At 40.9% G+C, this 241,350-nt stretch overlaps 2 protein-coding genes across 7 annotated transcripts; both read right to left on the bottom strand.

Moving 5' to 3' along the window:
- Nucleotides 1–950: 950 nt before the first annotated feature.
- On the bottom strand, nt 951–53,241 carry TTC39A (tetratricopeptide repeat domain 39A; the record flags this gene model as incomplete). 5 transcript variants are annotated; one of them, XM_082658711.1, is made up of 18 exons in its annotated part: nt 951–1,889; nt 2,405–2,521; nt 3,449–3,563; nt 3,984–4,095; nt 6,226–6,346; nt 8,299–8,390; nt 13,158–13,319; nt 14,245–14,304; nt 14,386–14,453; nt 14,898–15,006; nt 16,353–16,418; nt 17,746–17,845; nt 19,891–19,955; nt 22,347–22,414; nt 23,691–23,767; nt 24,663–24,794; nt 33,034–33,138; nt 53,189–53,241. In XM_082658711.1, the coding sequence occupies 18 exons, from the start codon at nt 53,239–53,241 to the stop codon at nt 1,766–1,768; spliced, it is 1,746 nt and encodes a 581-aa protein (XP_082514837.1). In that variant the 3' UTR covers nt 951–1,765. The 5 variants fall into 5 exon arrangements, with proteins under 5 accessions (XP_082514837.1, XP_082514839.1, XP_082514835.1 ...); XM_082658713.1 differs by lacking the exon at nt 53,189–53,241 and adding an exon at nt 40,172–40,262 and having other exon boundaries at nt 3,984–4,137; XM_082658709.1 differs by lacking the exon at nt 53,189–53,241 and adding an exon at nt 40,172–40,237 and having other exon boundaries at nt 3,936–4,095.
- A 9,448-nt stretch (nt 53,242–62,689) lies between these two features.
- Nucleotides 62,690–227,325, bottom strand: EPS15 (epidermal growth factor receptor pathway substrate 15). Of its 2 annotated transcripts, none has more exons than XM_082666035.1 (25): nt 227,165–227,325; nt 193,582–193,623; nt 190,261–190,350; nt 189,215–189,262; nt 185,111–185,206; nt 183,113–183,178; nt 178,646–178,771; nt 176,150–176,209; nt 158,937–159,137; nt 157,949–158,094; nt 156,178–156,334; nt 151,864–151,949; nt 130,992–131,064; nt 116,851–117,012; nt 116,263–116,460; nt 110,154–110,357; nt 108,092–108,208; nt 107,775–107,865; nt 105,446–105,481; nt 104,269–104,405; nt 99,872–99,941; nt 71,813–71,889; nt 70,305–70,467; nt 67,586–67,776; nt 62,690–65,253 (listed from the first exon to the last, which is right to left on the bottom strand). In XM_082666035.1, exons 1-25 carry the CDS (start codon nt 227,195–227,197, stop codon nt 65,107–65,109), a joined length of 2,817 nt encoding a protein of 938 aa, XP_082522161.1. In that variant the 5' UTR covers nt 227,198–227,325; the 3' UTR covers nt 62,690–65,106. The 2 variants fall into 2 exon arrangements, with proteins under 2 accessions (XP_082522161.1, XP_082522160.1); XM_082666034.1 differs by having other exon boundaries at nt 159,048–159,137; nt 227,165–227,311.
- Between the last annotated feature and the right edge of the window lie 14,025 nt (nt 227,326–241,350).

Below are 241,350 nucleotides of genomic sequence, written 5' to 3'. Positions count from 1 at the left end.
TTCAGGCTGTGGAGGAGAGAGAGCTTGCAAAGGACTTGCCCTCTGTGGAAAGCACTCTTTTGTCTAGTTCTAACAAAATAAACAAGGAGTCTTCCTTTCATAGCATTTCTGCTGTGACAGTACAGTAAGTGCAAAAGGGGACTTGGATGAGGGTTTTCGGCTTTGCTTTCCTAATGAGAATATGCTTTACCTAAAACCCATAACTTCATTCAGCATCAGCCGCAGGAAGCTTGGTTGTGTATTAATAGATTAAACCACCTAGCTTCTGGCAAATGCTCAGAAGTGTTTGCTAAATACAGCAGGCTGGAAGACTGGAAAAGTTGTCTTGTGGTTCTTCCTTTACAGAAACTGCATTCAGTGTTTGAGGAATCACATTTCCACAGATGAGTATTTTTACCAGGAAAATGGTTAAGTTGAAGTATGCTGTTGTTAGAGTGTGAATGGTAAAACTTGGTGTTTGTTGGTCACTGAACTTGAGTCCTCACTTTAACAGTCCCACTGGGTGCAAATTCAGATGCTTTTAGGCACCAGAAAGATTATAAGTGTTGAAAAGAGCCTCTACTCAGCTCCAACTGATTGTTGCCTTGTGGGAATGAGGCCCAATATTGCCAGATTATTAAAATAAGATGCCAGAAACCAGATTTATTTGTGAAATCTCCCCATTTTAAAATGTTAGTAACTTATTCTAAAAATTCTAAAACATCATGTTGGCTAAATAAAACATGCCTGAGCCATATATGACTTCTGATTCAAACTTTCTGCCCAGCCTAAGAATTCAAGCAACAACATATTTTACTGAAATAGATGTTGCATGATCTCTTAAAGTGTATAAGTTTTATTACTTAAATATATCTTTTCTCTTAACTGAAAAATCTGAAACACACAAACAGGCCAAGAATAACCATTCTGTTTCTAAGAAAAACGCTGTCGGTAAATAAGTGTACCTCGAAGGGAAATACAGAAGATTTTTATGTTTCATAAATCATTCCCAGTGGTTTCAATTTGGCATATAGCAGACTGGTGTCTGAGAAACTTTACCTGCCAAACTTCTTGGCTTTGGCACAGAAAGGGCCACAGGGCTCCCCCTTCCTTCAGGCCTCGGTATCGCTATTCCTTAGTGGCGAAGATTGATTTTTTTTTTTCTACAGATGGACTCAAAATTATCTCACTAAAAAGATGTGTTTGATTTTTTTTAAATTGGAAAGTTGTTACAAAGGGAGTGTAAGAAGGAAGGTAGTGGGAGTGTGTGAAACCTCTATGTCCAACCCCCAGAAACCTCAAAGCCTGCAGTGCAGATCCTCCTTTGGGTCCTGCCAGCCCTGGAAGCTGAGACCTCGCTCAAATCTGAAAAGCACTTTGGCCCTTGGCATCATAGATTTGCCTCCACATCAGTAGGGGTAAAAACAGTGATGATTTACAGGTGGTTGGTTGGTAGTTTTTTCCAAAGCTTTGATCCCATCAATGTATTTCTAAGGAAAATGTAAACTGTTTATACATTCTCTTAAACATCACAGTGAAAAACAAGTACCCGTATATGTGATAGGGTAGGCAGAGGGCTCCAGCAACTCTGTCCTTGGCAGAGGAGGCCCTTGGCCACACTGGTGAAAATGCCAGCTTCGCTTCTGCACAGATACCTATGTCGTGTCATCGCACTGGAGCACTGGTGGACCCCAACGGCAGGGCAGGGGGAGGGGATCTTTTTGAAATGTTTCCAGGAGCTCTGTCCAGCTGACTCTGTCTTCCAGCCTGGGAATGCTGCACAAAACTACAAGGGCATTGATGAAACCATGGATCTGTTGCCATTCTCTAGGGAAGACTTGGCTTGGAGTGTGGCTGCCTGGATTCGAAAATGTGTCCTTGATTCCATGGAATAATTCTTATAATTTTGCCTGGAAGAAGCCAGAGAATCAGACACATGAGGCTGCTCCAGGAAGTGCTTTTCCTTTAGTCTGAACTGTGGGAGCCCACTAGCCAAGCAATATTTTTAGAGGCTTAGATCCCTACCTCTGTCTAAAGAAAGAGTTGGGCCCTGACTAATAGAGATTACCTGTTACCATGCCCTCTGGTGCCACTGTTGGTCCCTGAGCTTGAAGGAGTGGTTTCAAGAGGTAGATCCAAGGGCTGGAAGGCAGGAGACCTGCATCTTCACACCAGCCCTGCAGCTGGCTTGTGGTGTGACCCTCAGTCCCTGATGCTGGGATATCAATTCCTCATTGGTAAATTGAGGAAGAGACCTCCCCTATGCCAGGTGAGAGCTGCGTTCCCCAGGGACATGGGCCCAGCCTCTGGGCTGCCTATACTGCCTCTGCCTGCACCCTCCTCCCTCACTGCTGCCTGGCCTCTTCTGCCCATACCCTGCACTCCATGGGGAACAAAGGACAGACCAAGGGCAATCATGCCTTACTTGGCAGTTTCCAAGAGTTTGACAGCCTCTTCATTTCTGCCTTGCTCCATAAACAGCAGGGCCAGCTCCAGCAGGGCATTTGGGATCAAGTAGTGGTCATATTTAATCCTCTTTTCACTGCAGGACAGAGGAAAACATGGCTTACAGGCTCTGCTCTTGAGACATCCTTCAGGCACGTCCTTCAGACTCCTCCTGAGCCTCTCCCCAGTGGCAGGATCCAACTCATGGTCTTGTGGGGTTTTCTGATCTGAATTCCAGTTTGGGAGGGTTCCCACTACCTAGCCCTAGAAAGGCTTAAGATTCCACAGCAAAGCCTTCCGATCCTCTGCACCTGGGGCCCCAAGTCCCTGACAGCCTATGGCTCATGTCATGTCCTTAGTTAGCCCACCCCCACCTCAGTCCCCAACCCCCCCTTTATTTCATCTGCAACCCTTTCCCTCTACAACCTCACCCAGGCAGGGAAGGACCTGACCACTGTCACCCAACCTCAGGTGTCTTTCCTGTATCCAGGCATTTGCACATGCTCTACCTACTCCACTTAAAACTCCTCCTTCCTTGCTTTCTCTGCCTGGTAAACTTCCCAATTTAAGTGGCATCCCTGGAAAGCCTTTCCTGGTATCTAGCATTATTAGGTTTAGGTCCCTCCTCCTGGCACCTGCTGTCCTCTGCTTTCCTCTAGCACAGCCCCTCACCATACCAGATTGAGTTGCCTGTAGCTGTCTGTCTCTCTAACATCTGCACTCCCCAAGGGCAGAGTTGATAAATTACAAACTCCAGGGGGCACCATTCACACGAAACTCATTACGAATGGCCTCCTGTAGTTGGGCAATCTGGTGGCCCTAGAGGACAACGTGGGAATGATCTGTGCCCAGCAAGGGTCCTGGCACAGGATAGACACTAGTACATGTGGAGCGAGTAGGGGTAGTCCAGAGTCAGGCACTGTGCATGTGTGCATGAGGAAAGAGAAGCCCAGAAAATGCTGCCCTGGAGCCACGGGCCCAGCAGCAGGCCATCTGGAGTGGGAGTGGCCACAGAGGCACTTACTTGGCAGAGATGCTCCTGAAATTCTCCTCGGCCTCCTGGACGCGGCCCAGATACTTCAGACACAGGCCTTTCAGCAGCTTCACCAAGCACTCATCATCCACTGAGTACTCATTCTCTGAGAATAGGGGAGTGAGGGAAGACGACAGGTTTGTTCATTTTTTCAGCAGTTACTCATGGAGCCCCTACTCTGTGCTGGGCCCTGGGGAGACAGAGGCGGCTCACACATGGTCCCCATCCTCAGGGAGCTCACATCTGGGGAGGAAAGACAGATACTGAGACGATGACAATACAGTGATACCAGGACTGATTGAAGGAAGCCCGGGGGTTGTGGGAGCCCAGAAGAGGCCCTGACCCTACCTGGGGGACAAGGGACAGCTTCTTGGAGGAGCTGCCACTGAAGCTCAGTCTGGAAAGGCAAAGGACAATTACCAGGGTAGAGAAGTGAGGAAGGACGTTTTTGGTAGAGGGAATCTTCAACTGTAAAGACCTGTGGTCTGACCCAGCCTGGCAGGTTCAAGGGCCTGGGGGTAGTCACCTGGGCCCTTTTCCAGCAACTCTTCAGTCTTGGTGATAATCTCAAGTATCCCGTCTGTGAGTTCCGGCTGCTTCCCAATCACAGCGTAGCCATTCCAAATGTACATCATTTCCTGGGGGCAGGGGAGCAAGTCAGTCCCAGCTTTCCTCCCCATTGGGGCCTCAAGTTTCCCCATCTGTAAAATGGGTAGCTCAGATCAGAAGATCACTAAAGGCCCTTCTAACTCTAGAAGTCTCAGCCCAGCCTTTGAAGCTGTGGACTTGAGGGAGTTATGGGGAGTCTTATCTCTTACTTACTATTGAGATCTCCCCTTACCCCAGTGAGAATTTAAGATGGACCCATATTCTCACTCTTCTGCTCATAGCTGCTGATAGTTTTCAGTTACTTTTCTGCTCATGGCTTCCTGGGGCACTACTCTGCTCTCTCCCAATCTCTCTGTGCCCACACTCTTCCCATTCTTTGAGGACCAGGTCATGCCCCACACTCTCCAGGGAGTCCTCCTCCTTGCTCCAGCTAATAGGGCCTCCTATATTGGAGGAACCGTAATTTACTTAAGCACTTCAGGAGCTTAAGACCATGTTACCTTCTCTCCTATTTCGCCAAGGCACTGAGCGTGAGTATCCATCTATGAAACATACCTGATGCCTTTTTTTGCCTTAACTGCCAGGAAGTTCAGAATACTAAATCAAATTTTCATTCTAGTAATTGTGTTAGCTTAGATTAGCATTTCCTAAACTATCAAACCAGGCAATGGATGTGAAAGTGACTTGTATACATAAAGTTCTAGAAAGACTTTTGTTATGTTCCAGGGAGGGATTTTAAGTTTAGACAAGGTTTTATCAAGTTGTTATATGGTCTCAAGTTAGCAAGTGTTCCATTAAAAGATTGTTCTGTGGCCAAATAAGTTAGGGAAAAACTGCATCTTCAAGCTTCTCCTTGGAGACCTACCATACAGATTAGCATATAAAGGCTCCAAGGTCTACGGTATATAAACTTTGTTTAGGCCAGTCTTTCCCAAATGTATTTAATCACAGAAATCATTTTATGCACAAATAACATTTTTCAGATTATAGTTTTGGAAATTCTCCCCTAAATTTCTCGTATAGTTGCTTCCCCTGCCCCCATTTGATAATTGCTTTGTTGTATATTTTAACCTGTAAAATAGCTCAGATTTTATTTAAAGATATTCAGGATACGAGCTCTAAATAAATTCTACATAAATATTGAACTTTTTGATTTCTAAAGTGTTTAACATGTTTTATCAGCTGATTCTCATAACTGCCCTATGAAATGGGCAAGGAATATATTATTATTTACATTAAGGGAAAGGGGGCCCTACACAGGGTCACACAATTAGTGAATAGCAGAGCCAGGTCTCTGAAGCAGCACCCTTTCTACCTTTCTGGCTGCCTTATTATTTGAATAACAAGGACTCTTAACTAGAAACTTCTCTGATGCCTGCTCAAATCATGCATGGAATTAGCATCAAAACCATGGTTCAGAATATGGGCTCTGGAACCAGACTACCTGGGTTCAAATTCTGGCTAACTCACTAGCTATGGGACTTGGACAAGTTATTTCATTTTTCTACTTACATCTTATCTACTTAGTAGATATTTTATCTTCCTCCTTATCTATTAGGCCTTATTATCCCCTTCTGTAAAATGGAGATGCCACCGGCACCTACTAAGAGGGTTGTTGTGAGGATCAAATGAGGCCATAGGCAATGGGTATAAGGAGCCTTGAACACAGCAAGTGCCCAATAACGATGCCAGCAATTGCTGTTATTTCAGAGTTGACTGTAATATAACATGGTCCCAGCCTCAGAAAATCTTGGTCCAGTGAGGGCGGGACACTGTAAACAACAATTCTAATCGTGTGACAAGACAGAAACAGGGTGGAAACACAAACAGCCAGGGGATGCCTCTGCCCGGGGACAGGGGTGTGGGGCTGTCTGGGGGGGCTGCTCTTTCTGCCTTGAGGTGCCTGCAGCCTACTCACCTGTCTCTCCACCCCCATCCCTAGTAGACCAGTGCTTTCTCAGAGGTTGAGGCAGGCTCCAGCTCATCTGTGTCCCCCACCCAGTACCAGGTGAATTGTGAAATCCTCTCCAGGCCCCTGAGGCATGAGGTCTTCTTCCCTCATCCACTTCCCCCGGGGCCAGTGGCTATATCCCTGGCTCTCAGCTCATCCCCACAATCCCAAACTGGAGTTCAGAGCCAGTCAAGACCCTCCTACCCACCAGAGCAGGGATGGGCAATGAGATAGGTTTGCGGGAGAGGTAGCGTCTGGACTTCCGGATGGCAAACTTCTCTGTAGGTAGAGATTTCCCAGCAATCTTGAGTTTCAGGCCCGGCACAGCTCTGTGGAAGAGATGAGGAGGGTGGGGAGAGGGCGAGAAAGTGCTAGGAAGGACAGAGTCCCCAGCCTCTGCTTGGCCCCTCTCTGGGCCTCAGTTTCACCATCTATATGATGAGAGTGTTGGACTCATAGCCTGTGGCTATGGCCTTATTTCACAGGCCCTGCCCCAAGACCCGAGCACTTCCTAGGGCTAGGCAAGGGGCTCCTCCGCAGCAGCGGGCGGAGGTGAGAATGTACACAAACCCCCCAGGCCTGCTCTGCCTTTTAGTTGTCCCTCTCTACTCCCAGCCCCCATTTCCTAAGGGCCCAGTGGAAGTCTGACCCTACTTTCACAGAGGAGATTAAAACTCATAAAGGGAAGGACCTGCCCAAGACCACACAGCACAAACCTTTCATTAACTTTGGCCACGTGAGTTGTGGCCTCCTCAGCTGTTCCCAAGGGTACGGTAAAATGTGGTATGCAGCTGGGCAAGCCTCCACATCTGGGGCCTCACCCACCCAGCTCCGCCTTACCCTCGATCCCTGCCATAATCGTGGGGGTATGGCTGTGACCTTCAGAACCTGAGCTGTCCAGGCCCAGCAAACAGCTGGACCTAGTTGTGAGGTCCCCCACCAAACACCTCCCCTGCTTATTCACTGTGGAACCTCTCTGGGCCTACTTTCTCATCCCTAAAATGGAGACAATGATATGAAAGGGAGAAGTTGTTACTCCCAAATATGCTCCTTAGGCATAAAGATTATTTTAGGCTGATTCTTTTTAAGAAACAGCAGACACACAAAAAGCTCTGAAAACCTAGTAGAAGTTACCTTTTTGTACGAGACATTTACATTTATAAGGGAAATCTCCATTTGTAAGGTTATCTCTCTCTGTACCAGGAAGAGGAGGATAACTAAATCTCTAGAAACTTATCAGTGGAGAAGGCAGAGACTTAAATCTGCGTAACAACCACATACCCTCTTTTACCTGAAAACCTCCCGCAACTGGCTCCCTATGCCCCCAGATCTTTTGTCCTTTAGCTGGAGATGCACTTAAGGTAATGGCTCGGGCCATTTCAGAGGGTTAGTTAGCTCAGTCTTCCTGAGTCTCTCCCACGTATACAGGAGTTAGTAAACTTCTGTTTGCTTTTCTCCTGTTAATCTTATTATGAGGGTCTCAGCCAAGAACCTAGAAGGATGGAGAAAAAATTACTCTTCCTCCCCCACAGATTCTTACCCTCACAGATCTTCTAGAAGAGTTACATTAAGATGGAGACACAAAGTTACTCAGTAAATGATAAACGCTCTGTGACTGTGACAGCCCAGGAAGCTAGGGTTACCTAGCATGTTGCATGTTGGGGCCAACCCTCACCATGACTGGAGGAAAGCCCTAGGCTCCATCCTCAGCCTGCCATGGCTGAGCCCTGCTCTAGGCCCTTTGCAGAAGGCAAACACAGTAGTGCAGATAAGAATAAAAACAGCCGCCATTTATTGGCTCCAGGCCCTACCCCAGGCTCTTTAAATCTGTCCTCTTTGATTCGCAGAACGACACTGCAGAGGCAGAGGTTGTTATTCCCATTTTACAGATCCTGAAATTGTCCAAGGTGACACAGCTAACAAATGGCAGAGGCTAGATTTTATCCTGTTTATGTAATTCCAACTCTGCTTTTCTGAGTAGATCAGGTTAACTCAGCAGAAGGAACCTCTCTGGACCTCAGTGTCCACATCTGTCCTACTCTGCAGGTGAAAGAGGTTCAGTGGAAAGAATGTTGACAAAACCACTTCTGTGAAAGAAAACCTCTGAATGGATTCAAAGGGCTCTCACAAGTGGCAGCAGGAGGCCCCCGGCTATGGGAGGGAAGGACAGGCACGTGGGGTGACTTTGGGGGAGTGTCAGGGAGACGACAACTCCACCACCTCCCTCAGCTCAGGCTGGCTGTGGGTAGGGCCTACGACGGGTTGCAACGGTCGGACCCACCTGAACAGCTCCACTTCGTCATCCCCGAACGGCTTGTAGTCCTCCTTCCCAAACATGCTGAGGTAGGCGGCCTTCATGTAGATGTAGGTGGCCTGTGTGAGGCAGAGCAACAGTCAGGTGTGAGCAGCCTGCCCTCCAATCGCAGTCCTGAACTGGCACCAGTACCTTACTGGAACCTCACTATGGCCCAGCATAGTAGCTGACATTATATTATCCCCAAGCCCCAGGGGAGAAACTGGGCGAGGAAGCCGAAGCAGCTTGAGGATTTGAGCTAGGAGTTAACTCCACGATGGGCCATGTCTAAGCAGCTGCCCTCTCCACTCTGAAGTAGCAGGGCAGACTCAAGCAACTAGAGGATGCACGGGGTGGTGCTGAGGATAGGATGGAGACACAAAGACGGGGCAGCACGGGCTGCAGGGAAGCAGCCACTTCAGACTGGGCCCTTGAACGCCGATGGGAAGACTCACAGAGACAGAAGAAGGACCTTCCAGGCAAGGGGAACAGCCTGATCAAAGCCGGGGAGGGCAGAGATGTGTGTACGTAGGATACAAATCACTAGCATAAAGCATGGGATGTATACAAGAAGAGGTGTGAGGCCAGAAGAATAAACAGGGCCCTGGGTCAGGGCTCAGCTCAGGGCCCCTTGGTGATACTGCCTTGCTGTGTGCCAGGCACTCTACATACATCACCTCACTTGATCCCAAAGACAATGCCAGAAAGGAATCTGTACCCCACCTCTACTTCCTGGGACAGCAGAGCTGCTAGGAGCAGAGCTGGGAGTGACCCCAGGTTTGTGTGGCTTCAAGGGTCTGCCCACTGGATCCACAGCTGCCACTGACAGCTGCCACAACCACCCCCCCACCCCCGGCCAAAGATCCATCCCTGAAAGCCGCTCCCCTTTGCCTGAAGTCCAGTGCCAGGGGAGTCTGGCTCTGTGCTGCCCTCCAGTGGCCAAGTCTTGAACCACAGCTCCTGCCACCTGGGGCAGCTACCCAGCCAACAAGTGTAGCGGATGGAGGAGGAAACGGAGCAGGACATCCTGGAGTCTAGTCTTAGGAGAGAGAAGGTGGGAAGCAACCTCCACCTGGGAGCCCCACCCTGCTGAAGCCCAGGGCTACTCCCAGTTCCAGTCTGCCCTCAGCACCGCAGTCTGCCCTTCACAACATGAGGAAAAGCTGGTCTTTGTGGGGTGTGCTGAGAAGAAGCTCCCCTCTGTGAAATCTGTTCCCCATCCCATCTGTAACCTCCCAGTGTCATCTGTGCCTTCTCCCTCTCCCCGGCCCTGGTAGTGAGCCACCAAGCCCTCATGATTTTACCTCCCATATAGCTCCGAAATCCCACTGGCCTTGCCCTAGCCCTCACCTCAATTATTGAACCAGCCTCCACAGCATCTCCCTGCTCCGGGCCACCAGGGATGTCTTTCTGCTGTCCTAGTTCACATGGTTTCCTAACTGATCTCCTGCTCCCCTCCTGGCCCTGCAAGCCATTTTCCACACCACCTGCCACTCTGACCTTTTAGAAGCAGATCACATCAGTCCCTCCTAGACATCGTCTCACGGTATCCCATCGCACTTAGGAGAACATCCAAATGCCCTGTCATGGCCTGCGAGACCCTGTGTGGTCCGCCCCGTTTCCTCTCCAGTTCCCCTCCACTGTTGCCCCCTCACTCGTTATCACTCTAGCCACACTGGCCTCCGGGCTGCTTCCAGAACACATCAACTCACGGCTTCAGCTTCCTCCCCCTCTTGCCCTAATATCTACCAACGCCCTCTGCCTGGACTGTTCTTCACGGAGATGTCCACATGGCTTGCTCCTTCACTTCATTATGGTGTCTTCTCATAAAAACCTCCCCTGACCACACTGTTCATCACGCCCTGCACCCGTACCTGACCCGATTTTTCTTCATCGCACTTGCTGGAACCTGACGTTATCTTACACTGTACATCATCTATTTGTGTGTTTCTTGTCTCTCTCTCTTCCCACTAGAACATGAGCCTTGAGGGGACCTTTGCTTGGTTCATTTGTGTATGTCCTGCCCTAGAACAGGACCTGGCGTGTGAGCGTGCCCAGCGACTGCAGGAGGGATTTCTTAAAAGCACAAATCTAAGCCACAAGCATGGGCTCCCCCACTGTCAGACTGAAGCCCAAACAGCCACTCAGGGCCCTTGTGACCGGCTTTTCTGGCTCCTCCTCTTCTGGCCACTCTTCCCCATCACTCCTGGAACTCACCTCAGGCCTTTGCCTGTGCTGTCCCTCTGCCTGGGATGCCATTGTCCTTTCTCTGCCAGGCTCGTCTGCTGGCTTCCTCTAAGAGCCTTCTCCTACTCCCCCGGGACAGCGCACCCTCACTGAGTCCACAGGAATTAGGATGGACGCAGTGACCTAGAGTTGTGAGACCCATGGACATCCAAGTTACCAGGGGATGTTATGGGGCCACACTGACGGAAAACTGCAGTCACCTTCCCTGATGGGACTCCTGTCTCCCAGAGTTATCTGTTTGCCTACTGAGTCCACATATTTATTTTGCTGGATTATTCTACCAGGCTCTGTGATGTCAGACAGTCCTTGTCCTCAAGAAGCTTACAACGAGTGGCTTAGAGGGGGACGGTCCCTCCACAGTCCCTCTGCACTCCCACCCACAAACCCTATGCCCCTGCAGTTCTCTCGGTTTGGGGAGAGAACTTCCACTTTCTCCCCTCTGCCACCCTAATTCCTCCTCCTTCAAGGTTCAGTTCAGACATCTCCTTTTCCAGAAGCCTTCCTTGTCCCCTTGGCTGGGCTGCCCAGGGATGCCTCTGAGCTCCCCTCGGATTCCCCCGTTACAGCACTGAGCACACAGTTGTCACCATCTGGTTTCTGGTCACCCAAGCTGCGAGTACTGCGGGAAACGTGACGGGCCCAAAGGGACGACTCGGCATAGTACAGGCAGGGAAGAATGCTGAGCAGAGGGATCGGCACGTATGGCAGTGGCCACAGGCCAACTTCCTAGAGCTGGAAGTTGGTGGACTCCGGTGGCCAAGTGCTGGAGATTAGGGATGAATGAAGCCCCAGAACTCGGGGTGCCACAACCCCTACTTTCACAGGAAACCCTTCTGAGGAAAGTGTTGCAGAGAAAGAGGGGCTGACCTCCCCAAAGTCACAGAGCTGGAGACTGAGCCAAGTCAGGAAGCCAGACTCCCTGACACCTGGAGGCCTCATCCTCCCTCTGCTCCTCACAGCAGCTGTGTGGCCCAGCAATGTCACACACCCTCTCTAAGCCTCAGTGCCCCTCCTGGGCCTGACGGAGATAACGCCTGGGCACACAGAGCTCCGTGAAAGCCCACTCCTCCTGCGGGCCCCACCTGCCCACACCCAGAGAGCTCCCTTTCAGCTTGGGCCCCAGGTAGGGGGACTGAAAAGGGACTTTCATGCAGAGGTGGGGGAGAGATGAGAAATAGGGATTTAAGGTCATTGAGACATAAGTGCTATGGCTCTGACACTACCAGATGCTCTGTGATGATCTAGATGACTCTAAGACCCTTGGTTCGGAAGTCTGTGCTATGGTTACTATGATGATAACGCCTGATACTTATTTCATCACTTACCATGATGTTATAAGCTATAAGATGCTGCGCTGAGCATCTGTTTTGTTTCGTTTTGCCTACATGGCATCTCTTTAATGCCCACCCCCATCCACACTTATTCTGGGGCATCACCTCATTTTTCTTCTGGGGAACCACCCATCTTCTACTCCCAATCCATGAGGGGTCCTCCCACCCCTGTTTCCAGGCATTGACTTGTGATCTATGCCAGACCAATGAGGTTCTATCCAGGGACTCTGGTTGAAACCAAAGGGAAGATGTGAGTTAGGGGCAGGCAGCCCATAGCCACCCTGCTGGCAAATGGAGGGAACCTGCCTGTACGACAAAGATGTCATAGAGGAGAGCACAGTCCCAGGTGGAAAAAACAAGCCCAGACGACATAATATGAATTGCTGAATTCAGCCCTACCTGAAGTCAGATGTGCCTAGAATTTTCGGTTATATGAACCAATGAGCCTCTTATGTTTACACCCGCATAGTCAGGTACTATGTCCACTAGCTCCATGTGACTTTTTACATTTAAGTTAGTTAAAATGGAATAAAATTGAAGACATCCAGTTTCCCAATTGCAGTAGGCACATTTCGAGTGCTCGGTGTGCACGTATGCCTAGGGGCTACCACATTGGACAGTACAGAAATAGAGCATTTCCGGGACTTCCCTGGCGGCGCAGTGGTTAAGAATCCGCCTGCCAATGCAGGGGACACGGGTTCGAGCCCTGGTCCGGGAAGATCCCACATGCCATGGAGCAACTAAGCCTGTGCACCACAACTACTGAGCCTGTGTGCCACAACTACTGAGCCCACATGCCACAACTACTGAAGCCCGCGCACCTAGAGCCCGTGCTCCGCAACAAGAGAAGCCCGCACACCACAACGAAGAGTAGCCCCCGCTCGCCGCAGCTAGAGAAAGACCACGCACAGCAACGAAGAACCAACGCAGCCAAAAATAAATCAATAAATTAATTACAAAAAAAGAAATAGAGCATTTCCACGGTAATGGAAATTTCTGTTGGGCGACACTCATATAGACCATGTGAGTCACAACACACTTTTGTCCCTTGTGACTAAAAATCTCGACACACTCTAGTTTTAAAGGTCATCTGTTCCTCATGGTCTTTAGTTTTTTCCAACCCTGGGGCCTGGTAGAATTTGTGGTTTTGGTTAAATTCCAGCTGAGACATCTGCGTTCAGTTAGGGGTTTGGCCCTTGCTCTGGGGGCTCATGGCCAGTGTGGGTTGGCCTGGTCCCCCCGTGCCCCCAGCACATGGTGTCAGCCCACCTTGGACCAGGAGTTCTCCTTGCTGAGCAGGTCTGCGTAGAAGTAGGCCATCTTCCACTGGCCCTTGTAGGTGAAGCACCACATCAGCTCCCAGTAGCACATGTGGTGGAACTGCTTCCAGTGCTGCTGGGCCTCGCAGCACTCCTCGAACCGCCGGATGGCCTGTGGGAACCTTCCGGTCAGCCTCGGTGGGTGTCCCCTGGCCCGCCCCCGCCCCGCTCTCTGCACCCTCTGTCCCCGTCCAGCTCCACAGTAGCCCCAGCCTCCTGCCGTGCACAGCGGCCCAGCCCTGTGCCAGGCTCAGGGAGGGGGCGAGGGGCAGCATCAGGGAGACAGGAGTTGTGGCCTCCAGTCCTGGTTCTACCGCCTAAGTCTTACACGACCTTGGGCCCAGTTACTGCCCCTCCTGGGGACTCTGGTCTTGCAGCACAAAATGAAAGGGTGGGACAGAGCTATAATAGAGGGATAACAGGCAGTGGAAAGTACTAATCTTACAGTGATATAACGTCTATGCCTCAGAGCAAATTCCAAAGGTTCCAGAAGCCCCCACGAAGTGACCTGGACCTGGGGCATCTGTCCTGTTGCCTGAGGAACCACAGCCAGGACCAGCGGGAGACGCCAGAACTCCAGGTCACGGAGTCCGTCCTGGGCCTTGGTTTAATGCTGGGGATTCTGCCCGGACCGTGACCCGCCCCTCTCTCACCCCTTCGACGGCTCCCTCCCACCTACAGAGCCCAGACTCCTTAGCCAGACCCTCAAGGTGCCCGCTTCAGCCCCTGGCACCAGGTTCCAGCCTGTCGCCCTGCCCTGGACAGCGGGTCTTCCCACCTTTCTGCCTTACTCAAGGATGCAGTAGCCTTCCATCTCCCGTTCAAATTCTACTCACCACAAATGCCAACTCCTCCCTTGTCTTCCCAGACTGCCTCAGTTGGAAGTGCCTCTCCTGCCCCCGCTCTCCCGTAAGTCCTCTCTCGGGGCCCTCCTCCCAGTCTGCCCTGTCCCTGAGTTCGTCTGTGTGTATCTGTCTTCCTACTGGCCTGGGAGACCCGAGGGCCCTCCAGCACCAGCTCCGACCCCCATTACTCACCGCGTCAACATTGCCTTTAATGGCTTCAATCCGCCCCGCAAAGAACAGGAAGATGGCGCCCTGCAACAACACGCATGTGGGTCCGTGTGGGTCCACAAGGCACACGTGGGCTGGGAGTATCTGCCAGGAGGTAGGGCTCACCTTAGGGTATCGCTTCAGGTAGGGTCTCAAGAGCTTCTCTGCCTCCACGATGTTGACGTTCCCAGTGCCTGAAGGAGGTGGGGGGACAATAGGACACGTCACCATCCTCCCTGGTGATCCGCCTCCCAGCAACCTACCAGGGGCTTCTCAGGGTCTCCGTTTCCCCTCTGTGAAATGGGGATGATAACTCTTCTATCTCCAGGGTGATGTGAGGATTGAATTAGACAGTACAGCCTACAGCATCCTCACACCCTCTCTGAGGTGGGCATGACCCACCCCCATTTCACAGATGAGAAAACTGGGGCTGGAACCCAGTCACACTGTGAGGAAGTGAGTGGTCAGCAGGCCAGGCCCCAGGACAGTTGACTCGGCTCTGCTGTTTCTGGTTTCAGTGCCCCATCCCCAGTCCTGGGGGCCCGAGCAGGGTCTGCAGCCCCTTGCCCTCTCACCCCCTGCCCTTAGAGCCCACCAAAGCCCAGAGGCCCCAGCACTCGCCCCAAGCTCACTCCTACCGAGCACAAAGGTGAGGAAGGTGTGGTAGCACAGCAGCAGCATGACACAGAGCACGGCGCGGAAGCTGTGCCCCGATGCCCCCTCCTCCAGCTGCCGCAGCCCGTAGTCCTGGAGGAAAGACGGGGACTGGCTGAGGCCAGCAAGGCCTGAGCTCCCCAGGGTCCTCCGTGGGACCCAGGGAGGGGGGGAGGGGCCTGGGAGGTCACTGGACAGGTGTGAGGGCAACGCTGCCACAGAAGAGACCAGAGAGTGCTGGACTCCGAGTCTGGAGCCCTGGAGGCCGGGTCAGCTGCTCCCAGGCTGTGCAACCTCGAACAAGGGGCTGCCCCTCTCAGTGCCTCAGCCATCTTCCTGAGGGCAGGGGACACCGCTGCCACAGCCAGGGCAAAGGCGTGGGTGTCCCCTGTCTCCTCAGTAGCCCCTTCCCCATTCCCCCCTTTATTCACTTGCTCAGTCCCCATAGTGGGCACGAAAGCCCTGAGTAGCCCCACGTCTGGTGGGGGAGTAGGAATGACAAGGAGGCAGATAATCCTAACCACAGGCTCAGGGCACAGACAGGGCTTTCGTGAGATTGCTCAGTTCTTGTATTAATTGTTATGATTATGTTCTGATCGTGCCACATAATTCGGGTTTTCTGTGTAGTAATGTTTCCTTTAAATAAATTTAAGTAAAAAATATGAATCACATTTGAGAAAAATGATACATAAGTAATAATACAGAGGTGTGTGGACATGGCAAAAATCAGGAAGGGCTGGAGAAAGTCCAAGTTGGAGAAACATTGACCTGATGTAAAAAAAAAAAAAAAAAAAAGCCCCTTGTTTTACAAAACAAAGAGGCCCAGAGGAGGGCGGGCCTTGCTCAGACTCACAGGGAGAAGGGGATGAGGCTGGACTGACCCAGGGCCCCTGACTTCCAGGTTAATGCTTCTTGTACCACATCAGGCCTCCTCCACCAGGGAGCCCTCCCTGATCTGCTACCTGGCACTCAGATTCCTGCCCTCAGTAAAGCCTCTGGGTGCTTGAGTCCTCTGGTTTCCACCTCAAGGCCCAATGCACAGTAGGGCTTCCCTTGGGCATCTCCCAGACCAGAAAATGGTCCCAAGGGAAGGGACTTGCTCAAGGTCTTCTGAGGGGAGAAGGACCAGGTTCCTGCCACCTGCCAGGCTCAGAGAATATGGTCCCAGGCCCCTGAAGGACCCCAGGAGCTGCTGTTCACACCCATCCTTACCCGAGAGCCTCTCTACCCTGGGAAGGGCCTGGCAGGGATCAATGGCCTCATTTGCAGGAGAGGAGACTGAGGTCCAGAGAGGTCTGAGCCTTGTCCAGGGCCACACACTGAGGGGGGCTGAGCCAGGACTGGCACTCAGGCCCCGCAGCCCCTCAGCCTCACCCTGTTCAGCTGAGCTCCAGCCCTGGGGCTGAGCAGGTTGAGATCCCCAGAAGGAAGGTGGTTACCTTGTTTCCTGAAAACCCCACGAACTCTAGCAGCCGCAGGATCCTGGTAGGAAGCATGGACAGCGTCTGCAGGAAGAGGCAGGTGGACACGTGAAGGGGTGGGGGCTGACCCTCCCAATCTCCAAGTCTCCAGAGTCCTGGGGGTAATCCCAGAGGTGCAGGCCCTGTCTCTGGAATGCCCATGAGGAGGCCCTAGGTTTCTGAAAGCCAGCTTCCCCAGATAGAGGCACTACAGAGTGACAATTAGGAGCCGACTGCGTCTAAATCCTAGTCTCACCACTCCCAGCTCGGGCAGCTACATTTCCTCTCTCTGCCTCAGTTTCCTCATCTGTAAAATGGGAATAATAATAGCCCCTACCAGATGGATCAAAATAATATATGTGAAGCACATAATAGGGCCTGCACCTAGCAGTTAGCTATTGATATTACACTGAATCCCTACTTTGTAACAGGGGCTCTGTCATTGCATTTGATCCTCAGTACAGTCCTGCAAAGAAGGGATCACTAACCCCTTTCAACAGACGGAGAAACAAGGCACAGATAAGTGACAGGATATGTCCGAGGCACCACAGCTCATCAGAGGTGGAGCCGGTTCTCGAACCGCAGCCAGTCCAGCTACAACCTGCTGAAGTACCTGATGCACTTGGCAGCTGGTATCTCCCAGCACTTGGGCCGGGATCACTGCTCCCATTTTACACAGGGGAAATCTGGAACCCAGAGAGGGGTAGGGACCCCCATCAGAACAGGCTTTGCCTAGAGGGGAGAGAGCCACCCCCTGCCACACTCACACTTTTGGGTAAGTCCCTGGCCACCCAGGGCCAGAAGTCTGAATCGTCAGAGAGCAGCTCCTCCTTCCAGGAGCAGGCATAATTCTTTCTTCTGAGCCTCCCTGCCTCAGCTCACTGTTCCCTCTGCCTAGAATGCCCTTCCTGCCTGGAAAACGTCCTCCGCTTATGGATCCTTCCAGATCCAGCTCAAATATTATCCCCTCTGTGAAACCTTCCCGGGCTCCCCCAGGAAGGCGTCCTGGCTCTCTGTTCCCTGTGGGTCGTCAGCTGTTTCCAGGCCTGTCTCCCTCCCTGCCACTGGTCAATGTTTAACCAGCAGCCCTCCGGGGAGGAAAAGGCCCTGATGTATTGTGTTTGTCAGTTTCTGGTGCTGTAAACGCTGCCACTGTAGTGGATTTCAAGCTTTCAACTTGCCTTGGGAAGAAACGCCACGGCCAGCCCCCATCTCCACCCCAGCTGTGAGCCCGCAGGCTGGCCACGTGTCTGCTTCATCACTGGGGCGTGGGATAGTAGCTCGGCAGAGACCATGGGTAGGGCAGGGATGTGCAGGGGAGATTAATCTTGAACCCAGACACTGTGGATGTGGGAAGGGCATGCCCACTCACCAGGTTGAAGGCTCCCACACCGAGCTTCACTCCTCCTTCAAAGTGCCTGTGGTTCTCTCCCTTGCAGTACTGTGAGGACTGCACGAGGCTGTCTAGCTCCCTGCGGAGGGATGCAAAGTCTGTTTCAGCCACATGTGGGGGGCTGGGTCCTCTTCCAGCTGGGCCCAAGTTGCCCCTATACTCCTAGCTGATCTCAGAACTCCCTGGCGGTGGTAACCGTCTGGCAATCCGGAGAGCTGATATTCGAGGAATTTCTAGCCCCATCTCCCATCGTAATGACACACCACTTGCTCTTGAATTTCAGCTATATCAGCCCTAGCACACCCGCCTTGTCCAACATCTAGGCATTTGCTCGTGCTCTGCATTCTGTCTAGAACAGTTTCTCAACCTCGGCACTACTAGTATTTTAGGCTGGATAACCGGATAATTTCTTTGTTCAGGTGGGGGCGGGAGGCCGTCCTGTGCATCCTGGGGTGCTCAGCAGCAGCCCTGGCCTCTACCCACTAGATGCCAGCAGCAACCTCCCCCAGTATGACAATCAAAATGTCTCCAGACACAGCCAAACATCTCGTGGGAGGAAAAACCGCCCCCAGTTGGGAACCACTGGGTTAACTCCAACACCGCCTCCTTGAGGAAGTCTTCCTGGAGTCTCTTGGTTGGAATCCAACCCTCTTTCTTCTGGTCACCAATAGCTCAGAGTCCATATCCCAGTCTGTCTGGGGCAGGACAGGGGCTTTAAAGATGTACCTGCCTCCCTTCCAGGCCACGAGCATCTTGAGGGCATTTGCTCAGCAAACACGGACTAAGGTTTCTCTGTGCCAAGCACCGGAGGACAGCAGGGAGCAAAGCCATCAAGCTGCTGTCCTCACAACTCTCCCGCTCTTAGAGACAGACCCCTATCGAGTCACTGTGAGGATGAAGAGGAACCCTGGAGCCTGGCCTAGTTTGGGGTTCTGGGAAGGTTTCCTCAAGGAGCTGACATTTGAGCTGAAAACTGAGTGATGAAGAGTTAGCCTGGCACAAAGTGTTCCTGGCAGAGAGGACAGTGTGTCCCAGGGCCCTCAGGTAGAAATCTGGCATGTTTGAAAACCTGAGGGAAGGCCCAAATGTCTGAGGCACAGTGGGACGGGAGCTACGGCTAGGAGGACAGGGGGACCTCCCAGGAATGATTCGGCAGGACCCAGGAATTTATTCTAAGAGCAAGAAGGGGTCTCAGGAGTTGGCAGGGACTGACTGACCTGACAAGGTTTGTGCTTTGAAAACATCACTCTGGCAGCTGGTAGGGAGACTACAAGGGCCAGAACACAGTCTGGTTTCCCTGAACAATTCCAGCAGGACCCACAAAGCAGTGTGGTGTCCATATACTGCATGGTGTGCTATACCCCAGTAGTACCTGGAAATCAAACTCACCATCTCTCTGCAGGGAAATAGTCACATTAAGTGGGGAAAATAAAGATGATAGTCTCAAGTCAATTCAAGTCAACTTTTAATGGAAAAGGAGTTTCAATGCCAAAATTGGGGCAGTGGGGAGGGTTAATTATTTTCAGAGCTTTTCTGATTTTGGAATTGTAGGTAAGGATTGCGGGACCACATTGGGCAGAAGTGCTCTGGACTGAGTCTTCAGTCTTTGCTCCATAAACACGGCCTACGTGTGGCCCAGTGCTGAGATGGCATGGAAATAATCTGGCTCTCGAGGAGCTCCCAGTTTGGAGAGGTGGTGTGTATTATGTAAGCATCATCCCTGTGTACTGGAGGGTTCAAGGAAGGCTTCATGGGGAAAGCGGCATTTGGACGGGGCCTTTACGGATGTGTAGGAGTCCTGCTGCTATTCTCAAAATGACTGTTCCTGTGTCTTTCTCCCACCCCCACCAGACCGAGCTGTTTGTACAGAACATGTGCCTTGTTTTCCCCTAGCTCAGGGTCAGGCACAGAGTCTGCTCTCAGGGGGACCAAATGAACGGATACACCCAGGGGAATAATATTCCAGAAAACTGAAGTCCTGAGGGTACAGAAATCTATCTGAGGTCACATAGCATTCTAGGTTTCCTGCCTCCAGCCAGTGCCCTCTACCTCCCACAAAGCAGCCTGAGGGACACAGGGCAGTAGATGCTGTGGCCTCAGGCCCCCCAGGCCAGCCCCACTCACTTGTAGGTCTGGTAGCTGTTTCGAACTTTGATGCCACCCTTGATGAAGCTCACCATGTTCTCGTCCTGCAGGGGGGAGAGATGCTAAGAGCCGGGCCTGGGTGGGTAGCCACAGGCTTGAGAGGGATCATACAAGGCTCTGGATACTGCCTGGTCCTCCCTGGGCCCAGCTTTATGAGAGGCCCCACATGGGTGGGGTCAGAGGCCTCCCCACTCTACCCCTGGTACTTGAGATAAGGGTCTTGCTTGCCAAACAAGACCTCCACAATGCCCAGGGCTCAACCACAACCTCCTGTAGCAGGCTCATATGTACATATACTATGTGCGTGGAGAGAGGCCTGGAGGAGATGCTCCCACCGGTTAACAGGGGCGGAACTGTGGGGAAGGAAGGGAGACGTTCATTTTTTGATTGCTTGTGTTTTTTTACAACAAGCAGGTATTTATCACATTTGTAATTTAAAGCGCCAGTACCTGGGGACTTCCCTGGCGGTCCAGTGATTATGACTCCGTGCTTCCACTAGAGGGGGCACAGGTTCGAACCCTGGTTGGGGAACTAAGATCCTGCATGCCACACAGTACAGCCAAAAAAAAAAAAGCACCAATACCTACAGTCCACCTGACAGTTCCACTCCCAGGTATACACCCAAGAGAAATGGATGAACATCTTCAAGAATGCTCACAGAATCACGGTTCATAGCAGCCAAGAACCGGAAACAACCCAGATATCCTTCAGCAGGATAATGGATAAACAAACTGGTATATTCATAGAAGGCAGTATTACACTGCCACGTACAGTTGGGTGAAGAAAGCAAGTCCCACACAGCTTGAGGCCTTAAGAAGCTCAAAGGCAACTAAAACATAACAATGTGCTGTTCAGACATGAATAGGAAGCCGAGAAAACCATTTTTAAAAAATAGGGCGGGGGGGGGCTTCCCTGGTGGTGCAGTAGTTGAGAGTCCGCCTGCCGATGCAGGGGACACGGGTTCGTGCCCCGGTCCGGGAAGATCCCACATGCCGCGGAGCGGCTGGGCCCGTGAGCCGTGGCCGCTGAGCCTGCGCGTCCGGAGTCTGTGCTCCGCAACGGGAGAGGCCACAACAGTGAGAGGCCCGTGTACCGGAAAAAAAAAAAAAAAATAGGGCGGGTGATGATAAATACAAACTCTAGGTAGTGGTTTCCCCTGGAGGAAGGGAGGCAGAGGGCAAGGAGATGTGCCAGCAGGGTTCTGTTCTCCAGTTGGGTGGGGGGTTCGTGGGTGATTATTATGTGTAATAATAGGGTAAACAAACAACGGAAATAAAAGGCCAGTCATGGTGCAATTATTACAGTGATCCCAACGAAGAATTCAGATTAATCCAATTCTAATCATCCGAGGTCCAAAAAGACAGAAAAATCACTAACAAAAATAAACAGTACCCCAACAATAAAATTTATATGTGCCTCTCCACCCCAGTACACCTATTTACATGACGATTATATTTTATAATTATAATCCAGGCTTTTTGGTAAAATCATGACGTGATGGTTCTCATAATTTCCACTGTGGTGAGGAGCATAGGCTCTGAGTTGGCCAGACCTGGTTCAAATCCCAGCTCCGCCATTTGCTAACCATGTGACCCTGAGAAAGCGGTTCCTCCCCCACTAATCCTCCCCATCATAGGCCTGGGAGGTGCTGATTAAATAATACATAGAAATGTAGGTAAAAACAAACATGCAGGGGCTTCCCTGGTGGCGCAGTGGTTGAGAATCTGCCTGCTAATGCAGGGGACACGGGTTCAAGCCCTGGTATGGGAGGATCCCACATGCCGCGGAGCAACTAGGCCTGTGAGCCACAACTACTGAGCCTGCACGTCTGGAGCCTGTGCTCCGCAACAAGAGAGGCCGCGATAGTGAGAGGCCCGCGCACCGCGATGAAGAGTGGCCCCCGCTTGCCACAACTAGAGAAAGCCCTCACACAGAAACGAAGACCCAACACAGCAAAAATAAATTAATAAACTCCTACCCCTAACATCTTAAAAAAAAAAAAACACGCAATGTGTATACGGTATGTAAAAACAACATGCCTGTAATGTACATACAAAGCCTGGTATGTTGCAGGTTCTACAAGTCAAGTTTTTGAATAAATCATGTTTGATTCATTCAGACTAGTGTGCTGAATGAATCAAACGTAAAGCAGGCTCTGTCACCCCTGTGACATGAAAACAGCAGGGAAGCAGCAGTCACGAGGTGGAAGCACATCCTGGTAGTGGGTGGGAACGCGTGTGCTCCGTGTGGAGGGGTAAGGCCCATCACCTCTGCCACTGAGCCTGCCCAGGGCCAGGAGTGTTGGGGTGACGGAGCCTCAGTCCTCGCCTCAACCCCAAGGGGCTGGGCATGGCTGCTCTAGACCCTTCAGGCTAAGACGTGGTGACCCATCTTCTGAAACCCCCAGGCTGCTTGTACAAGAAGAGGGTTCCTACCTGCAGGAAGGTCAGGGCTGCTCTCTGCAGCAGGCACTCTGCGTAGCAGACCTCAGCGTGGATTTCCACTGCAGGGAGAAAACCAAAGCCCTGCGGCCTCCTGGGACTCTTGGCAGGAGGCTTGGGCCAAATCCTCCTCACCCCACTTCCCAAAAGGCAAAGGGAGCCTGAGTCAGCACCTGCCTGCCACCTCCCGAATCCCCATCACCAGGTTACCTGGTGGCAGGCACCATTGCCCTGAATTAGCTCACACCCCCGACCCCACCCCCGAGAATGTCAGCACAGGGCCCTGGGCCTTGTTCTCTTGTCTTCCGGGCGTCACTGCAGGTGCTGTGCACCAACACCCCTACAGTGCTGGGATGAATGGATAAACCCAGGGAAGCCGCAGGCTGCAGGAGTAAGGAAGGAGAACGAACACAGCCCGAGGAGTCAGGAAAGACTTCCAGAAGAAGACACCTGAGTTGGGCTATTTGAGTTGAACATGGGATGGAAGGATGAGGCAGGAAGAGCTTTCTCGGCAGAGGCCCAGGAAAGCCAAACAACTCAGGTGCCTGGGGGACAGCTGAGCCACAGAAGGTTAAAATGGGGTGGAGCAGGGAGAGATTTAGGGGACAGGGAAAGATGAGGGGCAGAAGTCTGGCTGTAAAGGGTCTTAAACACTGGTGGAGGCCTGCAGATTTGGTCCTGTGGGCAGCAGGGAGCCATGGAAGGTAGGAAGGAGAGAGTGGCACCATCACAAGCACTGTTTTGCACTGGAACCTTCAAAGGGCTCTCGAGGTGGGGAGGGCCATTTGCCCCTGCACTAAAGGGCCCCAAATTGCTTATGGTTGGCTGCTGCTGTCTCCAGGACTGCCACATGTGGTCATGGCACAAAGATGCCACATGGCTCTGGCGGCCCAGACCTTCTCTTCCACGGCCCCCAGCTGTTTCATCTCAGTGTGTCAGCCTCTAGGACCACATTCCCCGCAGGAGCACGTGAGATCACTAAGATAATTAAACCAGTAGACCTAACTGCACACACAGTCCTAAGCCCACACTGGCCTGAGGAGCAAAGTGCATGGACCTTGTGACAGCATTTTCTTACCCAATTTCCAGCAGGTAATACTGTCAGGTAAGTGAATCTCACCTGCTCCCCCGCCCTCACCACCCCACCCCCACCCCCGCCACCTGAGACCAGTCCTCAAAAGGCCCCAGGTCTGACCCATCTGTGTCCCAGTGTCTAGGGCAGGGCCCGGCCCCCTGGGTGACAACTGGGAGGACACCTGTCCCTTCCCATCCCTTCCTGGGCCTGGAACCGGGCTGCCTGGCGTCAGCAGAGTTGAGAGCACATCCCAGATGCCACACCTTCCGTGAATTGGTCCATAGTGGGGCGGTGCAACAGGTTGTTGAAGGAATCTGTTACAGAGGACTTCCTCCGGTGCCTGAAGAGGAAAATGGGATCTCAGGTCATTCAGGGAGGGTGAGCGAGGGGCCCGTGTGCCTCCAACAGCATCTCCTGCCCCTCCTGTAGGACTCCACACACTAAACTCCTGGCAACTCCCCCCAGTCCAGGCCTTCTCACACCCTTGCCCCTGCTGTTGCCTCTGCATGGAGCCCCCTCCCCCGCCCGCTCTACCCTGGCCAGTTCCTAGTCACCCTACAGGACCCAGCTCTGGCATCACCTCCTCCAGGATGCCTTTCCTGCTCCTCCGGCTGGACCCCCACGACCCCATGAGCCTCCCTGCATCGGGCTGGGATGTTACTGTCTGTGCCTGTCTCCCCGATCAGGCAGTTCAGGCGTCAGAGGGGCCGGGGTCTGATGATTCCCTGGGTGGCTAGTGCCCAGCACAGGGCCTGGCCTAGGGCAGGCAGGGCTGTGTCCCAGTGAATGACGACTCCACCTGTGCACGAACCCTGAGGGTCTATTCATTCACGCATACAGGCAGTTAACGTGTACTGAACACAAACTATGCACCAGGTCCCGTAACCGAAGTCTTCATTCAGTCCCCACAACAACCCTGTCATCACACCCATTTCACAGATGAGGAAAGTTCAGACCAGAAAGGGGCTTGCCCAAGGTCAGCGAGTTATTACGTGACAGAGCCAGGATTTGTCTCCTCCCAAGCCAGCCTGGCCCCTGGAAGCCCTCCATGACTGGCTCAGACAACACAGCTCCTGAGGCAGTGCTAACAGGGATGGGTTTTAGCACTTGGGGACACCTTTTTTTAGCCAAAAGGAGTTGGACTAATAGTGGCATGTTAGGCACTGGGATAGGCCAAGGTGACAGAAGGATAGGCCTCACAACCCCTCATCCCTGTCCACACCCCCGGCCGCGACCTCTGACAGAGCAACTGGGCCTCCTTCAACATGTTGCCAGCAAGTAGGATGTCCTGGGGGTCAAAGGTCATCATGGCCTGCATCTCCAGGATGGTGGCATACGTCAGTGAGTGGTACATGCTCTCCTTGGTTCTGCCAGAGAGAAGGGACACGAGAGCATAAACTCCTAGAACTCCAAGGTAGCTGACCCTGTGTCATCACCCACCGTTCCCTCCCCCATCCCGCATGGGAGGGGAAGGGACTCGCCAAGGGCTGACCCTTCCATTGCTGCTCAGGCGGCCTCGGATCCCAGCATCTCTTCTTCCTGCTGAGTGGCTCTACGTGACTCCAGATCTGAGCCTCGGTTTCTCACCCATTCCATATGGACGGCAGCAGCAAGGCTGCCGTGAGGACTCCGAAAGAGCTCAGCAGTGTGTTGGCCTGAGGTGGTACTCCCCTGCGCCAGGGCCTGCCTCTCACCTGCTGCCCCATCTACCACAGGTCCTGTCTGTGGGGTCTCTTCTCTCCTCAAGCCCCACCTCGGGCTTGCCCATCCTTGTTTCCTGGACCTCACTGACCTCGCCACCTCCTGCCTCTCCCCACCCCATCATCTGATCCTGTTGCTCTCTGCCTGAGCCCTCCCGTGACTTCCACATCCCATGAGACAATGCTGGGGGCCCGAGGCACCACACATCACAGGCCCTGCCCACCTCTCCAGCCCAGCCCTCGTATCACTTATGCTTCTGACCCACCATCTGGTCACATTCAAGACTATACCACACTGAACCACACACACTCTCCTCGAGAAAAGCCCACATCTTCCCTCCTGCAGGCCTTTGTCCTTGCTGTTCCCTCAGCCTGAAATGCCCATCCCCTACCCCCGCATCCCCTGACTCATCTGTGAAGGCCCTCAAATGCCTCAAAGGCCACTGGGAATCCAGGGCTCCCTCCCAAAGGGAGCATGTGTCTATAACTGAGGCACAGGTCACACTGAACTTATATCAGCCGAGGCTCAGCTCTCTCCCAGACTGTGGGCTCCTCAAGGACAGCGCTTGTGTGAGATTTATCTCTGACTCAGCACCAACGTGACAGGGCTGAGAGAGCCGGTCTCAGGAAGACTCCCCGTCCTGTCTCCTGGCTCTGCCACAGCCCCAGACCTTGCATCTAAAGGGTGTTGGGGGGAAGAGGGGTGGCATTTAGTCTAACACACGCAGAGAGCAACAGGCAAGGAAGGATGGGACCAATGCCAGTCCTCTTCTGTACGTGGGAAAGTCACAATGTATCTGGGCCTTGATTTATGCTTCTGCAAAATGGGGACAATAATGCTGGCCCACCCGAGTCCATGTGGGTCTGGCTGGGGATTACCCTTGCCTGGCACACAGTAGATGCTGCAGCGATTTTTTGCTCCCTTCCCTACACCCCCTTATTAATTATTTTCCAAACTCCTCAGTGCCAGGCTTATGCTGGGAACTTCAGGGGAGAGAGAAGATGACTAAGGTTTATAGACCGTCTATTCTATCATAAGACTTCACCTGTTCCTCATTCATAAAGCACCTCTGTAAATTAAGTTGCTTTTTTACTTCTGGGTGATTCTCAGGTGATATTATCCTTGTAAGTCAAAGGTTCATGAAGGAGACCAGTCCTGGCAGCTGTTGGGACACCTCCCAGGTCTCTGCTAGAACCGCTTATCTGAGGGCAGTGGCTTGTGGAAAGGAGGCCACAGTCTGCAGTGGGGTTACAGAACTCAGGCTTCAGAGTCTCTCAGACACAGGTTGGAATCCTGGCCTCACTAGTCACCAGCTGTGTGACCCTCGTGAGTCTTGCAGTCTCTCTGAGCCTCAGGCTTTTCCTCTGTAAAATGGATACAATAACCCTTCTCTCCCAGGACTTTGGGTGGCTTAAGTAGGGTGCCCAGGCCAGGGCCATAACACCGATGTTCAATGAATGTGAGTCTGAGTCCCTCTGTGTCCTGCCAGGGTCAAGGGTCACTGCCCTACATAAAAACTTTCTCCCTGAGGAAGGGTTTCCCGGGCAGCACACAGACCCACCTCCCAGATAATCCCCTTCCCCCAGGCCTCTCCAACTCTCACCCTCCTCGCCCCCAGGTCCCAGGCCCAGACTCAGCCACACCTGCCCAGCCCAGTAGGAGGGAGAGCCCCTCCTGGGCAGCTGGCAGGCGAAATGGAATTTCTAGTCTGAGGCCCAAGGCCCCGACAGGCACCTGCAGCTGGGAATCCTAGCCCCTCCCCAGCCCATGACGTGGAAGCCCCCAACTCTGGTCTGGACTGGGATTCAGGGCACAGAGGTATAACAACCCCCCAGACCTCAGGCACCCCAAGTTTAGTCTGTACTCCACAAAGTCCTTGTTGTACATATGGCAACCAGACCCCTAGAAGCAACGATCCCCTCACCTCTGAGCTAGACCCACCTCTAGGACATGATGCCCAATGGGGTCTCACCTGCCAGGCCTAGACAAGCTGTCAAGATGGGGAGGGCACTGGAAGAGCCATCGGAAGAGCAGGGTGTTGGGACTGGGGACTCCTTGGCCACCTGGAGGTCTGCTAAGCCCAGCAGCCTCCAGCCCTTCCCTCCTCTGCCAGTAGCCAGGGCTCAGGCCCTTGTCAGCTACTCATCAGCCATCCTGTCCTCACCATCAGGACGACTGACTCTGACCCAAACCCCACTGCTGTTTCCTGGGGACACCCCTGCAGTCACAGCCTAAGGCCTTACTTCCCGAGGACCTCTCTGGGCGAGGATGCCCCCCTGCAGCCTGTCTCAGAGACAGACCCCCTGCCTCCAAGCCACTCTCCTTCACCCTCATGAAATCCCCCCACGCCTCTCAGACCCACCTCGCCGCCCTCCTCTCCAGCCCAACCACCTTCTGGGGGACTCATATCCCCAGTCCACCTTCCATCACCCTGCCCTCTCCCTTCTGGGACCGTCCCCAGCTCTCCCCACCCCAGCCAGGCTGACTATCTGTCTTCCTCAAATACACTAGACCCTTGTTCACTGCCAGGCCTTGGCACCGGCTGCTCCTCTGCCTGGAAATGCCCTCTCCATCTGGCTGACTCCTTCTCATTCAACCTCTCTCAACTTAAATGTCACTTCCTCCAGGAAGACTTCCGGGGCTGGCTGAACACAGGTGTGCGATCTGTGCAGTCACACGGGGCTCCATGCTTGGTTTAATGCTCTGCTGTCACCGTCTTGAAACCCTTAATAATTTTTGAACAAAGAATTCCACATTTTCACGTTGCAGTGCACCCCGGAAGGTATGTGGCTGGTCCTAAAGCCATTATTACTTGTTTCACTTGGTGCCGTGAGGAACCCTGAGAAGGGCCCACGCTCCGCTCAGTACTGCAGCCCCAGCACCCGGCCCACCGCCGGCCACAAGAGGGCACTCCTGAGGTGCTGCTGAGTGAACGGGCCCCAGGCGCCCAACTGCCCCATCCCATGGGTCACACCTTGACCTTCCCGTCAGCCCAGAGGCCAGCTCTGCTTCTGGAGTCCTGCACGATACCACCCACCCTCCCAGCCACAGATTCCCCGCCTGCCGCCTGTGCACTCTCTCCAGTCACTCCCACTGCACCATCCCCCCACCTCCAGCCTGTCCTCTCTCCCTGACCCCCTAGCTGAGCTTCCTCATACCAGCCACTCTCTTGTCAAAACCCTCACTGCTGGCCTGCCAACTCCCGCTGCCCTGGTTAGGAGCCGCGCGACCGCCTAGTTTCTCCGCGGCGCTGCCACTGAGCAAGGCAGGAAGAAGCCGCCAGCCACACGGACAGGCACGCTCTGAGCGGGGCCCCCAGCCTCGGCCCATCGTGCCACTCATGAACTTCTGCCCAGTCCCTGCCACCTCCCCAGCCCAGCACCAGCCTGGCCCCTTCCTCTCAGCAGGGGACTTTGCTTCCTCCCCCAGAGGGATCCGGGACAGTGCAGGGGCACACCACCCTCCCTCGGCCCCACACACCTGTTCTACCTCCTTCCCTCCCTCCTGGAAGACGCGGCACGTGTGAGGCCTCCTGTGCCAGGGAAACTCCACCTGCCTGAGATCCAGGATGGCCCAGGAGGCAAAGTGTGGGTTGTGGAGCTGAATGGGGCTGGATGTGCATCCTGGTCCTGCTGCTTATCAACCATGACCATTTTTTTCATCAAATGAGTAGTGTAGCTACCATGTTCCAGAGACAGTGCTCAGGGACACACACAGCGTGAAGTAAAATAAACCAGAAGCTACTCAAAGAAGTGAAAAAGGGAAAGCAAATGGTGTATATATGGTGACATATATACACCAATCTGTATAAAACAGATAACTAATAAGAACCTGCTGTAAAACAAACAAACAAACAACAAAGTAGTATAACATGCAGGTTCTGGTGTTAGTTTGGGGGAAAGAAAAAAGAAAGAAGTGAAAAAGGGAAAGCAGAAGCTGGGGCGGGGGGAGGCTTGGAGAGCCCAGTTACTCCCCGAGGGCAAAGTGTGGGTGACAGTGAAACGAGACACCACGCGTGCTATGGGGAGCAGTGGATGACACTGACCCCCAGCATCCTTCACAGCTTCAGTGGCTGTGAATGGGGAGAGGAGACCATTTTTGAGCAAGAATTATTTTATCTAGACCAGTGGTTCTTAACAGAGATGGGGAGGTATTTTTACTGAATCTGCCCACCCCTCCCCTGACAGCTAGCAATTTCTGGAAACATTATTTGGTTGTCACAAGAAGGGACGGGGAGTGTGCTCATGACATCCACTGTTTGGGGAGGAAGCGCTTCAACTCAAAAGAAAGCAAAGACCCTTTTCCGGAATGGGGCAGGAGTCAAGAGAAAGAGAGGTTACAGTGCCTCACGTGTGAGATGACAGGTGGCCTCACAGGAAGCCTGTTCTCTCTGTGGTGCTTCCTTCAGGGCAGGCGTTGCCTCTCGGGAGCCTGAGTTGCAGGACCCCTAGTAGAGGGCCCTCCTGAGGTGAGGGAAGGTGAGGCAGCCCCTCAGCGAGGAGGGGGCCGAGGGCGGGAGGAGGGCGTTGAGGGGGCAGTGGCAGAGAGGAGCCACTTCGGGACGGTAGTGACCAGGAGGGAAGGGGAGCCGGGGAGCCTCCCTAAAGCACTGGGAGGGGAGCCTGGATGTTCGGTGATGGGGCAAGATGGGGCCTGGCCTGCCTCAGGCAGCGGCCCCACTCCCGAGCTGACCCGGCCCTGCCGTACCTCAAGCCGGATCCCCCCAGAGGGTGGGGATGAGGTGTGAGGACCGCTCGCAGAGGGACTACCGTACGACTCAGGACCACCAAGCCCTGGAGCTGCCCCGCTCAGAAGCTGGGCCACTGACCCCAGACAGGAGATCAATGGGTCAGTCAGGTCTAGAGAAACTGAACAGGCCTGGCTTGAGGCTTGGGGAAAGCCGTCCCCCTACCCCAGCACTTGCTTTCCCTGGGGACCTGGGGGAACCAGTTGTGGCAGAGGACAACCTAGAGCTGCAAAGAGGGGATCGGGCAAGCAGGCAGCAGACATGATTAGACCCCTGGCCCCTCACCCCTATCCCAGTCCCGGAACTCAGGCAGCCAGGGGCTCTCTGTCCAGACTGAGGAATGGAGGATTCTTCTCTGAAAAAGCTAACATCTGGGGCCCGCTCTCTGCCAGATCATCCAAAAGCTGATCCCACCAATTACAAGGCTTCTTGGCCCAGACCTTCCAGTTGGCCTTTGAGTGAATGTGCTCTTAAATACGACCAGACAGCCAGCCAGGGACCATCGGGCATTTCAGGGTAGCGCCCCCCCGCCCTACCATGAGGCGAGTACTCCCCCCATTACACAGAAAAAGGAAACCTGGAGAAAGCCAAGATTATGCAGGGAAAGAATAAAATACTTTTAAAAGAGATAATATTCTGTGCTAATAGTAATAACAACAATAAATACTTATTAGAGGGCTTGCTACATGCCAGGTCCTATCCTCAGGACACTCATATTTTTAAATATACATATAAAGAACACAGTGCACTCATAAACAAAGAATAAGATGTTTTAGGAAAAAAAGAACATTCAGAGAACACTGAAGAGTACTAGGGAATTAATCATATGATTACACACAAGAAAGAAAAGTCAGTGGATTTAATGATAAGGTTGAGGAACTCTCCCATAAATCAAGGAAAAAAGATAAAGAAATGCGAGGGGGGTGGTGTGCGGATAAATATCTTAGAAGAGGACTGATCCAGGAAGTCCAATACCTGCCTTAAACAAAGCCCAGGAAAGGGAAACAGAACGTGGAAGGATCATACGAGAGAATTTCCTAGAACTCAGTTTCCGAATAAAAAAATACGAAGAGGACTTCCCCGTTGACGCAGTGGTTGGGAATCCGCCTGCTAACCTGGGGACATGGGTTCGAGCCCTGGTCTGGGAAGATCCCACATGCCACGGAGTAACTAAGCCCGTGTGCCACAATACTGAGCCTGTGGTCTAGGGCCCACAAGCCACAACTACTGAGTCCGTGTGCTGCAACTACTGAAGCCCGCGCGCCTAGAGCCTGTGCTCGGCAACAAGAGAAGCCACTGCAATGAGAAGCCCGCACACCGTAATGAAGAGTAGCCCCCGCTCGCTGCAACTAGAGGAAGCCTGCGTGCAGCAACGAAGACCCAACACAGCCAAAACAAACAAAGAAAAAAAAATGCCAAGTAAAAAGACCTACATTCTGGCACATCATTGTGAAATTTCAGATTTGCAGGAATAAAAGAGAAGATCCTAAACATCTCTGGAGAAGGAAAAAAGACCCCATGCCATGTAAGAAGAATCAGGATTCTCCCGGCTACAGTACATGCCAGAAAACAGGGCAGAAAACAACGTCTTCAAAATTCTGAGGGGGAAAGATCATATTCCTGCAACTCTCTCTTTGGAAATTTCTAGAGGACATGCTCTAGTAAAATGAGGGAGGATACAGATATGAGAGAGAAAAAGCCAGGCCAAGCAAACAGGGGAGAAGCAAAGGGGATTCCAGGAGCCGGCTGGAAGGTGGCCAGTAAACAGGCCTGTCCTCCAGGGGAGAGGTTTCCAGGAAAAAGAGGGACTGAGGGCTTACCTGATATGTCTGAGTATTTACGGAAAACCTCATGACTTGATGGAGTAGTTACAAAGAGTTCAGGATAAACGTATAGCGAATCAGGCAAATGAAAAAAACAAGACAATTATTAACTCCAGAAAGAAAATGTAATCTTATAATGTAAGACTTGTCTCTGCAATGAGCATAATTACATAGTTATAATAATGAAAATACTGATTACTGATTTAGCCAGATATTGTGATATAATGATAGGAGGAGGGAAGGGAGGTGAGGCAGGGGTATAAGAAAGCTAAATTCTTGTCAACCATCAGGTGATGTGTAAAAGCAAAAAGTAACAAGAGTGAATTTTATGGTATGTGAATTATATCTCAACTTAATTTCAGTTTTTAAAAAATTGAAAAAAGTGGTAAGTAAAGAAAGAGCACTCTAAGCATATTATTTAGAAATAAGGCAGGGAATTCCCTGGTGGCGCAGTGGTTAAGAATCTGCCTGCCAATGCAGGGGACCCGGGTTCAATCCCTGGTCGGGGAAGATCCCACATACCACAGAGTAACTAAGCCCGTGTGCCACAACTACTGAGCCTGCGCTCTAGAGCCCCAAGCCACAACTACTGAGCCCACACGCCACAACTACTGAAGCCTGCGCACCCTAGAGCCCACGCGCCGCAACTACTGAAGACTGCACACTCTAGGGGCCGAGTGCCACAACCACTGAGCCCGCGTGCTGCAACTACTGAAGCCCACGTGCCTAGAGCCTGTGCTCCGCAACAAGAGAAGCCACCGCAATGAGAAGCTCGCACACCGCAACTAGAGAAAGCCTGCGCGCAATGCAGCCAAAAAAAGAAATAAGGCAGTCAACACTAGAAGAAATGGCTAAACTACTGTCATCATTGCCCTAAAGCCTTGAGTAAAAGCAACTCAAGTCTTCAGTGCTTTGGAGGAAAATAACAAAAAGGGACTGTTTTAGAGCTGGATTCAGTGGGAACAAGAAATCAAAGTGGAAGAAGCTGCAAGACCTGAGGGGAAGGAAGTCACAGTGACCTTGGGGAGGGCCTGGCTGTTCCTGGCTGTGGAATGGGGACCCTGAGCCATTTTTATGGGATTCTCAGGGGTCACAGTGACCCAGAAGGCTGAAGGCATTGAGTTACACAGGGTTCCTCTCACATAAAACCTCTGGTTCTCCATCTGGCATCCCCATCCCTACACTTACATGTGTGTGTGCACGTGCGCGCGCGCGCGCGCAGACACACACACACACACACACACACACACACACACACACACACACACACACACACACACACACACACACACACACACACACACCCTCCATCCCCAACCTGGGCTTAAGCCTCACCTGGGCTTGAGGTAGCTGAGTGCTTCTGAGAACTGGTTGGTGAGGAAGAGGTCCAGGGCGGTCATGCACTGGTCCAGGGACTCATGGAGGCTGCTCACAGGAGTCCTGATGGGAGAGACACAGGCATGACCTGGGAGCTCTCAACAGAGCCTCAGTTGAGAGGCTCGACTGTCCTGGCTGGAACAGAGCTGCCCAAGGCCCACTCGAACTCCCTGGTGGTCCTTGGATGCCTGTCATGAGCTCCTCCAGGCTGCCCACTCTGTACTAAGACACAGGACAATGTGGACTTACCTCTAAGTGTTCCTAAAGGTGGGAGGGGGAGCAGAGGGGGGTGGTGTCATCTGAGATCGTGGGGAGGGGCTGAGGATGGGATGTGGTGGGTTGGTGCAAGGAAACCTCAGGAATAAATTTATCTTACCTCTCACAAGGGTAAAAGGAGTCTTTGTGGCCCTTCCGACCCATTGGACTTTTCTGCCCCCACTGGGGGGCACAGCCTACCCACTAAATCCCACTTCAGCTCTTTTCTTCCTGCCCCTTCTCTAGGCCTTCTCCTGGCCTCCTCAGGCCTGCATTCTAGAACCCCACAGGCGCTGTCACAATGGGCCATAGTGGGCAGCCACCCTGTAAGAGCTGTCAGGGCCTTTTATGTTCAAGGGCCACCTTCCCAATGGCACCTCCAGTACACCTGACCTCCTTCCAGTCCTTACACTTCTTGATAGCTCTTACCACCCTCTGACATATATATTTTTTTACTTATTTTTGTGTTTATTGTCTGTCTCCCTCCACTAAAATATAAGCTTCCTGAGGGCAGGAATCTTTGTTTTGTTCACTGCTGTATCACCGGCACCTAGTATCTGGTACAAAATGGGCTTTTGATAAATATAGGTTAAGTCAGTGAATGAATGAATGGATGGATGGATGGAGAGTCTTGGGCTAGGAGGGCAAATCCATGATCTTTCTGAGCCTCAGCTTCCCATCTGAAAGATGAGAGATGATCCCAAAAGTCCTGTCTGATGGTCTTATGAATGTCTCTTCTCAAGGGGTCGCTTTTAAGTAGAGAAAGCTCTAAAAAGTGTCTCGATGATCGTACTGAAAGGAGATCCTTTTCCCCCAAAGTTAATAAAGTTCTTTCTCCACCAGGTAAACTTCTACACCTATCTTAAGGCCCAGCTCTAATATCTCCTCCTCTGTGATGCATCAGCAGAACTTCCCAGGCAAAATGAAACATGCTTTGGTCAGAACTGAACTCTTGTTTGTTCTCCCAAATCTGTTCTCCAGATTTGCCGTCTCAATAAATAGTACCCCTCGACCAAGTTTCTCAAGTCAGAAATAGTCATCCTTGACACATCCTCCCCCTGGCCTCCGTCATCTACTCCATCAATAAGCCCTATCAGTTCTACCTCCTGAACATCTCTTAATCCACTTCCTTCTACACTCAGTGCCCCCCAGTCCAGGCCACTACCATCTGTACCCACGTCTGATGGAAGACCCCTCCTCTACTCCTGTCCATTCCTAACTCTTCTCTCTCTCTGTTATCCCATTTTATTGTTTTTCATGCCTCTTCTCTCTCTTCTTTGCCATCTCGTTCACTCTCTCTGTTAGATTCTAAGTAATTTCTCTAGATCTTTCATTTCGCTAATTCTCTTTAAGTGGGTCTCATCTGCTACTTATCCTCTACTGAGTTTTTAATTTCAGTGATTTTATTTTTCATCTCAGAAATTCCACTTGGTTCTTTTTCAAATCTGCTTGGTCATTTTGGGCAGTATTTTGTTCCCTGCGTATTGTTGCAAGTCTATCTTTGATTTCTTTATACATTTTAAACACAATCAGTTATAATCAATATCTTAACACTCTAGGATCTTAGACTCTTAATTCTGCTATTTCTTGCTTCTGGTATCTATTGCTCACAGCGACTTGTTTCTTTGTGTGTTTTGTAATTTTACCATGAGCTCCTATTTGACTGATCCCAAAGGGATCTTGAAATGAGAATCCATTCCTCCAGAGAGGATTTTCATTTACTTCAGCCAGCTTCCCTGGGGTGCTACCACCCCCCAAGACCATTTATGTTACTTTTTTTAGTTTAGCATACCCAGGACCACAGAGGTAGTGTATATTCAAACCTGAAATTTGTGTGAGGGCAGACCAACATGTATAATTGTCTAGGGAGCCTCTTTGTCCCCACAAGAACTGCCGCCTCCCTTCGTGGTGGGTGGGTGTTTTTTCTAGTCAATGCTCCTATTGGCTGAGGACGCCCTTTGAAGGTGGCAGATTCACGTGAGGTGGCAGGGAGGCTAAGTTCCAACTCTTCACACTGTCGTTGGGTAGCCCCGAGTCCTTATTTCCCATTCCTTAAGTGTCATTAAAACTCAAGATTCTAGGTTTCTGGAATTTGTAAATCCCTCAGGCTGCTGTGGCCTCATCTAATTTACCAGCCTGATTTCCGCTCTCTCTTAACTCTTGGCCTGAGAGGATCTGTTACTTCTGTGGGCACTCAGGAATGTATTTTAAAGGATGTATGTTGTAACTCATCCAGCCTCTAGGTAGTTTTTTTAAGGGATAATGTAGGAAGCATTATTCCCTTTACTCTGTCCCTCTCATAATAGCCAAAATTATCTTTTTAAAACCGAAATCTGACCATGTCACTTCTGGATTTGAAATCCTTCCCTGTCCTACTCTTAGGATAAAGATCAAGTTCCTTTCCAGGGCCCAAAAGGCCCCACTGGAAGCAGCCTCTGCCCTCCTCTTCATGAGGCAGGGACAGTCTTCCTTGGCACCCAGGGCTTAGCCTAGTGAGTGGTGTTCATTCCACTGTCTCTGTTGCATGAATCAATGAAAAGGCAGTGAGTACTTACTGCCCCAGGCATTTAACTGGGGTGCTCTCCGTGAGCCCTCACAAAGCCTTGTGGAGTGGGGTTATTACCTCCACTGCAGATGAGGAGACTGAGGCACAGAAGAGAGGTGACTTGGCCAAGGTCACACGCCTAAGCGTGGGTTCTAACCCGTTTCTGCCTGAGCCAGTGCCCACCAGCTCAGCCCCAGGAAGTCAAGTCCATTGTCCTGGCTTCTGCCCATCTCTAAACAATTCCAGAGTCGAGAGCCTACCTCCCACTTCTGCGCACACCCCGCTCCCACCCCCACCTCCAACCCCGTCAAGAGGTTCTGCCTCCTTGGTCTACCTGGAGAGAAAGATGCACAGACAGCACAGAGACGCATAGTCCCTCCCCTGGCAGCCCCAGCACCACTTCCCCTTAACTGTCATGAGGTGGGTCTGCGGTGACCTCTCCAGACGGGCAGCTGCTTTGGGGCAGCCCTGGAGCTGATTTCTTCCCTGCCACAAACATCCACCCATCTCTGGCTCTGGGCCAGGCCTGGGGCTGGACTCTGGGGAAAGAAACTGGACCCAGACTTGGGCCTACCCTTGAGGGCTACAGTGACGGCCAGAGCCATCAGGGCCGTGATCATGGGGGTCACTGGGAGCTGGGGAGGCCCGGAAGTGAGGGGGGTGCCGTCAAGGAAGCTTTCTGGATAAGATGGCCCTGAATTGAGGACAAGATGGAGAAGGAAGTCCCAGAAGAGGAAAAGAGTGTGAGCAAAGGGCTGGAGGCATGATACCATAGTGAGGAGGGGGCACAGGCCATCATGGGGCAGGTGGAGAAGACAGAGGCTCTGGAAGGCCTGTAAGTGTACGGGTGGGATGGGGGCATCCCAGCTGGCTGGGGAGCTCAGGCAGGCTGGGGACATTGGCCCCATTTGACCTAATAATAGCATGAACAAACACCTATCACCACTACCAGAATATCACTTCAAGTTATCTAAATTGATGATTGCATTATTTCACTCAGTCCTCCCACCAGCCCCAAGAGCCAGATGTTCTTATCTGCATTTGATAGATAAGTGAAGACAGTGAAGACAGGAACCTGATGTCCTCCTCCCAGGAACCTGGGAGAAGACAAATACTTTCTGCAAAAGCAATCTGCCAAACCATTACCCTCCCCTGGCTGTGACTGAGGTCCCCACTTCTCTGCAGGCTGTCCCCACGTCTTTAAGGCCTTTCTGCTCCAAGCCACCCTGCCGGGGCCCAGGCCAAAATATTCCTGGGCTCCCAAGTGGTGATGGTGGCCTCTTTGCTGTGCCGGGTGGAAACTCTGGTATGGGGAGGATGCTGAGCAGGGTGGAGCGTGGAGCATGGCTGGTGACGATTAACACCAGGAACTTTAGTGTAGTGGGGGAGGAGGCTTGAAGCCAAAGTGAGAAGAGGGCCACCCCACTCACCTTTCCTCCCACCTCTCCACGGTGGTCTGCCTGTAAACCACTACCTCAGTGTCTGATGGGCAGAGCTGGGGGACCCTCTTCTCCACTGGAGACAGGAAGCCCTCTTACCCGGATCCCAGTCAGGGTGAGATGGGTGGGGCAGTGGAGGCAGGGCGAGGCAGTCACTCAGAGAGCTGACTGGAATCAGAGCTGGCTTTTACTTCCTTCCAGCATTCAGGGGGAACTTCTGGCTCAGGGGGTAAGGCAACCTGTCCATGGGGATCTGTCACATCCACAGTGTCCTTTCTAAATTGCAAATACGATTGTGACTCTGCTCCCAGAGTCCCGCTTAGCTGTGCATAACGCGAGTACCACGTGGCAGGGAGTGATGTGGTGTGGCCTAGGTAGCGCGGAGTTTTGAAAGCAGACAACCCTGGACTCAAGCTGCAGCTCAGCAATCACTTGTTGGAGAAACGTGGGAAGGTTCTTTAACCTCTATGAGCCTCAGTTTCCTCATCAATGAAATGGGAATGACCTACCTCCCAGGGTTGCTGGGAAGAATGACTGAGACAGTGGAAAGCACAATAGGAAGTATTCGGGAAACATTAGCAAATTTTTTTCCCTAAGATTATGTATTTCCATCATTTCTTTTACCGAGCGGCACCACTTTTATGATGAAACTAAGTAACTTTAAAAGATTGGGCGCACATATCCTGTAAAATCCCAGCAATTCCACTCCTACCTGGCAACATGGAAGAACGCTCACATATGTGCAAAGGACAATCATTCAAGAATATTCAATGTTTGAATAACAAGACACTGGAAACCACCTCAGTGTTCATCAAGAAGGCTGGATAAATAAATAAATGATGGTCTCTACATCAGGTGGCATATCATACTTCAAGGCAAGTGGGGACCAGGGCTTCAAGGATCAAGAGAGCTAAATCTCAGTAACCTGAAGCTGAGTGAGAAAAGGCAAGCTGCAGAATGATTGGTGCTATATGACTCCATTTACAGAAAAAATTTAAAGAGCTGCGTATTTTTTAGGCTTATACATACTCAGCAAAAGAATAAAAACAGACAGAGAAATGATAAAACCAAAATTCAGGATGGTGACTATCTCTGTAGAGGGAAGGGTGGGTTGGTCCACAGGGATGCTTTATGTCTTACAAAGAGTATGAAATAAACAGGGCACAATGTTAACATCTGAAAAAGCTTGCTGGCAAGGGCATGGAGTTCATTTTATTATTTGTGATATTCTTCTGAAGGCTGAAAATATTTCATAATTTTTAAAGTGGAGAAGATTTAAATGTTGGTCTTTTCACCACTGAGCCTCACACATGGGGCTGGGCCCAGAGCAGGCCTGGGAGTGTTTGTTGACTGACTGAATGAGTGTCTATGGTGAAGGTGGAACTGCTTTGCTCCTGCTCTGCTCAGACCCCACCAGAATGGCACTGAACAGGGCCAGGGACAGATGGACCTGGAGGGCACGCAGGTGGGTAGGTATGGTTTAGTGTGAGGATGACCTGCCAGTGCTAGAAGGGCAGGCTCATTGCCCTGGAGGCCCAAGGAGGGGCCAGAGGAGCCCTGGGTTGTAGAGAGGACTCAGTCAGGGATGTGAGTGTGCAAGGAAGAAGGATGAATGAGGGGTCTAGTCTGGGAGTTCAGGATTCTTTAATAGGTGCCCTGCTCCATGCCTGCCTTCTCTCCTGGAAACCATTTTTCTGGGCCCAATGGGGTGGTGCTCAGGACTGGGCAGAAGGGATTTAACCAGCTTCCAGATTTACAAAGACCAGCCCAGAGAAGGAAGGGAGCAGCCAGCCCAGCCTCCCTGTATTTTCCAAAGGAAGGACCAGAAGTCTAGGGAGGATAAAGGACTTGGTCGATGTCATACAAAACACTGCCTGACTCACCAGGCAACCCTCCCCCAGGCCAGGGTGTCCACCGGCCACCCAACTTCCAAGCCCTCAGCCTGGGACACACACAGGCCCTGTGGAGGCCTCCAGCTGACAGCTGGCACCAGCCGAGTCACCTCCCTGTTCATGTGTTAGCCCTGAGGCCCTAGGCAAATATTGTCCCTGGTGGTGAGGCTCCAGGCAGAACGGCAGCCCTCCCAGCTCACCTGCGCAGGATCTCCACCCAGCAACCTCCTAGCAGTGCCCGCTCCCAGCAGCAGGGCTCCCAGCCCCTATCCACGGGGGTCCAGGAATGGCAGAGTTGCTCCAGGTCTCCCAGCAGCTGGCAGCTGTCACTGCTACAGGGGCGGTGTAGGGGTCCTACAGGGTTCCTCAACGGGGTGGGGTGAGGATGAGCAGAAGTGCCACGTTGAAAGTGACAACACCCACCTTTACTACCCCTGTTCCGGTTGTGCCCGGTGGGCCGGGCCAGTTCCTATCTTAGTCTTTTAACTCCTCCGAATATCCCCGAACATGAAGAACTGTCTGGCATCGCTGGGTTCAAATCCCAGGCCCACTTCTCACCTCCTGGGAGACCTAAGACAAGTCATTTAAGAGCTACTGCTCAGTTTCCTCACCTGTAACGGAAGTGACAATAAGAGCCCACCCACAGGTGTGGAGATGTAAACGCCACGAGCGGAGGAAGGAGGCTCTGACCCGGCTGTGGCCACAGCTTCCTAACAAAGTTGGGACCCAGCGGGGAGTGACCGACCGACCCAGGGTGCCCAGGGCCTCCACCGTCCCCGCGCAGCCCCCTCCCCGCTCTCCGAAGGTGGCGGCGGCAGCACCCGGAGGCCGGGAGGGGCGGGGGTCGCAGTGCCGCCCCGCAGAGGCTGGAAGCCGCAGTGCGGGCCTCGCGGGAGGCCAGGCCCGGCGCCGCCCCCCGCCCCGCCCCGCCCGCGCCCTCCGGGGCCGCTCCGCAGCGCACTTACCCTGCCGGCACGGCGCCCGGGGAGCCGGCCGTGGTCATCGCCGAGGGGGGCGGACAGCGTGCCCCCGCGGACGCCAGCCGCGGCCCAGGTGCTGCCGCCGGAACCCCGAGCGGGCGCTGTGCCGCCGAGCCGCGGACGCGCCGGCCGGGGAGGGGAGCGCCGGGGGCGGGGAAGGCGGCGGGGCAGGGCCGGGCCTCGGTCTGCCCACCTGCGCAGTGGGGCCAGGCCGCCGCCCGCCCGAGGCCGACCGCAGACGCGGGCCCAGCAGCGGGCGGGGGCTGCTTGGGGCCTGCCCGCCAGCGGACGGCGCCCCCGCCCCACCTCCGCTTTGACGGGTAAGACCCCTGGGCGCCCAAGGTCTGCCCAGCCCATGCCCCCGAGAGCGGGGGCTCGCTCCTTCCTAAGGAGCCCCACCAGTGTGGTCCCGGGAAGTTCTCCTAGGCCTGAGGTCCACCTTCCTGCCACTCTCACCGCCCCCGACCCAAGCCCTTCATCATCCTACTGTATCGGTCGGGGCATTCATGCAAAGAAAGACATGGCCTCCAGAGTCAGGCTTGGATTTTAATCCCACCCACTTGTCCACAGCTTGACTGTGTTTGCAGGAGACCAGAAGGCAGAAAATAACGCGGTTTAGCACTCGCTGCTAGCCAGCAGTTCACACTCGCCTCCTCAAATAGTCCCCATAGCTGCCATTTTACAGATGGGGAAACTAAGGTACAGAGTTCACGTGACTTGCCCAAGGCCACTCACCTAAAAAACGGCAAGTCGTGATTGGAACTCAACCCTCCTGACTCCAAAGTGCACACCCTTGCCTTCTGGGTCCCCTCTCCCCTGAATCCCCAGGGCCTATGTGGGGTCACCCATAACACTCCTCAGATGCCTACTGTGTGCCCAGCCCTAAGGTATATGTCTAGGACCAGGGTTGAAGCCGACCTGGTCTCCTGGCAGAAGAGCCACTGGCCCATGAAGAGTTAACCAGCTACCATGTCCAGGCCCCAGATGCTCTTAATCATGACTCATCAGAGCACTCTTAATCATGACTCATCAGAGCACGTGGCTGCCATTAGAGCTGTCCCTTCACAAAGGCAGGGGACAGAAGGAGGAGGGACTCCAGCACCCCTGGATCTGCCCTGAGCTCCAGGATGTTAGAAAAGGAAACAGGAGGAGTCTGTAGAAGCAGCCATGATAGAAAGAAGGCTTGGACTAGGTCCTGGGAGAGCCAGGCAGATTGGGCCTGGTGGCAGAGGGGAGAGGTTTAGGGGATTACTGTTTAAATCTAAACAGGTTGTCTAGAAAGGTAGTGAGTTCTTATGCTGTCCATATGTGAGCAGAGCCAGGTGCTCACTAGCAAGGGTTATCCCACCTCTGGGATTCTGACATAAGCATGGCAAAGATAATTACCTACAAGGAGTGGGCTATGATAACATCCACTGTCATCTACAGAAGTCCAGATAAGGGAGAGTGCTATATAGGCTGGGGGCTTCCTGGAGAAGGTGGACAGAGTTGAACCTTGAAGTTTGTATTATTTATACACAATGAAGTTGTAGAAAGGATGTACCAGATGGGTACATGGATGAAAAAGCATGGAAGTGGGCAAAGGTACACTGAGGACAGCTGGAGTTTGTGAAGCTGGTGAGAAGACCAGCACTGTGTGTAAAGAGGAGCCTGGGTGAGGAGGCTGGCGGTGGGGGGCTGGGGGGTCTTATCACATGCCAGGCACTTTCAGGTCTCTAGGCATTTGCACATACTGTTCCCTCTGCCTGGAACACACCTTCTTCCTTGTCACATATTATTCATTCATTTAACCAAGGGATGATCCAAAATCGTACAATTGAAAGGCTTCTTTTTTAAAAAAAAAATACAAATTTACCAAAATAAAATTGCCAGGGTCCTCCCAGAGCCTTGGGAGGGGCCAGGTGAGTAAGGAGTTCTGAAGGTTTATGCTACATTAGCTTCAAAGTAAATCTTTACTGTATTTGACCAACATTTATTAAAATCCTGGCCTGTGCGAAAGCTCCTACTCACCCTGCAGGTTTCAGTTCAGATGCCTCCTCTTCCAGGAAGCCCTTCCTCCCTAGATGGGTCAGGGGCTTCCTGGGCACACACTGCTCTAACCCACTTTGACCTCCCCTATCACCCTGGGTGAACACCATCTGTGTATGGTGGGGGTGGAGTGAGGTTTGTATGTGACTGTCTCTGCCATCAGACTGGGACCTTCTGGAGGGTAGGGCCTGGTCTGACATCTCTGTATAAGTGCCTAACTAATCACCAAAAACTTTAACACTGAGCCTAGCACTTTACCATTTTCCTCTGAGGTAATGATTATAATAATGACTGATATTCATCGAAGGCTTATTATGTGCCACACGTGTTAAGTATGTAACGTGGATTATCTCGTTTAATGCACACTTTTAACCACCTCTCTGAGCCTCAGTTTCCTCATCAGTAAGATGGAAGTACTGCCTGCTTCAAAGGGTCATTGTGAGGATTCAGCATTATGTGTAAAACGCCCAGAATGGTGCCTAGCATGCGCTTATGGTGTTACATAAGTGCCCTGACGATGGTGGTGACAGTGCCAAGGTAGATGCTATTATTCTCCCCCTTCTACAGAGGAAAACTGAGGCTCCGCTTTGCCTTCAGAGCTGGAACTCTGCCCATGCCACAACGGTGGCAGTGATGCTGGGGCCACTCGCCTGGTGAGTCAGAGCATCAGAGTGGCCCACCCCTCCTGAGGGTTCCACCTGGGTAGTTCCTGGCTCCCAAGAGCTCCTTCCTAGCCCCAACCCTGGGGAGCCTGTGAGTCACCATTATTTCTGCCTCCCAACCCCAGTGACCCTGCTCAGGTCACCTGCTCATTCCCAGGGGACCAGGAGAGCATCCTGAGTCCTGGATTCCCTCCTCCCCTGCCAGGGGACCTTTTTTTCTGGTGCTTGGTGCCTGGGAGATGCGAGGCCTGTTTTCCTCTCTCATCTTCTCCCCAGCCTGTAAGAACAAACCACCGGGCTCACTGCACTTCTCAGTGGCCCTGAGACGTCTCAATATAGACTGTTTTCACTAATACCATCTCTCAGCTTAAAAAGGCCTTCAGGAAATTCCCTGGTGGTCCAGTGGTTAAGACTTGGTGCTTTCACTGTCGGGGCCCGGGTTTGATCTCTGGTCAGGGAACTAAGATCCCGAAAGCTGCATAGCGTGGCCAAATTTAAAAAAATTAAAAAAAAAAGAAGAAGGTCTTCAATAAGTATCTGTTTAGTGAAACCTCCTCAGAATGCTCCAGAAAGCTCCATAGTAGCTTTATCTCCCATCCTACAGATGAGAAGACTGAGGCTTGGACCAAGTGTGACTTGGACTCAGGTCTAGCCATATCTTAAACCAGGTCTCAATTCTATCCTGTAGAGAAAATGTGTGGAAATGTGTGTGTGTGTGTCACAGAAATAGGGGTGTGAGCATGTGAAAAGTGATGCCATCGTAGAAGGAGCTTAAGCTGTGAAGTCAGTTCTCTCTGAATCTCAGTCTTCCATCTGTAAACCTGGGATAATAGTGCCAACCTCTCAGGGGTGCTGGTAGTAATGCTTACTGAGCATTACTTGGGTGATCCCTTGTCCCCTTCCCTATTCTCAGTGCCTTTCTCCAGACCTCTCCCTGGAGAAAGCCTCCACCCCCCAGCCCCACCCCCACTGTCTCTAAAGCCCAGAACTATCCACCTCAGACCCTAGAGCCCTCCCAGTGGCTGTAAAGCAGGTTTTCTTAAAGTGAGTGAGCCCCACCCAGCAGGCTACAGGCTTGGGCTCGTTAATAATTCACAAGTAAACAGGCCCATCCACAAAGGGCCCTGGAAGAGGGCTGAACCAGTCACAGTTCTTCAATATTCCCTGGAGAGAGGCCCTTAGGGAGCACGAGGCCTGCTCCTTGGGCCGGCCCCCTTCCTCCTCAAGGACTCTGGCCCCTACTAGCTGTGAACCTCAGACAAGTTACTGCCTCACTCTGGCCCTTAGTTTCTCTCTCCCTACCAAATATAAAAGGGAGAGAAGATTGCACCAGGAAGTCAAGGACCCTCCCTGCTCTGATGTTCTCAGTTCTGGGATCTGAGCTCTTTTATGAAAGTCTGGTCTCCAGGAGCTGCCAAGGGTGGGTCTAAGAAAGGAGCCTCCAGTCAGGCACAAAGGACCAAGAACAATTCTGAGTGAAAAGAAGATACAGAATGCTAACGAAGGGTTTCTGGCATCGAGTGGCATCCCGTCAGAGGTTAGAACTTGGGCTGCAGGACCAGGAAGATCTGGCTGGACTCCTGCCCCACCATGTCCTTGCTCCGCAGCCCCAAGCAAGTCAGTCATCCTACTAGCTCGAGGCAGGGCAGGGAACGGTTCAGAGAGCAGGTTTGCAAGCCAGGGCTTATACCCCACCTCTGACACCCTGCACTGCAGCTCTGAAATGGGGATGTTGATCGCACCAACCTCACTGGGTTGCTGTAAGGATTAAACGAGATAAAATACATAAAGCTCTTGGAATGGGACCTTATCATTATTCTTTGAGCTTTAGTTTCCTCACCCATAAAGCAGGGATAACAAGACTGTCGTGAGCATTAAATAAGCAAATGAACCCAAAAGAGCTTTGGAACTATGCAAGGCTGTCCAGAGAAGAGGCATTTCCCCTATGATGTGCACCCAGACCTGGCCAGGTCCAGAAGGACAGAGCAGCATCCATTGGACACCTACTACATGCCCTCAGGGCAAATGTGCTACTTCACTCACTGCTGGTGGGAGTAGAAAGTGGCACTGGCTTTCTGAAGGGCAACTGGAATTAGGGGCTGAAAGCCTCAGAAAGATGACCAGTAACACCTGGGTAGCAAACATGTCTTAAGAAATAATCAGACACAAAGATTTATTGTACATTGATGTTCATCATAGTGTTTCCTATAATATACAGCTGGAAATAACCTAAATGCCCATCAATAAGGAATTAGTTCAGGGACTTCCCTGGTGGCGCAGTGGTTGAGAATCCGCCTGCCAGTGCAGGGGACACAGGTTCGAGCCCTGGTCCCCGTGTGCCACAACTACTGAGCCTGCACTCTAGAGCCCGCGAACCACAACTACTGAAGCCCGTGCACCTAGAGCCTGTGCTCCGTAACAAGAGAAGCCACTGCAATGAGAAGCCTGTGCACCACAATGACGAGTAGCCCCCGCTCACCGCAACTAGAGAAAGCCCGTGTGCAGCAACAAAGACCCAACGCAGCCAAAAATAAATAAATAAATATATATTTAAAAAAATAAGGAATTAGTTCAGTGAATTATAGTGAATTTGTCGGGTGAACTATTCTGCAGATATTAAATTTATAGAGAAGTTATTTGCCTGGATTACTGCATTGTCTCCTAATTGTTTTCTCTGCTCTTACCCTTGTCCCCTTATTGTCTACTCTCTACACAGCACCAGACCCACTTGATCAGATCATGTCACGCTCCTGTTCACACCTCTGCACTGGCTTCCCATCGTGCTCAGTGCAAAAGTTAAAGTCTTCGCTTGGCCACGAGGCCTGGATGCCCTACACCCCCATCTCTCTCTCTGATATCATCTCCCTTTACTCTCTTATTCAGCCACACTGGCCTCCTTGCTCTTCTCCAAATATGTCAGGCACGCTCCCACCTCAGGAGCGTGCCTTTGCACTTCCTGTTCCCTGTGCCTGGAATGCTCTTCCTGCAGATATTCACATGATTAGTCCCTCACCTCCTTCAGGACAGCTCAAATGTTACCTTCTCTGTGAGGCCTTCCCTGACCATTCTGTTTAAAATGGAACCATCACACTCATTCTCCCAATTCCTTTGCCCTGCATTATTTTTTCCATAGCACTTGTTATCTGACATCCTGTATATTTTGCTTATTCGTTTAGTCTCTGTCTCTCCCTACTAAATTCTACACTCCACAAGAGAAGAGTTTGTTTTTTTTTCCAGCTTTGTTCTCTAACATATTTTCAGTGCCCAGAACAGTGCCTGGCACACAGTAGGTGCTCAATAAATATTTATTGCATGAATGAATTTTTGAAAAGGTGGAAAAATATGAGAAAAGCAGAATACAAAATTACACATCCAGTACTAAAAAGAAAACCCCAATGTCTATGCATTTGAGAAAGTATGAGGAGGCTTCAATTTCCTCATCTATTAGAATTGGAGACAACAGGGCCCCCGGTCAGAGTTGTGGTGCATCGAAGATGATGATGCATGTCAAGTCAGGGCACAGCCAAGGGCAGATCTCGCTGTTATTACAGATCACTGAGGCAGCAGAGTTGAAGGGCACAGGGTCTTCTGGAGGCAGGGGCCTAGTTAAGAGGGTGTCGGGGAGAGAAGCTGTGGCTGGAGGGAGCAGGGGCAAGTGCAGGTGGAGAACGGTGACGATTTGAGTGCAGTGCTCAGAGCCTGGGGAGCCGCCATCCCCCTTTGAGTGGCCTGGCCTGCACTCAGGGACAGTGCTTGGGTGTGCCCTTCAGTCACTGATATAAAGGAAGTACCCACCCACCAATTTTCTTGGAAAGAAAGCAGAGTTACTTCAATCTGACACTTGGATGCTCTATCTGGGGGAGGCTGTTTCTTAGCTGGAGATGAATTTTTACAGGGGGTGGGTATTGTAGGGCAACTCTGCGAGGGGGTAAGGGGAACACCTGAGGCTGTGGGAGGGAACACGCACGGACAAACTTTGTCTGATGGGGTAAAAGGAAATCAAAAGGAATAGACCAGGGCTTCTCTGGTGGCGCAGTGGTTGAGAATCTGCCTGCTAATGCAGGGAACACGGGTTCGAGCCCTGGTCTGGGAGGATCCCACATGCCGCGGAGCAACTAGGCCCGTGAGCCACAACTACTGAGCCTGCGCGTCTGGAGCCTGTGCTCCGCAACAAGAGAGGCCGCGACAGTGAGAGGCTCGCGCACCGCGATGAAGAGTGACCCCCACTTGCCACAACTAGAGAAAGCCCTCGCACAGAAATGAAGACGCAACACAGCAAAAATAAATAAATTAATTAATAAACTCCTACCCCCAACATCTAAAAAAAAAAAAAAGAGGAATAGACCAGACCCAGGTCTACCTGGATGGGTGCCTGATGTCCCACCCACTGTCATAATTCCTAATATAATTGTCTGGGTTATAATATAACCAGCCAGTTAGTAGGCTGGGCAAAGGATTTTACCTGAAAGCAGTAGATTTCTGCACTGCTGTTCACCTGGGAAAGGGCTGATCTTGAGAAAGGAAAGGAAGGCTTGGTTGTCTTGGTTAAGGCAGAAATTTCCTCCTCTCTCGGGAGGGAAGATGCTGGAAGACATACATTGGGCCCTCCCAGAAGTGGAAGTTCTGCAGGAAGGCTCCTTCCAGGATGGTTGAGGGGCTTGGAGAGGAGCCATAGAATCATAAAACTCAGTTGCTCATTCCTTGCATCCCAAGGTGGCCTTAAAAGTTACAGCCTGGTCCTAGTCAAGTGGTAGGGAATTAGGGGAAAGGTCTGTCCCACCCTTGGGATGGCGTGATAAAGCAAAGAGCCTACACCCTCTCCAGGCCAGGGAGGTGGTGGTAGTCATGGAGAGAATGGGACTAGGGCTGGCAAAGCCACAATCGCAGGGGGTGGTGCGTGGCACAGGTCCCAAGCGGGGTTCATAAGGGACTAGTTCCCAGCTCCCAGGGGGTCAACAACAGCTGGAAGACTGAGACAGATGGTCAGCGGTGCTCCAAGGAAATCATAATTTGGGTACTTCATGAAACTATGGCTTTATTTTAAGGCCTGCCATGTGGCCACATGGATGCTACAACCCTCCCCGCCCTGAACCCTTCCCTGCCACCCACTTGTTTTTAGAGAACTGTTTCTCCTCCTCTCCTCTCCTGCCCCAGTGGCTGAACGGGAGGTGCGTTCTCTTCCTTGACCCCACCTCTCAGGACACAGTGGTTGGTTAAAGAAGAGCCAATTGGAATACTTCCCTGAGCTTTTTCATATTAGAGCTGGTGGAGAAGCCCCTTTCTCTCCTGGCCTGGGGAGACTAATCATAATAATCAGTAACACTCTTGGGTATAGCACCGACTATGTGTCAAGGACGGTCCTCTGTGCTTTGCATAAACTAATTCATGCAGTCCTCACAACAACCCTGTGAGGCAAGTCCTACCATTACCCTCACTTTACAGATGAAGAAACTGAGGCGCAGAGAACTTAAACAACCTGTCCAAGGTCACACTGGTAGAAAGGCCCGGAGTCAGGATTCAAAATCAACCTGTGTGGCTCCAGAGGACTTTCCACTGCTTTGTCTTACTGTCCCAGGACGTGAGCTTGGAAACGGCTGGCATCCCTGTCTTGCATTGAGTAGAGAAGTAGGTGAGCATTAGGAGAGAATGGAGCTGACCACAGACAGAAACTGAGCTGAGAGGCAGAAATTTTCAGGGGAAGGACAAAGCAACTCAAGCAACTAGAGCTACAGATTGAAGAGATTTCAGGAAATGTGGCATGCTGGCAGAACTGAAATTGCACCCTAAATAATCTATTTTCCATTGACCTCAAGAAAGGACCAAAAATACCCCAAGTCAGAATCCCTCCATAACTGACAAAGGGGGACAAAGGTTACTTGGAGTTTTCCCATGGTATCCTCACCAGGGGTTGAGGATCTGAGGGACCACATTGTGCCTCCCACACCAGAGCCCTCTCCTACTCCATGCAGCTGCCCTCAGCAACAGGGGGTAAATCAGAATCCTGGGGTCAGTAGCTTCAACATCATAGACATTTGGAATTTTAAATCATGAGTCTGGTGATCACAGATGCCTCAGCTCACAGGATCTGAGGTGAAAACTCAGCACTGGCCTTGAGTCCACATCCAGTCCCGAGGAAGGGACCCCATAGCTGCCCAAGGATTCCAGTCACCAAATTCGAAACTCCCTACCTGGAGGCATCTGAGAGCTCCTTGAGCTCAGACTCAAACCAAGAGCAAGAAATCTTCCAACAACAGCCCAGCAGGCCCCCAGCCTCTTCAGCAGGGCCCCTCCATTCTTGGGGCGGCCCCTCCCTCCTACAAGCTCTACCACTGAATCACTCTCTCAAAAGCGTTCTGCCTGGACTTCCCTGGTGGTGCAGTGGTTGAGAATCCACCTGCCAACGCAGGGGACATGGGTTCCAGCCCCGGTCTGGGAAGATCCCACATGCCGCGGAGCAACTAAGCCCGTGCGCCACAACTACTGAGCCTGCGCTCTAGAGCCTGCGAGCCACAACTACTGAGACTGCGTGCCACAGATACTGAAGCCCACTCACTTAGAGCCTGTGCTCGGCAACAAGAGAAGCCACCACAGTGAGAAGCCCGCGCACCGCAACGAAGAGCAGCCCCCGCTCACCGCAACTAGAGAAAGCCTGCGCACAGCAACGAAGACCCAACACAGCCAAAATAAATAAAGAAATGAATTAATTTATTTTAAAAAAGCGTTCTGCCTGCCTACACTTGCCCCTCTGATCCTGGTGCTGTCTCTTATGGGAGCAGCCATGGGGTAGGGGCAGGGGCTACTGGTATGACTGGGAAGGGACCCTGTTTGTAGGCCGAGTAGGTGGCCATCCCCATCTTAAGATGCACAGGCATCATTTCCCTCTCCTAACAGTCCCTGGCTACCCAGTCCTGGTGCCTGGAATCCCACCATTGGCTCCCAAACCATTCTGAATCCCCTCTGTTCAATGCAAATACCTCAGAAGGAAGATTCCCTCGTACCAGTGAATTCACATTTACTGGTCACTGAATATGCTCGGTGGCTTTTTGTTAGGTCCTTTACCAGTGTGGCTTCACCAGGTCTTCCGCCACTTGGTAAGTAGCTACTATTTTATAGCTGAGTAAACTAAGGCTCACATGGGTCAGGCGACTGAATCAGGGTCATAGAGCCAGTATGTAAGTGGCAGAGCAGGGGCCGAGCACCCTCCCAAGCCCTTCACCCCTCAGCCAGGCTTTGGGAGACAGGCAGCGTGGTGGGTGAGGCCTGAGGGTGGAGAAGTCACAGGTCCCGAGCTGAGAGAAAGGAGACCTGGTTTGTTGCCCCAGGTGTGAGATCTTGTGAGGGCGACTGGGAGTCAGAATTCTCTGAGTATTTGTGTCCAGCAAGTTCCAGCTGAAGTAGAAAGGTACATGTGTTCAGGCCCTCAACTACACTGCAGCACGCAGGGTGCCTGCAGGACAGAGCACAGCTGGGTTCTTACAGGAGGGCAGGCAGGCAAGAAATCCATGTAAACCCAGCCGCTCCTCAGCACCCCAACTGTGATCTCACCCTCCTCAGAAATCATCCCCCCAGGTTCTCATCAAAACCGAAGCATTCTGTGCTGGGCTTCGGGGACATGGGGGCAGATGAACCCCATCCCCTCTCCATATGTGGTGGGGAGACAGAAAGGGGTGACCACGCCCCAGCGTTAAAATCCTTTCTCCATGGGGTAGCTGGATCATCTTTAAATATGAGTCCCCTCTTTAACGCCCTCTAGTGGCTCCCAACACACAATGAAATCCAAACTCGGCCCTCTTCTGGGCAGCCTGCCCCCTGGATCCCAACAGGCAGGGATCCTCAACAACACACACACCTTTCTGCTCCTCAGACACATCTCAGGCTTTGACAGGAGCTATCCTCACTGCAGGGAATGCTCTGGGAAAGATGGATTTTACTGTCTATCACATGGCTCTATTTTAAGCCTTACACAGCATCTGTTTCTGGTGTTTACTCATTTATTTGCCTAGTTGTTTAATCTGTCTTTCCCACTAGAACGTGGTCTCCTGAGAGCAGGGGCTTGTATGTCATAAGTAACACCATATCCACACTACCTAGTACGATGCCTGGAACATGGTACGTGCCCAAGAATGTTTGCTGAAAAACTGAATGAGAGCCATGAGAGGGAAGCAAAGATGCTGGAGCCCAGAAAGCCTCTGAGCCTGACTCAGGGTGGGCTCAGAAAGTTTCTCTGAAAGAGGTCACCTAAAGTAAGACAGAGAAAGACAAATACCATATAATATCACTTATATGTGGAATCTAAACTATGATACAATGAACTTATTTACAAAACAGAAATAGATTCACAGACATAGAAAACAAACTTATGGTTACCAAAGGGGAAAGGGGGTGGGGGAAGGATAAATTCAGAGTTTGGGATTAGCAGATACAAACTACTGTATATAAAATAAACAAGGTCCTATTGTATAGCATAGGAAACTATATTCAGTATCTTATAATAACCTATAATGGAAAAGAATCTGAAAAAGAATATATATATATATATATATATACACACACACACACATATGGATAACTGAATCACTTTGCTGATTCAACATTGTAAATCAACTATACTTCAATTAAAACAAACACACAAACAAAAACCCCACAAAAACAAAAAACCCCAGACAAATCAAACCTATGGTATTAGAAGTCAGGATAGTATCAATAGTTACCTTTGGGGGCTTGCAGCTGGGTGGGGCACAAGGGAGACTCTGGGGGCTGGTAATAGTCTGTGTCTTAATCTGGGTGCTGGTTACATGGGTACTGGTTACTTTGTGAAGAGTCATTGAGCTGTACACTTACAATGTGTGCACTTTTCTCTATATGTGCTACCCTTGAATTAAAAGTTTATTTTAAAAGTCAAAACAAAATTTTTTTAATAACAAAAGATGTCACCTAAAGTTGAATCTTATAGGGTGAATGTCAGGAGTAGAGGATGGCATTCCAGGCAGAAGTAGCCCTGAGCAGCCCAGCACAGTTGTGAGAGCCCTACAAAGCCAGACCAGAGTGAGGGTCAGAGAGTGATGGGAAGCGGGGCTGGGCAGGTCACAGCTCCTCCCCTGGAGAGCCTTGACCTTTCACCTCTATGATAGAGAGCCATAGAAGAACTTTAAAGCAGAAAAATGACATGGTCTGGTTTGTGCTTTAGAAAAGACAAGTCTGAAGGATGCATGGAAAGGGGAAGACTGGAGGAAATGGAAAAGTTAGGGGCTATTACAATAGTCCAGGGGGAATGAACAGCTTTGAGAGACATCAAAAAGATAAAATCAGCAGAACTTGGAGACCAGGGTGGAGGAGAGGGAGGGAGGTGAGAGGGATGACTCCCAGGTTCCAGGCTTGGGCAACTGGGTGGATGACTATGCCATGGGGACACAGGAGGAGGAACAGGTTTGGGGGTGAAGATGTGAAGTTTGATTTGGGGCTTGCCGAGTTTGATGTGCCCATGTGACAGTCAGATGGAGGTGTTGGGAAGGCAGTTAGATTGCCCTTCTCCAGGGAGTAGCAGAGTGAACTTTAAATATATAAAGGAAAGAAATTGGGGGTCACAGCTCAGAAGAGAGGTCAGGGCTGTCCCCCTCCCCTTTCTCATGAGAACACATCTGGAGAAACCAACTCACCCAGGAGGTGGGGACAGCTGGGAGTTGGAGGTGACACACAGGAGGCAATGACACATCCCTGAAGGGTTGACCTTGGAGAAGCTGTGGTGCACACAGTTCCACCATGGACAGGCACTGGGACGCAGGATTTCCCTCCACACTGCTGCCCCCAGATGTGGTCAACCCCTGGCGGGGGATAGTGTATCTGCTCTCACCTGTCCGGGCACACGTACCCCTATCTCTGCTCATGCAACGCTGGGGAGGATCAGGTGCGTGAGCAACACTGCTAAGGCGAGACGGAGACGTAGCTGCCCAAACCTGACTCCCAGCCCGCCCGAGGTCCAGCTCACCTGAGTTGCCCTCACAGGTGGCTCACAGGTTGTGGCACCGGAAGCGGGGCTCGGGTGGGACCGGGGTGTTGGGGGCGTATCTCTTCACCCCCAGGCCCAGCCCTGCTGGGGGCCATAACACGCGAGCAAGGGATACGTGGGGGGGCTGGGGTGAGAGGGGCTGGGCTGCCTCTCTCCCCGGGCCCTTCGGCCGTTACCCCGCGGCCAGCAGCCCGCACACTGCTGTCTCGGGCTGTGTTCCGTCAGCTGCCCCTCCCGTCGGCTGTTCTCCAGACGCCCCTCAGTCCCATCAGTGCCTCCCGCCGAGTCCCCGCCCCCGCCCGGTACCTGCGGTCGCTTTCCCCGGAGACCGCCCGCTTCCAGGCGGTCAGAAAGGCCATGGACACGGGCCGGACTTGGATGGAGGCGCTGGCGGCCCCTCGTGGCGGCTGTGGCGGTAGCGGCGGCTCCGGCGGCAGCACCTGGACGGGTTGGGCGAGGCGGGACCCGTGGCTCCTCCCCGCCGCGGCCGGGCGCCTCCCTGCCTGGCAATGACGTCGGTGTCCCGGGAGCGGACCTGGGGAACCAGAGCAAGACCACTACCGTCCAGAGCCGTCGAGACGCATCAGTATACACAAGGAGAAACTGAGGCCCACCCAGGAAGGCCAGGGATTTGTCCAAGGTCACACAGAGGGCCAGTGGCAGCATCAGGACCGACCCCAGGCCCCTCCACTTCCCGTATAGAGCCCGTCCTCCGTATCGATGGGTGATGATGTCACCAATGCCTTTCTCACCTGCCTAAGTGCGGAGCCTGCCTTGCCAGGGCTGTACCTGGATAGGCTCAGGGGCTTGGGACTGCCCCCAAGTGCAGGGCACAGAGCAGAGGGGCAAGCAAGGGGGAGGACAGACAGGAAGGAGCTGATTGGGCCTGGCAGTGGAGGCTGCTGACCAGGCGAGGCACTGAGACGTGGCCCTGTCCACAGACCTCTGATTCCCAGAGGAGAACGGGAGACAGAGGAGGATGAGCCTGTCTCCAGTTCACACTTTCTTTGAAACCCCGTATTTTGCCTTAGGTCATGTACATTTTTACTTTTTATTTTTTAACAAGTAAAAGAATCAGCTCTGGAGCAAGGTTAGCCCCTGGCAGTGCAGTCTAGCAGGCTTCCATGGGAGGCTCAACTAAAGGCAAAGAACAAGGGAGCACCTTGAGGAGGTATTTGAGAAGGATCGCTCTGAGGTCCAGTGTGTAGGATGGATTCAGGGGTCCCTGGAGACTTCTCTCTGTGAGGGAGTATGGGGGTTGAACACAGATCAGGGACGGGTGGCAATGGGACCATTGCTGTCTCCTTTTGGGCTGGGTCTGTATCCTAGGTCTTGTGCAACACAAATCACGTGTCAATAAATGGTGACTAATTGTAATGTGCCAAGCCCTAAGCCAGGTGCTTTACACAAATTCTCATTTAATTTCACCTTATTAAATACTCACCCCCATTTCACAGTGGATGAAACTGAGGTTCAGAGGGGTTAACTGACTTCCTCGAGATCAAGCCTCACACCCAGATCTGTCTGCCCCATCTGCGGCTCCCTCCCAACCCTGCCTGTAGTTTGCAGGTGGGCGGGGCATGGAGTGGGAGGCCTGGGCAAAGCAGAGGGCAGAAGCCTCAAGGATCATCTGGGCAGTTTCTCTCACTTTTCCTTGGTAAGCAGCAGAGAAAATACAACCTTTCCCCCTCTCTCTGAGCACTCATGTCATGCTCTAGGCAGATCAACAAGGGCCCGCAAATGCTGCCTATCTGACCACAAGGCTAGAGCTTCCAGATCTGGAAATTCCAGTTACAGTGCACCCATGGGCCCAAACTCCTCAGCTCACAGAGCTTTGCCCAGTTTGTCAGCACTGGGCACTGCAGATAGCCAACTTCCTCCTAGGCTCACAGGCATGAATACCACAGGGCCTCAGAAGCCTGGTCTCCTATAGGCCCCGAGCCCAGTCTAATCCTGGGTGGAATTAAAGTCCCACCCAGCCTCCAAGCCCACAACCAACACCACTTCCTACAGAAAGCCCTCCTGTATCTCCCCAGTGGAGGACTACCTCCTTCTTCAGAGATTACATTTTTCTCTCAGAGCATTTAGCACTATATATTTTTTAATCCTTATATTGGTTATCAATGGCCATATTAGTCTCACTCTTCAGATTTCTATCTGAAGGTACAGAGAATGTCTCACATTTGTGTCTTCCATGGAGCCTAGCACCACTGTTACACATAGTAGATGTTCAGTGTTGAGAGAATGAAGAAGGACCTAATATTTATCAAGTTTCTACTCAGTGGCAGGCACCATGCTGAGGGCTTTTACATACACTACCTCTAATCTGGGAAACTCTTGTTTTGAGAATATTTGAGTCAGAAGTTTAGAAATGTTCCTGAGATCAAATTAGGAACTGGGGGCAATTCTCTGGCGGTTCAGTGGTTAGGACTTGGTGCTTTCACTGCTGGGGGGTTCAGGTTCAATCCCTGGTCAGGGAACTAAGATTCCCGCAAGCTAAGCGGCATGGCCCAAAAAAAAAAAAAAAAAAAAAAAATTAGGGACTGGGATTCAACCCAAGGGTTCTCAAACTTCAAGGCTTCTTTCCTGTTCTTTTTCTTTGACATCTGGACATCTTCATCATCATGTTCTTCTTTATCTTCATCACCATCATTTGCTTAGAACTTTGTTAAGCATTATTCTAAACCCTTCACATGTACCAACTCATTTCATCCTCAAAATAATCCTATCAGGTATGTCCTTTTACAAGCCCAATTTTTCTAGTTGAGAAAGTGAAGCAGAGGATTAAGCAATCTGCTCAAAATAACAAAGGCTAGTTAAGTGGCAGGAGCTAGAACTCAACCCAAGCAGCCAGACTAGCGTCTGTATCTTAACCCCAGCCCCAGTCTGCCTGCTACACAAGCTCTTAGAATGCACACAGCATTTATGAGTCACTTTCCCAAAGCTTAGCTTATTTTGAATCTCACAACAATCCCAAGGTACAGCAGGTTTTATTCTTTCCCTTGCTCTGGAGCCAGTCTGCCTGGGTTAGAATCTTGGCCTCACCACTTGATAGCTGCCTGTGACTTCAGGCAAGTTACTTAACCTCTCTGTGCTTCAGCTTTCTCATCTGTAAAAAGAGGATAATAATAACACCTATCACAAAGGTTGTCGTGAGGACTAAATGAGTTAATGCAAACAAAAGAGAATAGTGGACACACAGTGTGTGTGAAAATTTTATCCAGAATCAGTGGGGAACATTTAGTATCAATAAACTTTCAAGATAACTGAAGTTTATTCCCTTAATCTTATATAGACATTTTCCTAAAATATTTTCCTTTTTTGTGTACTTAAACACAGACATGACAGCTCTTACTTGGTGAGTATCTGCCATGTAACAGGAATGAAGACTTTATATCCATCATCTTTAATCCTCACAACCACCCTGCCTGGCAAGGACGTCAGTGTCCCACAAGCAGACCTGAGTAATCAGGGCAAGACCACTACCGTCCAGAGCCGTCGAGACTCATCAGTATTCACAGGGAGAAACTGAGGCCCACCCAGGACAGCCAGGGATTTGTCCAAGGTCACACAGAGGGCCAGTGGCAGCACCAGGACCGCAACCTGTGAGCCACCTGTGAGGGCAACTCAGGTGAGCTGGACCTCAGGTGGGCTGGGAGTCAGGTTTGGGCAGCTACGTCTCCCCTCAGTAGTGCTGTTCACGCACCTGATGCTCCCCAACGCTGGTCCACTGAGGATCAGAGAGGTTAAGAGATTTACTCAGAGTCACACAGCTAGCAAACAGTAAGGCCAGGAACCTTCTCAGGAAGCTGCGATGCATCAGGGTTTTCTTTGAGAACATTAGTTCTTGCTTAGGGCCCGGGGTTGCTCTGTTTGATTTCTGTTGATGCTTAGGCTCAAAGGGCTGCTTTTAAGGCCATGGATGCAAAAGGCAGCCTGGTGTGCTGGAAGAGTAGGTCTCAGAGCCAAGGCACCTGGGCTGGGGTCTTGGCCAAGTCACTTGCATCTCTATATACCTCATGTTTTCTATCTGTTATAGTGCTGTGAGCGTTAAGTAGGGTAATGTATACTAAGCGCCTTAGTGCCAGGCTCAGAGAAGGTCCTCAGCAAGTGTCAGCTATTTTTCCTTGTCTCTTTTCCTTTTTACAAAATAACTCAGTCCTCTCAAGTTTTGACTCCAGAGGAAACAGAAAGGAGAGGCTGAAACTAAGCCCTTAGCTCTTGGGCAACTAAACACATTCTATACACTTATTGCAGTGGGGAAGAAAACTAGGTGGGGTCTTCCAGCAAAGACACACCTTCCCTCCACGAGATAATCCTTTACATTAATAACCCATATACACAACAGTAGGACCGACATTTCTTACTTGAAAAGAGATAATTTAAAATATCAGTGGCTTTCTTTTATCTTGTGGCCCAGTATGTATTCAATAACAAATTCTATTTCATAATTTTTAAAATGCTGATCAGTAACTTACTGAAAAATCTACAAATGAAATATAAGGTTTGCTTCAACATGACATGAAAGCGAAGTGTGTAGGAATATAGATAAAATAAGATTGGATGTGAACTGGTATTTATTGAAGCTGATTATTGGTATATGAGTGTTCATTCTGCTTTACAGGCATAGCTCATTTTATTGTGTTTTACTTCACTGTGCTTTGCAGATATTGCATTTTTTACAAATTAAAGGTTTGTGGCAACCCTGCATTGAGCAAGTCTATTGGCACAATTTTTCTACAGCATTTGCTCACTTTATGTCTCTGTGTCACAATTTGGTAATTCTTTTTTTTTTGAATTTTATTTTTTTACACAGCAGGCTCTTGTTAGCTATCCATTTTAGACATATTAGTATATATGGTAATTCTTGGAATATCAAACGTTTCATTATTATTACACTTGTTATGGTGATCTGTGATCAGGGATCTTCAATGTAACTACTGTCATTATTTTGGCATTTTTTAAGCAATAAAGTATTTTTAAATTAAAGTAGGTACATTGTTTTCTTAGACATAATGCTACTGCACACTTAATAGACTACAATGTAGTATAAACACAACTTTTATATGCACTGGGAAATGTGTGACTCACTTTATTGTGATATTCACTTTACTGCGATGGTCTGGAACTGAACACACACTATCTCCAAGGTATGCCTGTACTACTCTGGTTACATTTTTTCCACGTTGCTCGATTTAATAAACTGATTTCACAACCCAACTAAGGAATTACAACCTGCCTACTGAAAAACATCAAGTTAGAGAGTAAAATTATGCACATCCCCAAAGAATTCCATATGCTACAATAATATTAGAGTGCCTTTATTTCCTTAAGGTAGCATTTTCTCAAGATTTGTTTAAAGAGGAAAAAAAAAACCCAGCTTACATGTTCAAGCCATTACTGATTAAATATCAATCAGAAATTAAGGTTATGAAGGAAAAGCTTTCTAAGGGGTTAGGATTTTAACCTGAATGTGATGGGAATCAGTGGCATGTTTTATTACAGGAGTGACAGGGCAGATTTCGATTCTAGAAGAATCTGACTGCAACACGGAGGATGGTCTGGAAGCAGAGAGAAAAACAAGAGATTGGCGGCAAGGAGATTAGGAAGCTTTGGCAAAAGCCTGAAGAGAGATGATGAAGACCTGAATTGGGGGAGTGGCACTAGGGATGGAGAGGACAGATTTGAGAGATACTTAAAAGGCAGAATTGTTAGGTCATGTTGACAGTTTGGAGGAGAATGAGTCAGGGAGAAGGCCTGGCACATATACACTCAATAAATGACATGATCAATGAAAGGGTGAAGTCAGAGCCCAGGGAGTGAGATGTTTCACTAAGAACTCATAAACTGGGGAAAGTCTGCCTTAGAAGGAGTTAAATACAGAGTCTACATGAAAGCAAAGATATGCAAAGTCACCCTAAGAGACTTTATAAGCTACCCAACCAGCCAAACCAGACTGTAACCTGATCAAACGTATTAGTCTAAAAAAATGTGTTCATCAGAGGGGCCAGGCAGCCCTGGCTGCAGAGAGTGAGGAACCTTACAGGTAGGACGCATCCAAGCACTGGCAGGGAGAAGGAATCTTCATTCAACCAACTGTGAGCACTTCAAGCCCTATAGCAACTTCTACTGGAAACTGACATTTTGTTCTTTACATCAGTCCCTGTGAACTTGCTTAATGGGAGCTTTGTCTCTCTTCTACTGATGAAAATCAGGTTTCTAAACTTGAAGGTCAGACCTTGGATAAGGTTGATTTCACTAAGTAATGAGTATCACTTAAATGAGGCTTCCTGGGAGACTGTCTGGCAGCCTTCGTCAGTCAACAGAGCTCTGACATCAAATGATGTGGCCTTGTGAAAGCTGTGTTTTTATGGTTGTTGTTTTGTTTTAATTTTGACAGTTGCCGTCTACACTTTTACTAATGCTAGGAGCAGAATACTGTGTCCTAGGGACACCTCGTCTGGGAAGCCTTCCCCAGTCCTCTCAGCCAGAACTATTCTCTCCTTCCTCTGGGTGTCCCAGCACTCCTATCATAATCTTCAATGTGCAGTGTTGTGAAATTAACTGTAAGTAATGTCTATCTCCCCCACTATACCACTGATGGCCTCATATGAGTTTTCTCTGTCTCTGACCCAGCACAGTACCCAGAACACAATACACCTTAGCAAAGGGGAACAAAATGACAATGATCTTCTCTGTGCATTCCCAAAACTCAGATGATAAAGGGCGTTCTGGCAGTAAGAGGTACAATATTGAGCCATACATCAAAAGTATTTTAATATAAGTTTTCTTCAGTAGAGCAGAGTGATTGAGCATGGGTTCTGGATCTAGACTGCCTGGGTTTGAATCCTGGTTCTGACACTTTTTAGCTCTGTGATTTGGGCAAGTTGTTTAACCTTTTTGTACCTCAACTTCCTCATCTGTAAACTGCAAATAACAGTAACTAACTTAAAGGATTGTTATGGACATTAAAATGAATCAGCATATAGATCTTCCTTGACTTACGATGGGGTTATATCCCCATAAACCCGTCACAAATTGAAAATATCATAAGTCAGAAATGCATTTAATACAGCTAAGCTATCACATCAGAGCTTAGCCTACTCTACCTTACACATACTCAGAACACTTAACATTAACCTACAGGTGGGCAAAATCACCTAATGCAAAGCCTATTTTATAATAACGTGTTGACTAGCTCATGTAACTTACTGACTATTGTAGTAAAAGTGAAAAACAGAACAGTTGTCTGGGTACTGGGTGGCTGTAAGTGTACTGGATGTCCACCCTTGTGATCGTGCAGCTGACTGGGAGCTGCGGCCGCTGCCCAGCATCGTGAGAGAGGATTGTACAGCACATTGCTGGCCTGGGAAAAGAGCAAAATTCAAAAGTCAAGGTATGTTTCCTACTGAATATGTATTACTTTTGCACCATCATAAAGTAAAAAAATCATAAGTCAAATCATCATTAAGTTGGCGACCATATATTAAAGTGTTTCAAATAGTACTGGCACATAGTAAGTGCTGTTAGCCTGCAATTATTATTTTTAAAAACTCTTTTTATCCACAAGGAAGATTAGAGGTGCTTTACACTATGAAGCAGAAGCGACAGGTCAAGTACAGAATGACAAGGTGCAACAGCACTGCAAACGAAATGAGTACATCTAATAAGACGTGCAGGAGAACAGAGAGACCTGGAAGTCAGTCCCTATTCTAGTGGTTCTCGAAGCGAGGTCCCTGGGCCAGCAACTTCAGCATTATCTGGGAGCTTGTCAGAAATTCAGATTCTTAGGTCCCACTCTAGACCTACTGAAATCACAAACTTTGGGGATGGGGTCCACAATCTGTACTTTAACAAGCCCTCCAGGTGATCCTGATGCTTGCTGAAGTTTGCAACCACTCCCTTCCCCTCACCACCCATATCTAATCAGACTCTAAGGCCTGATAATTCTCTTAAATCAATCCTCTTTTCTCGGGCCTCAGCCACAGCCATATTTTAGGTACCTACCATCTCACCTGAATGACTCCATCAGCCTTCACCTGCTCTCCCTGCCTTACCTGGTTTCCTTCTAAAGCAATCCACCAAATCACTACCAGTGAGACCTTTCTTACACACAAACACAAATACTTCACTCTTTTGCCCACAAACCTAACTCTAGTTACACTGAACTACTTCAATTCTTGCTGTTTGCTAGCACACTATGTCGTGTCCTACCACTTTTTCTTTATACAACCATGGGCTCTGCCTAGAATGCCCTGTCCCTCCATCTGTGTGGCAAACTCTCCAAAATCTACTCTTTGCCTACCTTTTAATGTATTCTTTCCAGAGCTTTGCCAGCACTAATAAGTTATTTTTTGTTTTTGCCAGCTTTTGTGGTTTTAAAATTTGTATTTCTTTAATAAAAGAAAGGTTGGCTATCTCCCCTATGTTCCGATTTATCATTTATCATAATATTGGTAACTTACAATGGTTGAGTGCTTTCATGTGTCAAAAACTGTTCTAAATCCTGGTAAAGATTAAATATGAAAATGAATTAGGAAATGTTTTATAAGATGCCACATGCTATGTAGTAGGTTTATTTCATTAATCCTCAAGAGCAGAGATTACATGGATTATTCTATTTATGATAGTTCTCCTCTGGCTTCTCACCTTTAACAGGAATAGAGAGCAGTGGTCAAAACAGTAGAGCCAGTCTTCTGGGTTCAAATTCCAGCTCTGTCACTTACTAGCTACATAACTGTGGCCTAATTAGGGCACCTCCTCTGTGAAATGGAGACAAAATAGTACCTATACATTACAGGGTTACTTTTCTAAGGATGAAATGAAATAATATACGGAAAGCACTAAGGATTCTGCCTGAAGCTCAATATATGTTATCTGTTATTATTTATCATGCCCTGTTCCTAGCATTTCCTATAGGCAATATTTTTTTCACAGAAAAGGAGACAAAGCACGGTAAACTGGAAAGAATATCATGTTTTAGAATCAGACAGACCAGAGTTCAATTCCTGGCTCATCTACTTATTAGCAGTATTATCTGAAGCATATTATTTTAACTTTTTGTGTGTGTGTTATTTTTTTTGCGGTACGCGGGCCTCTCACTGTTGTGGCCTCTTCCGTTGCAGAGCACAGGCTCCGGACACGCAGGCTCAGCGGCCATGGCTCACGGGCCCAGCTGCTCCGCAGCATGTGGAATCTTCCCAGACTGGGGCACAAACCCATGTCCCCTGCATCGGCAGGCGGACTCTCAACCACTGCGCCACCAGGGAAGCCCTATTTTAACTTTTTTGAGCCTCATTTTTCCTATTTCTAAAACAGGCGATAATAATAGTACTACTTAGGGCTTCTGTGAAGATTAAACAAGAAGACACACATAAAGTGCTTAGTATAGTGCATTCAATAACCAATAGCTATTTTCACTATTGATAATAACATGGCTGCATTTGTTTGATTAAAATAAATAATATTAAAAAGCTGTCAAACTCAAATCATTCAGAACAATCCTGTGAGTTGGGTATTATGATGTTCATTAGAAGAAGAAAATGAGGTTCAGGGAGGCTAAGTAACTTTGTCAAAGTCATCTTTCCTAAAAATGGCAGACCAGGGTTGTCTGAATTTTTCACACCACAGTGCCCTCCTAGAGTCCATCTCACAAATCCTCATTCAACAAATACATACACACCACCCACGTTTCAGGCATTGTTTCTATGCATACCTGTTTCCTATCTTTCTTTCAAAAAAACAGGACATGTCAACTAAAAAATAGTTAACATTTATTGAGTATTTTATTCTATACCAAGTACTGTCTCAAGCACTTTACACATATTAATCTGTGCTGATTGTATGCCTACCCCTCCTTAGACACAGCATGGACATAACAGAGAATCGTGCAAAACTCCATTTCAGATAGGATGTATGGATAGTATGGTTTATTATAATTTAAAGTTTATTGTTCTCATAATTACAGGCTACAGTTTAGAAGTTTGAAACATAAGAGAAAATTCTATAAAGAGAACTCAAATAAACCTGAACAAGTAGGCAGAAGATGGTTAAAACTTCATAAGTAGTGCCACTTAGCTCTCAGGAATACTTATCTGTCCTTTCAAGCACAGGCTCCGGAGCCAGAGTCAACAACATAAAATATAATCATAAATGACTCTAAGACATTCATCCTACACAAGTGAGCATGGAGATTTATATATATATATATATATATATATATATATATATATATATATATATATATATATATATAAAATACATACTTTAATATATTATATTGGTCCACTGAGTATACATATTTTAATAAAAGAATCTATGTAATCCAGTTAAACACACATAAGATTAAGGTATACTTATTACATCGAAAGTTGGTGTTTATAAGTTACAGATATTTAGTACTTTCCAGAGTGTTCTTTTAATTAAAAAAAATATTTTAAAACCATTTCAAACATCTGTTCATTTTCCCAGTGCAAAAGAAGGTTGTTCAAGTCTACTTACCTTTTTCCTAAAGTGTTAAGGGGAAGAAAAAAACCCAAAACTCACTACCATTCACAACTCCCAATATTACTTTCTCAATCAACTTTTGCAGTATATCCTTATAACTGGATTAGTTTATCAAAATTAAACCCTTGTGATTATGATTCGGCCCTTGCTTCATATGTATGACTTTTATGCTGAAATGTTTTAATCTATAAAAGTAGAAAAAAGCTAACAGTGCAAGAAAGTGGTTCAAATTTGTTTTAAACTGCAGCAATTCAATTGTGTGTGGAGAGAAAAAAAGCACCATTTCAAGATGAAATAAACTGGATATTTTGGAATTTATTCATAGGCTAGGCAACAAGTTACTCTGATTAACACAGATCAATACCACCTTGACTTGGTAACCACAGAGATATTTAATTAGTTTTTAGGTGCATTTTCCTTTATCTTGGTTTTCAATACATTATCTAAATCACTGACTCATGTTAAAAAAAAATAAGATTACAATTTACAGCCTACTTCACAGTCCATTTTAAATTCAGCTTGTCTGCTAGGTCAATTTTACAGGAGATAGGCTTTTAACACATAAAGAGCTTCGATAATTTGGCAGGTCTCTTCTCTCCCAATTAAAAAACACAAAATTTTTTTGCTAGCCTGCCAATTTTGTAGGTGAAAAACACAAAGAGAATAAACTATTTTAATCCACAAAAATGGACAAAAAGGAATAATATGATTTAATACATGTCACTTTTTTCAGTTGTATTCAGTGAATGTTTTTACATTTCAAGTAACTGAACCTTCATTAAAGAAAAAATATATATATATGTATACAAAAAGTTAAAGTACCTTCCAGTTCTAGCCTGCTAAAGTTTCTTCTGCAAAAGTAGAAAAATAAACCTACCATGAACTAAAGAGGACAGTGCCATGGCAGTGGCAGAATGGCTGCCAGGTTAAGATTTTTGCTTACCTTATATTGATGGGTATATTTTAAGTGGTAATTTTTCTCCACCCTCTAGTGCTTAAAATTATGGAGAGGTATGTGTTTATCTAAAATTCCCTAAGTCCAGAGAAGAAAATTTTAAATATATTTCACACATGAGGCTTTAAAGTTTTTATTTAGGAAAAGATTGAGTCTGAAGCTATAATGGTTCAATCTAAAGCATCCCTTTTTCGATAGTGGAGTCAATTTATGCAAAATATTTTTTCTTGTCTATAAAAAACAAATTGAACAGTATTTTGATTATAAGGAAATACAAACATGTACTTTAAACTAGCCAACTTGCTCTGTCATAAAAGAAATAGGATGTTCTTTCCCTTCCCCTCTTTCAACCATTTAAATTAGGGGAGAATACTGCCAACTTTAAGAACCCCACTGGCTATCATCAGAGTAACTACAGAACAAGGGTAGCAAAGGGATGAAACTATTTCTCTATATTCCAGAAGGCAGAAGCTTGGGTGCTCTAGCTTTCCAAGTAAAAGTAGCACAGGCAGGCAAAAGCTCACACTAAATGCACACCAGAACGGGGGCCTAGGTGAAGTTATCTGGGTTACCGCTTTTACAGGGGGAAAAAAAGGACAAATCTGAAATGGAGTTTAAAAAAAACAAAAACTTTTGTCACATTTACAGGAATCTCAAACCTTTTGTATTCCCATGCTCATAGGTAGTTTTGATACACACTGTAAATAGCTTCAGTATTCAGGAAGAAGAGTATCGTGTGATTGACAAAGAACAGGAAAATTCTTCATGCTTCTGATATTTCAGATTTGCTGAGTGCAATAGCCAGTTCTAAGTCTTCTTGCTCTTGCTGATTCAGTCGGGCAAGCCTCTGCTCTTCCTCTTTCTCACTTTCCCTCTTGGCCCACTCAATCATATCTTCTTCAGAGGGATACTGCCATTTAAAAGACAAATGAACAAACGAATAAATTCATGAGCAGAACAAATACAAGAAGGAAAAAGAACTTTTACGAAATGATATTTAACTATTTGTTTCACCTTCTGAAGGACTCTGTAAATAGTCCTGTTAATTGTTAATTTTTTTTCTGAAAACACATTTAATCAGTTATTAAAATATGATTTAATCTTAAAAATTAATGCAGTCTACAGATAGTCTATAAAACTGAACATTAAACATCATTTTTTTAAAAAGTGGAAATTCTTAAGGTGAATCAGGAGATTTAAAAACAGGAGAGGGCTAGCATTTTTATCTAATGTGAAACATTTACTACTTCAACTTCAGTGAGTATCCTCACATGATAAATCATTTTCAACTTAATCCCACTGGTGATTTCCTACCTTATCCTAGCCCTTCAGGTACAGAAAAATTATGAAGCAAAGAATATCTATACATACATAAATTTTGTTAAACATAAAATAAGAGTACTGGATATACTAAATAAGATGTGAACCTGATCAATTTTTTTAATGCATTATAAAGAATTCAGTAGACATTGAGAACTTTTTGACCTAGTCTAAATAAAACCTTAATGCTGGTAATTATTAAGTCAAGGAAATACACTTATCCACCTGAAAGAGCAACCGTGGCAGATACTAAATAAAAAAATTCTACCCGGTTTCAAGTCCTGTCATAAGAGGAATACCATAACAGGATGAATACCATAATAGGATGAAGTGAAAGAAACTGTCAGGCTTTTTGAAAATGGTAGCTTTTCCCCTAGGGAATTAGAGGGCCTTTGAAACTTATAATACTTAACAAATCTTTCATAATTAAAAAAAGAAGACATTTTTATTATGAGCTGCTTAATATTATACTATACTGAGATTCTGGAATATGAAATAAGCAAAATGCCTTAGCTATTGTTCAAGACTCATTCCAACCAGGTTTTGACTTGCTGAAATCATATTTAAGATATTAAATGCCACAAACTGCCAGAAGGTTATTTTATATTAAGAGGATTATACTAAGAAGAGCAATTCTGGATTCTCTGCTTGAAACAACTCAAATTCCATCTAATAAAAGGCAGTATAATTCTGACACTCTCTGTTTTCCAGTATTCAAAATACTGATTCCTATTCTGCTCCTTTACATTCAGAGGAAGCCACTGAAACTTAAAGAGTACAGAGTCAAAAGCTGGGTAGCTGAGACTAATTCTGTCTGCCTTAGTTGCATACAGATTCCTGCCTACCTCCTTTCTAACTAGAAATGGCTGCAGGGATAAAGTGACGGGTTGAGGGACCCAATGCTACACTGAGGGAGACATTAGGCAGATTGTGGTCAGAGTCACCTGGCCACTAGATCTCTTATTTCTAAAATCATCTCAAGTGCTTAAGGTATTAAGTAGAGGAAAATTGCTTTGTTATAAAATAGCGATAATGAAGGTCATTTTACCTGAAAAAACATCTGGGAAAATGAAACACTGTTAGTTACTCTAAGAATTAAAAAAAAAAAAAAAAAAAAAAAGCCTTGTTTTTATCTAAATAATGATGGAATACATGTCATTGCTTAATGTCCGTCCCTCCAGAGTGACACTTCAAGTTGGTTGCCCCATTTCTGTGATCTTATAGACCCTGCCTATGGTCTTGTCACAGAACTCTTCTATTGTCTTTACTGGCCTGCCTATGTTAGTCAGCTCTGGGAGGATGCAGAGTAAATATGGAATGCTAGTGAATTAGAGCCCCCCAAATAATTAAAGATTGTTTAGCTCTTAACAATCATATTTATTTAATAAAACCAACATTTACTTTTTAGGAACACTATTATATGAAACCAGAGTTTTATTTTCAATTCAAAGAATTCCTGGACCTATCCTCTCATAATTGTTGACTGGTCTCCAGAAATCATCAAGGCTTTATACACAAACACAGTTACAAATACACAAACTCATTATTGGCATTATTCATCCAGAGGGCAGACAGCAAATGACTCTCTAATGGCCCATCATCCATAACAATTTGCAAAATAATAACTGTCAGAATTTTATTTATATTGTTTACCAAGATCAAGAGAAGGGTTTTGCAAAATAACTGGTATATAACCCAAGAATTAAGACTACAAAAATCATTTGAGCAATGAAATACTTTTAGAACCAGCAAACAGAATCAAACAGATTTTTTGGTTGAGGGAAGAATAAAGATCATTTTTAACATATTGGTAAATTTAGTTGAAATAATGCAAATTTGGCAGACTCCAAAATAATCTTTGAAAACTCTTTAAACTGTAAATGGAAAGATTTTCCCCCAAACAGCCCATTCACAGTACTTACAGCACTGAAGTTAGCAAAATTGCTTGGGTCAGCCTCTTTACTGGTAGTGGTAGTAGTAGAAGAAGAAGTGAATGGATCACAAAACATATCAGGATCTTTTTCTTTGGGGCTATCATTGCCTGGGAAAGGCTGAAATGGATCATTCAGTTTAAAGGGATCAGAAGAATCCAATTTGTTGATGGGTCTTTTCCCTGGATCAAAATCATTACAATTAATTCAACCAGCAAATATGGCAAACACAAACACACAAGAACATGAACACAGGGAGCATTAAAGAGCTGGGGGTGGGGAATGGGGGTCAGTACCTCAAATACATTCTTAATATGGTCTTAAACTATTACAACCAACACTATGTCCTCAAATTTTCACACACAACCTCTCAAATATATTCTAGCTCTATGTAGCTAAATGGAAAAATAGCAAAGAAGGGGGGAAATGGGCCGGGAATCTTTTTTTTTTTTTTTTTAAATTTTATTTATTTATTTTTGGCTGTGTTGGGTCTTCGTTTCTGTGCGAGGGCTTTCTCTAGTTGCGGCGAGCGGGGGCCACTCTTCATCGTGGTGCGCGGGCCTCTCACTGTCGCGGCCTCTCTTGTTGCGGAGCACAGGCTCCAGACGCGCAGGCTTAGTTGTGGCTCACGGGCCTAGTTGCTCCGCGGCATGTGGGATCTTCCCAGACCAGGGCTCGAACCCGTGTCCCCTGCATTGGCAGGCGGACTCTCAACCACTGCGCCACCAGGGAAGCCCGGGCCGGGAATCTTATCTGCCCAGAGAGTTGACCTTCTCTTCTCCAAAGCAGCATGTTCCCAAGAAAAGAGAGAGGAATGGACAAAACAGCAGGAGAATGACAAAGAATAATGACAAAAACGGCCTCTGCTGTGATAACCTCTGCCTGATACAGTTATCCACTAGTGGCAGGAAGGGCAAATGAGCTTTGAAAAATGCTAATATTCTTCTGATTTTCCTCTGGATCTATATGTAACACCTGGGAGCATGAAATTAAAAACTACCTTGGTAAAGCCCACCTATTTCTTGCTATTACAATATTTCAAACTGAAGAATAAAGAGAATGCTTTGAAGCCCAGGCCCTAAATCTTCGTGGGTGCTGATCAACTAAATCTTTTACCAAACAGCATACTGTTGCTCATTAATTCAGCACCATTTTCAAACAAGCTTTCTAATTTTAAAGGCTTAAACTCAGTACATCCTGAAGAAAGGATAATAAGAACAGGTGCTAAAATATCTTCAAATATATATATTTTCCTAAAGATGTGTTAAGCTGGTAAGAGCAATCATAACAACAGATTCTTTCTGGCACTGTAGCAGCTTACAAAAGGTGTTCACATCTCATATCTCAAAGGATCCTTCCACAATGCTGTGAAGGTAGGCAACATTAGAATTAATGCCACCATCTAATAGCTCAGATAGCTGAGGTTCAGACATATGAAGTTACACACTCAAGATCATAGAGCTAGTCAGAGAATATCCAGAATTAGAACCCAGATCTTTAAGCTGCAGTTCAACAAACCATCTTTCTTTCCTTGATTTTTCTACAGTGATATATACTCACTTTGCTGAAGTCTTAGATTTAGTTACAGCACTAGTATATTAGTTTACTTAGGATTTTAAAAATAACTTCACTATTGGCACCTTACTGGTATAAAACTTAAATGAGCACATTAACTATCATTTTTAAAAAATATATTCTGACAACCTTACTCTCTAGTAATATATGATACAGGCTACTTTTCCTTAAAAGATAAAAGGAGTTCAGTTCAGTTCACCTGATTTTTCAACAGGTAGCTGGGTATTAACAATTTTATTTGCAATTCTTTAAATCAAAGAAGAAAAAAAAATCTGCCCAAGAAATACCATAGGGAGGCTATTATGAAAAGGCAAGAATAATATTCTAGAACTACTGAGGCTGAAAATTTACCACGGAATGACATATGGTTAAAACAATAATGTACCAGATGTGTCTTCTCACAAGTAGCACTACAACTATTCAGGGGATTGCCTTTTTACCACTTCTCATGAACTTTATTATCTTCATTAAAAACAAACAAACAAAACCCCTTTTTCTTTACAGTGCTAAACAAAACAAAAAAAAATAAGAATAGTAAGAATTTGTTTCTAGACCAAAAACATCACTTTTATAAAATAAAGGAGTCTCTTATCAAGTCAAGTAAAATCATATTTTCCTTCAAGAAAAACAATACTTTCTTTTAAAATTCTGATACCGAAAAGCTGAATTCTGGATACCAAAAAGGCCATATATTCTCACATTAAAGGACTTAAGGAAGACTTCACATTTAGCAGGAAAAAGAAAGGGACTTCGAATTAATCTTTGCTTATAGAAATTTATTAAAATACCAAAGCACAGGAAACTGTTGTTCAAATGGTAATCAATGAGCTTCCAAAAAGTAAGAGATTTCATTGGTACTTTCCTTTTTTCATTTACTGCCTCTCTAAAATGATTTAAAGAGAAATTAGCTCTTGCTAGAAAAATAGTTCATGACAGTTACACAGGCTGGCTTCTTAGGCACATATCTGTAATTCTGCATTAAGGTCAGAACAGATGATAGCAGCAGGCTTCTGCTGTGTTTTTGGACTTGTTTTGTTTAAGGCCCTTTATATAAAGTCTACAAATAAGGCCCACACAATACTTTTCAGAAAGAAAAAGGAAGTAGTTGATTTAGGAAAGGTATCAACTCTCATACCAGGTGGTGGTGGGCAGGGTCTTGTTGGAGTTCCAATCTTTGGTGGCAGTGCTGGGGGTACATCTTCAGTTTTGATGGATGTTTCCTCAAGCATATTTTTTGTAATGACCATACTGCTGATGGAGCTTGATGTGGATGAACTAAAAGGATCTTCATTGTTGACCTTTGTTTGAAAAGAAATTACTCATGGTTATATATATTATGCCAACCAAACCGTACACGGTTATGGAGCATTTGGAAGAGTGATCTTCAGTATTACGCAGCTTTATTTATTTCAATTCTGAGAGCACTAACATTTTAACCTTTGCATTCAGAACCAAAATGGAAAAAAATTTTTTAATTTTTCTATATGAGTAGTGATTATAACATCACTACTTATTAAGAGCAACAGATCGTACCAAAACAAGCCAACTCTGGATTAAAGGTTTATTAAGATTCAGGTGATACAAAACCATTGAGGCCCTTTATAAAGAGACTAATATATTTTTCCTCAAGTGACTATCTGATCCAAATGATAAAGGAAAAAATACTGATTCCACACTTGCCAATGCACTTAAATATAGGAAAGATTTAATACTAAAGTCAAAGAAAATGGCATCTTAAAAAACATTAAAGACAACCTGAAAGTCAATTTTGTTTTTTAAGCAAACTGATCCCATGGCATAAGTCTTATTGTGGGTCTGAAGACCTGGCCTCTCTAATACATGGAGTAATGAAAGATTCACTTTTCTATAATGAATCGGATATTACAGTTTAGGCCAGTGTTTCTCTAAAGAAGCATGCTGACATTTTGGGCTGGATATAGCTCTGTGTTGTGGCACTGGACAGGGTGTTGCACAACATCCCTGGTCTCTATCCACTACATATGAACAGCCCTCCTCCTCAGCTGTGACAACCGAAAATGTCTCTAGACATTGCCAAATGTTTCCTGGGGGGTGGGGGTGGGGGGAATAACACCCAGTTGAGAACCAATGATAGAGACAGTGTGACATATACTCTAAGTTTACTCTTTTGGCCTGAATCAATCCTAGGGCTACATTGGAAAATAGGTAGTTGACATATATAGTCCACTACCTAATACTGCTGGGCTATTAATTATCTTAATACTAACCTTAACAGTCTCAGAACATAAAATCAAGCAATCAGTACAGAGAGGATGGAATGAATGTCCAGATTTTACAGCTATTGACCCAGACAGTCAACAGGGGGAAAATGTAGTTCAATTGGAAGAAACATATTTAAAAAGACAGAAGACTCTTAAAGTTGTTGAGCAGACCTGCCAGTAGAAAATTATAATTATCTGTACCATCACCATTGTCTTTGTGCACAGAAATGTCTACTTTGATTACATCTTATATTTCATTTCTGTCTGAAATCAATGTTTGCTGTGCCTTACTGAAATCAAGTTGCAACCTCTGTGAGGGTCAGGTTATAAAATCAAAAGAAAGGATCACTCCTTTGGTGGAAACACAGTATATTTTACTTTCCTACTAAGTATTGCAGATTACCTTTGACAATGTGCTGAAGTCAGCAAATCCATCTTCAAATGATTCATTTCCAAAAACAGAAGCAAAGGGGTCTGTGGCTAAAATGAATAAAGAAAATCAATGCAATAGGACAGAAAGACATCAAATTTCATGTCCTCTTTTGGTTAGTAACATTCAGACAAATGAAAAATATCGAATGCCAAATATTAATCCCTGAATTTAGGCCCACAAAGACAGTTAACACACGGATGAATCATTGAAGAATCAAAAACAGGTGAACTAACTCTAGGTAAAGTGTTTAAGGCTTTGGAATACACGTCAAATAATATAGCTCCCGTGTGCTTAAACTATTTCTAATAAAGACATCATGAAGTAAAAAAAACTACACCATTAATTCCACATTTCACACACACCCTTCAAGGTCCATTTCAAATACTACCATAACCACAAAGCCTAGAATAACCTAGGTATCTCTAATTCACACAGCAAGAAGTGATTTCTTCCTTCTTTGTGGCACTGACAGCATTCTAGTTTGTATTATGGTTATCTGTGATTGATATATCACCCCTACTAGATTGTAAGGTCCTTAAAAACAAGGAATAACACTTATCCAACAAAGAACGAATGGTCAAAAAAGATTCATTGGCCATATATAAAACTGAAGAAAATAAGAAGATAGAGTTCCTATGTCTGAAAAGTTCATAGTATAGTGACAGACATATACACAAACAATAATAAAATAATCTTAAATGAGCTATTAGAGAGGTATAAAAAACCTGTAGTAGAAGCCATTAACTGCTGGGAGAATCGGGAAAAGCATCAAATAAGCCATTACATTTGACCTAGGTCTTTTAAATAAGGGACGGAGTCTGCTGAATAGATGGAGATGGGGGAGAGAAATCTACTCCAGGCAGAAGGAACAGTCATTGCAAAAGCAGTATTTAATCCCTGCTCCACAGGCATGAGAAGTTATCTGTTCCATCATAGTGCACTTAACAAATAGACTAACATTTTCAGCTGGAACAAACTGACTTACTTTGAGATAGTTTTTGTCTGTTCAGGCATAAAGGCTACCAATAAGGTCAAAGAATATTTATAGGAATTGCTGCTTGATATAGGAAAGCAGAAAGAAACAAAGGAAGAAGAAAGTGAATCTCAAAAGAGATGGTAAGACAGAGCAAAGATGCATAGAAAAATGCTCCTTGCTCTTCCTTAACTCATCTTTACATCAAATCAGTTTTAGGACAAAGTGTGCTCACCCACTCATTTAAATGTGTAAAGTGTGCCCTTACCTCTAACAGTGAGTACACCATGGACATAAACAGAAGAGGGGCAAGGAAGATACACATTATCTTTTTCTTGTCACCAAGACAGTCATGAGGTGGGTAGAAGCACAGAGAAAATCAGTCCTTTAGGGACACACCAATAACTCTGAACCTGAAGAGGATGTTGAGAGTCCAGACTTACAGGAAATCCTACAGCTTTAGCCATAAAAGATGGTTTTGTATTACTACATATCTGCTGCGTCCCACAGCCTCAGGCCCTGCCTAGTCATGCGTGCTGTTTCAGGCTTTCCCTTCTTTCTCCTCCTCTTCCTGTAATTCCCGATGCAGTGGCAGCTGAGGCACAGCCTGAGCAGGATGCAGACGCTCTCCTGATTGGTATAAAGGTAATGATGGAAAAGGAGTTGGGCTCATTTCACTTGACGGACTGAAAAATCTGCTTCACGCTTTTGCTCTGCCATGGTACCACAGCTGTTACAAGCAGTCATAACACATGTGACAACACTGCTGAGTTAGGTCAGGTTTGACTGAAATATTATGAAGTGTACATTGTGAAAGACACTAATAAAAAACATGACACTTGTATATGAAGAATACGCTACATGTAGGTTACTAGAGTATTTTTTTAACATCTTTATTGGAGTATAATTGCTTTACAATGGTGTGTTAGTTTCTGCTTTATAACAAAGTGAACCAGTTATACATATACATATATCCCCATATCTCCTCCCACTTGCGTCTCCCTCCCACCCTCCCTATAGCACCCCTCTAGGTGGTCACAAAGCTGATCTCCCTGTGCTATGTGGCTGCTTCCCGCTAGCTATCTATTTTACATTTGGTAGTATATGTATGTCCATGCCACTCTCTTACTTTGTCCCAGCTTACCCTTCCCCCTCCCCGTGTCCTCAAGTCCATTCTCTATGTCTGCATCTTTATTCCTGTCCTGCCTTTAGGTTCTTCAGAACATTTTTTTTTTTTTTTTTTAGATTCCATATATATGTGTTAGCATACGGTATTTGTTTTTCTCTTTCTGACTGACTTCACTCTGTATGACAGACTCTAGGTCCATCCACCTCACTTCGTTTCTTTTTATGGCTGAGTAATATTCCATTGTATATACGTGCCACACCTTCTTTATCCATTCATCTGTCCATGAACACTTAGGTTGCTTCCATGTCCTAGTTATTGTAAATAGAGCTTCAATGAACATTGTGGTACCTGACTCTTTTTGAATTATGGTTTTCTCAGGGTATATGCCCAGTAGTGGGATTGCTGGGTCGTATGGTAGTTCTATTTTTAGTTTTTTAAAGAACCTCCGTACTGTTCTCCATAGTGGCTGTATCAATTTACATTCCCACCAACAGTGCAAGATGGTGCCCTTTTCTCCACACCCTCTCCAGCATTTATTGTTTGTAGATTTTTTGATGATGGCCATTCTGACTGGTATGAGGTGATACCTCATTGCAATTTTGATTTGCATTTTTCTAATGATTAGTGATGTTGAGCATCCTTTCATGTGTTTGTTGGCAATCTGGATATCTTCTTTGGAGAAATGTCTATTTAGGTCTTCTGCCCATTTCTGGATTGCGTTGTTTGTTTTTTTGATATTGACCTGCATGAGCTGCTTGTATATTTTGAAGATTAATCCTTTGTCTGTTGATACACTTGCAAACATTTTCTCCCATTCTGAGGGTTATTTTTTCATCTTGTTTATGGTTTCCTTTGCTGTGCAAAAGCTTTTAAGTTTCATTAGGTCCCATTTGTTTATATTTTTTAATTTCCATTTCTCTAGGAGGTGGGTCAAAAAGGATCTTGCTGTGATTTATGTCATAGAGAGATAATAATATGGTTTTCCTCCTTCAATTTGTTAATATGGTTTATCACACTGATTGATTTGCATATATTGAAGAATCCTCGCTTTCCTGTGATAAACCCCACTTGATCATGGTGTATGATCCTTTTAATGTGCTGTTGGATTCTGTTTGCTAGTATTTTGTTGAGGATTTTTGCATCTATGTTCATCAGTGATATTGGCCTGTAGCTTTCTTTCTTTGAGACATCTTTGTCTGGTTTTGGTATCATGGTGATGGTGGCCCCATAGAATGTGTTTAGGAGTGTTCCTACCTCTGCTATATTGTGGAAGAGCTTGAGAAGGATAGGTGTTAACTCTTCTCTAAATGTGTGAGAGAATTCGCCTGTGAAGCCATCTGATCCTGGGCTTTTGTCTGTTGGAAGATTTTTAATCACAGTCTCAATTTCAGTGCTTGTGATTGGCCTGTTTATATTTTCTATTTCTTCCTGGTTCAGTCTAGGAAGGTTGTGCTTTTCTAAGAATTTGTCCATTTCTTCCAGGTTGTCCATTTTATTGGCATAGAGTTGCTTGTAGTAATCTCTCATGATCCTTTGTATTTCTGCAGTGTCTCGTTGTTACTTCTCCTTTTCGTTTGTAATTCTATTGATTTGAGTCTTCTCTCTTTTTTTCTTGATGAGTTGGGCTAATGGTTTATCAATTTTGTTTATCTCCTCAAAGAACCAACTATTAGTTTTATTGATCTTTGCTGTCATTTCCTTCATTTCTTTTTCATTTATTTCTGGTCTGATCTTTATGATTTCTTTCCTTCTGCTAACTTTGGGGTTTTTGTGTTCTTCTTTCTCTAATTGCTTTAGGTGTAAGGTTAGGTTGTTTAATTGAGATGCTTCTTTTTTCTTGAGGTAGGATTGTACTGCTATAAACTTCCCTCTTAGAACTGCTTTTGCTGCATCCCATAGGTTTTGGGTCGTCGTGTTTTCATTGTCATTTGTTTCTAGGTATTTTTTGATTTCCTCTTTGATTTCTTCAGTGATCTCTTGGTTATTTAGTAGCGTATTGTTTAGCCTCCACGTGCTTGTATTTTTTACAGAATTTTTCCTGTAATTGATATCTACTCTCATAGCGTTGTGGTCAGAAAAGATACTTGATACGACTTCAGTTTTCTTAAATTTACCAAGGCTTGATTTGTGACCCAAGATATGATCTATCCTGGAGAATGTTCCATGAGCACTTGAGAAGGTGTATTCTGTTGTTTTTGGGTAGAATGTCCTATAAATATCAATTAAGTCCATCTTGTCTAATGTGTCGTTTAATGCTTGTGTTTCCTTATTTAATTTCATTTTGGATGATCTGTCCATTGGTGAAAGTGGGGTGTTAAAGTCCCCTACTATGATTGTGTTACTGTCGATTTCCCCTTTTATGGCTGTTAGCATTTGCCTTATGTATTGTGCTGCTCCTATGTTGGGTGCATAAGTATTTACAATTGTTATATCTTCTTCTTGGATTGATCACTTGGTCGTTATGTAGTGTCCTTTTTTGTCTGTTTTACTGGTCTTTATTTAAAGTCTATTTTGTCTGATATAAGAATTGCTACTCCAGCTTTCTTTTGGTTTCCATTTGCATGGAATATCTTTTTCCATCCCCTCACTTTCAGTCTGTATGTGTCCCTTGGTCTGAAGTCGGTCTCTTGTAGACAGCATATATATGGATCTTGTTTTTGTATCCATTGAGCCAGTCTATTTCTTTTGGTTGGAGCATTTAATCCATTTACATTTAAGGTAGTTATGGATATGTATGTTCCTATTCCCATTTTCTTAATTGGTTTGGGTTTGTTATTGTACGTTTTTTCCTTCTCTTTTGTTTCCTGTCTAGAGAAGTTCCTTTAGCATTTGTTGTAAAGCTGGTTTGGTGGTTCTGAATTCTCTTAGCTTTTGCTTGTCTGTAAAGGTTTTAATTGCTCGGTTGAATCTGAATGAGATCCTTGCTGGGTAGAGTAATCTTGGTTTTAGGTTTTTCCCTTTCATCACTTTAAATATGTCCTGCCACTCCCTTCTGGCTTGCAGAGTTTCTGCTGAAAGATCAGCTGTTAACCTGATGGGGATTCCCTTGTGTGTTATTTGTTGCTTTTCCCTTGCTGCTTTTAATATTTTTTCTTTGTATTTAATTTTTGATAGTTTGATTAATATGTGTCTTGGCCTGTTTGTCCTTGGATTTATCCTGTGTGGGACTCTGCATCTCCTGGACTTGAATGACTACTGCCTTTCCCATATTAGGGCAGTCTTCAAGTATAATGTCTTCCAATATTTTCTCAGTTCCTTTCTTTTTCTCTTCTTCTTCTGGGACCCCTATAATTCAAATGCTGGTGTGTTTAATGTTGTCCCAGAAGTCTCTGAGACTGTCCTCAATTCTTTTCATTCTCTTTTCTTTATTCTGCTCTGCGGTAGTTACTTTCACTATTTTATCTTCCAGGTCACTTATCCGTTCTTCTGCCTCAGTTACTCTGCTATTGATTCCTTCTAGAGAATTTTTAATTTCATTTATTGTGTGGTTCATCATTGTTTGTTTGCTCTTTAGTTCTTCTAGGTCCTTGTTAAACATTTCTTGTATTTTCTCCATTCTATTTCCAAGATTTTGGATCATCTTTACTATCATTACTCTGAATTCTTTCTCAGGTAGACTGCCTATTTGTTTCTTCATTTGTTTGGTCTGGTGGGTTTTTACCTTGCTCCTTCATCTGCTGTGTGTTTTCTCTGTCTTCTCATTTTGCTTAACTTACTGTGTTTGTGGTCGCCTTTTCACAGGCTGCAGGTTCGTAGTTCCCATTGTTTTTGGTGTCTGCCCCAGTGGCTAAGGTTGGTTCAGTGGGTTGTGTAGGCTTCCTGGTGGAGGGGACTGGTGCCTGTGTTCTGGAGGATGACGCTGGACCTTGTCTTTCTGGTGGGCAGGACCATGTCCGGTGTGAGTTTTTGGGTGTCTGTGACCTTACTGTGATTTTAGGCTAATGGGTGGGGTTGCGTTCCTGTCTTGCTAGTTGTTTGGCATAGGGTGTCCAGCACTGTAGCTTGCTGGTCGTTGAGTGGAGCTGGGTCCTTTCTGTCCACAAGTAAAAGTGTGAAAGCTTTTTTGTAAAGTCTTTTTTGCCCCTTCCACATATATTGTGGAGCCCTGGCTCCACAATATCAAATGACGAAAGCTCTCCCAGAGATCTCCAGAGATGGAGATCTCTGGGAGAGCTTTCGTCACTTGATATTATGTGGAGCCAGGAGGTCTCTGGTCGACGAATGTCCTGAACTTGGCTCTCCCACCTAGAGGCACAGGTCTGACACCTGGCTGGAGCACAAAGACCCTGTCAGCCCCACAGCTTTTGGGAAGTCTGCAGTCTTCTGCCAGCGTTCAGTATGTGTTCTGTAGGAGTTGTTCCACATGTAGATGTATTTCTGATGTATTTGTGGGGAGGAAGGTGATCTCCATGTCTTACTCTTCTGCCATCTTGAAGGTCTCCTCAGAGTTTTTCTATACGTCCTTCATCATAAGAAATGAATTCAGCATTGGTCCAAACACTGGGGAATGTATCCTAGATGAATGACAAAGCACTTTTGCCTGAATTGGGAAAATAAGACTTTGGAAAGAACTTTCTCAGATATTGATCATGGTTGATATGAAGCAGAGACCTGTCCAGAAACTGGAAGGACTCACTGAGCATGAACTTGTTCACATTATGTGTGAGACACCTGCTGAGGAGTCACAGAAATACTGGGAGAGGAACTCAGTACGTGGCTTTCTTTTTCTTGAGGCACACAGGAGCCATGGGTCAGCAGAATCAGACTTTGAATGCAAAGGTAATCTGATTAGCACCCTCTTCTCCCCAAGAATAAAGGTAATGATCACTTTGGAGAAATACATAAAAGCATAATTTAAAAATATCATCTATAATCTGATTAGCGGAAATAATTCTGAGGAGAGGGGTTGAGGAATGGGCAACGTGGATGAAGGGGTTAAAATGTACAAACTGCCAGTCATAAAATAAGTAAGTCATGGGTATGTAATGTACAGCATGGGGACTAAAGTTAGTAATATTGTATTGCAAACTTGAAAGTTGCTAAGAAAGTAAATCTTAAAAAGTTCTCATCACAAGGAAAAAAATTTGTAACTTTGTATGGTGATAGATGGTAAATAAACTTATTGAGGTGATCATTTTGCAATGCACACAAATGTTGAATCATTATGTTGTACACCTGAAATTAACATAATGCTCGTCAATTACACTTCAATTTAAAAGAAAGGAAAGAAAGAGAGAAGGAAAGAAGGAACCCATACCAATATTTTATCATACTTTACCAGCTTTTTTCCCTGGTATTTTTTTCCTTACTTATTTGAGATCATACTATGCTGACATAATTTTTTGTGAGGTGTGAATGATAAAGCTACATTTTAGGCATATCACTTTTTACCCCTTTACTCTCATTTAATTCATAGCAATCATCATAACTGACATGTTATATATTTGTTTACATAAGCTCTAAAAAAGACAGGAACTTTGTTTTGTTCACTACTGTATCCTCAAGGTCAAGAACACTCATATTTGCTGAAAATATTAAAGGATAAAAAGGACAGAAACCATCTAGTTACAAAGGATATTCCAAACAGATACCATAACATTTCTTAGTACAACCAGCTGACCAACAAGGAATAAGGGAAACCTTAAGGCTCACAAATAATCCCAAGGAACAGCTGTCTACCAGAGAATCCTGGGAGGAAGAAGAACGCTTTTTTTTCTCCATGACCCATGCACAATCCATAAAATAATTAAGCTCAAGCTCACAAAGAACCTTCAAGAGATACTCGTGAATCATAGTCATTAGTAAAGGATCTACTTTCTCAAGCTGGTCTTCAATTAGTTCACTCACTCACTGACCCACTAATCCATTCACATTTAGTAAGCATCTTTTATGTTTAAGCCTAGGTACTAGCGATTTAGGGGGAAATAAGACACAACATCTACCTTCAAGGAACTCATGATTTAACTGAGTGATATACATGTACACAACTGCTACACAGTAAGTGTTAAAGTTCAAAGAGAGTAAAGGAGAAATAACACCTAGATTTATGTGGAAGGGGCAAAAAAGACTTTACAAAAAAGCTTTCACACTTTTACTTGTGGACAGAAAGGAGGTGGGAGGAGACAGAGATATACACTCACTATACCCAAATATACACCTGCTCATGCATACACATTTTTCCATTCCAAAATTAAGTGGTCTCGAAGAAACATTCATGACTTGTGGTTTGTGGAAATGGAGAAAATTAGAGAAGAAACATGAAAGAAAGCAGAGGCTAAGAATTGTAAAATATATGAACATCTGCATGCTTAGCCTGAGTCATTGCCTGTAAAAACGAAGACCTACTTGGCATTTTACTAATGCTGGTGTCAAAGATGCTCTGGGGACACCATGGGTTCCCTTCTATATCCTCAGAATGTTATAAAGCTTTAATTAAGAACTGGAGGGACTTCCCTGGTGGTCCAGAGGTTTAGACTCCTCGCTTCCACTGCAGAGGGTGTGGGTTCGATCCCTGGTCAGGGAACTAAGATCACACATGCCACACAGTGCAGCCAAAAAAATTAAAAAATACAAAAAAAGAATTCTTCAAATTCTTGATAGTCACCATCAATGTAATTTTCATTTGTACAGGTAGCTGGTAGCAAATAACAGGAGATTATCAAAGAAAAAAAAAGAATTGGAAAGATTCTGCATTTTCTCAGTTAGGAGTTAGTAAAATATTCCATGCAAAAATTTTCTGGCACCACAGCTAATCTCATTTATAATGAAGCGTAAAAAGAACATTTACAAGTCAAAATAAAATATATGTAGAAACTGAGTGACCTGAATTTGCTTTCTTTAGTTTTCTTTATTTGTCTGCAATGTGTCTATCACCAGGAGGAAATGCTAAAATAATTGAGACAAAATATTAAAAATATTTAACGTCCTGGGGGCTTCCCTGGTGGCACAGTGGTTGAGAGTCCGCCTGCCGATGCAGGGGACACAGGCTCGTGCCCCAGTCTGGGAAGATCCCACATGCCGCAGAGAGGCTGGGCCCGTGAGCCATGGCCGCTGAGCCTGCCCGTCTGGAGCCTGTGCTCCGCAACGGGAGAGGCCACAACAGTGAGAGGCCTGCGTACCGCAAAAAAAAAAAAAAATTAACGTCCTTCTATTACTATCATAACTACAATATTTTAAAGGTAGGTGTAGAGTGATTAATTTTTAATAACAAAAATTTACCCTTATGTTTCTAATTTATTTTGAAAGCTTACAATTCTCCTGTTCTGTGGGATTAATCTTTTTGCTGACTAAATTTCCCGGTGAAAAAGGACAGGGGTATAGAGGTGTGAGTAAGGAAGGTAAATGTCCTGTGTTTGTGACCTTGGGTACGTAATGCCACCTCTCTGAGGCTCCGTGGTTTTCAGATGTTGAGTTTATGAACAAGTAAACTAAATAAGTATGTTAAGAGCCTATATATAAGTTGGGGGAAAACACATATTTAACAACTTAACCATGAAAACTAAAAAAAAAAAAAAGTCCAGCTTTCATTTGTCAAACAAAAAGAACTTAAAAAACTAAAGAGAAGAGAAAACAATTGTAGACTAAAAGAATCATTTCCAGGAAAAGAGCTGACAACACAAACACACACACACACACACGCACACACACACACTCACTCTCTCCCTCTCCCTTGTCTCTATTTCATTTGGAACTAATGAAGAGTATATTACAAGTAACTAGTCTGCATTTGGAAACCATTAAACTAAAAAGCAGTAACAGCAATAACAACAACTACCATTTACTACGACAGGAACCACAATAAATACTTTAGGAAACTGAGACTTAGAAAACCTAAGGAACTAGCACTGTTATCTGAGTAAGTTCAGGCAGCTGGACTCAAGCATCCATGTCCTATGGATGACAACTCCTCTCTAGACTGTTTATGTTTCCATTGAATTCAAAATCTTATGACAATGTAGCAGATTTGAGACAAATGATTTATTCATTTTTTCAGCAGTCAATCTGTAAGCCTTTGCTATGTGTCAAAAGTTCTGGGATGGGAGAGTAGGAATGCAACCTGGGATGACTCGCAGGTCTCTGCTTGGGCAACTGAGTAGATGGTAGTGCTATGAGCAGAGATGGGATATCCAGATGTTTAGTATTGTTTTACATTTCATAAGGTGGACAACTTTACTTTCAGACATATATCTGTGACACATTAAGTAAAAGACCATCAAATATATATATATATGTATATATATATACACACACACACACACATAAATAATATAACAGACAATATATTAAAAAATATATAATAATATATGATATATAAATGTTTACAATATAAATAGCATATAAATATAAGTAATAAAAAGTTATATATATATCCACACACATATATTTAGAGCACGAGGCTAGTGATTAGATTTGTGGTTAGTAATATGATCAAATGTTAACAAAGACAATTCTGGCAGTCATGCAAGACCAGCAGGTAAAGAGACTGGAGGCGACTTGATATCATAGTCCAGGTAAAACATGATGAGGACCCAAACAAAGCTGAGTATAATGAGGAACAGACAATCAGAGTCCAATTGCGGGTAAAAGAACAAGACTTGGCAATTTATGGGAGATGAGGAATGATAGAGAAAAAGTCTAGGATGATTGGCTGAGGGCCAATAGTAGTGTCATTAGTACATAAAGTAGAATGTAGAAGGAGGTAAAGCTTGGCTCTTTGTTATTGTTTATACTATACTTTGAAGGAGAGACTAATTGGAAAAGGTGACTATTAACTTTAAGCATTGTTGAGCTTGACACCTAAGGAGAAATATCCAGCAGGCAACTTGAAAGTACTGGAAGTTCAGGAGAGAGTTCAGGCATAGAGGACAAAATCTAGGAGTCATCAGGAAACAGGATGTAGTTGAAGGCACAGAACCAGACAACACCACCACAGGAAGTGTGTATTAAGAGAAGAGCAGAAGCACCAGCCTAAATATGGGACTAAAAAGATAGCCTCGCTCTTCAGTTTTTTCTCCAGAACACTGAGATTATTTCTCTTGCTCTTGTTCTGAATAAAAGGAGACATCTGTCCCAGATACCTCCTGGGAGCAAACTGGCCTGAGGGAACAGAGACCAGCGCAGTATAGGGCAACAGGAAAATGTTTTAGAATATATTAGATCAGCAGTTCTCAAAGTGTGGTCCAAGCACTCCAAAAGTCCCCCAAGGCCCCTTAAGGGAGGTCTGTAAGGTCAAAACTACTTTTAGAATATGAAGATGTTATTTATCTTTCTCACTGTATTATCTGCAACAATGTTGCAAAACCAGTGGTGGGTTAAAAAAAAAAGTGGTGGGTGCTTTAGTGGGAATCAAGGCAGCAGCACCAAACTGTACTGGCTGGTAGCAACTGTACTGTTCACCCTCACAAACTCGCAGGGGGATAAAAAGGCCAGTTGCACTTATGAACATCTGTCCTTGATGAATCAATAAAAACTATTGATTTAAAATAAATGGCGACCCTTAGGTTCTTTTAAAAACTATGGAAGACAAAATTAGAAATACACACAAAGCATTTCTGCTGAGTACCAAAGTATAATCAGTTATGAGGAGGAAAAGCACTTATATGATGGTCTGAGAAACAAGGTGAACCAGCTGCTTTTTTCATGGAACACCATTTTTACTTGCAAGAAGTGACAGATAACAATGGTTATTCAGATTTAGGTATTGGGCAACACTTCTTCCTAAATAAAGTGTATCTGTCACTTTAAGGAAAACAACTGAAAGTATTTGTTGCAGATGATGAAAATTGAAGCTTTCAAGTAAAAACTGGAACCTTGGAAAGTATTATCTGCCTTGTAAGCTTAACATTATACCAATACTTAAAAGACACTCATGAGATGGATGGTGATATCAATAAAGATGATTTAAGAAACTATTTATAATGAAATGTGTCAACATTTGGAAGACATGCATAACTCAGTGAACCAATTCCAAATGATCAATGCATGTTACAAAATCATATATGGATAAAAAGTTCATTCAATGTGGAAGAAAGACTAATGGAGTTTAACAGAGTATGAAAAGTTCATTGGTAACAGTTTCATATTCCATATTGTAACTAACTTTGAACTTCCTTCTCATTGCGGTGTCTTCTCTTGTTGCGGAGCATGGGCCCTAGGCACTTGCGCTTCAGTAGTTGTGGCTCGTGGGCTCTAGAGTGCAGGCTCAGTAGTTGCGGCACACGGGCTTAGATGCTCCACGGCATGTGGGATCTTCCCAGACCAGGGCTTGAACCTGTGTCCCCTGCATTGGCAGGTGGATTCGTAACAACTGCGCCACCAGGGAAGCCCTTTAAATTCATTTTTAAGTTCAAATTTATAACATTTATTTATCACAGCAACAATGAAGCAATTTTGATTAACACAAATGTTTAAAGTCAGGGATCAAACTTATTTCTGTACTTGGTTTTGGTTGCTTTATTTGAAAAACATAATTCATCCAAGAAAGTAGCTATAATATACACTTTTGAACAACAGTCTCGTAATCTCAGGGTGGTTTAAATAAATGTTTACTCAGAGGTTTGCACAAAAACCACTTAACTTGATAGTTCTTTAAAGCACCAGTGCATTCCAATATGTTAAAATCTGGTTTGTAACAGATATGAATGCATATACCTAATTAACTTGCAGTTTTTAAAAATTCAAAGATACTTAAAAAATAATGAAACTAGATTCTACCAATTCCCTGAAGACTTCTCTGGAAGCTGGTTTCGTGGAAAATAATGTGAAAACTCTGGTCCATAGCATGTCTAAGGTTCCTTCTGCTCTAACAAAGGCAGTAATGTAAGTTTGAGAGAGAAAAAAATCTGTGGCATCACCCTATGCCAATTTTTGTATTGTCAGAACTGGATGAGAAGATATAAGGCAGAGGCATGGTAACAAAGTGATTAACAGCATGAGCTCTGAAATAAGACATGGATTAGAAACTGAGCATTGCTACAGTTATTGTGATCTTGGGCAAACTGCTTGGTCAGAGTCTCATTTTCCTCATTATTAAAGTGAGAAAGAAAATAGCACCTGTCTCATATAACCATTTTAAAGATTAAATGAGAAAAATGCAAAAACAAAGTTTGGATGACCTTGTATATAGCTTTGAAAACAAAAGAAGAAACAGAAAGAACGTTCAGACCTCTGATATTTCTGAGTCTGTGGAAAGTCTGTATAACTCAGCCCCAGACACCACTAACACGAAGCCCATTCAATTCTAAAGAGTTTTAGTTCTAAGATCCTCATTCAAATCACGATGTCAGTTAGATCACTGGTAAGGAAGCTACAGGCTCTCATTCTGTATGTAAAGATGGTTCAACATAGGAAAATCAACTAATGTAATACATCACATTAACAGAATGAAGGGAAAAAAAAGCCATGTGATCATCTCAATTGATGCAGAAAAAGCAATTGACAAAATTCAAAATCCTTTCATGATAAAACATTGAGCAAACTAGGAAAAGAAGAAAACTACTTCAACATAATAAAGACCATATATGAAAAGCCAACACTGAACATCATACCAATGGTGAGAGATTGAAAGCTTTTTTTCTAAAATTTTTAACAAGACAAGGATGCTCACCTTCACCACTTCTTTTCAACATAGAAATCCTAGCCAGAGCAATTAGGCAAGGGGGAAAAAAAAGGCATCCAAACTGGAAAGGAAGAAGTAAAATTATCTCTGTTTGCAGACGACATGATCTTACATGCAGAAAACCCTAAAGATTCTACAAACAAACAAACAAACAAAAAACGTGTTTAGAATAAATGACTTGAACAAGGTAGCAGGATACAAAATCAATGAACAAAAAATCAATAGCATTTCCATACACTGATAATCCGAACAATCTGTAAAGGAAATTAAGAAAACAATGTCATTTACAATAGCATCAAAAAGAATAAAATACTTAGGAATTAGCCAAGGAGGATACGTATACTGACAACTATAAAACATTCTGGGGCTTCCCTGGTGGCGCAGTGGTTGAAAGTCCGCCTGCTGATGCAGGGGACACGGGTTCGTGCCCCGGTCCAGGAAGATCCCACATGCCGGGGAGAGGCTGGGCCCGTGAGCCATGGCCACTGAGCCTGCGCGTCCGGAGCCTGTGCTCCGCAATGGGAGGGCCGCAACAGTGAGAGGCCTACATACCACCAAAAAAAAAAAAAAAAAAAAGCATTCTGAAAGAATGTAGATACAGATAAATGGAAAAACGGCCCACATTCATGGATTGGAAGACTTCGTATTGTTAAGACATTAATACTATCCAAAGCAATCCATAGAATTCAATGTAATCACTGTGAAAATCCCTATGACATTTGTTTGCAGAAATAGAAAATTCATCCTCAAATTCATATGGAATCTCAGGGAACCCTGAAGAGCAAAAACATTCTTGAAGAAGAATAACAAAGTTACAGGTCTCAAACTTTCTGATTTCAAAACTTATTACAAAGCTATCATAATCAAAACAGTACTAGCCTTAAGACATTTAGGTCAATGGAACAGAACAGAGAGCCCAGAAATAAACCCCTGTATGTACAGTCAAATGATTTTCTACAAATATGTCAAGACCACTCAGTGGGGAAAGGACAAGTGGTGTTGGGAACACTGGATATCCACATGAAAAAGAATGAAGTAAAACTAACTCAAAATGGATCAAAGACCTAAATGTAAGATCTAAAACTAAAAACTCTTAGAAGAAAACTTAAGTGAAAGTTTCACAACATTGGATTTAGCAATACTTTCTTGGATAGGACACTAAAAGCATAGGCAACAAAAGAAAAAGTAGATAAACTGGACTACATCATAATTAAAAAGTTTTGTGAACCAACAGACAGTATCAACAGAATGAAAAGGCAACCTATGATATGGGAGAAAATATTTGCAAATCATATGTCTCCTAAGGGGTTGATACCCAGAGTATATAAAGAACTCCTACAATGCAACAACAAAAAAACAAACAACTGATTTTTAAAAATGTGCCAAGTACCTGAACAGACATTTCTTCAAAGATATACAAGTGGCCAATATGCACACAAAAGGATCAAAATCATTAATCATTAGGGAAATGCAAATCAAATTAATGAGCTGCCACTTCACACCCATTAAAACAGCTATTATCAAAAAACCAGAAAGTAGTTAGTGTTGACAAGAATGTAAAGAACTTGGAACCCTTGTGCACCACTGATGGGAATGTAAAATAGTAAGGCATGGAAAACAGTACAGTGGCTTCTCAAAAAATCAAAAATAGAATTACCATATAATCTAGCAATTCTTGGTATATACCCAAAAGAACTAAAACCAGGGACTTGAATAGGTATTTGTACACTCATATGAATAGGAGCATTATTCACAATAGTCAAAATGTGGAAGCAACCCAAGTGTCTATTGATGGATGAATAGACAAACAAAACATGGTATATTCATACAACAGAATATTATTCAGTCTTAAAAACGAAGGAAATTCTGGTACATGTTACAACATGGATGAACCTTGAGGAAATTATGCCAAGTGAAATAAGCCCAATACACAAAAAGACAAATACTATATGATTCCACTTACGTGAGGTACCTAGAGTAGTCAAATTCATAAACACAGTAAGCAAATGGTGGTTGCCAGGGCCTGGTGGGAAGGGGAAATGGGGAGTTCTTGTTTAACTGGTACAGAGTTTCAGTTTTAGAAGATGAAAAAAGTTCTGGAGATAGATGAATGTAATGGTTGCACAACAATGTGAAGGTACTTAATACCACTAACTGTATACTTAAAAATGTTTAAAATGGTAAATTTTATGTCATGTATATTTTACCACAATGTTAAAAAAAAACCCCACTTATCAGAAAAAATAAACAACGTGTCCCTCCCCCTACAAAGATTCTCATCCACTGAGCTCCTTTTACATGCTCTGTGAGGACAGTAATTGATTCACCCATTCATTAAGTAATACTATGTACTCAGGTATGGTTTAAAGTTCTTGGGATACATCAGTGAATAAAAAGTTAAGTTCCTGTGGACCTCAAAATCTAGTGGGAGGAGGAGGAGGAGACAGATAAGAGAAAAACAAAGTAATTTATATAGTACGCTGGAAAGTAATAAGCCAAAATAAAATAAGAAAGAGTAGGGAACAATACGGTGTGAGTGCTGGGCTAGATGAGAAGGTGACATTTTGGCAAAGATTTGTTAGAGGTTATGGAGATCATCATGTGGCTATATGAAGAAAAATCATCCTAGGAATGGGGAACAGCAAAAGGCCTAAGGTTCATGAGCCTGTTTTTTGAGCAATAGTAAGAAGGTCACTGTGGCTGGAGCAGAGCGAGTAAAGGGAATAATGATGAGATATTATTAGAAAGGTTTAGGCCATTGTAAAGTTTCTATTGTACATAATTTGAAGGTAGAACCTGGCAGGAAGTCAAGAAGACTTCCTGATACATTAGAGACAGAGTAAGAGGAAAAAAAGAACCAAGGATGATTCTAAGGCTTTAGGTCTTAGCAGTGTTAAAGATGAAATTACCATTAATTAAGATGGGGAAAGGTTCAAGAGAAGCAGGTTTGGGGAGGAAGATTAGGTGTCTGGTGTTAGACATGTTGTGTTAGATATATCTATGAGCTATTTGAGTGGAGATATGGATAGTAGTTGGATATATGAGTCTAGAGTTCAGGGGAAAAATGTGGCTAGAGTTAAAAATCAGCATATAGAGAGTATGTAAAACCATGACACTAGATGAGATCCCCAAGGAGTAGAGACAGAGAAGAAAAGAAGTCCACAGCCTGACACCTAGAGCAACACAACATAAAGAAGTTGGGGAAAAGAGGAAGAATCAGCAAAGAAGACAGAAGGAATGACCAAAGAGGCTGGTGGAACACCAGAGACAACATCTGAATGTGAGTCAATCTGTTACTACTTCTTTAACCTTGTGAACTGGCTTCATCTCTCCATTTCTTGATTTTCCTTGTCTGTACAATAAACATAATACCAGTTTTCTCAGGTAGTTGCTGTGAGAATTAAACGAGACCAAATACAGGAAAATGGTTAGCACATGGAGTGCCAGAACTAAGTAAGTGCTCAATAAATGGTATCTTTTCCTATGATGATAAACAACAACAAACCTTAGCCCCCTTCCAGGCTATTATAGTCCTTTACTCTACCACTTTACAGGAAACAAGCTAGGAACTGGAACTGAAAGATGAGACCAACAAAGGCAATAGAAACCTACAGTGAGATGGCAATCGACCATTTCAGCCTTAACCTATTCCTCTATCTATAAATAAGCTTTATCAAAATGTCTGTTTTTCTTTGAACATGTCCTATATGTCCTACCTCCATTCCTTGCTCATGTTACTCTCTTCGCTTTCTTTACTACTCTCCATATCTACTTAGGTAGCCCATTCTTTCAAGGTAAACCACAAAGGCCACCTTCTGCTCTGAAAACATTTATGACTTGCCCTAAATGGAGGCAATCTCCCTTTCCTTTAAATTTTTGCAGCTTTAATGAATTCTCATGGCACTTACCATTCTTTCCTGTGGGCAATCAAGAGTTAATTAAAATGTATTAACCTCTCATTTTATTCTCTTCGGTTATACTTTCTAATCATATAACATCCCTAGCAAGATATTAATTCAGCATTTCAATAATGAGAATCTAAAAGAGCACATGTATTTTAAAAAGATATAATTTAATAACTTTTATTACAATAAGTCTTTTAGAAATCTTATTTGCTGTCACTCTAAATTTTGGTTGAAATCAAAACCCAGCACTACATTAAATCTTATTTTCTACATATCTGCTTTTTTACATTCCTTCTTCTAGCTGCTCCTGTTGGAAGTTAATTTTCAAGCTGAAAACAAATAATTCACACTGTTAAATCTCATCTTGTTACAATTTGCACAAGAAATCCAAACTGTGAAGGCATTTCTACTTATCTTTCTTTACACTCATAATACTCAATTTGTCACAATCAGCAAATTTCTGTACTGAATAACTCACTCTATTTTCATCTGGAAAAATAAGCCATTATTTTTGAAGTATTTACATGTTTGAGTCTATTTCCCCCTAATTCCCTGCTCTCCTACCCAACAGCTGGTCTATTTTATTTCCAAATGAACAGTGAGAAAGAAACAGTTACTTAGTTGAAAAAGCTTTTAAACTCTTTCATATTTAGGTTTGAACCTTGGTTTTACCTGGTTCAAATCTAGTAAACTGTAAATCTTGATCAAGTTACTTAATGTTCTGGTCTTCAGTTTCCTGATTTTTAAAATGGGAATATTATTTAAAAGGTTACTAAAAGGATAAATGGATAGGAGACCTTCAAGATGGCGGAGGAGTAAGACGTGGAGATCACCTTCCTCCCCACGAATACATCAGAAATACATCTAAATGTGGAACAACTCCTACAGAACACCCACTGAACGCTGGTAGAAGACTTCAGACTTCCCAAAAGGCAAGAAACTCCCCACATACCTAGGTAGGGCAAAAGAAAGAAGAAGAAACACAGACAAAAGAATAGGGATGGGACCTGCACCTCTGTGAGGGAGCTGTGAAGGAGGAAAAGTTTCCACACACTAGGAAGCCCCTTCAATGGCAGAGATGGGGGGTGGTCGGGGGCGAAGCTTCGGAGCCATGGAGGAGAGCGCAGCAACAGGGGTGCAGAGGGCAAAGCGGAGAGATTCCTGCACAGAGGATCGGTGCCAACCAACACTCACCAGCCTGAGTGGCTTGTCTGCTCACCCACCAGGACGGGTGGGGGCTGGGAGCTGAGGCTCGGGCTTCAGGGGTCAGATCCCAGGGAGAGAACTGGGGTTGGCTGCGTGAACACACCTGAAGGGGGCTAGTGCGCCACAGCTAGCCAGGAGGGAGTCCAGGAAAAAGTCTGGATCTGCCTAAGAGGCAAGAGACCATTGTTGTGGGGTGCCGGAGGAGAGGGGATGCAGAGCACCACCTAAACAAACTCCAGAGACGGGCACTAGCCGCGTCTATCAGCACGGACCCAAGAGACAGGCATGAGATGCTAAGGCTGCTGCTGCCGACACCAAGAAGCCTGTGTGCAAGCACAGGTCACTATCCACACCTACCCTCCCAGGAGCCTGTGCAGCCCACCACTGCAGGGTCCCATGATCCAGGGACAACTTCCCCGGGAGAACACACAGCATGCCTCAGGCTGTTGCAATGTCACTCCCACCTCTGCCGCTGCAGGCTCGCCCTGCATTCCGTACCCCTCCCTCCCTGCCCCACCCCCGGCCTGAGTGAGCCTGAGCCCCCTAATTAGCTGCTACTTTAACCCCGTCCTGTCTGAGCAAAGAATAGACGCCCTCAGGTGACCTACACGCAGAGGCCGGGCCAAATCCAAAGCTGAACCCCAGGAGCTGTGAGAACAAAGAAATGAAAGGGAAATCTCTCCCAGCAGCCTCAGGAGCAGCAAATTAAATCTCCACGATCACCTTGATGTACCCTGCATCTCTGGAATACCTGAACAGACAACGAATAATCCCAAAATTGAGGCAGTGGTCTTTGGGAGCAACTGTAGACTTGGGGTTGGCTTTCTGCATCTAATTTGTTTTTGGTTTTATATTTACCTTACTTTAGTATTTAGAGTTTATTATTGGTAGATTTGTTGATTGATTTGGTTGCTCTCTTCCTTTATTTCTTTTTATATATATAAATATATATATATTTTTCCTTTTTCTCTTTCTGTGAGTGTGTATGCGTATGCTTCTTTGTGTGATTTTGTTTGTATACATTTGCTATTACCATTTGTCCTAGGGTTCTGTCTGATTTCTGTTTGTTTGTTTTTTTAGTATAGTTTTTAGCACTGGTTATCATTGGTGGATTTGTTTTTTGGTTTGGTGGCTCTCTTCCTTCTTTTTTTAAATTACTTTTTAATTTTTTTATTACTAATAATTTTTTATTTTAATAACTTTATTTTATTTTTCTTTCTTTGGTTCTTTTTTTCCTCCCTTTTCTTCTGAGCCATGTGGCTAACAGGATCTTGGTGCTCCGGCCGGGCGTCAGACCTGTACCTCTGAGATGGGAGAGCCGAGTTCAGGACACTGGTCCACCAGACTCCTCCTGGCTCCACATAATATAAAACAGCGAAAGCTCTCCCAGAGATCTCCATCTCAACGGTAAGACCAAGCTCCACTCAACAACCAGCAAGCTACAGTGCTGGACACCACATGCCAAACAACTAGCAAGACAGGAACACAACCCCACCCACTAGCAGAGAGGCTGCCTAAAATCATAATAAGGCCACAGACACCCCAAAACACACCACCAGACGTGGACCTGCCCACCAGAAAGACAAGATCCAGCCTCATCCACCAGAACACAGGCACCAGTCCCCTCCACCAGGAAGCCTACATAACCCACTGAACCAACTTTAGCCACTGGGGACAGACACCAAGAACAATGGAAACTACAAACGTGCAGCCTGTGAAAAGGAGACCCCAAACACAGTAAGTTAAGCAAAATGAGAAGACAGAGAAATACACAGCAGATGAAGGAGGAAGGTAAAAACCCACCAGACCAAACAAATGAAGAGCAAATAGGCAGTCTACCTGAAAAAGAATTCAGAGTAATGATAGTAAAGATGATCCAAAATGTTGGACACAGAATGGAGAAAATACAAGAAACATTTAACAAGGACCTAGAAGAACTAAAGGGCAAAGAAACAATGATGAACCACACAATAAATGAAATAAAAAATTCTCTAGAAGGAATCAATAGCAGAATAACTGAGGCAGAAGACTGGATAAGTGACCTGGAAGATAAAATAGTGGAAGTAACTACCACAGAGCAGAATAAAGAAAAAAGAATGAAAAGAATTGAGGACAGTCTCAGAGACTTCTGGGACAACATTAACTGCACCAATGTTCGAATTATAGGGGTCACAGAAGAAGAAGAGAAAAAGAAAGGGACTGAGAAAATATTGGAAGAGATTATAGTTGAAAACTTCCCTAATATGGGAAAGGCAATAGTCAATCAAGTCCAGGAAGTGCAGAGAGTCCCACACAGGATTAAATGCAGGAGAAACATGCCAAGTCACATATTAATCAAACTATCAAAAATTAAATACAAAGAAAAAATATTAAAAGCAGCAAGGGAAAAGCAACAAATAACACACAAGGGAATCCCCATCAGGTTAACAGCTGATCTTTCAGCAGAAACTCTGCAAGCCAGAAGGGAGTGGCAGGACATATTTAAAGTGATGAAAGGGAAAAACCTAAAACCAAGATTACTCTACCCAGCAAGGATCTCATTCAGATTCAACCGAGCAATAAAACCTTTACAGACAAGCAAAAGCTAAGAGAATTCAGAACCACCAAACCAGCTTTACAACAAATGCTAAAGGAACTTCTCTAGACAGGAAACAAAAGAGAAGGAAAAGACATACGATAACAAACCCAAACCAATTAAGAAAATGGGAATAGGAACATACATATCCATAACTACCTTAAATGTAAATGGATTAAATGCTCCAACCAAAAGAAACAGACTGGCTCAATGGATACAAAAACAAGATCCATATATATGCTGTCTACAAGGGACACAGTACAGACTGAAAATGAGGGGATGGAAAAAGATATCCCATGCAAATGGAAATCACAAGAAAGCTGGAGTAGCAATTCTCATATCAGACAAAATAGACTTTAAATAAAGACCAGTAAAACAGACAAAGAAGGACACTACATAATGACCAAGTGATCAATCCAAGAAGAAGATATAACAATTGTAAATATTTATGCACCCAACATAGGAGCAGCACAATACATAAGGCAAATGCTAACAGACATAAAAGGGGAAATTGACAGTAACACAATCATAGCAGGGGACTTTTAACACCCCACTTTCACCAATGGACAGATCACCCGAAATGAAAATAAATAAGGAAACACAAGTTTTAAGTGATACATTAAACAAGATGGACTTAATTGATATTTATAGGACATTCTATCCAAAAACAACAGAATACACCTTCTCAAGTGCTCATGGAACATTCTCCAGGATAGATCATATCTTGGGTCACAAATCAAGCCTTGGTAAATTTAAGAAAACTGAAGTCATATCAAGTATCTTTTCTGACCACAACGCTATGAGAGTAGATATCAATTACAGGAAAAAATCTGTAAAAAATACAAACACATGGAGGCTAAACAATACACTACTACATAACCAAGAGATCACTGAAGAAATCAAAGAGGAAATCAAAACGTACCGACAAACAAATGACAATGAAAACACGACGACCCAAAACCTATGGGATGCAGCAAAAGCAGTTCTACGAGGGAGGTTTATAGCAGTACAATCCTACCTCAAGAAAAAAGAAACATCTCAAATAAACAACCTAACCTTACACCTAAAGCAATTAGCGAAAGAAGAACACAAAACCCCCAAAGTTAGCAGAAGGAAAGAAATCATAAAGATCAGATCAGAAAGAAATGAAAAAGAAATGAAGGAAACAATAGCAATGATCAATAAAACTAAAAGCAGGTTCTTTGAGAAGATAAACAAAATTGATAAACCATTAGCCAGACTCATCAAGAAAAAAAGGGAGAAGACTCAAATCAACGGAGTTGGAAATGAAAAAGGAGAAGTAACAACTGACACTGCAGAAATACAAAAGATCATGAGAGATTACTACAAGCAACTCTATGCCAATAAATTGGACAACGTGGAAGAAATGGACAAATTCTTAGAAAAGCACAACCTTCCGAGACTGAACCAGGAAGAAATAGAAAATATAAACAGACCAATCACAAGCACTGAAATTGAGACTGTGATTAAAAATCTTCCAACAGACAAAAGCCCAGGACCAGATGGCTTCACAGGCTAATTCCATCAAACATTTAGAGAAGAGTTAACACCTATCCTTCTCAAACTCTTCCAAAATATGGAAGAGGAACACTCCCAAACTCATCCTACGAGGCCACCATCACTGTGATACCAAAACCAGACAAAGATGTCACAAAGAAGGAAAATTACAGGCCAATGTCACTGATGAACATAGATTCAAAAATTCTCAACAAAATACTAGCAAACAGAATCCAAAAACACATTAAAAGGATCATACACCATGATCAAGTGGGGTTTATCACAGGAATGCAAGGATTCTTCAGTATATGCAAATCAATCAATGTGATAAACCATATTAGCAAACTGAAGGAGAAATACCATATGATCATCTCAATACATGCAGAAAAAGCTTTTGACAAAAATCAACACCCATTTATGATAAAAACCCTCCAGAAAGTAGGCATAGAGGGAACTTACCTCAACATCATAAAGGCCATATATGACAAACCCACAGACAACACCTTTCTCAATGGTGAAAAACTGAAAGCATTTCCTCTAAGATCAGGAACAAGACAAGGTTGTCCACTCTCACCACTATTATTCAACATAGTTTTGGGAGTTTTAGCCACGGCAATCAGAGAAGGAAAAGAAATAAAAGGAATCCAAATCAGAAATGAAGGTGTAAGGCTGTCACTGTTTGCAGATGACATGATACTATACATAGAGAATCCTGAAGAAGTTACGAGAAAACTACTAGAGCTAATCACTGAATGTGGTAAAGTAGCAGGATACAAAATTAATGCACAGAAATCTCTTGCATTCCTATACACTAATGAAGAAAAATCTGAAAGTGAAATCAAGAAAACACTCCCATTTACCATTGCAACAAAAAGAATAAAATATCTAGGAATAAACCTACCTAAGGAGACAAAAGACCTGTATGCAGAAAATTATAAGACACTGATGAAAGAAATTAAAGATGATACAAATAGATGGAGAGATATACCATATCCTTGCATTGGAAGAATCAACATTGTGAAAATGACTCTACTACCCAAAGCAATCTATAGATTCAATGCAATCCCTATCAAACTACCACTGGCATTTTTAACAGAACTAGAAGAAAAAATTTCATAATTTGTATGTAAACACAAAAGACCCCGAATAGCCAAAGCAATTTTAAGAACGAAAAACAGAGCTGGAGGAATCAGGCTCCCTGACTTCAGACTATACTACAAAGCTACAGTAATCAAGACAGTATGGTACTGGCACAAAAACAGAAATATAGATCAATGGAACAGGACAGAAAGCCCAGAGATAAACCCACACACATATGGACACCTTATCTTTGATAAAGGAGGCAGGAATGTACAGTGGAGAAAGGACAGCCTCTTCAATAAGTGGTGCTGGGAAAACTGGACAGGTACATGTAAAAGTATGAGATTAGATCACTCCCTAATACCATACACAAAAATAAGCTCAAAATGGATTAAAGACCTAAATGTAAGGCCAGAAACTATCAAACTCTTAGAGGAAAACATAGGCAGAACATTCTATGACATAAATCACAGCAAGATCCTTTTTGACCCACCTCCTAGAGAAATGGAAATAAAAACAAAAATAAACAAATGGGACCTAATGAAACTTCAAAGCTTTTGCACAGCAAAGGAAACCATAAACAAGACCAAAAGACAACCCTCAGAATGGGAGAAAATATTTGCAAATGAAGCAACTGACAAAGGATTAATCTCCAACATTTAAAGCAGCTCATGCAACTCAATAACAAAAAAACAAACAACCCAATCCAGAAATGGGCAGAAGACCTAATAGACATTTCTCCAAAGAAGATATACAGACTGCCAACAAACACATGAAAGAATGCTCAACATCATTAATCATTAGAGAAATGCAAATCAGAACTACAATGAGATATCATCTCACACCAATCTGAATGGCTATCATCAAAAAATCTAGAAACAATAAATGCTGGAGAGTGTGTGGAGAAAAGGGAACACTCTTGCACTGCTGGTGGGAATGTGAATTGGTTCAGCCACTATGGAGAACAGTATGGAGGTTCCTTAAAAAACTACAAATAGAACTACCATATGACCCAGCAATCCCACTACTGGGCATATACCCTGAGAAAACCAAAATTCATAAAGAGTCATGTACCAAAATGTTCATTGCAGCTCTATTTACAATAGCCCGGAGATGGAAACAACCTAAGTGCCCATCATCGGATGAATGGATAAAGAAGATGTGGCACATATATACGATGGAATATTACTCAGCCATAAAAAGAAACGAAATTGAGTTATTTGTAGTGAGGTGGGTAGACCTAGAGTCTGTCATACTGAGTGAAGTAAGTCAGAAAGAAAAAGACAAATACCATATGCTAACACATATATATGGAATTTAAGGAAAAAAAACGTCATGAAGAACCTAGGGGTAAGACAGGAATAAAGACACAGACCTACTGGAGAACGGACTTGAGGATATGGGGAGGGGGAAGGGTGCGCTGTGACAGGGCGAGAGATAGGCATGGACATATATACACTAACAAACGTAAGGTAGATAGCTAGTGGGAAGCAGCCGCATAGCACAGGGATATCGGCTCGGTGCGTTGTGACCGCCTGGAAGGGTGGGATAGGGAAGGGGGTAGGGAGGGAGATGCAAGAGGGAAGAGATATGGGAAAATATGATATGTATAACTGATTCACTTTGTTATACAGCAGAAACTAACACACCATTGTAAAGCAATTATACCCCAATAAAGACGTTTAAAAAAAAAAAGAAATTAAAGATGATACAAACAGATGGAGAGAGAATACCATGTTCTTGGATTGGAAAAATCAACATTGTGAAAATAACTGTACTGTCCAAAGCAATCTACAGATGCGGTGCAATCCCTATCAAACTACCGATGGCATTTTTCACAGAACTAGAACAAAAAATTTCACAATTTGTATGGAAACACAAAAAGACCCCAAATAGCGAAAGCAATCTTGAGAAAGAAAAATGGAGCTGGAGGAATCAGACTCCCGGACTTCAGACTATACTATAAAGCTACAGTAATCAAGACAGTAGGGTACTGGCACAAAAAGAGAAATATAGATCAATGGAACAGGATAGAAAGCCCAGAGATAAACCTATGCACATATGGTCACCTTATTTTTGATAAAGGAGGCAAGAATATACAATGGAGAAAAGACAGCCTCTTTGATAAGTGGTGCTGGGAAAACTGGACAGCTACATGTAAAAGAATGAAATTAGAACATTCCCTAACACCATACACAAAAATAAACTCAAAATACATCAACAACCTAAATGTAAGTCCAGACACTATAAATCTCTTAGAGGAAAACATAGAACACTCTGTGACATAAATCACAGCAAGATCGTTTTTGACCCACCTCCTAGAGCAATGGAAATAAAAACAAATATAAACAAATGGGACCTAATGAAACTTCAAAGCTTTTGCACAGCAAAGGAAACCATAAACAAGATGAAAAAACAACCTTCAGAATGGGAGAAAATGTTTGCGAACGAATCAATGGACAAAGGATTAATCTTCAAAGTATACAAGGAGCTCATGCAGCTCAATATCAAAAGAACAACCAACTCAATCCAAAAATGGGCAGAAGATCTAAATAGACATTTCTCCAAAGAAGATATACAGGTCACCAGCAAACACATGAAAGGATGCTTAACATCACTAATCATTAGAAAAATGCAAATCAAAATTGCAATGAGGTATCACCTCACACCAGTCAGAATGGCCATCATCAAAAAATCTACAAACAATAAATGCTGGAGAGGGTGTGGAGAAAAGGGCACCGTCCTGCACTGTTGGTGGGAATGTAAATTGATACAGCCACTATGGAGAACAGTACGGAGGTTCCTTAAAAAACTAAAAATAGAACCACCATACAACCCAGCAATCCCACTACTGGGCATATACCCTGAGACAACCATAATTCAAAAAGAGTCATGTACCACAATGTTCACTGCAGCTCTGTTTACAATAGCCAGGACATGGAAGCAACCTAAGTGTCCATTGATAGATGAATGGATAAAGAAGGTGTGGCACATATATACAATGGAATATTATTCAGCCATGGAAAGCAATGAAATTGAGTTATTTGTAGTGAGGTGGAGGGACCTAGAGTCTGTCATACAGAGTGAAGTAAGTCAGAAAGAGAAAGACAAATACCGTATGCTAACACATATATATGGAATCTAGAAAAAAAAAAAAGGTCCTGAAAAACCTAGGGGGAGGACAGGAGTAAACATACAGACATAGAGAATGGACTTCAGGATACGGGGAGGGGGAAGAGTAAGCTGGGACAAAGTGAGAGAAGTAGAACTGACATATATACACTACCAAATGTAAAACAGATAGCTAGTGGAAAGCAGTCACATAGCACAGGGAGATCAGCTCGGCGCTTTGTGGCCACCTAGAGGGGTGGGATAGGGTGGGCGGGAGGGAGATCCACGAGGGAGAAGATATGGGGATATATGTATATGTATAGCTGCTTCACTTTGTTATACAGCAGAAACTAACACACTATTGTAAAGCAATTACACTCCAATAAAGATGTTAATAAATAAATATACAAGTAAAAAAAAAGAAAAAAGAAGGATAAATGGAAAATTAGATTCCATAAATAATGCATGAAAACTGCGTACCAGAATAACATTTAGTTCTTCTCTGTCTTATTAACAGGACCTATGCACTATAGTAAAGCTAATAGCAGTACCTATGGGAAGCCACTAATTTTTAAATTTAGGTCAAGATCCATAAGAATGAATGCTGAGTTTGAAACTGCCAAGCAACGCTGCCTTTTATAAAGCAAAAAGGGTTTTTATTGGTTTTACTGACATTGGCTAGAGTACATATTAAGCGGTTTAATAAGAACAATAAATGAGATAAAAAATGATAAGTAGAAAGTGATACAAAAACACCATTCTTATTATTGGTAGAATGCAACAGGATATAGCTATGCGATCATTTTAACGCCATAAATAAGTAAACAGGATGAATATACTTGGACACGAAAAGAAAGATGCTTAAAGAGAGGGTGGTGTTTACTGTTGAAAGACACTGATAAATCATCTCCTTACCCAAATCGCTGGCTGCAACCACAGCCGTCCCACCAGGAGCAAAAGGATCATTGTGCTCTAATGTTTCCACCTAAACAAATTACACAAGTCATGACTCAGAGAGGCAACATTTTAGAGCTGAAACCACACTGCCACACCAAAGAAAATATTCTTTACAAACTCTAAATCAATTAGGAGCAAATGTTTACCCCTACTGATTTGCAAACTTATTAAACTGAAATGATACATATCATTTTCTAATCTTTTACTGTGAAACATAACATACATTCAGAAAAATATATGGAACATTATGTACAGTTTAATAAATAAGTATCAAGTGAACACCTATGCAATCACCTCCCAGGAAACTGCTAACATCTCAAAAGTCTTCATGTGTCCCACTCCAATCACAATTCCATCCCTAATAATACAGAGACTTCTCATAGGCCCTTTACTCACCTTCCTCTAATGTTAATGTGTGAGAGAGAAAGAGAGGGGGAGGCAGAGAGAGAGAACTTGAGCGAGGAAGAGTGCTTTCTGCTAAAAAAATTCAGCAGCTTTCAATAATAAGCCATGTAAAAATCTGGATCAAATGGCAAGGGTGAGAGGCTACAAAGAGTGAGGACTTCACCAGAAGCCAGTGATTCTAAGTATTGAACTGTCTTCCTACTTTACTTTGTTTTTAAATCATAGTCAAACAAAATATATATTTAAGAAGATAACCGAACTAACTTTCTGGCATCAGGCTCTTTTTAAGAGGCCAGCCAAAAGCCTTGGCATACAGTTAGATAAAAGGGGCATGAAAAGAGTTTTGGAATATTTATCTCCTACTCTGACTCATGACTAGCAATGTCATCTGTATTACAGGATCTATTTCTAATCATCAAGAAATTGGGTATTAACAATTGAATGTCAAAGGATATTGGAGAGCTCAAGTGAAACATGTATTTGAAAAGACAGAAGCAATGCTAACTGGGACTTCGAGTATATTCTCGTTTTATAAAACAGGACCCATTAAAACAAAACTACTAGCAGAAAGAAGTAAATACTAGTGATGTTTCCAAAACTGAAAATGATAGTACTTATTTTATCTGATGCTTATCTTAACTTACATTTTTATTAAATGAACATACTACCTTATACTCTGATTATCTGCTGAATGAATAAATAGCATTCAAGGGGGAAAAATATCAAGTTGGTCTGTATAGCAAGTAACTCTCCATGGTTCCTAATATAATAGTTAAAATGCCAGTGTGAGAGACAGTCACAGACATGATAACTAAAGTCACCAACTATTACTGCTTCTTCTCTAAACTGAGAGAAGGAAAAACTAACAGCCCTGATTTTTAACAATAGCTTGCAGATTTTATGTACCGTCACAGAGAGAAATAGAAAAAGTATGCCTACCTGTGCGTCAGGTTTTATTTCTATTCCTTTATCATACACTGTGCAACCAACCTAAAAGGCCGCTGGGACAGCAAGGGGAACAGGATGGACTGTGCAGCCCATGAGGGAATAAGTGGCCACAAAACTCTTTATGTTATGTTCAGTTTGATAATTAGGCAATTTAGTACACAAAAGTAATTTTCATAACTAAAATACAGACGGTATAATTTTATAGAATTAATGTTCCAAAATCCTCCTACAAATTCACCTAATTTATCACTGAAATTCTCTCTTCTGCATAAGCCATCAACTCCCTCATTTCACAGTATGACTTAGCACGTACACAGTAGCTACCATACACTAGCTAGAATAGTAGGAAATGGCACTTGTTTTTTTGGTTTGGTTTTTAAAATTATGTCCTTCTGAGAACAGAGACCATCCTTGAAGGAATAGGAAAGATTTGTGGGGAGAGATTCATGTCTGGAGGCATTAATAGAGGCCCATTTGAAAAGAAGGAAGATGACAAAAAACAGGGGTTTGTAGCTAGGAAGAAATGAGTTTAAATTTTAGACTATAGTGGTGAAGACCTTAGATTTTGGTCAGATAGACCACGGTCTGAATTTAGTTGTATCACTTACTAACTTACACTTAACCTCTCATTTATTGATCTTTATCTTTAAAATGAGGATGAAACATGAGCCTCATAAGATTACTGTGATGCTTAAATGAGGTAACACATGAAAAGAATTTAGCACCATGCCTGGAGCATAGAAGAGATTAGATAAAAGTAACTATTGTTATATTGCCAATTTGGTGTTTAGTTTAGTTTTGAATGGAGAAATTAAGAGCTGTCAGCAAGGGCATTTTTGCTTTCAAAACCTGGGGAGAAAAGGGAAAAAGTAAGTAGAATGAATGGTAGAAAAGTTTCACCAGGGAAGAGGAACAAAAGAAACTTGTTTATTTTTATTTGTTTTTGTTTGTTTTTGCGGTATGCGGGCCTCTCACTGTTGTGGCCTCTCCCATTGTGGAACACAGGCTCTGGATGCGCAGGCTCAGCGGCCATGGCTCACGGGCCCAGCCGCTCTGCGGCATGTGGGATCTTCCCGGACCAGGCACGAACCCATGTCCCCTGCATCGGCAGGCGGACTCTCAACCACTGCGCCACCAGGGAAGCCCAAAACTTGTTTATTTTTAAATGAGGAAGAGCTGCTTTGGCTTTCTTGCTCTTTAAACAATAAGAGTGGATAATGAGAGGCTAAAATAAGGTGAGAGGAAAAGAATTCAGGTTGCAGCCAATTTGAGAAAAATTTGGCAAATGGGCCCACACTGCAAACTAAGTGTTGTAGGAAAACAGAGTATCCAGTAGCCTGTGGAAACCACAAATATTTAGTTACAGAGGCATTTGCTTAGTTTTACATCAGTGGAAAAAACCAGCTGCTGGCCAAGTAGCTGAATATAGTACTGAATACTGTATTAGAATACAGTAAGGAAGTAATTCAAGAACACCAAAGTCTATTATCTTTAAAAGAATCAATTACTCTTTTAAGGAAGTTTTCTTAATCTAAGAGTATTAAAAGACAAAATTTTTGCTTCACATGCCTGTCAATCAACTGTTCCTTTCTAGGTCTGGTTTACTTATAGATGTGAAATATCCTGCCTCAAAAAATAAGCCTTCAAATAAAAAATTTAAAACAAACCAAACAAACACGAAAAAAAGCAATTAAAAAGCCCTCCAAAACCATTCATAATTATTGAAATTGGGTGATAGATACATGGAAGTTAAAATATTTCATTATGTTACTCTATTTTGCATGTGTTTAAATATCCATAACATAAAGGTTTTGTTTTCAAAGCCTCCAGATGATAAAGCACTTAGTTGTCTGAACTTAGTTAATTTTTCTGAGTCCCGGTGTCCTTATTATTAAAATAGGGACACCAACACCTACTTTGCAAGATTGATGTGAAGATTAGAAATTATGACTGTGAAGCACACAGAAGTACCGGGATCATAGTTCATGGTTATTAAATAGTAATTGTTGTTCTATGTATATGTTATCAAGAGAGTCTGACATTTAGTGGGAATTTATACTTCTTTACAAGAATAACACTCCAGATATGTCTATAAAATAACAGAAATGATTTTATTTTTTTAAAAAAATCAATGCTGTTCCTTTTAAATTGATTTCATTATTTCAATAATGCATACCAAACATTTTTTAAAAGCTTTACTGAACACTGGCTTACGGATTTTTAATCATTTATTTTTAATATCCCCAATGGGATAAAATTTGGTCCTTTGAAGAGTGGACTTGATATTTGGATGACATGAGTTATTCTAGTCAATTCCAATGGGTGATCAAGGTGTGAAATACCAGTCTGAACCAAAAACTAGATGGGTTCGATGAGGCTGAAATTTTTATATGGTCCATCAGAAGTAATCTACAAGAGGATTCTTTCATCACTGTGTATTTCAAGAAACTCCTTTGCAGACAGAATCCAAAAGATCCACTGTATACCCATTCTCTTAAAGACAAAATATACTTGGCCAATTAGTTCTTCACTTGTAACGTATATGCCTGATGTGGAAGGAATAGGATTTACCAGGAAGGTGTCTGATTCTCATTCCCAGGAGTTAGTGCCAGTTTGGCAAATAATTTTCTTGTCTAGAGTACTGAATTATTTATATCCTTCGGATTTGAAAGATGACTCAAATAGTGTATGACTTTATAGGTAAATTGTTTTTATCATTTTTTTTCTACATTCGTCTCTTTCCCTACTTCTTCTCTGACCATTAAACCGAAGTTAACATATATTTATTGACCACTTAACCACAGTACAGGCAAGGCATGTGTGCTAAATGTTTTATAAGATATAGTTCCTACCCTCAAGGAATTTACTATCTAGCAATGATTAATAGTCTTGTTATTTCACTAGTTTTCTGCTCAATAAACTGTCTGCTCTTAAAAAAGAAAAAGAGAAACTCTTTCAGAACATCTGTTATCCATTCAACATTTTTTAACCCTCCTACTTACCAACGTATTACTGCTATTGCTGGCTGCACTGAAAGGGTCAGTACTTGAAGTGGCAAAAGGATCAGTAGAAGATTGCTTGAAGAAACAGTCAGATGCAAATGGATCTGAACCTTTGAAAGGATCACCTCCAAATGGATCTAAGAAAATACAACACAAATATGAGAGATTACAAAATTATTACTCTAAATTTCCTGTCACCAAAGGCAGGATAACTGACTTAATTAAAAGGCATTTTGAACTCCTGTAGAATCTAAGTTAGGTACTTTATATTTTGACTACTTATTTGGTCAGAAAAAAGTACAAGCAGTTGCATCTAGTTAAATAGCTTTAATTAACATTCTTTCCTACATGTTCATCATTCATTCAAAGCAAATCAGTAATTCCAACACTTACTACACAAATGTCGCCTATACGCTAGGATTAAATAATTCCTCTAAACTGGTGATTTTAATTTTGGGGGTGGGGACAGAATCACAGTTTCCTTTGTGGTTTTGATAAAAGACAGAGTCTTTCACCTAATAAACTTATTTTTTAATTAGCATATAATATCAAGTGATCCCATTTTGAGACCCTTATTCTATGCTATCATAACTAAAGAAACAACAAAAACTTCTAAATGTATTTCTCCCTCTGAGCTCAAGGGTAACAGCCAATAGTTTGGAACAGGTTTGGGAAGCATAACTAAATGGTACACAAGATTTGCTTTATTCTAATGCAAAAATCCCAGAGAAAGAATATCTTAAAAAGCTTAACACTCAGTAATTCTTTAAGATCTTTACTCTTCCCCCATTCATTCAAATAGGCTTTAATCTTAGGAAAACAAAAGTTCTAAACCCTGTAGGAATGTAGATCATTTTGTTTATTTAATCCTTGGCAAATACGGAGAAATCAGTGTAAATACTATTAAAAGCATCAAAGTACAAGCACTAATATCTTTTTTTATAAAGTACACCTAACAGTTTATTAAGCAAATTCACAAGTATCTATCACTTTTTCTCTGAAAATGCCAGGCACATACAACATCTTAGTGAGGGCTTGGGTCAATTTTAAAACTGAATAAAAAGGAAGTCCATTTCCTATAACTACCCAACTGTGAGATCTCATTCCTAAATATACATAAGCTTATAATTAAGTAGAATCAAATTAAAGCTAAGAAGGACCTCAATAATATACTAACCCATTTTCCCAAAAGGATCATCCTTGAAAGGATCATCTGTGATAAAATAAATAAGCAGAAATCAAAATCACAATATTCACTGTTGTGGCACCATTACTTAAAGGGTAACTTTAAAACAAAAGCAAAGTTTCTTAAAGCAAAGTTTGTTTCATTAACTCTACCTCAAAGTAGATAAAACAATGAATGCCATCCACCTTTAGGAAATATTTTTTAAAAGTAATAAGTAAGGGCAGAACATCAATACACCTCATAAAAGAGACAAATCTGAATTGAGTCAACTATACTTACCTCTTGACCACAAGGTCAGGTTACAGATGGAGGGGAAAAGACAGGCATGACAGCAAGAATTTTACTAACAAAATCTCTACTTTTCAATGGATTACTGGATAGGTATTACCATCAACACTTTAGAAACAAAGACACTAAGTTTCACTGAGGTAAAAAAAAAAAAAAAGTGCTTATAGAATTGAAGAGTCTAGAAATAAATCCTTACACATTTATTGTCATTTGATTTTTGACAAGAGTTCCAAGACAACTCAATGGGGTTAAAGAATTGTCTTTTCAACAAATGGTGCTGGGACACTGAATATCCACATGCAAAAGAATATAGTTGGACCCCTATCTCACACCATATACAAAATTAACTCAAAATGGATCAAATACCTAAATATAACAGCTAAAATTAATAAAGCTCTTAGCAGAAAAAGTAAATCTTCATGACTTTGGACCTTAGATATGAAATCAAAAGCACGAGTGAAAAAAATTTTTTAAATAGGTAAGTTAGACTTCATCAAAATTAAGACAACACTGAACACAAGAAAATAGTTGCAAAGCATATGCTTGATAAGGGATTTATATTCAGAATATGTAAAGAACTCTTACAAATCAACAATAAAAAGACAAACAACCCAATTTAAAAAAGGGCAAATGATCTGAATAAATGTTTCTCCAAAGAAGATATATGGATGGTCAATAACCACAAAGAAAGATGTTCAACAATGTTACTCATTAAGGAAATAAAAATCAAACCCAAATAAGATACCATTTCACACTCACTACAATGGCTATAATCAAAAGGATAGACAGTGACAAGTGTTGACAAAGATATGGAGAAACTGCAACCCACATACAATACTGGTGGGAATATATAATGGTACAGACACTTTGGAAAACAGTTTGGCAGTTCCTCAAATGATTAAATAGAGTACTATGATCTGATATATACCCCGGAGAAATATAAACATATATCCACACAAAAACTTGTATATAAATGTTCAAGATAGCATTATTCAAAAGAGTCAAAAAAGTGGAAACAACCCAAATGTCCATCAACCAATGAATAAGTAAAACGTGGTATATCCATCCAATGTAATAATATTCATCGATAAAAAGAAATGAGATATTGAACCATACTACAACATGAGTAACCCTTGAAAATATTAGGCTAAATGAAAGAAGCCAGACATAAACATGTATTGTGTAATTCCATAAATATGCACATCTACAGAGACAGAAAGTAGATTAGTGGTTGCCTAGAGCTGGGGATAGGGGAATGGGAAGTGACTTATAATGGGTATGGAGTTGCTCTATGGGGTGATAAAAAATGTTCCAAAATTAGATTTTAGTGAGGATTATACAACTCTGTGAATGTACTCAAACAATTTAATTGTATATTTTAAATGCTCAATTTACATATCTTTTACCACTTTATCAATAAGGAAGTTTTTTTAAAAAGAGTTCTAATTTCTAGGCTTATTTCTGCCATGACTCTAAACAAATTATTCCATTTATGTACCTCAGTTTCCCATCTTTAAAACTGACCTATCAGTTTCACAAGCTAAGTTTGGAAATAAGTAAAAAGCAAAAAGAACTTTGAAACAAATGGTATTTAACGTAGTTTACAATGACATCAGACATTTTAATTTATTAAACTCATATTTCTTCAATAAGACTGTAGGCACCTTAAGGGCAGTGATCGGGCTACTAACTACTACAATTTCCACTCTTTTAAAAGCATGATGTTGGCACTTTTGGTAATTAATTGCCGGTTGACTTAAGAGTGCCCAATCTCCTCTCTTTCTTTGGGCTCCTATTCTGAAGAAGAAACATACTCTTAATTAGGGGTCCCTGAGACATAAACAAAGGCTTAGTTCCAGGACTTAGTTGCCTGAAGGGGACAAATACTAAAATCTGACTATATAAAACCTCACTCTCCCTTTTACTTTTGTTATAACGAGTAGGCTCTCAAAACTGAAGCCCGAATTCCTATACAGCTTATGTATTAAAACCCTTTTTGGTAAATCTGTAATATAAATATAAGAGTACTTACTGCCAACAAAAGGATCAGACTGGAAAAAATCCAAGTTTGAATCTGCAACTGGATTTGTCAGTGAACTTGATTCTACATTAAATGGATCTTCCTAAAAATAATTTTAAATTAAAAAAAAAGTTTTAGAAACCAATGTTTTAAAAGGTAACATTTAAAAATAAAATAACATGTTTGAAAAATCAACTGATGGTAACATAAATATTTTTGTGGTCATAAAGTCCACTTAACACATTTTTCTCTTTCCCTAGACTAAAATAGTGTACAGCCCATCTTGAGAAGACAGTGATGAAAACATTTAATTATAAAATTATTTTTACCTCTTTTGAATGTCTGTCACTATTAAATTCAGGACAAACTTTTTCCTTAACAACTGTAGTCACCACTTCGTTTTCATCAGTCACACCAGAAGGCGGTATTTCAGGACTACTTCTTGCCTACAAAATATTAATTCTTCATAGACTTACAATGTATTTTCTACTTGGCAGGAGAAACTGACAAAGAATAGTCAAAAGTTACTAAAAAATTTTAAAAGACAAGCAGAACATATTCAGTGAATGACTTCTCCCGTAATCTTTCTTAAGAAAATGGTATTACCAAGCATCATAGCCACTCAAGGCCAGAAAACTTCAGGTCTTTCTTAACTACTCCCCTTTGGTCATCCCCCAGCTATATTCCAAGTCTTGCTGAGTCTACCTCCTATCTCTTTCTTAAATCCTTCCTTTCTTCTCCATCCTCACTGTCACTATCATTCATTTACAGTATCATCATTTCTGGTCCGTGTTACTGTAGTAATAACCTTCCAACTGCCTTCTGCCTCCAATATGTGTCCTTCCCATCTACCTTCTTATGGTAGCTAAAGCAATAGATATAAAATGTGAATCTGATCATGACTCTCTGGTTAAAAGTCCTTCAATGGCTTCCCGTTGTTTTCTGGATCTAAATTTCTGATCTAAGAAGTGCAAAGGGCAATCTCCATTTCAAACCACCCTATGTCTTTGAAGGATAACCTCGTAATCTCCATTCTGTGCTTAAAAAAAATAGTGTATAATATATCCAAGACTGCACTGTCGAAATAATATTAAGTCTGTTAATTTTACATCCTTAATATCTCTCAAATTTGTATTCTTCTCATCATCATCCCTCCTGTTACTGGTTAAGTCTAGGTTAAAACAATTCTCAAACAGACCATTCCAACAGTCTCTTACCATACGGCTGTGTCCAGTCCTACTCTTCAATCTATTATCCACTTTTTTTTTTTTTTTTTTTGGCTGCACCTCACGGCTTATAGGATCTTAGTTCCCTGACCTGGACTTGAACCTGGGCCACGGCAGTGAAAGCGCCAAGTCCTAACCACTGGACCAACAGGGAATGCCCTATCCACATTTTTTAAAAGGTAAACTCAATCCTGTCGCTTCTTGCTTAAAAATTCTTCAATAGCTACTCACTGTAGTAAGATGAATTCCCCAATGCTTCAAGATGAATCCAAATTTCTTACTCTCTGGTCCTTTCTGACCTACAAGTGGTCATTTTTATCTAGGTACACATTATAATCACCCATGGAATTTGTTTTTAAAATATATGTACCTGGCTTCAACCCAGAAACTCTAGTTCAACAAGTTTGAAGTGGGGCACAGACATCTCTATCTTGATAAAAAGTACAGAGGTAATGCAGGTAACCCCCTAGGAGAGAGCCTCATCTCCTACCAATACATTCCCCACCATCACAAAATATCCTCCAAAAACTTCTCATGATCCTGTGCAGCATGTTTTCTCCCATTTCATACCTATGCTAATGCTGTTTCCTCTGCTAGGAATGTACTACCTTCTCTGTTGCTTAACCCCTTCTCACTTCAATGGCCACTTGTAAAGCTTCCCTATGACATCTTCTCTGAGCCTCCTCCAAGCTGTCCTACCTGAATATCCTATGCTTACTTTAACACAGCCTTTTAACAGTGTTACATGACTAGACTGTGTGCAGCTTGAAGACGGGGTTAAAGGTCTTTTGTCTCTGTAGTTCTCATACATAACAGCAGCACTCTTGCATTAGTTGGTGTTCTCCAAAAAAACCAGTAAATAAATGTCCTCAATGTTATGAAATAAAGAATTACTTTCAGCTTTGGGCAAGAGTACTTAAAAACTATTTTTAAAAGTTACTATCTACAGAACTACTATTCTGAAAACATGCTCTATAACAATAGATCAGTTAAAATTATATTTCTACACTAGTTAAAACTGTTAGAACCCATTCTCCGCCTCTCAACTGTCTCCGATGAGGCAAGGCCACATATTTACATTAGGTATGATGTCAACAAAACTTCGATCTAAATTAATTGTTTTTTCTGAAGTTGATTACGAAATTTAAGGAACTGTTAAACTCACTGGAGACTCCTGGTGTATGGACTCAGACTCTAGGTTGCTCTGGCCTTCAGTGTGCTCATTAAGATTGGCTGTTTCACTGCTGCTGGTGCTGAGACTGCAATAATCTGTAGCGCCATTCACAAGAATGCTGTGTGGACTACTGCACCAATTTAATTGATTATTATGGTTTTCCAGCTCTTTCATTTCCATCAGTTTCATTTGCATCTATCAACACAAAGTAGAAATACAAAACAGAATTTATTAATAGAAAGACATGTAATGTAAAAATAACTATATACTTAGACTTGGTCAAGGAAAAATTTGCTTCCATTAAGGAATGCAGCATGACTTAGTAATCCATCCCAGCAAGTTCTCCTCTTGAAATTCCAATATATATGGATATGCTTTTTGTACATCTTCTGATGCTCTAAGAATTTTAATTCAAATATCTGCAAATTGGCAATCCTTTAGAATATAATTAGAAAAAAGGTCAGGGTACTAGGAAAAAGATAGCACAGTGGCAGAGCAAGAGAAGATTTTGTGATGAAGCTTTAGGAGAGAGAAAGGAAGTTGAGGAAGAGTACACAAGACTTTGGAGCCATCCATACTCCTATTGGGAAGAAGAGAAGTGAAGACAGAGGTGAAATAAGCTAGTGTTCTATCCTGTGGCATTACTTATTAATGGGCTAGAGCCCTAGGAAGTAGTCTCTAAATCTAAGGTATGCCAAACAGGTTAAATAAAGGACTTTTTTTAATCTCAATAGCCAAGTGACTTTATACACCTGGGACAACAGTGGGACAAAAAATCGTATGCAATAAATTGTAATATATATAAAAAGAAAACTGTGGGGCACCAGAGGAAGGAAAAAATGCTTATTTATACCAACGTCTACAATAAAAACAAATTTACATATACCTCAAAGAAACTGATAGCAGAATCAAAATTGTTTCTAGTGAAAAGGAATAATAAATGGAATTTTACTGAATAGCACTCATTTTCACACAAAATATATATTTTTTAATTATATTGGAGTCCTCTTTATTAGCATGTTGTATTTTTTGTTTTTAGCAAATATAAAAATTACCTATTGACATTTTGTAAATCAAGGCTCTGTTCCCTAATCTTATTCCCCTAACATTCCCCATAAGGTTTTTAAGTTGCTCAATTTGGAATCTGTAATTTACCGAAGGTCTTTTCAGGGTCATAACCTGGGAAAAGAACATCTGGACTGGGAGACAGATGTAAATCTAGCTCTATCACCTTCTAGTTAGGTGATCTTAGTCAAAGTAACCTCTCCAAGCCTCCATTTCTTAATCCATAAAGGTAGTAAGAACTATCTCCATAGATGAATGTTAAGTGGAGCAAGATAGATTTGAAAGAACTCTGTAAAATGTAAAGGCCTGGGCTTTCCTGGTGGCGCAGTGGTTGAGAGTCCGCCTGCCGATGCAGGGGACATGGGTTCGTACCCTGGTCTGGGAAGATTCCACATGCCGCGGAGCGGCTGGGCCCGTGAGCCATGGCTGCTGAGCCTGCGCGTCCGGAGCCTGTGCTCCGCAACGGGAGAGGCCACAACAGTGGGAGGCCCGCGTACCGCAAAAAAAAAAAAAAAGTAAAGCCCTATGTAAAAGATGGACAATGTGTGTAAAAATACCTGGCACACTGCATTTCTCACTATTATAGCAATTAAATATTCCTGTTCCTTTTCCACTAATTCACTCTATTTTTAAAAAGATAAAGACTTGAGCCTGAGGGTAGAGACCACAATTTTTGTTACCAACTTTGTATCTCCAACATCTAGGACAATGATGCATACTGTAAGTGCTTAATATATGTTCACTGAAAAACGCAACTATTATGCTTATAAATTTAAACAGTGGGCATCAGTAAGCATATATGTACATATCTACCAAACTGCATTGTAATTAGGATTTAAACTAACAATCCAAAAATACTACATATTTATTAATCCACAGCATAGGCCTTGTATATTCCTAGTGTTACAGAGCAGTGGCTTATAAACTTACTTTAATCCATAGAAAGAAATAGATTCCCTGACCCAGTAAATATATATGTTTATATATGTCTCTCTGTGTGTATTTATATACATAAACACACATAAATAGATGCATACATCATATATATAATTATACACACACACACGCACATACAGTGGTAAAACAAGTTCCACGAAGTAATACTTACCCTTACTGCATGTAATGCATGCTGATATTTCCTGTTCTCCCTTATTTCATTTAAAAAATTTATCATGACCATTAAATCAATTTTAATGCCCACTACTACCTTGCAGTATAAAATTTAAAAATTAATACTAAAATAATACCCATCATACAGATGAAACAGTAGGGTGAAATACTTGCCTATCAGAAAGTTCTGTTTAGGGCAGTTTGTTCCTTATAGTTATTTCTGAGACAATCAATAGACTCGTGAACACAACTAGGCTTTCCTGTGTCTGGTTCTCCCATGCACCTGTCACTAAGCCTTACTCTCTACGTAAACTTAGAGGATACGGGAAAAAAAAAAAAATCACACAACTAACACAAGCTCTTTGCAAATTGTGCAAGAAAAGTACAATAAACATTTAGAGTGCCAGAAATACTTGGATAAATAGTATATATTGTATAAGTAAGTTACATAGAGTTAAGGTCAAAGGTTCTTTGTTTTCTTGCAAATACAAGGTAAGAAGTAAAAATAAAAATTCAGCAAGTCAGAAAATTTTTCTTTAGTTATTTCTTTTCCCAAAAAAGCTATAGTTAAGCTTTCGAGAGCAACTTCTTCTTTATAGGCCCTCTGTGGAAAGACATATAGTCACTGAGTCAAGTGTAACAGTTTGGTATGTTTATTCTTAAGGTTTGGAGATCAGACACAAGGATCTAATTCCTTTCACAGACACCAAATATATTCTGGCACACTTGGTAGTACAGCCTGCTGAAACTATTTTTCATGCTCAAAAACACTGTTTTATTTTCTCTCTGATAATTTATAATATCCAGAGTCCTTTCTATTTTTCTCATTTATGCTCCTTCCTTTGAAAGAAATCCTCTTTCAAAAAAGTCAAAGAAAAGAAAATGAAAAGACAAGCCAGAGACTGGGAGAAACTATTTGCAAATCAATTAACTATCTGATAAAAGACTTATCTCCAGAATACATATATATTTTTAAAAACACTTATAATTTAATAAGAAGAAGAACCCATTTTTAAAAAATGGGCAAGGGACTTAAACAGATGTTTCATCCAGAAGGATATACAAATGGCTAATAAGCACATGAAAAGATGATCAACAACTCTAGTCATAAGAGAATTACAAATTAAAAACTATGAAGTACCACTTTACATCTACAGGAATGACTATAATCAAAAAGACAATAAGCGTTGGTAAGAATGTGGAGAAACTTGGAACCCTCATACACTGCTAGGGGGAACATAAAATGGTACAGCCACTTTGGAAAAGTTTGGCAATTTAAAGTTAAAAAAAAAAGTTTAACATAACTTTACAATATAAACAACTTTCATATCCAAGAGAAATGAAGACATATGTCCACACAAACAATTGTATGCAAATACAAAATTTAAAGCAGCATTATTTGTAATAGTCAACAAGTGGAAAGGATCCAAATGCCCATTAATGAATGGGTAAACAAAATACCTTATACAATGGACTATAATATTGTTACATGCTACAACATGGATGAGCCTCAAAAACATTATGCTAAGTGAAAGAAACCATATGAGAAAGACCACACAGTGCTTGATTTTCTCTATGTGAAATGTTCAGAAAAAGCAAATTTATAGAAGCAAAACATAGATTAGTAGTTACCTAGGGGTAAGAGTGGGGACTGACTATAAATGGGCACAAGGATCTTTTGGGAGTGATGGAAATGTTCTAAAACTGGATTGGGATGTTTCCGCAACTCTAAATTTACTGAAAATCATTGAATTGGATCCTTAAAACTGGTTAATTTTTTTTTTGGATCTTACACAGAACTCTGGGTTCAAAAATCAGTACTTGGACTTTGCATTTTAGCCCAGCAGGGCCACCCAAGTGACATTTCCGGGGCACAGAATCAACTTCCAGTAAATCAGCAAGCTTCCACCACAAATGGAAATATTCAAATGAATATTTATAAGAAAAAATTGAAGGTATACTGGAAAGAGAATTTTTTTTATTGTTGAAATGCCTACTGCTCCAAGCTAACAGTTTAAACTAAAAATCAGGATGTTGTTGGGTGGGGAGAGTAACAAACATTTTATGAGTGACTGTGCAATCGTGTTTGTTATTACTGAAGGAAAAAAGAAAAGGAAACACCGCCCAGTGCACCGTGTTCATTTCGATTTCCAATGACAGAGACTGTTGTGGTGTTTGGTGGCAGAGTAGAAAGAGCACTGAAAAAACTGGTTAATTTTATGGTCTATAAATTATACTTTAAACAACAGTTTTTTTTTAAACTCAAAGAAAACTATTTTAAAGACTGTCCATTTATCTGGTATCATTCCCACTAGGATGACTTTCTTTTGGGTTTCCTACCTGTTTATTGAGTACCTACACTGGGACAAGAACTGTGCTAAATGTTAGGATAAAAATGTATGTTTCTAGACCTAAAAGCTCCATCTACTGAGGGAGACAGACACATAAACAAATGTGCAGGTGGAAATGTTATGATTGCTATAACAGAAGTACAATGTCCAATAAAGGCAGGGTTCAGAAAATCCCACAAAGCAATAAGAGGTTAAGCTATGTCTTGCAAGATGAGTGAGCAGGTATTCACCTGCCAGGCAAGAGGGGGGAGGGAAGCATATCAAGGGGAAGGACTTCATTATGTATAATAATTAAGTGACCAGGTTTTAGAAGATCTGAATCTTAGGCTGTGGCTCTTTTGAAGGCTATGTAACCATAGGCAAGTTACTTAACCTTCCTTGGCTTCAATTTGTTCAAATTCAAAATGAAAGGAATGGGCTACATTATCTCTATGTACATCTAATCATCTTACCATCATTCTATAAAATATTATTCTCCATTTAGGGAAGTCAAGAAATAGCATAGCGAAGGATCTATATTCTTGATCTACCATAACACTGCATATTTATCTATATAAAGAACAATTTCCTAATTACAAAAAATACAGGTCTCTAAATGAGCAAAACTGATTTTAAGATAAGAATCCCAAAAGGGAAGGCACTGGGTTATTATTTATAAAAATAAGCAACACATACTGAGCACTTATTTACCACTGTGCTCAAACGTCTCACTGGTTTTGCCTCACTGAAACTTTACAAGCAGCTCTAGGAGGTAGAGGAGTACTGTTAATTCTCCAATTTTATTTACTTTTTAAAATTTGGCCATGCCACACAGCTTACAGGATATCTTAGTTCCCCGACCAGGGGTTAAACCTGGGCCCTTGGCAGTGAAAGGGCAGAGTCCTAACCACTCGACCACCAGAAAATTCCCAATTCTCCAATTTTTTTTTTTTAAATAAATTTATTTTTGGCTGCATTGGGTCTTCATTGCTGAGCGCGGGCTTTCTCTAGTTGCGGCGAGTGGGGGTTACTCTTCGTTGCGGTGCACGAGCTTCTCACTGCAGTGGCTTCTCTTGCTGTGGAGCAGGGGCTCTAGGCACGTGAGCTTCAGTAGTTGTGGCATGTGGGCTCAGTAGTTGTGGCTCGCAGGCTCAGTAGTTGTGGCGCATGGGCTTAGTTGCTCCACAGCATGTGGATCTTCCCAGACCAGGGCTCGAACCTGTGTTCCCTGCATTGGCAGGTGGATTCTTAACCACTGCGCCACCAGGCAAGTCCCCCCAGTCCTCCAATTTTAAAGATGAGGAATATGATACTGAGAAGATTGAGGCAGTAAGTGGCAGAGCCAGCATTTAAACCTAAACCATCTAACTACAAATCCTGCACACTCAACCAGACTCCAGTGATAACCATAAGATGTACAAGATACGTGACAGTTTTAACTTATGACAGGTGACAAGAAGCCTATTCATACAAAATGACTGAAAATGAAAAATAAACTAGGCAGAGGGAGAAGAAGCAGATCGAGAAAATATCATTTACTAAAAGGGTATGTGAGTGCCCATTTGAGTGTATTTTTCACTGCCACAAAGACTTACTGAACTTATTTCCTGCTGTGAATCTTGCAGGTGCTGCTGAAGAGGGCCCAGCTGGGCCTTCCCTGACTCCACACTCTCCTCCAACTCTGCTGTTTCTTGCTGTAGGCGACTCAGCTCTTCCCTAGCTTTGGCCAGCTCTTCTTCGTAAGTGGAGATCTGTGATTCTTGACTAGTTAATTCAGCTTTCAGGGATGAGATCTATAACATGGAGGTGAATGAGAAGAAAGGGGGATTAAAAAAAGAAATGTCATTAAAATATTCCATAATGCATTAGGTTTATTTGTTTAGTTTACTATTTTGGTGGTTTTTTTATGTATTTTTTGTAGAGAAGGGCAATCAGGGGACTGACAGAGGAGAGTGGAAGGCATAGGTACCATACCTCCAACTAAAATTTGGAAAAAAAATATATGAAGTGTCCTACTTCCCCTGTAATTTCTGGATGAAACATGCCCCATCTCCTTCAATTCCCTGAACTTCATGTTGACTAGACTGCCATCTAACAATAAAAGCAACAAGAAGCAGAGATGTTTCCATCTTAAGCCAGCAAAAGCAACTAAGGTATAGATACAGTAAACCGCCAGACTTTACCAGCTGGGCCTCCTCAGCACACTTCTTCCTGACTTCCTGCAGTTGCTCCTCCAGCTGAGCTTTCTGCTCATCCAGCCCATCAAGGAGTTCCTGTACTTGCTGTTTCTGGGCCTGCAGTTTTTGCAGATTAGTATTCTCCCTTTGAACTTCATCTTGAAGATCCTGAAATACAGGAAAATTAACGTATTTATTATCTTTGGAGGCAGGGGAAGGTTAACAATTTATAAAAGCCTATCTTAAGGGAAAGTAAAGTCTCATCTTATTAAGTACATTGTGTTGATGGATTGGAGGATTCATAGCTTTAAATACAATCTTTACTTGAGGACTTCTTCCCTAGATTCCAGATTTAGAAATTCAATTCGCTTACTCAAATCCATCCTTGGATGTCTGATGGGCTTCTCTAACATATCAAAAACAGAACTCCTGGCATTTCCCCCACCCCATCTGCTTTATCCTCCATTTTCCCCCTCTCAGTTTCTCTGGCCAAAAAATATAGCATCTTCTTTGACTCTTCTCTTTCTCTCACATCTCATCTCCAATCTGTCAGCAAATTTTTTGCTCCTTCCTTCAAAATATACTTAAAAAACTGGCCACGTTTTTCTTCAACCTTGGTCCCAGTCACTTTTCTCTCTTTCCTAGACTGCTGCCTTCTAATTGGTTTCCCTTCCTCCATGCATGCTACCTTTCAGTTTATTTTCAGCACAGCAGCCACTGTTAAAAATCCACGTCAGGGCTTCCCTGGTGGCGCAGTGGTTGAGAGTACACCTGCCGATGCAGGGGACACGGGTTCGTTTCCCGGTCCAGGAAGATCCCACGTGCCGCGGAGCGGCTGGGCCCGTGAGCCATGGCCGCTGAGCCTGCGCGTCCAGAGCCTGTGCTCCGCAATGGGAGAGGCCACAACAGTGAGAGGCCCGCATACCACCAAAATAAATAAATAAAAATAAAATAAAAACCCACGTCAGATGATGTCACTCCTCTACGCAAAACTCTGCACTGACTTCCCATCTCCCTTACTGTAAAAACCCAAGTCTTTACAATGGCCCCACGTGATCCCATCTCCCAGCTTCATTTCCTACTGCTCTCTCCCTTGCTCACTCTATTTCAGCCACACTGGCCTTACTGCTGCTTCTCAAACATGTCAGATATGCTCCCTTCTCGGGATCTTTCACTGATTATCCCCTCTTCCTAGAAAGTTCTTCCCCCAAGTATCCACATGCCTCAATCCCCCATCTCTTTGAAGTCTTTGCTCAACTGTTAACTTCTCAGTGAGGCCTTCCTCACCATCACCCACCACCATCTCCCTCCACTGATTCTCCTTCATATACAGCATATAATTTTATTTATTTTCTAGAAGAGCTTTTATTGAGATAATTTACATATCATACAATTCACCCATTTAAAGTGTACAAGTCAATGGTTTTTAGTATATTTAGAGTTGTGGAACCATGACCACAACAATTTTAGAACATTTTTGTCACTGCAAAAAGAAACCCCATACCCGTTAGCAAGTCACTCTCTATTTCTCTCCCAATCACCCCAGCCCTAGGCAACCACCAATCTACTTTTTATCTCTATAGCTTTGTCTGTTCTAGATATTTTATATGAATGGACTCATACAACGTGTTTTTTTGTGACTGGCTTCTTTGCGACTTAGCATGTTTTCAAGTTGCATCTGAGTTGGCATAAAATAATTAAATAGCTTTATGAGATATAATTTATACAACCATAAAAGGTGCCCATTGTAAGTATACAACTGAGTTTTAGTAAATATATACAGTTGTGCAATGATCACCACAATTCAGTTTTATAACACTTCCACAACCTAAAAAGTTCCTTCATACCATTTAGGAGTCAATTCTCATTCCCATTTCAAGCCCCAGGCAAACCAGTGACCTGCTTTCTGTTGCTATAATTTTACCTTTTATAGACATTTCATATAAATAGAATCATATAATATGTAGTCTATGGTAATGTGTAGTCTACTGTATTCTTTCTTTTTTGTTTTGTAGTCTACTGTATTCTTATACCCAGTATATTTTGAGATTCATCCATGTTACTGCATGTATACGTAGTTTGTTCCTTTTTATTGCTGAGTAGTATTCCATTGTATGGATATACTTTTGATGGACATTTAGACTGATCCTAGTTTTGGCTACTATGAGTAATAGAACGTATCTCCTTCTATTAGAATGTAAGCTCCATGAGTCCAGGGATATTTGTGAATTTTGTTCACTGCTATATTCCCAGTTCCCAGTATACAAGAGGTACTCCATTACTATTTAGTGAATGATGAGTAACACAGTAAAGATGTTAATTCTCTCCTAATTAATCTATACACTCCAATGAAAATCCTAACAAGATTTTCCAAGGAACCTGAAAAGCTCTGGAAGAACATATTCTAAAAATTATTTGGAAGAACAAAGAAAAAAACCAAAAACAGCATTATAAAATGTAAAAAGGACTTACCCTATAAGATATTATGAATTACTGGAAAGCTAGGATAACTAAGACAGCTTGGTTTGATGCAAGGATAGACAAATAGATCAAAGGAAGAGAAAACAGAACTTAGACACAGATCTAGATATATAAAGAAAAAATGATGAGAAGGCATGACATTAAAATTGACCGGAGGAAAAGAGAACTAACTATTCAGTAAATGATGCTGGGCATACCCGTATGGCAAGAAGAAAAAAATTATAAGTCTCTAAATCATACCAAACAGAAAAATTAATTCCAGGTATACTACAGACCTAATGTGAAAGACAAAACTTTAAAATGTGCAGAAGAAAATACAGATCTCAGTGTAAGAAAACTTCTTAAAACAAAAAAAGATAAACCATTTTGAAAATGACATGTTTATTTATTCATCTATGTGCTAGATCTTATGCTTAATGATAAAGGATACAGAGATTAGGGGCTTCCCTGGTGGCACAGTGGTTAAGAATCCGCCTGCCAATGCAGGGGACACAGGTTCGAGCCCTGGTCCAGGAAGATCCCACATGCTGTAGAGCAACTAAACCCGTGCACCACAACTACCGAGCCTGCACTCTAGAGCCCATGCACCACAACTACTGAAGCCCGTGCACCTAGAGCCCGTGCTCAGCAACAAGAGAAGCCAGCGCACTGCAACAAAGAGTAGCCCCCGCTCACCACAATTAGAGAAAGCCCGCGTGCAGCAACAAAGACCCAACACAGCCAAAAATACTAAATAAATAAATAAATTTATTAAAAAAAAAAGAATACAGATTTAAAAAAAATACAGTGGGAAATCTCTGTACAAGGGAGAGTTGAGAGACAGATGAATGCAACCTTGCCATTATCATTACCACCATGAAACACAGCAGCCAAGATGGCCAAATTTACATATCCTCTGACAACTGGGGTTCCTCATTTGAACCAGAGAAGATCATTTGAATGACCATTTTCCCAATTCTCTGAAGAATGGTAAATTACTAGTACCACTGCAGATGCACAGGAGAGAGGTTAATTCATTATATACAAAGGATTCCATAGGGAATTAGGACTTGATTGTCTCCAGGAACCACGGGTGAGAAAGAAGAATGGATTGATAACTCCTAAGGCATGTGTCTGCACGAGGTGGGCAGAGATCTCGAAGAGAGTGAAGTAAAATTGTGAACACAAGTTTCTAAAAGTAACAATATCCTTTAAATAACATACTATTCAAAGACCCCAATGATCATTCATCAGAATAAGAATCTAAGAAAATAGAAGAAAAACTTATCAGAAGGTCTCTGAATTATTGCATGACTTATACAAGATAGCATCATCAACATGATAGCAAACATTTTCAATGGCCCTTACATTGTGCTAGGTACTGTTACACTCATTTACACCCCATATGACAAATCTATGAGGTAGATACTATTAGTCACATTTTACACATGAGAAAACTGAGGTACAGATGAGCAAGTAACTTGTTCAAAGATACAATTTAGCAAGTGATAAATTCAAACTAGGTTTTTAAAAAAATTTTTATTGGAGTATAGTTGCTTTACAATATTGTGTTAGTTTATACTGTACAGCAAAGTAAATCAGCTACACATATACACATATCCCCTCTTTTTTTGGATTTCCTTCTCATTTAGGTCACCACAGAGCATTGAGTAGAGTTCCCTGTGCAATACAGTACGTTCTCATTTCTCCTTCCAGAGTCTGAGCTCTGCTATATGCTATGCTACACACTGTGTGTAGACTAAATGTTTCACACATGTGCCACTATTTTTCAAATATATGCAGATGCTCCTGTGATTAAATAAGACACTGAACCATGTTTTTAATAACTGCTTTTTAACTTATATTTTCTCAACCAACTGATCAATTTAAAAGTACAACTGCTACCATGCTGCTTTCCTTTAAAAATTCCCTTAAAAGAGCCAACACAATGGATGATCAATGAAAGACTCCTCTTGGGCTAACATTCCATGCGTCTAGGTGATTACAGATTCATAATGGTGAGCTCTGCTAGTACTTTATTATTAATTTAGCAGCATGCCTAAATATTTTTTTAATGCCTAAGTTTTTAACCTTGCTTACACTGTTAACCAATCCACACTCAAAATGGAGATACACCTTTACATATGCAGCTCACATTGGCTCTCAATAGACACATGCTAGTTTTCATTGTCCCTCTCCTGATTCATAATTTATTTTGCCTTTGTTTCTTCCTATTCCAAATGTCTAACTTTCTTAAAAAAATAACTCATTGCAAAGGAGATTTCTTTAATCACTCTGCTATTTCAAAAATATACGATGGTTCCCTCTTATCTATAGGATAAAGTAAAACAGGCTACAAGATACCTTAGAACCTTCAATTCTGGGCCCAACATTATCCTTCCTCTTTTACTACCCTCTTTTCTTCATGGTCACCTGTGCCCCATCCTCAATAGACCCTCTTTCTCCAAAAGACAATATACTGCAATGTCCGTGTGCCTTTCCTACACCATCTGCTCTGCCTTGAATGCCCTTCCACACCATTGCTATCTGGAAGCTCACTTTTCATTCTTCAAGGCCCAGCCAAATTTAATATCCTCTGACCCACCTTGAAGTTCCTTTACCTGTGCTCTTACAGCAGTTTGTACCTAACCTCTATTATGACACTTACTACACTGCATTATAGTTACCTCTAAATAATAACCTGCTGAAGGACAGAGCCAATGCCTCATCTTTCTTAGAGGTTCCACAATCTAGTGCAATACCTCGCACATTCCAGATGATTAATTAGGCAATGATTCGTAACTATCACAAGGATTCTAGTATCTGGGAGAAACTAGTGGGAAACGTGCCTGAGGCTGACAGAAAGGGCTTTATGTTCTTTCAACATACTATGGGAAAGCTTCACTCTGCATTTAAACTATAGCAAAATATTAAAACTAGCCTCTAACTGACCTATAATAAATGCACTTTGTTAAATTAAAATAACATCTAAATTTCTATACTGATTCAATATTTGTACAGTCAATAGACCAAGACTGATTTGACATTTAAAATTTCCAGGGGGGCTTCCCTGGTGGTGCAGTGGTTGAGAGTCTGCCTGCTGATGCAGGAGACACGGGTTCGTGCCCCGGTCCAGGAAGATCCCACATGCCGCGGAGCGGCTGGGCCCGTGAGCCATGGCCGCTGAGCATGCACGTCCGAAGCCTGTGCTCCGCAACGGGAGAGGCCACAACAGTGAGAGGCCCGCGTACAGAAAAAAAAAAAAAAAAAAAATTTCCAGGGACTTTCCTGGCAGTCCAGTGGTTAAGACTCCATACTTCCAATGCAGGGGACCCGGGTTCAACTCCTAGTCGGGGAATTAAGATCCCACATCCCACGTGGCACAGCCAAAAATTAAAAACAATTTTTTAAATAATAAATTTTCCATTATATGGAAATAATCTTTACTGATTTAGCATGTCACTGTGGCATATATCTTTCTCATGCTTTTAAACTTATGAATTTCTTTTTTTACATTTATATTATATTCTATTCTTACTCTTCAGAAAGGCATAGTAACAGCTTCACTTTAACGCAGTAGCTTGAAAAACTACAGTGGTTTGAAAAATTCTCATAATTTAATTACAAAATATTTTGAAAGCATGCCACCTGCAGATCTGAAGTAATTTTATATTTGGGAAAACAACCCACTGTCAATACTCTGTTCATAAAATTATTATATGGTTTATATATAATGATATACTGATCCAAAAAGCATTTTTAAAGAAATGCTTAATAGGAATAGGAAAAATATGTTACTTATTCCCATCTTCGAATATTCTAGTCTAATTTCCTACCCTCTCCCAAACCCCAAAGAAAAATCTTGGACTTCACATCACTAATAATACCCAGTCTTTATAAATAGATGTAATTATGATGTCTCTACTTACACTGTAAGTACAATTAGAAAAACAAAATTTGCCTTAAAAGGGTCACGTAATGTAAGAAAATGTCTAGGACATAATGCTAATTTTTAAAAGTTGAATACAGGGACTTCCCTGGTGGCACAGTGGTTAAGAATCCGTCTGCCAAGGCAGGGGACATCGGTTCAATCCCTGGTCCAGGAAGATCCCACATGCCGTGGAGCAACTAAGCCCGTGTGCCACAACTACTGAGCCTGCGCTCTAGAGCCCGCGAGCCACGACTACTGAAGCCCGCACACTCTAGGGCCCGTGGCAACTACTGAAGTCCACGCACCTAGAGCCCGTGCTCCGCAACAAGAGAAGCCACTGCAGGAGAAGCCCGTGCACCGCAACGAAGAGTTGCTCCCACTCGCTGTAACTAGAGAAAGCCCACGCGCAGCAACGAAGACCCAACACAGCCAAAAAAATAATAAAAATTAAAAGTTGAACACAAAGGCATATACAGTATAATGGCAAATAAATATAAAGCCATTTATATACATTCATAGAAAATATAGCAAAATGTTAACAATGGCTCTCCCTGGAACGTGAAATTGTAGGGTTTCTTTCCTTTTATATTTTTCTTTATTTTACATGATTACTAGGGACCCATATTACCTTTATAATCATAAAATGTCAAGTTTGCAGTGTTTTAAGTATCACATACCTCTCATGGTTTCATACCAATATAAAAATATTCCGATGTAACTGAATTTTTATGTACGAACTACCAATAGTGGGATTGATGCTGGTTTCCTTTAATAAAATGAACCAGATTTCAGAACTTGCATTTTTAGAGAGTCACTTTAAACGCACCCCTAGAAGAAAAGTTTATGCAAGAGGAAAGGGAATAAACAAGCCAATATAATATTTACTCATTCTTGCCCTTTCTCTTCCAAAGAGCAAACACATTCACTCAAATTTCCCAACCTCACTTCTTGGCTATAGTAAAAATCCACATAGTAACACAAAAGCACAGGCCTTAAGCGAAAGGTTACTGAGAAACTACCTCACATTAGTGATATATTTTAAGCTGGATAGATGTCCACATTAAAATTAATTATAATTAATGTTTCTCCATGTCTCATCTAAATATGAAAAAGATCTTCTCTAAAAAAAATTCTAACATTAATCCACACACACAAAGGTCTTCTTTTTCAGTAAGCAAACTTAGTAAACTGCACAAAATCAAAATGAACAGATGCAAACATACACGTGAACAAGAATAAGAATCAAACTTCACTGGAAAATTACTTGGTAAGACTACTACCACTGTAATGCATTTTCACAAAAATTTCAATATCCAAATATACTTGGCTATTTTATTTTGGTACAGACTTGCTTATCCTGAGACTAAGTAAAGTCAACAGATGTACATCTCCCTCCCTGCCCCCACCTCCTGCCCACCCTTGACTAGGGCAGCAGCAGGTTCTCTTGCAAACAGTGTCTTCCACTAAACTAGGATAACTTTCTTTTTATCTTAAGGTAGCCCTTTGGGAAAATCCTCTCCTGAATTAGTGCATAACCTCAGTTACTATCAAATGCCATCTCATCAAGTGAGTGACTAAAGACATTTGCAGATGCCTTCCTAGTTACGTTCTACTTTCCATGATCATGCTCTACTTACTCACCTGTGTCATCAACAACAAAAGAAAAGAGGATAGCAGCAATTAGAAAATGGCAAGGATAAAGTGAACAAGACTTCTGTAATGCGTTGCCAAGGTCTGTTTTAGAAAAATACCAAAGCAAGCCACATCCAAGGTTCCTCATCCAGGAATGAAGGGATCCTTGACTGGGATCTTGGCTTTATTTTAAAATAAATTTCAAAAAAATAAGAAAAATAAAAATAAATTTCAAGGGAAGTGTCCTATTTTCTAGAAATCACACAAGTTAAAGAAAATGATAAATTTGTCCCCATTCCTCCATATTCCCTGATGTGCTACGGGGGGTAGTGGAAATAAAATTTAAACAAATACATAAAAATTCTCAGCTAGGGCTTCCCTGGTGGCGCAGTGGTTGAGAGTCCACCTGCCGATGCAGCGGACACGGGTTCGTGCCCCGGTCCAGGAAGATCCCACATGCCGCGGAGCGGCTAGGCCCGTGAGCCATGGCCGCTGAGCCTGCGCGTCCAGAGCCTGTGCTCCGCAATGGGAGAGGCCACAACAGTGAGAGGCCCGCATACCGGAAAAAAAAAAAAAAAAAAAAAAGATTAAAAAATTCTCAGCTGTATTTAAGAATAAAATAATTAATTTTAGCAACCCAAGTCAGTTGTACAACTAAAGAGGTAAATCTATGAAATATGAATACATTTGTATCTGTTTCATATAAATACAGAGTAAAAAATAAACAACAGGACACCAGTTTATGAATAAAACTTTAAAAAAAACCCAAACCATATATACAGTATATCTATACTTGTACACTAGTATATCCATACTTGAAGAACTATTAAAAAGAACAAAGGTAACTTGAAATATTTTGGTAATCTTACAGAAAATGCTATTTAAGTGATTAAAAAAAAATCCTACAGACTAATCCAAAACTATAAATAATCAGGTACATTCGTTACGTTGGCCTAATTCTCAAAATGGAAGTTATAGGAATATTCTCTCCTTTTTTAAAAATTTATTTATTTTTGGCCGTGTTGGGTCTTCGTTGCTGTGCGTGGGCTTTCTCTAGTTGGGGCGAGCAGGGGCTACTATTTGTTGTGGTGTGTTCTCATTGGGCTGGCTTCTCGTGTTGTGGAGCATGGGCTCTAGGCACGTGGGCTTCAGCAGTTGTGGCACGTGGGCTCAGTAGTTGTGGCTCACGGGCTCTAGAGTGCAGACTCAGTAGTTGTGGTGCACGGGCTTAGTTGTTCTGCGGCATGTGGGATCTTCCCGGACCAGGGCTCGAACCCGTGTCCCCTGCATTGGCAGGAGGATTCTTAACCACTGCACCACCAGGGAAGCCCCTAGGAATAGTCTTCATATAAAAAAGTATCAACTATAGAGCAAGATGTTTAAGTCAAAGACCAGAAAGGGAGTCTATTAAACTAGGGTAGATGTTAGAAAACCCTACTAACAGCCTGCCTTTATTTCTCAATCATATGCTTCTCAGCATGTTCTAAGAACATTATCGCCAGGAAAAGAATGTTGAGCTCATGTATCTAATTTTATTTCTACCCAAAATAAGTCATCCTTCTTCATCTAGGGAAAAAAAATATGGGCAATTACTAGGAACTACTAAATCTTTACTGATAAAGTTTAAATAACTGGGAGCTTCTCTCTCATAAAGGTAGTATGAACAATATGGAAATGTCTGACTCTTCATGATACCAGCTGTGCTCCTGATCCATTCTGCCTGTGGTTTCTGAGTGTGTGTTGCCCTATTTTTAATTTCATGCACAAAATGGAAGTTTATTCATTTCTACTGTCAATATCTTCCTTAAATTTACCTCCATCTAAGAATAATTACCATACACAGTGAAAAATAAGATCCAAGGTACAATTTCTAAGCTTAAGGAGCTCACAATATAAGCTATAAGATATTGGAATCTATATACATACACATTAAAATAGTACAATAAGGTAACGTACTGAACATGCCATATAAGTGTACACACACTTCTCTGGGAGTTCCAACACAGGAAAGACAGGTATAGACTGAAGGGACAGAGAAGAGAAAGTTTAGAAAAGTGGTCAGTTTGAGCTGGACTTTAAGGCATGGGTAGAATTCACATAAGCAAGGGGGTAAGGAACATTCTAGATTGCAACAACAAAAGGTATAAGGGTGGGAATAAAAAAGAGCATGTGTATGGCGCACAGTTCAGAGGCAGGCAATCAAAAAATAAGTAGTACAAGAGGATGGCCTATAATTTTTTTTCCAATTCCAATATATCCATGAGGATGACATCCTCCCATTATTAACAGTGGCAGTGGGCAGCAGTAAAGATTTTCACATCTGAGAGTCATAACTAAAATTGGTTTAGGAAGAAAGTCAGGAGGAGGATGGAGTAAGCACTTACAACTGACGTCAAAATTTCAGATGTTAGGTGATAGGGGTGGCAGTAGTGAGAAAGAAAAACACTGACAGAAACAGAAAAGTTCAAAACTTGAAGCCAATTTTTTTCAACAAGATGAGACTCATTTTAGATATACTGGCTTTGAAATGATAAACCTCAAAATGCCTAACTGGAGATGTCAGACTGGCACTCAAGAGAACTGAGGGCTTGACAAATATTTGTGAGTTATCAGTATACGGATGACAGAGGGTATGGAAAAGGGAGGAAAGAGGGGGTCGGAGTGTGTCCGTCTGTCCCTGGCAAAGGCAACAGAAGCAAAGGGTCAAAGAGGTGGGGCTATGAATATCTAGGAGAATGCAACCCAAGAAATCAGTAACCAATGTAGGAAGGACCAATGGATTTGGCCTTAAGATTATTCTTGGTTCTGGGGAGATAAATTAAGCACAATGGTATGGGTGAACAGGAAACTAAGTAGGGTTACTGAAAAGCTAGGAAGGGGGAAAAGGGCCACACAAAGAAACAACAATAGAGAAAAACAGGCTGGTAGCTAAAGTGACAGCAACAACAACAAAAAGGTATTTTCAAATTGGTTAGTCCTATATAGCCATGTGAAGATAGAAGTCAGAGAAGAAAGAGCATGATGATGGAGAGTAACGGAGATGACAGTAAGATATAGAATACTACTATTAATTAGAACATATACTGAACGCTTACCTTGTGCCAATCACTCTGAGGCACTTTACCTGCATTATATCATTTTATTCTAACAGCAAACTGTTTGGTATTTTTATTATCTCATGTTACAGAAGAGAAAACTAATATGTAGAGTGGTTGAATTCCTTCCTTAGGATCTCAAACCTTGGAAGAGCCAGAACCAGGAACTGAATTAAGTTTGTCTGATACCAAGTCGTTTCCTATAAACTTCTATGCAAAACTGAAAAGCATACATATGAGAGGGTGAATTCCTAAATGTGTTGACTACCTGAAGAAAATTTTTAATAAAACTGTACATATGCAGTTTAACGTAGGAAAGAATGTGGGTCTACCTTCTCCCTATAACAACAAAAAGCTCAAACCATAAACATCTGAGATAGAATATCCTTTTACAGTTTCCCCTCCTTGGATCATTTTGGGCCTAATTTCTCCATGGAACTTGACAAACTAGCAGTGTACATCATATGAGTTAAGTGATCATCTCACAACATAAAATAGGAAGTTAATTGCTGGTTTGCTCTTTAAGAAAAAAGTCTTGAACTGTAAGTTTTCAAGATGGTAATTCATGGGAATACATACAGGAAACAAACATGTAGAAATTAATTATGTAGCAGATTTTCTAATTTAACTGAATTAGGAAGACTATATAAATGCTAAAAAAAAACTAATCTTTTGGCACTTTGGTCACATCTAAAGAGGCTTTGAAAGTTTGGTTTCTGTGCTTGAGATATGAGCTCATATAATCACTATCTGTGACTTTATAAATATGGAGAAAAGCAAGAATACTCAGAAAAGCCAAGTTTGGATTAGGCAGAAAGACATTTATTGATGGTCAATATTCCCTTACTTCTCCCTTGATGTCTTCATTCTGGCATTATTCATTAGCACCTACATTAGAAAGTGGTGTCAGAAGCAGTGAAGTTCTTTGATTCTGATAGTTATTAATAAGCTCTAGTAAACTGCCTTTTGCCAGAGAAATTAGAAAATAAGCATTAGGAGTTCAAGTTAGTTACAGATCTTAATTATTCATGTTATTCCTACTCTGTGCCTCATTACCAATGGCTAAATCAGAGTTAACTCAATAGGTAATACAATATACTTGTTACCATCTTCAGGTAAGTTGTCTTGCTCCAGAAAATTGAAAATAATCACTAAAATGAAAAGTTTTAATTACTTGTAGTTGTCAATTATCATGTTATTCTTAATCTAGTATCTCATTACCATGGACAATACAACACCTGTATTGGGGTGGAATAAGTAATGAATCTACTAATGCAAAGCTTTAATCCTGTGTTTTTTTTTCAATGAACTTGCACGCTCAACCATTAGAACTTGGCCTATACTAACCACGCCCCAAGATATCTTTTATTTACAGCACCTTATGCAAAAAAATTCAACAATTTAGACTTCCTCTGCCGAGCACACATTTTGGATTTGGCAAAGCTTAAGAATTAACATATACCTTACCATCACCACTAAGTAAAAGAAGGACAAGCATATAACAAAGCAATTTTGACTGATAACAAAACTTCTATAAATATAAGAAATCAAATATTCGAGGGTAGCCGATTTAGCCTGAAAAGAACAATGTAAATTTTAGTGTTCTCCCAAAGTGGCTATTTAAAATTCCCATCCTCAAAAGATGCAATAGTGAAAAACCATAGATAGATGTACACAAATAAAAAAATACTGTCTACTGCAAAAACCTTTGTACTTTGAAACATTATCTAGCTAAATTTAGAAGCTGTCCAATATTATATCAGTAACTATTTCTACCGCTTCAGATTGAGAAAACTTTTGAGATTTTATATTCCATTCTTAAGCTATTTTCAGCAATAACTGCTTAAAGTCTATGACTCTTTTGCATTTCTTAAGAAGTTCAAAAATTGCACAAAAATAATGTAATTGAGGTAACCATTCCATATCTCACTACCACAAAGAGAAATATATTAGTGATCATCTCTTAACTTTGTATCACCTTTAAGAAAATTCCAGAAAAATAAGTACAATAATGGAATCAACTTCTAATAAGACGTCTCTCTCTCTGGCTTCTTCCTCAGCCCCTCAGTAAATCATTCTCCCCACCCTAGCATGGTCCACCTGTCAGACAATCTCTGGTGAATGTGCTACATTAAAACAAAATAATGGATCTAACAATTTTAGAGCTTTTGCCCACTTCAAACTATCAGGACAAGGAAATCCAACATACAAGTAACATGTTAAGAAATGCCCATCCATGAGCTCTTACTGGCAACTGCTACCAGTGCTTTGATATCCAACCTCCTGTATGTGCTGGTGTGGCATTTAAGAAACGGTGCTCCAATAACATGATCACATGCATTGCTTACTGCTCTAAATGCAACACTGCCCAATTTTCTGTATTTTTAATGTTTGAAATACCTCGTTTGCGTCACTTCCCAATCAGAAACTGAAGTTTTATTGTCTTTTCTATTTGTAAAATGAAGCTACTTAGCACTTAGTGAAAATGAATTAAATCTCTTTATGCCAAAGTTTAAGATATCCTGGCTACTAAGCAACTTATAAAATACTACTGTAAATTGTTCCATATCATTTCCCACCCTATCAGTATTATGAGAGACAGTCCTTTAAAATACTAGGTCTCCTAGTTAACAAAATCTCACACCCATGGAAAAGCAATCTGCGTTTTCATGATGATGATGATGATCTCACTCATTCAGTTTTATTGGCATAATAATATTTATATCATAAGTCATTCAAACTTACCTTTAAGGATATAATATGCAAATAAATATCATCTTAAAATACCTTTAAAGCTAGAAATTTACACTGAAAAATACTGCTTGATCATTGTAGTGTAATCTTTGCAGGCCAGAATTAGGAGAAAAATAATCATTTTGCAGAAGATAAAGATTTATATCACATAAATAATAGGCATTCCCTTGACCTACTCATCAATACCACAACCATCACATAGTAAACGACCCCATACATTTAAAATGAATCCTCCTAAATCAGATATGGAATACTGAATTTTACAGTTCACATACCTGAACTTCACTTGTTCTCTGTTTAATAGTATCTTCTTTCTCCTTAAGGTCCTGTTCCACATTATTCTTTTCCCTAGAAGACCAGCAAACAATGCAAGAATATTTGAGAACATCAGCTACAGCTGGTATGGTTATCCATCCTCCTAATCCTGAATCGTTTTTTAAATACATAGTGAAACATTCAATTTTTAAATGAAGGGCAGATTTTTCTACCCTCTTTTAATTATTTATGGAATAGAAATCAATATAAGCTCTGTTTGTAAAAAAAAAATCGCTTTCTCACTAAAATGTGGTGAAGAGAGAATAGATTAAAAAAGGAAGAGGAGAAAAATAATCAATGAAACACTCAGGTTTCACTGATCTCACTGTTGCTATGGAAATGCTGCCCAATGAAAATTGCTGGTGAAAAAAAGGAGGAGTTGCATCAGCTCTGAAGCTTAACCCTTAAGTATCACTGTCAAATAAAATGAAAATGGCTAATAGAAACAGTCAACAAAATTAGGGAAAAGGACATTTACTGAAGTGTTAATTTCCTCTTAAATCTCACTTGTGTGCACCAATTTTAGAATGAAACAACAGAGAAAATAGAAAAAGATTGTCAAAACACAGGCCATTTGCTCTATTAAATACCACATCTGCTCAAAAGCTATTTTAGGATCACCCATAAATACCAATTGATCAAATATATAAGACAATGTACACTAAGTAAAAAAAGAATCACATTAGCATTTATCTCTTTCTACTCTTCAGGTCAAACATGTTAGGATCCACTTTTAGTTTGAAACACCATTATCTAAAGTCTTACATGCTTCCATCAGAGCTGGATTCCTAAAGTGAATCTTAAGCAACCTTAGATTCAGAATTACAAAACAGAGCTATTTTTTTTTGACATAACAAATTTAAATGCCCGTTTGTACTGAAATCTACACACCCCACCCCCACTCCTTTCACTTTCTTTTTCTACAAAATGAGAGGAAAAAGCCATAGATTTCTGCAGCAATACATTTTGGGGGTGGGGGAAAGGTAAAAGGCGGCAATAAGAAGGGAGGATGCCATTCAGTAAGTCCTCCAGATTAGTACTGCAGAGTTTCTTCTTAGAGCTTCATGGCTATATTTCAGTTTCATCCCAGACATAACCCAAACAGAGGATCAGCCTCCATTAAGCTGAGGCATAAAGTAAAGTGAGAAAATTACACCAAAGGAGATACTTAAGGGAACACTACATGCTACATTTATATTTCTCACCTTTTTTGAGGTGAGATTTTAAATGTAGACAAAAATCAACTGTTTTGGATATGCAGGTGCAATGCTCTTAAGATTTATATGGGAGGAAAAAAAGCACAGTAATAAAGCTATTTGTATACTGTTACTTTTAAATACTTGAGATGGCCAAGGAGCTCACTAACCGTTTGTCAGATGGGTCAAAATGTGGGTCAAGATGTCAGTGGAGATTTTAAACATTCTCTTACCATGTGAATCATTGTTGCAGCCCGTTACTCCCATAATACCTCAATCTACTTATTAAGCAAAGTTCATTCCCCACTTCCAATCCTTATAAAATTAGATAAAATTGAAAACTAGAAAAACACAGGAAGAAACATCTAAATATACTCCACAAATTCTGCAAGTGAAATCTTAGAAATTTTTTCTTTCCTCCTTAAGTGAGAAGAGTGTTTTCAGTCCTGCCGCAGCATGTCAAAGATTAGTCACATGAAACACTAGCCTCCTCCCTTCATCCCAAATCCTCAGGCATTCCACACTAGGTCAGTATCAGCTCAGCTCCTCCTTTCTGACAGTAGATAATGACAAAAACAGAAGACGCAACATGGTATCATAGACCAAAACTGCACACACTAATGTGCATGTTTGTATTCAATCCTTTCTTGCTCCCCTGTTAACTGCTGTCACTGTGCCTGGTCAGAAGATAAAGTGTGCATGCAGGAAAACAGGGCTGCAAGAAGGCAGTGAGCTGACTTAACACAGCCAAGACACAAGAATGGGAGAGCAAAAGAAGGAAGCTCACTTAGTGAAAAAAGAAAACAGATTACAAAGGACTCTCAGCTCTAACCAGCAAACAGTCTATGTTTGGCTAAAATGGAGGAAGCTTAGAAAGTACAAACTTCTCTTCATAATTTTGGGTGTGGCAGGGGTGCGGAGTGGTGGTGATGTCAAACATCCTGAAGACCATTCTCAACTAAATAAAATATGGGAATCTTTAGGGATTAATTTCTCTTAGTCTGAGATCAACTGAACTTAACTTTCAATCCACTTTTATCTAGTAAAATTCTGGTCTCATAAGTCCTTTTTTTTACCAAAACCAAGTAGTATAACATAAGTACTGAACAGAAAACTTTAAAAATAATAAAATGACCAGTTATATTACTTTCGATAAAAAACATTATTAATGAAAATCTGTCCTATAAACCAGACTGAAAATCAAATAATTTTCTCATTAATTTAGATTATAATTTCAGAGATACGAAATTGTTATACTGTGGTATTCCACAGACACTTAACCTCTATAGCTATCCTTCTCATTTCAGGCAAGTAAACATATCTAAACACACATTTAGGTACACTAACCATGGTTGACCATGTTCTTTACATTCTCCTCTCTTTCAAACAACAAGTATATTTTTCTAAAGGTGATGGATACATTAGTCAATACAAGAATATCCAAGAATTCTGTTTAACATTAGTAATTTAAAATTTTAATTCTTTTCAAGATTCTGTGCCACAATAAAAAGACATCTAGATTAAGTTTCCTGAGGAGCCCACCAGTATATGTGGATAAGACAGACATATACTTCAAAACAGGTGTGTGAGCATTTTGCCGCTTATCTTGGAAATCAGGAAAAGCTATTGCCTTCACCTTAGTAACTTCTAAAAAAGGGAAATGATCCTATACACCCTCCATTTTAGACTATCTCTCTGGCCCTATTCACTCCCAAGATAATAGCACATCCTGAGGAATCCACAAATACCAAAGCTATAAAGAAAGGCCAGAGAAGGAGCTCCCTGGTGTTCCAAAAGTTGACTGCTATGATTCCATGGAACCTAGAATCTGAACCAGGAAGAAATGCAAAGCCCAAGCTAAGCTTTCAGAAGCCTAAAGTTGATAACTGCATAAACTTACTATGAAGTAGGCAAAAGCCACTCGCAAGACTGGAGACCAGAATTCTAATCTAGCTCTACCATGAAATGGTTTTTCTGACTCTGATTATTATTTTTCACTCTGCAGATGCTGATATCTCTACCATCTTAAGATTTGTAAGGTGAAATGTACAAGATATCAAGTAATTAAGAAAAAAGCAGGCTTTGAGCCTATGTTATGGTTTTCTTTTACTCATAATATTAACACTACTTAGAATTTTAAATAATACTGATGGAGTAATTTTTAAATTTGTTAAAAGGAATTATGGGGTACAAAACAGTTTATAAAACATTGATCTTGTCTTAATAATCAAAATAATTGCTGTCTACTTTTAGAAACTTATTATATGATTTTCAAAGCATAAGACTTGGAGTAAAATACAGTTTGGAATTCAAATACTGGTTTCATCACAGGTCATCTTTGTTAAATCACTGTAGCAACAGCTATTTGTTCTGGTTGACCCTCCCTTCTCCTAGTACTCAGCAATCTTTCTTTTAGGAGACTGCTCCTCTCTCCCTATTATCTTTCTACCCATATAGTTCAAGTAGAAAATGCCATCTTTTTACAGACTCAAACTCTCTGAGTAGTAACTGGCCAGGGATTAGCTCCTGACCAAAGCTTAACCAGTCACAGCTTCCCACCTCATAATCACAGGAATTACCTCAAGATTGGGCCCATGATCAAAGCCAAGGTGGTTAAAATCTTTATCTAGGATGCCTTAATTTGGAATTAATGGAAAACCACTATTACCACTACCATATCTACTACAACTACTACTAACAATAACAATTATTGAAACTAGAACTTAGTAACTATTTACTATATGATAGGTGTTATGTGATAAGTACTTTACATGGATTATTTCATTCATTCTTAAGAAAAATCATTCCTGTGAAATGATGAAGATGGGCAAATGTAGGTCAAGATGTTGTTGGCATTTGCTGTCTCTGTCTAAAGAATAATAAAATTTTCATACAAAGAAGCAGAGGTGAAAGGCAGGAGACAAAGAAATTTGGAAGGGCTTAAGCCCTGGCTATCACCCTCTGTGATAGTTAATTTTATGTACTAATTTGGCTAGGCCATGGTACCATGGTACCCAAATATTTGGTCAAACACCAGTCTGGATGTTGCTATAGAGGTATTTTTTTAGATAAAATTAACATTTAAATCAGCAGACTTTGAGTAAAGTAGATACCCTCCATATGTGGTGGGTCTTACCCAATAGTTTAAGGCCTTAAGAGAAAAAAACTGAGGCTTCCCCAAGGAAGAGGCCATTCTATTTCCAAACTGTCTTCAGACTTGAGCTACAACATGAACTTTTACCTGAGTCTCCAGCTTATCATCCTGTTCTAGAGATTTTAGACTTGCCAGGTCCACAACTGTGTGAGCTAATTCCTTAAAGTAAATTGAAGGTAATATCTACTTTACATATCATACACAAAGATTGTTGTGAGGAGTAAAAACGAGAATACACAACGGTACCCAATATATCCTTATGCAACTTTAAAACCTACATATTGATTTAACAAACAAATACTGAATTCTACTACATACCTGTCACTGTGCTGTACTTTAGTGATACAAAAAACAATGAGACAGACACTTTCCATTAAGTGTACGTGAGGGGTTGGGCAGGAGAACATAAAAAGATAACTGCAATGCAGGGTACTGGGTGCTACAACAGGTAAGTACAAGGTGCTGTGGGAACACAGAAGATGGGTACCTGGCTCTGGAGAGGGTCTGAAAAGGCTTCCTTGGTATCAGTGAAGGCAGGATTATGGAATTGCAAAAATAAGCTGTGCAGACAGTAAGTGGTATATTTATCATATGGTATTTGAAAAGAAATTATTCCAGCCTGGGAATGCTTTGTGACACAAAATCTTGAAGACTCAGTTAAGATGAGACTTCAGTTAAGCCTTGAAGCAAAGAATCAATGTTGGGTAGAAAAATGGCATTTCAAATGCAAGGGAGAGCTTATGCAAGAAAGCAAAAAGGATGTCAGTACAATGGCAGACTAAGAGGTAAACCAAGAAGAAAACTTCCCAAATTTGATGAAATACACACATCCACAACCCAAGAAGCTCAATGAACGCCAAGCAGGAAAATCCAAAGAAACTCACACTGAGACAATTATAATCAAAATGTTGAAAGACAAAGACAGAATTTTGAAAGCAATAAGAAAGGAAAGACTTTTCATGTACATGGGATCAAAAATAAGGTTATCATTGGATTTCTCAGCAGAAATCTTGAAGGCCGGAAGGCAGTGGGATGACATATTTAAAATGCTGAAATAAAAAAGAAACTGTCAACTGAAAATACTCTATCTGGAAAAACTGTCCTTCAAAAATGAGGGAAAAATTAAGATATTCCCAGATAAACAAAAGCTGAGGATTTCATTATCATTAGACTTGTGCTATAACAGATGCTAAAGGGAGTCCTTCAGATTGAAATGAAAGGAGGCTACTAGACAGTAACTTGAAGCCATACGAAGGTATAAAGGCCTCCAGTAAAGGTAGATACATGGACAAAACCAAAAACTAGTACTATTGTAATTTTGGTTTACAGCTCCCCTTTATATTTTCTGTAAGATTTAAAAGACAAATGCATAAAAAATAATTATAAAGCTATGTTAGTGGATATATGATATATAAAGATGTAATTTATGACATCAACAACATAAGGTGGAAGGGACAGAATTTACAGAAGTAGGATTTTGCATACCATCGAAGTTGAGTTGATATCAAGTCCAATTAAATCATTCAGTTTCGGATGATAAAACTCTGGAGATGAACAGTGGTGACAGCTGTGTAACAACGTAAATACACCTATGCCACTGATCTGTATGCTTAAAAATGGCTAAAATGGTCAACTTTATGCTATGTATATTTTACCACAGTGAAAAAATTTATAAAAAAGAAAGCACAGAGGTGAGAAAATTCTAGACAGCAGACTAATTTATCTAAGATGGAGGGTTCATGTGTGGTAAATAAAGCTGGAATGGTAGATCAGGGTAAGATTATAAAAGAACTTCAGTACTGGGTAAAGACACACAGACTTTTAATTCACTGGCAATGGGAGTCCCTAAAGATTTCTGAGCTGTGCTTTTTTGAACTCTGAATGGCATTATTTAACAACATAGCTCTTCTTTCTCTGCTGGCTCTGCTCTGTGGGGGAAGAGAGGAAGCAGAGGCTCTTATTACTGAGAAAGCTGATGACAATTGCTAGAAAGGCAATAGAACACTCTGACTCTGCTTATCTTGGGAACTGTCAGAAGTCTTAAGTTAGATTAGAGTAACAACTACAGACAGCTGATAAGAAAATTCTGGCGTGTAATTCAAACCAGTCTGAAAGTTAGATGGTCTTTCACTCTAAGAATTCATATTTAGTTGATAAAAACTTAAGTTAAAGTTTGAGAGTAAAGACATTGATTTGTACCTTAAGTTTTTAATTTCTCTTTGCCTTAAATATATAATCATTATATAACTATATATTATTTCATTCTTTCAACAAACAGCTATTGAGTATCTTCCACATGCCAAAAAAGATTAAACCAGGGCCCCTACTTACAGTTTGCTGGGAAAACAAACATAGCCATTAATTATAAAACTGTTAAGATAACTGCTATAGGGACTTCCCTGGTGACGCAGTGGTTAAGAATACGCCTGCCAATGCAGGGGACACGGGTTCAAGCCCTGGTCCAGGAAGATCCCACATGCCGCAGAGCAACTAAGCCTGTGTACCACAACTACTGAAGCCCGCGCGCCTAGAGCCTGAGCACCGCAACGAAGAGCGGCCCCCGCTTGCCACAACTAGAGAAAGCCTGTGCGCAGCAATGAAGACTCAACGCAGCCAAAAATTAATTAACTAATTAATTAATTAAAATAGTGTAACAAATTCAATAAAGACTTTAAATAAAAAAAAGATAATTGCTACAAAAGTTTAAGTGCATTCAGTCCTATGGGAAAAACTAAACTTCTTAGTTCTAGGAGGCTGGCTTTCTTAATGAGCTTTAGTTTTGAAAAAAAAAGTCCGAATGCATTCATGGGCATAAACTGTTGAAAGCCTAACTGGAATCAGGGGAAAACACAAACTTTGGGGTATGGCTCACATGACCACTGCCCTGTCAGTGGCAGAATCCAAAATTAGATGTTTCACTTTTTAAAAGGAGAAATGAAAGTTTATTTTGCAAACCCCAAATAATTAATTTATTCTACTTATCTAGCAGAACAAAATGAGATGAAAAAACTCAAAGAAAAGAAATGTAAGACTAGAACTTGGTTTTCATAATTTAAAAAAAAGGGATAATAAAGTTGATGGGGATGACTAATTTATATTATATCTAGAAATACTTCAGCACAATTCCTACCACACAATAAGTGCTTAGTAAATGTCAGCGATCATCATCATCATCATCATACAATTTACTAGTATAAAAGTAGAACATTTACTGGCTTTTTGGAAAGTTGTAATCAAGCATCCAGAGTGATGGCAGTTAGGACTTAAGTATGTTGGTAGAGACTGACTCCTAAATCCTTCAGGAGCTGAAATTTCTTGGTAGATATTTTTGTTTCCCAAAGACAAACTGAAACACATTCTAAAAAGTATTGCTCTCTTAAAAGAGGTAAGTGCCCCTTAATAAGCTACCAGTGCCACAAAATAATACAAGCAAATAAAACGTAATTTTTACAGAAAACAACTGATTCAGAACAGAGCGGTCCAAGAGAAATATGACACACATGTAATCTTAAATGATCAAATAGCTATATATTAAAAAGAAACAAGTGAAATTTATCTTAATATGTTTCACTTAATCCAAGATATCCAAAATATTTACATTCTTCTTTTGAAATCCAGTATATTTTACACTAATAGCACATCTTAATTTGGATTAGCCATATTTCAAGTGCTCAATAGCCACATGTGGCTAGCGGCTGCTGTATTAGCACAGATTCAGACTTGAGCAAGGAGGGTTTCAAATAAGGAAAGTCTCCCCAAGCAGAGGTTTTAAATGATGAGCCATGTACTTTATGTAAAAACGAATTAAGGTGCCTCCTTATTACCAAACAAACGCATACTACAATGTAGAGCTTCGATTACTCAATCAGTAACGCCATTGCTGAGGTAGTCACAATTGAGACCTTCTAGCATCAGTACCGCAGGGCCAGAAACAGATCACGTTGGATTTTATAAGCAAAAGAATTCCAGATTCGACAGTATAAGCAATGCTCTCTCCAGAGCTAATGTTTTCTCACAGTATTTGAACTAAACTAAACCAAAAACATAATTTAAAAAAAAATTCAAACCATATGCTAACATTGCCTGAAATATTTTTTAAAAAATCAGTTCTTATATACGATTGAGGTAGAGATCTATATATTTAGGAACACAGATTCTGGCTGCCGAGCTACACAGTTCCAGTCTCCAACTAGGGAAGAGAGTGCTCATTCAGCTATTCCAACCAATGTCTGCTGAGCACCTTTCAGTGAATGCTGTGCTCTAAATGCTGAGCTAGGTTTTGGGGATGATGATGATGATTACTAACATGCATTGAGAATTTACCATGTTCCAGGAACTGTACTAAGCATTTTACATGGGATTATTCGTATTTCTATTTTACAGATGAAGAAACTGAGGCACAGATAGTTAAGTAATTTGTCTAAGTCATGTACGGAATCAAACCAGGCAATCTGGTTACAACGCCCATGCTCTGAAATAATACTACACTATACTGCCTAATTAGAAATTTTACGAGACAGTTGGTACTATCACACAGAGCTCAGAGACTACTGGGGAAAGAAATATAATTCAGTATTGTAAGTGTTTGGAGAGAAGGATATTGAGTGTTCTCTGAGCTGAAGTGGATATCAAGGAAAACTTCTTAGAAAACTTGTCCATTCCTCATCTGAAAAATCAGAATAAAACTGCTTACCCTTCACCCGTGTTGCAAGAATTGAATAAGAGAATTTATATAAAGCAGGAATAGCACAATGCCAAATAACTATTATTGTAATAATCTATCCTGTTTACTGGCCCAAGACAAGGATAACAAACTGGCCTGACAGGATGTAGCTTTTACTTCCTGATGTTCTTGCTAAAAGGACAGAAGACAGGAAGGAAGGAGAAGCTGGTAGAAGACAAATAAATATTAACTCCTGCCTCAGCATAATCCACCACCACCACACTATCTAAGAGACTGAAGCAATTTCTTGGTATGTTTTGCCTTTTCACTGCCACGAGCTTCTCTATTTGAGCCACTTTACTTTCAGAACAGGGTTCTTAAAAATTGGTCCATGGATAGTTTTTAAAGGTCTAGGAACTCCTGAAATAAATGCAAAACGGTGTACATGGATAAACATGTTTTTTTTCTGGAGCCAGAGTCTAATAGCCTTTATCAGATTCTCAAAGGAAATCCCTGACACAAGAACAGGTTGGCAAAATACGAAAAATCAGTCCATTAACCTTCAGCATTAAAAATCCTCTTGCCTACAAAATCTTCTTCTATGGTCTTCAAAATAAGCTATTATTCAGAAGATCATTTGCTTTATTTCAACATTTAGTGATGGTTTCTAGTCTGCCATAAACTTTGCAGGAATTAAGTCTGGAAAATATTCTAATATTTATAACAAACTTTGACTTATTTATTCAACCAACTAACCTGTACTGAAATTCTGTGGTGTCAGGCACTGTGTGCACTAATTTCTAGACATATCCAAATGAATAAGACACAGACCCTGTCCTGAAGGAGTTCAAATCAAAACCAAAAAAAAAGACACATTAAAAAAAAAGATCAGGACTTCCCTGGTGGCACAGTGGTTAAGAATCCACCTGTCAATGCAGAGGACACGGTTCGATCCCTGGTCTGGGAAGATCCCACATGCTGTGGAGCAACTAAGCCCATGCACCACATCCACTGACCCTGTGCTCTAGGGCCCGCTTCCCGCAACTACTGAGCCGGCGTGCTGCAACTACTGAAGCCCTCGTGCCGAAAGCCCTTGTGCCGAAAGCCCATGCTCTGCAGCAAGAGAAGCCACTGTAATGAGGAGCCCCCACCCTGCAACGAAGAGTAGCCCCCGCTCGCCACAACTAGAGAAAGCCCATGGGCAGTAACCAAGACCTAATGCAGCCAAAAAATTAAAAAAAAAAAAAAGATCACACTAAAATGTGGTGAGTACTATTATAAAGGAATAAAGACTGTAAGTAGAAAGGAAAGAGGAACTAGCAATCAAGGTTTCAGGGAAGGTTTGACAAAGGAGATGATATTTAAGCTGGGCCTTAAAGCAGGAATAAAACTTTACAAGGTAAAAGGTGTGCTCAGGCAAAGGGGAAGAGTAGGATCAGAGGCACAGAAGAATAAAAACTGGTGGCACGTTGAGCTGAGAGGTAATAAGCCCACCCACCATATGGCTAGAGAGGAGGAATGAAACTGAAATGGTCGATCAGAGCACTATGCTGAACACTGAGAGAGAGTACAAGAGCAAACACATGGTATCTGTTCTAGGAGCTTTGCAGCAAGGGTCCCCAGCCCCCAGGCCACGGACTGGTACTGGTCTGTAGCCTGTTAGGAAACAGGCTGCACAGCAGGAGGTGAGCGGCAGGCAAGCCAGTGAACCTTCATCTGTATTTCCAGCTGCTCCCCATCGCTTGCATTACCGCCTGAGCTCCGCCTCCTGTCAGATCAGCGGCTGCGTTAGGATCTCATAGGAGCGCAAACCCTACTGTGAACTGCGCATGTGAGGGATCTAGGTTGCACGCTCCTTATGAGAATCTAATGCCTGATGATCTGAGGTGGAGCTGAGGTGGTGATGCTAGCACTGGGGAGCGGCTGCAAATACAGATTATCATTAGCAGAGGGTCTGACTGCACAGAGATCATAATAAATCGTTTGAAGACTCATATCAAAACCCTATCAGTGGGGCTTCCCTGGTGGCGCAGTGGTTGAGAGTCCGCCTGCTGATGCAGGGGACGCGGGTTCATGCCCCGGTCCGGGAAGGTCCCATATGCCGTGGAGCGGCTGGGCCTGTGAGCCATGGCCGCTAAGCCCGTGCGTCCGGAGCCTGCCTGTGCTCCGCAACGGGAGAGGCCACAACAGTGAGAAGCCCGCACACCACAAAAAACAAAAAAACACAAAAAAAAACCGTATCAGTGAGGGGGAACTGACAATTAAGCTGCATGTGGTAGCAGGTTTTATAGTGGCAAGTGAGTTGATGTACTTCAATTGTACAGCTGCATGTGGTAGCAGGCTTTAAGTCAGAATCTGACACTGATTTTAGTCCGCACGTGGCCCGCCCATTATTTATTTATTTATTTATTTATTTATTTTTGCGGTATGTGGGCCTCTCACTGTTGTGGCCTCTCCCGTTGCGGAGCACAGGCTCCGGACGCGCAGGCTCAGCGGCCATGGCTCACGGGCCCAGCCGCTCCGCAGCATGTGGGATCTTCCCGGACCGGGGCACGAACCCGTGTCCCCTGCATCGGCAGGCGGACTCTCAACCACTGCGCCACCAGGGAAGCCCCCCGCCCATTATTTTATTTACCACTTCCTTCCATCTGCACCTCTTTCCCGCACTGCACACTTGTCTCGGTCACAGTTGTGGTAAGCCCACAAGCTAACCCTAGCCAAAATGAGTAAAAAACAAATGTCACTAGAGAGCTTCTTTGAAAAGGGGGAAAGGCCCAATGATGAAACAGCAGAAAACTCTAAGACTACCAACAAAAAGAAAACTGTATTTAAAAGAAAACACCAAGAATCCTACTTAAATTACGGGTTCACTGCAACAGGTGATTGACATTCTCCAAGCCCACTTTGTATAATATGTGGCAACCGATTATCCAACGCAGCCATGAAACCTTCAAAACTGCTTTGCCACATGGAGAACAAGCACCCTGTATTAAAAAACAAGCCTTTGGAGTTTTTCAAAAGGAAAAAATGTGAACACAAAAAACAGAAGCAATTATTGAAGGCCACCACTTCATCAAATGTGTCTGCACTGACAGCATCGTTCTTAGTGGCTAACTGCATTGCTAAAGCTAAGAAGCCCTTTACTATTGGTGAAGAGTTGATCCTGCCTGCTGCTAAGGACATTTGTCATGAACTTTTCGGAGAGGCTGCAGTTCAAAAGGTGGCACGTGTTCCTCTTTCAGCTAGCACCCTAACTAGACAAACTGATGAAATACCAGAGGATATTAAGGCACAATCGTTAGAGAGGATTAATGAGTCACTGTGGTACACAATCCAGATTGACGAGTCTACCGATGTTGACAACAAGGCAACAATGCTTGTTTTTGTGTGATATATTTTTCAGGAGGATGCACATGAGGATACGTTATATACACTTTTGTTGCCAACCAACACCACAGCTGCAGAACTATTCAAGTCTTTGAATGATTACTTATCAGGAAAACTGAATGGGTCATTTTGTGTCAGTATATGCATGGGCAGAGCGGCTGCCATGATTGGACGGCCTTCTGGTTTCACTACTCGGGTCAAAGAGGTCGTTTCTGAAGGTGAGTCTACGCACTCTGTCATCCATAGAGAAACACTGGGTAGCAGAAAAATGTCACCTGAGCTTAACAGTGTTTTGCAGGATATCATTAAAATTATCAACCAAAGTAAAGTACATGCCCTTAACTCACGTTTGTTCGCACAGCTCTGCAAGATGGACGCAGAGCACACACGTCTTCTCTTATACACAGAAGTGAGATGGCTTTCTAAAGGCAGATCACTGGCCAGAGCTTTTGAGTTAAGAGAGCTGCTCCAGAGATTTCTTTTAGAAAAACAGTCACCACTGGAAGCACATTTCAGTGCCACAGAATGGATCACAAAACTTGCTTACGTGTGACATACTCAACCTGCTCAACAAACTCAATCTGTCACTTCAGGGGAGAACAACAACTGTGTTCAAGTTGGCAGAAAAAGAGGCTACATTCAAAGCCAAACTTGAATTATGGGGGCGACAAGTGAACACTGGGATTTTTGACATGTTTCAAACATTGGCAGAGATTTTGAAAGAGACTGAGCCAGGGCCTTCTTTCTCCCAGCTGGTGCGTGATCACCTATCTCAGCTTTCAAAAGAGTTTGAGCATTACTTCCCAACCACAAAAAACCCCCAAACTGGGAAGGAATGGATCTGCAACCCATTTGTGAATAAACCAGGTGAATCGACTTTGTCCGTGCTAGAAGAGGATCAACTGGTTGAGATCACAAATGACGGTAGCCTTAAAAGTATGTTTGAGACAACTTCAAATCTCCATATGTTCTGGATGAAAGCTAAGGCGGAATATCCTGAGATTGCCACAAAAAGCACTGAAAAGGCTGCTTCCATTTCCAACACCCTATCTTTGTGAAGCAGGGTTTTCTGCAGTGACAGCAGCCAAAACGAGATTACGGAGTAGACTGGACATAAGCAACACACGTCGGGTGTCACTGTCTCCCGTCACCCCTAGATGGGACCATCTAGTTGCAGGAAAACAAGCTCAGAGATCTCACTGATTCTGCATTATGTTGAGTTGTATAATTATTTCCTTACATATTATAATGTAATAATAATAGAAATAAAGTACCCAATAAATGTAATGCACTTGAATCATTCCAAAACCATCCCCCCAACCCCCCACCCTGGGTCCGTGGAAAAACTGTCTTCCACAAAACCCGGTCCCTGGTGCCAAAAAGGCTGGGGACTGCTGCTTTACATTATCAAAGTGGGAGATGATCCTACTTTATTGTGGGAAGTAGCTAAGACAGAAGAATGGTCAGGATGCCAAGAGAGCACCGCAAAGGAAGAGATTTTACGCCATACTCAGGAAAGTGAACTGAGGTAAGGGCTAAAACTAGACAGAAAAAGCAGAAAGGACAGGACAGATTTCAACAACACTGAACAAATTATTTTCTTTATATATCTATTATGTAAGCTATATATATTGTATCTATTACATAAGCTAAGCAGTAGGGATTAACAGTGAGCAAGCAAATAGTCCCTATGATTAAGAAGTACATAGTCTAGTGAGATATCCAAATAAAACAGACAATTATGCTATGACAAGTGTAAATTTTAAAAACTATGTAAGATAGGCTCTTAAGATTTGATAGGTATGAGGGTTGGGAAGGGGAAGGCTTCCAGAGGAAATAACATCTAAGGTGAGATCTGAAGGATGAGGAGTTGATCAGGCAAAGGAAATGAAGAGCTAGGAATGATTTCAAGAAGCATCTCAAAAACAGAAGAATAAAAATGAGAAGAAAAATCTCAGGTTTCTAGCTTGAGTGACAATAAATGGTGATGTCACTGAGAAAGGGAAATAAAAGAGACAAGGACAGTGGTCAGGGGAAAATTAGGAAGTCAGGTCCTACTGAACATTCAGATGAAAACACTAGTTGGGCAATGAAAAATATAGGTGTTCAGCTCAGGTGAGAGATCCAGGTATTTGATAAGATTATTTTAAAACCACTGCTTTCCCTTAAGTTAAAAATATTATACTAATTTAATCTGATCTATATAATTAAATCCCTATATAACAAATGTTGAAGGAATCATATAAAAAATTTAAAGAGACAAATGACAGAAAGTCATCCTGCCTCAAGCTCCCAATGTCCTATATTTTCAACTAGAAACAATTTGGTGAACTAGGGAAGAAAACATCTCATTTTCTGACTGATAACAAAGAACATTCTTTACCCAACCAACTCTTGAGGTTATATATAGTTTTTTATATCTCCATTGATTTTCAATGCTCAGAACAAATTATTATTCTAAGAAACATTCCTGGGGCTTCCCTGGTGGCAGAGTGGTTAAGAATCCACCTGCCAATGCAGGGGACACGGGTTCAAGCCCTGGTCCGGGAAGAGCCCACATGCCACGGAGCAACTAAGCCTGTGCTCCACAACTACTGAGCCTGTGCTCTAGAGCCCGTGAGCCACAACTACTAAGCCCGCATGTCACAACTACTGAAGCCTGTGAGCTTAGAGCCCGCACACCACAACGAAGAGTAGCCCCTGCTTGCCGCAGCTAGAGAAAGCCCGCGTGCAGCAACGAAGACCCAACGCAGCCAAAAGTAAATAAGTAAATAAAATAAAATAAACATTCCTTTCTTCATTATGCTTTTCTGTGTTTTCCAAATTTTTATGAGTATGTATTATAACCATCACTGAGGGGGAAAAAGCAAATCTTGTAAAGCACCATATTCATTACATTCTCATTACAGTACCATATTATGTGCATCGTTTATTTGCAGGTTTGATCCCTGGACTAAAATTAAATATCTTCATCTGAAAACCAAACAAATAAGAAGGAGCTAATCTTCTGTCAGATGACAATTTAGTAAAAGCCACAAATAAAATCTGTTTAAATTCTTTTTTCCTATTTTGTAGTTACACACGTCACTGCCTGATATATTAATAAAAGACTTAAAGGCTAAAGAGTAATACCATTGCACAGAAAAAATAGTCATTCACAGTAACAAAAGCCAAGGTTTATAACGTAATGTGTTATAGACTTGGTGGTAGTGACTTAATACAACCATTTACAAAACTGAATTTTAACAACCATAATTTTAGCATGGGTAGATGAGCCTTATTATGACATTACTGAAGTTGACAGATGATGGAGGTTTGCCTACACTGTAGATTTGACCTAAAATAAAAGCCTAGGGAAAATATTTTCACAAGTGTCAAGTATAAACGTATTACACATTTATAAAATGTGACTACAATTTAAAACTTAATAAGGTTTTGAAGCACTATGATTTTCTTAATAAGACAGTCACAAAATGTTAGATTTTTTTTTATGTGTTTAGCTGTAATTCACTATATAAGACTGCCACTAGTACAACTTAACATTATGGTAACTAGAAGTTAGTGAAAGCTCAGTTTATCAAAATGTAACTAATACAGTAAGTCCCTTACATACGAACAAGTTCCATTCCGAGAGCACATACATTAAAGTCCAATTTGTTCGTAAGACCAACAAAGTTAGCCTAGGTACCCAACTCACACAATCGGTTATACAGTACTGTACTATAACAAGTTTATAATACTTTTCACACAAATAATACATAAAAAACAAAAAAAACACGAAAAATAAAACATTTTTAATCTTACAGTACAGTACCTTGAAAAGTACAGTAGTACAACAGCTGGAATACAGGGGCTGTTGGCAGTACCAGCTACATCACTGCTGCTTTTACACTTGCTTCCAGACATCCTGGGCTTGAAGTAAAGATACTGTACTACTGTACTCTATAAGTACTGTAAAGTACACAAAAGCACAACCACTTGTAGAGGATGCACACACGTGTCAATGTACACCAGACACGTGAACTAACTTATGCGACTGGACATGTGAAGACATGTTCACATCTTTGAAAGTTCGCAACTTGAAGGTTCTTATGTAGGGGACTTATTGTATTACAAGTGTTTGTATCAGCAAGAACATTTTATGTACGATGCTCTACTTCCTATTAAAACTCATTACAAAAACATTTCATGAGTAAAATAACTACTGTTGAAATCAAACAAGCCCTAGAATACTGGGGTATGTGTCTATTTTCATAGGCTTGAGAGGCACAGATGACAAGTATTTTCAAATCTAGATACTATTTTTTTAATTAGTTAATTTATTTATTTATTTTTGGCTGTGTTGGGTCCTTGTTTCTGTGCAAGGATTTTTCTCTAGTTGCGGCGAGCGGGGGCCACTCTTCATCGTGGTGCGCGGGCCTCTCACTATCGCGGCCTCTCTTGTTGCGGAGCACAGGCTCCAGATGCGCAGGCTCAGTAGTTGTGGCTCACGGGCCTAGTTGCTCCGGGGCATGTGGGATCCTCCCAGACCAAGGCTCGAACCCGTGTCCCCTGCATTGGCAGGCAGATTCTCAACCACTGCGGCACCAGGGAAGCCCCAAATCTAGCTACTATTAAATGCACATTTCTCATAAGGCAAGCAAAAATGCTAATGGACCATTATAGACCATATGAAATGAAGTCTATACACCATTATAGACTGAGTAATCAAATATTTACTTTTTTTTCAAATCAAAGTAAAAATGTTCTAAATCTTAATGAAAAGCTGTCTTATATAATAGAAAAAAATGTAGAACTAGAACTATACAACCAGGTTTGGGTGCCAGCCAGCACTTTTGCTGACCTGATGTATGACTTTGATTTTTTCCCCCACGAGTAAAAAAGAAATTGGATTATGTAATCTCCAAGGGTTTGTTTTCGTTTGTTTGTTTTTTGATTCCAATACTAAAAGCTTTATGTAATAGGCAAAGGCCAATTTTTGAGCTGGAAATAGACTTTGGTAGAATTCAGTAGAAGGCAGATAAGTCAAAACTAAACAATCCCGTTTAAAAAGGTGCCCAGACTAAGGTTACAGAATGTCAAGACATACTGTTCAAATTGGCAGATGATACTAAGGGCGATCACTGAAATTACTGTGGATTTGAAGCTATACTGCTTTCTATAGACATTTAGTCTCAGAATTCATTCCTCCTTCTGGCAGAATTTTCATGTGGGGATACCCCCTCCTCCATGTGGTCTCGGTGGCAAACTAGCCGCCCCCACCCCAACCCTGCAACCCAGGACAGAGCTCATGACAAATCAGCAAACAATACAACCTTGGCCACTGACTGTTTCAGTAGGTAGGACCCTAAACCAGTCCAATCAGATTGAATTTTAGGATTTGTTCAGGAACCGCCACAAGAGAGTAACTCCACTAGATCTGAAATAATAGGTACATGAGACTCAGATGTGCAATAACCCCCTTGACAACATAACAGGAAAGCCTATCTGAGAATGGAACCATGCAGTGGAAGTGGAAACAAGAAATGGAGAGAGCAAGAGAACTGATTATGTCATTTGATCTCCAGTACGAAGCTATGCTTTAAGCCATCCCTACCCCTAGGAGGTCTTAGTTTCACAAGTAAATAAATTCACTCTCACTTAGTCTGGGTTGAGTTCTTTCTTGCAACTGAAAAAAATCATAATTAAGTTTCTCTACAATAATCTCAATGTAGTCTCATGGATGAGGAAAGATCTTTCCCAAGTTCTTGCCATATAACCCAGCTAAATCATTTAATCCCCTTATGTCTCAGTATCATCAACAAAATAAAGTATCAGCCATTATCTGCTTTAAAGTGTTGTGAAGGTTAAAAAAAAATGTTTGTGTAAGTAAAATGATATTTAAATCCAATGCCCTGTAGATGGAAAAATCGTCTCACTTTTTAAAAAGTAATTTTAGGAGGTCATTTTTACAATGAGTATTACTATAAAAAGTTTCTAGGGAACAAGGGAATTAGGAAATACCAATAGGACCTGCTGTATTTAGATTCAAATCTAATTGTATTCAAGCCTGTTTCTACACAGTACGTGAGTATAAAAAAGAAACTCCAAATCAAGCAGTCCTGAGATTAGGTATTAGTTCTATTGCTTACAGGTTTGTATGACTTTGGGTAAAATAACCTCTCAAAGCATCTTAACTCCGTACCTATAAAACAGAACAGTAATATCTATCTCAAGTTACAAGGTTTTTGTGAGGATCAAATGAGATAACAAGTTATGAAAGCTCCTGGCATGGTGTCTGCATTTAACATACCTTCCATACAATGTATTAAATAATAATTTTTTCCTATTGTTATTCAAGTGCCTGAAGTTGGAGGAAAACTGTATTTCAGGGGAAAGGGAGGGGCAAATTAGGAGTTTGGGACTAACATATACACACTACTCTATATAAAATAGATAACCAACAAGCACCTACTATATACCACAGGGAACTACACTCAATATTTTGTAATAACCTATAAGGGAAAAGAATCTGAAAAAGAATAGGTATATATATGTATAACTGAACCACTTTGCTGTACACCTGAAACTAACACAACATTGTAAATCAACTATACTTCAACAAAAATAAATTTTTAAAAAACTTCAAAAAAAAAACTGTACTCCATTCATTCCAAGATATACTGATACCTATTTCACTGTCCAAAATCAAATAGTACCTTATAGTTGTTGGAATGCCATTGTTTATTTGGCAGTGGTTTTTTCTTTTTTCAGGGCTACATAATAGTGCATCCTGCAGTTAAAGGTTGCCTTAGATTTATTTATTACTTTTTTTAAACACATTATTGGAGAATAATTGCTTTACAATGGTGTGTTAGTTTGTGCTTTATAACAAAGTGAATCAGCCATACATATACATATATTCCCATATCTCCTCCCTCTTGTGTCTCCCTCCTACCCTCCCTATCCCACACCTCTAGGTGGTCACAATGCACCGAGCTGATCTCCCTGTGGCTGCTTCCCACTAGCTATCTATTTTACATTTAGTAGTGTATATATGTCCATGCCCATGCCACTCTCTCACTTCGTCCCAGCTTACCCTTCCCCCTCCCTGTGTCCTCAAGTACATTCTCTATGTCTGCATCTTTATTCCTGTACTGCTGGTAAGTTCTTCAGAACCCTTTTTTTTTTTTTAGATTCCATATATGTGTTAGCATACAGTATTTGTTTTTCTCTTTCTGACTTACTTCACTTTGTATGACAGACTCTAGGTCCATCCACCTCCCTACAAATAACTCAATTTTGTTCCGCTTTATGGCTGAGTAATATTCCATTGTATACATGTGCCACATCTTCTTTATCGATTCATCTGTCGATGGACATTTAGGTTGTTTCCATGTCCTGGCTATTGTAAACTGTGCTGCAGTAAACATTGTGGTACATGTCTCTTTTAGAATTATGGTTTTCTCAGGGTATATGCCCAGTAGCGGGATTGTTGGGTCATATGGTAGTTCTATTTTTAGTTTTTTAAGGAACCTCCTTACTGTTCTCCATAGTGGTTGTATCAATTTACATTCCTACCAATAGTGCAGGAGGGTTCCCTTTTCTCCACACCCTTTCCAGCATTTACTGTTTCTAGATTTTTTGATAATGGCCATTCTGACTAGTGTGAGGTGATACCTCATTGTAGTTTTTATGTGCATTTCTCTAATAATTAGTGATGCTGAGCATCTTTTCATGTGCCTCTTGGCCATCTGTATGTCTTCTTCGGTGAAATGCCTATTTAGGTCTTCTGCCCATTTTTTAACTGTACTGTTTGTTTCTTTGATATTGAGCTCCATGAGCTGTTTGTATATATCAGAAATTAATCCTTTGTCTGCTGCTTCATTTGCAAATATTTTCTCCCATTCTGAGGGTTGTCTTTTCATCTTGTTTATGGTTTCCTTTGCTGTGCAAAAGCTTTTAAGTTTCATTAGGTCCCATTTGTTTATTTTTGTTTTTATTTTCATTACTCTAAGAGGTGGGTCAAAAAAGATCTTGCTGTGGTTTATGTCAGAGAGTTTTTCCTATGTTTTCCTCTATGAGTTTTATAGTGTCTGGTCTTACATTTAGGTCTTTAATCCATTTGGAGTTTATTTTTGTGTATGGTGTTAGGTAGTGTTCTAATTTCATTCTTTTACATGTAGCTGTCCAGTTTTCCCAGCACCATTTACTGAAGAGGCTGTCTTTTCTCCATTGTATGTTCTTGCTTCCTGTGTCATAAATTAGGTGACTATATATGCATGGGTTTATCTCTGGGCTTTCTATTTGCCTTAGATTTAATAAGGTACACCGATTCCCATTTTAAGAACCATAGTACTTAACCAAATAAAGTAGTACTTACCCAAGATATACATTAGAAACAGAGTGTGTGGATGTATTTATATAATCAGGTATAATTTTACTTTACATACCTCTGTAGGTCAACTATTTCATTGTTAAGGGTATCTAGCTCCTTAATAGCAGAGAAATCTGTGACAGGACTTGATCCTATGATGTTCTAAAAACAAAGAGTTCACAATTATAACATTATTACTATAAAATTCCATGCGGCAAAGCATTAAAAATGTTTAAAAGCACTATATGGATACATAATTTATGGTATTACTAACACTTTTAATTCACTTAAGAAAACCCTATCTAGTGCAATTTTACACACACACACACACACACACACACACAGGCAGTTATATACTAAGACATTTTCCCTTAAACTCTCTAAAACCTGTTGTTCTGTAATATATACCACCACTTGAGATCCCAATGTCTTCGTCGTGTGATCTTAGCCTGTCTAGAATGTTGCAGTAAAGCAGATATCAGATTTATAAACTAATTCCTCCACTGAAGCATAAATTTCTTGGGGAGGTGAATTGTGATTTATTTGTATTTGTATTAAGTAAATGGTGGTTGATTTTATTTAATTCAAGAAGTATTTACTTTTATTAAATACTTTCAGTGTCTATTTAAAGTAAAACCAACCGCTCAGCATGTTCCATAGTAAATATTAATATCACCATACATGAAACTGTCTTATATGACATCCTTTACATATTGTTTTCTTTCAATAATGGAGGTATCAAAATTAGTCTCTGAATGGTATTTGTATTTAGAAAACCTAGCTGGGTTTATTCTGGGCTCTGCTGTTTTACTAGCTGCATGATCTTCACTGCAAAACAGGGAAATAATCTCTGCCCTGCCCTCTTTAAAAATTAAATAAATATTGCATATGAAGTCCCTCTACAAACTTTATGATATTTTATAAATGTAAGCTATTATTATACTTAACTTCCTCAACAGAATATGCTCTTGAAAGTTGGAAAGGCTCCCAATGACTTGCTTCCACCCTGGCTCAGTCCCCTTTGTGAACCATTTTTGATGCCTTATATAGCTGGCTGAAGTCAAGGCAAAAAGATAACTGCTCCTTCAAACACCTGACCTACACCCAATGCTACAACCAAACTGACAAATAACAGGATGATCATCATTAGGAAATGTTAAAACTGAGGCCTAAACATGTAAAACTAAGATATATTGAGGACCTTATTAGCAGAACATAAAACTTAGTATTATACTTATGTTGCTGTGAACTTAAGGTATGTCACCAACTTGCACAACAGAAGAAGAAACCTCAAAGTTCACAGTAACCTATCTGCTCACATTTATATAATGGTTTACAAATTTACTAAGTACTAATCTGAAAACTGGTCTGTAGGTAGGGCAGATATTATTATTAACCCCATTTTAGAGCTAAAGAAACATATTAAATGACTTGCTTAAAGTTGAACCCAGCTAGCTAATAGGCGATATTGATCAGGAGACTTCTAATCAAATTCAAGTGCTATTTCACATTATGCCCCTTGGCACCTGCATATTAAGATCATTTAGGTAAACGAAACCATTACCCTAAAAGCCAACTTGATAAACAGGTACATCAATAAAATGTGGCAAATAATTCCTTCTATATTTCTTTATGCTATACTGCATAACCGTCCTCATATGTTTTGTTTTGTTTTGTTTTGACTATCAATACCAAAACTCATCCGTTAGGATTCAATTAACGCTATTCTCAATTTTATATTAATTACAGATTTGTACCAAATATGCCTCTTACTATGTTTTACTATTATGTGTTTCACTGACACATAGACCCTTATCATTCTAAAAAGTCAGACATTTTAAAGTGGGTTTCTGAATGTGACAAGTATTTACTAGGATTTTAACTCTGCCCAAACTTGACTTATGAGCTAATTAAGCCTGGCCAGACAATTTGAAAGGCGAACAAAATGAAAAATTAGCACTTAGTCTCACTTTTATCACCAAGAGTAACTTACATCCCATAAGTGCTACTGAGAAATTTGCTATCAGAGGTGCAAGCAAACCAAGAAACTCAGGACTCCCATACCTGTTCTGTCACTCTAACTCAAAAAAAGTGACTCACATTTGACAGTCTTTCCCTATTAAAAATATCATCAAATAAGAAGAGTGAGACAAATAAGTTTAATTTCAAACAAGTTATATGGTAATACCATAGATGACTCCAGAATGAAGATTAGTGTACTTAGTTGGTATTGATAAGTGTACTTGTGTCACTCTCAATTGCTGACACAAAAATTAAACTCCTGTTCTAGAGCAATAAAATAACATGCAATCAGGAAGCAAAGAAAAAGTTCGGCTAACAGTATATAAAGTATAAGAAGGGCATATGAAGAAAAATGTACCATGTCCCCTTCTTGCAAAATATTTTCTCTCACCCTGTTTTGTGTATTACACAAAAATTCCACTTCGGTGATTTTAAGTGGATCAGAGAGCTTAGGGAAGGCAAGTTAAAATGCACACAAGGACCAAGTGACAGACATGTGACAAAAGCATGCTGTTTAGGTATTTTCTCTGCATTAACTTTGAGGCATAAACAACCTCTAATTTCAAAATGTTATCTTGTAAACCAAAAACCGTAATGCTAAAAAAGGCATAAAGTAAAGCTCTAACCTTGAGAGAGTAGAGTTAAGAAACTGACAGTACAAGAAAGGCGAAAAGCAGAGTGCTGCAGAATGGAAAAAATAGTCCAAACTAGAAAAAACACAGAAAGGAAAGCAACATTCAAAAAAGGATTAGTCAAAGCTGCAAAAAAAATGCAGTTCTAAAAAAATTAGATTATAAAGAGAAAAGAGATTATTTGAAAGACAAAACAAATGCAAATTTTAATTTTTAAGGTTAAAATTTTTGGTTTATAGATAGGACAACAGTGATAAAATCCCATTTTAATGAATAATACTGATATCTGACATGGACAAAAGTATCTATGCTCTAGTGAATGGACTTCAGTAAATCTACTTAATTGAAAATTCTGTATAGCAGATGCAACTCAAAGTGCCTACTAATGTTACAGAGACTTCAATGAACAAACAATTTGCTTCAGAAAGTTCTGCTGTATGTGTATTTTGTGTTGGTGGGAGACTCAGTGGGTATAAAATGAAGGCAGCAAGGAAAAAAAGCAATCTACATATGTGAAAGAAGATGAAACAACACAGTGTTCCATAACTGAGCAGGGGGCATAAATACAAATTTGTAACCTTTATCTTTCTGGGTGGCATCACTTTTAGCCTTCTCTACAACTTAGGGAACCCATGTTCTACATCAAAAGAAATCTCAGAAATTCACAAAATGCTCCCCCCAAAACACTCACAAAGCAGATAAAATCAAGTAGTTACTTAATGTGAAAATAAGAATAAAAACTCTTATATGTAACTTCTATATTTAGTGGCTATAAATTTCCATTTAGTTGACTTAGGAAAAAAATCCAATTTTGACTGTTACTAGATTTGTTAAAATGGGATTTTTTTAACCTATGTGACAAAATTAATGCAAGACATTCTACTGACATTTTAAAGAGAACTCTCCTGATACCAAATATGTGACAACTCCTATATAGGTAACTCTGAAGAATCACCACATCCATGGTTACTTTGTAGGTCACAAGATACTTAAAGACACAAAGTATGGACGGCAAACAGCCACTAGAGCATGCAAGTCCTTTTAAAGCTCTATTATAAGGCCAAGATATTATAAACCACAATATTAGGAAGGGTTTCTAGATGAGAAGAGAAAAATCAAGGTACAGCATTACTGAAACATGTAGTTTTGAAAATTCCCACTGCTGGCCAGAACCAGTAGCTAAAACCTGTTTCTAGCTGTTCAGATATGAAATTCGGTTGTATGCTCAGGAATAGAGGGTCATCTATATGGTGAAAACCACACAGACTTTTCCTCAACAAGTTTTTCTTTTCTTTTTTTTAATGTAAAATTGACAAAAAGCAATCATAATCTCCTAGATTTTGTTTTCAAATCTGTATTGTTTTCTCCAAGAGTGAATTATCAAATGAAATGCAGTAATTTAATTCTTATAGGTTTCATTTAAAATTTACACTGTATTCATAAAAATTAATTTACATATCCACGGGGGAAAAACAAGACCACATTTTCCAGTTTTAAGACTGGAAAGTATGGTTGTCATATGTGTAATGAATGGTGGGATAAATGAGCTGTAGCCCAAGGATATCATACAAGGTATTCCAACATATTTATAGGCACAAATTAAACCGTAAACAGTATACTGCTGTTTCTAGCCAGATACATTTTCTCCACTATTCCATACAAATCGATTCTGTCACCTGGCATAGCATTTGTTCTTTTCTGTTAATGCATTAAGGTTTTCTCTTAAGTTGTCTTACCTTTTGTAAAGTGGCCCTATCTGATGGTGGAATCATCTCAGGAGTAAGAATGTGAGGAGGATCGATGCCCTTTATTAACTTTTGATTGATTAAGTGAAAAGCCAAGGCAAACTGATCTTTTGAAAGCTTCCCACAGTCCTTTGTGTCACATAATGCCCTGTACAAATAAACAAAAAGAACAGTATGTAAATGTCACAATTACCATTCTAAAAATCCAGGGGAAAATTAATATGACTATGTAGCTTTGAAATAATCACCAGTTGAATTAAAAAATAAAGTCATACCAACTTATGGCTAGCCAAAAACTCACTAAAATGTTAGAAGAGAGTTATTGGCTAAAATGGTAAGAAAAAGAGACTGTTCACCTTGGTGCTGAGCAGGGTCCTCTAATTTGGGTTTGCTCTGTGCTTTCTTACCAATTTCCAGAACCGCTACGGAGTAAAAGCTGTGGTGGGCCAAAGAATTCCAACATTCTCTACTCCCAACATTTTCAACATTAAAACATGTTAAAAATGAAACCTAAGTTTCAACAAATTTGGTTCGTTAGTGGCATTAGAATGATTCTAAAACAAGCAAAATACTCCATGTCGGCTTGTTTCCTACAACTTTTGAAGTAGGAGGATGTCAGGATCACCGTCAAAGAAAAATAACAGCTGCAAATGGAGATCACGTGTGGAGAGAAGGCAGCAATCTGGAAACCTTTACAAAAATCACTTGAAGAGAAACAGCAAATGTCTTATTCTATTTGCTTCCCCCTCCCCCGCCTTTTGTTTTTAAGGTCAGCTTTCTAAAGTCCTGATCTGTTTGATTCATTGAAAAACAATGTGGCCTGATTAAAAGACTATGGGCTATGGTGTCAAAGAAACCTTACATTCCAGCTTTTCTACTTATTTCTTCTTGTGACATTGGCCATATTTTTTAACCTCTCCAAGCCTTAGTTTCTTCATCTATAAAGTGGAGATTACACCTATCTTGCAAGGTTACTGTGAGAATTAAAGACAAAGTACATAAAAAGTCTGGGCATAATGGCAAACCCATGACAGCTGCCATTTATTCAGCATAGTGCCTAGCCTAGGCACTTGAAAGTGGCAGCTATCACTAGCTACATATATTTAATCTTTCCCAGCCTTGGGTTCTTGTTCCTTTTAAAGCAGATCTGCTGTCCTTTGTTCTTTTCTAAGTTCCTCTTTGCAACTATATGGTTTCACTTCTGATGTTTGCTGCCCCTTGAAAACCTCATGATAACTAATCTCAGTTTAGTCAGGTGGATTGGCAGCAGAAACACTATAAAAAGCATTTTCATTATATTATCTCATTTAATGTGAAATTCATTAGAGACACTAAAGTTTGTCATTTTTTAAGGACCAAGTGTATAGTTCCCACGTAAAGGTATAAAAGTATACATATACCCTATAGAAAGAATTATACAAGTATACCTTGAAGATTCTGGATTTGTTTTATATTGTTTAAATTTCAGAATTTTGGATTCTCTCTTAAAAACTGAAGTTTAATTAGCTGATATAAACCAATGCTGGATTTTAACATTCTAGTAACCATTAACTGACACTGTCAATCTAATAAAACTATAGGTAACCCATTCTCAAGCTTTTGTCCACTATCCAGAAGAAATCATCAGACTTAAATTTTTCTCTACAAAGAATTCTAAACAAAAACTGTCCTACTTACAAATGCCTAAAAATAAGAATCTACAAAACTAGAGTTGATACAAAACCATATTTGTTTTTTAAATCACTTAAATATTAAGTCTTACCAAATATGGGCTAGTAAGGCAGAAGGTAAACCTGTCTTCAGGAAGATTTCACGGACTTCCAATCCAGACACAAATCCATCCATATCTTTATCAGTTTTCAAGAAGATTTCATCATATTTAGCTTTTTCTGCAGGGGATACAACCCACTACAGGAAAAAAATATATATATAGTATTTCCACCAAAATGAAACAAACTTTGAAGTGTCCCTCTTTCAGCCCATGACAGTAACTTTCACAAATTCTGCGCAATTCTACCCCACTAACTATAGCAACAGTGTGTCACTTCCATCACACCCCAACTGAAATGCTGTGATGAAGAGAAAATTACAGAATAAAAATACAGGTTAGCTATAGGGACTGTACTTAAAGATGTCCATTTTACTTTTTTTTATGTAATGAGTAAATTCAAGCACAGTTAACTCTTGACTTATGAATGACCACATTAAGATGCGTAACTAGGAGAGTCTACATAAACAAAAGATTCAGATAATTCTAAATCTCCATTTTTTTATAGTTTCATTCCCCGTTCTTAACTGTAGCCAAACTGGCTGATCTGCATATTCTGTCATTATTTTCCTTTACTCAACCTAACAAGAAGCAGGTTGTAGGAAAAAAAAGGCCTTGAACAACCCCAAATTGGAAAATTTGATCCCAAAGAATCAAGAGTTAACTAGAGATTAAACAAACAAAACATCTATTCACTTTGCCAGGGCAAGCATGCCAGATTAACATGGAGCATCTTCTTTCTCCAACTTTAATTCCAGGTAGATCAAGGCAAAGCCAATGAAACATCCATATGACCTAAGTAAGGCCAAATGCAGGAGAGGATTGTCTTCTCTAGGACATCACACTATATAGGTTCAACCAGAGGGAGCTCTGAATTTTTGATCCCTTTGATTGCTCCTTCTATCTTCATCAAGCAATCAACTGTTAAATGCCATGCATTTTGTTTTTTAAAAATAGTCCTTTAACACTGATAAATCTATACCTGTCTTAACGGTGCTTTGGTAGGTAAAATGCCTACAGGTGGTAAGGAGTGATAAGGTTCCTTGGCTGACGTTGAAGAAGGGATCAACCGCACAGAGCCTGATATACTGACCGTTTTCCTCTTAGAAGGTGGCACCAAGGCTGGAGGCAAGGACACTGGCACAGGTTCTTTCTCCAATGCGCAGTATACCAAAAACATGGCCTTCAAAACAGATGAACCAGGGTCATATATATTAAAATCATTTAACAACCACCACCCACGAACTGATTATTGCTCAAGAAAAAAGCATCTTCAAGCTGCCTCAAATCCTTTTATTAAGAAATTAGGCTGGGAAGGAAAGAAAGAGGAAAAGAGGGAGAGATGAAAGGAAGGACGGAGAAAAGGAAATAAATCAAAACTAAGCAACTTTTAGGAAGATATCCTAAGCAGTAAAAACTTAGACACACACCCTTCAAGTAAAGGTCTTGTAATGTCAAAAGAAAACAACCTGGGGAAAAAAATATTTGCAAAGAAAGAATTAATTTCCCTAATATATAAAGAATACTTAGATATTAACAGAAGAAAACCACAAAATCCAGTAGGAAAATAGGCTAAGAGTATTAACAGATACTTTACAGAAAAGTATATATCACAAATGGCCCATCCTTTAACTTATAAAAATATGCTCACTTTCACTCGCAAGAAAATGGCAAGTTAAAACTATATGAAAATACCATTTTCCTTCTAATGGCAAAGGTCCAAAGTTTCATAACACAATTTGTTAGCTAGACTGGGCAAACAGGCACTCTCGTACATTGCCAGTGAGAGCTCAAACTGGTACCAAGACTACTGAATGGTACTCTGGCAACATCTACCAAATTACTTATTTCCCTTTTGGCTCAGAAATCTGACATCTGGGAGTCTATCCTCAGATATCCTCTACCTGCCTACATAGGAAATGCTGTATGAAATAGGTTTTTAATTATAGAATTGTTTGTATTAGCACCCAAGTGCTCATCAGCAAAGACTGGTTTAAAAAACTATGGTATACCCATACAATGAAATACTATCAAACAAACCAACCCCCCACCTGCCCAAGAAAAAGCAAATCCATGGGGAATATTCTGTATCTTAACTGTGGTGGTATCTTCACAGATATATACAATTGTCAAAACTCATCAAATTATATACTTAAATTGAATGCAGTTCATTGTATGTAAAGTAGTCCTTAATAAAGCTGACCAGAAAAAGAATCATGGAGCCCTCTGTGTCAAAAGATATCCAAGGGGCTTCCCTGGTGGCGCAGTGGTTAAGAGTCCGCCTGCCGATGCAGGGGACACGGGTTCGTGCCCCAGTCTGGGAAGATCCCACATGCCGCGGAGCGGCTGGGCCCATGAGCCATGGCCGCTGAGCCTGCGCATCCGGAGCCTGTGCTCCGCAACGGGAGAGGCCACAACAGTGAGAGGCCCCAGTAACGCAAAAAAAAAAAAAAAAAAGATATCCAAGATACTATGTTAACATGAAAAAAGTATAGCGGTGAACAGTGTGTATGTATAATAATAGTGTGTAACCTTTATGGTAAGGGGATAATAATTATTCATATCTGTTTTCATTAAGAAATTCTATGAGGATAAACAAGAAAGGAAGGATAAATAAGAATATATAGAGTAGGTGTAAATGGAGCAGCTGAGGGCAAGGATGGGACTGACATTTTTTTCCACTGAATATCTTCTTATATTGTACTGATTTCTGAACCACGAGAATGTATTACCTATTAAAATTATTTTTAATTATTAAATACAAAAAACCCCACAAACTTTCTATTTCCAAAAGCTTGAAACTCCAGAAAGAAAACTACTTTCAACCAAATTCACAATATATGTAATATTATTTCATACTTTCAAACAAATTCACAATATATGTAATATTATTAGCTTGGCAATGAGCTAAAAGAAGTGACTAACATGCACATTAAAGGTCAGCATTCCTCTTGCTACAGATGGGAGTCATTTCCTGGAAAAGTGGACACTTGAAGCAAAAAAGCTATGTCAGCCATCTGCTGCCAACAGACAACACAGTTTTTCAAAGTTAAAAAAATATATTACTAAGTTCATGTTGCCTTGAAAATAATTTTCCTGACAAAACTGAAGTAAAAAACTTTTCCACCAAATAAAATAGAAAAAGTGAACAGTATACAGTTGAATTATGATTTTGTTTGTTTTCTTATTATATTGTACTTTATCCTAATCAAAGCATGTCACTGAAACAAACACAGCAACTAAATCAAATGATGTACAACGCTTGAAACCTGGCCAGCAACTAGTTTTTAAACTGAAATGTACTAGCAAATGCATTTGCACAGTTAGAGACAGACACTTAACTAAGAAGCATTTCATATATCTTTTTGATGATTTCAAGGTAAATGCATCAAAAATAAACCTAAGCTTACTCATGGACAGAGACAGCAGGGAAAGAGGGGACTAGATTCACTGTTGCAGTTAATTACCACTAGCTGTTCTCTTTCTTTGATTTTTTTTCATCCTCTATGCTTTTAGGGAGTATTTCTCAAATTTCTGGCCATTAGAATCACCTGGAGGGCTTGTTAAAACACAGGTTTTTTGACACAACCCCAGAGATTCTTATTCAGTTGGTTTGAGGTACGGCCTGAGAATTTGCATTTCTAATATGTTAACTGGTGATGCTGACGTTGTTTATAGGAGACCATGCTTTGAGAACCAGTATTTTAGGAGTTTCCTAAGGAGTTTTGTTTGCTCGTTGGTCTACTCAGTCAGTTGAACTCCCAGTTTTAATTTCTAATAATAGCAAACTAGGATGAAATATCAGATGTTTGTTGTGTTTTCCAACTAATACACGTTTCCTTCATCAATTTAGTTCAACAAAACATTTACTGCAAAACTTCTAGCCAGCAGACACTGTGCTAGGCATTACAAATACAGAAGTGAAGAGATCTCTCTCTCTTTTTTTTTAAGAAGATGTTGGGGGTAGGAGTTTATTAATTAATTTATTTATTTTTGCTGTGTTGGGTCTTTGTTTCTGTGCGAGGGCTTTCTCTAGTTGTGGCAAGCAGGGGCCACTCTTCATCGCGGTGCGCGGGCCTCTCACTATCACGGCCTCTCTTGTTACGGAGCACAGGCTCCAGACGCGCAGGCTCAGTAGTTGTGCCTCACGGGCCTAGTTGCTCCAGGGCATGTGGGATCCTCCCAGACCAGGGCTCGAACCCGTGTTCCCTGCATTAGCAGGCAGATTCTCAACCACTGCGCCACCAGAGAAGCCCCGAGATCTCTCATTTTTACAACCCAACAGAAGCAGCAAACATGTAAAAAGTTGATTTCAGTGCTATGTGAACATGTTGAGAAAGAGAAAGAGAGATGTGTAATAAATCTCCAAGTGCCAAAAACTCTTCATATAATGAGGATCCAACAAATGCTACTGACAAAAATTTAGACCACTTTCAGTCTAAGAACTTAACCTGACAGAAAAATTTAAGACTTAGTAAGAATGTAAAAACCAATAGATAGATAGGAAGACAGAATACCAGGTAAAAGGAGCATGAGTCTACCTCTCCAAAGAGTAGAGAAAGATAAGAGGGAAATTATAGTGAAGAAACCTGGCGAACACCACCTTAACCAAGTGATGAAGGTTAACATCACCAGTGAAGGCATGTGGATATCATGTAACCCCCCACCCCTGATAAATGCAACGAGAAAGATATTCTACATCTGTGATACTCTTTCCAAAAACCCATACCCCCAGTCTAATCATGAGAAAAACATCAGACATACCCAGCTAGTACTCCTAGACAATGTCAAAGTTATTAAAAAAAAAAAAAAAGCAACACTGAGAAACTATCATAGACTAGAGAGACTAAGTAGACATAGCAATTAAATGTAGTCTGGTAGCCTAGAAGGGATCCTGGGACATAAAGGAAACACTGGTGAAATGCATTTAAAGCCTAGAGTTCAATTAACAGTAATGTACCAATGTTGGTTTTAGTTTTGACATATGTACCATGGCAATGTAATATGTTAATAGTAGGGGAAGTGGGGTGAAGGGTACTGAGGAAATCTCTGTACTCTATCTGCAACCTTTCTGTAAATTTAAAACCATTCCAAAATTTAAAGTTTATTTTTTAAAAAACAAATAAACAAAAAAACAAAAACAGCATGATTGGGACTTCCCTGGTGGCGCAGTGGTTAAGAATCCACCTGCCAATGCAGGAGACATGGGTTCGATCCCTGGTCCGGAAAGATCCCACATGCCACGGAGCAACTAAGCCTGTGTGCCACAACTACTGAGGCTGTGCTCTAGAACCTGCTAGCCACAACTACAAAGCCCACGCACTGCAACTACTGAAGCCCACGCACCTCTAGGGCTCGCGTGCTACAACCACTGAAGTGCCTAGAGCCTGTGCTCCGTAACAAGAGAAGCCACTGCAATAAGAAGCCCGTGCACCGCAACAAGAGTAGCCCCCGCTCGCGGCAACTAGAGAAAAGCCCACATGCAGCAACAAAGACCCAAGGCAGCAAAAAAAAAAAAAAAAAAAAGCCCAGCATGATCTAGAAGGCCCAGGCTCAGCCCTGGCTCTGCCACTAACTGATCTGCTTAGAGGAGCTAATTTACAAAATCTTGTCCAACTCTAAAAATCTATGAAAAAGCATAAGCATAAGCTCATTTACCAAATAGTAAATTACTAGATTTAGCGGTCTTCCCTTTAAGTTTGAAAGCCATGGTTTCCGGCTCAATAAAACAAAGAACTATTTCATAGAATAGGACTGCATACTGGTGGAACTCATCCCAACAAAGGAAACAATAAACTTTAACATGATTATTAGTCACTTCCCTTGGTTCAATACCAAGACCATAATTTTATATACATTTTGAGTTTTCAAACAAATACCAGAGAGGAAAATTTGGCCCATTTGCAAAATGTCCCCTTAATGCCCTGTCAGAGACTCTCTCCTAACCTAAGTCAGAAGTAAAACTCAGGAAGATGTATTTCCAATATCCTTATTCTCTAATCATAGAATTCATCAATGAGCAAATATAATACCAATAATAGTCACAGACATTTAAAAAAATCAACATTCAAGGATATAGAAATTATTTTTTAAATCCACTTTATTTTTGTGTGTATACATACACACATGCCCCTCTCAAAAGTCATTTTATGAACTACAGAAATGATTCCTGAAAGTAAGTCTTCAAAAGTCATTTTAGTTGTGGCCAGAACACCCAAGGCATGCTAAGGCCTGACCTTTACAAATTCAGTTAAAAAAAAACGAAAAAACCTCCAAGATATTCTAGATTATGGATTTTTAATTAAACCACTAGGTTTCAGAGAATATAAAAAAGCATTTACATTTGAAAAGAAATAAGGACCATTCATTAAAGATTCACAAGGCAAGAGAAGTTATACAAGTTAGAATATCTCACTAACTTCAACTTTATTTATTCCAATTAAAAAAGTAAACCGACCAAAAATCCCATCTACGCTATAAAAGGAAAGAAAGAATTTGGTTTGGTTAAGAATTTTTAAAGATAAGTCTTAAACATAAAGACTCAGGTTCAACCAAGTTCTGGTTCATTAGTGAAATAAGAAGTTACTCTTTTTAAAAATCCATATTGTAATTCAAGAAACCAAATTAGAATTTCTCATTAACTTCATTTTTATTTATTCCCATTCAAAAAATAAACATACACTTTGGCTTTGGGACAAATGCCTGCATGTGGCCACATGTGCAGGAGAAAAGAGCTCCTGTATGTGCCCCAACATCTGAGGAGGGCCATGCTGACTTTTATCCAGGATGTTTTTTTCTTAAATAGCAGCACAGAGCCTTCCTTTTTCTGAATGCTCCCACATGGTTTACGCTCTACTTTCTCAGGGTTTACCAAAGATGACTGTATACAAGCTACATTAACAAGACCTGGTAACAGCGCTCTTGGGACCTCTGTGCTGTTCCTGCTGGAGCACCCAGTGAGGAAAACAAGACAAGATGGTGGAGTAGAAGACCTTGAGCTCACTCCTCCCATGAGAACACCAAAATCACAACTAACTGCTGAACAATCATCAATAAAAAAGACTGGAAACTACCAAAAAAAGATATGCTACATCCAAAGACAAAGAGGAAATCACAACAAGATGGTAGGAGGGGCACACTTGCGATATAATCAAATCCCATACCTCCTAGGTGGGTGACCCACAAACTGGAGATAATTATATCACAGAAGTTCTCCCACAGGAGTGAGAGTTCTGAGCCCCACAAGAGGCTCCCCAGCCTGGGGGTCTGGCATCGGGAGGAGGAGCCCCCAGAGCACTTGTCTTTGAAGGTCAGTGGGTCTTGATCACAGGAATTCCACAGGACTGGGGGAAACAGAAACTTCACTCTTGAAGGATGCACACAAGGTCTTATTACCAGGAACCAAGGCAAATGCAGTGAATTCACAGGAGCCTAGGCCAGACCTACCTGTTGGTCTTGGATGGTCTCGTGCAGAGGTGGGTGGTGGCTATGACTCTTTTTTGGGACATCAAAGCTGGTGGCAAACATACCCAGGAGTGAAGGCCGACATCTTACTTGGGACATTAACACCAAGACCTGGCCCCACCCAACAGCCTATAGGTTCCAGTGCTGGGGTGCCTCAGGCCAAACAACCAATAGGGCAGGAACACAGTCCCACCCATCAACAGACAGGCTACCTAAAGACTTCCTGAGACCATAGCCACCTCCAGACACGCCCCTTGACATGGCCCTGCCCACCAGAGGGCCAAGATCCAACTCTACCCACCAGCGGGCAGAGATATGCCCCTCCCACAGGAAGCTTTACCAGCCTCACCCACCAGTGGGCAGATACCAGAAGCAAGAAAAATACAGTCCCAGTGCCTGTGGAACTCAGCCTGCAAACAAAGGTCAGAACCTATCCCGGGACCAGCTGGTCCCTGGTCATTGGGTGATGAGAGGGGGCGTGTACTGCTGGGACACATACGACCTCCCCTACAGAGGGCCATTCCTCCAAGGTCAAGAAACATAACTAACCTTCCACATACATAAAAATACAGATAGAACCTTAGACAAAATGAGATGGCAGAGGAGTATGTTCCAGACAAAAGAACAAGATAAAACCCCAGAAAAACAACTAAGTGATGTGGAGATAGGCAATCTACCCAAGAAAGAGTTCAGAGCAATGATCATAAAGATGATCCAAGAACTCAGGAAAAGAATGCATGCACAAAGTGAGAAGTTAAAAGAAGTTTTCAACAAAGAATTAGAAAAAATAAAGAACAACCAGAGTTGAAGAATACAATAATTGAAATAAAAAATAAACTAGAAGGAATCAACAGAAGAATAAATGAGGCAAAAGAATGGATAAGGGAGCTGGAAGACAGGGTGTTGGAAGTCACTGCCACAGAACAGAATAAAGAAAAAAGTCTGAAAAGAAACGAGAACAGTTTAAGAGACCTCTGGGACAACACCAAATGCACCAACATTAACATTATAGGGGTCCCAGAAGGAGAAGAGAGAGAAAGGGCCTGAGAAGATACCTGAAGAGATGATAGCTGAAAACTTTCCTAACATGGGAAAGGAAGCAGTCACCCAAGTCCAGGAAGCGCAGAGAGTACCATACAGCATCAACCCAAGGAGGAACATGCCAAGACACATAGTAATCAAATTGACAAAAATGAAAGAGAAAGAAAAAATATTAAAAGCAACAAGTGAAAAGCAACAAATAACATACAAGGGAATCCCCATAAGGTTATCAGCTGACTTTTCAGCAGAAATTCTGCAGCCCAGAAGGGAGTGGCATGATACCTTTAAAGTAACGAAAAAGAAAAACCTACAACTGAGAATACTCTACCCAGCAAGGCTCTTTTTCAGATTTGATGGAGAAATCAAAAGCTTTACAGACAAGCGAAAGCTAAAAGAATTCAGCACCACCAAACCAGCTTTATGAAAAATGCTAAAGGAACTTCTCTAGGTGGAAAAGAAAAGGCCAAAATGAGAAACAAGAAAATTACGAAATGGGAAAGCTCACTGGTTAAAGCAAACCTACAGTAAAGGTAGGAAATCATCCACACACAAATATGATCTCTAAAACAAAAATTGCGAGAAGAGGAGAATACAAAAGCAGGATATCTGAAATGCACTTGAAATAAAAAGATCAGCAACTTAAAACAATCATGGAAATATATATAGACTGCTATACCGAATCCTCATGGTAACCACAAACCAAAAATCTATAATAGATATACACACATGTAAGAAAAAAGGAATCCAAGCACAACACTAAGGAAGGTCATCAAATCACAAGAGAGACGAGAACAAAAGAGGAAAGGCAGAAAAAAGACCTACAAAGACAAACCCAAAACAATTAACAAAATGGCAGTAAGAACATACATATCAATAATTACCTTAAATGAAAATGGATTAAAAGCTCCAACCAAAAGACAAAGACTGGCTGAATGGATACAAAAACAAGACCCAAATATATGCTATCTACAAGAGACCCACTTCAGATCTACAGACACATGCAGACTGAAAGTGAGAGGATAAAAAAAGGTATTCCCTGTAAATGGGAATCAGAGGAAAGTTGGAGCAGCAATACTCAAATCAGACAAAATAGACTTCAAAATAAAGAATGTTACAAGAGACAAGGAAGGACACCACATAATGATCAAGGGATCAATCCAAGAAGATACAACAATTATAAATATATATGCACCCAACACAGAAGCACCTCAATACATAAGGCAACTGCTAACAGCTATAAGAGGAAATCAACAGTAACACAATAATAGTGGGGGACTTTAACACCTCACTTACACCAATAGACGTATCATCCAAAATGAAAATAAATAAGGAAACAAGCTTTAAATGACACAACAGACCAGATAGATTTAATTGATATTTATAGGACATTCCATCCAAAAACAGCAGATTACGATTTCTTTTCTCAAGTGCGCATGGAACGTTCTCCAGGATAGATCGCATGCTGGGCTACAAAGCAAGCCTCGGTAAATTTAAGAAAACTGAAATTGTATCAAGCATCTTTCCAATCACAACCCTATGAGATTAGAAATCAACTACAGAAAAAAACTGCAAAAAACACAAACACATGGAGGCTAAACAGTATGCTACTAAACAACCAACGGATCACTAAAGAAGACAATGAGGAAATAAAAAAATATCTAGAGACAAAAGAAAATGAAAACACGACGATCTAAAACCTAACAGATGCAGCAAAGGCAGTTCTATGAGAGAAGTCTACAGCAATACAAGCTTACCTCAGGAAACAAGAAAAATCTCAAATAAACAACCTAACCTTACAGCTAAAGCAACTAGAGAAATCAGAACAAACAAAACCCAAAGTTAGTAGAAGGAAAGAAATCATAAAGATCAGAGCAGAAATAGAGACCAAAAGAAAAAAAAAAAAAGATCAACAGAACTAAAACCTAGTTCTTTGAAAACATAAACAAAATTGATAAAACTTTAGCCAGACTCATCAAGAAAAAAAGGAACAGGGCACAAATCAATAAAATTAGAAATGAAACAAGACAAATTACAACAGGCAACACAGAAATACAAAGGACCATAAAAGACTACTACAAGCAAACATATGCCAATAAAATGGACAACCTAGAAGAAATGGACAAATTCTTAGAAAGGTACAATCTCTGAAGACTGAACCAGGAAGAAGTAGAAAATATGAACAGACCAAATACAAGCACTGAAATTGAATCTGTGATTGAAAAACTCCCAACAAAGTCCAAGACCAGATAGCTTCATAGGTGAATTCTATCAAAAATTCAAAGAAGAGTTAAGACCTATCCTTCTGAAACTATTCGAAAAAATTGCAGAGGAAGGAACACTTCCAATCTCATTCTATGAGACCACCATCACCCTGATACCTAAACCAGACGAAGATACCACAAAAACAGAAAATTACAGGACTTGCCTTGTGGTCCAGTGGGTAAGACTCCATGCTCCCAATGCAGGGGGCCCAGGTTCAATCCCTGGTCGGGGAACTAGATCCCGCATGCATGCTGCAACTAAGAGTCCGCATGCCACAACTAAGAAGCCCGCATGCTGCAATGAAAATCCCACATTCTGCAACTAAGACCTGGAGCAGCCAAAATAATAAATAAATAAATAAAAGAAAATTACAGGCCAATATCACTGATGAACACAAAAATCCTCAACAAAATACTATTAAACCAAATCCAACAATACATTAAAAGGATCATATATCATGATGAAGTGGGATTTATCCCAGGGATGCAAGGATTTTTCAATATACACAAATCAATCAGTGTGATACACCACATTAACAAACAGAACACTAATAACCGTATGATCAGCTTAATAGATGCCAAAATAGCTTTTGACAAAATTCAACATCCATTTATGATAAAAACTCTCCAGAAAGTGGGCATAGCAGGGACCTACCTCAACATAATAAAGGCCATATATGACAAATTCACAGGCAACATCACACTCAATGGTGAAAAGTTGAAAGCATTTCCTCTAAGATCAGGAAAAAGACAAGGATGTCCACTCTCACCACTGTTATTCAACACAGTTTTGGAAGTCCTAGCCACAGCAATAAGAAAAGAAAAAGAAATAAAAGGAATTCATACTGGAAAAGAAGTAGTAAAACTGTCACTGTTTGCAGATGACATGATATCATACATATCATACATTTATCATAGAAAAATCCTAAAGACACTACCAGAAAACTACTACAGCTCATCAATGAATTCAGTAAAGGCGCAGGATACAAAGTTAATACACAGGAATCCATTGCATTTCTGTACACTAACAAAGAAAGGTTAGAAAGAGAAATTAGGTAAACAATTCCATTTACTATTGCATCAGAAAGAATAAAATACCAGGAATAAACCTACTTAAGGAGGCAAAAAACCTGTAATCCAAAAACTGTAAGTATCTGATGAAAGAAATCAAAGATGACACAAATAAATGGAAAGATATACCATGTTCTTGGATTGGAAGAATCAATATTGTTAAAATGACTATACTACCCAAGGCAATCTACAGATTCAATGCAATCCCTATCAAATCACCAAAGGCATTTTTAACAGAACTAGAACAAAAAATTTTTTAAATTTATATGGAAATACAAAAGACCCTGAATAGCCAAAGCAATCTTGAGAAAGAAAAACGGAGCTGGAGGAACCAGGCTCCCTGAGTTTAGACTATACAACAAAGCTACAGTAATCAAAACGGTATGGTACTGGCACAAAATCAGAAATATAGATCAATGGAACAGGGTAGAAAGCCCAGAAATAAACCCATACACATACGGTCAGCTAATCTACAACAAAGGAGGCAAGAATACGCAATGGAGAAAAGACAGTCTCTTCAATAAGTGGTGCTGGGAAAACTGGACATCTACAAATAAAAGAATGAAATTAAAACAATCTCAGGACTTCCCTGGTGGCCCAGTGGTAAAGAATCCACCTTCCAAGGCAGGGGACACAGGTTTGATTCTTGGTCGGGGACCAAGATCCCACATGCCGCAGGGCAATTAAGCACACGCACCACAACTACTGAGCTCATGTGCCTCAACAAGAGAGCCTGCATGCTGCAAACTACAGAGCCCACGCACTCTGGAGCCCGCACGCCACTAGAGAGAGAAAACCCACACACCACAACCAGAAAAAAGCCCACATGCTGCAACTAGAGAGAAGCCCACGTGCTGCAATGACGACCTGACACAGACATAAATAAATTAATTAATTAAATAAATTTTTAAAAAAATCAGAACATTCTCTAACACCATACCATACACAAAGATAAACTCAAAATGGATTAAAGAACTAAATGTAAGACCTGAAACCATAAAACTCCTAGGGGAAAACATAGGCAGAACACTCTGACACAAATTGCAGCAGTATCTTTTTGGATCCGTCTTCTGCAGTAATGGAAATAAAAACAAAAATAAACAAATGGGACCTAATGAAACTTAAAAGCTTTTGCATAGCAAAGGAAACCAGAAACAAAACAAAAAGACAACCTATGGAATAGGAGAAAATATTTGCAAACAATGTGACCAACAAGGGATTAATCTCTAAAATATACAAACAGTTCATATAGCTCAATATCAAAGAAAAAACAACCCAATCAGAAAATGAGTAGAAGACATAAACAGACATTTCTCCAAAGAAGACATACAAATGGCCAAAAGGCACATTTAAAGATGCTCAACATCGCTAATTATTAGAGAAATGCAAATGAAAACTACAATGAGGTATCACTTTACACTGGGCGTATTGGCCAACAACAAAAAGTCTACAAATAAAAGATGCTGGAGAGGGTGTGGAGAAAAAAGAACCCTCCTACACTGTTTGTGGAAATGTAAACTGGTACAGCCATTACAGAGAACAGTATGGAGATTCCTTAAAAACTAAAAATAGAGCTACCATATGATCATACAATCCCACTACTGGGCACATATCTGGAGAAAAACATAATTTGAAAAGCTGAGTGCACCCCAATGTTCACTGCAGCACTATTTAAAATAGCCAAGACATGGAAGCAACCTAAGTGTCTACTGACAGATGAATGGATAAGGAAGATGTGGTGTACATATACAATGGAATATTATTCAGCCATAAAAAAGAATGGAATAATTCCATTTTCAGTGACACAGATGGACCTAGAGATTATCATACTAAATGAAGTAAGTTAGACAAAGACAAATACCATATGATATCACTTATATCTGGAATCTAAAAAAATGATACAAATGAACGTATTTACAAAACAGAAAAGACTCACAGACATAGAAAACAAACTTATGGTTACCAAAGGCGGGGGTATAAATTAGGAGTTTTAATTAGGATTAAAATATACGTACTACTATATATAAAATAGATAACCAACAAGGACCTACTGTATAGCATAGGGAATTATGTTCAATATCTTGTAATAACCTATAATGGAAGAGAATGTTGAAAAAGAATATATATATTTATATATATATGTATAACTGAATCACATTGCTGTACACCTGAAACTAACACAACATTGTAAATCAACTAGATTTCAATAAAAATTCTTTTTTAATATTTATTTACTTATTTGGCTGTGCCAGGTCTTAGCTGCGGCCCGTGGGATCTTCGTTGCCAGTGTGGGATCTCCGTTGTGGCATGCGGGATCTTTAGTTGTGGCATGTGGGATCTTTAGTTGCGGCATGCAAACTCTTAGTTGTGGCATGTAGGATCTAGTTCCCTGACCAGGGATCGAACCCAGGCCCCCTGCATTGGGAGCATGGAGTCTTAGCCACTGGACCACCAGGGAAATCCCTCAATAAAAATTTTTTTAAAAATAAAATATAATAAACACAGAGCAGATACTGGGTCTTTAAAACAAACATAAAGCACCATTTTATCTAAAAGAAAATGGGGGGACTTCCCTGGTGGTCCAGTGCTTAAGACTCCATGCTCACAATGCAGGGGGCCCAATTCCTGGTCAGGAAACTAGATCCCACATGCCACAACGAAGAGTTCACATGCCATAACTAAAGATCCCACATGTCACAACTAAAAAGATCCCACATGCCGCAACTAAGAGCCCACGTGCCACAACTAAAGATCCCACATGCCGCAACAAAGACCACACATGCAGCAATGAAGATCCCATGTGCCGCAACTAAGACCCAGTGCAGCCAAATAAATAAATAAATATTAAAAGAAAATGGGTTAAGAGGACTTCCCTGGTGGTCCAGTAGTTAAGAATCCACCTGCCAATGCAGGGGACGCAGGTTCAATCCCACTAAGATCCCACATGCCATGGGACAACTAAGCTCACATGCCACGACAACTAAGCCCATGCACTCTAGAGCTCATGTGCCACAACTAGAGAGCCCACATGCCACAACTACTGAGCCTGCACGCTCTGGCACCTGCGCGCCGCAACTAGAGAGCCCATGTGCCACAACTAGAGAGCCCATGAGTGCAACTGCTGAGTCCACGTGCCACAACTAGAGAGAAGTCCACGTACTGGAACAAAGAGCCCGAGCACCACAATGAGAGACTCCGCATGCCACAATGAAGATCCCGCATGCTGAAACTAAGAGCCCACAAGCCAAATAAATAAATAAATATTTTTTAAACAGGTAAGAATTTTAGAGTTAAATCTTAAGCATAAATACTCTCATGTTCAATAGTTTTATGTAAAATAATACATAACAAGTAAGGAAAAAATACTACGTTATACTTCAACAAACCAAAAATTGGCAAGTATAAATTTTCATAATCCAAAAGAACTGATCATATGAATAAGTACATTATCTTTACTTATTTAGGAACATAATTTAAAATGTTTATAGAGTTTAGTTAATCTACTGTTGCAAAAGCATTTAAAAAATTACTTCAATTTGCAAAGGAACTCTTAAAATTCAGTTTTTAAAAATACTGATGCTAAATAAAGGTCAGTGACTTGCAGGCTCAGGTACATTGGCTCTGTTGTAGTAATTAAAATTTTTTTAAATAGTATGGACTATATTGCCTCAGTCACGAAAGTAAAAAGATGGAAAAAGATTCATCAGGCAAATTCTACCAGAAGAATGCTAGTAAGACTATTAATACTGACAAAAGGAAATTAAATTAAAATTGACAAAGGAAATCCTAGAACCAAAAGAATTAAATTAACTGAGTAAAATCTAGAATTTTAGTTACAAAAAATGTTCTAAAATCTTCTGAGGTTGGGAGGTGAAGGAGAAAGAAGTGAAAATAATCTAAAGGTCTTATTTTACTTGAATGAGGGCTAACAATCTTTTTTTCAAATACTGGAGCAATAAGTATGGTAAGTACAAGGAAGGGTGTATTAACCATTAATGGAACAGACATTATAACAGAATTTCCAAATTGATTAGAGGGGGGAAATGAATGAATCACAACTTGATAACTAGCAACAATAAGGAAGAGGAAAAAAGAGAAAATAATAATGTAAAATAAATAGGATCTGGTAGGGGGAATAAAATCAATACACAGCTCATTATCTTAAAAGACAAAAACTGTCAAATTAGGTAAAAAATTAAAATCGGCAGTGACATTTTTAAGAGATACATTTTAAGCATTAGAAACATCAAGTAATCCAAATAAAAAGAGAGCAGAAGCAGTATTAATATAACACAAGCTGGAATTCAAAATTAAAGGCACTAAGCAGGATAAAGTTGGAAAAAATTTCTGAGGAATGCACACAGAAGGAAATCAAACGTGGCAAAATGGTTAAAATGAGTAAATCTAGGAGAAGGTATATGGATGTTCATTAATTTTTTAAGTAGTAATTTCCTACAAATGTGTGTTTATTCTTAAATTATTCTTTTAATGAAAATTTACTTTCATTACAAAAGAAAAAAAAGTTGCCTAGGAGAAGGCTTCAGGGCATAAGGTAAACTGTGTTTACTCACTTACCTCAGGAAATACTACTGTTTTAGCAAATGAAGATAATGCTATTGTCTACCTAGCTTAACTATGCTTATACAAATGCTCCTTTGAAATTTTTAATTTTTGTCTTTATAAGGAAAAAATTTTCTGTTTCTGTATATATTTTTTCAAATGTGATAAGATGTGTTCTGCCTATTTTGTTTCGCTCCTAGGATATAAACAGAATAAAATTTATGAAAGGGCAAAAAGAAGAAAACTAAGGACAAAGAGAAACTGAAGTGTAGTCAATAAAATCAGTATAATGGATTTACAGAAGTCTAATATCTTCTGAACAGAAATGTTGACATATCTAGGAAACACGTGTACAAACAGGTTGCAACCTTGGCAACAAAGAAAACCTTAACAAAATTTTAAAGACCACATTCACCAGCCAAAATCTAATCAAGCTGAAAGTATATACAAAGGTAACAAAAACCAAACAAACTTAACTACTTTGAAATTAAAAAGCATATTCCTAAACAGATGACCAAGGAAAATTTAAAAATTATCTAAAAAGGAGTGAAAAGGAGAACACTGTACCAATATCTATGGAATCCAGCTAAATCTGTATTTAGAGGAAAATACGTCCTTTAAATGTTTTCCATATTAAAGATGATAAAAAACAAAGGGACTTAGTACTTTTCTTCAGAAATTTTTTAAAAAGTAAATCAAAACAAACTGGAAAGAAGGAATTAAGATAAAAGTGGAAAAGAATGAAACAGAAAGTCAAAACATAATAGAAAAGATAAATAAATCCAAAAGATGGCTCTTTTAAAAGATCAATAGGCCAGAAAAAATCCAATTAAACAAAGAATGAGAAGAAGCAAAAATACATAAGATTTGGAAACAGAAAGGAACCCAACCATAAACCCAGAAGAGATTAAAGAATAGTGCAATCTGTGGCAAATCTGAAAGTCAAAGCAATGGACAAGTTCTTAGCAAAATAGAGAAAATTTGAAAAGATTAATTTCCAAATAAGAGATTCAAGGGAGGATTAGAGATTTACAGTTCATGAGTTCACAGCAGAGTTTTTTTGTTTGTTTGTTTTTTGTTTTTTTGCTGTACGCAGGCCTCTCACTGTTATGGTCTCTCTCGTTGCAGAGCACACGCTCTGGACGCGCAGGCTCAGCAGCCATGGCTCACGGGCCCAGCCGCTCTGCGGCATGTGGGATCTTCCCAGACCGGGGCACGAACCCGTGTCCCCTGCATCCGCAGGCGGACTCTCAACCACTGCGCCACCAGGAAAGCCCCCACAGCAGAGTTTTATCTAACCTTTAAGGAAGCCATGAAAACAACTCTATGCGGAATTAACTAACCAGTTACTAAGGATAACATGTCTTCAGACAAGATGTCAAAACTTTCTCTGCCTTCATAAATGACATGAAACTATTATGTTATTCATCTTTTCCTTTAATCAAATAAATGTGAAAATTCAGGGATATATTTGAAGTAAAGTCATTCCACAGCAGAAGTAGGTACTGAGATGCCTGGTCACGTTGAGATTCAAAAGATTATACTCAGCATCTTTAGAGTACATTATCCAAAGCATGTATTCTTATGTACCTTAAAGTCAAATAAAATGAAGATGGCAAAAACATTCATTATCCATTTGTTTAATAATATTTATTGAATACCTATAAATTCTAGGTAAATACAGTCATACAATCAATTTTAAGAGAAATGTAGTTTACCTCTAAAGATAAAAAGGGGAAATTTTCACTTGAGAAAACCATTAAGATGTTTAAGATTTCGAAAGCATTATGTTACTTACAACTGCAAACTCATCTCTGTCAAGCATTCCATCATGGTCAATATCACTCAACTCCCAAACCTTAAAAAGAAAAGAATTAGGAAAGATTAACATTCTTTCATTTCACGTGCTAACTGTATACACCCAATACCTAAATGGAGGAAAAAGTTTTGCCTAAACATTATAACATCTATTTCTCTGAGAAATTTCAATTATGCTGACCATTTTATTAAATCACTATTACATGCTATATTAACATTACTGTAAAAAGAAATAATAATTCTTAATACCAAGTATTTTTAAACAGAAATTCCTTTGCAAATTTTTAAAGAAAATATTTTGTTCCTCTCAAGTAAGAAAACAATTATGTAACACAGTACTTTAAACAACTATAATGCTTTTTCAAAAACAACATCTCAGTTAATTCATGCAACAATTCCATGTGGTACCATAAAACCTGTTTTAGACCTGAGACTGCATGAATTATCTAGGATCATACAACTATTATTAAATAACAGAATCAGTTTTCAATGTGAAGACTTCCAACCAAGTCCATTATTGTTTTCCCTATAATACAGAACCTCTAATCATCTGAAATAAGTGTCCAATGAACACTCTATTATTAATCATTAGCCAACTAATGTCCAGGGCATACAAAATAAATATAAAATCTAAAAGGCCCTGGTATATTTGGTCTAACTCTAGAGTAGAATCCATAGCTTTAGACCAGCTATAAACTATGTTAAATCCTTGAAATGAAGGTATTAAAGATATTCAACAAAATTTTACTTGGGACAGGAAGAGAAGGTATACTGGTAAGAGACAGGAGTGAAAATAAGCAAGTGCCTGGTCACTGAATGCCTTGGAGTTTAGACTTTTTCCTAAATGCAATGGGAAGCTACCTAAGAGGGTAACTTTTAAGTAAAAAATAACAAGATTATATTTATAGTTTAGAAATCTCACACAGATCACACAATAGAAAAATAATTAATGAAAAACAATATTAGAAAACAGCTTTTAAATTAATATTTATTGAGTACCTAAACTATACAGCACTGATCCAGTAGTACTGGTGTTGTGGTAGCAAGTCGTTATCATCAGGATCATGGCAGCTAGCGTTCAAAGAGTATGTACCAAGCACTGTGCTAGGTACTTTATATACATTATCGCATTTAATTTGTATAACCCTACAAACTGGGAACCAGGCTAATTTTAAAGATTAGAAAACTGAGACATGGTTTTCTAATGATTTGCCCAAGGTCATACAGTTAAGAAATGGTGTAACCAGGGTTTGACCCCATGTAGTCTGACTAAGCAAGGAGTTAAAGAAAGGACTAGAGGTTTAATGAGAGTAGATAAGGTTTGAAATATAAAGAAGGGTATTGAGAAATCATGATGGAAACAGCACAAGAGTGGCTGCAGTATGGAAAACCCAGCTGAAGATCATGAAATTATGATGATACCAATCTTACTAGACTTTCTCAGTAGTCTGAATGCAACCAGAGAGAAGGCAGATAATTAGCTTCATGCAAGGTTGGATTTTCACCAGGCAGAAGAAAAGTTAGAAAACACAGCAAAGGAAGCTAAGGATACTGACATGAAACAGTGGACCAAAAAAATCCAGGACGGATGAGGAAAAAGTAAATTCAAAAGATGGGGAAAATAAAAGAGTCTGATTTAAAGGTCTTGATGAGGCTGGGCTTCCTGGGGGCACAGTGGTTAAGAATCTGCCTGCCAATTCAGGGGACATGGGTTCGAGCCCTGGTCCTGGAAGATCCCACATGCCACAGAGCAACTAAGCCTGTGCGCCACAACTACTGAGCCTGCGCTCTAGAGCCCTTGAGCCACAACTACTGAGCCCATGTGCTGCAACTACTGAAGCCTGCATGCCTAGAGCCCGTGCTCCACAACAAGAGAAGCTACCGCAATGAGAAGCCCGTGCACTGCAACGAAGAGTAGACCCCGTTCATCACAATTAGAGAAAGCTCGCAAGCAGCAGCGAAGACCCAACGCACCCGAAAATAAATAAATAAATATATGTTTTTAATTAATAAAAATAAAGAAATAAAGGTCTTGATGAGGTCAAAGAATTAGTCTTGCAAGTATCTAGGAAAGAAATCTAGAAAGACAAGAAGTTCTCTTCAGAGAGTAGAATTTATGATTTCAGAGATGAAACTATTGCTTTAACCAGGCTGTATGATACAGCCACAGAGTAAATGGCAGATGCAGAATACTGATGGTCTCTGGAAATTAAATCAAGGAATTCGGAGGTCAGAGCATACAGCTCAAAGAAAAAAGGATCTACATAAAAGGATTATATATAGCTAATTTCAAACACTCATATGTTAGAGGGAATAATCAAAGAAAGAAAGAAATTGGCAATAATTTTATATATTAAGTTAAAACACAAAAAATTCTATAATACAACTTCAAAGTAAGATCTATGTGTTTTTAAGTGTTCCTGGTAGATACAAAATTAAAATACATAAAAATTACATTTAGAATTTAATATCTTACTCTTCCAAGAATATCCACAGGTAACTTAGAGTTGAGCAACACTGGTTTCACTTTATCACCAGACAGAAATCCGTTCACTGGGCTTAAACTATCAAAAATTGCATCATATTTGGCCTTATCTTCAGACTATAATACAAAGAAGATCAAAGTTAAATAATGGTGAAAGGAATTTAACTGCATTTTAAAAAATTGAGTCCTCAAAGAATAGACAACATTTTTAAAACTATCATTTAAAAAACATTTTTCACTTTCATCAAAATATATTATAGTAAATAATAATTTAAAAGTTACTCCACTCAAAAGTCTAGAATCCCCTCCATCCCTTTTGTAGCTGGAATACTATCTTTGCCCTTCTACTGTTAGGTTAAAATCAAAAGATTTTCGTGATCAGAGGGCTTTGAGAAGAGCATCTAGTCCAACCCTCTCACTCAAACAGATCCAAAGCAAAACAGTAACTTTTATAAGAACACATAGCTAGTTAGTGACATTCTATGACTTTCTAAACATGGTATTTAGTTACATTTCAAACTCAAACAAATTAAAAAAAAAGGAAATCATTGCCACAGAAATAGACATCAAGTTTCCCCCATTTTTCCCAAAGCAAAATTTCTTTTTATCAATAACAAGGTATTTTCTAAAATCCCAGAAAGTTATTTGTATAACATAAAAACTATTGTTCATGATTTTCCAAGTCAAGGCCAGATCCTTACACTTTTTAAAGTTAATAGCATACAAGCAGACACAGCCATACAAACCAAAATGGTTTTCTGACAAAACTGTACACATCTATTACAGGTTATTTGATCTGCTATATTCTATTTTAAAATTACGATTTTTAAAATTTGATAAGATAGCTATAACCATTTTGGTGCCTCCAAATAACTGTAATGCAAAATACCCATTTTATTTTATTTTATTTTTATTTTTTTTAAACATCTTTATTGGAGCATAATTGCTTTACAATGGTATGTTAGTTTCAGCTTCACAACAAAATGAATCAGTTATATATATACATATGTTCCCATATCTCTTCCCGCTTGCGTCACCCTCCCTCCCACCCTCCCTATCCCACCCCTCCAGGCGGTCACACAGCACCGAGCTGATCTCCCTGTGCTATGCGGCTGCTTCCCACTAGCTATCTACCTTACGTTTGGTAGTGTATACATGTCCATGCCTCTTTATTGCTTTGTCACCGTTTACCCTTCCCCCTTCCCATAGCCTCAAGTCCATTCTCTAGTAAGTCTGTGTCTTTATTCCTGTTTCACCCCTAGGTTTTTCATGACATTTTTTTTTTCTTAAATTCCATATATATGTGTTAGCATACGGGTCTCTTGTAGACAGCAAATATATGGGTCTTGTTTTTGTATCCATTCAGCCAATCTGTGTCTTTTGGTGGGAGCATTTAGTCCATTTACATTTAAGGTAATTATCGATATGTGTGTTCCCATTCCCATTTTCTTAATTGTTTTGGGTTTGTTATTGTAGGTCTTTTCCTTCTTTTGTGTTTCTTGCCTAGAGAAGTTCCTTTAGCAGTTGTTGTAGAGCTGGTTTGGTGGTGCTGAACTCTCAGCTTTTGCTTGTCTCTAAAGGTTTTAATTTCTCCATCAAATCTGAATGAGATCCTTGCTGGGTAGAGTAATCTTGGTTGCAGGTTTTTCTCCTTCAACACTTTCAATATGTCCTGCCACTCCCTTCTGGCTTGCAGAGTTTCTGCTGAAAGATCAGCTGTTAACCTTATGGGGATTCCCTTGTGTGTTATTTGTTGTTTTTCCCTTGCTGCTTTTAATATGTTTTCTTTGTATTTAATTTTTGACAGTTTGATTAATATGTGTCTTGGCGTATTTCTCCTTGGATTTATCCTGTATGGGACTCTCTGTGCTTCCTGGACTTGATTAACTATTTCCTTTCCCATATTAGGGAAGTTTTCAACTATAATCTCTTCAAATATTTTCTCAGTCCCTTTCTTTTTCTCTTCTTCTTCTGGAACCCCTATAATTCGAATGTTGGTACGTTTAATGTTGTCCCAGAGGTCTCTGAGACTGTCCTCAGTTCTTTTCATTCTTTTTTCTTTATTCTGCTCTGCAGTAGTTATTTCCACTATTTTATCTTCCAGGTCACTTATCCGTTCTTCTGCCTCAGTTATTCTGCTATTGATCCCATCTAGAGTACTTTTAATTTCATTTATTGTGTTGTTCATCGTTGCTTGTTTCATCTTTAGTTCTTCTAGGTCCTTGTTAACTGATTCTTGCATTTTGTCCATTCTATTGTCCATTCTATCTCCAAGATTTCGGATCAACCTTACTATCATTATTTTGAATTCTTTTTCAGGTAGACTGCCTATTTCCTCTTCATTTGTTAGGTCTGATGGATTTTTATCTTGCTCCTTCATCTGCGGTGTGTTTTTCTGTCTTTTCATTTTGCTTATCTTACTGTGTTTGGGGTCTCCTTTTTTGCAGGCTGAAGGTTCGTAGTTCCTGTTGTTTTTTGTGTCTGTCCCCAGTGGCTAAGGTTGGTTCAGTGGGTTGTGTAGGCTTCCTGGTGGAGGGTACTAGTGCCTGTGTTCTGGTGGATGAGGCTAGATCTTGTCTTTCTGGTGGGCAGGTCCACGTCTGGTGGTGTGTTTTGGGGTGTCTGTAGACTTATTATGATTTTGGGCCGCCTCTCTGCTAATGGGTGGGGTTGTGTTCCTGTCTTGCTAGTTGTTTGGCATAGGATGTCCAGCACTGTAGCTTGCTGGTCGTTGAGTGAAGCTGGGTGCTGGCGTTGAGATGGAGATCTCTCGGAAATTTTTGCTGTTTGATATTATGTGCAGCTGGGAGGTCTCTTGTGGATCAGTGTCCTGAAGTTGGCTCTCCCACCTCAGAGGCACAGCACTGACTCCTGGCTGCAGCACCAAGAGCCTTTCATCCACAGGGCTCCTTAATTTGGGATGATTGGTTGTCTATTCAGGTATTCCACAGATGCAGGGTACATCAAGTTGATTGTGGAGCTTTAATCCGCTGCTTCTGATGCTGCTGGGAGAGATTTCCCTTTCTCTTCTTTGTTCTCACAGCTCCCAGGGGCTCAGCTTTGGATTTAGCCCCGCCTGTGCGTGTAGGTCGCCGGAGGGCGTCTGTTCTTTGCTCAGACAGGACGGGGTTAAAGGAGCCGCTGATTCGGAGGCTCTGGCTCACTCAGGCCCGGGGGTAGGGAGGGGCACGGAGTGTGGGGCGGGCCTGCGGCGGCAGAGGCCGGCGAGACGTTGCAGCCTGAGGCGCGCCTGTGCGTTCTCCCGGGGGAGTTGTCCCTGGATCCCGGGACCCTGGCAGTGGCGGGCTGCACAGGCTCCCCGGAAGGGCGTGTGGCTAGTGACCTGTGTTCGCACACAGGCCTCCCGGTGGCGGCAGCAGCGGCCCTAGCGTCTCATGTCTGTCTCTGGGCTCCGCACTTTTAGCCGCGGCTCGCGCCCGTCCCTGGAGCTCTCTCAAGCAGCGTTCTTAATCCCCTCTCCTCGTGCACCAGGAAACAAAGAGGGACGTAAAAGTCTCTTGCCTCTTCGGCAGTTCCAGACTTCTCCCCGGACTCTCTCCCGGCCAGCCGCGGTGCACTAACGCCCTGCAGGCTGTGTTCACGCCGCCAACCTCAGTCCTCTCCCGGCGCTCCGACAAAAGCCGGAGCCTCAGCTCCCAGTCCCGCCCGCCCCGGCGGGCGAGCAGACAAGCCTCTCGGCTGGCGAGTTCCGGTCGGCCTGATCCTCTGCGCTGGAATCTGTCCGCTTTGTCCTCCGCACCCCTGTTGCTGTGCTCTCCTCCGCGGCTCCCAAGCTCCCCCACTCCGCCTCCCGAAGCCTCCACCCGCGAAGGGGCTTCCTAGTGTGTGGACACTTTTCCTCCTTCACAGCTCTCTCCCGCTGGTGCAGGACCCGTCCCTATCCTTTTGTCTCTGTTTAGTTTTTTCTTTTGCCCTACCCAGGTACGTGGGGGGTTTCTTGCCTTTTGGGAGGTCTGAGGTCTTCTGCCAGCGTTCAGTAGATGCTCTGTAGGAGTTGTTCCATGCGTAGATGTATTTCTGGTGTATCTGTGGGGAGGAACGTGATCTCCGCCCAAAATACCCATTTTAGAAAAAGATTTCATAAAGAAGTGTTTTAGAGCCATAAAGAGAATTAATTAAGTAGAACTTTTCAAACAAGAAATAGTACCAGTGGGGTAAACTACCTATTCATCAAATATTTTAGTTAACACAAGATTATGAGATCATCATTTTTAGTTTACACTATAACAGAAATGAGATTAAGCCAATACTAACTGTCACAAAATGACTAACAGAGCTGCAACATCCCTCAAGCAATTTCTAGTACCAGTATTTCCTCCACAGTAAAAAATGAATGTCTAATGCAGACTGCAATATATTTTGCAAGTAGGGGGAAAGGACTATGTAGGTAGGAAGTAAAGTGAAGTAAAAGAGAGAACAGTTACAAAGTTTACTTACTTTTACAGCCCATGGGAGCTCAGCTGCAGAAGTTCTGCTGATTAGCAAAGGACTACTGGTATCATGCTAAAAAGGAAAATATAGCACATGAAGGGCTGAAATCCTCACATCAATAAACAATGAGGAGAAAATAATCTTTGGATTTAAAAACACTCAGACAAAATGTTGGATCTCAATGCACAAAGGACACTATTTTACATTAACTCTATTAGACCTTCATCTGAGTACAAATGAAACAAAAACTGAGTAAGCTGAGTTAGTGGAGCTAACTAAATGACTAAATGACTGTGGAGCACTAACTAAAACATGTAAGTCTTATAGAAGAAATCCTATTACAACTGAAATCAAGATAAAGATATCTGAATGTAACAAAAATATTTATGGCCCTGTTAACTGATCACTTTTTCCCTACACTATTTAAGGAAAGCTGACTGGAACAAGAATTCAATTTAAGATTTCTAAGTTAGAAGTACATGAACCTATCAACACCCTGTCCAAGTTATTATGTTTATTTGCTTGTAGAGACAGATGAATATGTTTGAAAATTTTTTATAATAGTATAGTTAGGCAACAAATCCCTAAATTAACCCTCTGACTCCACAACTAAACTTCGAAGTACAGAAATTCTCAAAACTGAAGTTAAATTCATAATACTCAGACAAAATACTAAAATACTGAATTTAAAAACAAGCAAGAAGAGCCGTGAAACTTCTGAAAAAAAGCAGTAGGGTGGGAAGGACTAGCCCTATCAGATATAAATTACCAAATATGATAATTGAAACAATGTGCGATCAGCATATGGATAAACAGGTCAATGGGTATGAACAGAAAAAATCCAGAAAAAAACCAAAATACATATGAGAATTCAGCACATGATTGAGGCGGCATTTCAAATCGGTATGGAAAAGATTGATTATTCAATAAACTGTATTAAGTCTAAAAGGTAGCCATCTTGAAGAAACATACATTTGAATCCATACACATACCTTACATCAGGACTAATGTAAATGTGAACAAAGAAACCATTAAAAAACTTAAATCCTAATAATTCATTTACATTAAAAACAATGACTTCTTTACGGAAAAAAAAATCACCACAAAGACCACAAAGTCAAAAGACAAATGGCAAACTGGGAGAAAATATTTGCAACTCATATAGACAAAGAACTGTTTCCCTAATATATAAAAAGCCTCTAGAATTCAATAAGAAAAGACAAACCACCAAAGAAAAATGGACAAAGGTTACAGACATTTCACATAAAGGCAATGTAAATGGCTCATAAGCATGAGAAAAACTACTCAACTTCACTCCATAAAACCAAAAGGACGAATTAAAACTACCCATTTGTCACCTATCAAATTGACAAGGACCAAAAGTTTGACAACAGTATGTTAGCAAAAGTACACTCAACCAATTGTTGGTGGGACTGTGAACTAATACAACCACTATGGAAGACAAGTAGATATTATATGTGAAAATTACAATGCACGAACTTTTGAAACAGCAATTCCACTTCTGAGAAGTTACACATATATTTCTGCACATGCAAAGTGACACAGATTCAAGGTTATTATTCATCGCAGCATGTTTTAAATAATAAAAGACTGGAAGCAAGCTAAAAGCCTACCAATAGGAAGTTAAATAAATTAAGGTAAACAGAAGCACGGAAATACTATCCAGCTGTAAAAAAGAATGAGGAAGCTTTTATGTAAAGATCTCCAAAACATATCAAGTTATTTAAAAAGGCATAGAATCATGTGTATAGTATGCTACAATTAATGTAAACTGAGGGTATAGGTATTTATATGTCTTTATATACACATAAAATAACTAGAAGATACACAAGAAACTAATAACAGCAGTGGCCATAAGAAAGAAAATCGGGTAGCTGAGTGATAGGGGTTGAGGGAAAAATTTTTTAATATAGTAAATTTTAATTTTCAAATCATGTGGTATCATTTTTAAAAATACAATTTAAATTTAAAAGCATTTCTTACAAATCTTGGTGGAGGAACAGCCAGGTTCAAACTACTCAGTGAAACCTCCAATCCATTCTGGGCACATGCCACAAGACGCAAAGCAACAAAGAATTCCTGAGAAAGAAAAGTATGAATGTTAAGAGCATTATCTATCTAACCATTCATCCATTCATCCATCTATCTACACACATACCTTTAATCTGAAAATATAAAACAATTCACAACTACTCCAAGATTTTTATGTTGCAGCGAATATAACGGCACATTTGCTTGAAAAACTTGCTCTAGGGCTTCCCTGGTGGCGCAGTGGTTGACAGTTTGCCTGCCGATGCAGGGGACACGGGTTTGTGCCCCGGTCCGGGAAGATCCCACATGCCGCGGAGCGGCTAGACCTGTGAGCCATGGCCGCTGAGCCTGCGTGTCCGGAGCCTGTGCTCCGCAACGGGAGAGGCCACAAAAGTGAGAGGCCCGCGTACAGCAAAAAAAAAAAAAAAAAAAAAAAAAAACACTTGCCCTAAAATCAAGAAGAGATCTATGTACAAAGATATTCCTAATATTATAAATAGCAAAAAATATTAATATAAATGGGAAAATAATTAAATAAACTGATATACTGATAAATATATATATTTGGAAATATACCAAAATTAATAATCATGTTTCAAAGAATATTTAAAGACGTTAAATGATTTTTATAATTTAAGTGAGAAAAAGAATCTTGAAAAAAAGTCTAGAAGAAAATAGCACCTAGAAGAAAATAAATAAAACGTTATCAAAAGGCATCTCTGGATTTAAGATTATAAATTTTAACACTAGACCAATCATTCAAGTAACTCAGTCACTGTTATTCCAGAAAAGCTACAAAGAATAACTATGCAACATCTAAAACAATTATATAACTGCTTGACTTCAAAATATTTGTAAATCTCTCCCAAAGGTCCTTGGGTTTTTGGCATTTGAAGCCTCGGTCCAAAATTTAATTAGTGGAATGACACTGAAGCAACTTGTTTTCAGCTGTTCTGAGTTAAAATCAGGTCTGAGAATAAGCATAACAAAACCCTTTACTCCAGTTATGATTACTTGCAACTTGTCAATACTCCAGTACAGCTGCTGATGCAATCAACCCTTTACTGCTTTTCTCACATCTGTTCTCACCTACTCAATACTTTCTTCTTTCTACTTTCTTTTTTCTACTCAATACTTTCTTCTTACTCAATACTTAACCTATTCCTAGAAACTTACACGTTGTCTGTTTATACAATACCTTGCCTTCACTAATGAATTTCTTGAAAAAATGCTATTTCAAGATCACCCCTTCTCTTTTCATTCACCACACAAGCTTCTATGCAATCTGATTTTAACTCCTACCATTAGCTAGAGAAACAACTGCCTATGTCACAAATAAACTCCTAGCTACCAAATACAGGACTCTAAAATAAATTTTTTTTAAAAAGCTTCATCCTACTTGTTCTTTTATTTTTTAATTTTTTTAAATTTATTTTTTAAATTTATTTATTTTTGGCTGCACTGGGTCTTCATTGCTGTGCGTGGGCTTTCTCTAGTTGCGGCGAGCAGGGGCTACTCTTCATTGCGGTGCACGGGCTTCTCATTGCAGTGTCTTCTCTTGCTGCAGAGCACGGGCTATAGGCGCACAGGCTTCAGTAGTTGTGGCGTGTGGGCTCCGTAGTTGTGTCACATGGGCTCAGTAGTTTTGGCTCCCAGGCTCTAGAGTGCAGGCTCCGTAGTTGTGGCACACGGGCTTAGTTGCTCCACAGCATGTGGGCTCTTCCTGGACCAGGGCTCGAACCCATGTCCCCTGCATTGGCAGGCAGATTCTTAACCACTGCGCCACCAGGGAAACACCGCCTACTTGTTCTTTTGGCAGCCTGGACTGTATGATCCTCCCTGATGCTCTTCTCTACCGGCATAGTTTCATAAAGCTCTCCTAGTTCTCCTCTGACCTTTCAAGTATCTTCTGCTGAAATCAATGTCTCCTACCATCCTTTAAATGCTGAACTCTAAATAACCCTTTTTCTCTTCTCATTCTAATCAGAGTCAATTACTCTTAGGTAATCAGGTCCACTCCCACAGTATGGATGGGCTCTGAAGTGAAATAGTATTGCACTGAATTCTAGTTCTGCTACTGGTTGTGAGGCCTTGGGCAAGTTTAAAAAAACTCTTTAAAAGGGGGGCTAATATCTACCTTGCAATGTATTATAAGGAACAAAATTAAAACCACACTATAGGAAGAAAACACTATCATTTTTGGCACATAGAAACTCAGTAAGTATAGGTTTATTTTCTTAATTTCATATGTTAATTTAAAAATCTATTCCTCCAATGCAAACATCAAAGTTTATAACTGCAAATCCATAAATCCAGCCACCTGGATATAACAAAGAACTCAAACTAAACACCCAAAGTCTAGGAACAGCAGTGAAGAATTTATTTTACTGTAAGTTCATGAAGATAAGGACCACATCCTGTCACGTTCACCTCTGTATTGCCAAAACCTGGCTAAAAACAGGTACTCAACAAATATTTGCTGACTGAGTACAGAGCACCCTGGATGCCCATGCGAATTTAGTTTTCCAATGTCTCCAATGTACCAAACTGGCCCTTCTGCCCAGGGGTCCAATGGGGACCACAATCTAACCTTGGAATCTTAAATAAGAGACTGGGTATTCTGACCCCCTCATCTAATTTTTCCCATCCCTTTTCTGAGTTAGCTTCAGCTATCCCCATAGGGAAAATTAACTTTGAGTAGTAGTGCTCAGCCAATGTATTAGCATGAATTTAATCTTTGAATTTAATCCTATAGATTAATTTAAGCTTTGAATTTAATCCTATAGAACTCTGAAATCCATCCCCAACAAGCAGAACTTTAAAGTTCTCTGATGGTGTCCAATGCCCATAACCACTTTCACATATTTCTGGTCTAAGGTTTACTTCAGGCTTGTAAACCATTTTTTGGTTTATATGTCAGAGATAAGACCTAGACCAGAATACACTGTACTCAGGTTTGATTAGCCAAGAGCTTCCCTTCAAATACACAATACCATCTTAACACATGAATAATAAAATCCACTTTTGGACTTCCCTGGTAGTGCAGTGGTTAAGAATATGCCTGCCAATGCAATGCAAGGGACACGGGTTCGAGCCCTGGTCCAGGAAGACCCATATGCCACGGAGCAACTGAGCCCGTGTGCCACAACTACCGAGCCTGCACTCTAGAGCCCGCGAGCCACAACTACTGAGCCCGCGTGCCACAACTACTGAAGACCGTGTGCCTAGAGCCCGTGCTCCACAAGAGAAGCCAATGCAATGAGATGCCTGTGCACCGCAATGAAGAGTAGCCCCTGCTCGCCACAACTAGAGAAAGCCCGCACACAGCAACGAAGACCCAACACAGCCAAAAATAAATAAATAAATAAATAAATTTAAAGAAAAGTAATAAAATAAAATCCACTTTCATTTATAACCCTGTATAAGAAACTTAATAAGATACAAAGAGCAAAGTCTCCCTGAATAACTAAGAAAAATAAATCCCATGTTATTGTTTGAATGTGTCCCCCCCAAATTCATATATTGAAATTCAAAATCCCAAAAATAATAGTAGAGCCATTAGGAGGTAGAGCCTCTGGAAAGTGCATAAACCATCAGGATGGAGCCCTCATGAATGGGATAAGTGCCTTACAAAAAAGCATTCAGAGAAATCACTAGCACATTCTGCCATGTAAGAATAAAGAAGCAGTCTGCAACCTAGAAGAAAGCTCTCACTAGAACCATGCTGGCACCCTATCTAAGACTTCCAGCCTCCAGAACTGTGAGCAATAAATTTATGCTGTTTACAAGCCAACCAGTTTGTGGTATTTCGTTACAGCAGCCCAAACAGACTACAACACTCCAGGAGAACTAAATGTCACCAAACTAACACTAACCTTTGGGAATTAGGTATTTTAATGCCTATTGATTGGAAATATTTTCACTGTTCTAACACTTGCCCTTGCAAAACCCTCATTTTGGTAAAAACCAATTTTTAGTTTAAAAATACAAAAAATTGCTGGCTATTTTTTATTCTGAATTACTCAAAAATTTTTCATGTCAATCTCTGAATCTTACTTGTTTGTTCAGGATACCTTTGCCATCTGTGTCAGCTAAATCCCAGATCTGAAATTTAGAAAAAAAAAAGTATCAACCTATATTTTAACAAAAATCACCTTAAAGATAAATTAAATCCCTGCAATTTACAACCTCATGCTCTTTGGTAGTCAGATTTAAGAATCACAGAATTAAAAGTGGAAAGAAACCTTAAAGATCACTTAGTGCAACCCTACACAAAGATACTAAGGTCCAGTGAGGTTAAGTGACTTACTCAAGAACATCCAAGGCATCAGGGAAAGAACTGAAGACCATATTCTAACTTCCAGTCCAATGACTTTTTTATTAACCCAGATTCCAACTCCAAGTCCAATACTCTTTCTACTAGAACATGCTACCTTGATTTTAGATCCTTATTAAGATGACATTCTTTCTTATGGGTAAGCTGAAATAGTTAATGTTTATTTGTGAATAATTAAATTATTAATAATGATTATTGTTCAGGGTTTGAATACATATCAATATCATATATAAGGATTTGCTGAAATAGTTAATGTTTATTTGTGAATAATTAAATTATTAATAATGATTATTGTTCAGGGTTTGAATACATATCAATATCATATATAAGGATTTGTAAGGAGATCAAGCCAAGAGAGGGACTTTTCCACCTCTTTGTGCTCCTTCCTAAGCCTCTCATCCCCTACTCTATTTACCACATATTAAACATAGAGACAGTTCTAATAGAGGAAGTAGGGAAAGAGCCAATTGTGAGTGGGTGGCAAGGTTCCCAGTCTGCATTGTTTCTCCCCACATCACTCAAATGTACTATTACTTCCTCATTTCATCCTACTAAAAAGTAATTTGTTTTCTAAAAATCTGAAAAACACCTTATTTTTCAAGAGGGTAAATCACTACACCAGAAATTCCCTCCACTGCATTACTGTAACTGCTTCCATGACAGTTCTAACTTCTAAGTTTTGTAATGGTTATCTTTCTGAATTTGCACCCAATTTATCTACACTAATAAATATTCATTATATCTAGTTACAATGAACAAATACTACCTTTCCAAGTATCAGGTCTGGAAGTCCTGATTTTTTCAGGAATACAGCAGCATCAGAAGCCAATACCCTTCCAGTATTGCCTGTATCAACCTGAAAAGATACAAACCATAAGCTGACAACAAACATAAAGACAAAATTATGATTATTTACCTGCCTTTCTCCCTGTAATTTGGGAACTGACTTTTTCAAAAAGGGAACAGGAATCCTTTGACTAACAAAGGCCATGGAATATTGGAGACCCATATGAGAAGAGTACCATCTAGACAGCACTGTCAATCTACAAAGTGTTTTTTTATCATGCCCATTACACACATGATAAAACTGAAGCTCAGGGAATTCCCTGGCAGTCCAGTGGCTAGGACTCAGTGCTTTCACTGCCAGGGCCCGGGTTCAATCCCTGGTCAGGGAACATAGATCCCACAAGCTACAGAGTGCAGCCAAATTAAAAAACAAAAACAAACAAGAACACACAAAAACAAAACCCTGAAGCTCAGAGGAAGTAGAACAGATTAGTGGAGTCATAACATTAATACATGTCTTCTGATTCCAAGTCTTCTATAGCTGCCATTTAAATTCCAATAAACTTAAATGGCAAAAGAGGAAAAGGGCAATAGTTCCTGGAGAGGTCTTCTGATAAATGGGAATAGTTGCACAGTTATCTGGTTTTTTTTTTCAAATATCTTTAAATAATTAACTTCTGCTTTTATACTTACTCTTAAGAAACTGCAACACTTTTTTTAAAAATCAAAGCAATATCAGTTCTAAAACCAGCAGTGACTGCATTATAAACTTAAAGAAATTTTAAAAACTGCTAAGTTCCTAAAGCACATTAAGGGAAACACATCATTTTAACTGATGGGGACTTTCCTTTAAGACAGAATGAGGTCACCAAGAACAAAAAAAACAGTTCAAAAAAAATAACGACTCTCACTTCCGTAGAGATTTCCTAAAGTTCTATTTGTAAAAGTGAAAAGTAAATTTTTAAAAGTCATGGGAATAGTAACATGATACAAGGATATTTGTGAGCTAGCTGTTTTTCCACTTTAGTTAAAAGATTGTTTGCTAAAACATATACAAAGCATTCCAGACAGACCAATCTCAGCAAAGAAGCAAAAGAGAAATACTTTCTTTCAAGTGCTAGAACATGGGATAAATCAGGCACTCAGCAAAAAGGAAAGAATTGCTCAATCCAAATTTGGGGTAACAAGGAGGTACAGAAAGGGTTGGGAACTCTGTCTCTAGAATTCTCCACAACTCCTTTTCTTTGCCTATCCCTTGACCAGGGTGGGATAAAAAAAGGAACAACTACCCCTCCATAGCCTAGAAACAGAGGCACTGAGGAGAAAGGCAAACCCAGATTAAGCTCTTATGACATATTTATGTAGTGTATTCCAATAAATAATTTTACTATCTTCCATTCTTTTGGTTATTATAATAATTAAACACAGCCATTTAGTCTTTGTCATCTACAGGCAGTTTCTGTTGTACTCTGATGCCTGCCTAAAGGCTCTGCCATAAGCTAAAGGCCACAATCTGTGTTGTTGACAAAGAAAGACAGTCTCAGAGCCTCATGGAAAGTACGATACCACATACTCTGAACTATTAACACTTCAAAATGTAGACTTTTGGATAAAGATTTCTGGGCTGACATCACTTAGACAACTTTCAGACTGTACTGGTAGACCAAGTCAAAATTCCAGGACTGCATTCTGGAAGTAGATATATCTCTTGAAAGCAGACTCCTGACCCAAGAGGCAGGGAAACAAGAATTAAGTACGCAGGGCTGAATGAAGTGTTAAGGAAAATTCAATTATGATTATTTACGTGGAATATTGTTGGTATTTTTACTATTCTATTTTCTAATGGATATGTGGAAAAGCCCTTTCTTACTCTATATCCATCCCTCAATTTAGTAGGCTCTGCTTTTGTAAACTGAATGAAAGTTTTCAGTGGTATTTGATTCTCACTGACCCTTCAGAAATCAAAAACAAATCCTTTAACTGAATGTCCTTACTTTGTATGGCCATATAGTTATCAAATAAGTTAAATAACAATTTATTCTCCTTTTTATCAGGTTATAGTTGAGTAAACCAATTGTACAAAAACAAGGCCATATTTGAGAATGATTCTCTTTTATTCAGATAGAACAAGCCGCTATTAAGGATCAGGGATTGCCTTTATGTACAACCAATGTCTACAAAGACTCCACAAGAAGACTGGCCTGCAACATGGTTTGTAAGATCCCAGTCACTCAAGCAGTAAAGCAAGGTCACTTAGCAGGCTAGAAAACTTAGCAGCCATGGGAAACCTCAAGATGAGGTAAATGCACTCAAATTTATACTGCATGTGAAATATGAAGAAGAGAATTTCTAAAGTTTGGATCCTAGCCTTAAAACAGAAGAATAAATAACAGAGGCTTTAAAAAGCACAATCTGAGATTCTTTAGAAATTTCAAGCAGAAATTAATCAGCTGGCCTTAGAAGTTGTTAAATAGTAAGTGTATGGCTTTAGATTTGCAAGTCACACAAGGAGACCTATAGTGGTTCATTAACACTTGCTGCAATATGTAGATTACCCAGTTTATTTGTATAAGGAGACCAGCCTTTTCTGTAATTATGATCACAAGGTGAAGAGATTATCAAGAAAAATGATCTGATATTTGGAAATGGGCAAATAAGACTGTCTACACTTTCAGGAGATTAGATAATCTGATCTATGGTTAGCACCTTTGACTTTCTATCAACTCGGCTACTTTACACTCTGTAGGGGTAGAGGTTAAATTATATAAACCTGATAGCCATGCAAATGATTCCTATCCATACCAATGAAATTAATTTTCTCTGATAGAGAATATAAATCTCTGTAACTCATATTCCCATTTTTACATCTCACTGGTTCTCCCAATAATTAATGAGTTGAAAAAAATCCTTGACACACGTTCATTTTATATATTTGTATGAGAGTCATGGTTTTAACTTCATGAAAATTAAACTTTAATAAGTCTTAAAAACAACATAAAAGTCATTTCTATTTAGCTTATAAATTAATTTGGATGTTTATATCTGGATGAATATATCTAATGCCACATGGATTTTTAAGATAGATATTTAAGACAATTAAGTGTTTGGGCTTAATTATCTTTCCTTCATTTTTCTGGGAGCTTGTTAAAAGCATTAATCAAAGCAGGAGATTAAAGCACAAGAAAATGAAAACAAGAAATGTCAAATTTATTCAGCTGGATGGTAATCTGCATATATACAATCAGGAGTTGAAAGTATATTTTACGTTCAATCTAAGAAGACAAAGAAACAAACATCTTACCTGTCTATAGTATTTTTCATATAGAGGATTCCCACTTGATAACTAAAATAAATAAATAATTAGAAATTAAATGCTATTCAATGACTTCTATTAATATATTTGCATTCATCCAACAGATATATGAAATAAAGATAAATACGATTAAAATATCCTTGATTTCAAAAAGTTTGGCATTGTTTCTTTCTGGGGGCAGGAAGGGAAATTGAATAAAGGCAGCCACATGGATTACCAATAATCAGGCAGACAAGAAATAAAACAAGAATTTTGAAATTATTTTTGACATCAGAACTCTTTTCCTCATGTAAAATTTTACTCAGAAACCCAACATATAACAAATTAGGGGTGAAATGATTTGGCTAAAGACGAACTGAAAAGCCCAAAGCCTTAAGCATTCATCCTCTACCCAAGTGCCCAAGGTACCTATGAATACAATTCAAAAACCACTCCAGTAAAATAATCAAATGAATACACAAACTAATGAACAAAAAGATGATATCGATATCAGTTCTGAAATGCTTGCAGGAAGGGAGTGCTATTCAATTCATACCACAGTTCAAAGGGTTCCTTGGTCAGCTGATGAACAGATATATTATCTCATCTGAAAGGCAGCTTAGGAGTATGATGTTTGAAGGCTCAGGTTCGCCTGTACATGAATGTGAAGAGTGTTCTGGAACCAGGAAGGAAGTCCAGGAAGGCTTCATAGGGTTGACATCAGTAGAGAAATTTGAGGTGTAAGGGAGAAGGGGAGAGGGTGATTCTATACAAAGGTAACAGCATGCAAAAATGCATGCAATCAACAGAAACCTCAGTTATGTTTGAAGAGAATAGTAAGGAGTTCTGAATGGTGATAAGGATTACAGATAAGATTATAAAGTGTTATAGAAGACAACTTGTTCAACTGCCATGCTAAAAGTAAAGAAAACAAGGATGGAAAAGGGGACAGATTCAAGAGCCATTAACTACCCAGTTGTTTGGTCAAACACCAGTCTACATGTTACTGTAAAGGTATTTTTTTAAGATGTGGTTAACATTTAAAGCCATAAACTTTGAGTAAAGCAGATTATCCTCTATAATGTGGGTAGGCCTCATCCAGCCAGTTGAAAGCCCTAAGAGAGAAATGACTGAGACCCCCCAAAGAAAGAAGGAATTCTGCCTCCAGAACGCCTTCAGACTCAGCTGCAACATCAACTCTTCCCTAGGTCTCCAGCCTGCCCTGCGGATTTAGGACTTGCCAGCCTCCACAATCACATGAGCCAATTCCTTAAAATCAATCAATCAGTGTGTGTGTGTGTCTGTCCTGCTGGTTCTGTTTTTCTGGAGAACCCTAATACACCTAGTCTTAGAGAGGTCCAAGCTTTTAAATGGCGGAGACTGGACTTAAATGCAGGACTGTCTCACTCTAAGCTCCATCCTCTTTCACATTACCATGCTGTTTCCCATATGCCCTGGTTTGCTCAGGACAGTACAATCTGTTGTCTCAGCATCCCATCCAGTTTACCACTTGTCTCAGATTTCTCACTTTCTTAAATGAACTATTTTTTATTAATCACTACACTAAAATAAACCAGGATGAATTTAGTACACCTCTACTATATACATCTAACTTCTGGCCAAGCTAGTAGTGTCTAAGTGCTCTAACCACTGAACAAGTGATGAAATTGTAGAGGACTAACGATAATTCCACTTTTTTCCTGACTCTTTACAGATAAAACATAACTAAAACCTTTTCAAGGACACCATGCAAAAGACTCAGTGAAAAGTATCCTCAGACACAAGCAACCATGGACAGGTAACTCCTTACATCCGTTCAAGACTGCGCAAGAAATATTTTACACTGGTGCTTCTGCTGGCTCCTGGTGCTACTGGCTGATGTGCCAGTCAGTACAGTGACACGTGCAATGACTTGCAAGATCCATCAGGCCACTAGCCAGCCAAGTAAGTGAGAAATTACAGGTTAGGCGCAAATGAAGTATGTGTGAGGAGTCAACAGTCTAAAAACTCGAGGTGGTTTTGTCATTTATTTCATGGTATAATTCTACAACTGTTTATTTATTTTGTTTGACAATCTTTTTTTCTTTTTTTAATCCAGTAAACGCTTTCAGGAACAATGAGCTAAAGAGAAGAAATTATATGTTTAATACAAAATTAAGTACTAAATTTTCATTTCTCTAGAAAATGGATAGACAGACAATTTGCATAAAAATTTTAAGGCTACTTCTATTTATCATAGAGCTATAGTGGCATCACTGTTAATGAGTTAGCTGCAAATGCCAAAATTTACAAATGTTTTCACATATCCCTGGTTTAAATTTTAAGTATAAAAATGGTATTGAAAACAAAAAAAATACTTAAACATGGCAATATGTGTTCCCTACTTGCAACCTGTCATCAGATTTTAAAGGCTGGAATCTTTGAAAGACTGACTTTATAGATCCAACTTAAGCGTCTCAGTATTGAATCTTTTTGAAAACAAGTCATCTAATGACTGGTTGCATATTGTTCAAAATCAGTGGGAAATTTTTAATCAAAGATTAAAGTTAATGAATAAAAATCCAAAAAAAAAACTTCAGCTATTGAAGCTTTTAGAAAATATCAATTATTACAAAGAAAGTTTGCCAAGACATTGAAACATATCCCTCAAAAGCAAGGGAAGTACTAAACAAATTAAATGATGAGAGTTCAAACAGAATACAAGATTTAATTTTGAAATTCTATCATTATACTTTGTAATGAATTCTAGAAGTTCCATCAAAAGTCTTCCTATTTTTAACTGGATAAATGTATATTCTGTACTGGAATGACATGAAATTACAGAGAGTCTATGATTTCACAGCAACTAAATTTAGTGGAACATGTCAAATAATCATAAATAGGGACAAATTATATGACAAGATTTGTCTTATTAAAAATTTGTCAAAGAGTACCTTTAATAGAGGCGAAAAGACAATGCCTGTGAAAATACTGGGGCTGATAAATTTACAGTTTTCAATAAGAAAAAAATTAGAATTAACAATATTCTCCATTTAGCAAAATTGTTCCTGAGGTAGCCAAGTAGTTCACAACATATAGAGTATGTTAGCAATTAAAGATAGCACTGCTGGGAATTTCCTGGTGGTCCAGTGGTTACGACTTGGTGCTTTCACTGCCGTAGGCCCGGGTTCAGTCCCTGGTCAGGAAACTAAGATCCCACAAGCCAAGCAGCATGGCCAAAATATATATATATATAGCAATGGTTACAGAGGAGAGTCAACTGTAAGGGTTAACAACTACACACCATAAAATGTAACTTTGAAAAATGCTGCAGATAATTTTATGAAAAAAATTAAAACTAGTTAAACTACATTGGAAAATAATGACATTGTTCAGAAAAGTATTACTGACACAATATTATAGACAGATATGTCTAAGAAGCTGACAAAAAATATGACTATTACCCAGAATAACTACTCTGCTTTTGTTTTTAAATATTCTCATAATCAATGTAAAGACTTTATTTTGTTGTACTATAGAACAAATGTTTTATAAAATTTTATTTTTGAAAACAGAACTATTTTACTGATCTACCAATGTAATAAAACCATTTTGATGGCCAAAAAAAAAAAGTCAAAAAACATAAAACTTTAAATATTTGTAATGTCCCTTTCATTCTCAAACATGTCCCAGTTTGAATAAAAACTTACATAGTCACCCTACTCCCAGAAAAGGGTATAAATACTTTGCTAGAGAAAGCAAATGAAATACATTCCATCAATAACAAAGAGTTATTTAAAGACAATTCAGTTGAATTTTTAGTACCCAGAAAAAAATTCATAAATAGTAAGAAATTCTGAACTCCAAACTGTATCTTATTAATCATCACATTATAGACTCACTGGTTACTACATAAATACATTTGAGAAGGCATTAGCTCACTAAGTGACTAAGTACAGCCTGTGCTAATTAACTATACTAATACGATACAGCTAAGTGAGAATGGAAAAGGCATCCAAATTGCCAATTTACTCTTCAAGTAAGATGATCAAAGAGAGTGTGTTTGGTGTATCTTGGTAAAATTGGCTTTTTTTTTCTAACTGAAATATGATCATTTTAGATTAAAGAAATCACACGTAATGAATGTGCAGAGAAAAATTTTGAGAGGCACAGCTAAAATGATAACAGTAATTATCTCTGTATAATGGAATTATAAATGATTTTTACATTCTTCTTTATACTCTTCTGTGTTCTCTGAAAATTTTTTTATAATAAGCACTTCCTACTTTTATAATTAGAATAAAACAATAAAGCTATTTTCAGTTTGGGAAAAAATGTAAAAATCCAAAATACTGACATCAGTATGCAAAGTTACATATAAATTTTTAGTAACTAAATTAATTTCTAAAGGAAAACTTTTAAACTAAAGTTATCAAAATCAAAATCTCACTTTTAAAAATTCTAACACTATTATAATTTAAAGCAATTATTCATTGGCTAGATCATAAACACCTATCAGTTGTCATAAAGTAAAATATTCATAAATGTAAGAAGAATTTCTTCTAAAGAGTCAATAGTTATTTATTACTACTCTGAAAAAAATGTTAGGTGCTTGAAAATAAGAGATGTTGGAATGCCAATATAGTTTTGTAAAAAAAAAAAACGCTCACATTTTGGTATCAGGCCTAAATTCAAAGCCCATTCCACTACTTCTTAGGTGTATGATCTTGAACAACTTATTTCGCCTCTTTGCAAAGCCTGCATCCTTATCTGTAAAGTGCTAACAACACCTATTCTTCATAGCTTTCGTATGAGTTAAATTAACTGAATTAAAGAGAGATAGCTAATTGTTCCCTAATATCCTTTACTCTCTTCTTTCTTTAGTAATAATACCCCTAAATCTTACTCGAACATGTTGGACATCTACCTAAAGCTATATTTCTCATCCTCTCTTGCAATCCCAGTTCCCCTCAATGAAATGTGAAAGGAAATAATGTGCCCAACTCCCAGGTTGTGCACCTACAGGGAAGGAGAATGCGTTCTACCTCATGGTCCTTCTTCCAGCTGTCCAGAAGGCCCATTTGGTGGTGAAACATGGAGCAGCTACCCAGACTGAGAGATGGCAAACATGGTTGAGAATAAAAGAGCAATAGAGAAAAGGGCTTAAGTCTCTGACACTATCATGAAGCTGCCATATCAGCCCTATACCACTTATCTTACTTGGACAGATACTTGAGAGAGATAAATTCTCTCTTGTTTAAGCCACTGCGATCCTAACTAATGCAGTGAAAACCAAAAAAAAAAAAAAAAGAAAGAAAAGAAAAGGGTGGCGCTGCTATTTTTATTAAGAAAAAAATCAAGTATAGCAAATTTTACTAAGGAGACTTCCCTGGTGGTCTAGTGGTTAAGACTCTTGTGCTTCCAATGCAAGGTGAGGGTTCAATCCCTGGTCGGGGAACTAAGATGCTACATGCCTGCCCCAGGGCAGAAAAAAATTTTTTTTACTAAGAAAAAAAGTTATACCATCCTAAGGTCTCATAGGTTGTATTATAATCCTCAATCATTTATTCTCCTCTTACAAGAGTATTAACAGTCCTGCCTGTTGCCATGTGACTTGTAGTGCCTCTCTGTGGATACCCTACTGTTGGCTTGGCCATGTGACTTACTTTGGCCAATGAAATATGAGAACGTTCCAGTTCCAAGTAGAAGCTTTAAGAGCTATTGTGTGTTTCCACCAGCTCTTGCTCTTTTCTCTCTGCCAAGAGAACAGTAAATCACAAATAGGGGGTGCTCCTTCGGCCTGGATCCTGAAATGAAAAAGAATCGTGGAGTAGAACCATAGCTGATTACTAGGGAACCTATAATGTGAGCAATAAACAAACCTTTGTTATTATAAGCTACTCATATTTTGGGTTGTTTCTTAGTGCAGCATAATCTAGCAAAAGTTAACACATAGGTAATCTAACACCAAAGTATACCAGGTAGTGGGGAGGGGGGAGAAAGAAGAGGTCCTGGTTATTAGGGAAATTCACAGGTTAATAAACAAGTATCAAGAGTTGCTTCACATGAAACTTTTAGTTTCATGTTAGCAGGCGTTATGTGGTGGGAGGAGGTGCTGGATTATATGACTTTGAGAGTCTATGATTCTATAGTGCACAAAATGAACTGAAGCTTTAAATAGTATCAGGCTTATTGTAAATGGTTATAGTACAATGTGGAAAAGGTAAAAATAGACAGACATCCTCTAAAACAAAATGCCAATCTTTTTCTCAGTTAATCACAAGGTCCTGTGATACAGAGAATAACCAAAGAATAAATCAATAAAGAGGGGAGTGAGTATGAATATAAAGGAGTAGCATGAAGGATCTTTGGGATGGAACAGTTCTTTATCTTAATTATGGTTATAGCTACACGAATCCACACATGAAAACACTGCATATGCACAGAACAACACATATACACACAAATAAGTATCTATAAATCTGATGACATTTGAATAAAGTGTGTGAATTGTGCCAATGTCAATTTCCTGATTTTGCTCTTGTACTATAAGAATACGAGGTGTTACAACAATTAGGGACAACTGGATGAAGGGTATATGGGACCTCTCTGTACTACTTTTTGCAACTTTCCATGAAAAGGCGGTGTCGAAGACCATGATGAAGTAGAGAGAAGGTGGCAATCACAAAAAGAATACTGTGTATAAAGGCAAACAGATACAGAAGTCTAGGTAGTGAAAAGGAGACAAAGGAATAGATTTTATTCTTTCAAATAAACCACTCAAAATCTTTTTAGTTTTAGTCTCTCTAAAAATTTAAGAAATGATTAACAACTCAGTACTAGTGAACATAAAAATAAATAAGCGTTATAAAGCACATAATTTTCTGGGTAATTTGCCATGCAAGTATATTTGACATATTCACACACAAAACTTCAGCTCTTTAGAACTCAGCCTTCTAATACTCCATTTTCAAGAGATCTGAGGAACCAGAAGGGGAACTAGTCCTACATCCTTTCAGTTCCTCCACCACCACCCCAACCACCCTGCCAATAATGGAACAGCAACTCCTATGACCAGAGTTCCAACTGAATACAACCAGCAGAGCCTGTGCTTTGACACATATGTTTACATCATGTGACCGGCTTGCAGGGAAGGAGACTAAAACCTTCCGACGACAGGATTGTGATGTCTAAAAAAGACTTGTGTATTTCACAATACAAAGGAAAACAGGGTGGAAACAAACAGTAAAAGGAAAAGACAAGAATGAAAAAATAAAGAGGAGCGACAGTGATCGACAGCAATCCAAACTGACAAAGGAAATAGCAATCAGAAGCTGTCTGGAGAGTCAAGAGCAACTCAGTAATAAAGAAACTTTAAAAAGGAGCTGGGTATAGAGGGTAGAGAAAAGCAAGTCATCTGATCAGTCCTCACTGTTAGAGCTGGTGGGGAGGAGCCCAAGAAAACACAAGCAGCCATCTGAGCAGTTCCCTTAGAGAATGAACAGTATAAACCCTAAGCTCAGTATAAATCCTAACTCATTTAATAATTTAATAATCATGTACTGAATGCCTTCTAAGTATAGAACAATAGGCTCAGATATCTGGGTTTACAAAAATCATACAGGGCTCCTGCCCTCTAAACAGCTTATATTCTAGTAAAAGTTGGAATGCTCCATTCTGCAAACATGCTAACACCTCATGCTTGTTCCATAACAAACCCTTATAAATTGATAACACAGTTAGCAGGCAAAGACCTAGGAACACTCTAAGAACAGTATTCTAAAGAAAGCTTTCAAACTCTGAATACAAGAATACATTTGCTTTGGAGATTATCAGAATTGAAAGATTAAAGGGACTTTAAGTAGACAGAAGAATTTCAAAAGACAGTACAGCTGTATACTACTGAAAAACAATGGGTGTAAAGAGACCATACCAGCAACTCAAAGCAACAATGGACTAGCTTTTGTTAAATCCAATTCAACCTGACCAAAAATCTGGGTGGCAAAGTGTCAAAGAATGAATACAAAGACTAGTTTTGGTCTCTCATCAGAAGACAGTGAGTCCTACATAAGTCATTCTAGCCAGCCCAAAATAAACAGAAATCACTGGGAGAAGCATTATTTTTAAGCATGAATAATATGTGGATTTATAAAAATTCAAATAAGGAACAAGTGAAACAAAATAACCACTTCCTGCATTTTACAGCACTTTACCTTTTTTTAATATTTATTTTTAATTTATTTATTTTTGGCTGCGCTGGGTCTTAGCTGCGGCAGGTGGGATCCTAGTTGTGGCATGCGAACTCTTAGTTGCAGCATGCATACAGGATCTGCTTCCCCAACCAGGGATCGAACCCAGGTCCCCTGCATTGGGAGCTTGGAGTCTTATCCACTGGACCACCAGGGAAGTCCCTACTTTTCACAAAGGACATTCACAACCTCATCTCTCATGTCCTTTTTTTTTTTTTTTTTTTTTAGCGGTACGCGGGCCTCTCACTGTTGTGGCCTCTCCCGCTGCGGAGCACAGGCTCCGGACGCGCAGGCTCAGCGGCCATGGCCCACGGGCCCAGCCGCTCCGCGGCACACGGGATCTTCCCAGACCGGGGCACGAACCCGTGTCCCCTGCATCGGCAGGCAGACTCTCAACCACTGCGCCACCAGGGAAGCCCCTCTCATGTCCTTTTTCTACACATCTGGGCAACCAGATGATCACATCAATTCCCATGGTTCAAATACTACACTTATGTTGATGAATATCGATTGATATCTTTAGTTCTGACCTCTTCTCTGAACTCAACTTACGTACTATCTACTTTACATCTCCACTTGGATGTCTCCCAGACATCTAACAGAACTTGTATTTTTTTTCCTCCAAAAATCTATTCCTCTCCCACCACCAACTATGTAGGTACACAAGCCAAATACCTAAGAGTCAGCATATCCCTCATTCTCAATTTTCAATCTATCATATGCAAATGCTATCAACTCTAATTCCAAAACATATGTTGAACTCATCCACCTCTCTCTATATCGTAGTTCATATCTCATCTTGACTATTAGAACCTTTAATCCATCCTCTCTGCTTTTATTCTTTTCTCTCTATTCTCTCTACACAGATTGCAGAGTATATGTAAATATAAATAAGAATATAACATTCTTCCGTTTAAACCCCCCAATGGCTTCTCATTTGACAAAAAATTAAATCCAAACTCCTTGATGTGGCTTTGAGTCCCTGCATTATCCAGCCTCTGCTTGCCTCTCCAGACTCACTTAAGGCCACTAACTTCACTGTGATATTTCAGTTCTTCTAAAAGAGCTCTGTCCCAATTCAGTCTTTTCACATGTCATTCTCTGTTCCTGAAAAGCACAGGTGGTGTCTTCATTTTCTTTAGGACTCAGCTTAAATGTTACCCACTCAGAGACTTTTTTGGATCATCATAAAGTAGGCTGTTTTTTAAATTTTCTACTTCAGCCTTGCTTGTTTCCTTCAGAGACCTGTTACAACTTGTTTTCATTTTGTCTGTTTGCTTTCTTCTTGTTGTTGCCCTCACTATAATATTTGTTCCATGAGAGCAGAAAATCACATCTATCTTGCTCACCATCAAATCTGCAATACCTACAGCCCTCAAAAACTATGAGTTGAATAAATGATCATTAGTGAAATTCCTTCTTACAGTAAATTCTCAAATATTGCTGGGAGTATAAATTAATTGATTCAACATTTATTGACAACCTATTACTTGCAAAGATTGAGACAGGCACAGTGATGAATTATACATTCCTTGCTCTCAAGGGCTTTACCAGTTTAGCACAGAAGTAAGCAAGTCCCTTTTTCCTCAACCTCTTCTGAGAATGTTCCCTCCACCTCCCTACGTGAAATAACAGCTCGTCCTCTCCTGAAGAGAAAGGCTGACAGTCTTTTCTCAGAATGTTACCTCCAACCCCCTGCTCTAAATGAAATAATCTCTCACCTCCCTTGAAGCCCTCTCAAATGGCTGCTGTCCAGTTTTAACCTCCTGCCTATCTCAGGTTCTAGAAATGGGATTAAAGCCCTCTTTGCTCACCTGTACAGCTTGTTCATATTATCTGTTTTAAAAACAAAGAAAAAATAAAGCTTTACTCTTCTGAGGCTCTTCTCTTTTCAGCAAAATTACTGTCTCCCTTTCCTTATCACTGTTATATTTTAACCTCCTGGTCTCTCTACTTCACTCATCTAAGGCTTTGGCACATGGCTCATTGTCTTCCTCTCCACCCTAAACCTCCATCAAACTGAATGACTTCACCACGGATTTGGACAACCCATCCAACAACCTGGCTACTTACTTCCTTGACGTCCTTAACACCAGTGGTCTCTCCAAAACAGAGTTATACAATGGACCACCAACGTGGATATATTACGGCCCAGTCATCCTGTTACTCTCATAGTAACATCACTCCTGGCCCTTTTACCGTTATCCAAAACTGCTCTATATCTCAAACCACTATTTCAAGCATCTTGTTCTCCAACCATAACCTTCTCTTTCAAGTTATCATCCTTTGACCTTTATAAGGCCTCTTATCCATGGAGCCTTTTATTTCGACTGTGATCCATCAGAGCGGACCGTCTCTTTGCTTTACTTTCCTCATTCAGTTTATATTTTACGGTGCATCATATCAATAAGCCTCTTGTCATTAACCTAAATTCCCTTGTTCCTCTTTTAGAACACACCAGGATAGCAAAACTCCAAACCTGGATGAACCCAACTATCCTCCTTCTTTAAGGCTGCCGCTAAAAAAGTCACTCAACAGGACACACTGGCTTAACCATAAATTCGTGATCACTGTGTTAGTTTGCTAGGGCTACCATAAAAAGGTACCACAAACAGTGGCTCTGGAGAACAGAAATTTATTGTCTCACGGTCTGGAGGCCAGAAGTCCAAAAACAAGATGCTGGCAGGGCCACGCTCCCTCTGAAGGTACTAGGGAAGGATCTGCTCCAGTCTTCTCTCCTATTTCTGGTAGTTCCTTGGTATGTGACAGCTTAACTCCAATCTCCACATGACATTCTCCCTGTGTGTGTGTCTGTGTCCAAATTTCTCCTTTTGATGTGGACATCAGTGATTTTGGATTAGCAGCCCACCCTGCTCCAGTATGACCTCATCTTAACTAATTATATCTATAACAACTGTATTTCCAAATAAAGTCACATTCTGAGGTACTGGGAGGTTAGGACTTCAACATATAAATTGGGGGAGGGGGGACATAATTCAACCTGTAACAGTCAGTAACCTCAAATTTTTCTGCCAAACCTACTCTTTTTTTTTTTTTTTTTTGCGGTACGTGGGCCTCTCACTGTTGTGGCCTCTCCCATTGTGGAGCACAGGCTCCGGACGCGCAGGCTCAGCGGCCATGGCTCACGGACCCAGCCGCTCCACGGCATGTGGGATCTTCCCAGACCAGGGCACGAACCCGTGTCCCCTGCATCGGCAGGCGGACTCTCAACCACTACGCCACCAGGGAAGCCCCAAACCTACTCTTCAACCCACTTTCCATAACAACTATTCCAAGTAGAAATGTGACTTGAGTCCAATCAGAGAAAATCACAGTTCTTTTGTGGGAGCTACCATAAAAGAGGCTCTCTTTTCCAACAGATTTGGAGTTATAAAGTATACAAACCTGAAGTTTTAGTGCTCATTTTACTGCTATAATGGGAAAGCCTATCTGAGACTGGAGACAAGATATGAAGGAAAAACTGAGTAGTGGTATCACTGTGATGCTAACACATCTGAAGCCAGCTCTACTCCTGGAACTATCGATTACATAAACTAACATACTTCGTTTCCACTTAAGACAGTTAGAACTGCCATTTCCTATTACTTGCAAGAAAAAGTTCTGACGTAAGAATGAATAAAACTGGCTGATAAAGTGAGTTTTATACTTCTTGACTGGTACTTGGAGCCATATAGACCCAACCAAAGAATATAAACCAACAGAAATGTTTGCTATTTCAATTCTTTTCATATTATAGACCTAACATTTTCAAAAATATATCCACACAACCTTTTTTATCTCAAGTGTAATTTGAAGTAAACACCATTTCCTAAATAAATCAATTTCTTAAAATGAATTGAGAAAACATTTTTTTCCATGTTTATTAGTTGTTCCATTTCTCCCTTCCAAAACAGAAAAGAATTTTCATCAATGTAATAACTTACATAATATGAGAGGGCAAATCCTCAGAGATTACTGTTGACACCCAATTGAGCGGGATGATTAATAGGCCAGAACTAATCATATGATTTGTTAAGTTGACCTGTGCTAGCTGAAGGTAAACAAGCATGCTGAAATTTAATACAGACAAATGAAGAGTAGATTAGATAGGGAAAAAATATAAGCTTTGCACAAATGACACAAAGAAAATTTTCAGTTAATGGAGTTCCAAGAGACACAAAAGAATCAGTAATGAAATGTTGCTTTTAAAAAAGGCAAGTTAAATTATAAATTATGAACTTAAATACACTACATTTTAAAATCATATATACATAAACGTCATCATTTTACAGCTTCATAGTAAATAACATATATTGAATCCTTTTTGAGCATTTCCTATACACCAGGTACTAGTCTTAACCACTTTACCCATTGAGTCCATTTATCCTGACAAGGCACATACTATTATATCCATTTTACAGATGAGGAAAATGAGACATCAATAAGTTAAGTAGCTGACTCAAATTCCCATACCTATTTAAGAGTTGCCACCAGCATTCAAATCCAAGAAGTCTGATTGCAGGACTTTTGCTCTTAATTCTTAGGTTTGTTGCCTTTATTATCAATGTTTTTACCTTTACCATCATTTTACTAGCATCTTTCATATGCTAGTAAATGCTATGTATCATCTGAACCTCCATAACAGAGAGGTATTACCATATTTTCCAATTCTAAAACACCTTTAGTTGTAAGGGCCACCTTCTATTTAACACAACTTAATAGCAAAATAAAGATAATTTAATAGAATAATTTTTTATTATTAACCCACAATTGCATACATTTATCCACCATTTTCCCTGTAGTATCACTATTGCACACATTTACCCACCATTTTCCCTCTTAATTAAACATTAAGTCAAAGCAATGTTTTGCAGTTTTCATTGTACAAGCCTTTCTCCCTCCTTGATTAAATTTATTCTTAAGTATTTTATTCTTTTTGATGGTACTATAAATGGAATTGTTTTCTTAATTTCCTTTCTGAATTGTTTACTTCTAGTGTAGAAAAATACGGCTATGTGTTGATTTTGTATTCTGCAACTTTGCTAAGTTTGTTTGTCAGATCTAAAAGTGTGTTTGTGGAATCTTTAGGATTTTCTTCATATAAAAAAACATAACAGTATGGAGGCCCCTCAAAAAATTAAAAATAGAACTGCCATATGATCCATCAATCCCACTTCTTGGTGTTTATCCAAAAGAATTAATATTGGGTTATCAAAGAACCCATGTTCCAGAGATCTGCTATACAACACTGTGGTTATAGTTAACAACACTGTACTATACACTTAAAATTTTGTTAAGGGGGTAGACCTCATGTTATTTACCACAATAATTTTTTTTAATCATGTTATTGACAAACAAATAATTTTACTTCTCCCTTTCTAATTTGAATGCCTTTTGTTTCTTTTTCTTGCCTAACTGCTCTGGCTAGAACTTCCTCTACTATGTTGAAAAGAAGTGGAAAAAGCAGGCATCCTCATCTTGCTCCTGATCATAGGGGAAAAGTTTTTAATCTTTCACCATTCAGTATGATGCTAGCTGTGGGTTTTTCATACATGAACTTTATCATGTTGAGGAAGTTCCCTTCTATTTCTAGTTAACTGAATACTTTAATCATGAAAGGGTGCTGAATTTTGTCAATGCATTTTCTGCATCAAGATAATCACAATTTTTTCCTTCATTCTATTAAAGTGGTGTATTGACCGACTTTCATATGATGAACCATCTTTGCAAGTGTTTCATTGTTTTTTCCTGGAAATAAACTGAAAAGCCAGGAAATATAAAGCATTTTTTTTCAGCCAAATTGAACCTTTGACTGAGAAATACTGTCAGCTTACCTATAACATAATGTGAAAAGATCTGCTGCATTTCAATCCACAGTTTAGTAAAATACTAGCAGTGTGTTACCTTCACCTATACACATTCCACCAATCTGTTATTTGGCCTACTTAGCAAACTCCTCTTTTAAATACTGCTCTGGGGGTTGTCTACTAATCATTCATGCAGACTCCGTAGAGAATTACCTCGACCAGAATCTGCAATTGCTTAACGTCTATCTGAAAGATAATAGGAACAAGAATTTCTACAGTGGAATTGGAAGAAGGGATAATTTTAGCACATGCGTACGGAGATAATACTCATCCAGTCTGTTAAAGACCTAAATGTAAGGCCAGACACTATAAAACTCTTAGAGGAAAACATAGGCAGAACACTCTATGACATAAATCACAGCAAGATCCTTTTTGACCCACCTCCTAGAGAAATGGAAATAAAAACAAAAATAAACAAATGGGACCTAATGAAACTTAAAACCTTTTACACAACAAAGAAAACCATAAACTATATGAAAAGACAACCCTCAGAATGGGAGAAAATATTTGCAAACAAAGCAACTGACAAAGGATTAATCTCCAAAATATTCAAGCAGCTCATGCAGCTCAACATCAAAAAAACAAACAACCCAATCCAAAAATGGGCAGAAGACCTAAATAGACATTTCTCCAAAGAAGACATACATATGGCCAACCAACACGTGAAAAGATGCTCAACATCACTAATCATTAGAGAAATGCAAATCAAAACCACACTGAGGTATCATACATGGTCAGAATGGCCATCATCAAAAAATCTAGAAACAATAAATGCTGGAGAGGGTGTGGAGAAAAGGGAACACTCCTGCACTGTTGGTGGGAATGTAAATTGATACAGCCACTATGGAGAACAGTATGGAGATTCTTTAAAAAAACTAAAAATAAAACTACCATATGACCCAGCAATCCCACTACTGGGCACGTACCCTGAGAAAACCATAATTCAAAAAGAGACATGTACCACAATGTTCACTGCAGCACAATTTACAATAGCCAGGACATGGAAACAACCTAAATGTCCATTAACAGATGAATGGATAAAGAAGATGTGGCACATATACACGATGGAATATTACTCCGCCATGAAAAGGAACGAAATTGAGTTATTTGTAGTGAAGTGGATGGACCTACAGTCTGTCATACAGAGTGAAGGAAGTCAGAAAGAGAAAAACAAATACCGTATGCTAACACATATATATGGAATCTAGAAAAATGCTACTGATGAACCTAGTGGTAGGGCAGGAATAAAGATGCAGACATTGAGAACGGACTTGAGCACACAGCAGGGGAAAGGGAGGCTGGGACGTAGTGAGAGAGGAGCACTGACATATATATACTACCAAACATAAAACAGATAGCTAGTGGGAAGCAGCTGCATGGCACAGGGAGATCAGCTCGGTGCTTTGTGACCTCCTAGAGGGGTGGGATAGGGAGGGTGGGAGGGAGGCTAAAGAGTGAGGGAATATGCGGATATATGTATGCATATAGCTGATTCACTTTTTTGTACAGCAGAAAGTAACACAACATTGTAAAGCAATTATACTCCAATAAAGATACATTTAAAAAAATACTCATCCAGTCTGAATTTCAAGTATTCTGTATAATTATTGGACCATATGTCTCAATTTCTAGTTAAGAAAATGTAACTCTATTTGGAGCACTTACATGAACATTGGTGCTGCTGAGGGAAAGCAGTTAGGAGGGTTAAGAATATCTAATATGATCTATTTTGCTTAAAGCTCCTAGTTCAGGGTCTATTGGAATATTATACAAATATGGTTTATGCTATATAGTCTACGTGATTCAGTAGAAGACTCAATGTATTAGCATACTAACATATCACTCATTCAAACAATTCCTGATATGTTACTATACTAGACGCTTCTGATACAGAGATGAACAAACAGAACAACTTCTTTGCCCTCCTGGACCTTAGTCTTAAGATAGAGGAAAAAAAGAGAGAAATTATAACACAATGGCTAAATACAAACATGTATTTGATGCACTAAAAGCTGACTGCCAGACAAACAAAAAAGTATTCAAATAAATTGTACTTACTATCATTATTACCAGGCAGAAACAAGTACAGAGAGAAATATACTGAGGAAATAAGAAGGCAAGAAACTTGGTTGTTCATTCATTACTCATTCACTTAGACATCTATTGTACATCTATACGCCTAGATACTGGGAATAATAAAATTAGTATCAATAAGAAACCATCATCCCTGACATTGAGAACTCAGTCCAGTGGGAAAAAAAGACAGTAACAATTCATTGTAATAAGTACATCAAGAGGGAGCAAACACAGTTGCTATGGCATCAGTGACACCTAAGGGAGACATATGAAGCAAAGTCATGTCTGAATTACTTCATAACAAACTAAGAAAAAGCTGAGGAAGTCACTTACAAGTGACACCTAAACTAAACCATAAAGGAACCAATCAAGCAACTGCAAAGAGCACTCCTATCTCAAGGCTCTTGTACTTGCTGCTCCCTCTACCTGGAACATCCCCACAGATATTCATTCATATGTCTCACTTCTTATTTCATTCAGATCTCTGATCAAATGTAACATCCTCATAGAGGCCTTTCTGACCACCCTATCTAAAGTGCCACCTTATGGCACTCTCTTCCCTAATCCTGTTCTATTGTTCTTCCTAGCTCTTATCACTATCTGACATATTTATTATCTATTTGTTTCTATTGGTCTCCCTGACTAGAAACATTAACCCATGGGGCCAGTGACTTGTCTTGCTCACTATGTAATGCCATAATACGGACACCAGTGCTTTGCAGATAGTAGATACTGAGTATTTGTCAAATGAATGAAGCAAAGGAAAGGAATGAATTTCAGGTACAGCAAGAAACATATAGCAGAAAGTTATGACAAATGGACCATGGCTGGGTGCTCTTAACCAATAATAATTGTAATTGCAAGTATTTATATTTATTAAGGACTTACTATGGACCAGGCACTATTCTCAGCACTTGTATTATCTCATCTAACTTTCACAATTCTATGGACACTCTTACACCTTACATATGAAGACTCTTAAACACAAAGAGATTAAATGACTTACCCAAATTCACACAGCTATCAAACGGCAGAACTAGAATTTCAAGCCATGCAGAACAATGCCAGAGCTCACTCTTTTAACCACTGCCCCAACACACAGGAAACTGACAACCTCTCTGGGTTGTTTCCATGGAAGAAAGGGAAGGAGGGAGGGAATACCTACTATAAGCAGTCTTTGTGAATATTACATGCTTCATATATTTAAAACCCTATATGTATTACTCATTAGTAGCATTATTAGTTTTTTAAAATATGAACAACATTTACCATGCAAAAAGCTAAGTAATTCGTCATCCCTTGCACTTCTGATTCTGATTCAGAATAGGACCGGGCTGAGGTCTAAGAATTTACATTTCTAAGAAGTTCTCAGGTGACACTGATAGTACAGGACCACTCTCAAGAAACCCTGAGCTACATAACCAAAATGTGAATTAAACCCCTTTCAAATAATACTAGATTTCCTAAACAATCAATGGCTGAACTAGGCACCTTCAAAGTACTGAAAAAATAAATAAATAAGGGCTTCCCTGGTGGCGCAGTGGTTGAGAGTCTGCCTGCTGATGCAGGGGACACGGGTTCGTGCCCCGGTCCGGGGGGGATCCCGCGTGCCGCGGAGCGGCTGGGCCCGTGGGCCATAGCTGCTGGGCCCGCGCGCCCGGAGCCTGTGCTCCGCGGCGGGAGAGGCCACAACAGTGAGAGGCCCGCGTACCGCAAAAAAAATAATAAAAATAAAATAAATAAATACATACACACACACACACACACACACACACACACACACACACACACACACACACACACACACACACACACACACACACACACGTATGCTTTCTCCCAAAAGTCAGGAACAAGACAATAATGTTCACTCTCGACACTTCTATGCAACATCATACTGGAGGTTCTAGCCAGGGAAATTAGACAAGAACAAGAAATAAAAGGCACCCAGACTGGAAAAGAGGAGGTAAAACTATCTCTATTCACAGATGACATGCTCTAATATATAAAAATTCCCAAGGAATCTACTAAAAAACTATTAGAACTAACAAATGAGTTCAGGAAAGTTGCAAAATACAAAGATAATATACAAAAATTATTTGTATTTTTATATACTTGTAATATACAATGTAAAAATGCAATTAAGAAATCAATTCCATTCAAATAAGAATAAGTCAAAAAGAACATAATATTTAAGAATAAATTTAACAAAGAAGTACAAAACTCATACTCTAAAAAGTACAAGACATTGTTGAACAAAATTATATATATAAATGGAAAAAAATCCCATGTTCATGGGTCAGAAGACTTAACATTGTTAAGATAGCATTACTCCCACTAATCACAAAGTCAGTGCAATCTCTATGAGAATTCCAAATGACTTCTTTGTAGAAACTGGCAAGCTGATTCTAAAATTCATAAGGAATTGCAAGAAACATGGAATAGCCAAACATTCATGAAAAAGAAAAACAAAGTTAAAGGACTAGCACTTTCCAATTTCAAAACTTACTATAAAGCAACTGTAATCAAGACAGTGCTATACTACACATGGAGAGACATACAGATCAACGTTATAGAATTAAGAGTCCAGAAATAAACTCACGCATCTATGGCCAAATGATTTTTACAAGATCATTCAATGTGGAAAGAATAGTCTTTTCAATAAATGGTGCTGTGACAATCGTATATCCATGCAAAAGAATGTATTACCTTACATCATATACAAAAATTAACTTAAAACAGATCAAAGACCTAAGTGTAAAAGCTAAACTTATAAAACCCTTAGAAGAAAACATAGGGATAAATCTTCATGACTTGAGATTTGCCAAGGGATTCTTAAATATCACACAAAAAGCACAAGTAACAAAAGAAAAAAAAATAACTTCGGGTCATAAATTTTGAAGTTTTGTACATCAAAGGACATTATCAAGAGAGTAAAAAACAATCCACAGAATGGGAGAAAATATTTGCATACCACCTATCTCATTAGGAACTTTTATCTAGAATATATAAAGAACTCTCACAACTCAATAATAAAAAGACAAACAATGGGCAAAGGATGAGAATGGACATTTTTCCAGAGGAGATACACAAATGGCTGACAAGCATATGAAAAGGTGCTGGACATCATTCGTCATCAGGGAAATGCAAATCAAAACCACAATGAGATACTATTCTACACCCACTAGGATGGCCAGAATTGAACAATCAGATAGTAACAATTATTTGAGAGGATGTGGAGAAATCCTCATCCTCACACACTGCTGGTGGGAATATAAAATGGTACAGCTGCTTTGGAAATAGTCTGTCAGTTCCTCAAGCAATTAAACATAGAATTACTACATGACCTGATATATCCAGCAGAAATGAAAACACGTATCCACACAAAAACTTATACATGAATGTTTATAGCAGGATTATTTATAATAGCCAAAAGGTGGAAACAACCTAAATGCCCATCAATGGATAAACAAAATGTGGTTTAACAATAAAACTGAGTATTATTCGGCCATAAAAAGCAATGAAGTACTGATACTTGTTACACTTGGATAAACTTCAAAAACATTATGTTAAGTGAAAGAATCCAGCAACAAGAGTCCACGTATTATGTGATTACATTCATACAAAGTCCAGAATAGGAAAATCTATTGAGACAGAAAGTAGATTAGTGGTTGCTTAGGGCTGGGGGAAGCATGGAGGAGAAGGGATGATACCTAAAGGGTAAGAGATTACTTTTTCACGTGATACAAATGCTCTAATATTGACCGTGGTGATGGCTGCACACGACTATAAACAGACTAAAAACCACTGAATTGTACATTTTAAATGGATAAATTGTATAATATGTGAATCGTACATCAATATGGCTGTTTAAAAAGTAATTTTTTTTTTAATTTTAAAGAAATAGGACTTCCCTGGTAGCGCAGTGGTTAAGAATCCGCCTGCCAATGCAGGGGACAGGGGTTCGACCCCTGGTCCGGGAAGATCCCACATGCCACAGAGCAACTACGCCCATGAGCCACAACACTGAGCCTGTGCTCTAAAGCCTGTGAGCCACAACTACTGAGCCCACGCACCACAACTACTGAAGCCCGAGCGCCCTAAAGCCCACGCACCACAACTACTGAGCCCACGCACCACAACTACTGAAGCCCACGCACTACAGGGCCCGCGTGACTCAACTACTGAGCCCGTGTACCACAACTACTTAAGCCTGCGCACCTAGAGCCCATGCTCCGCCACAAGAGAAGCCACCGCAACGAGAAGCCCGCACACTGCAATGAAGAGTAGCTCCTACTCGCCACAACTAGAGAAAGCCCACGCTCAGCAACGAAGACCCAACGCAGCCAAAGAAAAAATAAAAAGAATGAAATAATAGGGCAGGAAGCTCAAAGAACATCTCTTAACAACTAAACAATTTTTAAACATTTTATAAATTCAGTACCTCTAGTAATTTTATTACAAGTACTTGAGGATTGGAGCTTCCCTGGTGGCACAGTGGTTAAGAATCCGCCTGCCAATACAGGGGACACGGGTTCGAGCCTTGGTCCAGGAAGATCCCACATGCTGCAGAGCAACTAAGCCTGTGCATCACAACTACTGAGCCTGTGCTCTAGAGCCTGCAAGCCAAAACTACTGAGCCCGCGTGCTGCAACTACTGAAGCCCGCGTGCCCAGAGCCCGTGCCCCGCAACAAAAGAAGCTACCGCAATGAGAAGCCCGTGCAGCACAATGAAGAGTAGCCCCCACTCACCGCAACTAGAGAAAGCCCACGCGCAGCAACCAAGACCCAACGCAACCAAAAACAAATTAAAATATATTTTTAAAGTATTAAAAAAATAAATAAAAGTAGTTGATATGGCTCATATTTCTAAATGCAGATATAGTTCAAAAGATAATTAATGTTTTTGGTTAGGTTAAAGGAAAATAAGTTTTGTTTACCTCAATCTGTAAACACTAGTACTCGTAAAATGTCTGTACTAAAGTAAGAAAGAAAGTAGCTGTAAAAAGCTATGAGGGGGCTTCCCTGGTTGCGCAGTGGTTGGCAGTCCACCTGCCGATGCAGGGGACACGGGTTCGGGCCCCGGTCCGGGAAGATCCCACATGCCGCGGAGCGGCTGGGCCCGTAAGCCATGGTCGCTGAGCCTGCGCGTACGGAGCCTGTGCTCCGCGGCAAGAGAGGCCACAACAGTGAGAGGTCGCGAATCAAAAAAAAAAAAAAAAAAAGCTATGAGGGTATATAAAAGAAAAAAACTGCCAAGCACAGAGACAAACCAGGACATTTCAGGCAAGTCTAGCTCAAAGTACAATCAACAGAGTTAAGTTTCTGAACTGTTCTAAAGTGCCAGATGGTCCCATCTACCCCCAGATCTTACATGGCCCTGCCTAAAAGTGTGCCAGAAAAAAACAAAGCAAAGAACAGAATGTAGAGAACAGACTAAGAATGAAAGCAACCTAGCCTGCAAAAAAAGAGGTATGCAAACTGAAATCATCCAATCTTCTTCAGGCTCACAACTTTTAATGCCAATTTCCCATGCTAAGTGAACTTTATAATCTTTAAATGGTCTTTGCAGCCAAATTAAATATACTCAACTTAATTCCTTCACAGTAGTTTTTTGAGATTATTGCTCTTGAGTAAATTACTGCTGCTGTCTGCTTTGCCATTCAAGATCTTATAAACTAAACGAAAATCACTCAAGTTTAACCTCAAAATTCAAAGGTATACACAGAAAAATAACTCAATTATGGTCAATACCATTTATAACTCTACAAAAAAGAATTCAGCAAATGGCATATCAAAGGTTATTTGCAACAGCATTGATTATAATTGATATATAAATGATCTGTAGTCATTAGGGCTTGATTAACTATAAAACATCCAATCAATGAATATATTCTAAAGACATTAAAAAGATGCTATGCACAGGGAGATCAGCTCAATGCTTTGTGATGACCTAGAGGGGTGGGATAGGGAGGGTGGGAGGGAGGCTCAAGAGTGAGGGGATATGGGGATATATGTATACAGCTGATTTACTTTGTGGTACAGCAGAAACTAACACAACATTGTAAAGCGATTATACTCCAGTAAAGATGGAAAAAAAACAAACAAAAACGATGCTATGAAGACCACATAGAAAGAAAACACCTATATGTTAAGTTAAAAAAAATAAAATACAAAGCTATACGTATGTGGATATATGTATGTATGTGTGTGTGTATGTGTGTGAGAGAGAGACAGAGAGAATGCAAGAGAGAGGTTACAACAATGTTTAAAAAAAACATGTAAAGAGAAAAAAATGTAAAGAAAAAAACAAAAATTTAAAGAATGGGGTGGATGGTGATCCATGCTTTCCTTGCTATATTTCTGCATGTTACAAGTTTTTTTTGTTTGTTTTTTTTTTGGTTTGGTTTGGTTTGGTTTGGTTTTTGCGGTACGCAGGCCTCTCACTGCTGCGGCCTCTCCCGTTGCGGAGCACAGGCTCCGGACGCACAGGCTCAGCGGCCATGGCTCACGGGCCTAGCCCCTCCGCGGCATGTGGGATCTTCCCGGACCGCGGCACGAACCCATATCCCCTGCATCAGCAGGCAGACACTCAACCACTGTGCCATCAGGGAAGCCCTACAAGTTTTTTTAATGAGTGAAGAATTTTGGAAATAAAAAAAAATTTTAATAATATTCATATGAATTCTGTATATAAGTACCAATAATAATAACAGCACTGCTATTTACTTAATGTTTCTTACATTCCAACAATGTATATACATCATAGATAAGGAAAAGGAAGTCAGAGAGTTTAAGTAACTTGCCATGGTCACCCAGAGAGAGTACAAGTGGCAGAGGGAGAATTCAAATCCAGGTTTGTCTTGTACTAAGTCTAGTGTCCTTCCCACTATAAAAAATCATGATACTTTTATTATTTTACATACTATTTTAGAGCAGGTCAGAGATTCTTTCAGCCTATCCTTGAAACCCCTTCCTAATGTCTTGTGCTCTAGGTTAAAAATGCTTGCTTTATTACAAAGAAAAAGAGAATAAATTATAAGAAAATGGACATGATATTTCCCCAATGTGGACCTGACGCACCAAAATACAATTTGACTGGAATCAAATATTCCTATGGTTTTATGTTATCCTTTTAAGTACAATTTAAAATGCTGGGACTTCCCTGGTGGTCCAGTGGTTGAGACTCCTCGCTCCCAATGCAGGGGGCCCGGGTTTGATCCCTGGTCTGGGAACTAGATCCTGCATGCTGCAACTAAGACCCAGTGGAGCCAAATAAGTAAATAAATAAATGTCATCCACAGTACCAATCTTGGACACTGTAAAACACTGAAAAAATTAAAAACTAAATTACCACAAAAAGTTTCATCATAAATCAGGATACTCCACAGCACCCAAGTGCCTTTCTTCTATCATCCTGTATCATAGTACTCATCACCCTAGAGTCAGTGTTTATCTCCCTAAAAGATTAAAAGGTACTTCAGTGCATGAACCTAGGTCTTATTCTCTTTGTATGTCCAAGACCCAACACAGTGGGGACACAGGAGGCATTCAGTAAATGCTTTCTGAAATAAAAGAGGGTGGACCAACAATAATGGAAGCACTTTTAATGCATGTAAGCTTCATATTTTTAGTATATGCATAATGATGTAACTGTGTTGTACCTAGTGAATACAAGATGGAATGAAGTTACCAATAATCCTTGGTATCAGTGATTTATGAAAATTTTAATTAAGTGTAACATTTCATAAAAATTAACAGCCCTATAAATAACTAAAATCTAGCTATTATAAACATCTGGCTAGTGATCGTAGTAGTAGTTGTTGTTGTTAATAGCTGCTACCATTTAAACTGATCCAAGACATTTATAAACATTTCACATATTCTTCACAACAAATCCTGCAGGTTAAGTTTATTTGCCATTTTATAGGTAAAAAAAGAAAGAGGCTAAGAAACTTGTTACACAATCAAACAAAAGATTGAAACCTAAGACATTCTGACTGCAAAGCCCGAGGTTCCCATTTTTTCAACAATTTTTAATATCTGGAACACCAGAAATCCCCAGACCTAGCAGTTCTATTTTACTTAGTAAAATAGTTTGTTTTTTAGGGAAAATTTTCTCTGATACACAGTATGATCTTTAGTAATATGATACTGAAGGAACTCCAAGTCCAAACTACCATGTCCAAGAGACTATTAGCTTAAATGTAAATACTGGCGTGACGTATACTAACCTAAATAGGCTTAGGTTTTCATAAGCAATAAATTCCTAGAGGTAGCAAAACGTAAAACTACTTTCTATCATGTCTACAAAAACCCTCCACTATAACTTGGTACAACAATCACTTTCTAGAGATGTGGTCTATGCAACGAAAAGTTGATTTTCACATAAGATGTTGCAGCCTAGAACATATGTTCAGTGATAACCAAGGAATGGCACCATTAATTAGTTCTGTCAGAGCTATTTTGCCCTCAGAATACAGACTCGTTCAATTTATATAAGTTGTTTACACTACCTAGGTTATAACCCTGGCTCTAACACTTAGCAGTAGCTTGACCTTGAACAAGTTACTTCACCTGTGTGCCTAAGTTTTCTCTTTTTATAAAACAAGAATAATAAGGATGATCTGATTAACAGGTTGTAAGGATTATTGAAAACAGTGCCTGACAAATCATAAGTTCTCAACATGCATTAATTATTATTATCCCCAAACTGACCTCTTCTCTGTATCTCTCTCTCTCTCTCTCTCTCTCACACACACACACACACACACACTCACACACAGATCCCACTGAGTAATTTGCTCCTTTTACATAACAATAGAGGAATGTAATATCATGTGAATGTTCATTTTTATCCCTAATTTGTCTGAAATATTGTCAATGGCTGTTTACAGGAAGCAGCATAGCAAATGTGCTTTAGAACAGATGTGCCCAGGTTCAAATCTCAAATCTACCACTTACAACACAACCCTGAGTAAGTAATGCAGAAGATTAATCCCTACTCGTAGAAAGGCTGTGAATATTAAGTGAAATAATATATGTAAATCACCTAAAAGTACCTACTGCTTAGTAGTTTACATAACATCAGTCCTCTTCCTTCTCAATAGTGGCATAAGAATGTTTTCCTTCCAGGATCTTTGCGTTAATATTTAGCCCACTAGATAGATGCTTCTTTTTGTTATATTCACTAGCTTGTTGTATTTTTTAGACTCCACGTATAAGTGCTATCATACAGTATTTGTCGTTCTCTGTCTGATTTATTTCACTTAGCATAATACCCTCCAAGTTCATCCATGTTGCTACAAATGGCAAAATTTCATTCTTTTCTATGGTTGAGTAATATTTCCATTGTATATATATACATACCACATTTTCTTTATCCAGTCACCTGTTGATAGACATAGGTTGCTTCCATATCTTGACAATTGTAAATAATGTTGCTATGAACATTGGGGTGCATGTATATTTTCAAATTAGTGTTCTTGTGTTTTTTTGGATATATACCCAGGAATGGAATTGCTGGGTTACATGGTAGTTCTATTTTTAATTTTTTGAGAAACCTCCATACTGTTTTTCACAGTGGCTACATCAATTTACATCCAACAGTGTATGGAGGTTCCCTTTTCTCCACATCCTCACCAACATTTGTTATTTGTGTTCTTTTCTATGACAGTCATTCTGACAGGTGTGTGATATCTCATTATGGGTTTGATTTGCATTGTCCCTTATGATTAGCAATGTTGAGCATCTTTTCATGTGCCTGTTGGCCATCTGCATGTCCTCTTTGCAAAAATGCCTATTCAGTTCTTCTGTCCACTTTCTAATCAGGTTGTTTTGTTTTGTTTTGTTTTTATTGCGGTACGCGGGCCTCTCACTGTTGTGGCCTCCCCCGCTGCGGAGCACAGCCTCCGGACACGCAGGCTCAGCGGCCATGGCTCACGGGCCCAGCTGCTCCGCAGCATGTGGGATCCTCCCAGACTGGGGCACGAACCCGTGTCCCCTGCATCCCCTGCATCGGCAGGCAGACTCTCAACCACTGCCCCACCAGGGAAGCCCTGATTGTTTTTTTGATGTTGAGTTATGAGCTATCTATATATGTTGGATATAAACCCCTTATCAGTCATATCATTTGCAAATATTTTCTCCCATTCAGTAGGTTGTCTTTTTGTTTTGTTGATGGTTTCCTTTGCTGTGCAAAAGCTTTATGTTTAATTAGGTCCATTTGTTTATTTTTGCTTTTATTTCTTTCCTTTAGGAAACAGATCCAAAAAAATGTTGCTACAATTTATGTCAAAGAATGTCCTGCCTATGTTTTCTTCTAGTAGTTTTATGGTTTTACATCTTACATTTAGGTCTTTAATCCATTTTTTGTATACGGTGTTAGAGAATGCTCTAATTTCATTCTTTTACATGTAGATGTCCAGTTTTCCCAGCACCATTTACTGAAGAGATTGCCTTTTCTCCATTGTATATTCTTGCCTCCTTTGTCATAGGTTCTGACCATAAGTGCATGGGTTTATTTCTGGGCTCTCTATTCTGTTCCATTGATCTATGTGTCTGTTTTTGTGCCCGTACCATACTGCTTTGATTACTGTAGCTTTGTAGTACCATTATTTTTTATTGCACTTGCAATTATTAAAGCATTATTTATATCACAAAGTTTCTTATATCTCACTTCTATCTTACTTTTGTACAAAATATTAAAAAGCTCACATTTATGTGATAGGGAAGCACAGTGCATGAGGCCAACTTTCAACAAACATCATTATTATATACCAGGTTAACAATGACCAAAACTTGATAATATACCATGTTGATGGGGAAAAGGCACAAACACTGTTGATGGTATAAGCTTTCTGAATGTAAACTGGCAGTATCTTTCCAAATTAAAAATATCCTTTGGCCCCAAATTATACCTACTAAAAATTAATGCACATACACATGTGCACAAAGATGTATAAAAGAATATTCACTGCAGCACTGTTGGTAACAACAGAAGATCACAAACAATATAAAAGTCCATCATTAGGTGGCTAGTTAAATAAATTACAGTATATTCATATAAAGGAATATTCTCAAGTGTTGGAGATAATGAGGGAAATCTGTATGTGCTCGTATAGAACAATCTCCTAGATCAATTACACTAAATAATAATACGCCACAAAATATGCAGCTTATTTAAAAGAAATATACATACACTCACACTATATATATAGCATATCTTATATATATGTGTGTTTGTGCATATATGTGTGTGTGTATATATATATATATATTTTTTTTTTTTGCATCTACATCACAGACTATTGCTAGAAATACACACAAGAAACATCAAGAATGACTGCCTCTTGGAATGGGATTGAAGGCCAAGAGCAGGATGGAGACTATCACTGGTATGTGTGAATTTTTTTTTTTTTTTTTTTTTTTTTTTTTTTGCGCAGTACGCGGGCCTCTCACTGCTGTGGCCTCTCCCGTTGCGGAGCACAGGCTCCGGATGCGCAGGCTCAGCGGCCATGGCTCACGGGCCTAGCAGCTGCGCGGCATGTGGGATCTTCCCGGACCGGGGCACAAACCCGTGTCCCATGCATCGGCAGGCGTACTCTTAACCACTGCGCCATCAGGGAAGCCCTGAACTTTTTTTTAACATAAGTTTTACAGTCGGTAAGTAAGAGAGCCAGCATAAACCTAAGTCAAAATTCTGAGCCTGACTATTCTCTAGTTTGAAATAATGATAATAATAGTCTAGCTTACTGATTATTGTGAAGATCAAATGAGAGAGCATAAAATGCTTCGTAAATTATAAAGCAGCACACAAAATTATAAATTAGTCCTCTGACTGAATTCTCCAAACCAATTGTAATAATAATTTTTATCATTCTTCTGGCCAATTTCTCTAAACCCAAAGACGGGAATGTTTAAGATGAAATGTGAATATAGATGCCATCTTAGAACACAAAGTTTTACTTAACATATAGCTATTTATTTTTTTAATTGAAGTATAGTTGATATCAATATTACATATAGTTATTGATTTCAATTTAAAAGGGTGAATTTTCAAAAAACTTGTCACACAGAAATGCTAAGTTGGCTGATTACAGAAGAAATACATGCTCACTGTTGAAAAGAAGGTAAGTAAAAATTATAACTATGCTATCATAAAATCTTGGTGTTTTTTTCTTCCAGTCTTTTTTCTATGATGCTTAAGTGGATTAGATTATTTGTCTAAATAAAATGTTTCCACTGTACTGTAATACAGCATTCAAATTACAACATCCCTCAGATTAATAAAAATTTTTAATGAAGACATAATATTTTATCTTGTTGATGAGAGTTCCACTACTTTAAAATGAAATTTTAGTATATGGGTTTGCCTAACGAACTCTGCCTAGATTAATTTTTCATTTATTTCTACCAATTCTCCAAATTACCCAGACCTCTATCAATGGATCTTCCCCCCCTCCCTCCCTACATACCTCCCTCTCCCATCCCTTCTCTCACTTAAGCCATCTTACTGATTTTGGTTTCCAGAGTTCCAGTTTTATTAAGTCCAAAATTCACAAAACAAAGAAGCGTATAACTGTGTTTAAAATTCCTTGAAGAGCAAGTAAAAACCTTAGATTGAGACCTTAAATTAGACTATTAGTGAGACAGGGGATTAGAACTATGATTCGTCACTAAATAAAGATGCTCAATCTTTTTCTACTACATGTTAGTCTGTTATCATTGCTCTGTCTGCAAATAGAGTGAAAACAAAAGAATACACTCTATTGGACAAACCAACTGTTCCTAATTAATTTTAACTGTGACAGCTCCTCCCAAATGCTGAACATTCCAAGCCATTTTTGAAAACTGTTAAATACTGCTCAAGGAAACAAAGATTTCCTGAATATACTGGACTGTAACTGCAGGCAAAAAAGAAAAATATCATTATTGTGCCATTCCCATAGTAGGAACTCAAATGATATGTCATGTTGAATAAATACTCCTTTTCTGCTTCTGAGAACATGTTATAATTTTCACACTCTGCCCTGTATTTACCATCATAACTGTTAAACCAGACTGCAAAGGTGATACCCATATTAACACATACTGTCTACTTTAATGAAATTGAAAATAAACACCAAAAGCTGAAATTATGGGAGATTTTTTCCCTCCAATTTCCAAATTTTCTGTAATGCAGTTTTATCACTCTTTCAATTTAAAAAAAGCATTAAAAAAAAGTATCCTTATAGCATGTATTGTTTTTGATCAAATATTAAGACTTTTAATTAAGTCCCATTCTAAAGGCTTTTTTATTATTAAAAAAAAGAATCCTTGCTAAATTAAAACAAGAAAACTTCAGCATAAAGCTGAACTGATAGATGATTATTTAAAATACTCATATTATGCCATCTTTCAATAAAATAAAACCTTCCTGATCATCAAGAGCAGTACTTGTACGCCCACAATTGTACTGTCAAGAAGCCATGAAAGGTACTGGAGATTCAGAGGCAAAAGATAATGCTTCCATACTCAAGAAGTTTAGTACCTAATTAGGAAAACAAGGCAAATACTGGAAAAAAAGAATAAAAAATACAAGGGAGCAATGGATATGCCGAGCATGTAGTACACAGAGAAGTACAGTGGACAGATTTTGAAGTCGTACAGACTTTGGTTCAAATCTTAGATCTATCACTTACTAATTTATGCAAATTATTTCCCTCATTTGTAAAATGGAGTGTTAGGTTAAGTGAAGTAAAATTCTTGGCATACAGTAACACCCAAAGGGAAGCTAATAGTATTATTATCATTATTATTAGAGATACAGCCTTAAGGAAGAAATGGGCAATCAGCAAAGTTTAAAAAGAGGAAGCATTAATATCTTTCTGTAATCTACCACCATAAGCAAAAATCACAAGAGCTTTCTCACTCAAGTTTTACTTCTTATTGACAAGAATAGAATACCCAGCGAAGAAAACTAAAATTAAAAAACACTAAGGCTGGACTTCCCTGGTGGTGCAGTGGTTAAGAATCCGCCTGCCAATGCAGGGGACATGGGTTCGATCCCTGGGCCGGGAAGATCCCACATATTGCGAAGCAACTAAGCCCGTGAGCCACAACTACTGAGCCTGCGCTCTAGAGCCCACGAGCCACAACTACTGAAGCCCACGCACCTAGAGCCCCTGCTGCACAGCAAGAAAAGCCACCACAATGAGAAGCCCACGCACTGAAACTAAGAATAGCCCCCGCTTGCTGCAACTAGAGGAAGCCTGCATGCAGCAACCAAGACCCAACGCAGCCATAAACAAATAAGTAAATAAATTTATTTTAAAAAAAACCACTAAGGCTATATTGCACTAAAGTACCATAGGAAAGTCACCACTAGATTTCCAAATCATAGAATATGATCTATAAAAAGAATGTTCTTTGGAAAGGTCCTTAGATCAACTAATTCAAACTCTCCAACTAGAATGGAAGCTCCATGTTTTTTTTTGTCTCCAAGCTCCAAGAACTGCCATCTAGTTTGTTCATTAGTATATCCTCAGCACCTAGAATAATTCCTAGTACATAATTAATGGTCAGTACATATTTGTTTAATGAATATTAAAACTAAGAAAACTGAGGCCTGGAGACTTAATGCCATACAGTTAGCTCCTGGAAGAGCTGGGAATGAAACTAACATTTCATTATTCTAATAGTCTATCCTGTCTAGAAGCTAGACCATGATAATTTACATAATTTATTTTGTTGGTTGGGGAATTGGAGGGTTGGTTGGCAGGCAGAAGAAAGAGGAAGGAAAGAGTAAATTAAAATATTTTTCAGGTGTTTTTCCCCCAACTGTCAGTTTTGCTTAGTTGATAAAGGCAAAAAATTATATACAAGACAATCCCAGTACAGTACATAGCACATAAAAGGTACTGAACAAACATTGGCTGAATGAATGAACCTACTCCAAAACCATTATCATCTTATGATCAGAGGCAGAAACTAACTTCAGCATCAGTTTAATCTTTGTAACTGTCATACAACCCTTCAGAATTTTCAGCCATTCATAAGACAAACAGTTATTAATCACTTTCTTCCAGATGGGCACTGAGGGAAACAGATGAGTTGAAAGATGTCCCTGCCCTGGAGGATCTCACTTGAGTATAGCTATGTCTAAATGTGTGTTGGGGCAGGGGGGTGATGGTGACATAAACAAATCAATAATGAATGTGAAACCAGGGTGCACTGTTATCTCAGTTTATTTGCCTCAAGCAGTTAAAAAATTAAATTAAAAAACACAAATCAGCAAAGTTTTTAAATAACAAGGAGGCACATTAGGGTATATTAACACTTGGGAAGTTTCTTTTTCCTGTGCCTTTACAATATACCTTATTGCCTCTTAATGTCTTAAAATCAAAATATTCTAAATTGACTTATTTGGCTATTCAATATAAATGAACCATCAGTGTTTGTTCTCTTACATGTAAAACAATGAAGGATAATACTCCTGATTCAGTATTTACTTTGTGTAGATGTTAATATTTAAATATATAACCACAAGAACATATTTAAATTACTTAACTGTCTATAAAATTGACAGAGCCTGAAGAAAATATCCAGAGATGATAGTAAATAGAAACTGAAAACATGGTCTTACCCAGGGAGAGAATAAAGTATGCACACAACTAAGAAGCAAATCTATAGAAGTCCTCAGGGGAGGAGAGGGGAGAACTTCAAGAGGGGAGAACTCCCGCTGGAATTGGACAACAGAGCCAGAGAGCAACAGCCTGCCAACAGGATCTTGCTTAATGCATATCACTAACTAGACTATTAAAAAGTGAACACCCAAAAGTCAATGTTGCCATTCCCCGAATCTGAGTTTTCAGGAGGACCCTTCCAAAGAGATTCGCTACCAAGATTAAATCACCATTTTCCAAGTACTCTTCCCCAATATCTGCTTGTCAAAATAGGATAAGCAACACCAAATAAACTGGAAAAGAAACAGACTTCACTTATGAAGCTGAAAATTCCTGCAAGCTGAACTTAGTTATCTTACCGGAGGCACAAGTTATTAACGTGATTCCTGGTTCCTGTGGAGAACATTTTTCACTCAATATCTCTATCCTCGAATGCTAGGCAAAAGACCCCCAAAGTCTCTTGATCCCAACACAGGAAACTCTCCCGCCCCAATGTATAGCCTATCCCAGTGTTCTGCCTTAGATGCCCTGACAAATCCAGGCCAAGGAGACTACAAGGTGGCGGGGAGATACTACAGGGCAGGCAGGAAGGCTGGGGTGGGCCCCAACGGAGAAGTCCATGGCCACCAGCTCTGCAGAGAACAGGCTGAGAAGGTGAGGTTGGGGTGAGATCTGGTCAAAAAAGCAGGAAGGGACTGACAGGTGCACATCCCCCTCACCATTCAGGACACCACAGGAAGATTACAATTGGCTTTCTTTACAGAGAGCGAGGAACAAGGCTCCCAGAGTGATGCTGAGCAGTTTTCTGGGAAGCACGAGGACTGACTCTGAAGGAAGCAGAATGGCAAGAGAAAAGACCCTGAGAACAGGTTTTGGTGAAGATTCCCCCAGTACACGTGACCTCTTACGTCCTTCCCAGCACCAAGACTAGTGGGACCATCACACCTGTTCAAGGATGTTTCCCTGTTTTCCGCTTGGACAGCGATAGAGAGCCCACTGGGTAGGAGTGGTAGCAGAACTGAGGAGGAAAAGACTGAATAGGGGGATCTGACCCAGCAGGAAACCTGATCAGGAGGGGAAGAGGCTGAATCCAGGAAGGGGCTAGCAAGGTAAGTACGCGCTCTGGTAGAATGAGACTTATGTGGAAGAGAGACTGGAGAAAACTGCTGGAGAAGGGTTTTCGTCGGACTCCGCTGGGAAAAGGCCGGTTTAGAGAGGAAAGACTGGCTTGGAGGCAACCCTGAGCGCCTGGCTCAGGAAGGTGACTCTGCCTGTCCCGAGGGCGAGCCTCGTGTGGGACAAGGGCTGACCCGAGGATGAGGCTGATCCGCGAGAGCTCAACAGGAGCTCACCTGGGTGCTTCTGGCCTGGAAGGAGGAAACTTCCTGGGTGGGTGAAGCAGAACTGGAGTGAGAGGAGCGGGCACACACCAAGCGGGTCGGGGGACACGGCGGGGTCGGGAGGAGAGGGCGCCGCGTGGGGCGGGGCTGCGGCGCCGACCGGCCGGAGCGGGGTCGCGGCTACCCCGGCTGAGCTACCGTCTCGGGATGGCGTCCTTCCCCCAGTCACACTCACACTCTCTCTCTCACACACACACACACACACACACACTCACACGCGCGCGCGCTCGCTCTCAGTATCGGCCGCCCCGCCAGGGGCAGAGAGAAACTCCCCAGGTCGGTAAACCATAGGACGGTGGGGGAGGGGGCCGGGGACACCGGCCGTCCGAGCCAGGCGGACTGGCGGGTGGCGTTACCTGTGTCAGAGAGAGCTGGGCCGCCGCAGCCATGGTGTTTCCATCATGCACGGGAGGGGAAGGAAGGACTGGCTGACGGGGGCTCGGGGCGGGGAAGAGGCGGACGGAGCAGCCGGAGGCGAGGCCCGGGCGGGCAGGCGGGCGGGCGTCTCCCCTAACTTCGACAACTTCCCTCCTCTCGCCCGCCCCGCCCCGCCCGGCCCCGCCCGGCCCCGCCCGGCCCCGCCTGGCCCCGCCCCCTGGGCGCAGGCCGCGGCGGCGCCCAAATCCTGGCGCCGGAGTTTTTGTCGCCGGACTGGATCCTGCCGCTGGGGCCGCCTGAGAAAACCCGGCGCGGAGATGAAATTAAGCACGAGCTGTGGAGGCAGAGACAACTCCAGATTGTCCTGGGAACTTTAATCAAGTCACCTACCCACTCTAAGCTTCTGCTTCGGAAGAATGGGGGAAATTATACCCAAAGTCCAAGTTGCTTGTGAGGACTAAATGAGATAACGATAGGAAATAATAGCGGTACTTTACATATGCCAGAATCTGTGCTGGATGCTTTATTTTTAAATTGTATAAGTGAAGGAACCGAGACATAAATAAGTTGTTCAAATGAGGAAACTGAAACACAAATATGTGTCATACGTAAGGTCATAAAGCTGATTAGATAGCTGGTGGATTAGCATCCAGGTCAGACTCCAATACTTTTCATTTTAACCATTGGCTATTAGGAGGTCATATCGAAAGAGAAGACTCTTAAATGAAAATCTAGGTGGGAAGGGGAAAGAATATTCTCCTAGCCCATTTGCTGCCTACCATATTCAGACTGTTCAATAAAAGAGCTCAGGGGCCTGCACCACTCCAACTCCTCCCTTAAGTCCACATGGCAAACCCCTCCTGCTTTCTCAAGACACAACTCAAGTATCACCTTTGCAAAACATCTCCTGACCTCCCAAGTCGGAGTTACACACTCTTCTTTTTAACATTTCTTCTCTACCTTATGAAGTCATCATCACTCTAATGACTTTACATCTGTCTACCCACTAGACTGAGAGCTCCTCAATGGCAGGGACTGTTTCTTATATATTTCTATATCCTCAGACACTAGAATGCGTTATGTACTCAGTAAAAGGCCTTAGTTCCTGCCAAGTTAAACATAACACAGCCTACACTTTCTCATGCTGCCGATCAGTTACTTGAAATCCTCATCCTTAAAGGCTTGGCTTATATGCCACCTACTTCAAGAAACCTTCTAGGAAATCCCACCCCACCTCTTAGTTGCTCTGATATGATCCTTACACTCTGCCTTGTTTTTAAGAGTTAGTTGAGGGCTTTTCTATACCCCCACTAGATTGTAAAATCCATCAGAATAGAGGGCTGACTCACAACTACACCCCTCTCACAATCTGGCCTAGCACAGAGTAGGCCTTAATAAATGTCTTTGCCTGGAATGGGTCTTCCTTTCTCAGTCATGGTGGCTTCCCACAACAACAAACCATAACTCTATCAGGCCCACACCCCTGTTAGCATTCTTGTAGTAGTCCCCGTTTGACACACAGGAGGGCCAACTGAACAAGGCCAAGGATGGAGTTAGCCCTATGTAAGGTTTTAGACCTTTACCACCACAGGCAAACCATCCCAGAAATGCCCTCAGAAATTCTTGACTGTACTCAGACCCCATTTTTACAAGGTCCAGCCAACGAAGAGCCAGCCATGCAGGTCTGGTGAGCAACAACTTACTCAAGAGAGTCTCCTTTGGCCTCTTTTTGCTGTTATTCTTTTTAACTTAAGGGAGAAGGGAAAATAATGTTTTAAATTACTCCTTTTCCACCTGGTACATTTATCAGCTATAACTACCACTGGTGTTTCTACTTTAATTTTCTAATTTATATTATCACTTTTGAACTTAACAACTATGAAAGGTAGTAATCATCATACCCACTTTACTGATGAGGTAACTGAAGGTCATAGACATTAAGTGATTTTCCCAAGGTTATACAGCCAATAACCAAAGCAGTATACCATAGTGGAATAAACAGGGCTTGGACATCAGAAACATCCAGGTTCCAATCCTGTCTCAACTATTTAATACTTGTACAACCTTAGGGTTATTGTGAGGATGAATGAGATAACATGTATGGAAATACCTAAAGATGTAGATACATGGATTTAGTTAAGAAATCTTAAAGTCATGGAATAAATTGCTACTGGGAGTACAAATTCGCTTGCTGTTCAAGGAAACTCCTCCAAACCATATTAGAGCAGGTTTGGGCCTTGGTTAAAATAATAATAACGATAATCAGACCCCTAAGCAAGGGAAGACTACTTGTATGGGAATTGCCCCAGGCTCCCTTCCAGACCACCAATAATTTGTATTGGCTACCTTCTTTGCTCATTGGTTCTGGTTTAAATTAAAAACTTGACATAGTGGGGGATGGGAGTGATGGTCTAAACTCTGGAAAAGGCCTAGAACTTCCAGGACTGGATGTTTTTTTAGATGACACACCAATGAGAGTTTGCAAATTCGTGTCCCAGATCTCATCAAAGCACTGGGTCATATCCCAGATCTATTTTAGGAGGGTAAAATGTAGCTAATGGAAGATATGTTATGATCTAATTCATTGTAAAAAGAATGAGCTTCATGGAGCAGACAAAAAGAACTTATCTGTTTTTTGTAGGGCAACTTAATGTCTCTGGGTCTGTAAGCTTCATATTCTTCATGTGTGCATTGGAGGTAATAATACCTACCTTGTAGGGATGGTATAAGGACTAGAAATCATGCATAAATGTCTTATCAAAGAGCCTGGCCTGAAATGGGTGTTCAGTAAGTGGCAGTATTAATATAAGGATACCATTTTTTTTTGATGTGGACCATTTTTAAAGTCTTTATTGAATTTGTTACAGTATTGCTTCTGTTTTTTTTATGTTTTGGTTTTTTGGCCACGAGGCAGGTGGAATCTTAGCTCCTCTACCAGGGATTGAACCCACACCCTCTGTGGTGAAGTCTTAACCACTGGACCACCAGGGAAGTCCCTATAAGGATACCATTCTTCAACATCACCATTTAACGCTCTACCTGTCAAACAACCCTCCAATTACTAAGTCAGTTTTGCAGATACATTAACTATTAGAAAGGAGTGCTTTGAACAGCTGACACATATATCCCTGTCATTGTTTCCCTAGGTAAAGTTGTGTGCGATGACTTACTTCTGCATACTGATAGCCAACAATTGCTGCTCTCATGTACATTATTTCATTTAATCCTCACTATAGGGGTTATTATTAATTTTATTTTACAGAAGAGGAATTTGTCCAAATTCATAGTGACAAGGCTAGGAATTATACATAGGTGTTCTGATTCAAATGTGCTTTTTACTAGGGCATGTTGCTGGTGTCCTGCAGACATTGATCACTCCCAAGAAGACTTCATAATACGGAGCTTTTGACCATGGAAACCTGAAGATGAGGCTATGGATTTATAGTAATCCTAAACCCAAGATGATCTTGAAGAAGAGAACTTAGATCATGAACAGCTTTGTCATCAGCCTATCTTTCCATCTTTCTATCCTACTCTAACTCCACAGCCCCTCCCCAATCCATCCTTAAGAGAAACCACAGCTACTTTTATTTATTTTCCAACTTTGGGAGGTGACTGTCATATCAGCTCTTCATGAACACTGCATGTCTGTGACGTCAGCTTTTAGAAATGCAGGCTGATTGATCGAAACTATGGGGGAAAAAAACCTGTGAGGAGCCCTCTGAGTATACAAAGAACCAGTTTATTGGCATGAGACTTTGAGATAGCCCTTCTATATAAATAGTGCTAAGCTACAAAAACAGAAAAAAAATTATACTACAATTGTAATGGTAATCTGGAGGTCATGCTTCCAAGCTGCTTGTTTCATAAATATAGCCCATTATTGTTCATGTTTGCCCAGGGCAGAAAAAATATGTGAGGCTGCACAATAACAACAATTGTGCTACACAAATAACTGTCCCTGTGCCAGGGACTGGAAAGAACAAGCAGTAAGAGATTTTTAAATGCCACACACACCCAGGGTGTGATAGCACAGTTCAAAATTGTCGTCATTGCTAATTTTTCAGGGCAAGGGGGTGTCCTGGGAAGAGCCTGAATTTAGAACTGGGAAGACCCAGCTTAGTCCAACTTCCTTATTTTGTGGCCTTGGACAAGTCAAAGAACTATACCAAGCCATGGTTTCCTCTCCTTTAAATTGAAGGTAATAATAGCACCTACCTGATAGTGCTATTATGATGATTAAATGAGGTTTCACGTGAAAGCAGTTAGCCTGATACCTGGCACACAGCAGACACTACATAAGCGTTAGCTCCTACTGGAGAATATTTAGGATTTCAGAAGCCAGAAACAAAATAGAAATCATTTTTAAAGATCTTCAGTGGGACCCTTAAAGGAACCTGAATATTGAAAAAAAAAAAAAAGGCCTACCTTAAAGTTTTTTTGAATAAAATTTATTCATTTATTAGTAACGTTTATTGAGTTCTGTAGAGTAAGGGAGATTATTACATTTATGTCCCGAAAGTTCCACTGGCTTGTAGCAAGCAAACAAATACAGTTGTACACTTGTCCTATTTCCTTCCTTTTTCTTTCTTTTTTCTTTTTTTTTCTTTTTCCTTATGAAGGGTCCCAGAAGCTATACGAAACAAAAAGAACACCACGGGAAAGAAAATATTTACACTCAAGGCTGCAGGTCCTTTCATCTGAAGATTTCAAAGAATTGTCTCCATAACTAATTACAAGTCCTGCTTTAACATGGGGGAATGCTGAGACACCATCAAATTAAGAAGCTTGCCCTAAATCACAAGGCAAGTCTGCAGATGGGCTACAGACAGAACAAAGCTGTCCTGTTTGCCAGGCTTGGGCTCTAAAGTAGGGCACATGAAGGTCAACAGAGGCTTCAATTAATGAGGAGAAAAGTTTGGGGAATTCTGATTCTGTACCTTTGAATTATTTCAGTGACAAGAACATGGGCTTTAGAGTAAAATTTGATTTCAAGTCTCAGCTCAGCCCATTACTAAATATGTAACCTCAGTGAAATCATAAATTAAGTCTTAGTTTCCTTCTCTGTAAAATGGGGATATTAACTCCTACTTCTAAGGTTTGGGGTAAGTTAAATGATGCAACTTTTGTGAAAGACCTAGCACAGTGTCCTGCTCTTAGAAGGTTCATGTACATGGAGAAAGCTAAGATACCCCACATGAACACATAATGACAAATAGACAACTGTTTCAGTCAAAGATTTTCTAAGCCACAATCACAGTTGTGTCTCAGTGTAAAACGATGACTGTGTATTGAACATCTCATAACACAAATAGAGGATGCCTTGTTCAGGCCTTCATTGCTTTTCTTCCTTGATTCTGTGCTTTCTTTCATAGCCCACATCCAAACTATCAGCAAGTTTTGCTAGCTCAACCTCCAGTATATATCTAAAATTCCAATTCTATTTTCAAAATATATTCCAGATCTGACCATCTCTCAGTATCTTCACTGCCACCATCACCTTTTTCCTAGACCACTGCTAGAGCTCCTTAACTAATCTCCCCAATTTCATGTTTGCACCTACGTCTGTTATCCTTATAATAGACAGAGTGATCTTATTAAAATGTTCATTAGATCTTATCAATTCCCTGTTTAAAACCCTCCAGGGACTTCTCATCAAACCCCTGACCATTGACCTACAACAGAGCCAGGTCTTTCCAGGTGAAGTATGTGTCAACAAAGCACAGAAGAACAAGTATGTTCTGGGCATGTTGAGATGTTTGGTGGGATGGAGCATGGTGGGGATGGGAGAGGGAGGAACTAGCAGAGGAAGATTGGAGGAGGGAATTTTAGGAAATACCCAGAGGGAACCACGGCTGGGCCAGAAGAGGCTTAGAGAAATGCATCTGTCTGAAGATTCTCAGAGATGCAAAATCACCACTGGAAGCAAATGGGACAATTACTGTTTTGTGTTGATAGTATTTTCAAATCTAGTGGCCTTGATTTTTTAAAAGCACAATCAGGAACCTATTTTATCCTTCCAAAAGGAAGTCAAGTTTATAGGCCAGGAACCCTAACATCAGGACAGTGGTTAGGAGGATGGGCTTTGTAATCAGACAAATCTGATATTGAATCAGGGTCTCCACTTAAGCTATAATACCATGGACAAGTTATGTAAAGTCTTCGAGCCTCAGTTTTATGCAAACTATATCAGAGTGATTAAGAAAATTAAATAGTTGGTGCTTATAAAGCACTTTGCACAGTGTCTGGCACATGGGAATGGGAATAAGTGCCCTACAAATGGGGACTATCACATTATGGTTATGACAATGAAGATTAAGGATTTGGTTATCTTTATAACAGTCCCGTGTTCATTAGTTTTACTGATAAACACTGTGTCTCACCCCTAACAGAGATCTGAAGTAAATCTGTCAAATTTTAAAAATCTGAGGAGACTGTCCCAATTCACAGCAACATTTGGTACTAAGAGACAAAAAAGGGCACATACTTGCACTGGAGACACTATCCACTCTGTCCCCCAGTCCAGAAAATCAAAATATGTAAATAGAATGGTAGCATCATATTTGCATCTAACTGTATATAAATGTAATTATACACCCTCGGTGCTCAGTGTTCAAGAGGGTTTTTTGTTGTTATTTTCAATATTGTCTCTATATGCAAGTCAAAGATTTCAGCTGATGTTCAACCAAACAAGAAGTATAAGAATTGTAACTGAAAACTACAAAAACATCATTGAAAGAAATTAAAGAAGACCTAAATAAATGGAAACACTTCTCAAGTTCATGGATTAGAAAATTTAAGATGTCAGTACTCCCTAAACTGATCTATAGATTCAAGGCAGGTCCTATCAGAATCCCACCTAATTTCTTTGCAGAAACTAACAATTCTAAAATTTCTATGGAATTGCAAGGGACTCAATCTTGAAAATGAAGAATAGAGTTGGAAGACTCATAGTTCCTGATTTCAAACTTACCATTAAAGTACAGTAATCAAGTTAGTGTGGTACTGGCATAAGGGGAGACATATAAATCAATGGAATAGAATTGAGACTTCAAAAATAAGCCCGTACATTTATGGTCCATTGATTTTCCACAGGATTGCCAAGACAATTCAAGTTGGGGGAAGAATAGTCTTTTCAACAAATGGTGCTGGGACAACTGGATGTCCACAAGTAAAAGAATGAAGTTAAGGAATTCCCTGGCGGTCCAGTGGTTAGGACTCTGTGCTTCCACTGCAGGGGGCAGGAGTTTGATCCCTGGAACTAAGATCCTCATGCTACGCAGCACAACCAAAAAAAAAAAAAGAATAAATAAATAAAATAAAACCACAAACAAACAAACAAAAAGAATGAAGTTAGGCTTCCTCCTCATACCATATACAAAAACCAACTCAAAATAGATCATTGATGCAAATGTAAGACTATAAAACTCTAAGAAGAAAAAAATAGATGCAAATCTTCATGACTTTGAATTAGGCAATGATTTCTTAGATGTAACACCAAAAGCATAAGCAGCAAAAGGAAAATAGGTAAATTGAATTTCATCAAAATTTAAAACTTTTGTGTTTCAAAGAACACCATCAAGAAAGTGAAAAGACAATCCAAGGAATGGGAGAAAATACTTGCAAATCATATACCTGATAAGTGGACTATCCAGAATATACGAAGAACTCTTACAACTCAGCCAATTAAAAATGGGTAAAAGATTTGAGGCAATATTTCTCCAAAGAATATATACAAATGGCCAAAAAGTACACAAAAAGATGCTCAACATCATTAGTCATTTGGGAAATACAAATCAAAACCACAATGAAATACTGCTTCACACCACTAAAATGGCTATAATTTTTAAAATGCACAGTAACAACTGTATATCCACATGCAAAATAGTGATGTTGTTGAGATTGTTGCAATATTCAGTGTTGGTAAGGATGTGGAGAAATTGGATCCCTCATACATTGCTGTGGATGTGTAAAATGGTACAGCCACTTTGGAAAACAATTTGTCACTTCCTCAAAGAGTAAAACATAGAGTTACCATAGGCCCCAACAATTCTATTCCTAGGTATATAGGAATTAAAACATAATTAAACATAATTAAAAATGTAGTCACATAAAAACTTGTATATGAATGTTCCTAGTGGCATTATTCATAATAGCCAAAGATGGAAACAACCCAAATGTTCATCACTGATGAATAGATAAATACATGTGGTATAACCATACAATGGAGTATTATTATTCAGCAATAAAAAAGAATGAACTACTGATACATGCTGCAACATGGATGAACACTGAAGGAAGGGAAAGAAGCCAGACACAAAAAACCACATATTGTATGATTCCATTTCTACGAAATGTCCCAAAAAGGCAAATCCATGGAGACAGAAAGTAGATTAGCAGTTGCCAGGAGCTGGGGGAAGGGGAAAAGGAGAGTGACTGCTAATGGGTACAGGGTTTCTTTTTGGAGTGACGAAAATGTCCTGTAATTAGATAATGGTATGGTTGTGCAACTCTGTGGGTACAGTAAAAACCACTTAACTGTGCACACACACACATACACACACACACACACACACACACACACACACGTCACTCTGGCTCTGTGTAAAGGATGGAACAGTGAGGGGCTTCCCTGGTGGTCCAGTGGTAAAGAATCCGCCTTACAGTGCAGTGGACGATCCCCTGGTTCGATCCCTATCAGGGAACTAAGATCCCACATGCCTTGGGGCAACTAAGCCCGTGCACCGCAATTACTGAGCTCGTGCTCCTCAGCTAGAGCCCACGTGCTGCAAACTACAGAGCCCACGTGACCTGGAGCCTGCGCGCCTCAACTAGAGAGAAGCCCGGGCACCACAACACAGAGCCCTGGCACCTCAACGAAAGATCTCACATGCCTCAACGAAGATATCCTACGTGCTGCAACTAAGACCCGACGAAGCCAAAAATAAATAAATAAATTAAACAAAAAAAAGGATGGAGCAGTGGGGTCAAGGATGGAGGCTTTAGAGATCCTGGTAAGAGTTATTGGAGAGAGGCAGAGGCAGTGGTGATAGACTTAAGAAGACTGATTGCAGGGATATAGAGAAGGCAGTATACCACAGTGGTTAAAGTTGTGGGCTTTAAAGGAAAACACACCTTAATTCCAACCTCAGCTCTGCCACTTATGAGTTGTGTGATTTAAGGTTAGTTCCTTAACCTATCTGAACCTCAGTTCCCTCATTTATAAAATAGAGGAGATAAAAATAGATCTACCTTGTAGAGTTATCATGAGGATTTGTTCATTTATTTTAAAAATAGTTATTGAGTCTACTATGTGCTAGGCACTGTTCTAGGTACTGAGGATACAACGGTAAACAAAACAAACAAAACTCTGCCTTCATGCAGCTTATATTTCAATGGCGGAAGAGTGACAATTATATAAACTATATATAAAATTATAAATAAATAAATAATATATATTTATAAATTATAAATATAATTTATAAATCATATATTTTCTCCTTATTTACCTATGATTGTATACATATATATACATACATATGAATATGTATATATATAATCATAAGTTGGTAGGAGAAAAATATATTAGTGAAGGAAGAAAGATAGATGGGAGCTTATATGAGCTTATATGGGAGAGGTTGAGAGTCTACTAAGGGTGGTCAGAAAAGTCCTCATGGATAAGGAAACATTTGAGAAAAGACTTAAAGTAAGAGAGTGACCAAGAGTATATCTAGGATGGGTGGCCATCGAGGTAAAAAGAACAGCAGATGCAAGTGTGGTAGCTAGAAGGGGATATGGAGTCAGGAGAGATTTTGTTTTTTAAGATAAGAAATAACATAGCACTTTTTTAAGCTGATGTGATGATCCTTTGGAAAGTGAAGTATTAATTATGTAGGTAAGAGAGAGGATTACTGGAGCAGAGGAGAAAGGATTGATTTTTAGAGTACCAAAGAGAGGACTAGGTATGCAGGCATGGACGCAGGTGAGTGAGCTATCTGCTGAGAGGGAAAAAAAAGCGGAAGGTGTCGGAAGTTTGAGTAAAGAAAAGGTATGAAATAATCATTTAGGGAAAGTGGATGGACTTTTAAAATAAAATGATTCCCAGATAGCACTAATGGCCCACGTGAGGTTAGTGGTGATGAATTTTAAGAGTCCAGTTGATATAGTTGTGGGTTTTTCTTCATCCACTTTCCCAAAGGTGGAGAGTAAGTGAAGAGTTAGATTGTCCAGGGTAGGGATTTTGTGAAGCAAAATAACAAAGCAAGACGGGGCAGGAGAGGAGAGGACATATCAAGGGAATGATGATAACATTGGACCTTGGAAGTGAAGTGTATAAAAAGAGAAGTGAGAGGACATGAAATGGGTAAGGAATGGTGAATAGGTGTTAGGATCACTAGATTGTAGGGCCAAGGGGGGAACCAAAGAACTGTTGGAGTGAGTGAGCTGGAAAGACAGAAGAGGTATAGAAAGATAAGAAAGATTATTGGTAGATTATTAATGAATGGAAACAATCCCTAAAATAATAGTAGTAGGGCTTCCCTGGTGGCACAGTGGTTAAGAATCCGCCTGCCAATTCAGGAGACACGGGCTCGAGCCCTGGTCCGGGAAGATCCCACATGCCACAGAGCAACTAAGCCTGTGCGCCACAACTACTGAGCCTGTCCTCTAGATCCTGTGAGCCACAACTACTGAGCCCGCGTGCCACAACTACTGAAGCCCACATGCCTAGAGCCCATGCTCTGCAACAAGAGAAGCCACCGCAATAAGAAGCCCATGCACCGCAACAAAGAGTAGCCCCCACTCGCTGCAACTGGAGAAAGCCACGCACAGCAACAAAGAGCCAAAGCAGCCAAAAGTAAACAAATAAAATAAATAAAATTTAAAAAAATAGTAGTAGTAAGACCTCAAAGTGCTCACTATGTAGTGGGGAAGACAAGGCAGAATGAAATGAATGCTAAAGACAGGCACATGCAATGGCTGTAGCCAAAAAGAATCTTCAAGTAAGTGTGAGGGTCAGATAAAGGAACGCAGGCAAAGAAGGTGGCATTTGAGATGAGCCTCAAAATGGAGCAAGTATAGAGCATAGCCTGATATATCATAGCAGTTGTACCATGGCAGCGAGTGTTCAGGAAACAATGGCTGGAGCACGGGGTGGGAGATAAAATGCCAGGCTAATGCCTGAACATTTTATGTAGGTAATAGTGACATTAGGGGCCTTCTATGTAATTGAGTCTACTTATTAGCGTGATATGAAGTCATATTGCTTTCTGTATTTTGATCAGTCTTAAGTCTTTCTTTTCCTTTATGTACTTAGGTCATATTTAGAGTTTTTACATTTCACTAGGATTTTCTGATTGTCCTTTTAAGATCACTTCCCTTCAAATGCACTGATACGGCTGTTTCTTTCCAAACAATGGACTGCCACATGCCCATTCACTTTCTTTCCAATAGCCTTCCACTCCACCCCCCAATGTTGGTAGGAAAGCCTGACATGTGATCCCTTATGGGTCTGAAGCTCCTGTGAGAGAGGTGTGGGAAATAGGCTGGATATGATCAGAATTATGCTGTCCAGAGCATTAGGACCGGTTGCAGCAGATAAGAGTGGAAGGCAAATAGTCATATTCTCCCAAGGTTGAGGAAGACGGAAGGGACACGGTCTCGCAACTGAGGTGTCACAATTTTTTCAGGAACTCAGTATCAATATCAATGATGGGGTCAGTCTCTTTGCAAGCTATATTTATGATGTCATTTGAAGCTATCACAACCTCTGTCTTCACAGACTAACCAGATAAATGTTGAAACCATTACCTTCTCTGTCATTGTAGCTTTGGCCAAGTCCTTCCCCTCCTCTGGACCCAAGGTGCTATCTTTAAAAAAGGGGCTGCAGTCATCCTTCTCTAGGGTCCCTTCCAACTGTGACATGCTCTAAATTTTCTGTTATCATTTATTCTTTATTAAATTTATGTGACAGGCATTTTTCCAAGCATGAGACCCTCTCACCACTTCACTCCGCCTGCCAAACTCCTGTTATGAATTATGTTGGGCTTTTCTTCTGTAAAACATTTGCGAAAAGTTGTGCATTACAGACGTAGAGAATGGACTTGAGGACACGGGGAGGGGAAAGGGTAAGCTGGGACGAAGTGAGAGAGTGGCATGGACATATATACACTAAAAAATGTAAAAGAGATAGCTAGTGGAAAGCAGCTGCATAGCACAGGGAGATCAGCTCGGTGCTTTGTGACCATCTAGGGGGTGGGACAGGGAGGGTGGGAGGGTGGGAGGGAGACACAGGAAGGAGGGGATATGGGGATATTTGTATACATACAGCTGATTCACTTTGTTATACAGCAGAAACTAACACACCATTGTAAAGCAATTATACTCCAATAAAGATGTTTAAAAAAAAAAAAAGAAAAGTGCGTTAGAAGGAGGTTTATTTCATGTAACACATTTGAGAGAAAATCATGTAAAGGGCTTTGTTTTGTTCCAGCAGCTGAAACAATAAAACCACCACAATGACATGCAACATCATTTTGTACTGCCCTCCAGTGGTGGCCCAAATGTCTTTTCCTGGTTGAAGTTTAAGGAATAAAATGTGTTTTCAGAGGAGCTCACATTATCTAAAGGTAGGAGAGTCTTAGAGGGCCTGAGGAAAGGGTATATCATCAAATCTCTCTTCTTAAAAAGGAGGAACTGAGGCCCATCATTGTTCTCATCACCATGCAAACCTATTCTAGTTTCTTCCGTCTTTGAAGAGATATTTTACAACCCTGACTCTGGGCCTACTTCTCTGCTCCCCTTCACAGCCAAATTTCTCAAAAGGGTTATCTACATACTGTTTCTACTTACTCATCTCCAATTTATTTTTAAACTTTTTACTCTAAAATAATTCCTAACTTTCAGAAGAGTTGTAAAAATATTACAAAGAATTCCCATATACTCTTTATCCAGGGGCACCAAAAGTTAGTATTTTGCCACAGTCTCTTTATCTGTGTGTGTGTATATGTGTACACATGCACACATAAATATATAGCTGTATGTGTGTGTGGTCAGGGGTAGTTCTGAACCATTTGAATTGTAGCCTTTACCCCTAATACCCTAAATACTTCAGTGTGTATTTTCTAAGAACAAAGACATTCTCTTACATACTTATACACCCCTCTCCCCACCCCCACCCCTAGTATGAAGATTACATTCAGGAACTTTATCACTGATATAATCCTTATTTATAGTCCACATTCAAAGTTCACTTATTGGCCTGATAATATCCTATATAGCAGTTTTCCATCCTGTACAAGGTCTGATCCAGTGCTTGATCCCTAATCATGCATTGCATTTAACTGTCATGACTCTTTAGTTTCCTTTAATCTAAAATAGATTGTTATTTATGATACTGACATTTTTTTAAGTACAGGCCATTGTTTTATAGAATTTCCTTCTATTTGGGTTTGTGTCCTATTTCCTTATGATGAGATTTATATTTTTCTTTTTTTGGAGTGGGCAGGAATACTACCTATGGGATAGTGTGTCACATGAGGAGAAATACGGTGTTACCTGGTCCCATTATTGATCATATTCATTTTGATCAGTTGGTTAAGGTGGTATCTGCTAGGTCTTCACTGTAAAGTTATTATTTTTTTTCTATGTAAATAATGAGTAATCTGTGGAGAGGTACGCTGAGACTATGTAAATATCCTGTTCCTCGTCAAAACTTTTGCCCAAAGGTTTCCACATTCACCGATAATTCTTGCCTGAATCAATTACTATGATAGTTGCAAAATGGTGATTCTAGGGAATTCCCTGGTGGTCTGGTGGTTAGGACTATGTGCTTTCACTGCTGTGGGCTGGGTTCAATCTCTGGTCGCGGAACTAAGGTCCCACAAGCCTTGCAGCCAAAAAAAGGAAGATGGTGATTCTATAACTCCATTAGTCCATCTACATTTTTTTAGTTAGCATTCTACTGTAAGCAAGATCTTTCCCTTCTCTCTTATTTATCTATATTTAATCTATATTTATTATCACCAGTAAAAAAAAAAAAAACCTCATGGATTCTTATTTTATTTAATAGGTTATAATCCATTATTGTCATTATTCATTTTATTGTTCAACTTGTCCTAGATTTGGCCATTGAGACCCCCTTTAAGCTGGCTTCTGTGTCCTTTTG

The sequence above is a fragment of the Grampus griseus genome (assembly GCF_964374135.1).
Source record: "Grampus griseus genome assembly, chromosome: 1".
Classification (NCBI taxonomy): Eukaryota; Metazoa; Chordata; class Mammalia; order Artiodactyla; family Delphinidae; genus Grampus; species Grampus griseus.
Note: the sequence above shows the minus strand (reverse complement) of the source record. Positions and strands in the feature narration are given on the sequence as shown.

What these genes read in the sequence shown, in the direction of transcription:
- EPS15 (XM_082666035.1), bottom strand. Translation starts at nt 227,197, where the DNA reads ATGGCTGCGGCGGCCCAGCTCTCTCTGACACAG. An exon ending in CTGTTCCTCCACCAAGATTT is followed by an intron (nt 183,179 to 185,110) that starts GTAAGAAATGCT and finishes TTTCCTTTTTAG; the next exon opens with CATGATACCAGTAGTCCTTT. An exon ending in ACTTCAGCACATTGTCAAAG is followed by an intron (nt 70,468 to 71,812) that starts GTAATCTGCAAT and finishes TTTCAAACAAAG; the next exon opens with GTCAACAATGAAGATCCTTT.